The following is a 288,358-nucleotide window of genomic DNA, read 5'->3' as shown; positions in this document are numbered from 1 at the left end:
GAGGAGCGAGCCAACACTCACCCAGGGACGCCCGCCTTAAGAAGGCACCGGGCCTTACATCAGCTGGCCTTCCATCACCAAACCCAGTGGGAGCAACGCCATCAGAACCCACAAAACCACACTCCAGGCTCTCACCGTCCAGCCTCTTCTCCTTCTCCTCTATACTCACTAGGGGTGCAACGGATCAAAAAACTCACGGATCGGATCGATCCTCGGATCAGGAGTCACGGATCGGATCATTTTCGGATCAGCGCAAAAAAAAAAAAATGTGTGTGTGTATATATATATATATATATATATATATATATATATACACATACATATACACACACATACATTTCAGGGGTGGATTAAAGAGGAAGCAGGTGAGGCTGTTTGGGACTTGTTAAAAGTACAATCTTGATGTTTTTACAGCTATATATATATATATATATATATATATATATATATATATATATATTTTTTTTTTCTGTAAAAACATCAAGATTGTACTTTTAACAAGTCCCAAACAGCCTCACCTGCTTCCTCTTTAATCCACCCCTGAAATGTGCTCTTTCCCCCCCCCCTCCTCTCACACCAGTGCTTCTCTGCAATATTCCCTCTCCATGTCGGCTTGCCAGAGCCCAGTGCACAGCGTGACACGCCTCCCCGGGGAGGCGTGTCACGCTGGGCTCTGGCAGCAGACTGGCCGCCGCTCCGGAGCTAGGCCGAAGCCGGGGACTTTCCTAGGCCTAGGCTCCGGAGCGCTCCGCGGGTGGCCCGTTCGGATCACGGATCGGTGACGATCCGTTACACCCCTAATACTCACAATTGTCCTCCACTCCACCTTCCATCATGCCATCCTCACGCTTTTCTGCAAAAAGGCAGGCTTCCGTGGCCCAAATGTTCGATCGTAAAAAATTATGACGATTTACCGCTGGCTTGTCGGAACCGATAGCTCGCAAACCACTGCCATATAAACTGGTGGACTCGGAGGCCTTTCGAAAATTTGTGGCCATTGGAACACCACAATGGAATATTTCTCACAGAAGGGCATCCCAGAGCTATATGGCCATGTTCAGCGGCAAGTGAATGTATCTCTGGCACACAGTGTCGGTGCCAAGATACATCTGACCACAGACACGTGGTCTAGCAAACACGGGCAGGGAAGGTATATAACTTTTACTGCCCACTGGGTGAACCTTCTGACGGCCGTCAAGCATGTTACCCGTGGCACCCATGTAGACTTGGTTTTACCGCCACGGATTGCATGCAGGCCTGCCTCTTCTATTCCTCTTCCTCCTACTCCATCTTCCCTCTCCTCCTTGGCTGCCTCCTCCTTTTCCGATGCTACCGTCTCTTCTGCTGTGCCGCCCAAGATCCCCAGAACCTATTCGACATGCCAGGTGAGACGTTGCCATGCTGTGCTGCGTCTGTTGTGTCTGGACGACAAGAGTCACACTGGCCCTGCACTCCTTTCAGCTTTGTGTTCACAGGCAGATCAGTGGCTAACACTGCTCAATTTGACAGTTGGTAAAGTGGTGTGCGACAATGGTGCCCATCTGCTGAGCGTGCTAAAACAGGGCAAAATTACACACGTGCCATGCATGGCACACGTCCTGAACTTGGTCGTGCAGCGATTCGTTGCCAAATACCCTGGGGTTCAGGACGTCTTGCGGCAGGCCAGGAAAATCTCTGGCCCTTTTTAGAAGATCTTACATGGACATGGCTCGCCTTGCTGACATTCAGCGGCGACACAACCTGCCTGTCAGACGTCTTATTTGTGACTGCCCGACGCAATGGAACTCAACTTTGTATATGCTTGTTTTTTTTTTCATTGCGCCAGTGGCTGCTCATGCGCGACTCATGCAGACTTCTGTGGCCATTTGATGAGATCACCAAACTGGTCAGTCGCAGCCAGGGCGCCATCAGTGACATTGTACCTTATGCCTACTTTCTGGAGCGTGCATTGCATTGTGTCATTGATCAAGCCTTCGAGGAGCAGGAGCAGGAAGATGAGGAAGTCGCAATGCTGGATGAATTCCCAGGGGGGGCTACTCCACCTGAGACAAGTCAACAACGGGAGTCTGAAGAGGAGTCAGAGGAGGATGATGCCGGGGCAGATGAGGAGCAAGAAGAGCATGCTTTAAACCTTTCTGGGATCCCTGGTGTTGTCCATGGATGGGGGGAGGAGAACGAGGACGACATTATCCTGGATGATGAGCAGGAGCCAGGCCACTACACTGTTTCCAGTTTAGTGCAAATGGGGGCCTTCATGCTCCAGTGTTTTAAGAGGGACCCCCGTATAAAAAGCATAAAGGGCAAGGACCAGTACTGGGTGGCAGAGGCGATTAAGTTCGCATGTGTTGCGCTATATAAGTTTTCATTCATTCATTCAATGTACTTAGACCCCCGGTACAAACAAAAAATGGCGTAAATATTACCATCATCACAGAGGGCTATCAGAATGCAGCACTTCCAGGCCTTGCTTCGAAAAATGCTGCATTTTGCTTTTGTGTGCGCTGGCAGAGGAACAGTTGTGGGTACCAATCCAACAGCGCCTGCAAGAAGAGAGCGGTTGGAAGATATGTTGGTCACTAATGATATGAGATCATTCTTTCAGCTGACCCATCAACAGCTGTCCTCCGGATCCAGCATCAGGGAATGCCTAAACCGACAGGTGTCCAACTACATCGGGTTAACGGCCGATGTGGATGCACTGAGAAGTGATGAACCCCTGGACTACTGGGTGGGCAGGCTTGACCTCTGGCCAGAGCTTGCACAATTTGCTTGCTTGCACAATTTGAAATGGAACTGTTGGCTTGCCCCTCGTCCTCCAGTGTCCTGTCCGAAAGGACGTTTAGCGCAGCGGGGGGGGGGGGGTCGTGACCGAAAAGCGCATTCGCTCAAGCCTAGCTTTCTAAAAATGAATGAGGCATGGATCTTGGAGGAATTCAACACATGTGACCAGTAGACCATGTTTGGTTCAAAATCCTCATGACAGGCCACAAATATCCGCCACCACCCATAACAATTTCTGGTCCTGTCTTAGGTAAATACAGCGGCATAAAAGGCCTTTTATGTCCGTTGAATGTCTAATTTTTGGGGCCTGCATTTATTTATCCTGTGAATGCCTAATGTACTTCCAGCCACAGAATACAAAGTTGTTTGCTGTCAGGTGAATGCCTGTGGGCTAATTTTTGGGGCCTGTACTGGCCGACACTTACTTCTGTATCCAGTGAATGCCTAATGTACCACCAGCCACAGAATACAAAGTTGTTTGCTGTCAGGTGAACGCCTGTGGGCTAATTTTTGGGGCCTGTACTGGCTGACACTTACTTCTGTATCCGGTGAATAGCTTAATGTACCTCTAGCCACAGAATACAAAGTTGTTTGCTGTCAGGTGAACGCCTGTGGGCTAATTTTTGGGGCCTGTAATGGCCGACACTTACTTCTGTATCCGTTTTTCGCTTAATACTTCTGGTAGGTCAGTGTCCATGTTGTGGGACTATTTGTGCACAGCTAGTAAGTATATTGTGGCTGCAAATATGACCTGCAGCAACATTTGAGAAAGTTTGCGGTTAGCGTTCGCGAACCGCCCCGTCAGATGTTCGTCCATCACTAGAGGTGACACCCTAATATAACAAGTCTCTTGCAGGGTGAATCAACAACTGCAAATGTGAGGGTTTAATACTGCTTTAAGCTTAGTTACATCTAATTCTCCATAGTTTACATCTGAAGGGCTGCTGGGAACTTTTTTTCAACAAATAGAAGGTGTTCACTGATTGGACAAAGCAGAGAGAAGGGGTGGACGATGTCACAATCTCTGCCACATCCAGTTAGAGCATACCTTATATTATTTGCACAAAAATACAAGGGCCTGGATTCACATACCTTGGCGCATAGTTATGCCGGCATAGCGTATCGAATATACACTATGCCGACGTAGCGCAGAGCGGTGAGCACAGTATTCACAAAGCACTTGCTCCCTAATCTACGCTGGGTTCCCTCGGCGTAACTCGTCGTAAGTGGCAGTGTGCGTGAGCCATGCTAATGAGGCGTGACCCCATGTAAATGATGAGCCAAGCGTCATAAAGATACCAATAACGTACGGCACATGCGCTGTCCCGTGGATGCAACCCAGTGCGCATGCGCAGAATCACGTCGAAACTTCTCCCTAAGATATGACGGATCACTGCCTACGACGTGAATGTAACCTACGCCCAGCCCTATTCACGTACTACTACCTAAACAATGTAAAATACGACGGCAGTTCCCTGGTCCATACCTTTGCGTGAGTTGCGCCTCATAGATGGGGAATAACTATACGCTGGACGCAACTACATTCGTGAATCGGCGTATCTCACTCATTTGCATATTCAAACCGTAAATCAATGGGAGCACCCCTTGCGGCCAGCGTAAAAATGCGCCCACGATACGACGAGGAAACTTACGTCGGTCGGATGAAGCCTATTTTCAGGCGTATCTTGCTTTCAGAGTCAGGCGCATAGATACGACAGCGCATATGTGCACTTACGCGGCGTATCTCGAGATACGTTGGCGTAAGTGCTACGTGAATCCGGGTCAAGATGTTTTCTGAATGGTGGAAGTGGTAAACGAGTACCCAGGAGGGACCAGCACTGACAGTGGGTAGTACAGGCTACTACAGCAGCTCTCCAGATCTTAGATATAAAGATTTATATGTAACAAAGCTGAACCAATGTACGTTTAAATTGGTAGTAACTCTTTACAACCACTTTTTGCTACAGGTAAGCCTATAATAAGGCTTACCTGTAGCTTCCCTGGATATCTCCTAAACCTGGTTTAGGAGATATCCCCTGTATCTGCATGTGCTGATGTGATCGCACGTGCCCTTGCTTTAGTGAGTGTGTTGTTACCGGCGGCTCCCGCGCATTCGCGCGAGTTACGTCATTGCGGCTCCGGCCAATCACAGCGCCGGAGCCTACAATACTCGGAAGTAACTGCGGGTGCGATGTCGCTGGCCAGAGCACTGTACGAGGACTGATGCAGGGGCTTCGATGTAAGGTAAGTAGGGCTGTTACTGATCAAAATTTTTCTGTTCAATTAATCGTTTTTTTTATTTTTATCGATTAATCGACTAATTTCGATTAATTATAACGCACATACAGCTCCAACTACTTTTAGCTGATCTCCTTGCAGGCTGATTCCCAGTGCAGCTACCAACAACTGGAAAAATGGATAGCAGGATACAAAAAACACACAAAGGCAGCACTCGATGGGAATAGCATTAAAACTTTTATAGTCTTCTAAGTAGGTAACCAAAAAAATATTGCACTGGAGATAAAATCGATGTAGCTACATAAACTGTAAAAATGGTGCGAGTAATACCAAACGGTACCAAAAGCAGTCATAAAAACATGTAGCTAAGTATGATACTGGTATAAAAATGTGCACAACGATACCACTGCATGTAGATGTCCCATGAAGGGAACTATCACAACTCCCAGTGGATGGTTGTAGAATCCCAGGTTTATAGAGGGGAGTGATAGAGGGAAGTGTAAGGCCCTGTACACACGAGAGGATATCCGATGGAAACGGTCCGCCGGACCGTTTCCATCGGACATTTCTCCTCCGGATTTTGATCTGATGGCTTGTACACACCATCAGATCAAAATCCCTGCGGAAAACATCCGCGGTGACGTGGCCGCGCCGTCGCCGCGACAATGGCGCGGCGACGTGCGCGACCCTGGAAGGTAAATACTTCCACGCATGCGTCGAATCATTTCTACGCATGCGAGGGATGGGGATCGGACGGACTTATCAGGTGAGTCTGTACAGACGACCGGATAAGTCCGAAGGACAGGTTTCCAGCGGATAGATTTCTTAGCATGCTAAGAAATTTTTATCCGCTGGAAAACCGTCGGCTGGACAAATGTCCACTGGAAAATGTCCGCTCGGGCCTACAGACGACCGGATCTGTCCGCTGGAACTGATCCGCGGATAAATCCCAGCGGACAGATCCGGTCGTGTGTACGGGGCCTAATAGCCCTTGCGTGTGGCAGATAGTGAGGTGAGGTCCCACCGGCATGCAGATATGAAGGCACAGCAAAGGAGCCCTTTAGATGGACACGGCAAGCCCCGCCGGTGTCCGTGACATCACCAGATGTCCAACGGAACTCCCTGAAGGCCCAGAAGCTGGCGGAGAGGCGAGTACCAATCAAAAGAATTTTAATTGATCAAAAAGATTTTGATCGATCAAAAAAAAATTAAAGATTAATCGATTAATTAAAAGTTAATTTGCACAGCCCTAAAGGTAAGTAATTTATAATAAGCTAGTATGCTATGCATGCTAGTTCATTATGCCTTTTTCTGTTTTCTTTTTTTTTTGGGGGGGGGGGGGGGTTTCTAGGGTTTACAACCACTTTAAAAAAGATAGTTACTGGAGTTTACCTTTAATTTGTCTACTATAGTACAGATCAACTCTAAATACATACACCTACGCTGTACTGACTTTATACTGTTCAGCTTACAAATGCTGACTGTGTTATATTAAAAATTAATCTTTAAAACACCCGTCCTCTGACATAATAAATTATAATCACAAAGGTCAATTTCAACATCTTTTAATCTCAACTTCACATCATTATGTCTGGGGTCAAAATTGCATTCAGCGGGAATAAGTACCATGATGAAAGCCTTTACTTGCCTTCCGCGAAGAGCAACTTCATAAAATGAGGCACTCTGTAAAAATAAATATGTATTCCATTATTGCTTCAAAAGAAAGTAATATTAGAGAGGATTCAGTAAGAACAAACATCTTGGACAACAAAGGATGATAGGCTGATGTGCATTTTATTTTATCTTTTCTCTATTGTTTAGGTTCTTTTTGTAAATGATTGTTTCTTTTTTAATCCTGAAATAATATATATATATATATATATATATATATATATATATATATATTAAAGAAGAAGTGAACCCCCCTTGTTTGTTTGTACCTATAGGTAAGCCTATAAAAAGGCTTACCTATAGGTACTGTAAATATCTCATAAACCGTTTAGGAGATATTTACTGTATACACCGCTGATTACTTCATCTGGGCATGCGCTCCAAAGGAAGGGCCATCTGTGTCGTTTCCTCAGAGGCCTGTGCTGTAACCAGTGGTTCACACGTGCATGCGTGGGAGTGACGTCATTGCGGCTCAGGCCACTTACAGCGCCGGAGCCTGCAAACCCGGAAGAAACCCTGGGGAAGATGTCAGCTGGAGGACTTCCTTCTAAGGTAAGTATTTCATAATGAGGTAGTATGTGATGCATACTAGCTCATTATGCCTTTGTCTTACAGGTTTTTTTTTTTTTATTATTGGAATTTGCAACCTTTTTTTAAGAGAAATGGGTTTGAAGCACAGAGAGTAATACTTATTGTTTATTGACCTGTTCCCGCTGGCATAACACATTAATTCGGCATTCGGCTCTATTTGCATCCAGCTGGCAAGCTATTCCCAGCACAATGACTGAGCTGTCACTAGCAGCTCCTGGTCACTGTTTATATTCAGGAGCCAGTGGTATGGTCTCTTGATCATGTAAACACTGTGACAACCAACCACCGGTGCCAAGAGATCAAACAGCATAAAAATTGAGCAATGTTTCAGCCACCCCTTATCTTTAAAACGCTAAAGTTAAGATTTCACTATTTAATTGAAATATAAATATAGATGTATATGCTGTTAGTGAGCATTATGCCCCGTACACACGAGCCGACCTTTGTCCGACCAAATTCACATCGGAATTACGAAGGAATTCCATCGGAGGAAAAGATAACTAATTCTCTATGTAAACCCCGATGGAATTCATCGGAATTTCCGATGGGGCATACACACGGTCATAATTTCTGATGGAAAAAGTCGGTCAGACTTGTGTACGGGGCTTTATATATTGCGCCCTCTGCTGCAACTCTTCTTTCTTTCTTTTTTTACTTCTGGTAACTGCCGGGAACACACCTGGTTGCATGCATGGATTTTATGTGGTTATCTTGCTGGTCTGTCCACGCTCATAAACTATTAGCCGGATTCAGGTAGAGCGGCGTACATTTGAGTGGGCGTAGCGCAGCTCATTTGCGCTACGCCAACGTAAAATAGAGAAGCAAGGCCAGTATTCACAAAGCACTTGCACCCTAAGTTACGTCGGCGTAGCATAAATGGGCCGGCGTAAGCTCGCCTAATTCAAATTAGGAAGGTAGTGGGCGAGTTGTATTAAAATTAGCCGTGACCCCATGTAAATGACTTCCCGAATAACGTCGAATTTCCGCCCTAAGATACGACGGCTCAATGGCAACGACGTGAACGTAACCTACGCCCAGTCCCATTCACGTACGACTTACGCAAACGACGTAAAATCCGACGGCAGTTCCGACGTCCATACCTAACATGACTTAGACCAACTATTTGGTGGTTTATCTTTACGCCTGAAAAACGCCTTACGTAAAAGGCGTAGCTTACTGCGACAGGCACAAGTATGTTCGTGAATCGGCGTATCTCGCTCATTTACATATTCGACGCGTAAATCAATGGAAGCGCCCCTAGCGGCCAGCGTAAATATGCACTCAAGATACGACGGCATAGGAGACTTACGTCGGTCGTAGGAAGCCAAAATTCAGGCATATCTCATTACAAGAATAAGGCGCATAGATATGACGGCGCATCCATTGACTTACGCGGCGTATATAAAGATACGTCGGCGTAAGTCTTTGTGAATCCGGGCCTATATGTATATATTTTTGGAAGAGATCCAGAGCTTAAAAATTAAACCATATTCATTTTGTGAATAAAGTGATAAAATATTTCAATCATCAGGGTATAAGGGGGGAAGTGAAATTGCATAATTTTTTGTAATACAGCTTAGATGAATCCCATATCAAATGTGTCTGGCTGCTCCTGGAGCCACATATAGTATCCATTTTATCATACCCCATTGACACTAATATGCATGCTACAATGGTGAAAAGCAGTGATTTTGTTAAAATAATGTATCAGATTTTTATATTTTTATTTTAAATGTTTGTGTAAATGAGCTTGGTAGAATAATGTTCTCAATCTGTGTTCATTTTGTTTTTTAAATACCTTGATTATGTTGTAAAAGGCACTGGCTGCCAGGATGCCAGAATTGTGGCTAGTGTGTATGTCTCATGCACACATGGTAAGGGGTTCCAGGATTAATGACTGATGGAGAAATATAGCTTGTTGTTTCTCAGAATTTTTATATTTTCTGTTCTAGGTCATGGAGCTCACAGGCTTTGTAGAACTTTTGGGTGGGAATAAGCTTTTTTTTCCTAGGTCTATATCTGATGTAGTAGCCAGACCTCATTCTCATGCCGCGTACACACCATCACTTTATGTGATGAAAAAAAATGACGTTTTTAAAAACGTCACTTTAATTGACTGTGTGTGGGGGAAAACGTCGTTTTATGTCTTGTAAAAAACGACCAAAAAAAATTGAAGCATGCTTCAATTTTATGTGTCGTTTTTCAAAAGTGCACTTTTTACTTCACAGAAATTGACCGTGTGTAGCAAAAAACGTCGTTTTCTAAGACGTTTTTTCATCCACGCATGCCCAGAAGCTACTTATGAAGAGAGCTTCAATGGAAAAACGTGGTGGAACGTAACCTCACTTTGCAAGAACATTGTGAGAAAAACGATGGTGTGTAGGCAACTTCGTCTTTGAAAATTGAAGTTTCAAAAACGTCATTTTTTACTTCACAGAAAGTGTCGTTTTTTTTCATCACATAAAGTGATGGTGTGTATGCGGCATTAGTCTCTCCACAGGCCTTTATATACTGTTTACATGAGCTGACTATCCCTTGTTCTCTTTGCTGTGGGAGCCTGCTGCTGGGTGAAAAGGCTGACAGTTGACAGAACACTAAAAGGTATGTGTTCTGCTTTCTTTGTGGGACTTATTAAGGAGGACCCAGATAGACAGGGAATGGCTTGTATTTAGTTTGTACAAGCAGATGTTGTGCTTGATTTATGCTATAACTTCCTGTACACAGCCCTCCTACATTGAAACAGTTTTTCCTGCCTTGCTGAAAAAAATGCAGGACAAACATGTTTGGACTGTTCCTGGGTGCCCCATCACATGTATACCTCTGCCACTACCAGTTGCACCTGTTCCCCTTTTAACTTGGTGGAGGAGGAAGAGAAGGCATTAAAGCTAGCCAGGTGGGCTGAATGAAAAAATCGAATGGATTCCTCCACCCACACAATCCAGACAAAAACAGGAATCCTCCAAGCTCAGACATTGTTTTCTGACAGCAAGGACTCAAGGGCTGTCAGAATACACTGATCAGTGGCTGCATCTCATTGGCTGCAGCCCCTAATCCAGACATATTTTTCAACAATCAACGTCTGTCCACACATGACCACACTTGGATCAAAATTTGGCTGGTCCCTGCTGACCTGGCTAAATTTTGGTCCATCTTTGGCCAGCTTAAGTCTAGTTAGCCGACAACAACGAGTAAGGAGACAGATGCTTCAAAATGGCATAACCACTTGAGACCCAGTGGACGTCCTGGGACGTCCTCGGCTTTGTGTGGTGATATCTGAATGATGCCTGCAGCTACAGGCATCATTCAGATATCGCCGTCTTCAGCCGGCGATTCTGTGCACCAGAAGAACAATCAAAGCGGCGGTTCTGCCGCTCGATCATTCTTCTAGGCAGCGGGAGGGGACGTCCCCCCTCCCGCCGCCATCCGGTGCTTCTCCGGGCTCTCCCGTGCCATCGGGGGCCCGGAGAGCGAATCGGCCGGCGCTCGCTGCAGAACCATAGAGATGACCAGATGGTCACAGTCATCTCTATGACCGTCGGAGGACCGGGCGCGACGTTATGACGTCACGCCCGGTACCCGAAAGTAAACAAAGCCGCTATCACGGCTGTCGGTATGTAATCGGTGATTTTTTTCACCGGTTTCATGCTTGTAAGCCTGGAGGAGAGATGTGAGGTCTTATTGATCCCACATCTCTCCATAAAGAGGACCTGTCACAGTGATTCTTATTACAAGGGATGTTTACATTCCTTGTAATAGGAATAAAAGTGATAAAAAAAAAAGTGTAAAATAAAAAAATTAAGTAAAAAAAAATAAAAAAAATAATAAGAACATTTTTTTTTAAAACGCCCTGTCCCGGTCGCTCACGTGCAGAAGCGAACGCGCATGCAAGTCCCGCCCACATATGTAAACACCGGTCAAACCCCACATGTGAGGTCTCATCACGTGCGTTAGAGCGTGTGCAACAATTCTAGCACTAGACCTCCTCTGTAACTCAAAAATAATAACCTGTAAAAAAAATTAAAGCGTCGCCTATGGAGATTTTTAAGTACCGAAGTTTGGCGCCATTCCATGAGTGTGCGCAATTTTAAAGCGTGACATGTTAGGTATCTATTTACTCGGCGTAACATCGTCTTTCACATTATACAAAAAAATTGGGCTAACTTTACTGTTTTGTTATTTTTTAACTCATGAAACTGTTTTTTTCCCTAAAAAAAGGCGTTTGAAAAATTATTGCGCAAATACCGTGTGAGAAAAAGTTGCAATGACTGCCATTTTATTCCCTAGGGTGTCTGCTAAAAAAAAATATATAATGTTTGGGGGTTCTGATTAATTTTCTAGCAAAAAAATTGTGATTTTTACATAAAGGAGAAAAGTGCCAAAATAGGCCCGGTAACGAAGTGGATAAGGGGTGTCTCAGTTTTGAGAAAATAATGTAGCTGCTGACTATTATTATTAGGACACTTACCTGTCCAGGAATCCAGCGATGTCAGCACCCCTGCCGATTTTTACATCGGTTTTCAGGTACTCCCACTGCCATTGCTTCTAAGGGAAACCAGGAATGAAGCCTTGCGGCTTCACAGCCGGTTTCCTACTGTGCATGCACGAAGCGTGTAGCACTTTCTTAATAACCTAGCGGCAGAGGAAGGAGGAGGGGGGCTGAACGATAAATGCAGAGTTTAGGGGTCAGTAGTAACACAGAGTGCAGAGGTCAGTAGTAAAAATATGCACAGTTCTGACAACAGTAGTTATCAATGCAGAGTTCAGAGGTTAGTAGTAAGTAACACAGAAATCAGAGGTCAGTAGTAAGTAATGTAGAGTTCAGGGGTGTTCTACTCTAAGGTTCCTGGTGATGTCCCCGGTGGAACAGCAGGAAAAAAAATGTGATAGCGGAGCAGCTGCCTTCATTTGACTGAGCCTCACTGCTCCGGGGGACACTTGTTTGTCATAAACAGACCTTTCAAAACAGGGATAAATGGTAACCTTACGCTACAGTAGACAAGACAAGTTAGCTTTAGTATCACAGTATAACAGGAGTGGACATTATAACCGCACAAGGCATGCTGAGGCTGGTGGTAGAGTGGCCAAGACATCTTGTCCACCACTTAAGTACATCCGGGGCTAGCTTGGGCAATTATTGTTTTTTTTGCTGGAGGTTTGGGACTTTGTATGGAGGTTTGGGACTTCTAACGATCTCTGTAAGACATTTTTTGTCACTGACCCTGTTCGCTTTATCACGATAGCCAGCAGATGGCAGAACATTTTGTAGTTCCGTAACGGCTAGAGCTGCAGAGGCAGTTATATCTACTATAATAACTGCTCTGTGAAGAAGTGTGTCTGCATTAGCTTAGTAGCAGCTTCTAGCTCCCAAGAGGTTAAGTCTGTAACTGCCAGTAAGGAATTTACTTGGCGGGCAATGAAAATAATAGTAACTGTGAAACCAATGACTTGGCAAAAAGCTTATTGATTTGCTATTCTTCTTGCAGTCTTTCAACGTATTGCACTTCATGGTAAAGCTGATTTTATCACAATAGACATACATCTAATGTGTTTAGTGTAATAGGCTAAATTACTGGTACCAGGTAAAATAAGGTCAGACAAGACAGTGAAACAAAAAATATGACACTCAAAGGAAAAGATATGTTTTCTCTGAGTCTTCGCTAAATGATGTATTCTGTGCCTCTCTGAATGCTGATTCTGTAGCTATTGCTTTACACCACACTGGTTTTCCATTCTTTTAAAGAGCGGTGTTGAATACCCACTGTTGCTAATGGAATGAACATCCAGAGGAGTTAATCGTCTCACATGTCAAAGCTATTGTTTCTTGTCTTCAAAATTATTTTGTCATCCACAGTTATTCATTTCAACCAGATTCCCTGCAATTGTTGTCAGTAGATTTATTATATCAGTTCTTAGTGTCGTTGGAACGAAGGAGGGAGAGGGAGATCGACAGGGACATAAAGAGAAAGAGACGTGGGTGGGGGTAGAAGGCCCAGAAGAATAGGATGAGGATGAGGAGAGAAGATGAGGAAGAGAGGGTAGAAGAGATACAAGTAGAAGGACAGAGGAACAGAAATACAGAGAAACAAAAATGTAATATTTTGTTCTACTTAACAGTATAGTTAGAGAGGAGAAAAGAGAAATAAGTAGAAAGTAAGAAAGACAATAGTACGGAGAGACAAGGTGAAAGTGATATATCCCCCACTGATATAATTAAATTAGGGCTGTTACTGATCAAAAAAAATTCTGTTCGATTAATCGTTTTTTTTTTATCGATTAAAGTGGATGTAAACCCCAAAAAAATTTTTTTTTTTTTGATGTCACAATGTAGAGTATAAGATTTCCTATCATCTGTGCCCAGTCTTTCCACACAGAGTTAATCCAGCGCTGAGCAATCCTCTTTTAATGTTCAGTGAAAATTAACAGAATTCCAGATAAAAACTGATCCAAATTATAAAGTCCGTTTCTCTGTTCTTGCTTTGTGTTACAGGTTATTTACATATCCTGGTAATATACAATGAACTTTGGATCACCTCATATTATGATAAACATAACATAACATATGATAAACATGTCCAGGCTCTAGATATGTAAATAACCTGTAACACAAAGCAAGAACAGAGAAACGGACTTTATAATTTGGCAAGTTTTTATCTGGAATTCTGTTAATTTTCACTGAACATTAAAAGAGGATTGCTTAGCGCTGGATTAACTCTGTGTGGCAAGACTGGGCACAGATGATAGGGAATCTTATACTCTACATTGTGACATAAAAATAAAATAAAAATAAATTTGGGTTTACATCCACTTTAATCAACTAATTTCGATTAATTATAACGCACATACAGATCCAACTACTTTTAGCTGATCTCCTTGCAGGCTGATTCCCAGTGCAGCTACCAACCACTGGAAAAATGGATAGCAGGATACAAAAAACACACACAGGCAGCACTCGATGGGAATAGCATTAAAACTTTTATAGTCTTCAAGTAGGTAACCAAATAAATATTGCACCGGAGATCAAATCGATGTAGCTACATAAACTGTAAAAATGGTGCGAGTAATACCAAACGGTACCAGAAGCAGTCATAAAAACATGTAGCTAAGTATGATACTGGTATAAAAATGTGTACAATACCACTGCTGAATCCAGATGAGAAGAGCTTAACATCAGTCTGTCGGCATGTAGATGTCCCATGAAGGGAACTATCACAACTCCCAGTGGATGGTTGTAGAATCCCAGGTTGATAGAGTGAAGTGATAGAGGGAAGTGTAACAGCCCTTGTATGTGGCAGATAGTGAAGTCCCGCTGGCATGCAGATATGAAGGCACAGCAAAGGAGCCCTTCAGATGGACACGGCAAGCCCCGCCAGTGTCTGTGACGTTACTGGATCTCCGACGGAACTCCCTGAAGGCCCAGAAGCCGGCGGAGAGGTGAGTACCAACCAAAAGAATTTTAATCGATCAAAAAGATTTTGATCGATCAAAAAAATGAAAGAATAATCGATTAATTAAAAGTTAATTTGCACAGCCCTAAATGAAATCCCTCGCCACCACTACCATTATAATATCTCCTATCATCACAATGACATCCATCAGTAGCATAATGCTATAACAAAGTTGAATATTTTAATATATTTTAAACCCCTACCTAATATTATATTGTTATACCTCCTGGTAGCATTATAAAATTATATTGCTTTATAGAATCCTAATTATATTCCCCAGCTCTCAAAATCCCTATAATATTCTATTTCAGGGTCAGAATAATAGTCTCAATCATTTTCGCATAGATACGCTTAAGATCCGACATGTGTAAGTCACTTACACTGTCGGATCTTAAATGTAATTACTCCGCCGGCCGCTAGGTGGCGTTTACGTTCAGGTCTCATTTGTTTATGCAAATGAGCCTGATACGCCGATTCACGAACGAAATTGCGTCGCGTAACCGTCGTTAACGTCGTTTGCGTAGGTGTAAGGTTACCCCTGCTATATGAGGGGTAACCTTACGCCAGTCCCACGTAGGCCATGTTAAGTATGGCGTCGGGTCCGCGTTGTGTTTTCCCGTCGGGAACGTCGTTTTACTAAGTCGTCCGCGAATACGACTTTACGTCAATGACGCCGACGTGTGCGTCATTGACGTAAAGTCGTATTTTTCGTATTTTTTTACACCGAGAACTGGAGCATGCGCACTGGGCTATTTTAAGCCCGGCACATGCGCAGTTCGTTCGAATCGGGGGCGCGCTTAATTTAAATACAAGCCGCCCCCTTGGATATACGCGGGGATACGCAGGGCCAATTACACTACGCCGCCCCAAACTACTGAGCAAGTGTTTGGGGAATACAGCACTTGCTCCTGTAGGTTGGGACAGCGGAGTGTAAATGGCTTACGCGCCGCCCGCTTACTTTCTACCAGAATATGGCCCAAAGTGTTTAGCAGGCTTGGCTTGGAGTACTAAAGGTACTATAGTTGCTGCCTGTTAGTTTTGGAGAGCCCGTTAGTGTGACCCCATTAGTCAAGAATTAACCACTTAAGCCCCGGACCATTATGCAGGTAAAGGACCTGGCCCCTTTTTGCAATTGCATCAATTTGCGACAATTGCGCGGGCGTGCGACGTGGCTCCCAAACAAAATTGGCGTCCTTTTGGTGGTATTTGATCACCTCTGCGGTTTTTATTTTTAGCGCTATAAACGAAAATAGAGCGACAATTTTGAAAAAAAAACAATATTTTTTACTTTTTGCTATAATAAATATCCCCGAAAAAGATATAAATAAACATTTTTTTCCCTCAGTTTAGGCCGATACGTATTCTTCTACATATTTTTGGTTAAAAAAATCGCAATAAGCGTTCATTGATTGGTTTGCGCAAAATGTATAGCGTCTATTAAATAGGGGATAGTTTTATTTCATTTTTATTAATATTTTTTTTTCTAGTAATGGCGGCGATCGCAAATTTTTATCGTGACTGCGACATTATAGCGGACACATCGGACACTTTTGACACTATTTTGGGACCATTGTCATTTTTACAGCAAACAGTGCTATACAAATGCACTGGTTAGTGTAAAAATGACACTGTCAGTGAAGGGGTTAACCAGGAGGGGGCGCTGTAGGGTTCAGTGTGCCCTAAGGGAGTGATTCTTACTGTGGAGGGGTGTGGCTGTACGTGTGACATCCCTGATCGTCGTTCCCTATGACAGGGAACAGACGATCAGTGACAGCCACACTAGGAAGCATGGGGAGAGGTTTGTTTACACTTACCTCTCCCCGTTCTTCCTCTCTGTGACCCGATCGTGGGACACCGGCAGCGATCGGGTCCACCTATCCTGCGGGGGCGGTCACGGAGCTAAGATCCGGGTCACGAGCGCGCCGGCGGCGGCATGCTGCGCGACCCACGGCTGGGCTCTTAAAGGGGACATGCATGTACGCCCTTGTGCCCAGCCATGCCATTCGGCAGACGTATATCTGCGTGCGGCGATCCTCAAGCGGTTAATGTGAGTTAGTGGGTCAGATGAGCAGATGTTTTGTTTTATGCTATGGACTTTTTGTAGCAAGCCCTCATTGAGATGCATTGAACTATGTTTGCATGCTACTTTGCTGAAGAGAAGGATAGGAAAAACATGCTTGGACTGTTTCTGGGTGCTCCTCTCTCGTGCATGGTTTACCAAAGCCAATACCAGTTCTGCCTGCCAGCCTGTCCGCCTGCCCGCCCGCCTTAAAACTTGGTGGAGGATGGAGAAGGTGTAGGGAATTAATGAGTTCACTCTAGCCAGGAAATACTGTTTAGGGCTAGTTGGCCCACTTTTATTTAAGAAAGAATGTAAAAAATTCCAAAAACTAAAGGTTACCCTCTCAGGGGTTTCCACCTTCAAAATAAATGATTTTAGTGTCCTGGCTCGCTCTAGCAGCACTACTGCTAGGCCTTTTGATTTGGTCCCCAGATCAACTCACAGCACTGCTGTGCCGCCTGCAACCTCTGCACCTTTCTTTCAGCTCTCATAGCTTTTGTATGCCCAGATCTAGACAACCTCTTGCTTCTAATGGCTGTGCACAACTGTACACACACAGGGGTAGATCGCCGCATTTGAATTCCGCGCCCTTACGCCGCGAGAGATACCCTACGTAGCTGTAACTTACGGCGCAAATTCTTTCAGGATTCAAAGAATAGCAAAGTAAGTTACAGCGACGTAGCGTATCTCACATACGCTGCGCCCACGCAGATGTATGTGGATCTGCCCCACAGCCTGCTGGTCTGGGGTAAAATATGGACACAAGGTTAGGGGCTTCCTCCAACCCAAATCACTTTGAAGCCTCTCTACTCCAGAACACAATCTGGAAATTAAAAAACCTAGAGAAAACCAAAAACCCAATTTTCTCCACTCAAAATAGCCGTTCTGCAGCATCTCAGTCTGCATCCTTGAGAACCTTGCGTGCCGTTTACCTCTTCTTCCACAGTTGCAGGGCCCAACAATAAATAAATCAAATAAGAAGTGGGAGAGAAGATCAATAATAGAAGACTTTAATCGAGGGGTGCTCAACCTGGGGCCCGAGGGCTACATGTGGCTCGCAAAACACTTTGATGTGGCCCATGACCTCAAACCAGGGAAGCGCATGCGATCTGGGCTTGCTGGCCCACTATGGCAGAGCATCAGAGTGCAGTGAGCTGACACCGGCAGCGGAGGGTGCAGTAGGCTGCAGAGGGAGCAGAAGCCACATAAGCTGATGCTACTTCTGTAGCTTCAGTTCCTGTCCCAGGTGGAATGATACCAAGTGCACTCCACTTCTAATCCTTTTTTAGCAGACTGGAGAGCGAGGCCAGCAGCAGCTGCAAGCAGAAAAGGAAGGTCAGTGTATTAAACAACACATACACTAGGCATAATAGCTTTTGCAATGGGAATATTAGCACCAGAGTTAACAACCACGTAGGCTGCTTGACGCTGATCTGCAGGTGCAGCGCAGGGGCTCAGGACAGTAAGGGCTTGTTTACATTTGTGGTTTGGGAGGTGGTAAAACCCCATAGTTAAGATGTGTTTTTACCACACTTGTGAACAGTGGGCCAGATTCTCAAAAGAGATACGTCGGCGTATCTCCAGATACGCCGTCGTATCTCTGAGTCTGGCCGGTCGTATCTATGCGCCTGATTCATAAAATCAGTTACGCATAGATTTCTATTAGATCCGACCGGCTTAGGTCTCTTACGCCGTCGGATCTTAACTGCATATTTACGCTGGCCGCTAGGGGCGTGTACGCTGATTTACGCCTAGAATATGTAAATCAGCTAGATACGCAAATTCACAAATGTACGCCCGGCCGACGCAGTACAGTAACGCCGTTTACGTTAGGCTTTTCCCGGCGTAAAATTACCCCTGCTATATGAGGCGTATATGCGGCGTACCAATGTTAAGTATGGCCGTCGTTCCCGCGATGAAATTTGAAAAATTTACGTTGTTTGCGTAAGTCGTCCGTGAATGGGCTGGACGTCATTTACGCTCACGTCAAAACCAATAAGTTCTTGTGGCATACTTTGGAGCAATGCACATTGCACACTGGGAAAAACGTCAATCACGTCGGGTCAGGGTTAATTTACATAAAACACGCCCACCTCTTCACAATTTGAATTAGGCGGGCTTACGCCGGCCTATTTACGATACGATGCGGAGGCGTAACGTAAATAGGATACGTTACGCCCGCACAAACATACGCCATTCTAACTGAATCTACCCCAGTGTCTCCGCTTAGGCATGACTGACATACAACCTGACATAGAGTCCCTTGTAAAAAGTAAGCAAAGTCAGTGTTCGCACTAGCGTCATCCAGTGTACAAACATCCAATGGAGCTTGGTCACACAGAACATGATTATCCCGATTGTTGTTTAAAATCTTCATTATGCTATGTAAAATAAAAAATTCTAAATTTGGAACCATTTGATTTCATTGTGGCCCCCAACCAGCTACCAAATCACTTAACCTCCCTGACGGTAATCCCAAATGTGGCTCGGGGTTCATTTTCAGTACCAAAAGCGGTAACCCAAAGTCACACTCGGGATTACACTGCAGTAAACCTGTACTGTTACTTACCTTACTTACCCCGGATGCCTGCATACTTATCTTATTAAGAGGCACATATGTGCCTCTTTTAATCATCAGCCATGCGAGTTGCTAAATGTTGTACCTTCATTAAATGTAGCCATATTGCTACACTTAAGAGGCCTCGCTTTTCTTCTCAACTCTGTAGCTCCTGCTGGATTTTGCTTCTAATCCCCTTGTGGAGGCTTCCATTTGTGGATGGACATTTTATGGTTACACAACCTATTACATTGCTATAATATTTTTATATAGACTATAAACTGAAAGACTTATGAATAAATGGTTGTGGAACGAATCATTTGAGTTTCCATTATTTCTTATGGGAAAATTTGCTTTGATATACAAGTGCTTTGGATTACAAGCATGCTTCCGGAACGAATTATGCTCACAATCCAAGGTTTTACTGTACAGTCAAGTGTATGTTGATTTTGAAGAAAGTTGTCCTCATCATTGTTCTACGAGTTGATTTGGGCATCCCATAAATCTCATACCCCATCCAACTTGTTTTCCTCGAAAAAAAAAAAAACAAGTTCCTGGACTGTTAACTTTCTGAATGAAAGTTGAAGGTGTATGTTGTCTGGCTGTGCAAGAATAGGGAGACCCAAAATACAGCAGCTCATACAGGGGTAGAGCTACACTTAAACCCTGTACACACAATCGGATATCTGATGGAATCTAATCTGATGGATTTTTTCGGCGGATATCTGATGAAGCTGAGTTTCATCAGTCTTGCCTACACACCATCGGTCAAAAATCCGACCGTGTCCAACGCAGTGACGTACAATACTACGACGTGCTGAGAAAAATGAGGTTCAATTCTTCCGAGCATGCGTCGACCTGATTCTGAGCATGCATGGATTTTTGACCGATGGACTTCCACACAGACGATCGTTTTTTTTCTATAGTTTTTTTATCCATAGGAAAATTTTAAAACCTGTTCTATTTTTTTTCACCAATGGAAAACAAACCTATGGGGCCCACACACGATCGGTTTGTCCGATGAAAACGGTCCATCGGTCCTTTTCCATCAGACAAACCGATCGTGTGTACAGGGCTTTAAATTTTTATATTTCATTAAAGAACATCTTGAAAGACTGTTGTTTCATAACTATGAGTAAATGAGCTATGAGTAAAGTAATTGATCTGTAAGAAAAATCTTTGTAAAGTAGTTCTTTCCCTGGCAGACAGGCACAGTTTGTTTCCTATCTTCCCCACTCTTATGTTACTTTTAGATTCAGTATGTCTCCTGATGGGTTTATCCTGTTAATGCTGTATCCAGATCAGATTGGGAGGTTTGGGGATTATAGACTGCCAAGCAGCAAAGAGATTAAAAATCAGAAAAGATAGATAACAGATGTCAAATACACTATGATTTACCAAGGGGAGGAGTGCGGCTCACAAATCAGATTTACCGGGAATCAGGCCTCCAACACTCTTATATGATCAGCCTTGCTTGACTTTAATGGGCTGTTTCTTTTGTTTTGATTTATTTTGGTTGGAATATTTCTCTTTCACTCTCAGAGATTTATAATTCATTTTTTTAAATACTGTAACTTACAATAAAGGAGTTGTAAAGGAATTTTTTTTTTGCTGAAATGACTGTTTACAGGGTATAGAGACATAATAGTTAACTTATTCCTTTTAAAAATGATTAAAAATAGATAAAAATCAATCATATAATGTACCTACAGTTTCAGTTTCGTTTTTGCATGTTTCCTGCTTCTCTGCTGCACAGAGCCAATACAGGGCAGTGATGGTTTGGAAAACGAAACTGATTGGTGTTGAGGGGTTTTAGACACACAGTAATCACACCTCCTTGATTAGTGACCACAGTGAGAAATCTCCCATGACTTTTTTCATCAGGAAGTGTTCAGAACAGAGAAGGATTAGAGCAAAAACGAACAATGAGGACATGAAAACAGGACTGCAGTAAGGTAAAGGAAGCTATTTAGCTAGAAAAAAAAATTACTTTAGTGACCCTTTAAGTGAAAATGTGACTCTGCACACCAATAGTAAACTAAACTGAATCTGCAAGCACGAAAGTGAAAAATCACTCAACATGTGTATACAAATATAATGCCCAAATTCATTTACCAAAAAACAATAGCATAAAATACCAAATTGACATAAATCAGAATTGTGCTAACTATAAAATTGTGTAATTATAATATGGCATCATAACAGTCCTTCATATAAATATCCATGAATAAAACTGATACAATCCACCAACTGTGATCAAGTCCACATAGACAGTTCAATTCAATGATCACATTGTGTTATAGCTAGAAATATCCCCCACTAATGGGGATCTATGATATGGGGCAGAAGCACATTAGTTCCACAAGGGTCGCTGAGATACTACTAGCAAACCTCTGGGTCCTCTATTTTCAATAGGTAACCGCATTATAATTTTTTTTGCTTTGTCACGTTTCTCCCTATACTAGCTATATTATCTATTTAGTGACATGTGCCTCTCTTTCCTTTTGGCCAATTACAGGTGATCCCAGTGTACATATCTCCCAACTGTCCCTGATTTCCAGGGACTGTCCCTGATTTGGAGCAATGTCCCTCTGTCCCTCATTCCTCCTCATTTGTCCCTCATTTTGGTCTGATCTTTATAGATGTATATGTAGCGCCCCCTTACTTTCAGTATGGGCACTATGCTAAAGTTAGTGGGGAATGGGAGCGTTATTTGCTCCTATTCACAATTTGTTAAATTATGGGCTGCTGTCATTCCAGAACTGTCCTGTAGGTCAGTCTGCGCTCTAGGGGTGTTGTTTCCACCCCTGGGCAACAGGTGGCGCTAGAGGGGTTCTGGCAGAGCCACTTTTCCCCAGCAGCCAATTGGAGGAGTTTTCCCTCGCGGGGCATGCTGGGGAGGCCTATATCTGTGGCGGACGCCATCTTTATTGGTTCTTCCCGCGGGTTCCAGGTTCCAGGTGCGGCATCCGCCTTTAGGGTGCGCGCATCCAACGGACCCCGGCGATGGCCTTCCAGGCCGGGTCGTATGCTACGCGGAGCTCCAAATTGCTGAGAGGGGCCCCAATGACTAACTGGGTCCCCCACTTTACTGAGAAGATCCCAGGCTGGGTGCCGTTCGATTGGGGGGGGTCGGCTTGAGGAGAACCTGGAGGCAGGTTGTCCAACAGAGTTTGAACGAACCATCGGGGATCTGGTGACTGGAATGCTGACAGGTACTCTTTGCTGTCATCCGGTGACCTATGTTCAATCTACTGGGAGGATTCGCTCAATTCATCCATTTAGCTCATTCAAATAATAGGCCTGTGGCAGAGGCCCTAGAGCCATTTCTGTGGCAGAGATCTGTTCCTCCCAGCAATCTAAAGTGACACTTCGGCTGCCAGGCTTGTGGCAGAAGTCTGTCCGGGGGCACTTCACCCACTCTGGCTAGAGTGGCGACGAACGGTGACTACTATTATTGTGCTGATGAGAGCAGGATTGCTCTTTCTATATCCAGGCCTGATACCGCAAGTTCTCTATCGCTTCATCAACCTTTCCTTCCTACTGCATGTTGATGTTGGCTATGTTGGGCCTGAAATAAAGCATTTGAAAACCTTTCTTCATGTACTGGACATTCGCTCACTACTTTATTCATCAGCTACACCCCTAGACAACTTTGAGGTAACTTAATATGCCGATCCCAACAACAAACCAGCGGCTCCTGCGGGGGTAGCGCTACATATAGAAAATGCACTTTTTATCTATCAAAAAGTGTTTTTCCAGCACTTAACCGTTCATCTAATTTCTAAATTGCTGCATTTTTTTATTTCAATAGCCAATAAAGGAATAGTAGTGGTAAAGAAAGCACTTGTGGGTTTAACCAATTTTTTTTTGTACAATTCTCCTCTAAGGGGGTGTGGCAAGGGGTGTATCCTATGCCTGCATACTTTTGCTGATAGGTGTCCCTCATTCCCATCTCAAAAAGTTGGGAGGTATGCAGTGTATGTCTTTTTGAATCACCCTGCTGTACAAGGAGGCCATCTTTTCCTCTCTGCTTCATCCATCCCCTTGACTCTGCTTGACTGGTTCTAACTATTCTTTTTCTGATTTAATTCCACCACTGACTACGTACCACTTTCATTGAGACATTGTAAGTAGTTCAGCTTTCTCCACTCCACCCCTTGAATAATGTTATGTATACATGGATCGTGACATATGCTCTAATTGTATGTTTTGTTATATAGGCTACATGTACAAAAATTGCTAAACCTACCCTAAAGAAGGAGTTTTAAAAACTTTAAAACACGTTGGCGGTTTGTTTTATGCAACCACTTGAGTTCCCGATAGTCCAGATATTTTGTATCTGTTTTGTGGTATAATATATCATTTATTTTATACGCTATGTATGTACATTTTTGATTGCACTCGTTTTAATAATTTTTTGATACCAATAAATATTGAACTATTAATATTTAATATGTTTGTACACTCATGGAGCCTATAAAGTCCCGTGATCAGTGGGGGATATTTCTATCTTTTACAAACATAAGGGATGTGGCCATAATAAGCAGATCAATTAAACCTCACATTTTTGTACATTGTGTAATAGCAGTCAGTCACCTCCACCAAACAGCTTTTGGGCACAAGCTGAATGTCCGATCTTTCGGAATGAATGAAAATCCAGTTTTGGGAAAGCAGCTAAATTAATAAGATTGGTAAGTGTATGACGCATCATATTTTTCTCCCGGATAGTAAATTGAGTGAAAAGTCGATCAAATATCAAATCATTCCATGTATGGCCACCGTAAAAGTAATGCAGTAAAACCTTGGATCGCGAGCATAATTCGTTACGGAAACATGCCTGTAATCCAAAGCACTTGTATATCAAAGCAAATTTCCCCATAAGAAATAATGGAAACTCAAATGATTCGTTCTACAACCATTTATTCATAGGTCCTTCGGTTTATAGCCCATATAAAAAGATTATAGCAATGTTATAGGTTGTGTACCATAAAATGTCCATCCACAAATGGAAGCCTCCACAAGGGGATTAGAAGCAAAATCCAGCAGGAGCTACAGAGTATAAATGAGAAGGGAGTCGCCTCTACGTGTAGCAATATGTTACCAAATGTACCTTCATTAAATGTAACCATATTGCTACACTAAAGCCCTGTACACACGATCTGATATCTGATGGAATCTAATGCGATGTATTTTTAAGTTGGATATCCGATTAAGCTGACTTTCATCAGTCTTGCCTACACACCATCAGTCAAAAATCTGACCATGCCAAAACGTGGTGACGTAAAACACTACGTCGTGCTGAGAAAAATGAAGTTCAATGCTTCAGAGCATGCGTCAACTTGATTCTGAGCATGCGTGGATTTTTGTCCGATTGAGTTCCACACAGACGATCAGATTTTTCTATCGTTTTTTTTTTTCCATAGGAAATATTTAAAACGTGTTCTATTTTTTTACATCGATGGATATAATACCGATGGGGCCCACACACAATCGGTTTGTCCGATGAAAACAGTCCATCGGTCTGTTTTCATCGGACAACCCGATCGTGTGTGCACGGATTCAGAGGTGCCTCTCTTCTCTTTTATTCTTAGTTGTGACATGATGCTACTTGTATATCAAGACATTGCTTGTATATCAAGTCAAAATGTATTACAAAATTTAGCTTGTCTTGCAAAACGCTCTCAAACCAAGTTACTCTCAAACCAAGGTTTTACTGTAATTCTGATGGGTCTGAATGTCCGATCGATCAGAATGAATGAAAATCCAAGTTTTGGGAAAGCAGACAAATTAATAAGATTGCTAAGTGTGGCCAGGGGCGGACTGACCATTCGGGCACTCGAGCACTGCCCGATGGCCCCATGCCATCACGGTTGCCAGCCTGATAAAAACCAGGGACAGTATGTAAAAATCTGTGTTTAAAAAAAAAAAAAAAGATTATAGCTGCCCCGCCTCTCCAGCACCTTTTCAGTGTGTGTATGTGTATTCTGTGTGTATGTATACTGTGTGTGTATATTGTGTGTCTGTATACTGTGTATGTATACTGTATGTGTGTATACTGTGTGGCCCCATAATCTCCTATTGCCCGGGGGCCCCATAATCTCCTATTGCCTGGGGGCCCCATAATCTCCTATTGCCTGGGGGCCCCATAATCTCCTATTGCCTGGGGCCCCCATAATCTCCTATTGCTTGGGGCCCCCATAATCTCCTATTGCCTGGGGGCCCCATAATCTCCTATTGCCTGGGGGCCCCATAATCTCCTATTGCCTGGGGGCCCCAAAATCTCCTATTGCCTGGGGGCCCCATAATCTCCTATTGCCCAGGGGGCCCATAATCTCCTATTGCCCGGGGGCCCCATGAGTTGTCAGTCCGCCCCTGAGTGTGGTGCATCATATAGTAAATTGAGTGAAAATTCGATCAAATATCAAATCATTCCGTGTATGGCCACCGTAAAAGTAATATATTCTTGTTATTGTTTTTGCTGCAATCATTTCGTAACATGTGGCAGGGGTGGAATTCCGAGAGGGAATTATGCAAAGCTCTGTGTTCTATCAGGTTTAAAATCCATAAAGAGACCATTAAGAAGAGATTAATTAGATGGGTATGCAGATACGGTAATGGTAATCTTTTAGCTCTATTTAGGAAATGAGTATATTTGCAATGGTTGGATATTAGTGCCCCTTTAAGCAGAATGGCTGTTTGAGATGAACACAAGATCACTTGGCCAGCCTTAAAGAAAATCCCTTCGTAAATTAGCTTCAATCTCTCCTTAACTGGTGCTGTAAATCCAGCATGCAGCTCTACGAGAAAATGCTCTGCTAGCATCTTTGCCTTGTGTAGACTGCAGACAGCAGCATCCAGCATTGTCATACAGAGCAACACATACATCAAAAAGCTTTACTAGAAGACGCATGTGATGGATTGATGAAGCCTCTTAGTAGTAATAATAGGATGGAAAAAAAAAAAACATGCTTAATGCACAGATGCATGAGCACGCCAGCTGTAGTGAAATAAACATGGAGCTACAGTGCCTCTTAATCTAAAGTGGTGAGGGAAAATCAAAGCAACGTGTGACATAAGCTCTTTCCTGACGGCTCTCGTTTTTAGCTAAGGCGCCTCCCTTTCATTGGCTATGTGCGATGAAGCGACAGAGCCCTCCTGTATAATAAGCAATTCAGGAGCTCCCAGCCCATCAGAAAGAGAGAAATCCTCATGCAGCCACTGATGTGAGGCATCTTCTCCGCACGCTGCTAGAGACTTTTGTTTTTCTCTTTTTTTTTTTATGCCAGCAGACACTACATAGGATCCCACCTTCCCTCAGTATATGGGCATTAGGATCCGTCTGCCTGGCAGCAATCCCTGCATGCTCTTTTGCATGAGAAACCCAATCTAATGGAGTGCTACTACATAGTCATCAGCTCCGCACACCTGAGCAAAGGCCACTTCCGAAACATCAAAGGAGTTTTTAGAGGACCTCTCGCTGGAAGCAAAAGTCTGGTGAGCGTTATGATCTCGCTTTTCTAGCCTGCATGCTTCTTTGTCTGTTTTTGCTTTTGATGTGTAGATCACTGGACTTTCAGGATGCAGATTTGAATGAAAACCCCTTTTTTATAAAAAAAAAAAATCCAATTCCTAAATGCAATCCAAAAAATAAGTTGTCACGTGCCATTGGGTAATTTTTTAAAAAGGGTGTGAAATAACTATTATTATTTGAAGTACTGTGAGTATGCGATTTTTCATTAAGGCTAAATTTAAATTTTTATTATAATTAATGATAATATTTGTATGCTATTATATTTTTAGTATTTCATTGTAGGGTTCTATTACTTTTATCCAGCATTGCCTGTAATGATTGCCTTAACGTCAATTTAGAAAGTAATATTGTTGCTGCTGTGGAATCCCTGTTCATAATTACTAAATAAAGTTCACACCAAGAGTAGTGGGAAGAATAGCAAACATTTATAACGATCGTTTAATGACAGTGGTAAAGAAGTTACTTCGTATACCACTGATAGAAAAAAAAAAAAGCTGCTGATGATGCACTTTCTAATTATTGCAGCTTTGGCTTGCATTAATGTTCATCATTAGCAGGAGGAGAGGATGGATTGCATTGAGCATGGTACGTGTTATTAACCTGTGGGTGAAGTCCCACAGTAAAACGCGGGTCATCAAGTCCTCCCTCCTATAAATTAATTGAAATGTACTGTAAATACATGAATTATTAACCATGTGTGTATGTCCCTGATGTTTTATGCCTTTGACACTAATATACCTGAGCTATTCAACAGAATAAATTACTAGTAATAAGTTCACACAGTATGACTTCCTACTTTGCCAAATACGTGCTCTGTTCAGTTGTCCATTCAATCTAAAGGATTGCCTCTAGTGAGCATGTCCTCGCTATAAAGGAAATAGCTTTACTTAAAGGACAAGTGTACTTTTAACATACAATCCTCTAACCCACTCCTCCTGAACTAATCTGCACTAACTCTGGCCACCCGAACTTCTTCCTTACCTCTGTAGTAGAGCTCTCTCCTTTTTTGCCTCGTAAGCCTCGTACACACGACGGGCGAAACACATCGTTTTCCTCATCGAGTTCCTTGTTAGGCTGTCGAGGAACTCGACAAGGTAAGTTTCTCCATTCCCGACAGTTTCCTCGTCGAAAAATGTACACACAACCGGTTTCCTCAGGAAAAAAAAAAATCCCAGCACGACCATTTTTCTCAGCAGGAAAATAAGTTTTTCCCAACGTGATTCCTCTCCAGCCTGACTTGCATACACACGTTCGTGCAAAAAAACGTCCGACCAAAGCGTGGTGACGTACAACACGTTCGACGGAACTATAAAGGGGAAGTTCCTTTCAAATGGCGCCACCCTTTGGGCTGCTTTTGGGCTACATACCTGATTCTGAGCATGCACGTTTTTTTCCCCCCCTCGGAAAAGCATACACACAACCGTTTTTTGCAGTGAGAAAAAGACTGACGGGAAACAGGACGAGAAAAAAGAGAGCTGGTTTAAATTTTTTTGCGGGCAGTTTTTTTCGTCGAGAAAACTGCTAGGGAGCATTTCACAACCAATATAAAAAATGGCAGTTTTCTCGTTGTGAAAACCGGTCGTGTGTACAAGGCATGAGTGTTCTTCACCTTAGTGAATTCTCTTAGTATTGTGCCTGCGTACTGACCCTTATAAACTTGTTTAGGACTTATCTGAATGCCGGATCTACATCTTGTATAAACATTGCACAGACACTGCTCTGCTACAGAGTAAGAGGCAGGGGTGGGTTATTTCCGAAAAAATGGGGCGGTGGGTTTGAGGATATTTTTTTTTATTTAAACAGGGAATGTTTTATTAAAGGGGCTGTAAACCCTCAAGGTTTTTCACCTTAATGTTGTCTATGCATTAGTGTGAAAAACCTCCTGTGATGCAGCTGCCTCCCAGAGCCCGCCTTTTACTTACCTGAACCCAGTCTTTCCAGCTACAGGGATGAGCACATGAGCACCAGCCGGTGTCTTGGGTCCTGATTGGATAGATTGAAAGCAGCGCAGCCATTTTTTCCGCTGCTGTCAATCACATCCAATGATGCGGGGGGAGCAAGTCCTGCTGTCTGTGTCAATAGAAGAGGATCGGGGCCACTGTGTGCAAAACCAACTGCACAGAGGAGGTAAGTATGACATACTGTATTTGTTTTTTTGTTTTTGCTTTTAAAACTAACCTTAAAGCGGAGTTCCACCCAAAAATGGAACTTCCATATTTCGGAAACCCTCCCCCCCTCCGGTGTCACATTTGACTCCTTTCAGGGGTGAGCAGATACCTGTGTAATACAGGTATTTTGCTCCCACTTCCAGACATAGATATCCGAGCAACCCAAGGGGTATTTACGCCACTTCCCCCTGCGCTGTCTTCTGGGAGAAACACAGGTCCCAGAAGACAGCAGCGACCAGTGGGAACGTGCAGAGCGTGTCAAGCATTCGCAGTAGGGAACCAGGAAGTGAAGCCGTAGAAGATGGCGGTGCCTCCACCTGAGAGCCGAGGGAGAGATCGGCTTCAACATCGTGGGCCCCCAGGACAGGTAAGTGTCTTTATTTCAAAAGTCAGCAGATGCAGTATTTGTAGTTGTTGACTTTAAAAAAAAATCAGTAGAGCTCCGCTTTAAGATATCCTTTAACCTTCATTAGATATACCGGGTACAAAAGACATCAAAGAAAAGTCAGGATCACTCCACAACATGCAATACAGTGTCCAAAGTAGTACATTTCAAGTAAGCAATGCAATATGGCCAGAGTGAGGCCCCAAATGTGATCAGATGGTAGGGTGCTCTCAAGTGATCCATAGGAACTGAGAAAAGCGGAAAAAAACAGAAGAAGAAGAGAGGGGGAGGGGAGGGATTTTACCAGGAAAGTACAGTTGTATATACAGTAAAAGAAGATCACTGCTAAATCTTAATTACATTCAACTGGTCACTTAACCTAACCAAAATGCGTTTCAGAATAAAGAAAAAATGATTATTATTTTTTTGTAAATCTTATGACTCTACCATTTACCAATATGTGGCAACTCCTAAGCCCCAGATGAAAACAATAAAAATAAAACATTCTAGGATGCATTAGGGGTTCTCCTATTTTCCTCTATGTACTCATCATAGGGTTGTGTAAAGGATGGTCCAGACTTAGACCCGGTTCACACTGGGGCGACACGACAGGCGGCTCAGCCGCCTGACGTGTCGCGTCCCATTCACTACAATGGAACCATTCTAATAGGAGCGACGCAAGTCGCTCCGACTTAGAAAAAAGGTTCCTGTAGTATTTCGGGGGCGGCTCGGGGCGATCTGCATTGACTTCTATACAGAAGTCGTTTTGCGAATCGCCTCTGAAGTCGTCCTCAGGAGTCGCCCCCGAAGTCGTGCCGCCTATGTGTGAACTGACTCTTAATCTAACATCTGTCCTACTTATCTCCTGGTGGGCAGGATCTCCAGTTCATATAGGCTTATCATCATGGTGGTATAGCTTTGTATCAAGTTGGAAAATCCCATTCAAAATCGTGCTTCTGAAAATTCTAACTAACTGCTTACTTCGTTCTGTCTATGTCCAGGATGGTAGATGTCCCCTCAAATCTCCCCAAGGAGAGCAATAAAAAAAAAAAAAATGTTTTGCAGGAATTTGACTTTAAAGGGGTTGGAAAGGTTTGTTTTTTATTTTCTAAAAACCTGTAGGTTCCTTTAAGCTAGTGCATTGTTGGTTCACTTACCCTTTCCTTTGATTTCCCTTCTAAATGTTTTATTTTTTTGTCTGAATTTCTCACTTCCTGTTTCTCCTCACTAAGCTTGCCCAGTCCCAAGGGAAGGGGCGAGCACACTGAATAACCCCCAGCCAGAATGGCTCGGATGATGGGGCAACCTTACAGGAAGTAAGAACTTCAGACAAAGAAAAAATACTTTTAGAAGGGAAATCGAAGGAAAAGGTAAGTGAACCAACAATGCACTAGCCTAACCTATTTAGAAAATAAAAAACAAATCTTTACAACCCCTTTAAAATTGTACTCACCTTTGCAGCACTGAGATTAAGTCCCAGTTGCCTTGCTACAGATTGACTGTGTAAGGAGAACCCCTGCTAATGGTAGTGGGGAAGCCATCTAGGAGAACAAAAGCTGCTGCAAACAGCATGATGATGTTAGTACATTGATCTCCCCTGCTGTTCTATTGTGTTCTGACAGTGGGGCGAACAGCTGTCAGACCGGCTGCAGTACACATGGGCGGTTTCTATTGAACCGGCCGATGCAGCCCGATATTCGGCATGTGTGTACAGTGCTTAATTCTGCAGATTTTCCCCCCTTGACTTCCATTCTCCATCCTCATTCACTTCCACAGAATGGGGTTGATTTACTAAAGGCAAAAGTGAAGTTTCAACACAATTATTAGGCTAGGGGGAAAAAGTCCCTTTGCAAAGTAAACAGTAGGATTTGCTTTTAGTAAATCAACACCAATGTCTTAATCGCAATCCTAGCCATTTAAAAAATGCCCAATTGCCACTACATGATAAAATTAAGCAAGTAGCTGGGCAGGTATTGCATAAATCATGGTATGCAGATTTCTCTCTCTGAACTTACTGTTCTTCCTCTCTGATTGACTGGTTACATCAAGACCAAGTTTTATAGTTACACTAGAGACAAATTAATGTAAGTCCTGCGAGAAAAGCAAATAGCTCACTAACCTTACTGCCTTCTTTTATATGCAAGAGAGGTAATGCATTTTTCATTAACAGGTAGCATCAGACAAGGGGACTGGTGAATTTTAATAAGTAAGCATGGGCTCCTTTTGAGTCTTGGACCATTGGTCATCACTGCAAATATTCCTGATATTATAATAATGTTTCCAAGACTTGACTTCCTAAAATCTTAAGGTGTGCATTATTATTTTGACCTGTTACAAGATGTCATACCAAAGGACCTCTGCACAGATATTGAATGACCATGTTGTAAGATGCAGTTACACAAAGGGGGTCACACTGGCACATTGCATCAATTACTCTGTGAACAGTTTGTGCCAAGCCCCTCTATTTGTCATATTTGTCCCTTTCCATCACTTTGAGGCTTGGAGAATTTGATCAGCCCAGATTAACCACCTATGAGCAGCTTAGTTGCAAGGGAAGTGGTGGAATTGATGGCATTGTATGCACTTGTGTTTAGATCTATGTAATCCTCAATATAAAAACCAGGAGCAAAGGGAAAAGGGATGCAGCTCTAGGAAGGGTGTCTGGAAATGTAACTCTTCTCAGAATAGGAACAGCAGGTGCAGGCTAAGCATAGGCAATTGGGTGAGGAGAATATTCTGGACAGCCGCACTCAAAATCAATGCCTTTATTAAAAAGAGGTAATAATTCAAAAAATGAAAACCACAGCAAACAACGGAATACAGGAGCTGACGCGTTTCACACTTTCAAAATTTCTTATTCATAGCTCATGAATAAGCACTATAATAAGGCTTACCTGTAGGTAAAAAGAATATCTCCTAAACCTGTACGGTTTAGGAGATATTCCCCTTGCAATAAGCCGCTGACTTCAGAAGCGCATGCAAATTGGGGATTCTCGGCTGAAATGGGACGGGTGTTACTGGCGCAAATCGGAATTTTTTTTTATAAATTCGTTCTATATTATATGGTTTGCTGCAATCAAAAGGTACAAGTCACTCTATGGTGACTCGCCCAGAGTATAAATGGTATGATATGAGGATTGCGCTACCCTAGCAGGTGACCTAAATCAGCCTGGCCTTATGCAATATGCAAAACTATTTATCACCTATGGGTATCACCATGTGCCTCCACAAGGGTGTATACCTCTGTGTAGAACTATATGTACTGTAAAAAAGTTTATTAATAAATGACAAAACACACCAAAAAATATATATGTATAAATGACAAACCCTTATGTACTTTTTGTTTACCAAGTGCCTATGTGGGTATTTTCATCTAAAAATACAAATAAAAATAAAATAAAAATAAAACACGCATGTGTTTATAGAATTTTTAAATAGTGTTTTTGAATCCGCAAAGATATCCACAAACCTATTACGGATTTACAAAAAATATATTATATCTCAAAACCAAATGTGCTCAAAATTTTGTGCCAACCACTAAAATTAAGCACAAAGAGGGGAAATCCTATGTGGGTCCCCTTCCCTGTGTTTATTATTCTTTATACAAAGTCCCAGTGAATAACCAAGTGATCCAAAACGATAAGTATTCCTCCTATGGAGTGTTCAAATACAGTGTAATTTCACCACCTCCGTGATAATCCCATCACCTTCAGAAATGGCCACTCACCAGATCCTGCTCAATTAATGTCTTTGGTTCATTCCCAGGATAACCAATCCTATTTGTGCCACCAAAACTGTCGCTTTTCTTGAATGTATTATTATGGCCTCTCTTTCTCTACAAATGCTTATAGGAAATACATGGCCATCATAGTGTAGTAGGTAAAATAATTTATTGGTTTAAAATACAAAAAATATATTGCACTCACATTTTTGTGTGCCTCTATGCCGGCACCAAGCTTCTCCAGCCGTGTATGCAAAATTCGAGAGAAAAAATGCATTCCTCTATCACGTTACCCCCAGGCCTTTCCTACGAATGAAGACTTCCTGATGATGCAAGAATCTTTGCGAAACGCGTAGAGGCTGCTGGAACCCACGGGACATCACACTGTTCGTAGGAAAGGCCTGGGGGGAACTTGATAGAGGAACACATTTTTTCTCTTGAATTTTGCATACATGGCTGGAGAAGCTTGGTGCCGGCATAGAGGCACACAAAAATGTGAGTGCAATATACACTATACTACACTATGATGGCCATGTATTTCCTATGAGCATTTATAGAGAAAGAGAGGCCATAATAATACATTCAAGAAAAGCAACAGTTTTGGTGGCGCAAATAGGATTGGTTATCCTGGGAATGAACCAAAGGCATTATTGAGCAGGATCTGGTGAGTGGCCATTTCTAAAGGTGTTGGGATTATCACGGAGATGGTGAAAACACGCTGTATTTGAACACTCCATAGGAGGAATACTTATCGTTTTGGAGCACTTGGTTATTCACTGGGACTTTGTATAAAGAATAATAAACAAAGGGAAGGGGACCCACATAGGAATTCCCCTCTTTGTGCTTTATTTTAGTGGTTGGCACAAAATTTTGAGCACATTTGGTTTTGAGATATATTATATTTTTTGTAAATCCGTAATAGGTTTGTGGATATCATTGCGGATTCAAAAACACTATTTGAAAATTCTATAGACACATGCGTGTATTATTTTAATTTTTATTTGTATTTTTAGAAGAAAATACCCACATAGGCACTTGGTAAACAAAAAGTATGTAAGGGATTGTCATTTATACATATATATTTTTTGGTGTTTTGTCATTAATTAATAAACTTTTTTTACAGTATATATAGTTCTACACAGAGGTATACACCCTTGTGGAGGCACATGGTGATACCCATAGGTGATAAATAGTTTTGCATATTGCATAAGGCCACGCTGATCTAGGTCACCTGCTAGGGTAGCCCAATCCTCATATCATACCATTTATTCTCGGCTGAAAGCCCGGCAGACGCCGGACCTTGCCGGAAAGAAGTCTCCCGCGCACATGTGGGGGAGTGACAACATTGCGGCTCCAGCTACTCACAGTGCTGGAGCCACGATACCCGACAAAATGTCATCTCCCTTGGCGTGGACCGGCTGAGATACCGACGCCTCATTCTAAGGTAAGTATTTCATAATGAGCTAGTATACCGGTTGGCAACCAGATGGGAAATTAAAAGATTTAGAATCCTATGCACTTTATGTTTGAAAATGTTCAAGAATCGATAGTAAGGCATTAAAGACCAGATCCACATTACTCAAATTGTCTACTTGTTTGGTCCCTGATGAGTAGAGCTAAAACATTAGATTTTACTTTTCACAATGTAACAGATGTGCTGAATTTGGATATTCAGGCTTCCCTCTGGCTTGCCAATTCATTTTCAGAACTTGCATAGTTGGTTTATTTGATTATGTTTGGAACTCCAACTGCTCATTTAATGCGCAATATATCAATCATGAGAGGAATGCAGTGTGTGTAAGGGCACCTGTAGATATGAAATGGGGGTCTTCTATTGTGGCAGTTGAAGCAGCAAATTCATGTCCATAGAGAGCTCCTGACTGTCCGTTACCAATAAGGACATTGGTCAGGCAGGTTACAAAACTGTTGTTCCAAGTGATATAAGTGCCACCTATGCTACTTATCCCGTCCTCTGCCATAGACATGACCATTAATGTTCTCCTGAATAGAACATTGTTGTTCATGGATTTCCAGACAATGCTTCTGCCTGAGGGCAGCTACATTTTTCCTGCGTGGTGGTCCATTTTATTTGATTGTATGTACATTTCAATGATGACTTCTACTTTGGTTATTGCGGTTTTATTCATGTGGTAAAAGCAAAGTATACTAACCCAGAGCTACCAGCAAGAATGAATCTCTCATCGATCTGCCTTTGGTAAACTGAAATCTGTTGATTGCTAAGTGATTTTACACTTTACAGCTTAGCTTTTCTAAATAATACCATACAATGATTTTTTTTTCTAATGTGGATTAACCTTTAGACTGTAAGCATGGTGGACAGTGGGTTATTCTATAGCACAGTGAAGACCAATAACCTGCAGCAGGCCAACCTTTCATCACTATAGTGATAGCAAAAGTAATCTTTCCTTAGAAACTTCCTTGGCCTTTTACGAAAAGCAATTTTCCAGGAATGAATATGCATTTCTGTTCATATATTTTTCAGCTCTTTTTCTTGGCTTTGCTCCCCTAATGACTGCTAAATGCCTTTGACAATATAAATCGCACATTTTCTGCTACTCTCGGGGGATTGGCTAATGTGCTATTTGCATTTATGTAACACTAAACAATGTCAGTATTAGAATTAGTGGGTGTTATTTGCCTCTTGAAATATTAAATATGTTCGGTGGTGCATTAGTTTCAGGCAAATGTTTGTCAAAAGTGCTGCACAGTTGGTCAGTGGGATACTTGTGCTTAATTATCCATTTCATTTATTCATAAAGCCAAAGCTAAGGAAGAGATGTTTGAGTTGTTTCTGTATAATTGCTCAAGATAAACACTTCAATACTGAACAGTTACTTTTCCATCTCAAGGCAATTATTTTCTGTTAAGAAGATTCTATATAGTGTTTCTCCAGCAAGCTAATGGTTGCTTTTGATTTAAGCTTAGTTCTCTGTAAATACTTAGTCCAGGCGAGAGCGATATTTCATTTATAGGTGGAGTCTGGTGGTCTATGTTAGCCCATTCGCTTTATATATAACTTAGGGGCTTCAGAGAAGAGATCTCTTTGCCAAAGTTCCATGCAAGTTTTATATTATAAGGTAAGGTTAAAAACCCACAAGGACAGAATAACTATGTTACAGAAGCATGGAGATCTTATGTCAAAAGCCCCTGAGAGTTATAGGAAGCTGTTGAGTTGCTTGAATCTGTAGAATCTGAAATAGGGCTTGTGCAGACGACCTTCATGTCAAATGCAGCCTTTTCCATTTGAACACAGCACTACTGAAAATCGTGCATTTGAATACAAAATGCAGCATTTAACCTGCAGTCCAAATGTACCTTAACGTCCCTGGCGGTATGATTCTGTCTGGAATTACGTACCAAAAGCGGTACAATTATTTGGCAAGGAAATTTGGCGTTTTATACTGTAGGCCTGTAATTTTTAGAAATAACTCACTTAAATCTGACCAAGCAAGAGTCTTGTAGGCATCCCGGGTATGATTTTTTTTTTAAAACAAAATTATAAATTCTAATATAATAAATAATTATAAATAATTATAACAAATAATAATATAATTATAATAAAAATTATTCAATAATGTAATCAACTCAAAATCACTGAAATGTGCTCAGTTGCAGAATTGTCGCTGTCATTATTATTATTTTTTTATGACGAATTTCCCCACAAATCGCTATCGCACATTTCTGCAAGTGATTATAATTTATTATCGCTGTTTTCTAGCTGATCTAAAACCATTTTTGACATAAAGGGACACTTTTGGACAATCTACAGTTTTTAGGCAGAAATGACATTTTTTATTTTTATAAAAGTACATGTAGGGCACTGGGCAGACCACTAGGGACAAGGGGGATGTGTATTTTTTACATACAGTACTGTAATCTATAAGATTACAGTATACTGTATGTAAAGTGTTTGTTTACTTTTTTGAATTTGGCGCCGTTCTCCGCTCCCGTGCGTCGTAACGTCGCAGGGAATGGAGATCGGCGGCACACGGGGAGACTGTGAATCGAGCGAGAAGGTCCCGCTCGCTCACACAGCGGGGTGGCATCGCTGGATCCAGGGACAAGGTGAGTAACTTGCCTGTGGATCCAGCAAAAGGTAAGCCGCGCCGCTGCACGTCCACCCCGAGCGTGACTCGGGGATACCGATCCTAACATTGAAAACCAACCCCGAGTCACGCTCGGGTTTACCGCCAGGGAGGTTAATAGGGCCTGCTGCATCCAAAGAAACGCAACGCCATGTATTGTAGGTCAGAAGCAGTATCTGAACTTGTCATCTGCACTACTGCATTGAAGTCAATAGTAATCTTCTAACCTGCATTAGATGGGCATTGCAAATGTATGTCAAATGCAGGAAAACAACACTGGTATACACCAGCTTAGCCTTGTTTTTTGTGCTAGGAACCCTTGGATTGAGACTTTCAATGCCAAAACAAGCAGCAATTTACAGTGCACAGTAATGGCCTTGAGCTGTAACCTATCCCTAAGGCCTCGTACACACGACCAAGTTCCTTGGCAAAAACCAGCAAGAAACTTGCTGGGAGATATTTTTTTGCTGAGGAAACCGGTCGTGTGTACACTTTCGTCGAGGAAACTGTCGAGAAGCTCGACGAGCCAAAAAGAGAGCATGTTCTCTATTTCCTTGATGGGAATGGAGAAAATGGCTTGTCGAGTTTTTCGACGGCTTCACAAGGAACTCGACGAGCAAAACGATGTGTTTCACCCGTCGAGTTTCTCGGTCGTGTGTACGAGGCCTTTTCCCTTCAACTGAACCTAGACCCTAAAATGAAACCTTAACAACACTGAACCCTTACGACTTACGTTAATCTACCGCCTTACCAGTGGCAGAATTAATGGTTGATGAAGTGCGACTGACACTTTCTTTTATGAAAGTTCCTTCCTGGCTGAAATGCTGCAGTATCTCAATTGCTAGCATAAATGCAGTGATTGAGTGACATCACACCAGCAAGCCAGCAACTTTCTTGGACATGGAGGCTCAATCTGTGGTCCTCCCAGCTGTTGCAGAATTACAAGTCCCATGAGGCATTGCAAGCCCCTGACAGTTACAAGCATGACTCCGAAAGGCAGAGACATGATGGGACTTATAGTTCAGAAACAGCTGGAGGGCCACAGGTTGAGCACCATGCCTAAAGCCTCGTACACACAATTTGATTTTCCGACAGGAAATTTGTAATGACAGACTGTTAGCGGAAAATCCGACCGTTTGTATGCTCCATCGGACAATTGTCGGATTTTCTGCAGACAAATGTTGGATGGCAGGCTTTAAAATTTTTCACGAAAATTTGTCTGTTGTCGGATTTTCCGAGCGTGTGGAACACAAGTCCGTCGGACAAAAGTCCAAAGTACAAACACGCATGCTCGAAAGCAATGCTCACCACACACAACATTAGCACAAGATGCCCAAAGGGTGGCGCTAAAGAGCTGAAAAAACAGAGAACCTGCTCTCTATTTTCTCGTTGTGATTCTCGGCAGTGTTTTCCAGTATACTTACCTGTCGCTGTGGAAACCCGCGCATGCTCAAAATGACCTTGATGCATGCGCGGTAGCTTCCTAGGCATTGGTAGGGTGCAGCAAGATGGCGGCGACGGTATTGAATGTGACGGGTGGTAGCTCGTTGTACTCAATGACGTCACCGCGTTCTTGCCATTCAAAAGAACGGCGGTTCTTTTGAATGGAGTGTCTGTACACTCGGGCGACAAGAGATTCTTAACGAGATTCTGGCCCGTGTGTACAGGGCTTCAGTTATGACATTGTAGGTACTTTGCTCTTAGTAGGCAGAAAAAAGAGGACATGTTGTATTCCCCCTTAAAGACTATTGCGTTTTTTGTAGGATTTAGGAACTTGGTAGTCTAGCGGAAATTCTCAATCTTTTATCCTAGTTGCCAGAGAATTTTTATTGTAGCCATCAAACTTATGGATAGAAGCTTTGATGTTATCTATGAGCATAATCACTGAAACAGTTGAAGATATCACGTTGTTGAAGTTTCAGGAGAAAGATCAAGACTCATCTCTTTTGATACCAAAGGAGACAGGAACAACAAGCGCCCAGAGGCGATTAAATTCGCATGTGCTGCGCTATATAAGTTTTCATTCATTCATTCATTCAAAGTATCTGTTACCATTTGTAGAAACAGAATGTATGCTTAGAATTGAATTTTTTTTAGGAAAGAATGTACTGTAACATATTTCATACACGATTCAAACATATCACAAGTACCCTTTGAGGTGCGTCTTCTCCCACTCTCTCTAAAGACTTAGTATTGATAAATTGTCTCAATTTATATATCACTTCTAAAGGAAGCTAAGGCTGCTTGAGGGGGCCTCCAGTGTCCACCCCGGACCAGAGGTTGGTTCCTAAACCTGGCTATACACTAGTAGATTGCTGAACGAAAGTTTGTAATAACAGGAAATTCTGATCAGTACGTTCAATAAATTCAAATGTTGGTCGAAACTACTTCAAAATTTAATTTTAAAGAACATTTAATTGTGGAATGAATACACTTTCACAAATGAAAACCACATTCATTGTTGAAATTTTTTTCATTCAAAAAAATGTTTCCATCCTGTTCCTTCAATATTTCTTGTCACTGTGGCCAAAAGCAAACATCGAATTACCATAAAAAAAAAAAAAAAATCTAACAAAATGCTACTAGTATATGGACAACTTAAGGCTTATTTCTCCATTCAAGAAGATAACTTAATCCCAAAGTTGTTTCAATTATCATTCTTATTATTGCACTCTTATTATTGCATCTCTGGCTATCACAGAGAAGCTTTAAAATTGTACCTGCTCACTGAGCAGCGGGTCTGATTGGCAGACACTTATCCATTCAGCACCCTGTTGCTAAAGCTTCACAGAACTGCACAACCAGTTTCTCTATAAATGGGCCCCCCAATCTTGTTCAGTATCACATTGTAATGGTGATGTGCAAGTCTCCAGTTTAAAGTGGTCCAAGACATCAGGAGGCCACTTATACTACATGAAAAGCCCTATTAGGCGATAGACATATTTTAATGCCTTTCTAAATCACTGTGCTGTGTTCAAGTATTTAGTGACTTTCGAGTCACGTTAGTAGAAAATGAATTTCCAGCTGTTTTCATCATCATCAATTTGCGCTTGATGGAATTTTATTTTAATTACTGTTAATGTAACGTCTTTTAATTAGCGCACATCACACTTCTAAATAAAGCAATAATACAATGGAAGAAAGGGAAGCAACAAAGCAGATTACACAGTAAATGTGCACACTTGGAATTAGAATTTTTTTATTTTTAGCCGTACATGCCTGAACATCTCCCAGCCCAATATTCACACATGAGTCGTTTTTATAATTTTCACACTTGTCAGAGCCTCAACGCACTTCCATTTGTTAAATTAACATAGTTTTCAGTTGGGACCCTTTGACATGCTATGTGTTAGACTGCTTGTCTGGGCAAAAAATGCAGATCTGCTGTGCTCAGCATGAATTGGAAAATTGTTTTGATATAATTACTGGAGATAGACACTTCGTGTAATTAAGGGGTTTCAAAATTGCACATGCAAGCTTTAATAGCGCAATAAAATATAATGTGACAATGCAGCAGTAGTATGAAATGTAAGAATCATGTAAAGGCATCCGTTCAGTAAGGAGGATGATTGTCTCTGGATGAGCATACAGTACATAGGGCTCTTATTCAGGAAAGCCTACCCCCCTTCACCGAACAACTGTACCCGAGCCACCTCCATCAGATCATTCCTTGTAGCTATTACCTTTGTAGCACCTGGTTACTTCTAGGAACCGGTGCTAATTTAAGTTTAGAGGGGGTCAGAGAGTGAGTTAGCTCTGACCAGGCTGATTTGTTTGGATTTGGGTCTCTGTCTTAGCTTGGCTGTGCTGTGGGCTCATTCTGTTGCTCCTGGGGTGCTGATGCCAACCCAGGACGACAGGTGGCAGCAGTGGAGTCGAGGTTTGGGTGCTTTTCCCCAACAGCCTATCAGGAGGGGTTTTCCTCGCTGTGCATGCTGGGGGAGGGTATTTATGGGACAGACGCCATTGGTCTGGGTCTTCTTCCAGTGTGGCGCCCACCTTTAGGGTGACCACATCACGGCGCCCCGGCGAAATGGCCTACCAGGCCGGGGTGCGCATGCTGCGCGGTGTTCCTGGTTCCGGGACCACGTTGGTCCGGAACATTTGAGCTGTGGCTGGGCCCCAGTGATCGACTGGGTCCCCAATCCTAAGAAGATCACAATCGTTGTTCCCTTGAGAGGAAACTGTTCAGTGGGGAGTCCACCTGAGGAGAGCCAAGAGAGGCTGGCGATCCAATAGGGTCTCGACAATCCACCGGGGGTCAAGGTAACCAGACACTGAAAGGCTGGACGTTGGTCACCTATCAGTCAGTAACCTAACTGCAAACTACCTGAAGGAGATCCAGGCACAAAGTCTACCAGGGAGGATTATCTCCGCTATCTCAATTCTAAGGAGGGTCTGTGGTAGAGACTTTTTCCCTTAAAGTTCCGAGTGATACTCTGGCTGCCAGGTCAGTGAGAGAGGCCTGTCCAGGTACACTACACCCACTCTGGCTGGAGTGGCGAAGAAAACAAAGTGTTGTTGGAAGCAGGACCTTTTATACCTCCCCCCTTCCTTTTGATTATAAGCTCCACGAGCAGGGCCCTCCTGTCCCTTCTGAACCATATTGTAACTGTACTGACCCTCCTCTACATTCTAAAGCACTGCACAAACTGTTGGCGCTATATAATTTCTGTATACTAATAATATTATTTGGTTTGGTCTAAGTTTCTAAGTGTAGCCACGCAGATCTGGTCATCTCTGCTGCAGATTCCTAACAGCAGGAGAGCAACTGGGAGGCAGACAGGGACCTATGTTACCCCATAACAGGAAGTGCCTAAAAGAGAACTTTCATGATACAATCACTAGGTAATAATTTATTGAAAGCTACTTTTGAAATTACTGTAACATGTTAAGAATTTTACTGTGTAGATTTTATTCACTGGGATTACATCTATTTTTAAAAATTCTCTTTTTTTCATCTGCTGCTGCAGTTTTGGTGTATTTCTGCTTTGTAAATGATGATACCTGTGTGCCATTGCATCTCAGAAGTAATATTTACAGAGAAAGAATTTTGTATTAACCTTATTCTCAATCCTTAGCCTCCCTGACTGATAGAATACACCAATTCTGTTGTGGTAGTGTTGTATCTCTGGGGAAAGAAAGAGTCACATCAAAGAATTCCAATTTTGTCTTCTTCACTGCCATGTTCAAGATCCTATTAATGCATTGCTGCATCTTGGGAAAAGAAAGAAAACATTATTCTAATTTGGACTTCTTTATTCTTTTTCTCCTTGTTTGGGCTGTGAACCATGCTGTTTAATCTGCTGTGGTGCTGCTGTGTCCAAGAATTCTAACATCAGCCTCCCATCGTGGTCCAATATGTCGATACTGCTAGCGATCACACCCAAACAAAACAATACAATATTTAGGTTTTTGCCCTCTTGGTCAGTCTCTTCAACTGGTTTGTGATGATGCAACCTAAAGTTATATTAAGGGCAACTTTTTTATTATTAAAAATAACAAACATGTTATACTTACCTGCTCTGTGCCGTGGTTTTGCACAGAGGACCCCGATCTTCCTCTTCTCAGGTCCCCCACCGGCACTCCTGGTCTCTCCCTCTTGCCTAGTGCCTCCAGAACAAGCAGATTGCTATGGGGACACCCAAGCAGGCTCACTCCTGAGCCACTCTGTATGTCCATTCACACACAGACACAACATAAATATTCACCAGCATACCACGGATCTTCAATCAAGTTCAAATGTTTTTTATGGAATTGTGCTGACGAATATTTACATTGTATCTGGGATCCTCCAGTATCCAGCTGGTGGCCGCTGCAGCACCCAATACTTTTGAGAGCCCAATCCAGAAATATGTGTGATGGGAATATTGACTGCATTAACACAGAGCCGTAGCTTGGCCCTGTCCCCTCTCTCTCCTCATTGACTCACTGACTGTGATAGACAGCCATGGCTTACGCTGCTGTCACAGCAGGAGGGAGAGTTCCCAATGAGCCGAGGCTCTCATGCACATCGCTTGATTGAGATGGGGCTAAGGTAATTATTGAGGGGGTGGGGGGCTGTGCAGAAGGTTTTTTACCTTCATGTATAGAATGCACAAAGGTAAAAACCTTGAGCCTTTACAACCACTTCTAGTCCTCTAAATTTTTAGATAAAATGTAAAGGATAATTAATGTTTCCACCTCTTTATCACAGGTGCTGTTGCCTGATGTATGAGCTTGATGCTGTCTGGAACAAATTAGTACTACTAGTAGTAGGGTAGTATAGGGGCAGGCTAGCGTAGTATATAAACAGGCTAGGGTAGTATATGGAAAGGCTAGGGCAGTATAGGGGCAGGCTAGGGTGGTATATACACAGGCTAGGGCATTATAAGGGCAGACTGGGTTAGTATAGACAGACTAAGGTAATATATAGAAAGGCTGGGGCAGTATTGGGGCTGGCTAGGGAAGAATAGGGGCATGCAGAGCGCGCAGTGGGGGAAGCTGTCATCATGACACACAAAACTGATGGAAAAAAATCTTTGTCAATTTGCTGGGTAAATAGAAGAGAAGAGAAGGAGAGATGATGATGGTTCAATTTGCTGCCACTCTCAAAGTGCTGCCTGGGTCCAATGGACCCACTGGGACCCATGGTAAGGCCGGCCCTGTCTATCACTCATAATAAGAAAAGTGTTTACAATTTAATATTTCACACATTTAAAGTTTATTAGTAAATACAAGTCATGGGTTGCCTTCTTTTTTTTTTGCTCCATGCTCTACTATAAACCACTTTGGCCATAACCTTACCTAATTCCCCCTGCCTCGTTGATCTATCACACATCTATTGCTACTAGACCACATACCCACAATAGCGAATGCCAACCTTGAAAAAACTGCACACTACAGTACTCTTGAGCCCTGTACACACGATCGGTTTGTCCGATGAAAACAGACCGATGGACTGTTTTCATCGCACAAACCGATCGTGTGTGGGCCCCATCGTTTTTTTTTCCATCGGTGAAAAAAAATAGAACATGTTTTAAATTTTTCCTATGGATAAAAAACCGATAGAAAAAAACGATCGTCTGTGGGGAAGTCCATCGGTCAAAAATCCATGCATGCTCAGAATAAAGTCGACGCATGCTCGGAAGCATTGAAATTTTTCTCAGCACGTCGTAGTGTTTTACGTTGGGCATGGTCGAATTTTTGACCGATGGTGTGTAGGCAAGACTGATGAAAGTCAGCTTCATCGTATACCTGACAAAAAAATCCATCAGATGAGATTCCATCAGATATCCAATCGTGTGTACAGGGCTTTGGTTATAGAAAATAATGATATGAAAATGTAAAATGAGTGGACTATGCTGATTTCCACTAAGAGGTGACAAATTTAGATCACACTTATCATTGGAAAGATGTCCAAAATAGACATGTGCACACTGAAATATTTAACCACTTAAGGACCGCCTCCTGCACATTTACGTCGGCAGAATGGCACGGCTGGGCACAAGCACGTACAGGTACGTCCTCTTTAAGTGCCCAGCCGTGGGTCGCGGGACCGAAGCTGGAGTCCCGCGATCGGTCCCCGGAGCTAAAGAACGGAGAGAACTGTGTGTAAAAACAGCTTCCCCGTTCTTCACTGTGGCGCCGTGATCGATAGTGTTTTTCACTATACAAGGGAACACACGATCGATGACATCACACCTACAGCCACACACCCATACAGAAACAGACATGAGGTCACACATAACCCCTTCAGCGCCCCCTTGTGGTTAACTCCCAAGCTGCAATTGTCATTTTCACAGTAAACAATGCATTTTGCTGTGAAAATGACAATGGTCCCAAAAATGTGTCAAATTGTCTGAAGTGTCCGCCATAATGTCGCAGTCACGAAAAAAATCGCTGATCGCCGCCATTAGTAGTAAAAAAATATTAATAATAAAAATGCAATAAAACTATCCCCTATTTTGTAAATGCTATACATTTTGCGCAAACCAATCGATAAACGCTTATTGCAAATTTTTTACCAAAAATAGGTAGAAGAATACGTATTGGCCTAAACTGAGGAAAAAAATGTTTATATGTTTTTAGGGGATATTTATTATAGCAAAAAGTAAAAAATATTGCATTTTTTTCAAAATTGTCGCTCTATTTTTGTTTATAGCGCAAAAAATAAAAACCGCAGAGGTGATCAAATACCACCAAAAGAAAGCTCTATTTGTGGGGGAAAAAAAGGACAATCTGTCATTGAAGGCTTATGGTATCTGTCGAATGTTCTATGAAGATTTGACGGAGCAGCTAAACTGTACAATGCCGCAATCGTACATTTCTGGTCGAATCTTCTGTCTACAAGCTATAGAAGAATTCTAATGTTGTATGACTAGTAATAATTATATTTATAAATTATTATTACTAGTCAACCAACATTCGAATTCTTCTATAGCCTATGGGCAGAGCATTTGACTGGAAATGTACGATTGCGGCGTCGTACAGTTTAGCGGCTTGACGAATGTTCTTAGAACTTTTGACAGACACCATAAGCCTTCAATGACAGATTCAACATTTGTATGTTTTTCGCTGCTTCATCGAATCTTCGTCGTTCATGTCGAATGGTCTACCCCAACACTGTCTCTATAATGTCAAATCTTTTCTCTCTTTGTCGAATCTTTCCTCTCTATGTAGAATAATCTTGGTCTAATAGAGTTAAGGTTAGGCACATTCGACGGTAGATTCGATAGACACAGATTGCTATTGTCAGCGTCATGTCGAATCTTCTATATATATCGAACTGTTGTATCAATGAAAATGAAAATAAAGCATTTTTTTTATGTCTGATCTTTCGGACTTTGGATTCTGCGCGTTCATTTTCGTTTGTTATAACGATAATGAAAATACCCGAAATTCGGGCAAAATGCATTCGGGCGAAAACAAATGCACATGTCTATTCCAAAACGTGCAACATAACAAACCTCTCATGTAGGTACAAAAGTCTAATGCTGCGTACACACGATCATTTTTCGGCATGAAAAAAACATTGTTTTAAAAAAATTTCATTTTAAAATGATCGTGTGTGGGCTTCATTTTTCAGCTTCTGAAAAACTACCCAAATTTTTTTCGAGCATGCTGCATTTTTTAACGACGTTTTAAATGATGTTGTTTTTCGGGTTGTAAAAAATTATCGTGTGTGGGCTAAAACTACATTAAAAACCTGCGCATGCTCAGAAGCAAGTTATGAGATAGGAGCGCTCGTTCTGGTAAAACTACCATTCATAATGGAGTAAGCACATTCATCACGCTGTAACAGACAGAAAAGCGCGAATCGTCTTACTAACACGGAATCAGCTAAAGCAGCCCAAAGGGTGGCGTCATCCGCGTGGAACTTTCCCTTTATAGTGCCGTCGTACGCGTTGTACGTCATCGCGCTTTGCTAGAGCATTTTTAAAAAACGATGGTGTGTGGGCAACATCGTTTTAATGATGAAGTTGGAAAAACGTTGTTTTTTTCTACATGCCGAAAAATGATCCTGTGTACGCGGCATAAGACCACAACTTTGGTTATTCCCCAGCTTTTACTCCCCTGTGCAAAAGGACACATACACTGACAATTTCAATTCATATGCCCAAGCGTCACAAATACTTTTGATGTGTCAAGCATTTGGCAGTTCAATAATACATATCTTCGAAAAACAGGCACTGGAAAAATTACAGCCAGATAATTTTCTGAATTTGAACATTAATATTACTACTGCTTTCCTTTTTCTGGCTGGAGTTTTGCTTTAAGGATTATGCACTTCTTGGAAATGTTGGCAGCAAGTTCTGGGTAAAGATAAAGAGATTATAGAGGAAAAAATAAAAACGATGGATTTTTAAATTAGCACGCATTTCCAAAGCCTAATGTGCAGCCACATATATGTTTACTAGCTACAGATGCATTCACTTATTTCTTCTTGGCTTATCAAAGTAGTGCAGTAAAAAGTAGTTTAGCATTAATTTTCTCCTTTTTGTATACTGCTAAATTATGTCCAGATTTGCCTTTATTTATTTTTTTGCTGAAATGACTGTTTACAGGGTATAGAGACATAATAGTTAACTGATTCCTTTTAAAAACGATTAAAAACAAATAAAATCAATCATATAATGTACCTACAGTTTCTAGTTTCGTTTTTTCATGATTTTGGATGATTGCTGCGTTTTTGGACACGCGTTTTTACCGCGATTTGCGTTTTTTTTTATATATTTTTTATTTTATGATATTAGCATAGTATGGCGTAGTGGTTAGCACTCCTGTGATATTAGCAAAGTATTGCGTAGTGGTTAGCACTCCCGTGATATTAGCATAATATAGTGTAGTGGTTAGCAGTCCTGTCATATTAGCATAGTATGGTGTAGTGGTTAGCACTCATGTCATATTAGCATAGTATGGTGTAGTGGTTAGCACTCCTGTCATATTCGCTTAGTATGCAAAAACGGTCAAAAGCAACATGCATAGGATTGATTTGTGCCTTAGGCAGTAAAAATGCGGAAAAAACTTGAGTAGATGATTGCTGCGTTTTGGACACACGTTTTTACCGCAATTTGCGTTTTTTTAATGTTTTTTATTTTATGATATTAGCATAGTGTGGCGTAGTGGTTAGCACTCCTGTGATATTAGCATAGTATTGCGTAGTGGTTAGCACTCCTGTGATATTAGCATAATATAGTGTAGTGTTTAGCACTCCTGTCATATTAACATAGTATGGCGTAGTGGTTAGCACTCCTGTGATATTAGCTTAGTATGGTGTCGTGGTTAGCACTCCCGTGATATTAGCATATTATGGTGTAGTGGTTAGCACTCCTGTCATATTAGTATAGTATGGTGTAGTGGTTAACACTCCTGTGATATTAGCATAGTATGATGTAGTGGTTAGCACTCCTGTCATATTAGCTTAGTATGCAAAAACGGTCAAAAGCAACATGCATAGGATTGATTTAAGCCTTAGTCAGTAAAAATGCAATAAAAACGTGAGTGGATGCTTTCTGCGTTTTTGGACACACGTTTTTACCGCGATTTGCGGTTTTTGTTTGTTTTATATATTTTTTATGATATTAGCATAGTATGGCGTAGTGGTTAGCACTCCTGTGATATTAGCAAAGTATTGCGTGGTGGTTAGCACTCCTGTGATATTAGCTTAGGATGGTGTAGTGGTTAGCACTCATGTCATATTAGCATAGTATGGTGTAGTGGTTAGCACTCCTGTGATTTAAGCATATTATGGTGTAGTGGTTAGCACTCCTGTCATATTAGCAAAGTATGGTGTAGTGGTTAGCACTCCAATGATATTAGCATATTATGGTGTAGTGGTTAGCACTCCTGTCATATTAGCATAGTATGGTGTAGTGGTTAGCACTCCTGTGATATTAGCATAGTATGGTGTAGTGGTTAGCACTCCTGTCATATTAGCTTAGTATGCAAAAACGGTCAAAAGCAACATGCATAGGATTGATTTGTGCCTTAGACAGTAAAAATGCGGTAAAAACGTGAGTGGATGCTTTTTGCGTTTTTCGACACACGTTTTTACCACGATTTTCATTTTTTTTATATATTCTTTTTTATTTTATGATATTAGCATAGTATGGCATAGTGGTTAGCACTCCTGTGATATTAGCATAGTATTGCATAGTGGTTAGCACTCCTGTCATATTAGCATAGTATGGTGTAGTGGTTAGCACTCCCATGATATTAGCATAGTATGGTGTAGTGGTTAGCACTCCTGTCATATTAGCATAGTATGGTGTAGTGGTTAGCACTCCTGTGATATTAGCATATTATGATGTAGTGGTTAGCACTCCTGTCATATTAGCATAGTATGGTGTAGTGGTTAGCACTCCCGTGATATTAGCATAGTATGGTGTAGTGGTTAGCACTCCTGTCATATTAGCATATTATAGTGTAGTGGTTAGCACTCCCGTGATATTAGCATAGTGTGGTGTAGTGGTTAGCACTCCTGTCATATTAGCATAGTATAGTGTAGTGGTTAGCACTCCCGTGATATTAGCATAGGGTGGTGTAGTGGTTAGCACTCCTGTCATATTAGCTTAGTATGCAAAAACGGTCAAAAGCAACATGCATAGGATTGATTTCTGCCTTAGACAGTAAAAATGCGGTAAAAACGTGAGTGGATGCTTTCTGCATTTTTCGACACACGTTTTTACTGCAATTTTACTGCGATTTGCGTTTTTTTATATATTATTTTTTTAATTGTATGATATTAGCATAGTATGGCGTAGTGGTTAGCACTCCTGTCATAGTAGCATAGTATTGCGTAGTGGTTAGCACTCCTGTCATATTAGCATAGTATGGTGTAGTGCAGGGATATGCAATTAGCGGACCTCCAGCTGTTGCAAAACTACAAGTCCCATCATGCCTCTGCCTCTGGGTGTCATGCCTGTGGCTCTCAGAGTCTTGCTATGCCTCATGGAACTTGTAGTTCTGCAACAGCTGGAGGTCCGCTAATTGCATATCCCTGGTGTAGTGGTTAGCACTCCTGTGATATTAGCATAGTATGGTGTAGTGGTTTGATTTCTGCCTTAGACAGTAAAAATGCAGTAAAAACGTGAGTGGATGCTTTTTGCGTTTTTCGACACAAGTTTTTACCGCGATTTGCATCATTCGTATAATGCACCTTCAGTTTCTAGTTTCATTTTTGCATGCTGTTTCCTGCTTCTGTGATAGAGTGTACAGAGCCACAGAGCCAATACAGGGCAGTGATGGTTTGGAAAACAAAACCGATTGGTGCTGAGGGGTTTTAGACACACAGTAATCACACCTCCTTGATTAGTGACCACAGAGAGAAAGCTCCCAGTACTGTGGTCATCAGGAAACAGACAACCAGGAAGTGTGGAGATCAGAGAAGAATTACAGCAACTTGAGAGCAAAAACGAACAATGAGGACATGAAAACAGCACTGCATTAAGGTAAAGGAAGCTATTAAGATAAAAAAAAAAATCCTTTAGTCACCCTTTAAAGCAAACCTGCCATTAATGAATTATGGGGCAGGGAGGGGGCCTGTGGGCATTTCTGACCTTGCTCCAAAAATGTTAGATGGTTGGCTAGGTAGACCAGCTTCTTTTTATACTTTAGGAGTTACAGACCTGAACAGGTATATATCTTTGGAAAGGTCTATATATGCATCTTTGTTTTGAGTCATCGATTCAGAGCATTAAAAAGAAGGTCTCTCACGATTTACATTTATTTATACAATGGGAACAAGGAATTGGAGTGATCTTGCTATAATATAGACCTAGATGTGTTTAAACATATACAGAGACGCAAAGGGTTAATTGATGTTGAGTATTGCATAGAAAAAGCAGTATCTTTGTATTAGAAAGTTCCATGTTAGCTCATACAATACTGTAAATGTTCTATAAAGACATTGTACTTGTTGCTTTGTTAGTAAAACCATTAAAAGCTACAAGAGTTGAACGTCTGGTTTTCAAGCATTGATTATTTACATTCATAGACAAGGATGCTGTCTGAGACTTGGCTCTAATGATTCAGAATGAAGCAGATTTTTCCTGTTTTCCTGTCAATTGGTTGCAGAAACTGCCAGTGGCAAGACTCTGTACACAGAGATAATATGAGATTCTCTTGTGCTAAGCTGGTGAAGTTTAGTTCACTACAGGTTGGTATTAGATTTTGTATTTGTATTCTCCTGTAATGTAAGAAAATGTATTGGTTTATTTTATTGGTTGAATCCGGAATTCTGGAAGTAATAAGAGACTTTTTTAGTTTGCCACTTTTAATTCTCATTATTCTCAATTTTGTAGCATGCTAAACTACATATTTTAATTGTGTGCTTACTATGTCAGCTTTTAGTTGCTAAATCATCTAGGAATATTAACCACTTCCTTACTGGGCACTTAAACCCCCTTCCTGCCCAGAGGACTTTTTTGCGATTCTGCACTGCCTCGCTTTAACTGAAAATTGCGCGGTCGTGCGACGTGGCTCCCAAACAAAATTGACGTCCTTTTTTTCCCACAAATAGAGCTTTCTTTTGGTGGTATTTGATCACCTCTGCGGTTTTTATTTTTTGCGCTATAAACAAAAATAGAGAGACAATTTTGAAAAAAAAAATGTTTTTTACTTGTTGCTATAATAAATAGCTCAATTTTTTTTAAACTTTTTTTTGTTATCCTCAGTCTAGGCCGATACGTATTCTACACATTTTTAGTAAAAAAATATAAAAAATCGCAATAAGCGACTGGTTTGCGCAAAAGTTATAGCGCCTACAAAATAAGGGACAGAATTATTATTTTTTATTATTTTTTTTTTACTAGTAATGGCGGCGATCTGCGTTTTTTATTGCGACTGCGACATTATGGCGGACACGTCGGACACTTTTGACACATTTTTGGCACCATTCACATTTATACTGCAATCAGTGCTATAAATATGCACTAATTACTGTATAAATGTGACTGGCAGGGAAGGGGTTAACACTAGGGGGTGAGGAAGGGGTTAAATGTGTATACTGCTTAGTGTTCTAACTGTGGGGGAAGGGGGGTGACTGGGGGAGGTGACCGATCTGTGTCTCTATGTACAAGAGACACAGATCGGTCTCCTCTCACCCTGACAGCACCGCTGTCTGCGAGAGCCGGCAATGAGAAATTATCTCATATGTAAACATATGAGATCATCTCTCATTGGCCGCACAGATCGCCTAGCAAACAGCCACTCCGATTGGCCGTTCACGGCGAGCTGTGATTGGCTGTGTCCAAGGGACACGGCCAGCACAGAAGTTCCCCGCTGCGCGCTCAGGAGCGCGCACGGGGGACGCGGAAAGGGGCGGACGTCAAATGACTGCGCCCCAGAGAAGTAGAACCACCCTGCGGCCTTATATAGTCGTACGGCCGTCGGGAAGTGGTTAAAGAACAAGTAGATCATTTATTACATAGAATTGCCCTGGTTATTTGTAGGTTAGCTGGTCTTACATGCATAGTCATTGGCCATAAGGGTTTCGGCATTTGACATTTGAATTACAGGGGGTAGGGCTAAGAACTGGGAGGGGTGGGGCTTAATCTTGACTCCTGGACCTAGAGCTGTCAGTAGCAACCAATCCATTTACAGCTTTTCTTTTTAGTTTATGTGGAAAAGTGAAGACCGGCAAATGGTTACTTAATAACTAAAAAGACAGTTACTGAATAATTGTAGGCTGGTCTTCACTTTTCTAACACAAACTAAAAAAACAGAAGCGCTATAAATTGATTGGATGCTACAGACAATTCCAAGAGCTCGTCTTTGCAGCAAACAAATGGCAGTAAAAACTGGAACATTTATTGTCAATAATGTGTAAACTGGCACTTAAAGGTGACAGCCAAGGGTAGCAAAGGTTTCATGGTTAGGACCCTGCAAGTGCCAGCTATTTACTATATAAACACCAAAAACACAAATGTTGAGCTTGTCTTACTCCTTACCTCTGCAAACTGTTTTACTTACTCCTGACCTCTGTTCTCCATGCATTCCTTACTCCTGACCTCTGCTCTCCATGCATTACTTACTCCTGACCTCTGCTCTCCATGCATTACTTACTCCTGACCTCTGCTCTCCATGCATTACTTACTCCTGACCTCTGCTCTCCATGCATTACTTACTCATGACCTCTGCTCTCCATGCATTACTTACTCCTGACCTCTGCTCTCCATGCATTACTTACTCATGACCTCTGCTCTCCATGCATTACTTACTCATGACCTCTGCTCTCCATGCATTACTTACTCATGACCTCTGCTCTCCATGCATTACTTACTCATGACCTCTGCTCTCCATGCATTACTTACTCCTGACCTCTGCTCTCCATCCATTACTTACTCATGACCTCTGCTCTCCATGCATTACTTACTCCTGACCTCTGCTCTCCATGCATTACTTACTCATGACCTCTGCTCTCCATGCATTACTTACTCATGACCTCTGTTCTCCATGCATTACTTACTCATGACCTCTGCTCTCTATGCATTACTTACTCCTGACCTCTGCTCTCCATCCATTACTTACTCATGACCTCTGCTCTCCATCCATTACTTACTCATGACCTCTGCTCTCCGTGCATTACTTACTCCTGACCTCTGCTCTCCATGCATTACTTACTCATGACCTCTGCTCTCCATGCATTACTTACTCCTGACCTCTGCTCTCCATGCATTACTTACTCCTGACCTCTGCTCTCCGTGCATTACTTACTCCTGACCTCTGCTCTCCATGCATTACTTACTCATGACCTCTGCTCTCCGTGCATTACTTACTCCTGACCTCTGCTCTCCATGCATTACTTACTCATGACCTCTGCTCTCCGTGCATTACTTACTCCTGACCTCTGCTCTCCATGCATTACTTACTCCTGACCTCTGCTCTCCGTGCATTACTTACTCCTGACCTCTGCTCTCCATGCATTACTTACTCCTGACCTCTGCTCTCCATGCATTACTTACTCATGACCTCTGCTCTCCATGCATTACTTACTCCTGACCTCTGCTCTCCATGCATTACTTACTCCTGACCTATGCTCTCCATGCATTACTTACTCATGACCTCTGCTCTCCATGCATTACTTACTCCTGACCTCTGCTCTCAATGCATTACTTACTCATGAACTCTGCTCTCAATGCATTACTTACTCCTGACCTCTGCTCTCAATGCATTACTTACTCATGAACTCTGCTCTCTGTGCATTACTGACTCCTGAACTCTGCTCTCTGTGCATTAATTGCTCTTGCCCTGTAATCCTGAACACTAAACCCTGTGTAATCTTGGCCCGTAGTAAAAGTAGGTTCAGGTCCAATTTAACCATACCCCTGTTACTTTAATTTAGCCATGCCCACAATTTTCCATGGCAGGCAGACTTCTTGACTTCAAATGTCTGCCTCTTGCTCCAAAAGTCTGTTAACAATTTTTTCAGGGCGTGTTAAAAATTGGAGTGTGATTTTTTGGGTGTGGCTACAAAGTGCCATTTTGTGGAAGTGGTTAAGTAAGCTGTCCCCAAATTTAATTTTGAAAACCTGGTAGCCTCAAGCCACGTACACACGACCGTTTTTCACGACCAGAAAAATGCAATTTTTTTAATTGGTCGTTAAAAATGGTCGTGTGTAGGCTTCAGAGTATTTTTCTCATCGAGAAAAATGGCCATTAAAAACGTAGAACTTTATTTTTTCTCGTTGTTTTTCACGTCGTCGTTTTTCTCGACTCGAAAAACGATAGTGTGTACGCTTTAACGACGGGGAAAAATATGCGCATGCTCAGAAGCAAGTTATGAGACGGAAAATTAGCATAATCAGCCCAAAGGGTGGCACCATTCGAATGAAACTTCCCCTTTACAGTGCCGTCGTACGTGTTGTACGTCACCGCGCTATGCTCGAGCATTTTTTATCACGATCGTGTGTATGCAAGGCAGGCTTGACAAGAATCACGTCGATAAAAACTTTTAGGTAGATTCAGTAAGGCCCCATACACACGATAGAATCCATCCGCTGAAAAATCCCAGCAAATGGGTTTCAGCGGATAGATCCTATGGTGTGTACACTCCAGCGGATCTGTTTCCGTGGATATTTCTCCCCTGGGATGGATTCCAGCAGATCGAATATTCGCTGACATGCTAAACAAATCTATCTGCTGGAATCCATCCCAACGGATGGATCCGCTGGTCTGTATAGACTCACCGGATCCATCCGTCCGAAGGGATCCCCCGCATGCGTCGTAATGAATCGACGCATGCGTGGAATTCCTTATATGACAGCGTCGCACACATCGCCGCGTCATAATCGCGGCGACGGCGTGACATGTCATCGCCAGAGGATTTCAGCGCGGATTTCAATGCGATGGTGAGTACACTCCATCGCAGAGAAATCCGCTGAAATCCTCGAGAGGATTTATCCGTGCAAACGGTCCGCTGGACCGTATTCGCGGATAAATCCTCTCGTGTGTATGGGGCCTAAGAGTTAGGCCGACTTATCAGTAGATAAGCCGACCTAACTCAGAATCTACGCCGACTTATGTCTAAGCGTATGCTCAAACAGAGATACGCTTAAACATATCTAAGATACAATGGCTTGCGCCGTCCTATCTTAGATTGCAATATTTTGGATGGCCGCTAGGTGGCACTTCCATTGCGGTCGGCGTAGAATATGTAAATGAGGAGATACGCCGATTCACGAACGTATGCCCGGCCGACGCAGTACTTTTACGCCGTTTACGTAAGAGATAGGCCGCGTAAAGTTAGAGCTAGGCCCTATTGGAATAGTAATGTCAAGTATGGCCGCCGTTCCCGCGTTGAAATTCAAATTTTTTACGTTGTTTGCGTAAGTCGTCCGTGAATCGGGATTTACGTCGTTTACGTCCACGTCAAAATCAATAGGCCCGTGCGGCGTACTTAGCCACAATGCACACTGGGAAATGTAGGCGCCCGACGCATGCGCAGTTCGCAAAAAACGTAAAAAACGTGAGGTCAAGCGCCATTATCATAAAAAAAGGCCCCCTCAAACACATTTGAATTAGGCGCCCTTACGCCCGCCGATTCAGGCTACGCCGACGTAACTTAGCAGGCAAGTACATTGTGAATCATGTACTTGCCTCGCTAACTTACGGCGGCGTAGCTTAAATTCCTTAAGCTACGCCGCCGCAAAGTTACGCGAACATACCTGAATCTACCTATTTGTTTTTTCCCATGACATTAAAAACGGTCGTGTGTACGCGGCATTACTCTAGCAATGTGATCTCACCATTTTTCACCAATGGTAGCAATACCTTAGTTTGAGACAGACAGAATGATCTAATACTAGTGCTGAGAAAGAGCTGTTAAATTTACTGCATCTGGCCACATCATTCTCTTTAAGCATGCATTATAAAAGTGATTACTTACCCATAGCACTTAGAAGTTGGCCTGAGGTCTAACAACAATTCTGCCCAGAGAAGGTTCAAAATTAGTAAAGAAAAAAAGATTTGAGCCCCAGGGGAGGAGTGAATGACAAATGTACCTCCATACGGACTGTCCCCAGGAAATGGAAACTCATGGTAACCCTTAGTGAAGAAATCTAATTTTTTCTAACTCAGTGACAGACTGAAGTCTTATAAGCTACTTGGCATCTAGATAATAATTATACTTTATAATTTAGTGTAACAAAAGAAAAAAATCCAAAGACTGTTCCGAGGTTTGATGCATTTTCATGTTTACAGGCAAGGTACATTAGCATAATGCATTGCAAAAAGTGGTTATTTGTATATATTACACTGGAGAGCTAATTATTTTGTCTGTTTATGGCATAAAATGAATGGGCAGAAAAATGCCCTATTAAAATATAAATAATGAAAATGGACACATTTTTAAATCCAGGATCTCAATTAGGAAAATAATCTTGGTTCATAATATATTATGTCACAAATATAATGCAGCATGTGTTGCTGTTGGCAAATCTTTAAAGTCTCTTAGATAATCTATTTAAATCCCTATAAAGAAGGATATGAAGTATCGCTGGATGCTTATGATTCTAGTGCTTATGCTGTCCTGTTTCTATACCCCCGTTAAAGAATTTGGTTTAATTAATAAAAACATAATGAGAAGGCAGCTGATGAAAATGTTCCCATTTAGCACATTCCCATACTTTACAGTTAGGGTAAAGTGCTTTCCACACAGTTGCACATGTACGTGCATTGGCATGGGTTACTTTGAGAGTTCCCATTTCATGGACAAAAAAAATGCCTGTGAATAATTTTTTACTGTGCACCTAAAGGTAACAAAAGCAATAAAAATACACACTGAGGGGCAATTGCTTCTCTTTTGCTCATGTATATACAGTACATTAGTGTGCCAATAATAGTTAGTGGCACAGAATATCATAGCGCATGTGATCGTAGCAATGAAAATACTTCTGTATCAATGTATCAATGCAGCCTGAGAGCAGCAAATATTAAGTCAGGACCCATTCATACCAGATGTGGTGGTACGGAATTGGGCGGATATTCTAGTTACAGTCCCACCACATGACAAGGTAAAATACCTTGGGGCAGATCCACAGACATCTGCGCCGGGCGCAGCGTATCTAAGATATGCTACGCCGCCGTAACTTATCTTTTTTAAATGGAACCCACAACGAATCCGCGCCATAAGTTACGACGGCGTAGTGTATCTATCGCGGCATAAGGGCGCGGAATTCAAATGGATCTAATGGGGGCGTGTTTTATGTTAATACGTCGTGACCCGACGTAAACGGCGTTTTTTTGGAACTGCACATGCGCCGTCCCTGGGGTATCCCAGTGCGCAAGCTCAAAATTAAACCGGACGTACGTTCGTGGATCGCCGTAAATAGCTCATTTGCATACTCAACGCGGATTTCAACGGAAACGCCACCTAGCGGCTGCCGAAAATTTGCATCTAAGATCCGAAGGCGTACGAAGACGTACGCTTGTCGGATCAAGCCGAGATGCCGTTGTATCTTGTTTTGAGGATTCAAAACAAAGATACGACGCAGGAATTTTGAAATGAAGCCGGCGTATCAATAGATACGCCGGCGTAATTTCTTTGTGGATCTACCACCTTTTCTCCCCTTGTGCCCGGTTCACACTACTATCTTGTGGTGGTGTGTGGGCGGTGTGCACTGAAAAAAAGAGAACATATCTCATGCCTATCAAAGCCTGGTCGCATGAAACTTTACCACGTTTTAGGTTCCTTAATATGCAACACATTACTTTAAATGTATATTTTATATTACAAGATTTTTTTTTATTATTGTGGTTCCATGAAAGGATATATTCAATTTAAATTTAAATAGTTTACCGCTTTTCTCCCTTGGGACTCCCGGAGCACTTTATCTACTTTTGGAGCAGATAGTGAGTCAGATGTCATTGGTGCACCTAGTAAAATATCATGTTGGGGGCAATTTACATACCAGCATGTCTTTGTAGTGTGGAAGAAGTCAGAGATTAGATCTACAAGGTACAAGGAGAATATGCAAATTCAATACAGATAGTGCCCTGACCAAGTTTCAAACTGAATACCCCAATGTTGCAAGCCACTGTGCTGCCAAAGTATCTACAAAGTATCTGGTTAAGAAGTCACCTATAGAATCACTTTATTATGGTCTATAAAACCAGCAGTATCACCAAGTTGATTTGCTTTATAATGTATGGACAGAGCCATCATAACTGATCCTGTTTATGCCAGCTTTAAGAGCATGTGATCTATTGCCATAACGCTGTAGCATGCCACATGCCTTGACTCATATTAAATGGGAAAAATATAGCAAAGTTTATGATTCGGTAGATCAGAGACCATAGAATCAACATGCACTAAAAAATACTGAAATGTGTGGGAGTAAGTTATAGCAGGGATAAAAAGTCACAATTATTAAATGATTAATATAAGTGTTTTGCAAGCTATAAAGAGAAAACTTATACAAATCAGGTCAGACATTTGTCACTAATATTGCATTATTACAGACAAAACGCTAAGCAATATGATGCTGCAATTATAAGACATCAGCTTTTGGGGCCTCCATATAATCCATGGTGTTGTCTCTTCAAGGGCTGTTTTAAGCAATGTAATTGAAAAAGAAGTACAGTCATATAATATTAATGTGTGACTCTTGTTTAATTTTTCTTAAATTGTGTTAATAATTTTAGATGATTTGTTTTAATACTACAGTTATGAATACAGAGTTATATATTTTAGTATAATGTTATAGTATTATTGTTGTTCACCCCTCATCTTTGTAGATAATGTGATTTATTTTTTAATTAGAGTCACTTTTTAAAGAAAGACAATAGATTACATTCTCCAAGATGTATTGGTTTTAATTTAAAGCCCCAATATATTCAAAAGTACAGTATCTCACAAAAGTGAGTACATTCTTCACATTTTTGTAAATATTTTATAATATCTTTTCATGTGAAGAAATTACACTTTGCTACAATGTAAAGTAGTGGGTGTACAGCTTGTATAACAGTGTCAATTTGTAAATAACTCAACACACAGATATTAATGTCTAAACCACTGGCAACAAAAGTGAGTACACCCCTAAGTAAAAATGTCCAAATTGGTCCCAATTAGCCATTTTCCCTCCCCGATGTCATGTGACTCATTAGTGTTATGCCTTGTACACACACGGTCAGACTTTTGACCGTGCTAAAGTCCGCCGTGAGTCCTTCGGACTTCGGAGAAAAAAAAAGTCAGATGGAGACTACACACGGCCGGACTTTCCTGGAAAAAAGTCCGTCTGACTTTTTTTCTCTCAAAATCCGGCTGTGTGTACGAGCCATTACAAGTTCTTAGGTGTGAATGGGGAGCAGGTGTGTTAAATTCGGTCTTATCTCTCTCACTCTCTCATGCTAGTCGCTGGAAGTTCAACATGGCAACTCATGGCAAAGAACTCTCTGAGGATTTGAAAAAAAGAATTGTTGCTCTACATAAAGATGGCCTAGGCTATAAGAAGATTGCCAAGACCCTGAAAATGAGCTGCAGCATGGTGGCCAAGACCATACAGTGGTTTAACAGGACAGGTTCCACTCAGAACAGGCCTCACCATGGTCGACCAAAGAAGTTGAGAGCACAATCTCAGCATCATATTCAGAGGTTGTCTTTGATAAATAGACATATGAGTGCTGCCAGCATTGCTGCAGAGGTTGAAGAATGGGGGGTCAGCCTGTCAGTGCTCAGACCATACGCCGCACACTGCATCAAATTGGTCTGCATGGCTGTCATCCCAGAAGGAAGCCTCTTCTAAAGATGATGCACAAAAAAAGCCCGTAGTTTGCTGAAGACAAGCAGACTAAGGACATGGATTACTGGAACCATGTCCTATGGTCTGATAAAACCAAGATAAACTTATTAGGTTCAGATGGTGTCAACCAGGTGAGGAGTACAAAGACAAGTGTCTCATGACTAAAGTCAAGCATGGTGGTGAATGTCATGGTCAGGGGCTGCATGAGTGCTGCTGGCACTAGGGAGCTATAGTCCATTGAGGGAACCATGAATACCAACATGTACTGTGTCATACTGAAGCAGAGCATGATTCCCTCCCTTCTGAGACTGGGCTACAGGGCAGTATTCCAACATGATAACAACCCCAAACACACCTCCAACATGACCACTGCCTTGCTAAAGAAGCTGAGGGTAAAGGTGATGGACTGGCCAAGCATGTCTCCAGACCTAAACCCTTTTGAACATCTGTGGGGCATCCCCAAATGGAAGGTGGAGAAGCGCAAGGTCTCTAACATCCACCAGCCTCGTGATGTTGTCATGGAGGAGTGGAAGAGGACTCCAGTGGCAACCTGTGAAGCTCTAGTGAACACCATCCCCAAGAGGGCTAAGTCAGTGCTGGAAAATAATGGTGGCCACACAAAATAATGACAATTTGGGCCCATTTTGGACATTTTCACTTAGGGGTGTACTCATTTTTGTTGCCAGCGGTTTAGAAATTAATGGCTGTGTGTTAAGTTATTTTGAGGAGACAGCACATTTACACTGTTATACAAGCTATACACTCACTACTTTACATTGTAGCAAAGTGTAATTTCTTCAGTGTTATTTACAAAATGTGAGGGGGTGTACTCACTTTTGTGAGATACTGTATATGTTAGCTATTGGTAGAGCATGGTGGACATATCAGCCCTTGGCTTTGGATACCCCAACAGTGCAATATCCCTGCCACAGTTTTTAGCAGAAATAATAACAGCGTTAAACTCCCGCAAAGGCAATGATTTATTAACAGTTAGGCCCATGCAGCTCATTAAATAAATGTACGAGAAATGTCTTATTCTACCCTGTACTGTTGCAGCCTGACTGCCCCTGGAAATATGCTATCTGCCTCTAGAGCAGCAAACCTTCCTTCAAGTGATTGTAAACCTTGTTTTTTTGTTTTGTTTAAATAACAAACATATCATACTTACTGTGCACAGTGTGGCCCTAAACCTCCTCTTCTGAGGTCCCCTGGTGGTGCTCGTGGCTCCCGAGTCCGCTCCCGAGTCCAGCATTTGCATGCATAGACACAGAATGCCGGACTCGGCCCCACCTGCCGGTAACCGTGTCATTGGATTTGATTGACAGCAGTGGGAGACAATGGATGTGTGCTATCAATCTATCCAATCAAGAGCTGAGAACCCTGGTCATAGAGGTAGAGCATGTCTCTGCCGAGAGAATGAACGGGGGCTGGGGGACCGGTCAGTGTCAGAAGTTTTTTCACTTTAATGCATAGGATCAAGCAGAAGCATAGTCAAGGAACAAGCCAAAGGTCAGTATTGACTGGTAGCAAAGATATGGAGGGCAGCAGGAGTGACAAGTGCGAGATATTGGCTGGAGAGAGCATAATAATCTGGCAAATAGAAAGTGCGGAGGCATGGCTTAAATCAGAAAGTTCATTGGAGGAGCACAAAATTCAAGGTTCATGAAAAGCAAGACATAAGGCAAGGTTGTCTAAGCAATCAGGCAGGAAGCTGCCCAGCTTCTCAGCGAGAAGCGTTACTGCCAGACACAGCAAATGTCCCGGGTTCAGGTCCATGCCCTGACACTTAGTGTCACACCACTAGGGTTAACGTGTGTGGAGCAACCCAAGGCAGTCAGAGACTTGGCAACGGGAGAGGAGTCAGGTTTGATTTACCAACAAAAAAACAAGGACAAAAGCAGTGCCCCCTCTAAACATAGCAGTTTGACATTTTAATGTAGAAATTACATAATAAAAACACTCACAAATGTGCGGTAGAAATCGGCATTGTAAGTAATATCATCATGCACGCTGTCCCAGGAGCTGCCCAATGCCTGGTGTCGGTGGCTTGGGTGTCTGTGTGTCCTCCCTTGGTCCGGTAACGGTGGTAGAAATCAATGCTCTCAGAAGACAGGGACTGGGGACAGTGAGACACAGGTACACAGCGAGGATGTCTTCACTTCTGGGTACAGGGTCAGTGGGGAGGTGCGTGCGTTTGATACAGCCCCGCCCCCTGGACAGGGAACTTTGATTGACAGATCACCCGTCACTGGGATTGGACGGGTGATCTGTCTATCAAAGTCCCAAAACCAGGAGGAGGGGCTTTAACTGAGTAAAAGGAGGGGAACACGGCAATTAAAATGAAAGAGGTTATCGCTGTGTTCCCTGTGCTGCGCTCTGATCACCTGGGCAGCTCTCTCTTCCCCTCCATGATCGCTGGAAGAAGGACTCCCATTCCACATGGGCTGCCGGCGGTGCTCGCCCCCTGCTCCCATGCAGCCATATAGCTCGCCAGCCTTCAAAATCCTCTCGCAAAATGCAAGCAGGCGAGTGGATTTTTTGAGGGCTGGCCAAAAGTGTTGGGATACCTGCCTTTACACACACATGAGCTTTAATAGCATCCCAGTCTTAGTCTATAGGGCTCAATACTGAGTTGCCCAAACCTTTTGAAGCTATAAAAGTTTCATCTCTTCTGGGAAGGCTGTCCACAATGTTTGACCATTCTTCCAGAAGTGCATTTGTGAGGCCCCGTACACACGGCCGAGGAACTCGACGTGCCAAACACGTCGAGTTCCTCGTCGAGTTCTGGGATGAAGCCGCCGAGGAGCTCGGCGGGCCGCCTTCTCCCATAAAACAACGAGAAAATAGAGAACATGTTCTCTATTTTCTCGACGAGTTCCTCAGCGGCTCCATCGAGCCAAAAGTGTACAGACGACAGAGTTTCTCGGGAATCCGGGTTTGACCGAGTTTCTCTGTGAATTCTGCCGAGAAACTCTGTCGTGTGTACGAGGCCTGAGGTCAGGCACTGATGTGGACAAGAAGGCCTGGCTCACAGTCTCTGCTCTAATTCATCCCAAAGGTTTTCTATTGGGTTGAGGTCAGGACTCTGTGCAGGCCAGTCAAGTTCCTCCACCCCAAACTCCCTTATTCATGTCTTTATGGACCTTGCTTTGTGCAGTCATGTTAGAACAGGAAATGGCCACCCCAAAAACTATTCCCACAAAGTTGGGAGCATGAAGTTGTCCAAAATGTCTTGGTATGCTGACACCTTAAGAGTTCCCTTCACTAGAACTAAGGGGCAAAGCCCAACTCATGAAAAACCACCCAACACCATAATCCCCCCTCCACCAAAAGATTTGGACCAGTGCACAAAGCAAGGCCCATAAAGACACGGATGAGCAAGGTTGGGGTGGAGGAATTTGACTGGCCTTGACAGAGTGACCTCAACCCAATAGAACACCTTTGGATTATATAGAGCAGAGACTGCGAGCCAGTCTTCTCATCCAACATCAGTGCCTGGCTTCATAAAAGCGATTCTGGAAGAATGGTCAAACATTCCCATAGACACACTCCTAAACCTTGTGGACAGCCTTCCCAGAAGAGTTGAAGCTGCTATAGCTGCAAAGTGGTGGGCTAACTTAATATTTAACCCTACGGCCTAAGACTGGGATGCCATTAAATTTCATGTGCGTGTAAACTCAGGTGTCCCCATACTTTTGGTAATATAGTGTATCTATCTATCTATCTATCTATCTATCTATCTATCTATCTATCTATCTATCTATCTATCTATCTATCTATCTATCTATCTATCTATCTATCTATCTATCTATATATCTATCTATTGTATCTATCTATCTATCTATCTATCTATCTATCTATCTATCTATCTATCTATCTATCTATCTATCTATCTATCTATCTATCTATCTATTGTATCTATCTATCTATCTATCTATCTATCTATCTATCTATCTATCTATGACTTAGCTGTGTTTTTTTAACTAAAACAGTAGGTAACACAGTGAAGTAAAAAGTCAGCCTCTACCTTTGATTAGTAATTTATTGGAAAAAGATAACCTTGTCAAAAACAAGACGGGAAATAAATATAAGTTAATAATGAAATCATAGAATTGACTACTGCAGCAATATCCTTTCACAGTGATAACCTTTTGAAATCAATAAACTGACTTTGACCTGGTATTTCATATGCAAATAAGTTTATAAATGTAACTATGCAAATGTAGAATTTTATAACATACAGTAGATGAGCTGATGCAGATGACTTGTTGATATTCACTGACATGAGTATATAGGCAATGAAGATCTAGATTTATATTGTGGCACAAACATTACACAACAAGCATTGTACTGAGCTGCTCAATGGTTATTGATAAATGCTTGTATATCAGGGAAGAGAATTAAATATAGTAGATTTGAAGGGAATCTATGCCTAGGACATAAAATAATTGCTATATTCTGAACAAAAGGTAGAATACCCTTAAAACAAGCCCTCACAGGCCATTGTAGCTGAAGGCACTATGGAGTAAATCATCCCCAAAATTCAGTGCAGAATCATTGAAGTCAATAAATTTGCTCTGTCAGTGGATTATTTCGCCCTGGTTTTCACTTCCCTTTCCAGCAGTGACTCAGTAGTCTTATGCTGCGTACACACGATCGGACATTCCGATGGATTTTTTCCGACGGAATGTTCTCTCAAACTTGTCTTGCATACACACGGTCACACAAATGTTGTCAAAAATTCCGAACGTCAATAACGTGGTCACGTACAACACTACAACGAGCCGAGAAAAAAAAAGTTCAATGATTCCGAGAATGCGTCGAATTTATTCCGAGCACACGTAGGATTTTTGTGCGCCGGAATTGCATACAGACCATCGGAATTTCCGACAAGAACTTTTGTTGCTGGAAAAATTGAGAACCAGCTCTCAAACATCCGATGTCCGATGAAGCCTACACACGGTCGGAATATCAGACCAAAAGCTCACATCGAACATTTGTTGTTGGAAATTCTGTCCGTGTGTACGCGACATTATATATTTTTAATTCAGTGGTGCTTAATTTTTGTAAATACCGTATTTGCTGGCGTATAAGACTGGGCGTATAAGACGACCCCCTAATTTTCCAGCTAAAATGTTGGTTTTGGGATATACTCACCGTATAAGACGACCCCTCACTGTGCCGTTATACATGCCTCACTGTGCCATTATACATGCCTCACTGTGCCATTATTACATGCCTCACTGTGCCATTATCACATGCCTCACTGTGCAATTGCCGACCTCACTGTACCATTCCATTCCCTTCCCTTTGCAGAGTATGTCAGACGGCGGCCATCCATTATTCAAAAGCCGCGCCTCGTCCTCAGGCTGTTCCGTGATATGCGGAACACTAATTTTCCCAGCAGAGCCTCTGTTCAGTGTTCCGCCTATCACGGATTTCCTCTCGTCCGAGGCCGAGGGTGAGAAGGCATCTGTGATAGGCGGAACACTTAACAGAGGCTCTGCTGGGAAAATTAGTGTTCTGCCTATCACGGAACAGTCTGAGGAGGAGGCGCGGCTTTTGAATAATGGATGGCCGCCGTCTGACAGACAGGTACTGGCGCATAAGACGACCCCCGACTTATGGGGCATTATTTTACATGCAAAAGGTCGTCTTATACGTGGGAAAATACGGTATAAGTGTAGCTCCTAACAAGTACAGAGGGCCACACAATTGTAAAATATTAATAAATTGTTAAAATGAAATCAAGTCAGGGTGGCAGGTACAGAAAGTAGAAAAACGGTGACATCTTTCTGACATGTATTTCTGGGGATTATTGCGGAGGGGGCTTTTTAAATAGATTTTAATTGCAAACTTTAAATCATTTCCTTTATTTATTTGTTTTTCTGCATAGGAGGTTGGGATCAGATCGGCAGACAACTTATCCATTCCTTTCATATACCTTTGCAGGAACATATTACCATAGCAGTGACCTATTGCTACAGGGAGAGGCAAGACAGAACAACATAAATTCTGCCCTAGTCTATAGAAAGGCTGAAGCATTGTGTTTACAGTGCTGGGCTACTGAGTGCTAAGTATAATCAGAAAAGTGAGTGCTACTACCCATACAGCACATAGATAGCAGAGCTCCCGGGTGCTCGATCCATAGTCGCTGGCTAAATAGAGTAATGAGGAAAAAATTATCTGCACTCTAGTCGTTGCTCTTTAAAAATTCTTTGTTTTTATTGACAAGCCACAGTGAACAAACGCAATTGAGAACAGTTGACGCGTTTCAGCCTATAAGGCCTTAGTCATAACCACATTACAGACATGAAATAAATAGTAGCTCCAAAGATCACAGGCTCCACCCATTAATTGTCTTGATTGACTGCAGGCAATTATCTAAAAAAGGGAATCAGCTGCAATACATATAGGGTGGTGATCCATGAGTATGCCACTAGTTTTCACACACCTTGTGGTGATAATATGCACATGTATGTACACACACGTGCATGCATTCATACACATATGCATAAGAAAACACACCATGAAATTCAAAAAATATTAAATAAAAAAGATAAAAATAATATTCCAGGTATGTGAAAAAAGACCCCAGAAGAGAGAAAGGAAAAGAAAATAGAAAAAAGAGAGAGAGAGGAGGCTCTGGGGAGAGGCATTCTTAATGTAAGTGCAAGTCCAGATCCCACCTCAGGTTTAACCTCTGAGGTGATCTAGTTTTTTTATTAAAAAAATCACCATGCTTCTCTCCCCACTAGCCTTCTCTCCCTATCACCTCCTCTGGGCGAGTGAGACAACCATTCTATTCCTCTAAAAGCTCAAAATATTTTTGGATTTTTTGTGTCACAGTAATGTTCCCTTATACGGGCTCTTAAAGGACGTGTGGTACAGCCTACATATTGGAGGCTGCATGAAATACAGGTGATCAGGTACATTTCACAGTTTGAGCCACAGTTGATGTATTGCAGTATAGTGAACTCTTCATCTGTGGCTGTGGCAACAAACCTTTTACCCAATACACACAAATTACAGTACCTATAGATTTTTGTACTACAGGGGAAACTTCCAGGATAGGAGAGCCAGGTGGGTTGGCATTGTTTAGATGAGAAAAGACTAGGTGACAGTGCAGTCCGCAGTGTGGGCGCACGTCGGCTAGAAAAATTTCAACCTGCTTGCAATATCCCATTTAAAAGGGTTGTAAAGGTTCATTTTTTATTTTCTAAATACGTTCCTTTAAGCTAGAGCATTGTTGGTTCACTTACCTTTTCCTTCGATTTCCCTTCTAAATGTTTTTTTTCTTTGTCTGAATTTATCACTTCCTGTTTCTTTTCAGTAAGCTTTCCACCATCATCCGAGCTGTTCTGGCTGGGGGTTAGTCAGCGTGCTCGCCCCCTCCCTTGGGACTACATCCCTGGGGGATGTAAGTGAACCATTAATGCACTAGCTTAAAGCGGAGTTCCAACTACAATTTAATTTTTTAAATGTATGTCCTTTCATCATGCGTTTTTATAATATAAATCCGGTCACTTACTATTTTACAATCCGCCGCCGATCCGCATAGATATTAAAAAAATATGGTTTATAAAACTATGTCCACACCGTTGTCATTTTGCTTGTGGGCATTGTGAATCCTACAAGCACAGAGGGCCAGATTCACAAAAGGGATACGACGGCGTTTCTCCTGATACGCCGTCGTATCCCTGTTTCTATCTATGCGACTGATTCATAGAATCAGTTACACATAGATATCCATAAGATCCGACAGGTGTAATTGTTTTACACTGTCGGATCTTAAGATGCAATACCGCGGCCGCCGCTGGGGGGAGTTTGCGTCATAAACCAGCGTCGGGTATGCAAATTAGGAGTTACAGCAATTCCCGACGGTTTTTTTTGGTGCCTTAACTTTACACAGCAATCATATTGCTGTATAAATTATGGCCGTCGTTCCCGCTTCGAAATTTAAAAAATAACGTCGTTTGCGTAAGCCGTCCGGGAATACGGAATTACGCTACGCGCGTCACCGTTCGGAAAAATGACGTCACTTCGCGCAAAGCACGGCGGGAGTTCGGAAATGGAGCATGCGCGGTAGGTCCGGCGCGGGAGCGCGCCTAATTTAAATGGCACACGCCCATTTAAATTGGCCCGCCTTGCGCCGGAGGCCGCCGGCGTAGGTTTTCATCGCAAGTGCTTAGTGAATCAGGCACTTGCGATGAAAAATTGCGGCGGTGTAGCGTATCTACGATACGTTACGCCGCCACTCATCTACGTGAATCTGGCCCTTACTTCTTGGAAGTCTTGGATGGGGAGTGATAATTGGACAGCGCACTGCATCCTGGGAAATTATGACATAAATTTCCCAGGAGCATTAGAGGGAGATGATGTCAGAATCCTAGGTGGTTTCAAAGGCAGATTTCGTGGGACTGCAAAGGAACAGGCATTTCAAGATGAGTAAAAAAAAAAATGTTTTTTTTTATTTTTTACTTTTTTTAGGTCTAATGAGCACAATAATGAAAAAAATATTTTTGGATGGAAACTCCACTTTAAAGGAACCTATTTAAAAAAAAATAAAAAAAAACTTTACAACCCCTTTAAATCTTTATCTGTATGCAGCATTGGAAGATTATTTTTTTATTATTCTATTTGATTATATTCGAAAATGTAGTTACAGATGTAATGGGTTTGCCTGTTCTTCTATTTCTAGAGTTGTAAGGTTTATAAGGTTTATTTATTTTTATACTCTCTCTTGGTTTTATACTTATCTGACAGTAATTCCTCTCTGTCCATTATCAAAACCCTTTCCAGTCCTTGGTGTATAACAGATTTGTTATAACCTCAGTCCAATAAGCGCTGATGAATGACCTTGCGTTCCAGCTCAACGGCTGAGTCTGTAGAACAGTTTTGTTTGTCTCAAATAAACTCCCCAAAAGAGATGGCATTGATGGTGTGAGATGGATGCGTACAAACTTTTACGTCGGCAGAATGGCACGGACAGGCAAATGGGCGTACAGGTACGTCTCTTTAAATTTGTCGCCGTGTGGGCACGCGCGCCCCTCCCGTGAGCTCCGTGACCATGCCCATGGGACCCTCGGACTTGATGTCTGCCGGTGTACCGAGATTGTGTCACGGAGCGGCAGAACGGAGGGATGCCTATGTAAACAAGGCATTTCCCGGTTCTGCCTAATGACAGGACACTCTCTTTGGGAGCAGTGATCAGTGTCGTGTCACAGTAATCCCCGCCCCTAAAAAGTTAGAATCACTTCCTAGGACACACCTTCCTAGCCCCCTAGTGGTTAACCCCTTCCCTGCCAGTCACATGTATACAGTAATTGATGCATTTTTATAGCACTGGTCGCTTTATAAATGTGAACAGTCCCAAAATATCGGCAAAAGTGTCCGTTGTGTCCGCCATAATGTCACAGTCACGATAAAAATCACTGAACGCCGCAATTACTAGTAAAAAAAAAATTGGGAATAAAAATGCCACAAAACTATCCCCTATTTTGTAGACGCTTTACTGTTTGCGCAAACCAATCAATAAATGCTTATTGCGATTTTTTTTTTTTACCAAAAATATGTAGAAGAATACGTATCAGCCTAAACTGAGGAAAACTATTTTTTTTTTAATATTTTTGGGGGATATTTATTATAGCAAAAAGTAAAAAATATTGTTTTTTTTTCAAAATTGTTGCTCTCATTTTGTTGATAGCGCAAAAAATAAAAACCGCAGAGGTGATCAAATATCACCAAAAAAAACCTCTATTTGTGGGAAAAAAAGGACGTCAATTTTGTTTGGGAGCCACGTCGCACGTTAAAGCGACGCAGTGCCGAATCACAAAATGTGGCCAGGTTATTTGGCAGCCAAATCCTCCGGGGGTGAAGTGGTTAATACCGCTTTAATACGGATTTATATTTAGGTAAAAAAATAAAACATTTTGTACGTTTCCTTTATTTTAGCTTTTGAACTTTTGACCTTGAGGCAGGTATAAGGAAACATGTTCCAGTCTTTTCCAATGTAAAAGTATGTCAGGAAGTAGAGCCTTAATAGCCTGTAGAGCAGATTGGATCCTCATTCAATTTAAATTTCTAAACTAGCTGAGAGCTGCAAGGAATGAGTAAGACAAAACACGCTGTCACTTTTAAAGCTTTCCTTGGCCTAAAGTGGCAACTAATGTGCAATAAAGTTATATAAATGTCAAATAGCTAATATTACTCTGCAGATTTGGGCATATCACATACATGGCAGTGATACATTTATTCTCGGCATTGTAAGTCCATCGCTGTCAGTTTTCTTCACACAGAAACAAGCCAGCAGCCTCCAAAGACATTTTTTTTTAAAAAGAATATTCCTCTGTGTTTTGGATGGAGGGGGAGTAAAGATTATTTTTTTCCTTTTCTGTTACCCTGTCAGACGGTTAGGAACATTTACCTTACTTTCTTTTCCTGAAGCTTCAGCAAGGAATGGGGGATCCGGATGTCATCAGGACAAGAGCAATTTCATATCACTTCCTGTCCAGACAGGAAGTAAGAGGAAATCACACCAATAATGACATAAAAGTCTGTCAGAGGCTCCAGAAAGCTTTGACGGGAGTTGGGCTTTAACCTAGTCATCATTAGATTTATTAACCACTTGAACTCTGGAAGATTTACCCCGCTTCATGACCAGGCCATTTTTTTGTGATAGAGCACTGCGTTACTTTAAATGACAATTACACGGTCCTGTGACACTGTACCCAAATAAAATGTATGTCTTTTTTTCCCCACAAATAAAGCTTTCTTCTGGGGACGTTTGATCACCACTGTGTTTTTTATTTAAATCGATATTCCAATATTCTCCACCAGGTTAATAAGGCATGCAGTGCAACAAGGGGTGCGGGGGTCTGTTCCTGTATCGTGTCCACATGTTTCGTTCTGACTTGACACCTGTAACGGACCCACAAACGCACCAGCACTTTAGGATATACAACACCTCCGATCTGATGGGACCTGCTGTGAGGCTATTCAAACCAAGGATGCCTGGTGATTTTAGCACATACAGAGAAGTCACTGGAATTAAAGCGGGGCAGTAAGTAAATGAACTACATGCAAATTTATCACATGGGCAGTATTACATGGGTACCCAGACTGTATGGGACCCATCAATGGACACACAAATTTCCATAGAACCATTTATCTCTCCAACCAGGTTCTACAGGCACTTACCTTTACCTGTCAATACAGGACTGGTATTTTTGATCAATATATTGTTCAACGGACAGCCACCAGCGGGGCTATATTCTCATCCTTTGAGCAGTTCCCAGGGATACCTGATATGATGGATTGCACGGCATTCACCCATTGTGGCTGTAAGGTGTAGTGCCATCCCATCCAGGATCCTGGGTGGTCATTGGACTCCCTGCACTCCTGGACATTGATCATACTTTCCTTGCAGGTGCACTCATCAGGGGTTGCATCTTGGGGGGGCAGATAGTTGCAGTTGCGCTGTCCCAGCTCCTAGTGGAGGTTCCTGTTAGCTGTTCCATTTGATCAGGGGTCCCAAGGGAAATTGTGGGTGCGGGCCCTGGGGGGTATCTAGAAGGGAAGTTTGTTGGTGTAGGTCCTAGGGGGTATTTGTGGTTAGTGGGGGGGGGATAGGTTTTTCGGAGTGGAGATGGACACTGTGGATTACACTATGTATACCCTGTGAAGCTGTTCTACTAACTCAAAAAAATAATAAGAAGTAGCCTTTGGGTGTTTACTTATTTTTTGTTTTGTTTTTGGATGACTATGTGCTCTGTGAATACACCCTGCCCTTATCACCTGGGTGGCACCCCTAATCAATCAATGATCATTCAGTACTTTTTTATTTATTTTATTTGCTTTTTCTTTCATAAGAATATTCACAGACACAAAGGGAGCTCACTTGCACTTTGTAGAAGATGTGTTAGTACTCCCTCATTTGCGATGCAACACAGAGGGTATGATGAGGAAAGCTATAGATGCTATGTGACCCAGAACAGGAAGTTGTCTTGTCCCCTTGGCAAATAGGGACAAGCTAGCTGAAGCAATACATGGACATAGGGGAATTGATCCGATTTGACACTGCAAACTGCCACCACAACATCATTGTAAAGAAACTAACAACACAAGAATATACTGTATTTGCTGGCGTATAAGACTACCTTTTACACTTAAAAAAAATGGCCAAAAAGCAGGGGTCGTCTTATACGCCGGGTCAGCTGCTTGGATGCCTGCTGGATGTGCGGTAATACTGTATGTAGCTTTGGCTACATACAGTATATACCGCTTAGCCAATCCCGGTGAGCAATGTATTCAAATGAATACAGAGCCCGCTCAGATTGGGGTAACAACCTCTGCCAATCCGAGCAGGCTACATACAGTAGCCTGCTTGGATTGGCTTTGAGAGTCAGAGAGGCGTGGGCTGATGATGTTACAGCCTCTGCCAATCCAAGAAGGCTTTGTATTCATTAATAGAATACATTGCTTGCCGTGATTGGCTCCAGCAAGGAGGAAGAAGAATATGGCTCCAGAAGGAAGAAATATAAAGTGTCGGAAGCCTTGGAAGGGGTTTGTCTTATACGGTGAGTACAGGCAAAAAAAATCTTAAAAAACTGTAAAATTAGGGGGTCGTCTTATACGCATGGTCGCCTTATACACCGGCAAATACGGTAACTACAGTAATACCAAGTTAAAACAACAGACACATTTGAAAGTTTACAATGCCTTTTATCGCTCTTCAGCTTAAAAGTGGAGGTTCCCCCTAAAAAAAAATTCTAACAATACATTGAGAAGACTGATTACACTGCGAGTATGCTGGGGTTTTTTTTTTTCGTACATACCTCGTTATCGCCGTTTCATCCCTCGGCTTCCGGGTATGATTCTTGCTGGACCTAGTTGATTGACGAAACTCCGACCGGCGCATACTGCGCGTCACGACTTTCCGACAGAAGCCGAACGTCATTGCGCAGGCGTCGTATAGAGTCGGCTCTATACGGCGCCTGCGCAGCGACGTTCGGCTTCTTTCGGAAAGTCGTGACGTCAAGTATGCGTTGGTCGGAGGAACGTCAATCAACTAGGAACGCCCAGACCCGCAAGAATCATACCCGGAACACGAGGGATGGAACGGCGATATCGAGGTATGTACGGGAAAAAAAACAGCATACCCGCAGTGTAATCAGTCTTCTCAATGTATTGTTAGAATTTTTTTTTAGGGGGAACCTCCACTTTAAAAGAGAACTGCACTTGTGTAAAATTTAAAAAATAATATAACATATACGATTGCTACACAAATCATTGTTGTATTTTATGTTCTTGAAAATTACCGGTCAATCTAAAGCCGATGCAGTTTTTTACAACTGTCACAAAAGTCAATGCCTATGGCAAACTGAAGGTGTTCTCTACACAATTAGTGTACAGAACACCCCCAGAAATGTAATTTCCTGCCTGTCTGATTGGCTCATTGATTTTCCCTGAAGTCTGCACTAAGATACAAGAACCATTTTAGGCTATCAATCAGAATCTAATTTTAGTTAAATACTTCCTAAAGGTTTACTGTAATTTTCCTCATTAGAACACTTAAAGCGTAAGTCCATTTTTATTGAGAAACAACATTGCCCCCTGGGTGATTTATGTACATTGCAAGGATTAAAACAGCCTTTGTTGCAGATTCCTACCTTTTGTTATTCTGAAGAAATCTGTTAGTTCCTCTGTGCTGAGTGGGCCCAATGGGAGTGGTTTCATGATTATCATTCAGATGAAGAGCACTAATGAGGAAATTTGCTGGGCCTGTACCTTTAGACGTGTTCCTATTAGAAATATCTCACCAAAAATGACTTTTTTGTTGCAGGGAATGCCTGAAATCTGACTTGTATCTTAGTGCAGACTTCTAAGAAAACTGGTGAGCCAATCACACAAGCAGGAAATGATGTTTCTGGGGAGTGGTCAGTACACATTCTGTGTACCAAACAACTCCATGTAGCCATATTGCATTGCATTTATAGAAAATTACAGCAGCTGCAGATTGAAAAGGAAATGTCATTTTTAAAAACATTCAATTACAATATGGCTTGTATCGCAATTATATGATCTATATTAGGAGAAATGGGGCTACACTTTTGCCAAGTTTGGGGTCCAGGGGACCTACGACCGGCCGGTACCAGGTCCCCGAATTCACGGGAGGAATTACCGTTTAACATGGGAGTCTATAGAAGGGGGAGTCTATAGAAGGGGTGCTCGGGTTTGAAAAACCAGTGCTCCCTGGCCGTATATCCCATAATAAAACATTCATTCAGAAGAAAAAGTTGCCTAAAAAATATTTGTTTTTGGCCAATTTGCAAAGAACGAATGTATAGATATGCTGGGTGAATGGCTATGCAACACCAAAGTTCTATATATATACAGTGCTTGCAAAAGTATTCGGCCCCCTTAAACTTTGCGACCTTTTGCCACATTTCAGGCTTCAAACATAAAGATATAAAACTGTAATTTTTTTTGAAGAATCAACAACAAGTGGGACACAATCATGAAGTGGAACGAAATTTATTGGATATTTCAAACTTTTTTAACAAATAAAAAACTGAAAAATTGGGCATGCAAAATTATTCAGCCCCTTTACTTTCAGTGCAGCAAACTCTCTCCAGAAGTTCAGTGAGGATCTCTGAATGATCCAATGTTGACCTAAATGACTAATGATGATAAATATAATCCACCTGTGTGTAATCAAGTCTCCGTATAAATGCACCTGCACTGTGATAGTTGCAGAGAGCATCATGAAGAACAAGGAACACACCAGGCAGGTCCGAGATACTGTTGTGGAGAAGTTTAAAGCCGGATTTGGATACAAAAAGATTTCCCAAGCTTTAAACATCCCAAGGAGCACTGTGCAAGCGATTATATTGAAATGGAAGGAGTATGAGACCACTACGAAGACCTGGCCGTCCCTCTAAACTTTCAGCTCATACAAGGAGAAGACTGATCAGAGATGCAGCCAAGAGGCCCATGATCACTCTGGATGAACTGCAGAGATCTACAGCTGAGGTGGGAGACTCAGTCCATAGGACAACAATCAGTCGTATACTGCACAAATCTGGCCTTTATGGAAGAGTGGCAAGAAGAAAGCCATTTCTTAAATATATCCATAAAAAGTGTCGTTTAAAGTTTGCCACAAGCCACCTGGGAGACACACCAAACATGTGGAAGAAGGTGCTCTGGTCAGATGAAACCAAAATCGAACTTTTTGGCAACAATGCAAAACGTTATGTTTGGCGTAAAAGCAACACAGCTCATCACCCTGAACACACCATCCCCACTGTCAAACATGGTGGTGGCAGCATCATGGTTTGGGCTTTTCTTCAGCAGGGACAGGGAAGATGGTTAAATTGATGGGAAGATGGATGGAGCCAAATACAGGACCATTCTGGAAGAAAACCTGATGGAGTCTGCAAAAGACCTGAGACTGGGACGGAGATTTGTCTTCCAACAAGACAATTATCCAAAACATAAAGCAAAATCTACAATGGAAAGGTTCACAAATAAACATATCCAGGTGTTAGAATGGCCAAGTCAAAGTCCAGACCTGAATCCAATCGAGAATCTGTGGAAAGAACTGAAAACTGCTGTTTACAAACGCTCTCCATCCAACCTCACTGAGCTCGAGCGGTTTTGCAAGAAGGAATGGGCAAAAACTTCAGTCTCTCGATGTGCAAAACTGATAGAGACATACCCCAAACGACTTACAGCTGTAATCGCAGCAAAAGGTGGCACTACAAAGTATTAACTTAAGGGGCCTGAATAATTTTGCACGCCCAATTTTTCAGTATTTTATTTGTTAAAAAAGTTTGAAATATCCAATAAATTTTGTTCCACATCATTAATGTGTCCCACTTGTTGTTGATTCTTCAAAAAAAAATTACAGTTTTATATCTTTATGTTTGAAGCCTGAAATGTGGCAAAAGGTCGCAAAGTTCAAGGGGGCCGAATACTTTCGCAAGGCACTGTAAATATATAAATATACAAAAATAAATAATTAAGCTGTTTAATGGACAGAAGCTCTAACCCTTCTACTGTATATTCCTGCACTTCCCATGTACCTGTACCATATTACTGTACTTAAAGTGTATCTAAACTCATACACAAACATTTAATATATATTGCAGCTTGCAAGTCCTTATATGTGGTTGTCGAATTAGGTTTCCTTTTCAGACTTTCTTCCATTTACTCCAGGTAATTTTGCAAGCAACACACTTTCTGTTGCCATTAATGATTCCACTGTACCAATGAAGGGAGTCAACTTCAAACATGTCTACCTTTGCTCCTCTCCATTACATGGGGGTGATAGAATTAGTAGTATACACAAATACGATAACATTGCTTTGGGCTTCTAGGTCAGCTCATAGAAAGTGGCAAGGGCACTGCATCACAGGCAAGATCAACAGGAATTTTCTTTCTTTTTTTACTTTCTGAAAATGTTCCTAGGAAAAATAAAAACGAATGCAGCCTCCACATCTAAGAACTGGTAGGCTAGAATAAATTACATGCTTGTTTTTGGGTTTAGCGATCTTTTAACTCTTTGTCTCTTTTCCCCGTTTTTGGCTGCCAGGAGCAAAGAGAAATGCCCAAAGCTTCTAAGTATTGAGAGCCTGTTGCTCACTTTTCTTCCTCCCTTTAGGCCTGATTCACACCTTTGCATTTTTAGGACTTTTTGCAGATTTGCACTACAGTTCATTTAACATGGTTTCCTATGGAATACATTTTGTTAGTGCAAATCTGCGAAATGCAAAAAGCACTAAAAATGCATAAGTGTGAATCAGGACTCCAAAGGCTGAACAATGACCGTACAGGGTGGGGAGGCAAAAGGAAACAAGTAGAAACATACAACTGGTGAAGTTAGCCCAGCCGTGTCCATTTTAAAAGCCCAGTGAGTACTTGTGGATTCATCTCCCGATTGTCCAATTCAAAATTACATTTTTTTTTATGAAAAAAATGGCACAGAGGGCCAGATTCTCAAAAGAGATACGACAGCGTATCTCCAGATACGCCGTCGTATCTCTGAGTTGCGCTGTCGTATCTATGCGCCTGATTCTTAGAATCAGTTACGCATAGATTTCCCTTAGATCCAACAGGCGTAAGTCTCTTACGCCGTCGGATCGTAACTGCATATTTACGCTGGCCGCTAGGGACGTGTACGCTGATTTACGCATTGAAATATGTAAATCAACTAGATACGCGAATTCACGAACGTACGCCCGGCCGAGGCAGTACAGTTACGCCATTTACGTTAGGCTTTTCCCGGTGTAAAGTTACCCCTGCTATATGGTGGCGTAAGTGCGGCGTACCAATGTTAAGTATGGCCGTCGTTCCCGCGACGAAATTTGAAAATTTTACGTTGTTTGCGTAACTCGTCCGTGAATGGGGCTGGACGTAATTTACGTTCACGTCAAAACCAATACGTCCTTGCGGCGTATTAGGAGCAATGCACACTGGGAGATTTCCACGGACGGCGCATGCGCCGTTCGTGAAAAACGTCAATCACGTTGGGTCACAGAACATTAACATAAAAGACGCCCCCCTGTACCACATTTGAATTAGGCAGGCTTACGCCGGCCGATATACGCTACAGAGCAACTTACGCTACGGAGCAACTTACGGAGCAAGTGCTTTGAGAATACTGCACTTGCCCGTCTAAGTTGCGAAGGCGTAACGTAAATCAGATACGTTACGCCCACACAAAGTTACGCGCTCCTACGAGAATCTGGCCCATAGTATTTTAGATAATAAAAAAAGTATAGTTCTTTAAGAGAAATATACATGACTCAATCGTAAATAAATCATTATCTCTCCGACATTAAAGAAGATTGTTTTTGTTGGTTCAGCAATTAAATCAAAGCAGATGCTTTATTTCTTAAATAGGAAGTCGTTTGACAGCAACACCATACGCTTGTTTTGCTGGCTTTTATTTAGCAGTCATTAACTACTGCAGTGGAACTACTAATTACTACACTTCAATATGCTATATTTATCATTCTCATATTTAGCTGTGATAACTTCACCAAGTGCTATTTTAGAAAATATTTACGTTTTTACAGCGCACGCTTTTATTTTATTTAAGTGCTACAAGAACTCAATCATGGAAGAAAGGTTATTAGCAAAAAAACAAATCTCAGCTACTGAACCATCTGGAAGATTTAAAGACGGCATGTATTTTCATTCTTTATTTAATATAATTAGGACTAAGAGCTGTCTCTCAAAATTTCTGTGTTGCGGATACGTTTTTGCATAGGCGTTTACATGTGTTTTTGATGTGTTTTCAATGCGTTCCTGTGGGTTTCTTGTTTGTTTTTTTCTTTTGACACGTGAAAAATCTCAGGATAATGTGTGTTTCAGATGCGTTCCATACAGAAAAAAATCCAGCAGATTCTCCTTTTGTTGACTGCACTGGAACTGACTGCTCCGGTGTGAACTACGGCCATTAAAATACATGGAAAACATTGTGCATGCATTTTATTCCAGATAAAAAAATGCATTGGACTGCATCTGGTGTGAACCAGCCTGAAATGTAATATTTAAAAATAAATACATTTCACAGGTAAATATGAAATATCAAATTACAAGAAAAGAACTTGAGCTCTCACTATATCAAAAAATAAATAAAACCTTGCGCCAAATGATAAATTAAACAGCTTTAAGGCTGCTTTCCAAATACTGTAGACAAGCTACTAACCCCCCCCCCCCCAAGAAAGCTACTACATTTCTGGATAGAGAAGGATTTCACTATTGCACTGGATGCAAGGCATGTAAAACTACCAGGAGTAAAAGGAAAATGTATAGTTTCCACCTCGGTAGTCACCAAACATGAAAACAAAATACACTTGTTGATTACTTGTGATTCTGCGTATGTAACCTACCTGTTGGAATGCCCATGTCCTCTTCAATATATGGGCAGGACCACGCATAGGTTGCGTACCTAAACCTTTGTCATGAGTATACTTTTTTAACGTAAAGATTGTACAAATCAACAACAACAGTTTCAAATTATATGAACTTAAAAAAAAAGAAAAAGAAAAACTTGACCCTTATAGCTTGCCTCTTAAGATACACATGTTGCATGCTTGATCAAAAACTGTAGAACTGCTGCTTATGACTAATCTCTTGACATGTATCAATAGATATTTATGGCACAAATCAGTAGACTACTGTATCACTGTGGCTGAAGATAATGTTATTGCTATGGGGACCATACTAGCTTTGTACTGTTTTATCCATGGAACAATATACTGTAATATGGCAACAAAAACCTTTGATGATATGAGTGTATAGTTTTCTGATTGCCATGAAAGAAGGTAGCATGGGTCAAAGTTAGTCATTGTTTTTAACACAGATCTCAGTAAGGGGTTAACATCTAAAACCAAGACTGGAGATCCAAGTGGCCATAATGATTTTGATTGGGGGTCCTTGACTACAGTGAATTGTTCAAGATTGTACCTTTGCAGAATCATTCATGTTTTATTACAGCTCTTGGCTATCCTGCAGATAAAAACACAAGCATTCACATTTTTTATACGGGGCAGTAAGTTGAAGATAATTTTCTGTATCACTAAACTGTACACTTCTAAGCTGTTAAAGGGTTTGTAAAGGATTTTTATTTTTTTTATCTTAATAGCTTCCTTTACCTTAATGCAGTGCTGTTTTCATGTTCTCGTTGTTCGTTTTTGCTCTCAAGTTGCTGTAATTCTTCTCTGACACTTCCTGGTTGTCTGTTTCCTGATAACCAAAGTGCTGGGAGCTTTCTCTCTGTGGTCACTAATCAAGGAGGTGTGATTACTGTGGGCCAGATTCAGGTACAATTGCGGCGGCGCAACGTAACCCATTTACGTTACACCGCCGCAAGTTTTCAGTGTAAGTGCCTGATCCACAAAGCACACAAAGGTGTATCGTAAACACGTCCGGCGCAAGCCTGCCCAATTCAAATGGGGCGTGTACCATTTAAATTAGGCGCGCTCCCGCGCCGGACGTTCTGCGAATGCTCCGTTCGCAATTTTCCCGACGTGCTTTGCGCTAAATTACGGCGGCGCGACGTGTTTGTGAATCGCGACGTGCGTAACATACTTACACCGGAATTTTTTTTTTAAAATCGACGCGGGAACGACGGCCATACTTTAACATGGTGGAGTAATTTTACACCATGTTAATAGCACACTTAACTTTCCGACGGGAAAAAAAGACTTGTGCCGACGTAACGAACGCAAAAACCTTTGTGGATCGCCGTAACTGCTAATTTGCATACCCGACGCTGGAAAACAACGCAAACTCCACCCAGCGGCGGCCGAGGTACTGCATCCTAAGATCCGACGGTGTAAGTCAATCAGCCGCATAGATACGACAAGAGATACGATGGTGTATCAGGAGATACGCCGTCGTATCTATTCTGTGAATCTGGCCCTGTGTGTCTAAAACCCCTCAGCACCAATCAGTTTCGTTTTCCAAACCATCACTGCCCTGTATTGGCTCTGTGGCTCTGTACAGCAGAGAGGCAGGAAACAACATGCAAAAACAAAACTAGAAACTACAGGTACATTATATGATTGATTTTTATCTATTTTTAATCGTTTTTAAAAGGAATCAGTTAACTATTATGTCTCTATACCCTGTAAACAGTCATTTCAGCATAATTTTTTATTTTATTTACAACTCCTTTAAGTTACCTATAACATACTTCATCATCGCTTATGTGGGAATGATTAGATCAGCCCTTCTTAACCTTTTTACCCCATGGGAACGCTTAAAATAATTTTTAGGTCTCGGGGAACCCTTGATAAAACCCATTCATTGGGGGTCAGTGGAAACAATGCCCCTTACTTCAGTGCAAATGACTTTTTTTTACAGTGGTGGTAAGAATGGCCCTCTTACAGAGAGCTATAAAGATCCTTGGTGTCATACCACTGGCTCCTCCAAGTGGCATTGGCTCAGCAGTATGTAGGCACCATCAAACAGGAGGTAAATCAGCCACAGCTCAAGGAACCCCTAGCCACCTCTGGAGGAACCATAGGGTTCCATGGAACACTAGTTGAGAATAGCTGGATTAGACCCTCAAAACGTTTTTTTTGGGGGGAACTAAAATCAAGCAAATATATTTTAAATTAGATTTCTATTTTTAAATCAATGCAGGCGTTGCAAATCATGATCGTTATAATTTTATTGAATTAGGCATATTGTTTCATAAAGTGCTGTTGGGTGTGAATTGATAAACTGTAAAAGTTCTTGTGTTGAAATTTATGATTGTGTTTTATAGTCTTTGAAAGAAACAGTAAAGTGCGTTTAGCAGTCTTCTCCTGAACTTTTACTGGTCTGTTTTTAGGGCTTATGTACATTGACAAGTGTTAAAGTGCACACAAACATGAGAACATTTTCTTTTTATCATCATAATAGCACATAGAATGTTTAACCACTTGACCTCCAGAAGATTTGCCCCCCTCCCATGACCAGGCCACCTTTTGCTCTGGGTTACTTTAACCACTTAAGCCCCGGACCATTTTGCAGCTAAAGGACCTGGCCACTTTTTGCGATTCGGCACTGCGTCGCTTTAACTGACAATTGCGCGGTCGTGCGACGTAGCTCCCAAACAAAATTTAGGTCCTTTTTTTCCCACAAATAGAACTTTCTTTTGGTGGTATTTGATCACCCTGCTGTTTTTATTTTTTGTGCTATAAACAAAAATAGAGCAACAATTTTGAAAAAATGCAATATTTTTTCCTTTTTGCTATAATAAATATCCCCAAAAATATATTAAAAACGTATTTTTTTCCTCAGTTTAGGCCAATGCGTATTTTTCTACATATTTTATGTAAAAAATCGCAATAAGCGTTTGATTGGTTTGCGCAAAAGTTATAGCGTTTACAAAATAGGGGATAGTTTTATGGAATTTTTATAAAAAAACATTTTTTACTAGTAATGACGGCGATCAGTGATTTTTTTCGTGACTGTGACATTATGGCGGACACATCGGACACTTTTGACACATTTTTGGGACCATTGTCATTTTCACAGCGATCAGTGCTATAACAATGCACAGTTTACTGTGAAAATTACACTGGCAGTGAAGGGGTTAACCACTAAATGGCACTGTAGGGGTTAAGTGTTCCCTGCATTGTGTTTCTTACTGTATGGGGGATGGGCTCTGTGTCACATGACACTGATCTCCGCTCCGAGTACACAGAGCCGAGATCAGTGTCATTGTCACTAGTCAGAGCGGGGAGATGCTTGTTTACACCTTCTTTACATGTTTACACAAGCATCTTCCCGCTCTATACCTCCGTGAGACGATCGCGGGGATGCCAGGACCCGCATTTCGACTCACGGGGATGGCGACAGGGTCGCGAACGCGCCGCCAGTGGCGCGCACGCGACCACACGGACAGGCATTTACAGGGGACGTACATATACGTTGATATGCCAGTCCGTGCCATTCTGCCTAGGTATATGTGCAGGAGGCGGACCTTAAGCGGTTAAATGACAATTGCCCAGTCATGTGACATTGTACCCAAATAAAATGTATGTAATTTTTCCCCCACAAATAGAGCTTTCTTTTGGTGGTATTTGATCACCACTGGATTTTTTTTGTGCAATAAACAAAAATAGACTGACAATTTTGAAAAAATTTTAATAACTCTCTGCTATAAAACATATCCAATAAAAAAATGTACTTGGTCTCCATTAGATTTCCTGATGGTGAGAATGGAATGCAACAAACATTGCCAGAATTTAGTCCCTTGGATGGCTTAATGTTTGGTGATAAATAACTAGCCAGTCTAGGCACCGTACAGAGCCTAGAAGAAGCAGTATGGGAAAGAAAGGGGGGGGGTGGGGGGTGGGGATCGCTAAATGTAGTGTAGCAGCAAGCACAGCAAAAGACAAAATTGTGTAAGGTTGGAAAATGTATGTGCGGCGCTTAATAAAAGTGAAATACCCGTAAGGCTACAAGATGATCTAGTAAATAAACCAAAAATTCTAAATCAAAGTGCCTTGTGCAATCACTGGGCCAGATTCACAGAAGAAATACGCCGGAGTATCTACTGATACTCCGGCGTATTTTCAAATTTGCCGCGTCGTATCTTAATTTGTGATTCACAAACAAGATACGATGGCATTTGGCTAAGATCCGACAGGCTTACAGCTTTGTACGCCTTCGGATCTTAGGCTGCAATACTTTGGTCGCCGCTGGGTTTGCGTCGTTTTCCAGCGTCGGGTATGCAAATTTGCTTTTACGGCGATCCACGAAGCTACTCGCGTGCGTTACGTTGTTTTTTCCCGTCGCAAAGTTAAGCCTGCTTTTTAATGGCTTAACTTTACACCAGCCATGTTAAAGTATGGCCGTCGTTCCCGCGTCAAATTAAAAAAAATATATTTTTTCGGCGTAAGTACGTTACGCACGTCGCCATTCACAAACACGCCGGGGCGCCGTAATTTTGCGCAAAGCACGTTGGGAAATTGACTAACGGAGCATGCGCAGAACGTTCGGTGCGGGAGCGCGCCTAATTTAAATGGTACACGCCCCATTTGAATTAGGCGGGCTTGCGCCGGACGTCTTTGCGTTACTCCGCCGCAAGTTTATACTCAAGTGCTTTGTGAATCAAGCACTTACGAGGAAAACTTGCGGCGGTGTAACGTAAAGACGATACGTTACGCCGCCGCATTTGTACCTGAATCTGGCCCACTGTGTCCATGTGAAAGATATATAAAGTATCATACAAGATACCGTATATGACCTTATGTTCATATGATTACACAAACATGTGGTCTAAAGGGAGATGACCTCAGAAAAAATATGAGAAAAAAAGTGCACAAATACAAAGAAAAAAGGTCCAATGAATCCACAAAGTGAAAAACAAATGTTCTATTAAGTGATCCAAAAGAAGAGAAGGTGAGTCCCAATGCCAGCAACAGGAATCACATGAGTGAAATGGATCCACCGCCACCAATACTGAAGAGGCTTGCCGCAACATGTTGACTCAATAAAGGTTATGCCCAATGAATCAACCAGGCAGGAGATATAAAAACACCAATATGGGAAGCTGCTACACCTCTTCTTCTTGGCCATAATAAGAGATGATCCTTTCGTCCTTGATACAGCTCAATCTTTGACTGGACAGGACCGGCAACGTGGACAAAAAGGGGTGGACAGTGTCTCCTGGTAACACTCAAACAGTATATCCAAAAGAAATAAGAAAGCTCCACATAGCGTAAAACAGTGTTTCTCAACTCCAGTCCTCGGGGCGCACCAACAGGTCTTGTTTTCAGGCTTTCCATTATTGTGCACAGGTGATTTGATCAGTTTCACTGCCTTAGTAATTACCACAGCAGTTTGATCTGAGGGAAATCCTGAAAACATGACCTGTTGGTGCGCCCCGAGGACTGGAGTTGAGAAACACTGGCGTAAAAACATAAGGTATAAAATGTATTGTAAAAATCAGGAACACAAACATGTCCATGGATAAAAAAGTGCTTGTATACAAATGACAGTCAGTATAATGCAATGGGACCAACAGTGCCATGCCGCTGAAGGTAGACAGGACGCCTGAGTCTATAGGGACTGCTAATTCAGAGAAAGGAACTGAAGACTAGAAAACCAAGAAAGTGAACCAGAGCAGAGGGAACTGCTGGCAGAGCTCCATAGAATAAACTGGCAAAAAGCAAGCATTTTATGGCCAGAATCCAGCTGTCTGGATAGATAAACGCCCTGCAGGTGAGTTCATGACAGTAGACTTTGATAGTCAAGTCTATTTAGAGGATGAATTGATTAGCTATGATGTTTTTTTCCCAGCAAATCACGATTGCCTCCCCCCCAATAACCTTAGCTGGCTTTTGAATCTTCTCATCCCTCTTCTCCAAATGCTCAAACGTCTATGTTTAATTCATGGGAAAAAGTGTGCTGTATGATATTCATTCATTAGCTTATTCCGCATTCAGATCCTGCATGTGTAGCTGGCCCCCATCCAGCATCAACATCAACCGTTAGTCATCAAAACTTAAACATAGCTGGATACTCTCTGGGTCACTACGATGTGATGATATTGTCCCCACAAGGTACGTCTGTGGTGAATGGATGTTGTCATGTAATTGCAGATCAGCCCTGCAATGTACTAAATAGACTCAGCTACACAGTAGTATATGTAGCGCCCTGCTCCTGTTGAGTAGGCGCTATTTGTAAATTAAAGACTTTTAAACGAGCTTCGCATCGGCTGCTAGGTCAGTGAGAGTGGGCCTATCCGGTGGTTGCTGAATCCAGTGTGGAAACGATCTGTCCTCTGGATCTATGAACATACCTGTGATCCGCAAAGCAAGGTACCTGAATCCCTCCTTACCCCTCCATCCCTCTGATGGAATTTGTTTAACTACTTAAGGACCCCCCACTGTATATATACGTCCTCTTTTTAAACATGGATATCTCAGTAACGGCAGCAGCTGCTGCCACAACTGAGATATCCATGTTTTCAGCGGGCGGCCGCGTAAACGATAACAGCGGTCTCCGCGGCGGATTCGCCGCGAGATCGCCGTTATCGGTGGCGGGAGAGGGGCCCCCCCCTCCCGCCGCTTTTCCGCGCCCTCCACCGCTTACCGGAGCCGTCGGTAGCGGCGGAGGAGATCCGATGCTGCCGCCTGGAGAGTGAGGACTTGAGTGAGGGCAAGATGGCCCCCACCCGTCCTCATAGCTCTGCTGGGCGGAAGTGACGTCAAAACGTCAGTCCCGCCCAGCCTCTTAAAGAGACAATTTTTTTTTATTTTTTTTGCATTTAAGCCTAAATATGAGATCTGAGGTCTTTTTGACCCCAGATCTCATATTTAAGAGGACCTGTCATGCTTTTTTCTATTACAAGGGATGTTTACATTCCTTGTAATAGGAATAAAAGTGATCATTTTTTTTTTTTTTATATTTTAGTGTTAAAAATAATAAAATCAATAAAATTAAATAAGAAAACAAAAAAAAATTTTTTTTAAAGCGCCCCGTCCTGACGAGCTCCCGCGCAGAAGCGAACGCATACGCGAGTAGCGCCCGCATATGAAAACGGTGTTCAAATCACACAAGTGAGGTATCGCCGCAATCATTAGAGCGAGAGCAATAATTATAGCCCTAGAGCTACTCTGTAGCTCAAAAAATGCAACTTATAGAATTTTTTAAACGTCGCCTATCTAGATTTTTAAGGGTAAAAGTTTGACGCCATGCCACGAGCGGGCGCAATTTTAAAGCGTGACATGTTGGGTATCATTTTACTCGGCGTAACATTATCTTTCACAATATATAAAAAAAATTGGGCCAAATTTATTGTTGTCTTATTTTTTAATTCAAAAAAGTGAATTTTTTCCAAAAAAAGTGTGCTTGTAAGACTGCTGCGCAAATACGGTGTGACAAAAAGTATTGCGATGACCGCCATTTTATTCTCTAGGGTGTTAGAAAAAAAAATATATAATGTTTGGGGGTTTTAAGTAATTTTCTAGCAGAAAAAACTGTTTTAGTCTTGCAAACACCAAATCTGAAAAACACCTGAGGTCTTTAAGTGGTTAATAAAACCCTTGAGGAAAAGAAACAAAGTGTTGGTACAGACATTTGCCATTACTCTTCAAGGAGGACCACAAAGAGAGCGTGGTGAACAGTAAGGTAACAGCAGGCCCAAATCTAATCCAACAGCTCTTTCGGGGGTATTGCTACATATATTATTTTATCCGCTAATGTATGATGGCTACAATAACGCATCAAAAGAGTACAGATATGTCAAACCTGGTCATATGCTTTAATAACGTGTTTGATATCTATGTGACTAAGCCATGGAAGTGGACCATCAATGGAGATCTTGATGGTTGTCTTCAACACCCAATGCAGAGTAAAATACATCTAAACCCATGAACAAGTATTTAGTGTTGTAGGTTACTAGTCCTTAGTTGTGGCGTCATCTGCACTAGTTTTGTTTTTTGAACCTAAACACATTTTGATCAATGCAGAAATATACCTGTTGATCATGCCAGAAAACCTAGTCCGAGTCCTAGTGAAGATGAAATCTCAAACTCTTATCAGCCTTCCCAGTTTTCTTTTTCTCATCTGTAAAATGCAGAATACCTCCTACCAAGTTAAAGCGGCTGTAAAGCAAACATTTTTTCCTTTAAAATAACAAACATGTTATACTTACCTCCACTGTGCAGTTTGTTTTGCACAGAGTGGCCCCGATCCACGTCTTCTGGGGTCCTTCAGCGGCTGTCTCTGGTCCTCCCCGCAATTACTGACCACAGTCATGCGAGAGCTTGCACAGTGGTGAGTAATTGCGGGCACACTCCCGTGATACAGCGAGCGGCCATAGCCGCTCACTGTATCACTCGGCCCCGCCCCTCGGCGGGCCGCGTCAGTGGATGTGATTGACAGCAGCGCCAGCCAATGGCTGCGCTGCTCTCAATCCATCCGCTCTAGCCAATCAGCGGCCAGGCTGAGCAGCGAAGAGGATCTCGCAACCGCGCGGGACTTTCAGATGTTTTTTCACCTTAATGCATAGATTGCATTAAGGTGAAAAAAATAATAATTTACAACTCCTTTAAGATAATGAGAACAGTGGGAGGAGTTTGTAGTCTAAATCAGGAGCAAGCAGCCTAGTATGACAGTGCTGCTCCTCCATAGATACAGTACAGTGAGTGAGCGTTGTCACCCTATGACAGGTAGTGTTACTGGCAGGATCACTAGGTGAAAATGGGGAGAAAAAAGCCTGAAAAAAGAAAATGAATGCAGGCATCATACTATATCTAAAGACTTGTAAGCTGTCATGTATCACATTTTTGTTCTTGGATTTAGATACATGGTCAGTAAATCAAACACAGTATTATCTTCTTATAACTGCTAATTTGGCATGCTTACAACTGACAACTTATGGCAACTCAGGGCTTCTTGCTTTTACCTTACATTGAATTGGCGGCCCTGCTTTTGATATGAGCCACCAACACATTGTTTTTTGCACTAGAGCAGGAGGTCTTCAAACTATGGCCCTCCGGTTGCTCAAGAACTACAATTCCCATCATGTCTAGGCATGTCTGTGAATGTCAGAGTTTTACCATGCCTCATGGGATGTGTAGTTCTGCAAATGCAGGGGGGGGGGGGGGGAGTTTGAGGATTCCTGCACTAGAGCAACGCAAAGCAACTTTATGCCATGTTTCACTTTTGTTGAAAACTGTCATTGAAGGTCTGCTTGAACCCAAATCTATTGTCTTGACATATGTTGTATTGTGATGCATGCCTTTAAAGTTATTGTAAATGGTCACCTTGTAAAACAACCCATTCAGTTGAAATTGAAATGAAAGGCAAAATATGTTTGTATAGATATAAAAATACATTATAAATACCTTTTTTCCCTTTTTTCTAAATGATCACATTCCCTGTGTTCTCAGTTGCATAAGAGCTAGGGGGAGGAGAAGCAGCAGCACATGGATCTTCTTAGTGAATGGCTGTACAGCAGGGGCGTGTCAAGACAAGTCTGATCATTGGAGGAGAGCACACAGAGTTCCCAGCAGAGTTAGAGAACTGACCACAGCGTATTCTCCTGCTTAGTGTGGTCAGTTTTAAATTGGAAAGCAGAGGGATTGGCAGGAACACCAGGAATTTCACACCAAGGAAGAAATAAAAAGAGAACAGGAGACTTTCTCAAGTACATGGTACAGCAGGCACATATCGAGAATATGAAGTGTTGGGGTAACAAACGTTTTAAATAAAAAATAATAAAAAAAAGAACCGACTTGCGAAGCTAACAGTGCTGTGTGAATAACAAGCCCTGTTCAGGTGAAGGGGGATCTTGTTTGTGTTTGTACATAGCTAGGTATGTGCTGGAAGATATGCTGTTCCTCTGGCAATGCAGATTCGAATCTATGTGCATCAGCTTCTAGTCTGATGTAGAGAACTAGTTAAAGAGGATGTCCGCTGAAAAACAAATATTAAAAGCCAGCAGCTACAAATACTGCAGCTGCTGACTTTTAATATTAGGACACTTACCTGTCCTGGAGTCCAGCGCTGTCCGCAGCAGAGGACGAGCGATCGCTCGTCACTCTGCTGCTCCCCCCGCCATCCTCGGTGAGGGAACCAGAAAGTAAAGCGCTCCGGCTTCACTCCCCGGTTCCCTACGGCGCATGCGCGAGTCGCGCTACGTCTGCCGATTGGCTCCCGCTGTGTACTGGGAGCGGAGTGTTCCCAGCACACAACTGGGGGGGGATGGGAGGTGACGCAATGCCCGCAGTCTGCCCAAGACTGTGTGGCCGGAAGTGGGTGCAAATACCTGTCTTTAGACAGGTATCTACACCCCCCTCCCCCCTGAAAGGTGTCAAATGTGACACCGGAGAGGTGGAGGCTTCCGATCAGCGGGAGTTCCACTTTAGGGTGGAGCTCCGCTTTAAACCTTTTTCATTTGTTATATATTTCTTCAGCTACTGCAAATGACATTGAATTCCACATGGTGTCATCTTTCCTTAGTTATAACGCCATCCCTTTCCTCTAAGTCACATAATCAGTGTTTGCTAATTTGCAGTAAACAGATTACATAATACTCAGTCAACAGCGTCTTGTGATATTTGCAAATACGCACACCTTTTGCCCACTTCAAAAAGAGTCTGGAAGTGTGAAATTATACAGTATTTGTGTATTAATTATTATGCAGAGCTGAAGAAAAGTTCACATTGTCTTTCTTAAAGTGAACCTATGCCCAGATTATGCAAAGTATTTACACCTTCTAAACAAACAGCAGAAGAGCTTTAAAACAAGTCCTCATTCTTCACTGTATGTGTAAGCATTGTGACTTCAGAGTCTTTGTTGTCATCTTTAAGGATCTTTGAGAAAGAATATTTTCACATTAAAAGCAGCTAGAGGGGTCAGGGGTGGCTGTCTTCCAAGCCGTACATCATAGTGATGGGCAAAACAGAAACTGGAAGCTGACTTGTTTAACACATGGCAGCACAAAGCCATCCAGTGGTCTTCACATACTAAGGCCGGTCATACATGGTCCAAACCTCGGCCGGTTCAGCAGGAACCAGCTAAGATTTGAACCCTTAATGGGCAGGCTGAATGTACTAAGTTGATTGATTGTTCAACTTGGGTACAACCAGCCTGCCAGATTCTCTTGCGATTAGTGCTAGCGGCTGCTATAGGGGCTAGCGATAATCACTGTCTTCTCCTGGCGGGGTAGGTTTACCCTGCCAAGAGCAGAAAATTGCTTGGCAAGAAGGATTCCCCCGGTCAGCACTGTCTGTGTTGATGGAAGAAAGAATGTGAATTTCTTTCCTGCAACCTGTGGCTGCAGGAAAGAAATGTGCACTGTGTATGGCCAGCCTAAAATGACAACACTGCCCCTGCATATGCACAGGCTCTGACAGCATTGCCACCCTAGGACAGAAAGTATTTACTGGCAACATCATCAGGTCAAAGCCAAGAGAATAAAAGATGATTTAAAATAGGGTGGAGTTTTCTATAGCCAGGATTATCTGCCTTTCAGAGTGATGTCCCCTGTCACTCAACTGATTTGGCCAGGAGGTAACTTAAAGTGATTATAAAGGCAGAAGGTTTTTTATCTTAAGGCATTCTATGCCTCAGGATAAAATAAAAAGCCTTCTGTGTGCAGCTCCCCCCTAATACTTACCCGAGCCCATCTAGATCCAGCGATGTTGTAATATTGTCTCGGCTGTCCTGCACTGCCCTCCTCATTGGCTAAGACAGCAGCACAACGCCATTGGCTCATGCTGCTGTCAGTCTGTCAGCCAATGAGGAGAGATAGGGGCAGGGCCGGGCCACAGCTCTGTGTCTGAATGGACACACTGAGCTGCAGCTCGACTCGTGTGCCCCCATAGCAAGCTGCTTGCTGTGGGGGCACTCGTCAGGAGGGAAGGACCAGGGGAGCGAAGAGAGACCTGAGAAGAGGAGGATCCGGGCTGCACTGTGCAAAACCACTGCACAGAGCAGGTAAGTATGACATATTTATTATTTTTACCCCAAAAAACAAGACTTTTAAATCACTTTAAGTAAGTGTGCAAAGTGGAGTGGAGAGGAATAGAGTATGAAGAGACATATATTTACTTTATACTTCAGGGAAAAACTGGAACATAGTCTGTCCCCTACAAAGAAGTTCAATTTCATCCAAAATGTATCGGCCAAAACTGAGGTGGTTAATTATCTAACATGTTTCTGCCTAGTCCTCTCCTGTGAACAGGAACATAACCCACTTGTCAAGATTTAAGGAGCTGTGTCCGACGATAAGAGAAATAATGGTGGCCACACAAAATATTTACACTTTGGGCCCAATTTGGAAATTTTCACTTAGGGGTGTACTCACTTTTGTTGCTAGCGGTTTCAATATTAATGGCTGTGTGTTGAGTTATTTTGAGGGGACAATACATTTACACTGTTATACAAGCTGTAGACTCAATACTTTACATTGTAGCAAAGTGTAATTGCTTCGGTATTGTCACATGAAAAGATATAATAAAATATTTACAAAAATATGAAGGGTTGTGAGATACTGTATATGCCTTTTATCAACACTGGCTATGTTGTTGTCAGCTATCCAACCTCCAGCAGCCATGATATACCAAATAGGAAGCAAACAGCAGCCCAGTTTCGGTGTGATGATGAAACGCGTCAAGCGGAAATTTCGGTGCGTCACTTCCAGTCTAGGTGAAATGCATGCTGATGCCCGGTGGCTTCCTGTGTGATCGGATAGAGAGGACTCATACAGATTGCATGCTTTTTATTTGTTTGCTTGGATTGCAAACATTTTAAACTAAAAAACAGTACATTTTTACACAATGAGAGGCTCCCTCTTCTCTCTTTTTTTCATTTTATGGAATCTTTGATACTGGAGCCACTAAATCCCAGACCCACATTCCCAGAAGGAGAAGATATCAGGCAACTGCCAGGAGACACCACCTGGTCCCTGATGACCAAAAAGTGAGGCTGACTTCTTGTAACAGCTCTAGTGAACGGGAGTGAACCACAACTGCGGTTAGCAAGAACTTCAATGCACTTCCCTATGTGAGAATTCAGTATTGGACCCCAGGCGTCACTCCAATCAGAGAATAGGAGTTTGGGAGTTCTCTACATTATCTCTCTCTCACATAAAGAAATGTATTGAGCTACTAAGGCTGGATGTATTACAACATGCGACCAAACCTTAGTCTTTAAAGGTATACGATACATGTGAAGATTCCAATGCACTTCTGAATGCGGGAGTTTGGGGGTTCTCTACATCATATCACTTTAACATAGAGAAGTGCACTAGACCACTAAGGGAGGAGGTATAAAATACCAGAAACCCTTAGCATAGAAAAGTTAATAGAAAAGTTAAGGCGAACATGTTCAATACCTTAGGGCATGGGCCCATAAACAAGTAACAACTTATGTCAAGCACATAGTAAATAGGAATTGTGAAAACAACTAATAATTGCGTAAGAGAGGCAAATATAGCTCAGTTAGTTTGAGAGTATATGTCCCTTTAAGATGTTCCTCAACAACCAGCCAAAGGCACAACAGTCAATCCCAAGCAGTATGTTGATAGCTACAATCCAGAGTTAATTACAGCAATTGTTTTAGAAGCAATATATGCAGCAGATCTTTCTATATCACTACAAGTGAAACAATTGCTACTTATCCGTTTCCAGGGCTTAAGTGTAGCAGCAAGGGATTCCGTGGTGTAGGGTGTCAGCAAGGAAGATCTCTTAGGTTGTCCCCAGCAATGACAGCCTGATGCAGTTAAGCAATAGAAGATAATGCTGGACAGGAGGGATGGCGTGCACGCGCACGTGAGGAGGCGGCGCGCTCTCAGGTGGGGGGAGTAAACAGCAGGGAGATTGCCGGGGATGAGGACGGACCACGCTAGAGGAGAATGGTGACGACAGCCCCCAGCCGTATGCCACACACTGCACACCGCCTTCCGGAGGCAACCTCTCAAGCAGCACTGCGGTGAATCGGGGGAGACGGATCGCTGCATGGACCGGCACAGCGCCTATCACAACGCGCTGTATGACCGCTCCGGAGCTCACAGCAGTTAAAGACCTGGAGACGGACCTGGAGACGGACGGGAGAGGAGGGAAGAGTGCATGCAGCTGGAGGTCTGTATCGGCTTTGATCGAATGGAAGGACGGTAATTTACACCCACACACCCACCATCACAGGAGATAAGGTTGGCTCTTACCTTTTCAGTTTTTTTCTTTCTCCTCTTCTTGCCCTCCCCAAAAGCACTCAGAGGAAGTGAGATACGTGGAGGCAAAGTATAAAATATCTCCAGAGGGAGAAGACAAGGAGGAGGTGAAAATGATGTTAACGCTGTAAAAAGTAGTTAAAGGTCTGGTCTTACTCAAGTAAAATTGGCTGCTGTTTATTCATATGGAAGTAAAGACATGCTAAGATACTGCTAAGATACTGCTAAGGTGCTAAGGTGTTCTCAGGATATGATAAAATCCAACCATAAAACACTAACTGACAATCTCTTAAATGAGCAAACGGGTCTGCATTGTTTAATAGACTTGGTGCATTGGGGTACGGTGCGAACGTAAAGGTCTCTTAAGGGAAGAGAACCAAGTACCTAGGGGGGCAAGGCGGTAAAAAGCAACTAAATTTAAAAAAAAAAAAAAAAAAAAGTGAGTTGCATTGCTGCCATTAAATCATCAGGAGAAGCAATATCCGCACAAAATGCCACCTGTACCAATGACAAGCGACAATAAATAACCCGCTACCCGTTACCCGTTACCTTATCAAGAGAGACTGTCTTACCTAAGGTATATCACAAAACTGGTCAAAGGGGACTTATATTATTATATTACTTGTAGTTCTCTTCCTAAAGAGATACCCCCCTCTGCATACAGAAGCACCTCAAACGGTACTCATATGGTTCAGATAGGGGGACCTAAAGAAGCCCCCCTCCCCCTCTTTCCCGGCGGTCTTACATTATGTTTGGCTGGACCGGGCCCTGCAGCAGTTAAAGAGCAGTAAACGGAGGGGTGAGGTAGATTACGTGGTAGGAAAGTTTGAACTGGTCTGGATCACATGAAGGGACGGTAAAATTTGGATATCGGTATAAATTCATATTTTCAGGAGTTAAGCTCGGATTTCTCCCCACAGTCCCTTACTTGCTTGAAATTATTTCCCGGGAAGTGGGACCGGCAGAAGCCAGGCTGAAGTAACGTCTAGAGGGCTCCGGGAAAACCGTAGCTGGAGGTGCGGCCCAGGGTCTGTACAGGGACTGGCAGAAACTTGATATAGGACAAGATACCAAATACCCAGAGGACCCCCCCAAATCTCCTAGGTTGAAGTAGACAACTATACATACAACAACGTCTCGCCCTGCCTCCCTCAGGGTAGGGGGTAAAATTTTCACTTGGTTTAACCCTTATTATATCAGTACCTAAAGTACCTTATCCATAGTACCTGAGGGACATTTCGAAAACCTTGAAAACCAGGAAGTGTTTAAAAAGGGAACAGGTATCTCACCTAGTATTTTCCCCTCGCCATCTGGAAGGAAGGGGGGGACTTGGTGGAAACGGTGAGGGGACTGGGGGGATAGGAAAGGAGGTAGTAGAAGGTCAAACTGGGGAAAAGAATCAGGAAAAGGGCGAATAACATGAGCAGAATGACGAGCAGGTCGACAAGGGGGGGACCCCCGACAACTCCGAGTAATATATCAACAACAACAAGTTCTATTAGACCTTTCATGACCAAAGGAGCAAGCCCACAAACACAAGGGGCCCAGGGAGGAACAAAGCAACAACTATCTAACAAAGATCAAAAGTCTGTAAACAAGAAACCCCAGGGAAGAAATATCAGTGACACATCAATAGAGTCAAGAGAAGAAAGTAGTACAGAGCATGGGCCTGAAGGTAGCGGGAATCAACCAGATATGCAGCCCCCATTAAACGGAGAAATCGCAGAGATGCTGCGAAGGATGGAAAAGGCGATCAAGGAGGAAATTAAAGGGGAAATACAGAACCTACGTATGGACCTGGGACACTTTATATCCAGAATTGAAACAATAGAAGAACGAACAAAGACGGCAGAACAAGAAGTAAAAGTAATAAAAGACCAAATTGACCAGACACAAAGACAACAGAGACTTATCCTCTACAAAATAGAAGACCAAGAAAATAGAAGCCGTAGACAAAACCTGAGGATAAGGTCAATTCCAGAGGAAAGGGGAGAAGACCTCAGGAAAATAATGCGGAGGATATTTAATCCCCTCCTGGAAAAACCAATAGAAGATCCCGTCAGGATTGAAAGGGTCCATAGAGTAGGAAACCCACAAAGAGCCAGCTTAGAGCGAACAAGAGACGTTATAATCAGGTTCCGACTCTATGAGGACAAAGAAATAGTATGGAAAAAACTGAGGGGTCAACCCCCGATAGTCCTCGATGGGATAGAGCTACAGATATTCTCGGACCTATCGGTTGAGACCTTGGCAAGGCGACGAGCACTGAAACCCCTTCTAAAGCAGATGATAGATCTAAACATTAAATACACTTGGGGGCACCCGGCAAGTCTAATTGGTACAAAAGATGGAAGATCGGCAACACTTAGATTCCCGGAGGACCTAGAAGAATTCTGTAAAAAATTGGATATTCAGATCCCCGATTTACCAGGATGGGAATAGAGGAACTGGAGATGGGGGAGGAGAAAGAGGAATTAATTCACAAGGAGCTAATTTCCAGAAAATCTGTCTTTTTCCAGCCTTACTCTCTGTGGTGATGTTCGGCAAGATGGGGGATTTATCCATCCCCCCTCTCCCCCGCTCTAGGATTAGAGCGGAGGGGAGGCAATCCCGGGACCCCACCTAGAGGAAACTGGACCAGATATGGAAGATGGTTCAGAAGCCAATAATTGGCCAAAAGGGGAGGGAGGGGGGAGGGGGGGAGAGTGGGGAGGAGGTGGGAGGGGAGGGGGGAGAGTGGGCGGGGAAGGGAGGGAGGGAGGGAAGGGGGAGGAGGGGATCTATCTCACCAAAATAATCAGAAAAAAGGGAAAGACCAAAGATGCCACAAATCAAATGTATATCTTATAATGTGAAAGGTCTCAATAGCCCAACTAAGAGACATAAGGTGCTCAAGGAATTGAAGAGATATAAAGCAGACATCTCCTTCTTACAGGAAACTCATATCACCCTAGGTTCGAATATTAGATTATACGCCCCAGACTTTCCCACTTGGTACTATGTGGATACGATCTCCAAAAGAGCTAGAGGGATAGCTATTGGAATCTCAAAAAGGGTACGGTTTGAATTAACCGATAGACTGACAGACCCAGAGGGGAGATTCCTTTTTCTGAGAGGAAAATTGGAAGGACTAGAATGTACTCTAGTAAATGTCTATGCCCCAAATGATCTACCGATAAAATTCCTTCTGGGAATACTAGGGAAATTAACAGACTTTAGGAGAGGAAGAGTAATCATGGGAGGGGATTTTAACTTATGCTTAAATCCAAATATAGATAAGACAACCCAAACATTGAGGGATCGGAGTGTACAGTTAAGAAAACTCAGGGACGCCCTATTTAGGAGCCAATTGATCGATGCTTGGAGAGTCTTCAACCCTGACCAACGGGATTATACATTTTTCTCCCCGGTCCATGGGACTTACTCAAGGATCGACCATATATTGGTGGATCACAGGACCTTAGATATTGTGGTAGAGACAAAAATAGAAATCATGACGATTTCCGATCATGCACCAGTAAGTGTCATAATAGACATCTCAGGAAATCAGAGACCTGAACAAAACTGGAGATTAGACGAAAATTTGTTGATAGATGAGACCAGCTTAACAAGGGTTAAAAAAGAGCTGGAAGAGTATTTTACGTTAAACGAGATGGAGGAAGTTTCGGGGACAATACTATGGGATGCCCATAAGGCTGTGATAAGAGGAACCTTGATCTCGGAAGAAGCAAGGAAAAAAAGAGAAAAAAATAGGAAAAAAGAAGAATTAATAGAAGAGATCCTCCACTTAGAACAGGAACATAAAAAAACAGGGAAAAAATGTGATCTGTACCTAAAACTGATCAATAAACGCAACGAACTGAAAGATGTTATGGACCAAGAAACCCGAAAGGAATTTAACTCAATTGCCAGGGAAAGATATATGTGGGGGAATAAAACTAACAAACATTTAGCAAGAATGGTGCAGAAAAAGAAATAAAAAAACTATATAGAAAAAATCAAGAACGAAAAAGGAGAGACGATGCATACAACAAAAGATATTGCGGAGACCTTCAGGCAATATTATGAGAGACTCTACTCGGTAGAACAAAAGAATGGGCTGGAGGGAGAAAAAATAAATAAAACGGTAAATTTCTTGAGGGAAGCAGGACTACCAAAAATAAGTAGAAGCGAGGCATCCGTTATGGATAGACCAATATCGGAAAAAGAGATAAATATCGCATTAGCCGGTACAGCATCAGGCAAAAGCCCGGGGCCCGACGGCTTCACCATTTTGTATTACAAAAAGTGTAGGGAGATCCTTCTACCAAAAATATGCCAATATTTTAACGGATTGGGCAAAGACTTTAAACTGAGCCGGGAGGCCTCAGAGGCCACTATAACAGTCATTCCCAAGGAGGGTAAGGATAAAGGAGATTGCTCAGGATATCGACCAATATCTCTGCTAAACACAGACGTAAAACTGTTTGCAAAGGTCTTGGCCGAGAGAGTAAAACAAGAAATGGCAAAGATGGTACACCCAGACCAGACAGGATTCATCCAGGGAAGAGAGGGGAGGGACAATGGAGTCAGAACATTATTGATAATGCAAAAAATGAAAATGACCAGGGCCCCCAGTCTGCTCTTGTCGATAGATGCGGAAAAGGCATTTGACAGAGTAGACTGGGGGTTCATGTTAAGTACCCTGGAGGAAATGGGGTTTGGACAAAGGATGAGGGAGTGGATAACAACTCTCTATCAGGAACCAAGGGCAAAAATAAAAATAAATGGTAGCCTATCCCAAGAACTGATAATGAAAAACGGAACTAGGCAGGGATGTCCCCTGTCCCCACTCCTGTTTGTTCTCTCTTTGGAGCCCCTATTGGCCAGGATACGCAAGTGCTCCGACATAAGAGGAGTCAAAATAGGAGAGGACGAACACAAACTCTCTGCATTTGCAGATGACGTTCTCTTCTATCTGTCGGACCCTAGAACCTCAATCCCTAAATTATTAGAACTATGCACACGATATGGAGAAATATCAAACTTTAAAATCAATGTGGCCAAAACCGAGATTTTGAGTATCAATGTTAACGGACGGGACGAAAGAGAGTTAAAACTGAAATACCGCTTCTCCTGGGTAAAAGCACTCAAGTACCTTGGTATTTTTCTTGTAAAATCAAATAAAAAAATGTATGTTAAAAACTTTATTCCCCTGCTAAATGAAATTAGGGAAGAAATAGGGAGGATAAAAAAACAGACCAATATCCTGGATAGGACGAATAAATTATTGTAAAATGGTAATCTTACCAAAGATTACCTATAAGTTCCAGATGATACCCATAAGTTTGCCTGGAATACTCTTCACAGCTCTTAAAAAACAGATTATGAACTTCATATGGAGAAACAAGAAACACAGAATAGCCTTCCAGACCCTAAGACAACCCAAAATTAAGGGGGGACTAGCAGTACCAGACATTAAAACATATTACGAGGCGGTGGTATTGTCTAGGGTGGTGGAGTGGGCTAGAGTCAGCAAGGAAAAGAGGTGGGTGAACATTGAAAATGAAATGTCAAAGGCACGCCTGGACAAGATTATATGGAACCCACCCCAATATAGGACACTTGATGAGAATACACATGAGATAACTAAAAATGCACTAAAAATTTGGGACACTATGTATAAAAAAATAGAAAAGGAATTTAATTCACCACTATTGGCACTAAAAAACAATGATTACTTTGCACCGGGCAAATCACAGATTGGAGGAAATTGGATAAAAAAAGACACGACCCAATTAAGGGACGTAATAAAAGACGGGCACATTGCAACACTGCAAGAATTAAGGGGAAAAAATTGTTTTTTGAAAATTGACGAGTGGAGATACCACCAGCTAGCCCACTTTATACAAAAATTGCCGCACCCATTGAGGTCAGGGGAGCAATTATCCGATTTAGAAAAACTATGTACATCAGAAAAGGTCAAGGGAACTATTTCAAAACTATATAAGATCCTGCTAAAAGTGGACGAGCGGATGGTCCCTCCTTTCGTCAAAAAATGGGAGAGGGAACTTGGATCTAAAAGAGATAGGACCACAATAGAAAAAATGCTGACACTGGCCCACTCCTCGGCAGTAGATAGCCGTACAGCCGAGATGAGCTATAAATGTCTGACTGGATGGTACATGACCCCGGACAAACTATCCAAGTTTGACGATGGTCAAACGGGAGAGTGTTGGAGGGGATGTGGGTCCCCTGGTACCATGGCTCATCTGTGGTGGAAATGCCCTAAAGTAGAGGAATTCTGGAAAAAAATTCTGGGGTGCATAGAAGAGATTACAAAAAGCAAAATTAAGTTGGACCCCTGGGTAGTATTGTTCCATGGGGGAGAGGATGAAATTAAAAAATATAAGAAAACCCTTGTCCCACATCTATTAAATGCTGCTAAAAGGACAATACCGAGAAAATGGCAGGAGGAGGAATGTCCCTCAATTTGGGAATGGATAGACTCCGTGGAAGAGACCTATAAAATGGAAGAACTGAGAGAAGGGGTGGAAGGTAATAATATAGCCCAGGATAAGAAATGGGATAACTGGAGGGCCTTTAAGAAATCGTGGAGTTATGTTGAAAAACTCAGAGTTGAGACCTAAAGACAAATTAAAAACAGATTTGAAGGCATCAGGAGGTACTTGGGATTGTTTATGGTGAGATAGAGGGAGGAGGGGTGGGAGAGGGAGGGAAGGGAGGAATAGGGATAAGGCGAAGGAATCGAAAAATCTTTTTTGTTGAGATTACTAACAAAATTACAAAAAAAAAAAAAAAAAAAAAGAAAAAAAAAAGAAGATAATGCTGGAGTTGCAGCCTGGATTAGTATGCAGCATGGGGAGCGATGGCACCGGTGTTTGTCGCCTGGCCGAGCTACGGCTGACAATAATAGAACGGCGTGTGTAATACACGCCGTTCTGTTTATAGTTGAGCGGCATGTGTGCCAAATGCAAAGGTGATTGCATTCGGCACTTCCACGTTCCAGGCTGGAACGCACGCGGCGCCGGGCGATGACGTAATCGCACGGTCGCCGCACTGCGTTCCAGCGTGGAACGCATTACTGGGCCAGGTGCCGATTACACTTCTCTTGTTATATAACAAGGGGGTTAACACTATCCGGTGAGTGCGGGCCTTTATAAGAGCATGTGGTAATATAGTATTACCAGGGAGCATTATTCTGGTGTCAAGGCACAAGCATTTATTTCACTTTTCTATGAATGACTTTTTGTTATTAATATTCTGGACTAAGCACCTACAAATATTGAGACTGAGCACACTTTCATTATTATTTTTTAAAGTTTTTACTGGCAGGATCAATTGGTCAAAATTGAGAGAATAAATACCTCCCACAAGAAAATACTCCTTCCGTGCCATCAAGGGGAATTAAGCTACAAGACATTTTGTGATGGTGGAGGTGGGAAAGGGGGATTACATAAACTTTTATGTAGTTTAAGATCTTGTCTCCTGTATAAAATATCCCTAGTTATTACCTTATCATCCACTGCTTAAGATCAAATCACAGGAATACCCTACAATATGGTTTTCATCCTTGGTGAAATATTTTCAATCCTAATCTACATGGATTCTGGACCTGCAGCTTTTCCCGTATTAAAGTTTTCTGAAATCCTTGCACTGTACCAAGCTGTAAATTACTGGATTGTCTTTTCTCACAATGCCTTGAGAATACTTTAATTATGTTTTAGTCATTTCTTTCCTCAAGCTTTCTTCTCTAAAGCTGAATCAATAATGGATGATCAATAAACTTCTGATCCAATGGAGAAAAACAAAAAAGTTTGAGGGGTATAAAATGGCTTTAAGGTACCTCCTGGGGTTCATCAATCCAACAATGCAAAGATGGATCGCCATGAAGTTGTGGTCCCTAAAATTCATATCAGTACTATTCTACTTTGTGTGCAGAGAAGTTAAATGAATATTATTGTCCATGTGTGTGGATAACTTAGAGGTCCTTATAGACATCAGATGTCCAATATCTATCTTCAGTTCTGACAGATTCTGTCAGTTTTTGGGCCGTGAGCTATGAAAGGCTTTGTCCTCTTGTGATTGCTGTCAGGGGATTGTCAATTATCTTGCCTAGAATTTTTTTGGATGTCAGCCTATTGTTCTTCATTAACATTTCAAAGATAAGCAAACCACCATGGTACACACAGAACACATGCTCCCTCATTGCACAGCATGTCAATGCAAGATGCAAGTTTCAGGAGAGAAAGGAACATAATATTTGGCTGGTTGCATTATTATTATTGCACACTGTCTAACTGACATCTATTATCCATTGCCAAGTTAGTGTGAGTTTACTGAGCATGTACCATGCAGCATGTTTAATCTACAGCTAGGACTCATTGACACTTGCTTCGACTTTACACACATTAAAGTGCCTACCTCTTCATTATGCTTTTTTTTTTATGTTTCTCTGATGCTTTTTTAACGCTTGGAAAATGTCTTGTGTGTGTTGATTTTCTATCTATTTTTAAGAGGCTCAGTAGTACCCCTATTCAGCAGATCCTAAGAGCATTAGTACCCCCACTCAGCAGGTCCCCAGCTCATTAGTACCCTTGTTCAGCAGATGCCTAGCTTAGCTGTACCCCCAGCTCTGTAGTACCCCCAGCTTTGCTGATCCCCCACTCATTAGTGTAGCAAGGGCCCCAACCCCTAGAGGCCGAATAGTGACCTCCAGAGTCAGACAGAGTAGGTGACAAGGCATGGTGGGTGTAATATAAGGTCAATTGATTGGCGCCAGACACTTCTTGAATGCAAAGAGATTTATTGTCTCCTAAACAGAACTGTGTGAGAGAGTGTTAGGGCCAGGATACCCTTAAGGATGCTTGTGAGATCATGGCCCCTTTTATAGCGGACATTATAAGCACATCTTTTTCATCTGGAGTGGTGCCAAGTATTCTAAAGCAGGCGGTGGTTATACCACTGCTGAAGAAATCTAACTTGCCGCGCTCTGTGCTCAGTAACAATCGACTCATTTCCACCTTACCGTTCCTTGCTAAGATCATGGAAACAGCAGTGGTATGGCAGTATCAGCCTCACTTGGAATCTAACAACAATTTCGATGACCTCCAGTCAGGATTCCGACCTGGCAGAGGCCCTGAAACAGCCTTGGTTAAAGTCCAGGATGATCTCCTCTGGTCTTTGGCTAGGAATGACACCTCTGCCTTAGTACTTCTGGATCTGTCTGCAGCTTTCGATACCATCGATCACACCAGAAAGTTGGAAAGACTAGGGACTGTGGCTGGCACTGATGGTACTGCTTTGGGTGGCCTCTTTTCTGCAGGAGAGAGTTCAGCGGGTAAGATTGGGACTGTATTACACTGCTGATAGTTCTCTCTCCTGTGGGGTCCCTCAGGGTTCGGCATTATCGCCAATCCTGTTTAATATCTACATGAGACCATTGTTGTACATCATACGTCGCCATAACCTCCTCTTCCACGTCTACGCAGACGATACCCAGATATACTTTCGCCTCCCCAGGACCAACGAGAGGCAAGTGGATCTTGCCTCTTGTTTGGAGGAGATTAGAACCTGGATGGGAGCCAATTACCTCAAGTTTAATGGCTCCAAAACTGAAACTATGATCTTCAGGAACCATGATTGCCCTAGTAAGATGCCCGACTGGCCTGACTCTTTTAAACCGAGTCCGGCACCAGTCTCCAAGGTCAGGGACCTGGGGGTCATCCTTGATTGCATTGCGTAGCCAGGAAAATCAAGTGGTAAGTGTTTGTCACTTCCACTTGAGACACCTGAGATCTACGTTTCGCTTTATCGAGGACTCTGATAAAATCTCTATGGTCAATGCAATGGTTGGTAGTCGACTCGATTACTGCAATGCCCTGTACATGGGTGTGTCTAAGAACATCTTGCACAAGCTTTAGCTTGTTCAGAATGCCGCTTCTAGGCTACTCACGGGTGTGGGCCGGTACAACCACATCACTCCATCCCTACAAGCCTTGCACTGGCTGCCCGTGGCACAACGGGCTCAGTTCAAGATGGGGTGTCTTGTGCATAAGGCCATCCATGGTTTTGGCCCGGGGTATCTCAGAGAAAAATTCATCAGACATGTGCCTACCAGATCGCTGCGGTCTGAGAATTTGGCTTTATTGAACATCCCCAAATTTGCCAAAAACAAATGTGGTGGGGGGACCCTGGAAGTTCAAGGAGATCAGTTCTGGAACTCCTTACCCTTTCACATAAGACTTGAGAATGATCTCCTAAAGTTTAGGAGATCTTTAAAAACATGGCTATATATCCAGGCTTTTGGGGTGACTTAAATATTAAACATTCTAATAGCTCTAAATTGTATATTTTTAACTTTGTATGTTTTATATATCTTTTGTTCGCTGATTGTTATTGTTTTATTGTTACTTGTTTGATCGATGTAGTTTCTGCCCCTTTTCTGTTCGGTTTTTATCCCGCCAGCGCATCGAGGCACGTGTGTAGGACTGCGCTGTTGTTTTATAAGCATTTTAATAAATAAATAAGTAGATGCAATGTTAATTGGCAGACTGTGAGACTTCTATAGGCAGACAGCCATGCAGGGAAAGGCATCAGCCAGGCACCACGTCTGCATGAGTAGGAGCGCTGTCTCCTATGGCAACACTCTTGAAACAGTTTCTAACAAAAAGTTGCAATGAACTCTTTCACTTCTTCTACAGTCTCCTATTGTAAAATTTCCCCCCACTGAGCTCCCAGTCTTTTACTAGACTTCCTGACCCACTGCCACTGGATACCCTGAGCTCTTCCAATCTTCTCACTCAGTATCTTACTCAAGAGTCACCCCGTTTCCCTGCTGGGTCCCTAGCTTGGCACTTACAGATACTCCTCAAGCGTCACCACACAGACCTGCTTGATCCCTGGCTTGGCACACAATAATGCTCTGCAAGCATCACCTCCACTGGCTCGGTCCTTGGCTTGGCTCTTGCTGAAGTTTTCCCACTTTTTCACCTTTCCCGGCTGGCAAGAATACTGCTCTGGTACTTGCTTCAGCTATTCACAGTGGTCCCCGGTAACAAGGGGTACAGCTTTGTCCAAGGTTTCAATCAAAGACAGCTTGAAATGGCCTGTCACTGTCCTAATAGACAGCTGGGTGTTTTTTTTCTCAAAAGGGAATTGGGCTAGCCAGCAAGGGTCTCTCCTTTCTCAGAAGAGTCATACTGCAAGGAGCAGTGTGTGTGTACAGTCATGTAGGGAGTGTATGCCGGGTTTTAAAGAGGAACGCCAGGCTCCTTCAGAAAAAATTGAAATCAGCAGCTACAAATACTGCACCTGCTGATTTTTTATAGTAAGACACTTACCTGTCCAGAAATCCATTGGTGTCCTGACCCAAACAGATTTTTCAAGCGGCTATTGGGTGCTGCTGCTGTCATCTCCACTAAGGTCTTTACAGTCAGTTCCCTACTGCGCATGCACAAGGCACGCTGCACTGCACTCTGTGTGTGGGCCGGCTGTAGAGGAGGGGGACCAAATCCAGGTACCCGTTCCCCTCCCTGTGTCAAAATTGTCCGAAGTGTCCGCCATAATATCGCAGTCACAAAATCGCTGATCGCCGCCATTAGTAGTAAGAATTATTTTTTTAATAAAAATACAATAAAACTATCCCCTTTTTTGTAAACGCTATAAATTTTGCGCAAACCAATTGATAAACGCTTATTGCGATTTTTTTTTACCAAAAATAGGTAGAAGAATACGTATCGGCCTAAACTGAGGAAAAAAAATAATGTTTTATATATTTTTGGGGGATATTTATTATAGAAAAAAAGTAAAAAATATTGAATTTTTTTCAAAATTGTCGCTCTATTTTTGTTTATAGCGCAAAAAATAAAAACCGCAGAGGTGATCAAATACCACCAAAAGAAAGCTCTATTTGTAGGAAAAAAAGGATGCCAATTTTGTTTGGGAGCCACGTTGCACGACCGCGCAATTGTCAGTTAAAGCAACGCAGTGCCAAATCGCAAAAACTGGCTGGGTCCTTTAGCTGCCTAAAGATCCGGGTCTTAAGTGGTTAAGGACAAGCACTTTGTTCTGGAGCAGCCCAGGATGAAACAGACTGAGGGCCTAAGTAGTCCAAAAAGCCAGGAGACTGTATGGCTGAGAGTGATGACTAGACTGTCGTCTAATGAGAGGAGAGTTGGACATTCTACTAAGAGATAAAGTGCTCAAAAATTGGCATTGTAAATATGATGCCGACAAACCCCTGCAAGGAAAATCTTTGTGTAAAGGAACTTTTCTTTTAGATGAAAGTGTGCAGAAAAGTCCTAAAATGCAAGTTTTGTACGTTTTTGAAGCTCTACACTTAGAGCTATAATCTCCAAATGTATCCCAAGCTATTACAGTTTTCTCTTAGTGCCTGTATTAACCGTATTGAGCCTGAGTTGTCCACTGCAGGCTCAATGCAGTGAAAAGACAAAGTACAAAGTACACTATATTACCAAAAGTATTGGGACGCCTGCCTTTACACACACACATGAACTTTAATGGCATTCCAGTCTTAGTCCATAGGGTTGAAAGAGAGGAGAGTGAATGGCAAGCGTATTCTTGTGTCACATCCAGTAAGTATGAGAAAAGAAAAAGGGGGGTTCCCCTAGGTGGACTTTTAAGGCACTAATAATATTTCAAAATATACAGGATATTGAGAGTAAAAAAGGTTTTATTCACAATTGTACATATTCATCAAAAAAGGTTTAAATATTAAATTAAAATACAGAGTTCCAAAGATTGTCACCATATAGGTAAATACAAGAAGAAGAACCTTCTTTACACCCGACGCGTTTCGGGATAACCTTCTTCAGGGGTGTGTAGAGAAGGACAATTAGTTCATCTGGAGCGTAAGAATACACAGCGTTAATTACATGCATTTATAGTATTATTAAATATATACAAAAAGTTTTTATGTAATATATATATATATATATATATATATACACATGTAATTGTTCACTTACGTATTATAAAGGATGATGAATATTTCACTGGATACGTTTTAAAAGAATTGAAAATATACACAGCACGCTGGGTTCAAGCAATGGGGTTGCCAGTCAAAGAAGGGTATCAGGATGTACAATTAATGCAAGTTTTGGATGTTCAAACCGTTAGGGAGAAATTATTCCAAAGATCAAGATGCCGGTGGATCAGCCAGAAGGGATATACTGGGACTGGATTGGAGGTCCCTAAAATTATATAAGATAATAAATACCAATGATAGATTGTACCCAAATAAGGCTAAATAGTACCGTACATATTATATAGATAGAGTAATAATTTGCTACAATAGCAGTTTATATGTTAATGAAAGGTTATATGTATATGTACCTGATTATATGAGATCCGCAGCAAACCTAATAATGTCCGCTGTCAAAGAGTACACTGAATTACTACAGGGATAGAAAAATATATGACATTACTATAGGGATAGTCCATAGGGTTCGATATTAAGTTGGCCTAACCTTTGCAGCTATAACAGTTTCAACTCTTCTGGGAAGGCTGTCCACAAGGTTTATGAATGTGTCTATGGCAATGTTTGACCATTCTTACAGAAGCGCATTTGTGAGGTCAGACACTGATATTGAAGAGAAGGCCTGGCTCACAATCTCCACTCTAATTCATCCTAAAGGTGTTCTATCGGGTTGAGGTCAGGACTCTGTGCAGGTTATATAAGTTCCTCCACCCCAAACTCACTCATCCATGTCTTTATGGACCTTGTTTGTGCACTGGTGCGCAGTCATGTTGGAACAGGAAGCAGTCATCCCCAAACTTTTCCCACAAAGTTGGGAGCATGAAATTGTCCAAAATGTCTTGGTATACTGACGCCTTAAGAGTTTCCTTCACTGGAACTAAGGGGCCAAGCCCAACACCTGGAAAGCAACCCCACACCATAATCCCCCTTCACCAAATAATTTGGACCAGTGCACAAAGCAAGGTCCATAAATACATGGGTGAGCGAGGTTGGGGTGGAGGAACTTCACTGGCCTGCATTCCTGACTTCATCCTGTTAGAACTTGTTTGGGATTAATTAAAGCGGAGACTGCGAGCCAGGCCTTTGCGTCCAACATCAGTTCCTGACCTCACAAATCCGCTTCTGGAAGAATTGTCAAACTTTCCCATAGACTCATTCCTAAACCTTGTGGACAGACTTCCCAGAAGAGTTGAAGCTGTTATAGCTGCAAAGGGTGGGCCAACTCAATATTGAACCCTACAGATCAAAACTGGGATGCCATTAAAGTTCACGTGCCTCTTAAGGCAGGTGACCCAATACTTTTGGTAAAATAGTGTATATACGGTACATTTTTTTGAATACTGAACATAGACCAAACTATAATCCCTTTCAATCCTATACTGTTAAAGCTGGCATATATATATATATATATATATATATATATATATATATATATATATACACACACACACAAACATCACATTATCTGCACAAAAGATGTGGCCAGCAAAGTAGCCAGCTGTCATTTGATATGGGTACTCTGTTGTAGAGCAGAACATCCATAAAGAATGCTGTACACTTATGTTTAATGAACCGAACAATGCCTAAAAAATCTAAAACAAAGGTATTGTATACCCTTCATAAAGTAATAATACATTTCTGGGAACGCTTTTAATTTGCTTCTTAAGTTGAATCAGCATTAATGTAAATATTTGCTTTTGTTTTGTCAACTCCATCATTTTAAGGAGTTTAATGTTGTTAAAAGCCTAGATTTTTTCAGTAGATGTTCTGCACATTTGGGGGTGTGCCAACCGCCAAGCTGCGCTTACTGAATTGAAGCATTTGGCACGAATATTATGTTAATGAAAAAGCCTGTACAAAACAGATGCATGAATTTTCCTAATACATAAAGAGATTATGCGGATTTAATGTTTGGATTAGTCATAAGGGTTAAACATCACTCAACCTAAAAAAACTGGATTGTACCCAAAGTGAAATTAGTTGACTGCCTAGATCGTCCATCTGTCCAGAAATGTTTTCTACACAAAAGCTAACAGCAGAGCGATGACTTGAATTAATGTGGATATGCATTCCTTGTCCAAAACAATAGCTGGAAAATGTGCATAGGTTTCAGAAAGTCTGCCGTCTGAAGTCAAGCAAACAGGACTTATATTTTCCCTAAGCTATATATATATATATATATATATATATATATATATATATATATACAGTAAAACCTTGGTTTGAGAGTAACTTGGTTTGAGAGCGTTTTGCAAGACAAGCAAAATGTTTTAATACATTTTGCCTTGATATACAAGCGATGTCTTGATATAAGAGTAGCGTCATGTCACAAGAGTATAAAAAAGAAGAGAGGAGCCTCTAAGTGTAGTAATATGGTTACATTTAATGAAGGTACAACATTTAGCAACTTATTGCTACACTTAGAGGTGCCTCTCTTCTCTTTTATACCCTGTAAAAAAATGCTTTGATATACAAGTACTTTGGATTACAAGCATGTTTCTGGAACGAATTATGCTCGCAAACCAAGGTTTTACTGTGTATATATATATATATATATACACTCCTGCGCACACTGTATTGATGACACTCGCGATATTAAACCCTCAGGTTTTTAGGCATTTTAGCAACTGATTTAATCATGTACTAAGCATGCAGCATCTTTCTCTTTTAATGTTCTGTGACCGCTGCCCCAAGTTTCCTATTTCAGGGTGGTTCCTTCCTCTTGCAGTATCCTATGGAGCCACCCTGGCATGCGGGGGATGTACAGTAGCTGTGTCTCCCTACACCAGCCTTCCTCAAGCTTTTTACCCCAAACTCCTAAAATAATTTTCAGGTCTCCCCGGGAACCCTTAATAAAACCAGTTTATTGGGGGTCAATGGCAAAAATGACCAGTACATTGGTGGTCAGTATGAAGTATGAAACTCTTACAACAGTGATCAGAATGCCACAATTACAGACAGCTGAAAAGATAATTAGTGTCATCCTGCTGGTTTTGCCACGTAGAAATTGTTCTTGAATTATTCAGGGACTATCAAGTGGGAGGTCAATCAGCCACTGCTCAAGCAACCTCTAGCATGACCAGTAGGAACCCAAGGGTTCCACAGAACCATGGTTGAGAATGTCTGCCCTACACTGTTTGCATCAATAGAAACACACAGCCTCAATGCAGTGCAGCAGCTTTAAAGGCATATAGGAAGTCTGGAGGTCCATGGTTAAGCACAATACAGATACCGGTCTGTGCTACCAAGGTTTCCCAGAACTCAACTCGCCTAACGCACACAAGCAGTATATTTTAAGTCACACTAAGGCTCCATTCACACCTAGGCGTATTGTCGCCTGTAGTGCGACGCTATTGCAGCCTGCAATACGCTGGAGGGGTGATTTAACATTGTCGGCTATGGAGATGGTTCACATCTCCACACCGAATGCCGAAACGCCGTACGCCTGAAGCTCAAAACAAGTCCCGGACCTTTTTTTCAGGCGGTTTTCGGCATTTGGCATAGCGGACAATGTTGATCACCCCTCCGGCGTATGTTAGGCTTAAAAAACGCAGCGTTTTGTCGCGGCAAATTGCGGGACAAAACGCTGCAATTTGTCGCGGCAAATTGCGGTAACATACGCCGCGTTCAGGTGTGAATGCAGCCTAAATAACTTGAGGTGATTGACACGTGTGGATGACATGGTTATGGCTGAGATCATGGGCATGTGTTTTTAAGTGACAACGTTCTCAGTTTTTACCATGTGCACTTTCCTATTGTTTATGCTTCCCTTTCAATGAAAATTTTTTTTTTCTACTAATTGTTCTAATAAAGTTATATCATTTTAAACCGCAGATTGTTCCTTTTCCTTTATTGAAGGCAAGGACACCTTTTCTCACTCCCCTTTTATTTTGACTACTTCTCCTGTTTTGATAAGGAACTCCACCCTATTAGGTGAGTCTGTAACCTGCCACCTGAATTGACCAACGATATTGGTCATCAGGACCCCGCCAATTGCGTTTTTTATTGCAATTCATAGTCTAGATTGGCAAATCACCCCTCTGCTCCTCCTTCCTGCTCCCCCCTTCTACAATTAACAACTAACTTGAATCCTGCACTGTCCAATGTTAGATTTTTCCTGTGAAGACCAGAAGTTAAAGGAAGAAGCACTGAAAGACAAGAAGCCAGCAGCATTGAAATTTGTAAACTGGGAAATTAATTTAACAAATGGTCTACTGGGGAATGCTTATTTTGTTCTACTGAATGTATTTGGCTAAAAATGCTGAGGGTTCAACACTATTTTAATTTTGTACATGAAGTAGACCTAAGTCAAGGCTAGTATAGGCTGTTTTATATTCTTGTTTGATATTTTATCTTCCAGTTTGAATATCCCTCTGGTTATTGATTCACAAAGACAAGATTTACTCAAAAAAGTGAATGCGACTTTCCCTAAACATCCTCTGGTGAAGAATCAATCACTTTATTTAAAACACATACATCTGGAAGACTTCCCTGCCAAGGATGTCCGCTAAAAGCCCCATGTATCATAAGCAATTGCCATGATTTTGTATATATTTAAAATACAGTTTTTGCATATTTTATTCTTTACTGTGTCTCGGTGCTTTTGATCTCCTCCAAACTTCTTAATTTTTTTGTTGGACCTGTGTTTATCTCTAAATCAGTTTCTATGGGCTTTGGAAGTGCTCATGATTCCAAGGCGCAAACAGAGCTCTGACCTGTCTAAAGGAACTTGACTTGTCAAATTGGCTATAGACAACAATTTGTGAAATCTCTTTTACTACCAATTGATTTGAGCTGACTTCCACTATAAGGCAGAAGATTTAGGAGGGCACATTCTGATGAGATGATTGTTTATCCCTCCCTCTGTTTGGCTCCTTCCCGCATTCCCTCTCTTTCTTGACCATGATGCTCCATTAAGTGACCACCGCATATCCTGCCGGTTTCTCTTTGAAAAGCTATGCAAGGGAGGCTTTCACTGTCTTTTCTCTGTAGTGGTGATATGCAGTTTGCTCTACTCAGCACTCTGCATTGAATATTAGCTGCCCGGGATAAAGTGATTTATAAGGCACTTTCTGGCTGCCTAGGCAGAAGATATTGATATCATTTGCTCTGCAGTGTTGTGCAGCTCCTTTGTAACAAAGCAATACTACACAAGACCATAGAGAAGCACACTAGTAATACAATTCATGGGTTGGATGCTTTGTAACTTTATGGTATATATATATATATATATATATATATATATAGTGGAGTTTGTGTGTGTGTGTGTGTGTATATATATATATATATATATATATATATATATATATACATATATATACTTTGGCCCGGATTCACATAGCACTTATGCCGACGTATCTACAGATATGCCGTGTGTAAATGTGCGCCGTCATATCTATTCTGCCGTGGCCATAGAACTAGATACGCCTGAAAATAGGCTTCCTCCGACCGACGTAACTTTCCTACGCCGGCGTATCTTGGGCGCATATTTACGCTGGCCGCCTCATTATAATATATGCAAATGAGTGAGATACGCCGATTCAGGAATGTACTTGCGCCCGGCGCATTAATATACACGGTTTACGTAAGGCTTAAAGTTAAGCCTCATAAAGCAGGTGTAAGTCATGTTAAGGTATGGACCAGGGAACAGCCGTCGTATTTTACATCATTTACATAGTAGTACGTGAATAGGGCTGGGCGTAGGTTACGTTCACGTCGTAGGCAGTGATTCGACGTATCTTAGGGAGTATTTCCAACGTGATTCTGAGCATGCGCACTGGGATGCGTCCCCGGGATGGCGCATGCGCCGTTTGTTCGGCCCATCATTTGCATGGGGTCACGCTTCATTTAAATGGATCACGCCCACTTCCACCTACTTTAAATTAGGCCGGCTTATGCCGAAGAATTTACAGTATGCTGGCACAACGTTGGGAGCAAGTGCTCGCCGCTCTGCGCTACATCGGCGTAGCGTATATTCGATAGGCTACGCCGGCATAACTATGCGCCGAGGTACGAGTATCCGGGCCATTGTATCTAATAGAAAATGGCAAAGTAGATGTGACCATCAGCCCATCAGTGAATACCATGTGTTGTTTAGTAGATCCAGTAGGGCTGCAGTAATATGCAAATTCTTAGGCAGCGTACACAAGATCGGATTTTCCGTCGGAAAAACCTTGGATGTTTTTTCCGATGGAATTCTGCTCAAGCTTGGCTTGCATACACATGGTCACACAAAAGTAAAGTTCAATGCTTCCGAGCATGCGTCAAATTGTTTCCGAGCATGCGTCGGAATTGCTACAGACAACAGGAATTTTTTCCATCGGAAAATTTGAGAACGAGCTCTCAATCTTTTCTTGGCGGAAATTCTGCTAGCAAAAGTCCGATGGAGCATAAACACGGTCGGAATTTCCATTCAAAAACTCACATCGGACTTTTGCTGTCGGAATTTTACGATCGTGTCTACAGGCCATAAGTTTTCCATAAAAAATCCAGCTTTGCTCTGCCATCTCATACTTATCATTGGTTAGTGATGCAGTCCTTAACCTTAATGAACCTATAAGAAAGCTTGAGAGTCAGGAGAGGACAAGGTCAAATCGAGATTTGCTTATAATTACAGTTGCCTAAGTCAGGTTTCTCACTGACTGTTATCTCTTTTTATGTCTATCCTTGTCAACGGCTTGATGTAGATTTTCCCAGTTTAAACCCAACTCCAGTCAAACCTTTTCTTTCCTTTTTGGGTTACTGCTTCTGCTTGGATTCTGCCCCCTGTCCCGTTGGAGAAATGTCCCATCACTTCCTGTCAGAGTTGTAGATGAAAAAACACTCTTATATTAGCAGAGAACAGATTAGGACTTCAGAAAATATTTTTATTGCCTTCCTACCCTAATGGCCAACACATCTCTAATTTTTGCATGGGTTACAGGGACAGGAATTGAGGGGAAATTAAAACCTCAGGAAGTAGATAAAGGGCATTGGGCACTGCATATCTCAAAATAGTAGTAGGTGTTCTCAGTCAGGTTTTAAAAAATAGAGACTGAGGGCCATATTCTCAGAGAAGTTACGATGGAGTAAGTCAGATACTCCATCGTAACTCCCTTTTTAGGCCAGTGTATCTATGCTCCTGATTCTCAGAATCATTTTTGCATAGATACACTTAAGATCCGCCATCTGTAAGTCACTTACACTGGCGGATCTTAAATGCAATGACGCCGGCCGCCGCTAGATGGCATTTACGTGAAGGAGTTATTTACATATGCAAATGATCCTTCTACGCCGATTCCCGAACGAGTTCGCGTCGCGTAACCGTCGCTAACGTCGTTTGCGTAAGCGGAAACTTACCCCTGCTATATGAGGGGTAAGTTTCCGCAAGTCTCGCGTAGGCCATGTTACGGATGGCGTCGGGTCCCCGTCGTGTTTTTTCGTCGGGTACGTCGTTTACGTAAGTCGTTCTTGAATACGACTTTACGTCAATGACGCACACGTCGGCGTCATTGACGTTTTCCGCCGAGAACTGGAGCATGCGCACTGGGCTTTTTGCAGCCCGGCGCATGCCCAGTTCTTTCGCATCGGGGGCGCGCTTCATTTGAATGGAAGACGCCCCCTTGGAGATCCGCCAGGCTACGCCGGGACACTTACACTCCGCTGTCCCAACTTATGGAGCAAGTGGTTGGGGAATACAACACCTGCTCCAGTAAGTTGGGACAGCGGAGTGTAAGTGCCCTAAGCGAAGCAGGCGGAGATTTTTTGAGAATATGGCCCTGAATGATTCTTTTTAGGCAGATCTGAAGGTTGGCTCTTTGCTCACTTAGGGACTGGGTATGCAAGAAGGAAATTGGCAAAAGCAGAATGTCTAAAGTCTAGATTGATTTTATTTATATTCGTTTATCATAAAAAGCAAAGCCAGCTTAACTGGAACAATCATTCTAAAAAACCCTCAGGATCTGTCCAGTTCTATCAGTTTAGTGCACATTTTGTTCAGTAGTACCAAGTCTTGATAAAAGCGGGCCCTTTGAACTGTTGAAACACGTTATTTTTTTATGATATAATAATCTGAATAAAATAAAATCTGGACTTGATGTATTCTGTTTTTGGTGCTTTCTTTCTTGCATGCCTAGTACCTACTTGAGAAATAAAATCCTGACAGAAAATGGAAATCTACCCCACTCTATCCAAAACAAAAAAAAAGTTGTGGATTTAAATGTACTTTAAAGTGGTTGTTAAGCCATTTAGTAAATTACATGCAATCCCATCTGTTAGAACGAGTCCTATGATGCAGTGTCTGTGCTTTGTAAAATATATGCCCATTTCTACCTCAATTCACAGCGCTGCTCGTCGCTCACGTGACTCCACATTGCTCCCTTTTCTGATCTGACAACCAGAGCGGGAGGCACCAAGAATCCCCCACTGATGTCTGTTGGGAGGAGGGGAGGAGAGGAGTAGAGAGCCGAGACGTCAGCCGTGGAGGACGAGAGCAGGAGTCACGTGAATGTCGAGCTGCGCTGTGAATTCAGGTAGAAATAGGCAAATTTGGGAGAGGATTGCATGGAATTTACACAATAATTTCAGCAGCAGGGGGGCACGCACTGTCACTATCTGACAGGCAGGGAGGGGAGGGGGGGAGGACCTGAGAGAGCAGAGTGGAGACCTGCAGATGACGGAGGCACATACACTGACCACGGTGTCAAGGCTCAGCAGCCATGATAAACTGTGGTCAGTTTACAGAGGGGAAGGCAGAACCAAGCAGGATCAACCAGGTTTTTCAGGTGATACAGGGGGCCAAATTACACAGCACAAGCATTGTGCTGTTTAACATGCTTTAAAGTAACAGGGTCCTTTTTTTTAGGGTAACAAATGCTTTAAAGGATATGTAAAGAATTTTTTTTTAAAAATAACAAACATGTTATACTTACCGTTTGCACAGAGTGGCCCCGAACCTGGTCTTCTGGGGTCCCTCGGCGGCTGTCTCGGCTCCCCCTCGCAAGAACTCATCACCTTCATGCGAGCGAGCTCGCATGGTGATGAGTTCATGCGGGCTCGTACCAGTGATACAGCCAGCAGCCATAGCCACTCACTGTATCACTCGGCCCCGCCCCCAGTGCATTGTGTCGTTGGATGTGATTGACAGCAGCGCCAGCCAATGACTGCGCTGCTTTCAATCAACCAATGAATGAGCCGAGAAGCAAGCGCGTTCACGGCGCTGGACTATCGAGGGGTCAGGTAAGTCAACGGGGGCTCAGGGGGGCGCTAATCCGCAGATGTTTTTTCACCTTAACGCATAATGCATTAAGGTGAAAAAACGTTTACCTTTACAACCCCTTTAAGGCCTGATGTGTGCATTGCAGCATCTACTTATTTATACTATGCTGTCTTCATGGGCGCAAGTGTATATGTTTGCATTGCATTTACTTTTACAGTACTAAGATTTACTTTTCTTCATAAGTAATTCATTTGGCAGAGTAAGGGAAAAAATCCCAGCACAGTAAGTAAGAATTTGACATTTAAACTACTTAAATCATTAGGATGCTTGACCTGGTTCAACAGCTTTTTATTTCTGGCTCATAAATATTTTGAATCACCAGCTTAAAAGGATAAAATTACTGAATCTTCTCAATCTGTTAATCATATATTAAGAATATTCCTGGAAAAGATAATTAAAATAAAACATTTGGTAAAACATAGAGTGTACTTCATTCAAAGCAGCATAGCTGTCTCTGCAACCACAACGAGTTACAGTATACTGTACTAAGCTGACATTTTGTTATGTAGACCTAAGTCACGTGGCCTGTAAAATGTAGACATTATGGGCCAGATCCACATACATTTGGATTGGCGCAGTGTATCAGAGATACACTACGCCGCCATACCTTACCTGGCGTATATTCGAATCCTCAGCGGGTTTGCGCCGTAAGTTACGGCGTCGTAGTGTATTTCTGGCGGCGGATTTGAAATTGGGCGGGTTGGGGGCGGGTTTCATTTAAATGAAGCGCGTCCCCGCGCCGATTGAACTGCGCATGCGTCGTCCAGAAATTTCCCGTCGTGCTTTGCGCAAAATGACGTCGCAACGACGACATTTTTTTAACTTAGACGTGAGTTACGTCCATCCCTATTCACGGACGACTTACACAAAAAAAAAATTCTAATTTTGACGCGGGAACGACGGCCATACTTAACATGGCAAGTCTATCTATACGCCGCAAAATACCAGCTTTAACTATACGCCGGAAAAAGCAGACTACAGACGACGTTAGAAAATGCGACGGCCGCGCGTACGTTCGTGGATCATCGTAAATCGCTAATTTGCATACCCGACACGGAAAACGACGTGAACGCCACCCAGCGGACGCCGAAGTATTGCATCTTAGTTCCGAAGGCGTACGAAGACGTACACCTGTCGGATCTAACCCAGAAGCCGTCGTATCTTGTTTTGAGGATTCAAAACAACGATACGACGCGGGAAATTTAAAAGTACGCCGGCGTATCAGTAGATACGCCGGTGTACTTCGTCTGTGGATCTGGCCCTTTGTGTTGGTTTTAGAACAGTCTTGTGTTTCTATTTTTTCTGTTGAAAAGCCTGTGGCGTGCAAAACACAACCCAAAAACTCCACCCGGTGCAGGAAAAAATGTGCACACACATAAAGAGTGAAACACAAAAAACTGTGAGGGGTGCATCGTCAAGTGGTCCTCCGAAAAGGACCCAGCTCTGATCCCCCGGGGCGTTAGGCTCCTGGCAGGGAAAAGAGTAACTGTGGCCCATACAGCCAAAGCCATATGGACCCATCTTGGTCCAAGCAACCGAAGCCACAAGGACCCAACATCCTCGGAGGGACTGCCGAAACAGAACCCTCCTCGGTGAGGCTCCCTCAAAGGGAGACCCCATAAGAGCGGCAAACTAAGCCAGAAGACCATGTCCACCAACTCCCAAGACTTTCAGAGCTTGACCCGAGGACCAGCACCCTACTCGACACACTTAAAGTGCACGCACCAAACAAAAAAAGACAAAAACGTGACAAACACGGGGTAAAATAAAAAAGGAAAGTGGGGAAGAAGGAAGATGGGAGAGTGAGGAAAGTGACCAACGTGCAATACTCCATGTTCCATGAAAAGTTACAAAAGGTGCCAGAAAAGGCCTGGGGATCAAGTGGTAGAGTTAGGTTTTAAGGGCCAGATCCACAGACGAAGTACGCCGGCGTATCTACTGATATGCCGGCGTACTTTCAAATTTCCCACGTCGTATCTTTAGTTTGAATCCTCAAACCAAGATACGATGGCATCTGGGTAAGATCCGACAGGCGTACGGCTTCGTACGCCTTCAGATCTTAGATGCAATACTTGTGTTTCTATTTTGTTAAGAAAATGTATTCAAGCCATATTTGTGTCTTCTCTGCCCCGGCTAACCAGAGTCTACATTTCCAAATGCCCTGACAAACCTATAGTGAACAGAATATGGTGTAAGAAACTAACTTGGTATCAAATTAAGTAAGGATAGGAGGTGATGAGTACTCTTTACATGCATGACCAGCAATTCTAAAAAGGCCTTTTTCTTTAGGTGTGCAGAGATTCATCCCAGTCGGGCTAACTCATTGAGCTTGGGGCCATGAGGGCACATCAAGACGAGAGGGAAGGGAAGCCTATGTAGAAGTGTTAAGCTGGGAAATGTAGCTGCTACATTGAATAGCATCCCAAATTAGTAATGTAAGAGTCAGCTGTAGTGCAGAAACCAAAGATTCCTGAGAGAAGGATAGAGGTTGCATGTTTGAGCTTGCAAACTGCAGAATGCGTTAAAGGGGTTGTAAAGGAAAAACTTTTTTTCCCTAAATAGCTTCCTTTACCTTAGTGCATTCCTGCATTTCTTCCTACCTTTTTGTCTCCCAAAATCTTTTTTTGCTTTAAGTTTCCTACATTTCCTGAAGCTCGATCACTATAGGGTTAGTGGGAAGAGTTTAATGGGGTTGTAAAGGATTTTTTTCCCCCTAAATAGCTTCATTTACCTTAGTGCAGTCCTCCTTCACTTATCTCATCCTTCCATTTTGCTTTTAAATGTCCTTATTTCTTCTGAGAAATCCTCACTTCCTGTTCTTCTGTCTGTAACTACACATAATAATGTGAGGCTTTCTCACTGGTGTGGAGAAAGCCTCTTTGAGGAGGGAAGGGGGCGAGCAGGATAGTCAGGATGCCCACTAACACACAGCTCCTTTCTCTATCTGCAAAGTGTCCTGACACTCCTTCTCGCCCCCTCCCCCCTCAAGAGGCTTTCTCCACACCAGGGAGAAAGCCTTGCATTACTGTGTGCTGTTACAGACAGAAGAACAGGAAGTGAGGATTTCTCAGAAGAAATAAGGACATTTAAAAGCAAAATGGAAGGATGAGGTAAGTGAAGGAGGACTGCACTAAGGTAAATGAAGCTATTTAGGGGAAAAAAAATCCTTTACAACCCCTTTAAACTCTTCCCACTAACCCTATAGTGATCGAGCTTCAGGAAATGTAGGAAACTTAAATCAAAAAAAGATTTTGGGAGACAAAAAGGTAGGAAGAAATGCAGGAATGCACTCTGTAGAGTTGCTAAAAGCAGTTTACCACTGTTCTGGTCTGTGTTAGTCTAGTGTGTCACCGTGTGACGTGTGTATGAATTCTGTGCTTCTGTGAACAGTGTTCCTACCACAAATGGACAACATTACAATACAATAATATATCAGTAAATGAAGCTGAGCTGTTTCAGAGGAAGCAGCAGAAGTTTATTAAAATATTTGAGATATCCAGCCACTAGTTATTCCAAGGAGCATTAACAGGTTAAAGGGAGAGAAGTCAGCTGTCTGTGCCATCAAAAGGAAGTGACAGTCATTGCTAAATCTGATGAAAATCCTTCTGATCAAAAACGGGCATCCCCAACCCACATACCATTTAATTGCTACTTTCTTCACCCCTTTAAATATAAATCTTACCTCCACATCATGTTGTAAAGAGAATTATTCTGCAGCTATTGTACTATGTAGTACTACACAACAAACCAGTCTGGGCTGATCGTCCCTCAATAACGTCTGGTTAATATTTTGCAGATCTATGTACACTTCATCTTGTAGTCCTGAGGAGGCGGATAGGAGGACTTTCACTGAACTTGAGTGCACACTCCCTGACTGGAATTTTGGGGACACAGGGAAAGGCAAGTTGAGGGCCAGCAGTTGCAAACAGACCAAGTTGTAAACTTTCATGAATTTAAAACCCATTACTATGCCCAACTGGCCTATACAGATGTAATGTATTAAACAGGTGAGGTTTTAGTAATACTGTAATAAGTAAAGTCCAGGCTGATTAGTTCAGAGAGTCATCAGACCAAAGTAATGCAAAGAGTGAGGGTTCGTTGGTGTCCTACAACAGTGGTAATTTTTTCCGCAGGGTGTAAGCAGTTGTGCACCAAGGTCTTTTAATACTGAGCAGAGGTGAGTAAAGGCTTCAAAGTTTACCCTGCACATTTGTGACTCATGGCAAATCCTGATCCATTTTCATACAGTGGAACCTCCGATTACGAGCATAATCCGTTCCAGGAGATTGCTCATAATCCAAAGTACTCGCATATCAAAGCAAGTTTCCCCATAGAAGTCAATGTAAACTAAAATAATTAGTTCTGCATTGACTTCAATGGCATGCAAAACTGCATGTGGCCAGAGGTGGGGGGCGCCAGAGAGCCTCGCAAACACCCAGAAAGGCCCAAGGACAGCTTGACTGAACTTGGAAAACCTTGAAAGGCTCGGGAACTGAGTATTTCCAAGGTTTTACGAGCATTTCCGAATGGCTTTTGTTTTGCGATACAACACTCACAAACCAAGTCAGAATTTTTCTAAATACAGTGCTCATATTGTGAAGTGCTCGTTAACCGCATTACTTGCAATCCGAGGTTCCATTGTATTTTCAATGCTAGCTTCTTTAGATATTACCGAAATCTTATTTCCAAGTTAATTCTTCACCAACATGTACAGCCAAAAAACAAGGCATGCAAGCAGTCTTAAGCCCCATACACACTATTAGATTTTTTGCAGATTTTTGTCTTCAGATTTAACAAAATCATGTACTATACGGGCCTGCCTGATTGCATACATATTGAAACTCTTAAAGTTTAACCTCATATTATATGGTTTTGGTAAACCTGAAGACAAAAATCTTCAGAAAATCTAATAGTGTGTGTATGGGGTTTTAGGAGAGGTTAAAAAGGTGTTGCTTATTTTATAAAGAATTGAATTATCAAGATAAAACATGACCATACTTGCAGAAATGTTGTGGCACCATAGCAAAGTTTAGTCATCCCTTGCACAGAGAACCCATTTAGATTCTTCCATTATTTCCTCCTATTGCTCTTCATTATTATTGTAGCACATCTGGTTTGAAGAACCTCAGGCCAAGAGTATCATTATACCAGAAAACAATCACCAATCTGCAGCACATACGGGCCTCCTAATTGACCTTATTGGTCAGTGCCTTTCAGTTTATTTGCAGTAAATCTTTTAGGACTGCAGTTTTTCGTTACTTCTCAATCAGCTTACCACTTCTAGCTAAAAGAGAAGCAGATTAAATAGAGGTCCCGGAGTTTAGAACAAAGGCTGTAAAAATTATGAATGAGGTTACTAAAAAGTGGATTAAGACTGCTCTCATTGTGGTTCACATAGCACTAACTCTACAATAAAAATCCATGAGACAAATAAGATGTTTTTTCCCAGCTGAATTTAAAGCTATAAAATTCTTACATACTGTATTTATTGTAAAGAGACTAAACCTAAGGACTGGATAAAAGGAAAAATAATTATCAACAGCTATACAAATATTTCAACCAGTCTGTTTAGTCAAAGGCTTTGCTGTTTTATTTGTTTAACTGTAACTCCACAAAACATTGAAATAAATATGCATTCACAAATTCTGACAGATGGAAAATAACAATAAAACAGAAATTCAGAGTCAGAAATCTGAATTCTATGCAATAAATGTGATGTCCTGGTCAGGAGACCTGGTCTTAGCGCAGGAATAATGCCACAATCTATCTGAGGCCTCGTACACACGACCGAGAATCGTAAAACAAACATCGTTTTCCTCGACGAGTTTCTTGTCAGGCTTGTCGAGAATCTTGTCAAGCTTTCTTTGCATACACACTGTCAAGACAAAATCTCGTCGTTCTGAAACGCGGTGACGTACAACACATATGACAGCACTATAAAGGGGAAGTTCGATTCCACTGGCGACACCCTTGGGGCTGCTTTTGCTAATCTCATGTTACTGCATGTTAAGTAAAAGTTTGGTGAGAGACGATTCGCGCTTTTCAGTCTGTTACAGCGTGACGAATTTGCTATCTCCATTACGAACATTACTTTTACCGAAGGTGTGCTCCCGTCTTATAATTTATTCTGAGCATGCGCGGGTTTCTAAGTATACACACAAACGTGTTTTTCATCGTAAACCAGCCCGAAGAGAAACACGACGAGGAAATTGAGACTCCCGGCGAGAAAAAAGAGAACATACACACGACCTTTTTCCTTGGCAAAAAAGGCATTTTTCTTGATGGATTTTGTAGAGGAAATCGATCGTGTGTACGAGGTCTCACAGTTTTGACCTATAGCTAGAAAACCATGTAGGAAAACATGTAGATTTACCTAGGTGTCTCCATGGATAAAAGAATATGTAAACCCAACATTTCATATTCCTGATGTAGCACTACCCCCGCAGGAGCTGCTGGTTTATGTTACCTCTATTCTCGCTGTCCAGGGTGAAAAGGAGAGTCCAAAGAATTTCAATGTCCACACACAATGTACCTCTTTTTTTTCTTTGGGTTTATTTCTGGAGAACTTTAGTAGAAAAGAGGAGTAACGGGTGGAAGGGTAGGTAGGTTCAGGTGCATAGTCACAAAGTAAGGAAACACTCCTGTTTCCAGCAAACAGTCCTCGTCGCCACTCTAGCCAGAGTGGGTATTGCTCACCCGGATAGGTCCCTCTCACTGGCCTAGCAGCCGGGATGGTGCATGGGATAAAGTACAGTCTCTGCCACAGACCTTCCTTTCTCGGTGAGATGTTTTGGTCCGGAATCCTCTGCCACAGGATTCAGCACCCGGATCTCTTTAGCTTTCCTCACTAGAACCTTTAGACCCGACAGGCGACACTGTCAAGCCTCTCCGTGTATGTTGCATCCTTGGATGAAGTTTCCAGGCCTTCTCCTAAAGTACCAGCCTTTTGCATGGTCCCTCCCAGGATAGGTCCTCCCCTGGTCTCCTTCATCAAGTGGCTTCCTCCCGCAGGACGGACAGCACAGGATCACCTCTGCAGTACGGGCCCCAGACAGACAACTGGACCGGGCAAACAAAGTTGCAGCCCCGGGCCAATGTGGTCCCGGAGCTAGGATTCACAACGCGCATCCAATTCACATGACAGGAGATTGTGACCGGCTCTCAATGGAGCCGGTTCTCACAAATCCCTGGAGCAGCTGCGGAGCAAATTGCACAGTGGTCCTGTGCGTCTTTGGCTCAGTTTCAGGTCCGAACTCAGGCAAAAATTTGGGCCTGATTCGTCCCTGAAACGGAAAATAGGGACATAACAAACCCATGCTGTCAGCCGCATCTGTCTGCAGTGTGTACCCAGCCTCATAGTTGAAAATCTCCTACTGTGATAACAGATCAGCTTTCGCAGCTAGAGACAAATATTTGGTATGTAGTCAAGTAGGTCTATTCTTACAGAAAATTATGCATCATTTTGTATAGCAAACAAATATTTACATTGCGGAATATGTGGTAGGTGGGATAATTTTCCCTTTTCTTCAAAGAATAGGAAAATATATAAGAGTTGTTCTAATAGAAACACAAACACATTCAATGCTTCTATTTAAAACATTCACACCATCAAATGTGATAGACACTCCTTTGTTGCGGTAAAGAAGACTGCTTTTTTTTTTGCTAAGTGGAGCCTTTGTTGCACAAGTGTCTTTACCCTCCCTGGTGTTTTCTTGCATTGGGCAGCCTTGGGCAACCTCTGTGTCACCAGTAAAAAAACATGAATAAGAAGCTTCCATAACATTCAGCTCCCATAACGCTCAGCCTCAGGTCAGAGCAGTGATGTCTGCTTTAGAGGTAGATTCAAAATTCAGCTACATTTTTACATTATCGCAGTCAAATGTGTTTTTTTTATATATATATATATATATATATATATATATATATATATATATATATATATATATTCTAGTTTGGTTGGAAATTCATTAACGGCTGTTAAGTATTTTCCTATTGTGCCAGGAACTCCTGGGTTGTCACAGCAGACCTAGTAGATCTATACAGTATATATCAGGGATATGCAATTAGTGGACCTCCAGCTTTTTCAGAACTACAAGTCCCATGAGGCATAGCAAGACTCTGACAGCCACAAGCACGACACCCAGAGACAGAGGCATGATGGGACTTGTAGTTTTGCAACAGCTTGAGGTCCGCTAATAGCATATCCCTTGTATATAGGATATCTTCAGGTGGTCAGACATTTCCTAAAGGCATAGAACATGGTAAACAATATTGTAGTGAGTCTTTATCCCATATACTGCAATTGACATAAAGGTTACGGGGGAGCAGAACTGGTTGCAGCAGGCCGTCTCTGTAACCATTTTGTCAGCTGCATTCCCTTATGCCATGTACACAAGGGCGGAATTTCCGACAATAAAAGTTTAATGTGAGCTTTTGGTTGGAAACTCTGACCATGTGTAGGCAAACTTTTTCTGTTGGAATTTCCGACAGCAAACATTTGAGAGCTGGTTCTCTATTCCGATCGGCCATATGCAATTCCGACGTGCAAAATAACACGCATGCTCAGAATCAGTTTGACGCATGCTCAGAATCATTAAACTTAATTTTCTCTGCTTGTTGTAGTGTTGTACATCACTGAATTCTTGATGGTCAGAATTTTGTGTGACCGTGTGTATGCAACACAAGTTTGAGCCAACATTCCGTCAGAAAAAAATCCACGGTTTTATTGTCGGAATTTCCGATCGTGTGTATGCGGCATTAGACTATAAGTGCATGGTTTCTCCAGCAGAACTAAATTTAAGAATGAGGTGAGCTGTTGATATGCTAACCAATGTAGTGAGGTCAGGGTGGCAGATGATAGGATAGTCTATAGAGGTGGTAAGGATCTTTGTTGTAGGACTTTGGTCAGTCGGTGGTGAATTGTTTTTTTCAGAAAATGGGATTGGGTCAAAGGTGGGGAAATGCTGAATTTCCAAAGAAGTGAGTCTTGTAGTAGGAGGAATCTCGAGTTTGGCGACAGTCCTGTTCCATATAGTGAGAATATAGAGATATGTAAAGATAATTTACCTTTTGAGTTATTGTCCAAAGCCAAATGTCGCATGCACGCAACCTATTTTAATGAAGAGAAAAATGAATTTTTTTTAATTGGTCGTTAAAAACGATCGTGTGTAGGCTCCAGAGCTTTTTCTCAGCAAAAAAAATTGCCATTAAAAATTTAGAACCTGCTCTATTTTTTATCGTAATTTTTCTCATCGTGAAAAACGATTGTGTGTGGGCTTTAACGACGGGGAAAAAACATGCATGCTCAGAAGCAAGTTAGGAGAAGGGAAATTTTCATAATCAGCCCAAAGGGTGGCGCCATTCGAGTTGAACTTCCCCTTTATAGTGCCATCGTACGTGTTGTACGTCACCGCGCTTTGCTCAAGCATTTTTTATCACGATCGTGTGTATGCAAGGCAGGCTTGAGAGGAATCACTTTGAGAAAAACATCGTTTTTTTTCCATGACATGAAAAACGGTCGTGTGTACGCGGCAATATAGTGAGAAAGTGGCGAATGAGGATAGGCATAACTTTCTCCTGAGTTTCGATTTGATCCATAGAAGCATGGTAAGTGCTTATTCAGTGAAGAAACATTGTTTGAAGGGCTGGTGTGGAACCAGTCAACATGTCTAGTAAGGAGTTAGACAATATGATAGAGGGATATATTGGGGGCATTAGCTCTGAATATTGAGATATTATAAAAAAGTAAAAAAAAAGTGGTCTAGGCACCTTAGGTCAAAAATGAAGAACACCGCCCAGTAGCAAAAAGGTTAAAGGAAATGTGATCATATCCTATGTATAAAAGAAAAGCAGTTGCTTCGATATATAGATTAAAATATTTTTTTTCCAGATGGACTTGATGTGAATTTTATCATGATAATTTTCTGCATGAGGTTTATAATATATTTCTCTGGATTCCACATTACCTGTTTTTTTTTTTTTTTGTATGAATGAATGGCTGATGAGCTTGCAGTGACACTTTTATCCAGGGCTTTTTTTTCAGGTTACACACTCTGTGTGTAACCCACTGAACTCTACACTCTGGTATTTAATGCCCCTTTAAGACCCTTCTACTGTTTGTGAAATCTGAACAGGTCGTGGTTGAGTTCCTGCACCTATTTTCTGAGAAAAAAAGCTCTGCTTTTATCTCTTTTGTTATACTTTGTCTACAATTTGTTTGCACTGTTACCATAGTTACTAATAGTCTCACTTCAAGCCTGCTTGTACTGATGTAGCGCCCTGCCCTAGGCTGGATAAATGTAGTTTTTGGCTCTGTTGTATTGAGCTGGGCAGCAATGTGCCCTTAGGTCTGGTCAGGTCTATCCCTAAACCTGGGGGTTGACTGAATCTACCTGCCTTTGGAAGAAGCTTCCATAAAAAAAAGGTGTAGAAGGATCAATCTCTAGGCTCAGAATGTTTATCTGACCTCAGCCAATCCCTGGGAAGGAGGCTCAGAAGTTGTTGCCTCCGGAGCAGATATGTGTTTGGGAGGGTCTGTTCTGAGTTCCCTTTTTGTCCTGGGGCCTCTGCCCCTAGGAGAGAGCCTTGTGTTACTGAAGAGCTGTTGCTGTTAGGCCTCAGCATGTCGTTGGCTATGAACCTAAAAGAACCTGGACTTAAAGAAATTTTTTTGGACTGTAGATTGTCACGGGGAGCTGGTTAGTAGCTTTATTTTGGCATTGTAGGGTTGATTTACTAAAGGCAAATAGACTCTGCAAATGCAGTTGCTCCAGAGATTATTAAATGAGGTAAAGGTCACTTTGCAAAAAGTACCCAATCACATGAAAGGATGATGGAAGTCAGCAGAGCTTTTTCTCATTTACTAAGCTCTGGAAAAATGCTCTTGAAAAGTGCACAGTGTATTTGCCTTTCGTAAATTAACCCTTGTGAGTAGAAATTTTTACCTAGTTGTTCCAGGTGTGCTTGTGATTTGAGGGTTAGAAGCCAGAGGTTTGCTACAAGGATTGTGACTGCTGTTGCTGAGTCTCAGACTAGCTGTCTGTCCCCTTTATCTCTAGCAATACATACGGCTGCTTGTGAGGGACTATGCCTGGGAATCTGCCCTCCTCAACTTGCTTGTGTTTTTGTAATACCCTGTACCCTATCCCTCTCTCCTGTTCATGTACTGCAAAAAACAAAAAGACAGCCTAGACTGAGCCTCTGTTTGTCAGTGTGCACTGGAACTGGTACCTGAGCTTGCAGCCTCTGAATAGGTAAGAAATACCTAGGTTATTTCCAGTGACCCCTTCAGGGGGGAGCACTACACTGAGATGCTGTTAATAAATGCAGCAAAAAAAAAAAAGATGATTTTGGCTTGCTCAAAACAGTTGTCAACTGCTTTATTATATAGCTCAACTTTTCTTTTGTTGTGGTTACACACAGTTAAAAAACCCTTTCAGGTTTTACAACTATCCGGTACTCTGTTTTATATATATATATATATATATATATATATATATATATATATATATATATATATATATATATATATATATATATATATATATATTGTAACATTCGGGGCTATAGCTCGGTGGGCTTAAGTGCACAAACCGTTCGAGCTGAACATAAAAAGGCTTTTATTCATAGGTCAACAAAAATAAGGCTTTTCTCAGCACACAAGGAAAACTATAAACGAAAAGTCCACTTAGCTTCAGCATCAAATAAAGTCTGCTTATCTTCAGCACCAAAAATAAGTCAAAACAAAACACATACAGTTTGTTGGTAGACGGGTCTTCGCCCCCCTGTATTCCAAAAAGTCCTCACTGTATTCTGAACAGCAGCTATCAGACTCCCAGCTTGTCTTCATAGGTGCAATCTCCACACTCCCTCACCACCTCCAGCACCACTTCCTGTTTAAATGGGTGGTTCTCTGGGAGTGGTAACACCTTGTGTGCTGGCTCCCAGTGTTTAGGAGTGGAGGCTCTTTCCCACCCAAATAGCGCTTTAGAGCCTCCAGAATTCCAGACCCCAAATTACTCTATCAAGACAGAGAGAACTGCGAGCCAGTCCTCTCTGGATTAACTCTTACCTGGAATCCTTCACCCACTTTGGGTGACCCCCTGAACACTCTTCCCGCTATTTAAAGGGACCATGAGACGGAGAGGCAGAACAGGGAGATGCCTATGTAAACAAGGCATTTCCCTTTTCTGTCTAGTGACATGACAGGGATCTACTGCTCCCTGTCATCGGGAGCAGTGATCGCTGTCATGTCAGTGGTAGCCCACCCCCCCACACAGTTAGAATTACTCCCTAGGACACACTTAACCCCTTGATCGCCCCCTAGTGTTTAACCCCTTCCCTGCCAGTGTCATTATACAGTCACTGTATAAATGACAATGGTCCCAAAATAGTGTCAAAAATGTCCGATGTGTCCACAATAATGCTGCAGTCCCGATATAAATCGCAGATCGCTGGCATAAAAATAATATTAATAAAAATGCCATAAATCTATCCCCTATTTTGTAGATGCTACAACTTTTGCGCAAATCAATATACGCTTATTGCGATTTTTTTTACCAAAAATATGTAAGAATACGTATCGGCCTAAACTGAGGAAAAAAATTTTTTATATATATTTTTGGGGGATATTTATTATAGCAAAAAGTAAAAAATATAGCTTTTTTTTTAAATTGTCGCTCTATTTTTGTTTATAGTGCAAAAATCTAAAACCAAAGAGGGGATCAAATACCACCAAAAGAACGCTCTATTTATGGGGGAAAAAAGAATGATTTGTAAAAACTGCAAAATGCCTAATTACTTTAACCACTTCAGCCCCTGAAGAATTTAACCCCTTCCTGACCAGAGCATTTTTTGCGATTCAGCACTGCGTAGCTTTAAAGTGAAGGTTCACCCGAAAAACAATTTTTAACATTAGATTTAGGCTCATTTTGTGAAGCAGAATCGGGTGTTTTTTTTTAAATCGAAGCAGTACTTACCGTTTTAGAGATAGATCTTCTCCGCCGCTTCCGGGTATGGTCTTCGGGACTGGGCGTTCCTATTTGATTGACAGGCTTCCGACGGTCGCATACATCCAGTGGCGTAGCTAGGGTTGTCAGCGCCCGGGGCAAGGCAAGAAATTTGCGCCCCCCCCTAACCTGCGGACTTTTTGCACTCCCTGAGTCCACTGCACTGACCTACCCGATTCCTACATTGGCCACTACACTAGTAAGTATGCAGTAAACACTGACCACTAACCCACACACCACCACACTGACCACTACACTATACACGGACCACTAACCCACACACCACCACACTGCACACTGCCCACTACACTATACACTGCACACTACACTATACACAGACCACTACACTATACACTGACCACCACACACTGCCCACTACACTATACACTGACCATTACACTATACACTGACCACTACACTATACACTGACCACTACACTATACACTGACCCACACACTGACTACTACACTATACACAGAACACTAACCCACACACCACCACACTGCACACTGCCCACTACACTATACACTGACCATTACACTATACACTGACCACTACACTATACACTGACCACTACACTATACACTGACCCACACACTGACTACTACACTATACACAGAACACTAACCCACACACCACCACACTGCACACTGCCCACTACACTATACACTGCACACTACACTATACACAGACCACTAACCCACACACTGACCACTACACTATACACTGACCACTAACCCACACACCACTACACTATACACTGACCATTACACTATACACTGACCACTACACTATACACTGACCACTAACCCACACACTGACCACTACACTATACACTGACCACTAACCCACACACCACTACACTATACACTGACCACTACACTATACACTGACCACTACACTATACACTGACCCACACACTGACTACTACACTATACACTGACCACTAACCCACACACCACTACACTATACACTGACCATTACACTATACACTGACCACTACACTATACACAGACCACTACACTATACACTGACCACTACACTATACACTGACCCACACACTGACTACTACACTATACACAGAACACTAACCCACACACCACCACACTGCACACTACACTGACCACTACACTATACACGGACCACTAACCCACACACTGACCACTACACTATACACTGACCCCCGACACCTACACTGACCCCCGACACCTACCCGACACATACACTGACCCCCGACACCTACACTGACCCCCGACACCTACCCGACACATACACTGACCCCCGACACCTACACTGACCCCCGACACCTACACTGACCCCCGACACCTACACTGACCCCCGACACCTACACTGACCCCCGACACCTACACTGACCCCCAACACCTACACTGACCCCCGACACCTACACTGACCCCCCAAAACATACACTGACCCCCGACACCTACAGTCTGCGTCCTACTTCCTGTACTACTCACACCCCCCTCCCCACAGCTGTGTGCAAATCCATCCTCTGAGTCCTCCTTACCTCTGTCCCGACTCCCCGCCAGCGCCATCCACCCGCAGCGCGCTCCATGTTAGACGCTGCACGGCACCTCCATCCATGCTCCGAGTCCCATCTAGAGTGTAGAGTCCCCGCCAGGCAGCGTCATCCACCCGAGGCCATCCACGCTCCAGCCGGTCCCATCTCCACCGAGCCCCGCTGCACCACAGGGACAGGCGGAGGAGGAGACGGCGCCGGCGGGTTCCTTTCCAGTGCTTGTCTCCCGCTGCCATGTTCAATGTTTCCCGGCGCACTCTGATTGGGTGTATGGGGGTCATGTACGGATCGCGGACTGGCCAGCCGCACATGACCCCCATACACCCAATCACAGGGCGCCGGACATTAAACATGGCGGACAGAGATCGGGGGAAACTGGAAATAAAAATTAGGACGCATTGGCAAGCCGCACGGAATTTCGCCCCCCTAAATTTTTCGCCCGGGGCTACAGCACCCCCTGCCCCCCCATACGCTACGCCATTGCATACATCGCGTTACGAGTAGCCGAAAGAAGCCGAACGTCGGTGCGGCTCTATACGGCGCCTGCGCACCGACGTTCGGCTACTTTCGGAAAATCGTGACGCGCTGTATGTGACCGTCGGAAGCCTGACGGAAGCCTGTCAATCAAATAGGAACGCCCAGTCCCGCAGCCCATACCCGGAAGCGGCGGAGAAGATCTATCTCTAAAACGGTAAGTACTGCTTCGATTTAAAAAAAAACACCCGATTCTGCTTCCCAAAATGAGCCTCAATCTAATGTTAAAAATTTAGTTTTTGGGTGAACCTCCACTTTAAAGCGACGCAGTGCTGAATCGCAAAATATGCTCTGGTCAGGAAGGGGGTAAATTCTTCAGGGGCTGAAGTGGTTAAAGTAATTAGGCATTTTGCAGTTTTTACAAATCATTCAAATAGAATTAGAAAAATCTGAATTATATTAAAATACTGTGTAATTCACAGCCTGCACCAGTGCATAAAACATTGAGCATTGTGAATGCTGTTACTTCCTTGTAAGCTGCCAAAGGACTTCCCAAGGACTTTATAAAAGTTTTATTAGACAGAAATGTATTATGAAGAGGCAGCAGTAAATAATGACGAGGATCCACCTCCAGGGGATGCTTACCTAACTAATATTGATTCACAATGTGATGGATCTCTTCACTCTTGTCAAAGCGTATTTAATTTTTTATGAAAAAGAGCAGATCAGTTTGGTAACTTTGTCCATATGCAAATAAGGCTCTGTTTTACACCTGGACTATAAAGGGAACTTTCACAACAGCAAGAGCCACACTAATTGGCTCATGCTCGCTCCCCTGTTATGAAGACTGTTAAGTGTCATCTCTATGCAAAGACTTCCTAAGTTTTCTAGAGCTCTATCTTGCATAGATGTATACTTTGTGGAGTCACTTGCTGATTGTCTCCAAGTACAGAAAATCTCCTTCATGTAAGGCAGCAATTCTTATGTATCTGGATACAAAAATAGTATAGGCAGGATGTTTTTGATCGGTTAGCACTGAAAATGTTCCACCATTGCATTATCTTGGAAGATAAAAAAGGCTTGTGGTGGGAATTTGTCCTTACATTGGGCCTGATTTGTATGGCTAACTTAAAATACTATTTTGCTAAAAGCATAGATTGCACCGGTAGGCCCCACCAACTTTATGTTCTTGTCAGAACATCATGACTAGTACCTTTGTCCCTTCTGTTACTTTACAACAATGCAATCTGAAGGATATATGAGCTAAAAATCTTTCACTGCTTTTGGCACTCAGTGCCCTAATCCACTCCTGTGTAGCATAAGCTCACCCCAGGGGTGTCTCAGGGGCGGAGAGCCTTTTTATCCCCCTGATTTGAGTTTGTGGCTGTTTGGAGTTTGGTCTCAATCTTATACCCTTTGAAGCCCTCCTGAGAATGCAGGCCTGTCCCGTGAAACATGTAGAGGCACACAGAAAGACCTGTTATATACAGTACATATTGAAAAGCTATAGCATATTTAATTAACCTCCCTAGCGGTATGATTATTTCAGATTTTTGGTGCTTACAGTGGTACCATTATTTGGAAGAAAATTTGGCGTTTTATACTGTAGGCCTGTAATTCTTAGGAATAACTCACTTAAATCTGACCAAACAAGAGTCTAGTAGGCATCCCGAGTATGAATTAAATTTTTTTTTTATAAATTATAATATAATAAATAATTATAAATAATTATAACAAATAATAATATAATTATAATAAAAATTATTCAATAATGTAATCAACTCAAATTCACTGAAATTTGCTCAGTTGCAGAATTGTCGCTGTCATTACTTTTTATTTTTTTATGACGAATTTCCCCACAAATCACTATCGCACAATTGTGCAAGTGATTATTATTTATTATCGCTGTTTACTAGCTGCTCTAAAACCATTTTTGACATAAAGGGACACTTTTGGTTGCTATGGACAATATACAGTTTGCAGGCAGAAAGAACAGTTTTTATTATATAAAAGAACATGTAGGGCACTGGGCAGACCACTAGGGACAAGGGGGGTGTGTATTTTTTACATACACTACTGTAATTATTATTATTATTTATTATTATACAGGATTTATATAGCGCCAACAGTTTGCGCAGCGCTTTACATCAGGGAAGACAGTACAGTCACAATACAAATCAATACAGGAGGGATGTAATCTATAAGATTACAGTATACTGTATGTAATGTGTTTGTTTACGTTTTTAAATTTGGCGCCGTTCTCCACCCCGTGCGTCGTAACGTCGCAGGGAACAGAGATCGGCGGCACACAGAGGCACTGTGTGAATCGAGCGAGGTCCCGCTTGCTCCCACAGCGCGGTGGCATCGCTGGATCCAAGGACAAGGTAAGGCTGCTTTCACATTGGCAGCAGAGGTGCAGTGACGGTATAGCCGCGCTATTTTTAGCGCCGCTATACCGTCGTATTTACCGCGATATTTGGGCGCTACCGGTGAGGTTTTAACCCCCGCTAGCGGCCGAAAAAGGGTTAATACCGCCCACATTGCGGGCGGTATTACCGCGGTTTCCCATTGATTTCAATAGGAAGGCGCGATATAGGAGCGGTAAACACCCCGCTCCTATACCGCTCCAAAGATGCGGCTAGCAGGACTTTTGGAGCGGTCCTGCTACCGCACCGCTTCAGTGTGAAAGCCTTCGGGCTTTCACATTGAAGCCTGCAGGGCATGATTTTTTCATGCGGTATAGCAGCGCTATTTTTAGCGCTGTACCACATGAAAAACGCCTCAATGTGAAAGGGGTCTAAGTAAACACTGCCTGTGGATTCAGCGAGGCGAGCCTGAGTCTGACTCTGGTTACCGATCGCAGCAAAAAAATGTAACCCCGAGTCAAGCCTCGTACACACGACTTTCTCGGCAAAAAACAGCAAGAAACTGGGAGATGCTGGGAGATATTTTTTTGCCGAGGAAACCGGTCGTGTGTACATTTTCGTCGAGGTTACTGTCGAGAAACTCGACGAGCCAAAAAGAGAGCAAGTTCTCTATTTCCTGGACGGGAATGTAGAAAATTGGCTTGTCGAGTTCCTCGACAGCCTAACAAGGAACTCAACCAGGAAAACGATGTGTCTCGCCCGTCGAGTTCCTCGGTCGTGTGTACGAGGCTTCAGACTCGGGAACACCGCCAGGGGGGTTATTAAAGGTAGTCTGTAGTGGGGTACGATACCACCAAAAGGGCCTGGTGATCCTTAATTTATTTTAAATGTTAATATATGTGCTCACAAATTGATGTGAAATAATGTTTGTGAAATAATATACAAGTTTTACCCCATTTGTCCTCCAACACCTTCAAAATCCACAGGGCCCTTTCTTTTTTCTTTTTATTTACTGTTGGTGTTTATGGTATCTTATTTTGATAAAACATTGGCTGTAATGCAAAAGATCGCTTAGCCTCTTAACACTACACCATGCTGAGCCTAAAGGCCCTTTCCTATTCTACAGACTCCTATTGCCTTCTTATTAACTCTACAGACACTAAGCTTACTGATGAGTTGCAGTGTATGTTATACTACCTTTTTTTATGGTAACCAAAGGGTTACTGCAAATCAAGTTTGGGACCCGATTCAAACGATGAACCAGGGTCACTTGACATGTTTTAAATATTACTGCAACAACCATATGAAGAAATACCCTGCATAGTATAAAAAACCTGTGAACATGAAAGTGACAATTCAGCTGACAGGTGATGCAGTAATATGTGTGTCCATGTGTTTCTACAGCATTTATGGTCAGCATGATTTATAATTAGGAAAGAGCTTTGGTTTTTGATTTGCCCATGTGAATCCCTGTCTGCTGTTTATAAACAGCGCCAGCCAGGGATCCCGGGCAACGTCAGTGACCAAATATGATCATGACTATATTTGCTTTATGATGTCACCTATTACAGGTTGAACTGGATGGACTGGCATCTTTATTTAACCTTACCAACTTTGTAACAATGTAACTATGATTCCAAGCTGGTTGATTTATAAACCGCACCCAGGGTTTTGTCATTTAGTAGCAGTAGTGTGTGGCCAGGTACCATCGTTGGTCATCGTGGCAGCGATGCCCTGTACACACGACCAGGTTTTCCGACAGGAAAACCGAGAGGAGAGCTTTTGGCCAGGAATCCCGGCCGTGTGTATGCTCCCTTGCAGTTAATCCGACGGGAAAACTGCCAAACTCTCATCAGAGTTTTCCCAACAGGAAAACCGATCGTCTGTATGGGGGAAAAGTAGAGCGCAGGTTCTCGGTTTTCCCCTAAGAATTTCCGACTAACCTTTTTCCGTCGGGAATCCCGGTCGTGTGTACTAGGCATGAGGCAACATAGTCAGGTGGTTGGTCATCTTAGCGGCTGATCATTGTTATTGATGATGATCTACATTGCTGGACTATTAAATTTGTTTTGTAAAATTGACTTTTTTCATGTTTGGGACATCTTTTTTTTTTTACATTTGACATTTTTGGTAAAAGGGTAATAAGTGGTATTAATGCTCATTTGCCTGGTGTGGGGACCGACATCTGGGACCCCCTTTATTATAAAGGGAGCTTGGAGCTTTGACTAAGCCCCCCCATAATGTGGCCTGGTACGGTTCAAAAATGGTATAATACGGTTCAAGTATGCTCCCTGCCCTCCCTTTCCTGGCCATCCAGCCTGCATGCCATTGAACACATTTTAATGGTAACCCCAATGGTTTTTAAAATATATATATTTTTTTAAGTTTGCATTGTATTTGCATGACATATCTGACATGGCAGTGCTGAGCTACCCATTGTTTAACAATATTTGCCTGATAAAAATGCCAAAAAAAGGCAAAACATGTAGTTCTCACAATCTTCAGTAGGGTTCTGCACTTTGTTTGAAGTTAGTCAACTTCCCTCTGGGGTCACCTAACATTCAGTACACCACACTTTGCTTGGTTCTCTCATCTATATGAAGTATCAGGTCTCAGGCTAGGGGACAATAGGTCTAAATCAACAAGATAAAACATATAAAACATATCACTTCACTGTGCTTGAGGTAATGTGCTATCCACTTACCTGCACTCTGTACACTAGAAAGTGCCCTATCTTCTATCTACTACTTAAGCTCAATGCTGACTCTCTATCTGTACTGCTAGAGAAGGATAAACCTGTCATTTATCAAAGTCATTTTGTCATATAACCATTTGTTAGATTTCAACACTGGTTTCAAACAGAGGAAGGGCTGGCCTTAGAGCCTAACACTTAGCTTAACAGCTCAGAGTTAAAGGGCAACAAATACAAGGAAAAGAAAATAAATGAAGAAAAAATAATAATAATAATAATTAGAGGCAATGCTATATTTAAGGTCCCAAGGATTCAAGAATACTGGAAATGCTTCTTAATTCAATCTTATTTTATTCATTAAAGAGAAACAGAAAGACAAGTAACGTCTCAAACAATACAGACAGTGAGAGCAAGTACATCAACATTAGGCATCGTGCGACCACCACAAGGCCGTTCGATTTAGCAATCCCTGCATATATTTATAAAAAAAAAACAGTATTTGTAGCCACTAACCTCACTTCAGTGAGGGGGTCAGTGTTGCACCGTACGTGGCGCATTAGGAGAGATTATACATGAATCTGCATGTAAAATAAGACATATGGGATCACATAACGAATCAGTAACAATAAGCGGGTCGAAGCCATGATACGTTAGCTCCAGGCCACACTCGGCCCAAGACATAAACTCAGAAAAGTATGGGAACATGGACCATGAAGTCCAGGTAAGAGAAAACTGTTCGCTTTTACCACCCTCTTCCGCCAACAGACCCTCAAGGTCCCTTATGCGGTCCACTTCAACAGCCCAGTCTCCCAGGGAAGGCATGGTTGCCGATCTCCAATGACGGGGGATCACCACTCTGGCCGCCGCCAAGAAGTGTCGTAGTACAAAATTTTTGATGGATTTGAACGTGCCAGGGAGTATAGATAAGAGAGCCATCTCAGGGAAAGGGTGAATAGAGGTCGCCATCAGTTTGCAGTATAGTCTGAAAATCCGCTGCCAGAACCCCTGCACAGGAGGGCATTCCCACCAGATGTGGAGCATGGTTCCCCCCGGGATCTAAGACACCGCCAGCAGATATCCGACACTGCCGAATTGAAATGGTTGATAGTTGTTGGAAATGCTTCTTGATGATTGCTACTCTGTAAAAGTAAGTCAATCACTCCAGGAATTAAAGTAGTATTATACTCAAAACTGTAATATATTGACTTACTGGCAGGATCACCAGCTGAAAATAAAGGAAAGAAAACCTAAAAAAGTAAACAAATGCAGCCTCCACATCTGCATTTGGGTTTAACACGGCTTTAAGCCCTACTTCTTATAACCTTGTCTGATTGGGTATGGTGGATAATAAGAATACAGGAAAAATTAAGTCCCATCTCATCGCTCCTCTTACAGTACAGAAAGAAAATCCTTATTTGTCTCATCACAACAGTTGCCCTACGGGTTTGTAACATTTTATGGAAACTAATTCATATGAAAATAACCCCTCTATCTGCACATCCTTTCTATTTTTCTGCTTCTATTTTAAAGCATCACATTATACTAAGTAACTTTTAAATCCCCTTGTGGACTACAGATCCCCTAGAATAGATGTTATAAAGAAGAGTAGAGTGGGAGCTTTTCTGTGGTCCTAACACTTCCTTTCCTAGAATGATATCATTTCTGTTCCATAGAAACAGTACATTGGGTGAGCCTTGTCACCTTAGGATGGGAAGTATGCTGCTGGCAGGATCACAAGGGGAAAACTAAGGAATACAATTTGAAAAAAACAAAACAAAAGCAGCCACCACTCTAAGGACTGGTAATCTGCAAAAAAATAAAATGTTGTTTAGGTACGATTTATTGTATACATATGCACATAGGTGTGTTTGCAGCTTGTACCGCTAGCGTTTTGCCAGGTGTTTAATTAATTTCCATATTATAATTACCCTAATGGATTACTGTAAACTGTGTTTCTATTTGTGAACCCAGAATAATGAGAAAAAAAAAGTATATTATTTTCATTTTCGGATAAATGCAGAATAGTTTACATAAACAATAAATGCAGACTATTGCTGATTAGACCTCCTGGGCACATACAGCCAACATCCTTTACCCTGGATAATTATCCACCAGTTTGTTTTCATAACATAATTGACATTTTTGTAGCAATTAAAGTTATACAGGGGTCTCAAGTTCGAAATGTTATCCTTCTTGGACATTAATTGCAATAAATAAAATCCAAATTCTTATACAGCTGAACCAAATTATACAAAGACAGAGTAGAATAAGCCAAACGCCAGTAGCAACATCTCAACACATTTGCATAGATTTCATAAAAATAATCAGAATAACCATAATTACCCCTGTAGGTAGGAGCTAAAAATAAAATTGGATGGGGTCAAGGGTATAAATTAGTGTGATCAGCATGGTCAGTACTGTAGATACAGAATGCAGAAAAACAGAAGTTATTTGTAAATCTCAACTAATCCTGTAAACGTATAGTTTGACTAAGCCTTGTTCCCATCCTTAGCCATCAATTGGTGCTTTAATTTGATTATCAACCCCATTAAAGCTTTGTAAGGAGAAAACAGTGATATACTAATAATTTCAGTCTCAGTCCATATATCTCTATGATGGTTTAAAATTTAGTTTTCTCTGAAGGTGTGAATTGCACATACATAAGAGAGTTTTCTTTAACCATTTCAGTTCTGAGATGTTTTACCCCCTTCGTTACCAGGACATTTAGCTTTGAGCACTATTTAATGATTATTTATTGTAAATTCAAATAAAACAGTACAAAGTATAACGTATGAAAGTAAAAAATAAACAAAACATAAGCTATCACCATAATAAGTTACAGTTCTCTTAAACCTGTAACTCACAAAATGTAATTTAGTTATCCAAGAAATAATACATATGGCATACATTACCACTTACATAAAACTCCTAATTTTCAAATGTAATTTAGTTATCCAAGAAATCGTACATATGGCATACATTACCACTTACATAAAACTCCTAATTTTCAAATGTTTAAAGAAAGAAAAAAAGAGGAAAGAAAAATAAAACAGAAAAAAGGGACGAAGAAAAAAAAGGGGGGAAAGGGAACAATTGCGAGAAATGCCAATCGTTAGATAATAAATAAATAATAAACCTAATTACTTCACCCTGTATCAAAGAGATCATATAGGCCACTGCCTGCCAGAACGGGTGTATAAAAGGGCAAAACAACCATAGTTGACCATGTGTGGCTGAGCTTCCACAATCTCTCCAGCACAAGGGTAAGTTTGATGTGTACATAGGGTGAAGTTTGGTGTATAATGCCAGCGAGTAAGACAAACCACTTCCATTCTAGAGAAAATAGCAGACACACAGGAAAATTGTGTAACCATATTTATTTGTTTCTCCGTAAGAGTAGATTGCAAGCCTCATTCCCAACGACCAATATAATCCTGATAGTCTAGACTTTGTAAAATCAGAGGAGCGCTAAAAAATTGAGAAACGCCATGCTGTGTCGGATCTTAAAACCGCAGGATTAATTCCTGCGATAATTCTCCCACTCTACAAGACTCTGGTCTGGTCCCACCTGAAGTATACAGTTCTGGGCACCAGTCCTCAGGAAGGATGTGCTGGAAATGGAAAGAGTACAAAGAAGGGCAACAAAACTAATAAAGGAACTGGAGGACATTAGTTATGAAGAAAGGTTGCGAGCACTGAACTTTTTTTTCTCTGGAGAAGAGACACTTGAGAGGGGATATGATTAAAATTTGCAAATACCATACTGGTGACCCCACAATAGGGATAAAACTTTTCCGCAAAATGGAGTTTAATAGGACACGTGGCCACTCATTAAAATTAGAAGAAAAGAGGTTTAAACTTAAACTGCATAGAGGGTGCTTTACTGTTAGGCCTCGTACACACGACCGAGGAACTCGTCGGAAAAGACACATCGTTTTCCTCGACGAGTTCCTTGTTAGGCTTGTCGAGGAACTCGACAAGCTTGCTTTGCGTACACTCTGTCAAGACAACATCTCCTCATTCTCAAACGCGGTGACATACAACACATACAACGGCAGGGGAAGTTCGATTCCACTGGCACAACTCTTGGGGCTGGTTTTGCTAATCTCATGTGTTTGCGTGCTAAGTAAAAGTTTGTTAAGAGACGATTTGCACTTTTCAGTCTGTTACAGCTTGAAAAATGTGTTATCTCCATTACAAATGCTACTTTTACTCCCGTGTCATACTTTATTCTGAGCAAGCGCGGGTTTCTTAGCATACACATGCTTGAGTTTCTCATATCTATATAATATCTAAAAGAAAAAATACCAAAATAGTCGAGAATTTTTTTTTTTTTTTAATTTTATGTTTTACTTATAAAAATATATCAGAAAAGTATGAAAGTCCCTAAAATGACACTATTTTGGAAAGTATTTTTTGGAAATGAAGAAACACGCTGATATTAAGGCTGTTTAAACAAGATGCTTAGTAATGGTGTACTAGGTAGAATAAATGTACAGGTCATACATAGAAGGCTCAGGAGGTTATGGGGTTAATGTACAGGTCACACAAAATAGAAAGATGGAGACGAAGGGGTAATGTATAAGTCAGATCAGTGACAGGATGGGGCTGACATATACTGTAGAGGGTGAATGATATTAGAGGGGTGAATTTTATTATTGTTGGCATTTTGCTGGATTGAACTGGTACTGGTACTTTTTTTTTACATCCCTCTCTTTTTAGGATGGGCTGGTCTTCCTTTCCTTAAATTAAATGTACTATTAATAACATGAGCGTAGCGGTTGCTCTGGGATATTATATTATATTATAAAAATGTATGTTCTTTTTTTAATACCTTTGAAGGGCAGGATGATAAATTAACTAAAATTACTGCTGATGATGCTGTTTTTATTTGCTTAACCTCCCTGGCAGTATTCCTGAGTGTGGCTCGGGGTTAAATTTCAGTACCATTAGCGGTAACCCTGGGCCAAACTCGGGATTGCATTGCAGGACCTGGTGCAATATACTTACCTTGTCCCCAGGATCCTGCAATGTCCCCCCGCTGTGTCTGCGGGCTGTGTCCTCCGCCTGATGCCTCTGTGTGCTAGGCTCCGTTCCCTGCTAGCGTCGCGACGCATGGGGGGAGGAGAATGGTGGCAAAATCAAAAAGTACACAAAACATAAGACATATAGTACACTGTAATCTTACAGATTATATTACTGTATGAAATCATTTCACCTCCCTTTTGTCCCTAGTGCTTTGTCCGGTGCCCTGCATGCAGTTTTATATTATATATACTATTCTTTCTGCCTGGAAACTTGAGATTGCCCATGGCAACCAAAAAGTGTCCCTTTACGTCAAAAGTGGTTTTAGACCAGCTAGAAAACAACGATAGTAAATTAGAACACTTGCAGAATTGAGTGATAGTGAATCGTGGGGAAATTAATTTTATTATTATTATATTATTATTTTTTATAATTATTTATACTTATTTATTATATTAAAATTTATGATTTTGTGTTTCAAACTTTATCTTACCCGAAATGTATACTAAACTCTTGTTTGGACAGATTTAAGTTATTACTAAGAATTACAGGCCTGCAATATAAAACGCCAAATTTCTATGCAAAACAATTGTACTGCTTTGAGTCACAAAAATCTGAAAATACCGCCAGGATGGCTACCTGATTTTTTTTCTCTGTGTAAATTTACATGATGCTTTTCTTTCTGTATTTTTTTTTATCTGTTATAAAGATTTCTAAAAATAAAATCTGATTAAAAAAAAAAGAGCTGGTACTGACTGGTGGTCAGGATGCTTTCTTTCCTCTTACACACATATTGGTGTGTGAGAGCAAACAGCGCTTCCTGATCAGTAAGTGACAAGCAGCTGCTAGCTACAGCATGTGTTTACATTCTTTGATGCAGTGATTGGTCACAGTGATTGCGTGGTACAGGAGGTCAGTTGCTCGAGAACATACTGGCATATACTCCTGGAAAAATTGGGGATTGAATCAGTAGTATATGTATAGTGACTGATCCACAAACAAACTAAAGGGGTTGGAAAGGTAATTTTTCCCCCCTAAATAGCTTCCTTTACCTTAGTGCAGTCCACCTTCACTTACCTCATCCTTCGATTTTGCTTTTAAATGTCCTTATTTCTTCTGAGAATTTCTCACTTCCTGTTCTTCTGTCTGTAACTCCACACCGTAATGCAAGGCTTTCTCTCTGGTATGGAGTGTCGTGCTCGCCCCCTCCCTTGAGGGGGCAAGCAGGAGAGTCAGGACACCCACTAACACACAGCTCTTTTCTCTATCTGCAACGTAGAGAGCGTCCCGACTCTCCTGCTTGCCCCCTCCCCCCTCAAGGGAGGGGGCGAGCACGATACTCCACACCAGGGAGAAAGCCTTGCATTACTGTGTGGAGTTACAGGCAGAAAAACAGGAAGTGAGGATTTCTCAGAAGAAATAAGGATATTTAAAAGCAAAATGGAAGGATAAGGTAAGTGAAGGAGGACTGCACTAAGGTAAAGGAAGCTCTTTAGGAAACATTTTTTGTACCTTTACAACCCCTTTAACCTCCCTGGCGGTATTATTATTATTTTAGATTTTAGGTTCTGAAAGCGGTACCATTATTTTGCATGGAAATTTGGCGTTTTACATTGTAGGTCTGCAATTCTTAGGAATAACTCACTTAAATCTGTCCAAACAAGAGTCTAGTAGACATCCCGGGGATAATAAAATTTGAAAAACAAAATCATAAATTATAATATAATAAATAACTATAAATAATTATTACAAATAATAAAATTATAATAAAAATTATTCAATAATGTAATCAAATCAAAAACACTGACATTTGCCTTACCTTCCATGAAAGTAAAGTTTTCCCCTCTTTGTATAAGGCAACAGTATAAAAGTTAGATTAAACATTTAAAGTGTATATAAAGTCAAAGCATTTTTTTTTTAATTATTTTGGATGGAGTAGGGAATGGTAAAACCCTTGTCAGCTTTTTTCTGTACCCTATTGGAGAGATTTCTCTTTTCTTGCTGTCATTTAGATATAACAGGAAGGGAGAGGTAATCTCTCCAAAGAGAAATTCCTTCTTGGACAGCTATTTCCCAATGAAAGATTTCCTTACATCCTGGCCTGGTGACAACTTGAAATGTTGGCTTTTCCCTCACTTTCTGTCCTGGTGACAGTGGTCATCAAGACGGAGACAGAGTGAAAGTCCTTAGCAGTCGCTTAGACAACCAGAAAACCTGGTAGGGTTCTAATACCCTTAGAACGGTATTTAAAATGAGACAAAAAGATTTTGGCTTGGAGAATTGTCCATTGGGTCGGTCACTCCTACATATTTGTATATGCAGAGCTTTTTTTCTCAGAAAATAGGTGCAGGAACTCAACCACGACCCTGTTCAGATTTCACAAACAGTAGAAGGGTATTAAAGGGGCATTAAATACCAGGATTGCATTACATACAGAGTGCAGAGTTCAGGGGGGTTACCCACAGAGTGCAGAGCTGTCACGTGTAAACACAGAAACCAGACTTCTCTGTTTACAAGTGATTGTGGAGAGCAGGCACCAAAGGGTCCGAGCCAGAGGTGGTGGAACTGAGTTCCCCCAAGTTCCCCCTGAAAAAAAGCCCAGTGTGCAACAGGCAAACAGTTTGGAGGTACATAGAAGAATTGGAGTAGGGATTATTATTACACTTTTAATGTACACCGAAATCAGTGAAGGAAACAACTACACCATTTACCTCTCCTGAACTCGTTCTTCATGTCCTTCACTTTAAAGACAAATCAAAATAGTTTTTTGCAATAATGAAGCAGTAAAGAAAAACTACTGCTAATAGTTATTCAATGGGCCAGTTAAACCAAAGCAATCTGCTATCTGTGAATGTCATTAGTCGAGTTTACAAAAAAGTTAAGAAACCTTTTCAGCCACTCTGGCCGTAAACATGACTGCACTTGGCAATTAGAATTTACATTTTTTTCAATCAATTTGTGTAAAACTAAGTTTAAAGTAAGTTATTAGAACAAGGATCTACTAATAAGGGCAAGAAGTATGGCACTTCAATAGTAATTAAGAACTTTTAGCTTATCAATTCTCCGTTAAAAACATCTCTTCTAATGCATCTTTCATTAGGTATAACAACATTTTATTTTCAATTATTTAAATTGCACTTAATTTGAGCATTTAAATAGAATGGCGCAGGAAATGGTATATGCAAATGAAACAGCTTATGTTAATGAAGACAATTTAGCGTGTCATTTTGCAAGGCTTTCATTTGATATGGCAAAATAGCAGTTGTTTTCATGTGCAAAACATTCTGCCATTTGCCTTGATTCTATACCCTGCATTAAGATCATTTTAAACACAATTGAATGTGTATCGAATTCTAATAAAATACGCCTGCCATCAACAGTTAGATAGCTGACAACATGGTAACAATTACATTTTGCCAGAATGGGAAGTTAAGATAAATTACAGTGAGGCTTTTTAAATACTGAGACACAGAATCCAAATAAATATACTAAATTTTGATCTTATTAGGAAACACAAAAATGAGTCACATTTACAATCAAATCTGTTGGTAGGAAAAAACAAAGTATCACCACATTTTGGATGGAGAGGGAAATTAGCTCACAATAGGCCATCTATGTTAAACTGGAACAACCATCCCTAAACAGGGTCAGGTTTCTCAGAGAGATAGAAACATATTATGTAAGCCCATATTAACAAAGTATACATGTTTACTGGTTTTATTCTAACCGCTTCAGCGCTTCAGACCAGGCCATTTTTTGCGATTCGGCACTGCGTCGCTTTAACTGACAATTGAGTGGTCGTGCAACGTTGCTCCCAAACAAAATTTACGTTCGTTTTTCCCCACAAATAGAACTTTCTTTTGGTGGTATTTGATCACCTCTGTGATTTTTATTTTTTGCGCTATAAACCAAAAAAGAACGTCAATTTTGAAAAAAAATCAATATTTTTTACTTTTTGCTATAATAAATATCCCCAAAAAATATATAAAAAACATTTTTTTTCCACAGTTTAGGCCGATATGTATTTTTGGTAAAAATAATCGCAATAAGCGTTTATTGATTGGTTTGCGTAAAAGTTATAGCGTCTACAAAATAGGGGACTGTTTTATGGCATTTTGATTAATATTTTTTTTTACTAGTTATGGCAGCGATCAGCAATTTTTATCGGGACTGCGACATTATGGCGGACACAGCGGACACTTTTGACACCATTTTGGGACCATTGTCATTTTTACAGCGATCAGTGCTATAAAAAGGCACTGACACTGTAAAAATGACACTGACAGTGAAGGGGTTAACCACTAGGTGGCGCTGCAGGGGTTAAGTGTTCCCTAGGAAGTAATTATTACTGTTAGGGGGCGTGGCTACATGTGACACTTCACTGATGATCATTCCTAATCACGGGGAACGGTCATCAGTGACAGTGTCACTAGGCAGAATAGGGGAATGCCTTGTTTACAAAATTGTGGTGCGGTGGTTGGCAAGCAGTTAATTGAACATTAGTGATGGCCTAGACATATCTGTGAAGTGTCTGTGAAGGTTTGCATTTATCCAGGTCAGCAGCACTTCTATAGCATTAAACATAAAGAGCTGAACATGCAAAGTGACCTAGCTTATGTAAATATAGACCATAAAAGCAACCATAATGTGCAACAAATGTGCAAAAAAATTTATATAAGCAAATTCAGGGATTAGCTGAACATATATGCCCCTGATGATGTCATATACGATGAAAAACTTAGGGCAGGCTAGGATGTATGTCACACCACACATGCGCGATATACCGTATTTTCCGGCGTATAAGACGACTTTTTGGATGCAAAAAAATGCATCCAAAGTCGGGGGTCGTCTTATACGCCGGGTACGGTCTCCGTGCAGCTGCGATTGTTCATGATTTTAAAGCCGCGCCGTCTTCTCAGCGTGTCCTGTGATAGGCGGAACACAAATCTTCCCAGCAGCGCCTCTGTTCTGTGTTCCGCCTATCACGGATGCCTTCTCATCCTCGGACGAGATGAGAAGGCATCCGTGATTGGCGGAACACAGAACAGAGGCGCTACTGGGAAAATTTGTGTTCCGCCAATCACAGGACACGCTGAGAAGACGGCGCGGCTTTGAAATCATGGACGCTCGCAGCAGACGGAGACTGTCACCGGCCTGCAAAACGTGAGTGATGGCACAGTGGGGGGGGGGAAGTGGGGGCAAGTGATAGCACTGTGGGGGCAAGTGATGGCACTGTGTGGGCAAGTGATGGCACTGTGGGGGCAAGTAATGTGATGGCACTGTGGGGGCAAGTAATGTGATGGCACTGTGGGGGCATGTAATGTGATGGCACTGTGGGGGCATGTAATGTGATGGCACAGTGGGGGCATGTAATGTGATGGCACTGTGGGGGCATGTAATGTGATGGCACTGTAGGGGCAAGTAATGGCACAGTGGGGGCATGTAATGGCACAGTGGGGGCATGCAATGGCACAGTGGGGGCATGTAATGGCACAGTGGGGGCATGCAATGGCACAGTGGGGGCATGTAATGGCACAGTGGGGGCATGTAATGGCACAGTGGGGGCATGTAATGGCAAAGTGGGGGCATGTAATGGCACAGTGGGGCAATGTAATGGCACAGTGAGGCATGTAATGGCATAGTGAGGCTTGAAAAAAGCCTGTTCTGTCAGCGGTTGTTTCTGTCAGCGGTTGTTCTGGCTAACCCTCAGCTTCCAGAAAGACTAGTAGGAAGGGGGTAGTCTTATACGGCGAGTATATCCCAAAACCAAAATTTTTCCGGGGAAAATAGGGGGTCGTCTTATACGCCGAGTCGTCTTATACGCCGGAAAATACGGTACTCATGCCATCTTGGAATCTGGTGTTTGGAGAACATCTTCTATATGCTGTACATGCTTCTCTTTCACTGGAACATTGTAAGTGCAATACGTTTTTTAATAAAAATACTATTGTGCTAACGGGACTTCACTATGGTGAATGATTTGTTTTATTTCTGTCTGACGTTTTATGAGATCTATTAATTTGGCCACGAACCGCTGGACCTGTGGATTCTAATACTTGTCAAAAGTGGGTTCTCTTTTTTTCTCGTCGAGTTCCTCAACAGTTTTCTCGATAAAAAACATACACACAACCGTTTTCCTCTGCAAAAAAGCTCTGCCACCAAGTTTCTTGATGGATTCTGTTGAGGAAAACGGTCGTGTGTACGAGGCCTAAGGTGTATCTAAACCTATACAGTAAAAAATATACAGTATATATTATACCTTGATTTGAAATGAAATTTCAACAAATGTGTTATCTATGCTTACTTTCTGTAAAAAAAAATGTTTTAATAATTGTGCCTGGGCACTTCCTGTTCGATGGTGACAATGCTTCCTTTATGCATGTCCAGCATGCAGGAGCATGATTGTGAACCTCATCTGTACACTTACATTGTAGACTGAAATATGTGCAATGCACCCACACATCAAGTCTGACAGAGCTGCCCTCTGCCCTTGCTGCTAAGCACTGCCCACTTATTTTCAGTAGATAAAGACATGCGTGCAAGTTACTAATGTGTAATGGCATCTACACCAAACCAGTAGCTCAGAGATTGGGCCTGAGCTCTAAGTACAACTCCACACAAAAAAAAAGTTGTAAGGCAATGAATTAAAAAAAAAAACTTTAACCACTTCAGTCCTGGAGAATTTGACTGCCCAATGACCGGGTCATTTTTTGCGATTCGGCACTGCGTCCCTTTAACTGAAAATTGCGCGGTAATGCGACATTGCACCCAAACAAAATGGACGTCCTTTTTTCCCACAAATAGAGCTTTATTTTGGTGGTATTTAATAACCTCCTGAGGTTTTTTTTTTTTTTTTTTGGGCTATAAACAAAAAAAGCGCGACAATTTTGAAAAAAAGGTATATTTTTTACTTTTTGCTTTAATAAACATCCCCCAAAAATATATAAAAACATATTTTTTCTCAGTTTAGGCCAATATGTATTCTTCTACATATTTTTGGCAAAAAAAAAATCGCAATAAGCGTGTATTGATTGGTTTGCACAAAAGTTATAGGGTCTACAAAATAGGGGATAGAATATCTTATTTATTATTATATAGATATTTTTTTTACTAGTTATGGCGGTGATCTGCGTTTTTTATCTTGACTGCGACATTATGGCAGACACATCGAACACTATTTTGGGACCATTGTCATTTACACAGCGATCAGTGCTATAAAAATGCACTGACTACTGTGTAAATGACACTGGCAGTGAATGAGTTAACTACTAGGGGGCGAGGAAGGGGTTAAGTGTGTCCTAGGGAATGATTCTAACTGTGTGGGGGCTGGGCTTACTGTGACAGGACACAGATCGCTGCTCCCGATGACAGCAGGCAGACGATCAGTTTCCTGTCACTAGGCAGAACAGGGAGATGCCATGTTTACACAGGCATCCCTCCGTTCTGTCTCTCCATGACACGATCGCGGGCCAGCGGCAAACATCGAGTTTGCGGGGCCCGCGGGCACGGTCATGGAGAGTGCGGCGGGCTCATGGCTTCTTAACTTCCCTAGCGGTATTCCCGAGTCTGCTCGGGGTGAATTTTACATACCAAAAGCGGTAACCCCGAGCCAGACTTGGGATCGCATTGCAGGATACAGGGGGAAGTTACTTACCTTGACCCCTGGATCCTGCAATGTGTCCACGCTGTGTGTGCGAGCTGTCATCTCGCTCGATTCACACACTGGTGACTGCCGAGTGCCGAGCTCAGTTCCCGAAGGCGCGACACACGGGGGTGGAGTTCGGCGCCAAATTCAAAAAATGTAAAACACAGTATGGATATAGTATACTGTAATCTTACAGATTACAGTACTGTATAAAATAATTACACATCCCCTTTGTCCCTAGTGGTCTGTCCAGTGTCCTGAATGCAGTTTTATATAATAAAAACTGTTTTTTTCTGCCTGGAAACTGGAGATTGTCCATAGCAACCAAAAAGTGTTCCTGTATGGCAAAAGTGGTTTTAGAGCAGCTAGAAAACAGCGATAATAAATTATAATCACTTGCAGAATTGAGCGATAGTGATTTGTGGGGAAATTTATCATCACACACTGAAAGTAATGACAGAGAAAATTCTGCAACTGAGCACATTTCAGTGTTTTTGATTTGATTACATTATTGAATAATTTTTATTATAATTATATTATTATTTGTTATAAATATTTATAGTTATTTATTATATTATAATTTATGATTTTGTGTTTCAAACTTTATCATACCTGGGATGTCCACTAGACTCTTGTTTGGACAGATTTAAAGCGGGAGTTCACCCATTTGTAAAAAAAAAAAAATTTCTCCCCTTAGCTTCCTGCTCGTTCGGTCTAGGGGAATCGGCTATTTGTATTAAAATATGAGCAGTACTTACCCGTTTTCGAGCTGCATCTTCTTCCGTCGCTTCCGGGTATGGGTCTTCGGGAGCGGGCGTTCCTTCTTGATTGACAGCCTTCCGAGAGGCTTCCGACGGTCGCATCCATCGCGTCACTCGTAGCCGAAAGAAGCCGAACGTCGGTGCGGCTCTATACTGCGCCTGCGCACCGACGTTCGGCTTCTTTCGGAAAATCGTGACGCGATGGACCGTCGGAAGCCTCTCGGAAGCCTGTCAATCAAGAAGGAACGCCCATTCCCGAAGCCCATACCCGGAAGCGACGGAGAGGATGCATCTCGTAAACGGGTAAGTACTGCACATATTTTAAAATAAATAGCCGATTCCCCTAGAGAAAACGAGCAGGAATCTAAGGGGGAAAAGTGCCCTCTAAGGGTGAACCCCCGCTTTAAGTGAGTTATTCCTAAGAATTACAGGCCTACAATGTAAAGGGGATTGAGTGTCAGCCCATTTGCTGACGTATATCGGTGTGCAGCGGTTGGCAAGTGGTTAAATAACAACTTGGTTAATTCTAAACATCCTCATTATTAAATAAGATTTTCATTATACTTTAATGTATGCAACAATTCTAGTTCTCATATCACAGGTCTATATCCAGGTATTTTATACCCTTTTACAAGTAAAGTTAATATAACAAAATTAATTAATCTTTTTGTAGTTCCAAGGAGGTAGCAATCAGTCAGATTAAATGTAGTATGAACCACGGGCAATTTTTCATTGAAAAATGGTGCTGATATTTCAGCTAGGTGATAACAGCTGCCAAGATTGACAGTGCCCGAAGTAAATTCAAAGACAAAATTAGAAGCAAAATATAGACAGAGCTAGATAGCCCACTAGACGCATAAAGAATTAGTCAGGGGAATGAGCTTTGTCAGGATCCTGGGAACAGGTCAAGAACAGCAAAGTGCTGGAGCAATAAAGTGAATCATGTTGGTCTGACAAGCCATAGATGAATTAAAATACAAATTGGAGGAAAGGGAAAAGGGAACCGGAGGGTGTCAAAAGTTTTTAAAAACGTAAAGTATTACACAGGTTTTAATAAATGAATTAAAGAAAAGACAGTTGCTATAACTGCTATAATGTGAACATCAAAAAATTATTACACGGGTTTGACTTTTTTTTTCTGACCTAACCTACCGTATTGTATTATCTATAGTATGTAAAGTAAAAGCTAGTTTGCTATCATATTTTACATTTTTAATCTGCAGCAGTGCAGCAGGAAATAAAGATGGCCATCCACCAGCATATTCAGGTTATTTAGCCAACTGTTGGGTGAATAGATCTTTAGAAGATAAATCATATATAAAAATACCATCTAAAAGATGTGTATGTCCAAGCGTGTTTTTTATCCTGCCAGCTATAAAAGTACCAATATAACAATGACAGCATTCACGAAAAAGTTATTTTTTCTGAACTGTATGTGCCATACCAGCTTTCAATTGTTGATTAACAATTGATTTCCACCAGGAGTCATTTTTCTCCTATACCTGCCAGGTTATTACATCTGTATTTCCACTGGGGAGATTTCTCATAACTTCCTGCCCGAAGAAAAATGGTTTTGGCTTGAGCTAATTGTCCCCTTTGTAGGCATGTTAAGACAATTATTACAAAAGTAAAGAAAGAGTTTTCAGAGCAGAGTTGCCAGCCACCTGAAAAATGTATGGAGCCATTGAAAATGGACATTAACACGGTTTATTAATGTTTTTACCCAAGATTCACACATTTTCTAATTTAACTTAATTTAAAAGTGTGCATACGGGGTGCAAGTTGAGTGAATCATGGGTGAGAACATTAATAATAAGATGTATTCACAGGTTTTTATTGTTTGATGATGAATTTCCCCACAAATCACTATCGCTCAATTCTGCAAGTGATTCTAATTTATTATTGCTGTTTTTTAGCTGGTCTAAAACCACTTTTGACATAAAGGGACACTTTTTGGTTGTTATGGACAATCTACAGTTTTCAGGCAGAAAGAACAGTTTTTTATTATATAAAAGTGCATGCAGGACACTGGACAGACCACTAGGTTCAAAGGGGGTGTGTATTTTTTTCAAACAGTACTGTAATCTATAAGATTACAGTATACTGTATGTTTTGTGTTTATTTACTTTTTTAAATTTGGCGCCAATCTCCGCCCCCATGCGTCGTAACGTCACAGAGAATGGGGATCGGCGGCACACGGGCACTGTGTGAATCGAGTGAGGACACAGCAGGGAGGAATCCCTGTGTATACTGCGAGCGATCCCGAGTCTGGCTCGGGGTTACCACATTTGGTCCTGAAATTCCACCCCGAGCCAGACTCGGGAATACCGCTCAGGGGGTTAATACCCAGCTCGGGTCTTTATCCTCAACCAGGGAGTCAGATGGCAGCTCTTGTCTGGAAAGTCACTCTTAATGGTGGAGCAAAGCAGGTGGTCTGAGCCCTTGTAATGGATCCAAAGTGGCCAATTTCAAACAAGAATTAGGCTTAAAATGTGACCCAAAAAGGAAAAAGACCCACCATAGTAACATTTATTAAAAATATAGTATTGCACTTATTCATAAGAGCATATATAATTTCTAATAGTGAATGTGGTTTTTGCCCAGGGAAGTCCATTCACTCCAAAATTGAATGTTAAAAGTGAACATTTATTGAAGTACATTAACATTTGTCAAGTCTTTGAATGTACGGTTGAGAATTTTTGTATGAAAATTCATGCATATGTGCAAAATAAGTGTATGGCCAACTTTAGGCTATTAGTATTATACAATTACTGCTTTGGTATCAATGCCATACAATTCTAGATGTATTTTGTGCTTGTTTCCTAAATAGAGTGTTCTTTGTATGTATCCAAATATGGTTAATTCACAAAATCAAAGCTTTCAATTTGAGCATTGATTGGGACAAACAGCTAAAGACTGAGCTGTGTAGGTCTTTTCATGGATTCAGATTTCCCAAAACCATGTAGTGCAAGGGCCTGCCTGATTGCATATGTAGTGCCCTGCTCCTGATGACCAGGCGCTATGTTAAATTTAGTGGGTGTCTGAGCTGGTAGTTAGCTGAGACTCATGATTAAGGCTAAATCAGCCTCTGTTATGGCTGTGCTTGGAGGATTTTTCCCGTTGTTTGCCTGTAGGTGGCGTTACCACCACAGGCCAATGTTGGAACACAAGCGAGCCAGAGTGCATTGGGTGTATTTTCTCCGGAAATAGCCCAGTGGGAGTGGTCTCCCCACTGGGCATGCTGGGGAAGGATACTTAAGAGGCAGACGCCATTTTCTGAGGTCCCTTTTCCGCCTCGTGACCCTCCTCCTGCTTGAGGCAGGTGATGGTCCATTTTCAGCCCCGGGACTACGTTGGCCTGAGACTGCATTACTGCCAGGGAGGCCCAGTTGTCTTGACTGGGGCCTGCACTTTGAAGGTGATCCTGTGCTGTCTGTCCTGCAGGATGAAGCCACTCAATAGAGGAAACCAGGGGAGGACCTGTGCTGGAGAGGGCCAAGTGGAAGGCTGGTGTCTCGGGAGAGGCCTGGTAACCTTATTGGAGGATGCACCATATTCTATGATGCCTTACAGTGTTGCTGGGTCGGCTTAAAGGCTCTAAACTGTACAGCTGGAGATCCAGGTACTAAATCCTGTGGCAGAGGATTCTTGAACACTTTATTTCTACTCTAAAAGAAAGGTCTGTGGCAGAGACTGTATTCTTTTGTCCGTGCTGCTAGGCCAATGAGAGAGGCCTATCCGGGTGAGCAATACCCACTCTGACTTTTGAAACTATAGAAGTGTGCATAACTGTTTAACCACTTCAGCCCTGGACCATATTGCTGGTCAATGACCAGGCCACTTTTTGCGATTCGGCACTGCGTCGCTTTAACTGACAATTGTGCGGTCCTGGGACGTGGCTCCCAAACAAAATTGGCATCCTTTTCCTTCTTTTCCCACAAATAGAGCTTTCTTTTGGTGGTATTTGATCACCTCTGCAGTTTTTATTTTTTGTGCTATAAACAAAAATAGAGCGACAATTTTGAAAAAAAATGAATATTTTTAACTTTTTGTTGTAATATCCCCAAAAATATTGAAAAAAAAATGTTTTCCTCAGTTTAGGCCGATACGTATTCTTCTACATATTTTTCGTTAAAAAAAACGCAATAAGCATTTATTGATTTTTTTTGATCAAAAGTTATAGCGTCTACAAAATAGGGCATAGTTTTATGGCATTTTTATTAATATTTTTTTTTTTACTAGTAATGGCAGCGATCAGCGTTTTTTATCGGTACTGCGACCTTATGGTGGACACTTCGGACACTTTTTATTTTTATTTTATTTTATTTATTTTTTCACTTCAGACGTAACTATTTACCGATAGAAGGTAGCGAGACTTGCCCGCCATTCATTTGCCCGCAATGTCTCCTTCCTGGTTTCGCATCATATGTGGAAGTTTTTGTATATGGAATTTTATTTATTTTTTTCCCCCCATATCCAAAAAGCAACATGTATTGTTTACTATTACAACATTTTTAAACTTTTCTACCTTCGTTATTATAACCCTTCTGTCCCCCCACTTCCCCATCCCTCCCCCTGGACCTCCTGTTACCTTTCTGTATCTTCTGATTATTCTTATTTTCTATCCTATTACTTTCTTATGTTGTATTCAACCTTAAAAGTCTAAAAAGTCCTACAAGGTCCTATGCCCTATGCACCCATTAGCTCCGCAAATACCATGGAATGTTTGAACTCTGACCACTTAGACCAGGTCTTTTCGTATTCCTCTAAGCCGTCTATATCACTTAACCTTAAGAATTCTAAATTTTAAATGGAATTTATTTTATTGCACCATTCTTTAATGGAGGGACTTTCCCTATCTTGCCAGTGACTGGCTATCAGGCTTTTAGCAGCTATTAGAAGATGGGGTAATAGACTATTCTGATATTGTTTCATAGGTAATCTAATCCTCTGGTGCAAGCATCCCCAGGGATCATCTTGAATCTCTTTGTCCGTTGCTTTGGTAATTAACTGTCTGATCCTTCTCCAAAACCATTTAATTTTTGGACATTGCCACCATATATGCGCCATATCTCCGATCTGTCTGCATCCGCGCCAGCACAATTCTGAGGCTTCTTTCTTGTATTTGTGAGCCTTGTCTGGGGTAATATACCACCGCATCAGACATTTGTAATCTAATTCAATTAATTTACTATTTGCTGACGAGGTATGCACTCTTCTCCATATTTGTTTTAGTTCTAGGATACTCAAAGAGGATCCCAGTTCTTCCTCCCACTTTTTGACATATGGTGGAATGTCCAGTTGATCTACTTCTATTAGATATTTATAGATTTTAGAGATAACTCCTTTCCCTACTTCTCCTTGACTGATTCTCTCGAGGGGTCGTAGGTTTTCCGCAGATCTACACGGCTGTGGTAGAGCCTCCATTCATTTATCTCTATTACCTCCCCTCTGTCCTTTAATTCCTCATAGGTACCTAATTTATCTCGCATCATGACATCCTTCAGCTGAGCATTTTTTTTCCTAATCCATTTCCCAGATATTTTCTCTAACCCCGGTGAAAAAAATGTTGAGTCTTTTAATGGCATAAATGGTGAGTTGAAATCCCATTTTTCCCTCTTGTGAACTTTATCCCGAATTTTGATAGCATGCCGTTTAATGCTATGTGATTGTTTATCTAACTCCCTATATCTATCTGGAATCAAGATAACACTCCCTAATCGAACGTTGCTCATCTGGTATTCCATGCTTACCCACCTTTTTTGCTTAATGTCCCTAATCCAGTCTATCACTCTTGTGAGAATTACTGCTTCATAATAACTTCTAGTGTCTGGAGCACCAGACTTTGGACACTTTGACACATTTTTATGACCATTGGCATTTTTATAGCGATCAGTGCTATAAAAATGCATTGATTGCTATTAAAATGCCACTGGCAGGGAAGGGGTTAACACTAGGGGGCGAGGAAGGGGTTAAGTATGTTCCCTAGGTGTGTTCTAACTGAAGGGGGGTGGGACTGACTAGGGGAAATGACAGATCGCTGTTCATACATTGTATGAACAGGGAACAGTCATTTCTCCCCCTGACAGGACCGGGAGCTGTGTGTTTACACACACAGCTCCCGGTTCTCGCTCTGTAACGAGCGATCGCGGTGCCCGGCGGTGATCGTGACCCTATTGGCTGCATAGCGAGATGACGTATAGCTACGTGATCTCGCGCAGCAGAGCCGACCTGCTGCCGTATAACTGCGGCGGCTGGTCGGCAAGTAGTTAAGTCCATCTCCACTTTGATGGTGTGTGAGTGCCACTTTGTTCAAGAGTGCTAGGAGCCGAGAACTCCCTGGCTTGTCCATGATATCCTGTCCATGAGGTTTGTCCATGACAGCCTGGGCTCACAGAAAGTGGGTTAAACAATGCTGGCTGTCATTTAACCTGAAAATTTGCCAATATCTAGTGTTGGAGAGGATTTTCTGTACCGCACTGAAGTTGAATATTGCAGCAAAAGCTGTTATTTTTTTCTGTCTTTAGGACTACTAGGCTCCTTAACCCCCCTGGCGGTGTTCCAGAGTCTGACTCGGGGTTACATTTTCTTGCTGCGATCGGTAACCCTGAGTCAGACTCGGGCTCGCCTCGCTGAATCCACAGGCAGTGTTTACTTACCTTGTCCCTGGATCCAGCGATGCCACCGCGCTGTGTGAGCGAGCGGGTGCTCGCTCAATTCACACAGTGCCTCTGTGTGCCGCCGATCTCCGTTCCCTGCGATGTTACGACGCACGGGGCGGAGAACGGTGCCAAATTCAAAAACGTAAACAAACACATTACATACAGTATACTGTAATCTTATAGATTACAGTTCTGTATGTAAAAAATACACACCCCCCTTGTCCCCAGTGGTCTGCCCAGTGCCCTACATGTTCTTTTATATAATAAAAACTGTTCTTTCTGCCTGCAAACTGTAGATTGTCTATAGCAACCAAAAGTGTCCCTTTATGTAAAAAATGGTTTTAGAGCAGCTAGAAAACAGCGATAATAAATTATAATCACTTTTAATCACGCAGAATTATGCGATAGTGCCTCTGTGTGCCGCCGATCTCCGTTCCCTGCGACGTTACGACGCACGGGGGCGGAGAACGGCGCCAAATTCAAAAACGTAAACAAACACATTACATACAGTATACTGTAATCTTATAGATTACAGTTCTGTATGTAAAAAATACACACCCCCCTTGTCCCCAGTGGTCTGCCCAGTGCCCTACATGTTCTTTTATATAATAAAGACTGTTCTTTCTGCCTGCAAACTGTAGATTGTCCATAGCAATCAAAAGTGTCCCTTTATGTCAAAAATGGTTTTAGAGCAGCTAGAAAACAGCGATAATAAATTATAATCACTTTTAATCACGCAGAATTATTCGTCATAATAAAATAAAAGTAATGACAGTGGCAATTCTGCAACTGAGCACATTTCAGTGATTTTGAGTTGATTACATTATTGAATAATTTTTATTATAATTATATTATTATTTGTTATAATTATTTATAATTATTTATTATATTATAATTTATAATTTTGTTTTAAAAAAAATGTCATACCCAGGATGCCTACTAGATTCTTGCTTGGTCAGATTTAAGTGAGTTATTCCTAAGAATTACAGGCCTACAGTATAAAACGCCAAATTTCCTTGCAAATAATGGTACCGCTTTCAGCACCTAAAATCGGAAATAATCATACCGCTAGGGAGGTTAATTTTTAATAAAAAAATATAACTAGAATTCTGCTTTAAGTGATCATTTATAATATCGGGACTAAATTATTGATGCTAATTGAACCCTACAGTCAGTCAGTCAGTCAGTGTCAGAGGTGGAGTAGGGTGCTTCGGACCTTCCGCTTACGAGCCTGCTCCCACCCAGACCTGGCAGTCAGAAACTAGGCAGACTAGGCAGACTTCCATTACCTGTGCTGCACAAGAAACAGCTCCTAGGAACCAGGAATCCAGCTCTCTCCTCTCCTCGTGGACTCCTTCTTTCTCCGCAGGTAAGACCCTGTCTCTCAGGGCCTACCATCCTGGGGAACCACTGACGGCCGTCCTTCTCAGGGCAGCCGTCACACAGACCCCACACTGCGGCTCTCTATTTTCGTCTTTTGCTCGGCATCCTCACTCGCACGGCCACCCACGATTGTGGTGGCCCCCAGACACCCCCCCTGGGTGTATTTTCGGCGCTTTTTGGCGTTTTTACACGCCCGCGCCAGCCTGCTACTTTTCGCGGCCGCCGCGCCTCAGGAAAGTCCGCGGCTTCAACCGCGGCCTACCGGCGCTCCGACCGTTTCTCCCTGCACCTACCACCAACAGTGCAGTTTTCTTTGTTTATCGCCCCTGCACCCCTAGAGGTCCCCTCCACCCCCCTATTAGCAACCAGATCGGTGGAATCATTTTCTTACCTACCTGATTGCCCCCCCAGCCTGGGTCCTGTGTCTTCGCCTGGCGGCCATCTTGGTGCACCCCAGCAACAGTGACACCCAGCATCCCCCCCCCTTTTCCCCTCATTAAGTCATCAATCTTTGATCCAGGGCTTGAGCCGATCGCCTTTAGGGATCAGGAAGGAATTTTTTTCCCTGCCGCAGCACATTGGCCAGCTTGCCCAGGGTTTTTTTGCCTTCCTCTGGACCAAGGATTGCTGAGAGCGAGGATTCTCCGAATCCTCTCTCACCAAACACCCGCACCCCCCCGCACGGTGACTGGCAACAATGGTTAAATTGCGATACTCTGCGGAAACCATTTGGGGTCTGAGACAATTCGCAACAATATTACCTGCCGTCACCACAAAAGCCTTAAAATCAGATCAACTTTTGAGAATCGATCGACGATCGATCATCAAAAATTTCAACCATTCAACACAGCTCAAGCACATATCATGTGCGCTGCTTAACACTAGATCGGCAGTTAAACACCGCTCAGAAATCCATGATTTCTTACTACAAAACGATCTAGACTGCCTCTTTATTACAGAAAGTTGGCTGTCAGACGACTGCAACACCATTCTCGGAGAATTGGTGCCAGAAAATTATCGCATCCTAACGGAAAATAGAATAGGGCAAAGAGGAGGAGGCCTGGCGGTGATTCATAAGTCGCATATTGCAATCACTAAACCGGTCCTTCAAAATCCTCTACCTTTTATGGAAACCCTTACGCTTCAACTTCAATCTCACTCTCAGGAGACCGTTCACATTCTCCTCTGCTATAGGCCCCCTGGGCCCAAATCGCAGTTGATTTCAGCATTAACGGAGTTCATTTCCACTTACTCCCTTAACAGCAATCATCTTTTGCTGCTCGGGGATTTCAATTTGTGGGCCAACTCCTCACAGGATCCCATCGCGGAGGCCTGCATCGACCACCTGGAAGGATTAGGACTTCAGCAACTTATATGCGGACCCACGCATGCTTCAGGTCACACACTCGACCTAATTTTCAGACAAAATCTGAAAATAAACATTTTGGGAAATGAACCTTTGCCATGGACAGACCACCATGCAATTAGCTTCATAATTCCCAGAACTCCACTAGTCATGAAAGTACCCAAGCCGGTGACAATACACTGGGCTAGATCTCAGAAGAAGCTCCACTCGGAACTCTTCAGATCTACCCTGGGAAACCGAATTGGGGCTATTCCTCCTCAGCTAGCAGCCTCAGATACTTTGGATGCCATAAATGCAGCTCTGCTACAGTCAGCCGACTTAGCAGCACCAAAGCGCAAACTCCGCAGCCGGGCAAAAAAGTCCAGCTGGTTCAATAACCAGCTGTCGCTATTGAAGCAAGAGCGCAGAAGGGCGGAAGCCGCCTGGAAAAGAAGTCCTTCAGAAGACCGCCTCAACTGCTACAAAGCAGTAACAACACGATATCACAAGGAAATTTTCAAAGCCAAAAAACTTCACTTTTCTATGGTAATTAACAGCGCAATGAATCGCCCACGCGAACTCTTCAGGATGGTCACCCAGACCATGAATCCGGGATGTCTTGAAGTCCCCACTTCAGACACCCAAGAGTTCTGCAATGAACTATCGGATTTCTTCATCAACAAAATTGAAAAAATTCGGGTAAGTATTCGGCAAAACAATACTCCACTCAGCCCCCTCTTCAATCAAAACACAGATGGAACGCCTCTACAATCAACTAAGTTCACTTTGGAACCCATCTCCATCGATACCACAAAAAAATTCATTGGTGCGCTGCGCAACAGCACAGCACCCAATGACATCATTCCCACCAAGCTACTGAAGGAATGTGCCGACATCCTGGCGCCTCCGATCACGCAGCTTATAAATCAGTCATTTAAGGAAGGCATAGTGCCTTCCCTGCTGAAAGAGGGCACAATCCTGCCGATCTTGAAAAAACCTAATTTGGATCCTATGGACCCAACTCACCGCCGTCCCATAACAGGTCTAAATGCTCTGTCCAAGATAATGGAGAAAGTGGTGGTAAATCAGCTGCAACAGCATCTGGACACCCACAACCTACTCGATCCATTTCAATCCGGGTTCCGTCCCGGACACGGTACAGAAACGGCCTTACTGAAAATATGGGACGATGCGCTCGAGGCCGCAGACGAAGGAGAATCGTGTCTCCTGGTTCTGCTGGACCTAAGCGCAGCTTTTGACACAGTAGACCATAAATTGCTACTGAGACGACTAACAGAAGTCGCCGGAGTCTCAGAAGATGCCTTACCATGGTTCTCCTCTTTTCTCGGAAACCGATCACAAACAGTGAAACTGGGATCCTTCACGTCAGAAAAACGCACGGTGCCATGTGGGGTCCCCCAAGGATCCCCCCTATCACCGGTGCTGTTTAATATCTATCTTCGTCCTCTCTTTGATATTATCGGTAGCCAAGAACTACTCTATCACTCTTATGCAGACGACACGCAGTTGTATTTTCGCATCTGCCATAAAAAGGATCATCATCTCAGATTAGAGAAATGTCTCTCTTCAATAGAAAACTGGATGACTAAGAGTTATCTCAAACTCAATAGCGCTAAAACAGAACTCTTTATCTTCGATGCCAGTCGGAAGAAACAACCGACAACAAACTGGACACCATCTCCCATCCTGGGACAAATCATCTCCCCTAGCTCCAAAGTCAAAAGTCTGGGAGTCACGTTTGACACCTTCATGACAATGGACGCACAAATAGGGTCAGTAGTCAGCGGGGCGCACCATTTGATGCGCCTACTACGCAGACTGATTCCATTTATCCCCAAAGAAGACGTAGCAGTCGTGGTGGGAACAATCGTGAATTCCAGACTGGACTATGCAAATGCCCTTTACCTCGGGCTACCCAAGTACCAAATCGCTCGTCTTCAAGTCGTACAGAATACGGCCGCTAGACTGGTGACTGGGAAAAAATCTTGGGAATCAATCTCACCTTCACTGAGATCCCTTCACTGGTTGCCAGTGAAAGACAGAATTGCATTTAAAGCACTCTGCCTGACACATAAGTGCATCCATGGGAAGGCTCCTAGATATCTATGCGACAAGATCAAACCGCACAATTGCAACCGCATTCTGCGATCCACCGACCAAAATCTGGTCAAGGTTCCTAAAACCAAATACAAGTCCAAAGGAGAAAGAAGGTTTGCTTTCCAGGGCCCCAGGCTTTGGAATGCTTTACCAACCAGCATTCGGTTGGAGCAAAACCACCTGTCCTTCAGAAGGCAGATCAAAACCCTGCTTTTCTGAAAGGCATGAGACACAAACAACAAGCGCCCAGAGGCGATTCAGTTCGCATGTGCCGCGCTATATAAATTTTTCATTCATTCATTCATTCAACGTAGCACTTCTATAAATTAGACAACTCAGTGATGACACTAATATGCAGTTAAGACAAATAACAATGTGCAATAACCCATGCAGGCTATTGATCTGGGCAGGCCATCATCTCTGTTTGTTCTGCTTTATTAAATAAATCTGAAAGTTTTAGAAAAATTAGATTGTCCATTGCCTCCAATAAAAGTTAACAGTTATCTGAAAGTCTCAGTCACAAGCTGCAAATTAAAACGCGCAAATAACGGCTGATGTGTTGTGATATTGTCATATACAGCCACATTGATTGCAGGAAGCATTGATACAAAAATAATGAGGAAGGTAATGCCATGGGCAGTTCGAACGAAAGCAATTTTTAGTGTCATTGACTTTATTTTTAAACACATCACTCCATATCATGGTGAAAACACATTTTAGAAATTCCAGGTCTAGGCATTCTGGGTAGTAGATTTTATTTTTACGGTACAAGAACATTTTCAAAATTGTGTACATGTATCTTTCTAAATATTATTAGCAACTTGTTTTTGCCCTGGGGCTAGTGCTTGTGTCAGCGTTATAAAAATAGTAAGTTACAGAATCAGTTAGGCTTGTCAGCATAATTAAAGGAAACCTGTCATAAGGGACTAATGTAGGTTGCTGATATCCTTCTAAAAAGTCTGGCTGTCACATTGATATTGAGTACCTTACCTGGAACAAGTATGTAACAAGTGAAGTCAGAGTGAGGTAAAAAATTCTGGTAAAAAATAATTGTTCCAGGTCAGTGACTCAGTAGCGCCAGGATCACCATGAAATCCAGAGACAACGCATTTTATTCTGGAGGTCAGAAGTGGGGGTATATATGATATGTTTCCTTAACCTCCCTGGCGGTATGATTATTTCAGAAAAAAGGTGCTGAAAGCGGTACCATTATTTGCAAGGAAATTTGACGTTTTATACTGTAGGCCTGTAATTTTTAGGAATAACTCACTTAAATCTGACCAAACAAGAGACTAGTAGGCATCCCCGGTATGACATTTTTTTAAAAACAAAATTATAAATTATAATATAATAAATAATTATAAATAATTATAACAAGTAATAATATAATTATAATAAGAATTATTCAATAATGTAATCAACTTAAAAATCACTGAAATTTACTCAGTTGCAGAATTGTCGCTGTCATTACTTTTATTTTGTTATGACGAATTTCCCCACAAATCGCTATCACACAATTCTGCAAGTGATTCTAATTTATTATCGCTGTTTTCTAGCTGCTCTAAAACCATTTTTGACATAAAGGGACACTTTTGGTTGCTATGGACAATCTACAGTTTGCAGGGAGAAAGAACAGTTTTTATTATATAAAAGTACATGTAGGGCACTGGGCAGACCACTAGGCACAAGGGGGTGTGTATTTTTTACATACAGTACTGTAATCTATAAGATTACAGTATACTGTATGTAATGTGTTTGTTTACGTTTTTGACGCCGTTCTCCGCTCCCGTGCGTCGTAACCTCGCAGGGAACGGAGATCGGCGGCACAGGAGGACACTGTGTGAATCGAGCGAGGTCCCGCTCGCTCACACAGCGCGGTGGCATCGCTGGATCCAGGGACAAGGTAAGTAACTTTGTCTGCTGCTGCAGCAAGGCAAGCCCGAGTCTGACTCGGGGTTACCGCTTTTGGTATGAAAATCTCGCCCCGAGTCAGACTCGGGAATACCGCTAGGAGGGTTAAGTATACATGTAGTTATTTTCATGTATATTGTCTTTATATTAGCATTTGTTATGATGTTCAGTGAGAACAATTAAAGATAATTTAAACAAGTGAGTATAGGATATTACACGTAAATATCTCATATCTACAGCTTGCAGTCAAAAATCCAATTAGTGCTCCTCCAACTTTGCTAAAGTTGGGCATACTGTAGATGGATATTTTTTTTTTTTCAGCCACTGGATACCACTATCCACACAATGAGGTGAATGGAGGAATCCCCTTTATTCATTATTGTATTATGACAGCAGGATTCCCCTATTCTGGCTACAGCTGCCGATCAACAAATATTTATCAATATTCCTGTTCCACAGAAGTGGATCTAACAATTGACTTCTCACTAACAGCCACACACGGATTGAAAATTCAATCCATCTTGGGCCAACTTGACACATCCTCCTCTTCCAGGCCAACAAGACATTTCTGTAGTGCTACTCTCACAGGGGCCGCTGATATTACTGGTACTTTAACAACAAGTACAAAGGCTGTCCTTCCTCGCAAGCAACAGTCCATTCACACTGGCTCCAAGGAACAGCCTAGGGGATGTTTTCTTTAGGTTTATTGCTTTAAGAACTTTAAACAAGAGAGGGGTTAGGACATGGGATACTCCAAAACAATCAGAAGTAGTAACTAGCATTGGACAGTCTAATGCCCCACAGCTGAAGACCATGGGACATGTCTTTGGCATCTGGTTACCTTGTACCAAAGCACAACTGCCTCTACGCAGTGCAGTTTCCAGTGCACTACCTTGCAGCAGGAATCAGCTTAAGGTCACTATTTGCAAGTCCCCCGGACAGCTGTCTCCTCCCAGTTTTCTCCAGACATGGCCCATTGAGATAGCACCACCCTTGTGGTGTGGCTTTGCAATCAGCTCCAAACAAAGTCTAGGTCTGGCACTGTTGAGCTCTTAAGAGCAGCTGTTCAGTCTATTGTCAGGCAGAAGCCCCTCTGGCTTTGGAACCTTCCTTGAACTTTGGAAACCTGCTCTCCAGTGTCTCAGACTATGTATCACCACTCCAGCCACCTACTGAACACTTTCTCCTTCAGGGATTAGCTTGAACATGATAAATATGGAGGTTGGTTGTTTTGAATCTCCCACCCTAAGCTCTAGAAACTTTCAGGCCTCGTACACACGACCGGTTTCCTCGGCAAAATCCATCAAGAAACTTGGTGGAGATTTTTTTTGCCGAGGAAACCGGTCGTGTGTACATTTTTCAGCGAGGAAACTGTCGAGGAACTCGACGAGCCGAAAAGAGAGCATGTTCTCTTTTTCCTTGACGGGAATGGAGAAAATTGGCTTGTCGAGTTCCTCAACAAGCCTAACAAGAACTCGACGAGGAAAACGATGTGTTTCGCCCGCCGAGTTCCTCGGTCGTGTGTACGAGGCCTCAGAGGCAGGGTTGATCAATCAAACTCTCAGCCTATGAGACTGTGAACAGGCCAGAAAAAACAACCACCTCTCCCTTGAATCCAGAAGTAGCCATGAACCAAATTTACCTAGCATCCTATGCTAAGAGGGTGCTAAATATCATTCAGACAAAGACAGAAATCTAATGGTTACTACCAGAATTCTTATTATAAGGTTCCCAGAAGTAAAGGAAGTAGTTAATAATATAAAGGACCAGTTCAAAACCTGTAAACAACAATAATTAACCTCCCTGGCGGTATGATTCTTTCAGAAAAAACATGCTAAAAGCGGTACCATTATTTGCAAGGAAATTTGGCGTTTTATATTGTAGGTCTGTAATTTTTAGAAATAACTCACTTAAATCTGACCAAACAAGATTCTAATAGGCATCCCGTGTATTACATTTTTTTAAAAACAAAATTATAAATTATAATATAATAAATAATTATAAATAATTATAACAAATAATAATATAATTATAATAAAAATTATTCAATAATGTAATCAAATCAAAATCACTGAAATTTGCTCAGTTGCAGAATTGTCGCTGTCATTACTTTTATTTTTTTATGACGAATTTCCCCACAAATCGCTATCGCACAATTCTGCAAGTGATTATAATTTATTATCGCTGTTTTTTAGCTGATCTAAAACTATTTTTGACATAAAGGGACACTTTTGGTTGCTATGGACAATCTACAGTTTGCAGGGAGAAAAAAAGGTTTTTATTATATAAAATGACATGCAGGACACTGGGCAGACCACTAGGGACAGGGGGGGTGTGTTTTTTTTTACATACAGTACTGTAATCTATAAGATTACAGTATACTGTGTGTATAGTGTTTGTTTACGTTTTTGAATTTGGCGCCGTTCTCCGTCCCCGTGCGTCGTAACGTCGCAGGGAACGGAGATCGGCGTCACACGGAGGCACTATGTGAATCGAGCGAGGTCCCGCTCGCTCACACAGCGCGGTGGCATCGCTGGATCCAGGGACAAGGTAAGTAAAAAGTGCCTGTGGATCTAGCGAGGCAAGCCCGAGACTGACACGGGGTTACCGATAGTAGCAAGAAAATCTAACCCCGTGTCAGTCTCGGGAAGACCGCCAGGGAGGTTAAAGAAGAACAGAACTCTAAAAGCTATGCTCAAAAAATGAGAGGTAGAGGGCAAGGGACTAGTCATCAGTATTGCCTGTGTTCACCCTGAAGTTGATCTTCCACATAACTGACTTGCCATGTCTTGTTTTGCCTTGTGTCTCTATTATGAGGCAGTCATCATGGTAGTGGCAGGACTTCTTAATGTCAGAGCTTCCATGACAGGAGAACAGTAAAGAGCACATTAGTGACATCACCAAATCTCCTGATGCCAGCAGTCAGGGATAATAGTGCCTTAGATATCACGCAAATATTAGGCTATGAGAATGTAGGCACCGGAGGGGCTTGGCACACTCACATATTAGGAAGTGCACTTAATACTATTATTTAAAAAAGGTATAACCTCTTAGCACCGCACTCTGGGACCAACAAAACAAATACATTTAAAACATTAAATTAATTAAAGTGAGCAGCCCGTAGTTTAGCCCAAGTCAAATGTGCAGATACATTGAGGTAAAAAACCATGAGGGTTTACAACCCCTTTAAAGCTAGATGCCAGGATGATATAAAAGACACACAATAGTGCAGCTCTGTATTCTTTAATATAACATTACAAGTATTTGTTAAATGCAGGCAGTGCAAGTACCAGAATTTGATGTAGAACCCACCATTTGCAGTATATATAGCAAAGCTCTGGTTGGGATTGGAAAAAAGCAGCACAAGAAGTCAGTCAGTTGTAATGCAGTGCTAGCAAAGTGCATGCAGATAGAGGGATGGAGCAGAGTGACAGCGAGATAAGCAAGTGTAAACTATATACTGTTTCTCTGTTATAGTCACAGGCTAGGGGAAAAAATAAACCTGTAATTGTTTCTTAACTGCAGTAGAGAATAATCAGGTCTCCTACAATATCAGATTGAACAGTGTGCTGTGAGGCTGAGATGTGTACATTTTAGGACATGATGGACACTAATATAAATCTTTTTGCAGATAAACAGCTCCAATTTATGTATTTCATCTGTATATTTAGCTGTTTTTCTATTGCCACATGTGCCGCATTATGGAGAGTTCTCTTAATTTGCTGTCCTGTAGACACAGCAGGAAGGGAAGGACAGGAGGTATATCATGTATTTTTGTTGCTCTTGAGACTGGAAAAAAAACAAGAAAGGAGAGAGAAAGAATGCCTTGTATAGGTTTCAAAGCTGCAAATGGAAATAGATAGTGGAATGACATACATCTGGGTAGGTTGGAGCAGACCATCAAATTGTTACACAACCTTGTCATCACACACGGTCCTGAAATGCTTGTGTTGTAGAGGTGACGGGTGTTGGTGGATTTTGCACAAGGTACATGCAATTATGAGTCTCTTGTGTCCATGATAAATTATATGTTATTGTTGTAATTACATTATGAGACCCTATAACATGTTTTGTGGCTCCTCTCTACGTCAGAACTGGTGCATCACTTGAACTTCAGCCGGGCTTTGAATAAAAGGTGTCTGCAGTGAGAAAAGGGTGTTATGGTTCATGTTAATGTGTTTTAATGTAATTACAGCAACAGTGCCGGCCCAAGACATTGTGCTGCCTGGGACCAAGAATGAAATGCTGCCCCCCCCCCCCCCCCAAAAAAAAATCACGCCCACTAAAAGGCCCCCACATTCATTATTTTATATCATGATAACTAAAGGGGACCCATCATGGCTCTATACATGTATATAGGAGTATAAAGAGGACCTGTCATGGCTCTATACATGTATAAAGGAGTATAAAGGACCTGTCAGGGCTCTATACATGTGTATAGGAGTGTAAAAGGACGTGTCATGGCTCTATACATGTATATAGAAATGTTCTGCCCGCCCGCTCCTGTCACCACTAACAGCAGCGGCGCCGGGCTCCTCAGGCAGTGGCGCCTGTCCGCTCACTCCCTGACTGCTCCCCCCCCTCTGCGAGTGTCCTCACAGGCAGCCCGGCGCCGCGCTCCTCACATGCAGCGGAGCAGGCGGAACTGGCTGGCTGGCAGGCGGAACTGGCTGGCTGGCAGGCGTCAGTATGCCGCCCCCCTAAAAGTGCTGCCTGGTACCCATGGTACCACCCGGTTCCATCATAGGGCCGGCCCTGTACAGCAATAAAATAGATTTCATCATGGTCACAAAAGCTCTCTAACTGACGTCTCCATGCCCAAAATTCACCAACACCAGGTACCTCTGCAACACAAGCATTTCAGAAACTTTTTTTATTAAATCTCTCGAGGGAGTAAAATGTTCACTCGGGCATTCTTTTTTTTAAGATTTCTCTATTATTCCTATTGTGGGGCCAAGTTAAAAATTTTAATTTTACCTCGCTTAAAGCTCGTACACACGATCCAACTTTATGGCCATAATTGTGTGACGGACGTGTTGTGACGGATAATCTGACCGTGTGTATGCTCCAACAGACAATTGTTGGCTGAATTAACAACAACAAAAGTTGGCTGTTCATGCTTACAATTGTTGGGCAATAAATCTGTAACTTTGGTTTATCCGATCTTGTGTACGCAAGTCGGTCCAACTAAAATCCAAAGCACAAACACAAATGCTCAGGACCAATGCTAATCATGAGACAACAATAGCAGAAGTTGCCCAAAGGGTGGCGGTAAAGAGCTGAAAAACCATGTGATTTGGTGAATGTTGGCTGAAAATGTTGTGCCGTGTGCATGCACGGCATGTAGTGGTAACTAGGCAATTGGAGAAGTTAAATCTCCAAAGTGGGGGGCATAGACACTAATAAAAACCCAATAGGGGTTCTAATTTCTCACTCCTCTATCCAAAGCTAAAAAAAATATATATTATTTAGATACACTTAATACGCTACAGAGTATCTGTAAATAAACAATAAGAACTAGGATATCTTGGCAAGGTTAGTAAGAAGAAATATCAGGATAAACTATCATTTTGCATGAAAAGAACTGGCACCTATAACATTTTGATTTCTGCTTAACCATTTAATATTTTGTAATTTTTGTTAATTCTTATATTTGCATATATTTTCTTTTGATAAACATTATTTATAATATGTAATTAAGCACACATTATATAATATTACATACAAAAGAACATTGAATTAAACACTGTATATCCTAAGCAGGTAATGCCAGCAGCGCTGTAGTGCCTTAACAATATACAGTATTATAACTTTCCATCTGTGTCAAGAAATTGATGTTTTAATGCACTTAGATGCATTCAGCTGGGAGAATAAGAATTTAAAGATAATAATCTTAAGTGGCAAATGCACATGGTAAGTATATTGGATGCATTATGACACAGAACATCACATTAAAATAAAATATAGCGTAAGTTTTTGGATTAGTTCGTATAAGACCTGCACTTCAAACTTGTTAGATGATACCAACACTAATGAGAAATAATGTATTTCAGGGACAGAAGAAATCCAAGCACCAATGTTTTTAACTGATTGTTCAGTTAGGAATGATCAGACTCTCTGAAGATCAGTTTTCATCTAATGTGCAGAAGCACCAAACAGTCCAAGTTGAGTAATGTCATCTTAAAGGCTACAGGCTATTAATCTGATTGCCACTGAGGTTAGGAAAGATTCGATTTTATCTTTCCCACCTTGAGGATACATTGACGACAGCCTCAGAAAAGTAACAGCAATACTGAAGTGTAGATACTTTGTAGTACCTACAAATGCCCGTTTTAGTCTTCAAATTGATTCCTTATTCCCTGTGGAGCCTTCTTGCATCCAAGGTGCATGCTGTACATTGGGCCCAAACCTCTGGAGTAGAGATTGGGCTTAGAAATTTTTCCTGGTGCCCCTAACCATTATCATTTAACTGTGAAACTACAGAACTTTAGTGGATAATAGAGGCGGGTTTATTGCTATAAGGGTATGGGGCTTAAAGTGGCTATATTAAGGTTTACTTATAGGTACTGTAAATATCTCTTAAAGGTGAACTGTTTAGAAGATATTTACTGTACATGCAGCCGGTTACATCACCAGTGCATGTGCTTCAAAGGAGTCCTGTGCCGTAAACCGTGGCTTCCACACATGTGTGGGAGTGATGTCAATCAAACGGCCGGAGGACACGAACACCGGTGAAAGACCGGGGGAAGATGGAAGTGCCTTCAGTGCACCACTGGAGTGCTTTTTTTATGCTTTTTTGGACTGCTGGGCTCTGAGGAAGAGGTCTCTGTTACCTCGAAACGCGTAAGCCAGCAGCAACACACCTCGCCACCCCCCCTACATTCCGGAGTGTGGGTCGAGGGGTATTTTAATTATCGTTTGACAAGCCTTTTATCATTCTTTGTTTGTGAGTAGTTTTCATTATTATGTTATTCCATTAAAACTGTCAAACGGTAGTACACAAAGCTGGTGCACCTTTCTTTCTCCCTTTTTGTGCTTTTTTTATGCCCTATGTCAATTACTTGATGTATCTGCATCTGTTTTTGTATATGTATCTTATACTGTTATGATAAATTTTGCTTTTCTCCCCTTCTTTTTAGTTTTTTTGCAAAAACGTAGATTATAATGTATTGTTTGTTGAAAATTATGTATATTTTGCATTGAATATGTTAATTAAGTACTGTTTCAATGCTCGATTTCTCATGTATTATTATTTCTTTGTTCTAGTATATCCTGTATAAGCTCCTGATGAAGCTCTATTCAGAGCGAAACATGTTGGGCATCTGTTATACAGGTTTTTGCTGTGGCTCTTCATTGAAGCCACTCTTGTCCTCATAGGATCAAATTCTGGTTGTTTGTTACTTCCATTTTATGAATTATGTATGTTAATTAAATAAATGTTTTTTCACTTCATCTCTCTTGATCTACTTGACATTTATTGAGACACCTTTAAAATCCCAGGGTTTGTTACCCTTCCCCCCCCCCCCTTTTTTTCTTTTGATTATTACATGGGATGTGGTGTCTTGATTTGAACTCCTATGCCTCATAACTATCACTGGAGTGCTTTGTTTTAAGGTAAGATGCTGTAATGTGCTAGAAACTATGCATACTAGCCCATTATGACATTGCCTTGTAGTAAACAGCAGTTTACTACCTCTTTGATTCAGGCTTGAGTGTAAATTAAGGTCCTAGGGATTTAGATGCTTGCAAGCACGCCAAGAGGTTTGCATTTCAGCATTTTTGCTATTAAAACAATATTTAGTCAAGTCAAGCTTTATTGTCATTCTACTACGTGAGGACATACAGTAGAATGATCTCGTATCTAACTAGGCCACGGTGCTACATACAAATTAAACATAATTATACATAATTTATTAGACAAATCTTTTACTGCCTGCGTTTACCATATACCATCAGCTTCTCTTGAAGACCTTTAATAAATGTGGGTGTTTCACTATACTAATATATCCTTGACAGTAAGGAGACCTTCTTTTCTGTGAAACAAGAAGTTAGTTATAGGGCTTGTTGCTATGAGCATATAACTATGGTTTCCCAATTTCAAACAGAAATCATTAAGGTCTTATACACACAAACTTTAAAATCAATTGCTTGATTTGCTTTCCTCACCCCTGCCAAGGACTGCATGATGCCTGGGGCAAAATATGTTTCACTGTGTATAAGCTCTAGGTGAAGGGATTGTGCTGCATTGCTCTTACCAGCATGAATGTGAATTGGAACATCTGTGTTTCTTCGATTCTAAAAGTTTGGATTATTTCATGTGCAACTTTTTCCATCCAGCATCTGTGTAATACCAAATTGGTTTCCTTTCTGGATGTGCAGCAAAGACAAATGGAGTAAGTATGTAGCCGTTATCAAGACAATCGATTTCATTAAAAAAGTGTTCATTATTGTAAATGAGCAATGAAATCGCAATCCGTTTATTGCAGGTGCAATGCACAGGCTCCTGCAGACTTCTTCTTTAGTTCCTTTTCCATATGGACATTCAATTTGAGAGTTTGAGGATTTGTCAACGGACTACAAGTGGAAAAATTACTACAAGTGTGTTCTATTGAGAACTTCAATTCTGTCAAAAATTGTAAAGTGACAGCTTCCAAGGGGGAGAAGAGCCCCCAGAAGCTGTTGGATGGGGATGGGGGATAAGGGAGGGGCCTTGCAACCATGTTACATCCTAAACGTGTGTGTAGCATGGAACATGGTATAAAAGATGGAGTGAACCTGTAAAGCTGAACAGAAATTTTAACCCTCTTCTATCTGACTATCTGAGGCCTTGTACACACAACCGTTTTCCTCGAAAGAATCCATCAAGAAACTTGGTGGCAGAGCTTTTTTGCCGAGGAAAACGGTTGTGTGTATGTTTTTCATCGAGAAAACTGTCGAGGAACTCGACGAGAAAAAAAGAGAACAAGTTCTCTTTTTCCTCAACGGGAGTCTCAATTTCCTCGTCGTGTTTCTCGTCGGGCTGGTTTTCGACGAGAAACACGTTCGTGTGTATGCTTAGAAACCCACGCATGCTCAGAATAAAGCATGAGACGGGAGCGCACCTTCGGTAAAAGTAGGGTTTGTAATAGAGATAGCACATTCGTCATGCTGTAACAGACTGAAAAGTGCAAATCATCTCTCACCAAACTTTTACTTAAAGCGAAGTTCCGGCCACAATTTCACTTTTTAAATATAAATACCCCTGTAATACACAAGCTTAATGTATTCTAGTAAAGTTAGTCTGTAAACTAAGGTCTGTTTTGTTAGGTTGTTACAGCATTTAGACACTTTATAAAATAGAAATTGACTGGGGCCATCTTAAGTGTGGGCATCATGAAGCCAGACTGTATGACTTCCTGGATTTCAGCCTTGCAGATCTTGCACATGCTCAGTGCTGCACAAGCAGTGTAATAGGTGTAGGTTAGGAAGCTTAAGCACCTAGGTGCAGGAAGAGGGAAGATTAACTATTCTGCCTAGCAACAACACTTTGAAGGCATCTAAAAAAAGACTAATGACATTTTTTTACAACTACTGATGTAATGTTATATTTATGGGTGGAACTCCACTTTAACACGCAGTAACATGAGATTAGCAAAAGCAGCCCCAAGGGTTGTGCCAGTGGATTTGAACTTCCCCTGCCGTCATACGTGTTGAACGTCACCGCGTTTGAGAACAACGAGATTTGGTCTTGACAGTGTGTACGCAAAGAAAGCTTGTCAAGTTTCTCGACAAGCCTAACAAGGAAGTTCCTCGGTCGTGTGTACGAGGCCTGAGGCCTACAGCATGTTTGGCTGAAGTTGAACATCTCTAAAGATTATAACACACTAGTAACCTGCAACAGAAGACACAGGGGTTGATTTACTAAAGGCAAATAGACTGTTCACTTTGCAAGGGAAGTTGCACTTTACAAGGCTTTAGAAGGAAATGTTCTCAAGAGCTAAGTGAATGAGGCGAAGCTCTGCTGACTTCCATCATTCAATCATGTGCAAGCGAAAACATTTTTTTTACATTTTCCTTCAGGCTGTGTTCACACTTATGCAAATTAGTTGCGGGTTTCACAAAATCCAATTCGCATGACAGGGGATTCTGACCGACTCTCTAGAGCCGATCACACAGCTTCGGGCCGGCTGCAGTCTGCACTGGAAAAGGATCCTGTGCATCAGGTTCAGGTCCAAATTCAGGCAAAAATTCAGACCTGATTTTCCCCTGAATCAGGGATGCTTCGGACCATTTCTTCGAGCTGCGGCCACATCTAGTGTGAACCCAGTCTTTAGGTGACTGGGTATTTGCAAAGTGAAATTTCAACACATTCACCGGGTTCTGGGAAACTTCACTTGCAAAGCAAACAGCCTATTTCATGAATCAAACCTACAGAATTCTCACCTCTCTTTGTCCTTTTTGTTCATTTCAGTGCTCGGAATTTGGAAGCCTTTTCAGCAGTTGACACTTCTGGCAGTGTCACATGCTTGTGTGCTGTTGTTCTTTCATCCAACCTCTACATCGCTGCAGGGCTTTTACCTACCAATCATACTTACCTCCTCTGTGCTGTTGGTTATGCACAGAGTGGCCCTGATCCTCCTCTTCTGGGGTCCCCCAGCGGTGCTTCTGACTCCTCCTCTTCTCGAGTGCCCAGTTGGAAAAGCACTCTCCCCCGGGGTACCCGTGGGGGCACGCTCCCGTGTCAGGCTGCTGCGTACATTAACACAGACAGCAAGACCCCGCTCCACCCCCCTGACCCTGTGTCATTGGATTTGAATGACAGCAGCAGGAGCCAATGGCTGCACTGCTATCAATCTATTAAATCAGGACCCCAGACACTGGCTGGAGCGGGTGTGCTCATCCCCGGCGCAGGAACGATCAGGCTCAGGTAAGTAAAAGCGGGGCTCTGGGGGGCTGGTGGACTACAAAATGTTTTTCACATCAATGCATAGAATACATTAATGGTGGTACAGTGGTAGGAGAATAGAAGCACAGCATTTGTCAGGGGAAACATACATTTCTCAATTATAGAAGTGTTGAATGCTGAAAAGGTTTAAGAAGGTGTCAGGACTGAAATGAAGGGGTGGTTGGACAAAGGGGACAACAGGCCATTTTTATATCTTGTATTCTATTACAGGCCATTTGTATATCTTTCAAGACCTGACAGATAGGCTGAACTAGGCTCAAAGCTCAGTCTAAACCCAGTTCAACCAAATCCACAAGAATCTGTAGCATGATTGCTTCCCCCTGGTCCAATGAGACTAATGTCATTGTCCTAATATGGTCATGTGGCCATATTAGGTCAATGATGTCATAAGCATCCCATCCCTATGTATATGTGCAGCTGCGGGGAATCTTCTGTCCACATCTCACCGCCCCATCAATACAGTGGCCTCCGGGTTAAGGCCAGACCCACTTCAGGCTAAACCCAAGCTAATCCCTGCTGACAGCATTTTTTTAACTAGAGGTAGCAGTGCAGAAGAGTGTCCTGTTGCAGCAAAATGCTTTTGTTATGCAGACAGCTATGAGAAATTGTCTGGAAGCGACGGCTTGGTCCTGCAAGCAGTTTCTACAAATTCTATGGAAAAAAAAAGTGTAAAAATAGAAATAGTAACCCCTATCATGCCAAACACATCCAAATCCCATTGTCTTCATATTTGTCTGTGTGACTCCTGGAGCTTGCCATTGCAAACTGTCTACAAGCATGGTTCATGTACCCCATTCACAATGCCATCTGCCAAAACAAGCTTATTTTACACTCTGTTACATTTCTGCTGTTCCTAAATGACTCATGTGACAACCAGAATAAGCATGCAACTCTTAGAGAGAAAAAAGTTTTAAAATTACATTAAATAGAGTGATTGTCTAGTAATTATTTTGTTTTAATTACAAAAGGGCAAATATAGCATTATGTTCAAACAAGCACAGCATTTGTTAAAAGGTGTGAAATTTCCCTCCAGCTGAAGCTAATTACAAAATATATTTTTAATTCGTATACAGTGGATGAATAAATTGTTGCAATAGTCAAGAACATGCTAGATTATAAATAGATTGTTTTGCTCGTGCGGCACGTCTGAGATTCTTTACACAACTTTAGAAAAGAGGAAAAAAAAACACTGTGTGTTTACAATATTTAGCCCCAGCAATGTACCGTATTTATCGGCATATACCGCGCACTTTTTTCCCCTTAAAATAAGGGGAAAATCGTGGGTGCACGATATACACCGCTTCCCGCACTGTGTTTGAATGCCGCCGCCGACATATACCGAGCGCAGTACCAGTACACTCGGTCAGGCTCGGCTCCCCTCGCGGTCACGCCCTGTGCCGCCTCCTAGCCTTTATGCAAGAGGAGTCGAGCGTGGCCGAGCGTGCTCAGGTGTACTGCGCTCGGTATATTTAGGCGGCGGCATTCAAACACAGTGCGGGAAGGCAACAACCAGGGCCGCAGACAGACGCCGGACCGGACAAGGCCGCCAATGGACACCGGGCAAGACACCGACGAGGGGCATTCAAACTGTAAGTATTTTTATTTTTTTCAGGAAATTTACCCTCCAGGTTGGGAGTGCGCGCTATACGCCGGGGTGCACTATACGGAGATAAATACGGTATTTGATGAGATATTTATCATTTTGGCTGCTAAAGTAGTGTAATTTTTTTTTAACAATACACAGCACAGTAAAGCCTTCTTAGAGGAGTAAACCTTTACACTTACATTATGTCTCATTACATCATATATCCATACAAAAAAATCATTAATCCAGATTTCAGGACAGTGGGCAAAGCCATGCAAATCATTCCTTTATGCCCCATCAGTCAGATGCACATTCAGAGCCACTGGTGTATAGTGTAAATATGGGCTAATAATATAGATCCATTTATTTCAATCTGCATACTGCTGTTTCAAGCTTTTTGTCTATTATTGGTGCAGTGTATGGAAACCGTGGCTTCTATGGAGTACAATGCACTGATGATGTGTGGTGAGATCAGCCAATCAGCGAGCAGTGTGTGTTGAGAACAGCCAGTCAGTGAGCAGTGTGTGGTGAGGACAGCCAGTCATTCATCGGTGTGCATTGAGGACAGCCAGTCAGTGAGCAGTGTGTGGTGGGAGGAGTTCTCCAGTTCTTTGTGTGCAGTGTAGAAGCTTACATACATACAGCTAATGTCATTAAAGAGGAGCTCCAGACTCCCACCCCCCAAAAAATTTAATTAAATATAAGGACACTTACCTGTCCAGGGATCAGCAATGTCCTCACCGGAACCGATTCTTCAATCTGCTTCGGGTGCAGGCACTGGCATAGCAAGTAAAGGAAACAGGAAGTGAAGCCTTGTGGCCTCAGAGCAGGTTTCCTTCTGCGCATGCTTGAGCCGCGCTGCACCTTGTTAAAGGTCCTGTGGTCTTCTGGGACCTGTGACGTGTCCCAGAAGACTGCAGGAGAAGGAGGGGATGGGTCAAACCAGGTATACCAACCCCCCACCCCAAAAAAAAGTGCCAAATGTGGCAGTGGGGTGGGGGTTGTACAAACAAGAGCAACATGTATCAATGCAAAAAAAAAGTTTTAAAAAAGATAAGGAACAGTGATTTTAATGATGCTTAATGTAAAACAATAAAACTGAAAAATTATTTTAAATATACAGTAGTGCCTGGAGGATCCCCTTAGGCCCCGTACAGACGACCGAACATGTCTGCTGAAACTGGTCCGTGGACCAGTTTCAGCAGACATGTTCGGTCGTCTGTACAGCCGAGCGGACAGGATTCCAGCGTACATTTGCCCGCCGGGCCTTTTTCGAGCGGGCAAATATTTCTAAACATGTTTAGAAACATGCCCGCTGGAATCCTGTCCGTCGGACATGTTCGGTTGTCTGTACAGACCTACCGTACATGTCCGAGCGGCCGCCATCCCTCGCATGCGTCGAATGACTTCGACGCATGCGTGGAAGCATTGAACTGCCAGGGCCGCGCACGTCGCCGCGTCATCGTCGCGGCGACGGCGCGGCCTCGTCGCCGCGTATCGAGTACGTGCGGATTTCTGTATGATGGTGTGTACAGCCATCATACAGAGATCTCCGGGCAGACATGTACGCTGAAAACGGTCCGGCCCGTCTGTACGAGGCCTTAGTCTACCTGTAAAGTGGCACATCTGTACCGTGTATAGAACCAGCTTCAGCAAAAATAAAATATATAACAAAAAAAATTAAATTGATTTTTCCTGCAAGCTTTCTTTATTTTGTAAACAACAGCTTTGGGAACTAGTAAGTATGAGGCCACAATTTAGTGCGCTCCAAACAGATTTAGAGATTTTTTGGATAAATTATGGAGTCTTTTTGGCAGAATTTGGATGGCAATATCAAACAAGCCTTATGTGAAAAAAAACAAACATAATACAGTGTTAAAGTGGTTTTAAACCCCCCCAAAAAAAAAAAAAAAAACCTGCAAGGCAAAGGCATAATGAGCTGATATGCATAGCATACTATCTCATTATGAATTACTTACCTTAGGCCCCTTTCAGACTGGGGCGGGAGCTGCGGTGGCGGTATAACGCCGCTAAAAATAGTGGCGCTATACCGCCGGAATTGCCGCGGGTATCAGCCGCTAGCGGTGCGGTATTAACCCCCGCTAGCGGCCGATAAAGAGTTAATATCGCCCGCAATGCGCCTCTATAGAGGCGCATTGCGGGCGGTATTGCCGCGGTTCCCATTGTTTTCAATGGGAAGGAACGGTGAAGGAGCGGTATACATGCCGCTCCTCTCACCGCTCCAAAGATGCTGCTGACAGGAGATTTTTTTGTCTCCCGCCAGCGCATCGCCTCAGCGCATCGCCTACATTGAGGTAGCTGGGCAGGAGTTTTTCAGGCGGGATAGCAGCGCTATTTTTAGCGCTTTACCGCCTGAAAAACTCCTCAATGTGAAAGGGGCCTTAGATCAAAGCCCCCACAGCTGTCCTCGCACACTGCTCCAGCCGACGACATCGCTCCCGGAGTTACTTTTGGGTATCGCAGGCTCTGGCGCCGCAATGACGGCACCCCCACGCATCTACATGGGAGCCGCCGGCAACAGCATACTAGCTGAAGCAACGGCAGGGATGTGCCTTGCTTCAGTGCGCATGTGCTGATGATGTCGGCACATGCTGATACAGGGGATATCTTTTACAATGATTCATGGGACATGTAGCTCCAAAACAGCTGGAGGGCCGTAGTTTGAAGATCCCTGCCTTAAACTATCCAGATAGCCAGATGTCTCTCCAAGAAAAATCTCATCTGGGTCTTACAGCTGGATTTCCCATAAAAAAAATAAGGAAATTACACATCCTATCACCTATAGCAGAGAAATTACTGCTAAATGGACAAGCCCTTCAAACTTCTGAATACATACTACTGCAACCCATTAAACAAAGTATGGACCGAATCCTGGCACCAAAGTAATGGTCTGAAGGTCCCTGGCACAAAATACTCAGACAATTAAAAAAAAAAAAAAATTCTCCTGTGGGTTGAAGTTTCTAAAACTCCACTTACTAAATTTTATATATCATGAATGAAACTGGCCCTATGTTTAGTTGATACATAAGTCGGGTGGGAGATGGGTCCAAGACCAGATTGCCATGCTTACACCTCTAACATTTACCAGAATGGCTACTACAGGCATACCCCACTTTTAAGTACACAATGGGACCAGAGCATGTATGTAAAACGAAAATGTACTTAAAGTGAAACAACACCTTTTTTCACTTCTAGGGTGTAGTGGGGGGTCAGGGGCTGTAGTGGGGGTGTCAGGAGCTGTAGTTGAGGTCTCAGGGGCTGTAGTGGGGGTGTCAGGGGCACACTGGAACAGGGTGGGCTATGCTCTCTGAGCTTCAGTTCCTTCTACCGCGGCTGCAAAATGTCTGTACAGTACTTGTAAGGCACTTACGGGTATGTCCTTACTCGCGAGTGTATGTAAAGTGAGTGTACTTAAAGCGGGGTATGCCTGTATATCTGAGAGGACTTGTGGACTGGTTGGAATTCATTTGGGATGCTCAGGCTCTTTGTTTCATTCCTATGAAAGAAAAAACCTAACCACAGTCTATGTGTATTCTACTCTCGCCAAAAAAGGAAGTACTGAGCCAGCATTACTGTCAGTGCATTACGGAAATGCTCCCTTGAGTTTAGCAAAGTCTGATGACTTGCAAAAATGAAGGCTGCAACTTTATACTGTATCCCAGGCACACTTTTCATGTTAGCATTATAGTAGTTTAAGCTATTAAATGAAACTGTAGGGATAGAAATATGGAAGCTGATATTTGCGACTTTTTATTGGTCTCCATAGCTGACATCCTGATCCCATACAAGTAAATCTTCTGTCTTAATTTCAGTCTTTCAGGCCCCGTACACAACCAATGAGAATGGTCCGACGGACCGTTTTCATCGGTTCACCGCTGAAGTGGCCTGATGGTCTGATGTGTGTACACACCATCAGTTCAAAATCCGATCGGGTCAGAACGCAGCGGCGTAAAACACACGACGTGCTGAAAAAAACGAAGTTCAATGCTTCCAAGCATGCGTCGACTTTATTCTGAGCATGCGCGGGTTTTGAACCAATGCTTTTCTGTACTAACCATCGGTTTGGACCGATCGGGCAGCGGTCCATCGGTTCGGTTTTGAAGCATGTTTTAAAATTTTGGACCGAAGGAAAACAGACCGATAGCCTATACACACGGTCGGTTTGGACCGATGAAACTGAACCTCGGTCCATTCTTATCGGTTTTGTCCGACCGTGTATACGGGGCCTCAGTCTTTCAGGTTGTAGCTAATAAAGTGTTACGAAAGGTAACATTTTTAAATTTTGAAATTAAAATGTAACTATGTAACTATGTAAAGGGGGGCACTGATCCTCCACCCTTCCCCGCCGGTGATATTGGCTCCTCCTCTTCATTGTGTGTCTATGGAGCCACGCTCAATAGACACACACATAGGGACTTAGTCCTGCCCCACTTCCTCCTTACTGCTTTTGATTGACAGCAGCAGGAGCCAAATGCATTAAGGTAAAAACGTTTTTAGCTTTAGTATCACTTTAACTGGTAACCACCAGCCCCAATTATCCCTTCCATTCTTCCACCTCTATAAATGCATCCATCTTGCTGAGACCTTACAAATGTTGATGAATACAAATATAAATATGTAGGTGATGAAGTGGTTTAAAATCAGGCTGTCATTTTTCTAGCAGATGAGCACAACCTTGGACTCCTTGCTTTCACCTAGCTTATTTCCTTCCAAAAAATACCAACCCACCTGGCTCTCATATCCAGGTTGATACCCATGCAACTTTAAAATGTGCAGATTATGTCATGTTAATTTATGCACTAATATCTTTCTATTCAGCAACCACTGGGAAAAGCCTTGACATTAACCCCCCTGGCGGTATTCCCGAGTCTGACTCGGGGTGAGATTTTTTGGCTACGATCGGTAACCCCAAGTCAGACTCGGGCTCGCCTCGCTGAATCCACAGGCTTGGTTTACTTACCTTCTCCTCGATCCAGCGATGCCACCGCGATGCCACCGCGCTGTGTGAGCTGCCGATCTCCGTTCCCTGCGACGTTACGACGCACGGGAGCGGAGAACGGTGCCAAATTCAAAAAGGTAAACAAACACCTTACATACAGTATACTGTAATCTTATAGATTACAGTACTGTATGTAAAAAATACACACCCCCCTTGTCCCTAGTGGTCTGCCCGGTGTCCTACATGTACTTTTATATAATAAAAACTGTTCTTTCTGCCTGCAAACTGTAGATTGTCCATAGCAACCAAAAGTGTCCCTTTATGTCAAAAATGGTTTTAGAGCAGCTAGAAAACAGCGATAATAAATTATAATCACTTGCAGAATTGTGCGATAGCGTTTTTTTTAAAATAAAAATGCCATTAAACTATACCCTATTTTGTAAACGCTATAACTTTTGCGTAAACCAATCGATAAACGCTTATTGTGATTTTTTTACCAAAAATATGTAGAAGAATACGTATCGGCCTAAACTGAGGGGAAAAAAATGTTATATATATTTTTGGGGATATTTATTATAGCAAAAAGTAAAAAATATTTTTTTTTTTTTCAAAATTGTCGCTCTACTTTTGTTTAAAAACCGCAGAGGTGATCAAATACCACCAAAAGAAAGCTCTATTTGTGGGGAAAAAAGTACATCAATTTTGTTTGGGAGCCAATTCGCACAACCGCGTAATTGTCAGTTAAAACAACGCAGTGCCGAATCGCAAAAAGTGGCCTGGTCTTTGACAACCCAAATGGTCCGGGGCTGAAGTGGTTAAAGAATGCCATTCTGGTAACATGTCCTCCTTTAGGTTTACTGGCATTGAGAGATTGACTCCTATGCCCAGGGGTGGTAATAGTAACAGATGGCTTTAGATAGAGAAGCATGGTGGATTTTTATATTAAATTGAATTTATGTCTTTCCATGTATGGTGTTTCACCTCTCCAAGTAACTCTGATTATTTAATTGGCAAATTAATGACATGTGCTGCCAGGAGGGGTTTATACACTATATATTGTGGCATTTTTGTACATGGCATTTGTAGTGAACAAGGCCCGCAAGGCTGAAATGCGTTAACTTCTGCTGTCTGTGTCTTTTATGGAGAATCAATAAATTCAGAAGATTTTAAAGAGCAAGCAAGGAGTTGCGGACCATCTTTTCACATTTAATGCAGCTGTGCGACTGCCTTTCCGCACCCAGGTAGCCCTAAATAATTATCTGATCATATTGGGTAGTAGCACCCACTCTGTTGCTCTATTTAACCCACCTGGCGGTATTCCCGAGTCTGGCTCGGGGTAAGATTTCTTTAACAAAAGCGGTATCCACGAGCCAGACTCTGGTTCGCCTCGCAGCAGCCACAGACAAAGTTACTTGCCTTGTCCCTGGATCCTGCGATGCCTCCCCGCTGTGTGAGTGAGCGGCGTCCTCGCTCGAATCACACAGTGTCCCTGTGTGCCACTGATCTCCGTTCCCTGCGACGTTACGACGCACGGGGGTGGAGATTGGCGCCAAATTCAAAAAAGGAAATAAACACATTACATACAGTGAACTGTAATCTTATAGATTACAGTACTGTATGTAAAAAGTACACACCCCCGTTGTCCCTAGTGGTCTGCCCAGTGCCCTACATGTACTTTTATAAAATCAAAACTGTTCTTTCTGCCTGCAAACTGTAGATTGTCCATAGCAACCAAAAGTGTCCCTTTATGTCAAAAGTGGTTTTAGAGCAGCTAGAAAACAGCGATAATAAATTATAATCACTTGCAGAATTGATCGATAGCGATTTGTGGGGAAATTCGTCATAAAAAAAAAAAAGTAATGACAGCGACAATTCTGCAACTGGGCAAATTTCAGTGATTTTGATTTGATTACATTATTGAATAATTTTTATTATAATTATATTATTATTTGTTATAATTATTTATAGTTTTTTATTATATTATAATTTATGATTTTGTTTTTCAAACTTTATCATACCCGGGATGTCTAATGTTGGACAGATTTAAGTGAGTTATTCCTAAGAATTACAGGCCTACAATGTAAAACGCCAAATTTCCATGCAAAATAATGGTACCGCTTTCAGCACCTAAAATCTGAAATAATCAAACCGCCAGGGAGGTTAATGAAGTGGTTAGGTCTTGGTCTCTGCTCTTCACCCAACTCTGCTTTCTCAGTGCTTGTATCCTTTACTTTCATGTTTGTCACTACGGGTCATATGTCGAAAGACGTCCAGGGAGCACACGGTGCCCAATGTCCAATAGAAGTGGGAGAATGAAAAAAAAAGGGGGCCAGTGGTATGAAAATGTTTATTTTCAAACACACATGAAACTTGTAAAAGTTCTTTGATGAAGCCTCTTGGATAAAATGCAAGCAACGAGGAAGCAGATTGGGTGAAGGGCGTAAAATTAAATATAATGAAGCTTATGACTCACATATTGATATACTGTATGTGGTTAAAAACATGTTTAACATATGGGAAGTGCCCAGGCTGTATTTGTGGAGTTGGAAGACTTAAGCCTCGTACACATGATCAGTCCATCCGATGAGAACGGACTGATGGACCGTTTTCATCAGTTAACCGATGAAGCTGACTGATGGTCCGTCGCGCCCACACACCATAGGTTAAAAAAACGATCGTGTCAGAACGCGGTGACGTAAAACACAACGACGTGCTGAAAAAAACGAAGTTCAATGCTTCCAAGCATGCGTCGACTTGATTCTGAGCATGCGTGGATTTTTAACCGATGGTTGTGCCTACTAACGATCGTTTTTTTTCCCATCAGTTAGGAATCCATCAGTTAAATTTAAAGCAAGTTGGCTTTTTTTAACCGATGGTTAAATAACCTATGGGGCCCACACACGATCGGTTTTGACCGATTAAAACGGTCCATCAGACCGTTGTCCTCTGGTTAACCTTTCGTGTGTACGAGGCCTAAAAAGAGGAAGACGTGTGATAAATGCTAAGGAGAATCAAAATTCTTGCTTCCTACCTAGAATGAACAGTACCAACTTTAGTTCAGGTTTATCCTAATTAAAAATGTATTTTTGATGGACAGTTGCCATGCTTTGGATAAACATCACCAGACCCAGAGGGTTTTTAGAAGCTCTGGTCCAAAATACCCCAGTCTCCAGATATATTGGAAAGGATATACTACAATGAATTTCCAGTCGAATTTCTCATATATTTTGCTGTAAATTTGAAAATCTGCTTGTACCCATGATGTTCAAACATACTGCTAGTAAACAAATACAGACTCACACGACAGCATAATCTTCAACACACTGCAAAAAGCTGACAGTAGAAGCTAAAACTATGAATACAACAATTCCAAAATAGCATGCAGCGTGGAAGATCTTCTTCACAAAATCAGCCAATATGTTTTCTTTGTTAAATTAGTGTAAGAAATGCTGCAGGAGATAACATCCATGTCTACTAGAATAGCTAAAATAACAAAAATGAATAGAAAGTTTACTCAAATGAAATGTTTTAAAATAAAAATGTCATGATCATTTCTAAAAATTGGATCAGAGCTGACTCAATGCTCAATGTGCTTGTAGTGTGATAAGATATACAGTGTACATTAGACAAGTATGCTGAAGACCTATTTTTATATATATTTCGGCTGCCCTTCTCTGCCAGTATAGTAAAGTACATCAGAAAACAGATAGACATAATCTGAACTCACTGCTGTCTGAGCTGGAATTCCGACTACTGAAATATAGGATCCGTTTGTATTATGTCAAGTGGGCTATTATTGTCACTCAAAGCAAACCTTTTCTACACAAACGTATAATAATTTTTGTGCGCATGAAGAAACCAGATCACACATCATGGGAGACTAATACGGGAATTGGAACAAATATTAGAGATGAATAAATTAATAAAAAAACCTAGGGGTTTCCATTTCTGTCTATTAGGATGTAATGGGTAGTTTGTCACATGACGTGCTAAATCAGGGGTCTTCAAACTATGGCCCCCCAGTTGTTCAGGAACTATAATTTCCATCATGCCTAGTCATGTCTGTTAATGTTAAGCCTCGTACACACGATCAGTCCATCCGATGAGAACGGTCTGAAGGACCGTTTTCATTGGTTAACTGATGAAGCTGACTGATGGTCCGTCGCGCCTACACACCATCGGTTAAAAAAACGATCGTGTCAGAACGTGTTGACGTAAAACACAACGACGTGCTGAAAAAAACGAAGTTCAATGCTTTTTTTTAAATAACAAACCTACCTCCACTGTGCAGCTCGTTTTGCACAGAGTGGGCCTGAATCTCTTCTAAAGGCCCCCCGGCGGCTTTTGCGGCTCCTCTCGGCATTAGATAACCCCCTAGGAGAAGTGCTCTGTCAAGGGTGTTACCTTGCGGGAGCGCTCCCGAGTCCAGCATTTGCATCCACAGACACGAATGCCAGACTCGGCCCGCCACCGGCGCCCACGTCATTGGATTTGATTGACAGCAGCGGGAGCAAATGGCCGCGCTGCTATCCATCTATCCAAACCGTGGAGAGAGGGACGGCGGGGATGCGCAGATGGAATCTATTTCAGCACCAATCCATCTTCGCTTGGTTACACATTCATATATTTTCAGCCTGAAAGAGACTGGGCTTGAGTGCATTTGTCATCTAGCCCATTCACATGAGATGACCACTACCCAATCTAGCTGACAGAAACTGTGTGACAGTTGTATGTCTATAGGCACACTGTGACCTCTGCAGATACCCCTTGGCTGACTGTTTTTGTTATTTTTATTTATTGTTGCCCTAAGATGAGTTCAACTCCAGGGGTGCTAAGTAAGTATATAAACATCCACATTAGGTTAAATAATGGATTGCGTTTATGAGGTCAGAGCTTCGTACTGCTATCGTGTTTTACTGAGAAAAGTCAAAGAGCAATAGGCCAAATGTGTCTGAAAATAGAGATTTGTCACTACAGAGAACATGTATACAAGTGTGTTCAGATACTGGTGGTTACAAATAAAGTACCAGGATTTACAGAGGGATATTGTTAAAGCAGTGAGTTATCAGTTCACTGATAAATGCTATTTTGCTACTGATGGGACTATACTTTTCTGTAGCTTATATGTCTGCCCCAAAGGTACGAAATCTTTCCTTTGGTGAACTGATAAAGAAAGCCAGCAGAACTTAAAAAATAATACTCTGCCACCAAATTTTAACAAGAACAATATTCTGCACAAGGATTATCATAATGTCTCCACCAGTTTATATATGTTAAAAAAAAAGTTTATTATAAATGCCTTGTATCTTACCCACCCCATTCTAGGCCAGTCCTTCACTGCTACATATTAGGAGTATAAGGCCCTGTACAGGCGATTGGACCAAACCGATGAAAACGGACTGAAGTTCAGTTTCATCGGTCCAAACTGATCGTGTGTGGGCCCCACCGGTCTGTTATCCTTCGGTCCAAAAATGTAGAACTTGCTTTAAAATTCAACCGATGGACGCCTAACCGATAGGTCAAAACCGATGGTTAGTACGCAAAAGCATCGGTTCCAAACCCGCGCATGCTCAGAATCAAGTTGACGCATGCTTGGAAGCATTGAACTTAATTTTTCTCTGCACGTCGTTGTGTTTAACGTCACCGCGTTGGACTCGATCGGTTTTTGAACTGATGGTGTATAGGCACATTAGACCATCAGTCTGCTTCATCGGTTAACTGATGAAAACGGTCCTTCGTACCGTTCCCATCGGATGGACCGACCGTGTGTACGTGGCCTCAGGCCACGTAAACACGACCAGTCCATCCGATGAGAATGGTCCGACGGACCGTTTTCATCGGTTCACCGCTGAAGCAGACCGATGGTCTGTTGTGTGTACACACCATCAGTTCAAAAAACGATCGGGTCAGAACGCGGTGACGTAAAACACACAACGTGCTGAAAAAAACAAAGTTCAATGCTTTCAAGCATGCGTCGACTTGATTCTGAGCATGCGCAGGTTTTGAACCGATGTTTTGTGTACTAACCATCGGTTTGGACCGATGGTCAGCCGTCCATCGGTTCGATTTTAAAGCAAGTTCTATAAGCAACACATATGTCAAGAGTGGTCGAGTGGTGCATGCAGGAGAAGCATAAACCCTGGTTACTCATAGAGCAGAAAATTACGAACATCCCTTTGGAGGGATTGGTATGGATACAAGAAGTAGATATACCAGGGGTCGTTAAGAAACACCCAACCATAGGGGCAACCCTGAGCGTCGTGAAAAAATTATTCAGGAAAACAAAACTCTCGATTTCTCCAAGTCCACTCACGCCGGTCCTAGGTAACCCGAAATTTCAAGTAGGGATCATAGATCCACATTTTAAGACGCTAAAAAGAGCAGGCTGGAGCAGAGTAATACATTTTGAGGGAAAGAACCCAAGGATCAGAAGTGAGGAAAGAGACGAGGTAATAAGAGAGGAACTTGATCCAATGAGACAAAACCAATTAAAAACGGCCACTAGAGCTTTGAACCCAAAAGGGAGACCACTTAGAGACCTTTCAGGATATGAGGAACTGTGTCTTAAGGAGAGGAGTTGAGACACGGTCTCTCATTGATGTATAGTCTCTGGGTAGAGGAAACAGCACCGAGTGAATTGCCGTTTATACAAGCGTGGAAAAAGGAGTTAGAGGTGGTTTTCTCTGAAAATCAGATAACAAAAATATTTAATTTTACGCACAAAGCTTCCATGGCTACCAGATACCAGGAAGCTGGCTACAAAATCTTAACCAGATGGTATAAAACCCCTGTAGTACTAAACTGGATATTTCCGGAAGTTTCAGACAGTTGCTGGCGATGCGGAAAGGAAAAGGGCACCATGTTACATGTTTTTTGGACCTGTGAGAAGTTAGAGGACTTTTGGAAAATGGTCATGGACACTGTTAAAGACATTGTGGCGGTGGATCTGGGAAGGAATCCGGCTACATATTTACTGTTAGACATACCAGTCTCCATGGCCAGGTTCAAAAGTACACTGATAAGACATCTACTGGTTGCAGCAAGGGCCTGTATTCCAATCTTGTGGAAAAGTACAAATATCCCAAATAAACAGCAATGGTTAAATAGAATCTCAGAAATCCAACAAATGGAAAAGCTTACCATGGGCATTAGAGAACAAGAGGAGAAATACAGATTGATATGGATACCCTATGCAAGATACAGAGAAGGAGAGCTATGAGACAGGAGGGGAGGGAGGGGGGGTGGGGGCAGGAGTGACCCAGGGATGGGGCTTTCCCTTTTTTTTTTTTTTTTTTGGGGGGGGGAAGGGAGGGGGGGAAGGGGGGGATTATTTTGGAATAGGAAGTGGTTAAGTGCACGGTAAAATATAAAAATTCTGAGGTAGTGAAGTGGATGTAATATTATTTGTATTAATGTACGGAATCCAGAAATGTTTATTTGTCTGTAAATGTAACATTATAGTATTAACCATTTACAGTGGAAAAAAAAGGAAAACAGAGATAAAATAAAGAATTTATAAAAAAAAAAAATGGTCCGATGGACCGTTTTCATCGGTTCACCGCTGAAGCAGACCGATGGTCTGTTGTGTGTACACACCATCAGTTCAAAAAACGATCGGGTCAGAACGCGGTGACGTAAAACACACAACGTGCTGAAAAAAACAAAGTTCAATGCTTCCAAGCATGCGTCGACTTGATTCTGAGCATGCGTGGGTTTTGAACCGATGTTTTGTGTACTAACCATCGGTTTGGACCGATGGTCAGCCGTCCATCGGTTCGATTTTAAAGCAAGTTCTATAATTTTTGTCCGAAGGATAATAGACCGATTGGGCCGTACACACGGTCGGTTTGGACCGATGAAACTGGACTTCTGGCCGTTTTCATCGGTTTAGACTGACCGTGTGTACGTGGCCTCAGAGTTTCCCATATTGCAGTTTACATGCTATGATTAAATAATTATTTAATTTATTCTTAAGAAATTATTTAATAAAGCTTTTCACAATTTTTCCTGAGTAGAGAGAGAATTCTTTCTTCCGCAAATAAGCCCAATGCAGGAAAGAGCTTGCATCTCTTCTATCTTTTCATTTATCTTAGTTTTCTACCACTCTCTTACCAAACAATATCATGGCTATAAGCTCAGTTTTTAATCTTCACATTCTAAAATGTACACTGAAAGCCATTAAATAGACTTTGGATCCCATATTTCCATCCAGTATTTGTCCCTATGTAATAATATATTGTAGTTTGAAGCTTTTTAATCCATCTGAAACAAACAACAGTGCAATGCACTCTTTGTCAGATACAATAAATGTTGTCCAACAATGACATTGGCATTGAAAACAGAAAACAGGTTTAGAATTTAATGAAAGCGCAATGCGTTTCGTAACACACTGTGACATATTGTTTTAGTTCCATTTCAATGCATCATTTGCCACTTATCGTACAGTGCACATATAAAAGCTTTTCCAAATGCCTACCCAATTCCCTTTCATTGTCGCTCTCTCTATCAAACGTGAGTGCAGATTCTACCAGGCTTGGAAGTAAAATGGCAAGTTAATATGTTCAAGACAGAAGTCTTTCTGGCAACAATACTCATCAGTCATTCAAAACATTTTAGTGACAAGAAAATAGCACATAACTACAAGTTTCATTTCAACAACAGCATACAAAAAAAAACTATTGCATATAGAAAAGCAAATAGCCACAGCGCTATTGTGTTGTACAGTTTAATCTTTACAAAAGTTAGTAGCTTAGATGTTTCAGAGGAAAAACAATTATTAGAACCATAAGTGGCAGGTACTTAAAATTCCCTTGTAAGGGGTCCTGAAGAGGTATAAGAAAAATCTGTAATACTGGTAGAAAAGTAAAGAAACTATGCTATTTTAATAAAAGAACAACATGTAGTTTTCTTTGTGAAACCCAGTAGAAGAAAGCACAACCTTGGGTCTTATGCCGCATACACACGATCGGAATTTCCAACAAGAAAAGTTCAATGTGAGCATCTGACTTTTTCTGTCGGAATTTCCGACAGCAAAAATTTGAAAGCTGATTCTCAAATTTTCCGATGGGAAAAGTTCTTGTCGGAAATTCCGATCGTCTATATGCAATTCCGACGCACGCAAATCCTACGCATTCTCAGAATTATTGAACTTAATTTTTCCCGCCTCGTCGTAGTGTTGTACATCACTGCGTTCTTGACAGTCGGAATTTCCGACCATATTTGTGTGACCGTGTGTATGCAACACAAGTTTGAGCCAACACTCCGTCGGAAAAAAATCCACGGTTTTCTTGTCAGAAATTCCGATCGTGTGTACGCGGCATAACAGAGCTTTTCAACTTTCATTTCGGTAATGAAAAACTTTAGGGGTCTCTCTCAAATTTTCATCTGTAAGCTATCCTAAAACATTTGTGGGTTTTCATAACACATTCAAAAATTTTTCAACATTTTCTTGAAACTGTAACACTCTTCCACCAAAACCATACCACCTACTACATCTCACCTTTAATCTGCCAAAACAATACTACCTAATACTTTCTTCCTCTGATTCAATAAAACCACACCACCTACTACATTACCACCTCTGATGGACCATACTATATCATCTACTACACCTCATCTTCAATCCCTGAAAATACACCACCTACTACACTCCACCTTTGATCCACTAGAACCATATCACATTATACACATACCACCTATGATTGACCAAACCACACCACCTACAACACACCTTTGATCTATAAAAAACACATAGGACCAGATTCAGAAAGGAGATACGGCGGCATATCTCCAGATACGCCGCCGTAATTTCAAATATGCGCCGTCGCATCTTTACGCCGATTCACAAAGCTAGATACGCCTGAAAACATGGCTTCAGCCGTCTGACGTAACTTGCCTACGTCGGCGTATCATGGGCGCATGGTTCCGCTGGACGCATTCGGCGTTCCCATTAAAAAATATGCAAATTAGTAAGATACGCCGATTCACAAACGTAGTTGTGCCCGGCGTACCAATATACGTCATTTACGTAAGGCGTCTAACCGACGTAACCGATTCGTAAAGCGTGTCATTTACATGGGGTCACGAATCATTTACATACAACACGCCCACTACCAGCCTAGTTTGAATTAGGCGGGCTTACGCCGGCCCATTTACACTATGCACGTAACTTAGAGCACAAGTTCTTTCTGAATACGGGACCTGACACTCTAAGTTGCGGCAGCGTAGTGTATCTGAGATACGCTATGCCCACCTAAAGATAGGCGATTCTTTCTGAATCTGGCCCATAATCTGTTACACCCCACCTCTGATCTACAAAAAAAACATCACCTATTATACGGGGGCACTCAAGTCAAACCTTTTACTTACAAGTTTTACAGGTATAAAAAGAAATGCTAGTGTGGCGGTGCTACACACAGTAGTAAGTAGCAAGTATGTCCTACTACTGATAGGCAGCACACATGTCGCAGGCCAGTCCAGAGACCATTAATCAAGATGGCAGACAGCAGTGTTAGTGCATGCATGGAATAACGTGTGGTGATGACATGCCTTCTGAAGGCGTAAAACCTGCAGATATCTACAGAAAACTTCAAGCAAACTACGGTGATGAGACGCTCAGTCGCAGTAAGACACTTGAATGGTGTAAATGTTTCAAAGATAGCCATATGTTCGTCAGTAACGACCCTGTCCATGGTGGTTCCCAGCCCATAGCAGTCATTCCTGTGAACAATCAATGCATGGAACGCCGGATCCTGGATAATCGATGCATAGTCGTGAGACGAATCAGCATTTCAGCACTGATGACAAAGTAAAACAGGCTGTCCTAGGATTGTTCAGGCATACTGGCAAATCTTTCTATGCCAAAGCTTTCCAGGCATTAGTTCAGGTATATTCAAGTAGCGGACCATCAGCTGTTGCAGAACTACAATTCCCATGAGGCATAGCAGGACACTGACAGCCACAAGCATGACACCCAGAGGCAAAGGCATGATGGAACTTGTAGTTTTGCAACAGCTGGAGGTCCGCTAATTGCATATCCCTGCATTAGTTAAATGCTGAGATAAGTGTATAAATGTAGCAGGGGAGTATTGAAAAATAAATGCAGTTCCCACTCCTTGAAATTTGATTATTTTATTATATAAACTCAAAAGTCTCCGCTTGACTTGACATGACTTGACGGCCCTTGTATCTCACCTATGTTTCAAAGCAAAGCTGTGATAAAATAAATGATAACTAGTTGCCTGGTTATCATACTGATCCACTCATTCCCCTTCATTGACTCCCTCGTGCACAAGGGCTCCTGAGTCAGTGTATCTCTAGGAAACCCAAGTGCTGCATAGAGCTGTGTGAAGCTGTACTCAGGTATATTCCAGTGCTATTGTAAACATGAGTTTATGCAAGAGAATAGAATATTTTCCCCTTTTTTTGCATACGCCGGTACACTATACTCAAGTTTACGATAGAACCTGTGTATGCCCAGGTACAACAGTGCACAGCCAATAATGTCTATGTAAGCTGTATGCAGCACCTTGGCTTTCTGGGCAGGAAAAATTAATTGGAATATATGTTGCACCAGCTCAGACACCTGTGTATGAGAGGCCTAATAATAAAAAAAAATCCTAAGATTTGAAATACCTCTGTTGTGAATTTTAAGGTGAATTTGTCCACAATGCCAATAGCTACAGAGGTGCATGAGTACTTGTTTTAAAGTGCTTTTACTGTTTGTTCAGAATATGTAAATACTTTAACATGCATGATCTGGGTACACGGCTACTTTAAAAAGACCCTATTACTTAAGAAAAAAGTTTAAGGAAAACACATACAATGCCCTGAAAAGGTATTCATACCCCTTGCAATTTTCCACATTTTGTCATGTTACAACCAAAAATGTAAATGTATTTTATTGGGATTTTATGTGATAGACCAACACAAAGTGAAAAGTGTGGCGTGCATTTGTATTCAACCCCCTTACTTTGTAGTACCACCTTTAAGTGCACTTACAGCTGCAAGTCTTTTTGGCTATGTTTGGCTATGGCTATATCAGTTCTGCACATCTAGAGAGTGAAATGTTTGCCCATTCTTCTTTGCAAAATAGCTCAAGCTTTGTCAGATTGGATGGAGAGCATCTGTGAACAGCAATTTTCAAGTCTTGCCACAGATTCTCAATTAGATTTAGGTCTGGATTTGACTGGGCCATTCTAACACACGAATATGCTTTGATCTAAACCATTCCATTATAGCTTTGGCTGTATATTTAGGGTCATTGTCCTGCTGGAAGGTGAACCTCTGCCCCAGTCTCAAGTCTTTTTCAGACTCTAATGCCGCGTACACATGATCGGGTTGGTCTAATGAAAACTGTCTGATTGTTTTCATCAGACGAACTGATCGTGTGTGTGCCCCATCGTTTTTTTTTCCATCGGTGAAAAAACTAGGAACTTGTTTTAAAATTATCTGATGGTTAAAAAAACGATAGAAAAAAAATGATCGTCTGTGGGCACGTCCATCGGTTAAAAATCCATGCATGCTCAGAATCAAGTTGACGCATGCTCGGAAGCATTGATCTTAATTTTTCTCAGCACATCGTGTCATCGGATATCTGATGAAAAAATCCATCAGATCGTTTTCATCAGATGAACCGATCGTGTGTACAGGGCATTACAGGTTTTCTTCTAAGATTACCCTGTATTTCACTCCATCCATCTTCCCATCAACTCTGACCAGCTTTCCTGTCCCTGCTGAAGAAATACATCCCCACAACATAATGCTGCAACCACCATGTTTCACGGTGAGTATGGTGTGTTCAGGGTGATGTACAGTGTCAGTTTCCCCCCACACATAACGTTTTGCTTTTAGGCAAAGTTAAATTTTGGCTTCACCTGACCAGAGCACCTTCTTTCACATGTTTGCTGTGTCCCCCACATGGATTCTCATAAACTGCAAATGGGACTTCTTATGGCTTTCTTTCAACAATGGCTTTCTTCTTGCCAAGCTTCCATAAAGGCCAGATTTGTGGAGTGAACAACTAATAATTGTCCAGTGGACAGATTCTCCTACCTGAGCTGTGGATCTCTGCAGCTCCTAAAGAGTTGCCATGGGCCTCTTAACTGCTTCTCTGATTAATGATCTCTTTGCCCGGCCTGTCAGTTTAGGTGGACGGCCATGTCTTGGTAGGTTTGTTGTTGTGCCATACACTTTCCATATTCAGATGATGGATTGAACAGTGCTTTGTGAGATTTTTAACCACTTCCCGACGGCCGTACGACTTTGTACGGCCGCAGGGTGGCTCTACATCTCTGGGAGGCCGTGTTTTTACGGCCTGCGCGCGCAGCCAGCGGTGCGGGCGCGCGCGCGTCCGGCGGAGGCGCGCGCGTCCGGCGGAGGCGCGCGCGCGCTCGCCGCATCGCTGAGATGCCGATGCGAGTGCCTGGCGGCCGCGATGTCCGCCAGGGACTCGCGATCGGCGGCTACAGGGACAAGACGTGGAGCTCTGTGTGTAAACACAGAGCTCCACGTCCTGTCAGGGGAGAGAGGAGACGGATCTGTGTCCCTTGTACATAGGGACACAGCATCGGTCACCTCCCCCAGTCACCCCCCTTCCCCCACAGTTAGTAACACAATTCAGGGTACACATTAACCCCTTCCTCACCCCCTAGTGTTAACCCCTTCAATGCCAGTCACATTTATACAGTAATTAGTGCATATTTATTGCACTGATCGCTGTATAAATGTGAATGGCGCCAAAAATGTGTCAAAAGTGTCCGATGTCTCCGCCATAACGTCGCAGTCACGAAAAAAAATGCTGATCGCCGCCATTAGTAGTAAAAAAAAATAATAAAAAATAATAATTCTGTCCCCTATTTTGTAAGCGCAATAACTTTTGCGCAAACCAGACGCTTCTTGCGATTTTTTTTTTTTTTTTAACAAAAATATGTAGAATAATACGTATCGCCTAGACTGAGAAAAAATTTTTTTTTTTAAAAAAATTGGGCAATTTATTATAGTAACAAGTAAAAAATATTGTTTTTTTTTTCAAAATTGTCGCTCTATTTTTGTTTATAGCGCAAAAAATAAAAACCGCAGAGGTGATCAAATACCACCAAAATAATTTGTGGGGAAAAAAGGACGTCAATTTTGTTTGGGAGCCACGTGGCATGACCGCGCAATTGTCAGTTAAAGCGACGCAGTGCCGGAAGCTGAAATTTCACCTGGTCAGGAAGGGGTATATGTGCCCAGTAAGGAAGTGGTTAAAGCTTGGGAAATGACTCTGCTTTAAACTTCTCCACAACTTCACCCCTGACCTGTCTGGTGTGATCCTTGGCCTTCGTGATGCTGTTTGTTCACTAAGGTTCTCTAACAAACCTCTGAGGGCTTCACAGAACATCTGTATTTATAATGAGATTAAATTACACAGATACATAGATTTTAGTTAGGGGTATCAGAGTAAAGTGACTGAATACAAATGCACGCCACAATTTTCAGATATTTATTTCTAGAAAAACTTGGAAAAACGTTTATAATTTTAATTCCACTTTACAAATATGTGCCACTTTGTGTTGGTCTATCAGATAAAATACCAATAAAATACATTTACATTTTTGGTTGTAACATGACAAAATGTGGAAAATTTCAAGGGGTATGACTACTTTTTCAAGGTGCTGTATTTATAAAGGAGAAAGAGAATGTTTGCTGCTCCTGCAGCTCTTTCTGGCTCCTCTTGCTGAACTCCTGGATATTAGGACTCAGAAGTAGGGAGGAATGGGGGCGGTGGAGTTCAGTAGTGAAGAGCAAGAGAGATATTTTAATATTAACTATAATTTTAAGATGTGATAGGGTCTATTTTAGAACACACTAGAAGCCATTCCTCTGCTTTGTTCCAGTTTGCTGGTTTTGTTTAAAATAAGGTGCTGCCTAAAAAAATACTTCTTCGCAACTTTCAAAGATCTGTTCAACGTCTTTATGAATATCCCACTATTTATAGCTGAAACTTGCACTTTACATAACAGGCTGCAGCGCCGTGCCATTCAGGACCTTGTGAAATTGTAATTGTAAAACATGTTAGATCGCGGAGATATGATTGAAGTCATTCTTTTTTGTATACTATATAATTACGCAATGACATTTTCATGAGTAAATTAACACATTTTTGACATTAACCGGTAATGGTGAATTTATAATAATCCTAGACGATAAGCTCTATAAGCCGGTTCACACTCCCGCGGCACGACTTCTGCATTGCACTTCTGCATTGCATTGCATTGAATGGGACGCGACTCGTCAGGCGACTGAGCCTCCTGACGAGTCGCCCTAGTGTGAACCGGCTCTAATTGTTTTATGTTTTCAGTTTTACCATAGTGAGGCAATTGCTGTATTCCCTGAAATGAGACAGTTAAATAAAGATGTTAGAAACCCTGGTTTGTGAGAAAAGGAAGTCATATTGGACATTTTTAGACCATATACTTTTTTTTTTTTCTTTTATTATAGCATTGTTGGTCACCACTATTCATACATAAAAATGCATACAATGCAAACATTTTCAACAGATCATAACCTAATGTCCATTCACTATAGTTTACCTACTGCCAGTGACTTTTATTTATTTCTACTCTCTAAAAAAGGAATTTTTCTCTAGTGATATAAAATATTAATAGCTTTCCAAACAATAGTTAGGACTTGTGTCATCAGGTGTTGCCGTTGTGTTATTGGTCATGGTTAGACATCCGTTTCACAAGCTTCTGAGATCCTTCAGAATTTATTAACAGGTAATTTGACTAGCAGTTGACCACCTTCTGAACTGCATTTTACCTACTAAAAGTACAGTATATACTCGAGTATAAGCCAAGTTTTTCAGCCCATTTTTTAGGCTGAAAAACTACCCCCTCAGCTTATACTCGAGTCAGCAGTAACGATCATCAGTAACGACCCTGTCCATGGTGGTTCCCAGCCCATAGCAGTCATTCCTGTGAACAATCAATGCATGGAACGCCGGATCCTGGATAATCGATGCATAGTCGTGAGACGAATCAGCATTTCAGCACTGATGACAAAGTAAAACAGGCTGTCCTAGGATTGTTCAGGCATACTGGCAAATCTTTCTATGCCAAAGCTTTCCAGGCATTAGTTCAGGTATATTCAAGTAGCGGACCATCAGCTGTTGCAGAACTACAATTCCCATGAGGCATAGCAGGACACTGACAGCCACAAGCATGACACCCAGAGGCAAAGGCATGATGGAACTTGTAGTTTTGCAACAGCTGGAGGTCCGCTAATTGCATATCCCTGCATTAGTTAAATGCTGAGATAAGTGTATAAATGTAGCAGGGGAGTATTGAAAAATAAATGCAGTTCCCACTCCTTGAAATTTGATTATTTTATTATATAAACTCAAAAGTCTCCGCTTGACTTGACATGACTTGACGGCCCTTGTATCTCACCTATGTTTCAAAGCAAAGCTGTGATAAAATAAATGATAACTAGTTGCCTGGTTATCATACTGATCCACTCATTCCCCTTCATTGACTCCCTCGTGCACAAGGGCTCCTGAGTCAGTGTATCTCTAGGAAACCCAAGTGCTGCATAGAGCTGTGTGAAGCTGTACTCAGGTATATTCCAGTGCTATTGTAAACATGAGTTTATGCAAGAGAATAGAATATTTTCCCCTTTTTTTGCATACGCCGGTACACTATACTCAAGTTTACGATAGAACCTGTGTATGCCCAGGTACAACAGTGCACAGCCAATAATGTCTATGTAAGCTGTATGCAGCACCTTGGCTTTCTGGGCAGGAAAAATTAATTGGAATATATGTTGCACCAGCTCAGACACCTGTGTATGAGAGGCCTAATAATAAAAAAAAATCCTAAGATTTGAAATACCTCTGTTGTGAATTTTAAGGTGAATTTGTCCACAATGCCAATAGCTACAGAGGTGCATGAGTACTTGTTTTAAAGTGCTTTTACTGTTTGTTCAGAATATGTAAATACTTTAACATGCATGATCTGGGTACACGGCTACTTTAAAAAGACCCTATTACTTAAGAAAAAAGTTTAAGGAAAACACATACAATGCCCTGAAAAGGTATTCATACCCCTTGCAATTTTCCACATTTTGTCATGTTACAACCAAAAATGTAAATGTATTTTATTGGGATTTTATGTGATAGACCAACACAAAGTGAAAAGTGTGGCGTGCATTTGTATTCAACCCCCTTACTTTGTAGTACCACCTTTAAGTGCACTTACAGCTGCAAGTCTTTTTGGCTATGTTTGGCTATGGCTATATCAGTTCTGCACATCTAGAGAGTGAAATGTTTGCCCATTCTTCTTTGCAAAATAGCTCAAGCTTTGTCAGATTGGATGGAGAGCATCTGTGAACAGCAATTTTCAAGTCTTGCCACAGATTCTCAATTAGATTTAGGTCTGGATTTGACTGGGCCATTCTAACACACGAATATGCTTTGATCTAAACCATTCCATTATAGCTTTGGCTGTATATTTAGGGTCATTGTCCTGCTGGAAGGTGAACCTCTGCCCCAGTCTCAAGTCTTTTTCAGACTCTAATGCCGCGTACACATGATCGGGTTGGTCTAATGAAAACTGTCTGATTGTTTTCATCAGACGAACTGATCGTGTGTGTGCCCCATCGTTTTTTTTTCCATCGGTGAAAAAACTAGGAACTTGTTTTAAAATTATCTGATGGTTAAAAAAACGATAGAAAAAAAATGATCGTCTGTGGGCACGTCCATCGGTTAAAAATCCATGCATGCTCAGAATCAAGTTGACGCATGCTCGGAAGCATTGATCTTAATTTTTCTCAGCACATCGTGTCATCGGATATCTGATGAAAAAATCCATCAGATCGTTTTCATCAGATGAACCGATCGTGTGTACAGGGCATTACAGGTTTTCTTCTAAGATTACCCTGTATTTCACTCCATCCATCTTCCCATCAACTCTGACCAGCTTTCCTGTCCCTGCTGAAGAAATACATCCCCACAACATAATGCTGCAACCACCATGTTTCACGGTGAGTATGGTGTGTTCAGGGTGATGTACAGTGTCAGTTTCCCCCCACACATAACGTTTTGCTTTTAGGCAAAGTTAAATTTTGGCTTCACCTGACCAGAGCACCTTCTTTCACATGTTTGCTGTGTCCCCCACATGGATTCTCATAAACTGCAAATGGGACTTCTTATGGCTTTCTTTCAACAATGGCTTTCTTCTTGCCAAGCTTCCATAAAGGCCAGATTTGTGGAGTGAACAACTAATAATTGTCCAGTGGACAGATTCTCCTACCTGAGCTGTGGATCTCTGCAGCTCCTAAAGAGTTGCCATGGGCCTCTTAACTGCTTCTCTGATTAATGATCTCTTTGCCCGGCCTGTCAGTTTAGGTGGACGGCCATGTCTTGGTAGGTTTGTTGTTGTGCCATACACTTTCCATATTCAGATGATGGATTGAACAGTGCTTTGTGAGATTTTTAACCACTTCCCGACGGCCGTACGACTTTGTACGGCCGCAGGGTGGCTCTACATCTCTGGGAGGCCGTGTTTTTACGGCCTGCGTGCGCAGCCAGCGGTGCGGGCGCGCGCGCGTCCGGCGGAGGCGCGCGCGTCCGGCGGAGGCGCGCGCGCGCTCGCCGCATCGCTGAGATGCCGATGCGAGTGCCTGGCGGCCGCGATGTCCGCCAGGGACTCGCGATCGGCGGCTACAGGGACAAGACGTGGAGCTCTGTGTGTAAACACAGAGCTCCACGTCCTGTCAGGGGAGAGAGGAGACGGATCTGTGTCCCTTGTACATAGGGACACAGCATCGGTCACCTCCCCCAGTCACCCCCCTTCCCCCACAGTTAGTAACACAATTCAGGGTACACATTAACCCCTTCCTCACCCCCTAGTGTTAACCCCTTCAATGCCAGTCACATTTATACAGTAATTAGTGCATATTTATTGCACTGATCGCTGTATAAATGTGAATGGCGCCAAAAATGTGTCAAAAGTGTCCGATGTCTCCGCCATAACGTCGCAGTCACGAAAAAAAATGCTGATCGCCGCCATTAGTAGTAAAAAAAAATAATAAAAAATAATAATTCTGTCCCCTATTTTGTAAGCGCAATAACTTTTGCGCAAACCAGACGCTTCTTGCGATTTTTTTTTTTTTTTTAACAAAAATATGTAGAATAATACGTATCGCCTAGACTGAGAAAAATTTTTTTTTTTTAAAAAAATTGGGCAATTTATTATAGTAACAAGTAAAAAATATTGTTTTTTTTTTCAAAATTGTCGCTCTATTTTTGTTTATAGCGCAAAAAATAAAAACCGCAGAGGTGATCAAATACCACCAAAATAATTTGTGGGGAAAAAAGGACGTCAATTTTGTTTGGGAGCCACGTGGCATGACCGCGCAATTGTCAGTTAAAGCGACGCAGTGCCGGAAGCTGAAATTTCACCTGGTCAGGAAGGGGTATATGTGCCCAGTAAGGAAGTGGTTAAAGCTTGGGAAATGACTCTGCTTTAAACTTCTCCACAACTTCACCCCTGACCTGTCTGGTGTGATCCTTGGCCTTTGTGATGCTGTTTGTTCACTAAGGTTCTCTAACAAACCTCTGAGGGCTTCACAGAACATCTGTATTTATAATGAGATTAAATTACACAGATACATAGATTTTAGTTAGGGGTATCAGAGTAAAGTGACTGAATACAAATGCACGCCACAATTTTCAGATATTTATTTCTAGAAAAACTTGGAAAAACGTTTATAATTTTAATTCCACTTTACAAATATGTGCCACTTTGTGTTGGTCTATCAGATAAAATACCAATAAAATACATTTACATTTTTGGTTGTAACATGACAAAATGTGGAAAATTTCAAGGGGTATGACTACTTTTTCAAGGTGCTGTATTTATAAAGGAGAAAGAGAATGTTTGCTGCTCCTGCAGCTCTTTCTGGCTCCTCTTGCTGAACTCCTGGATATTAGGACTCAGAAGTAGGGAGGAATGGGGGCGGTGGAGTTCAGTAGTGAAGAGCAAGAGAGATATTTTAATATTAACTATAATTTTAAGATGTGATAGGGTCTATTTTAGAACACACTAGAAGCCATTCCTCTGCTTTGTTCCAGTTTGCTGGTTTTGTTTAAAATAAGGTGCTGCCTAAAAAAATACTTCTTCGCAACTTTCAAAGATCTGTTCAACGTCTTTATGAATATCCCACTATTTATAGCTGAAACTTGCACTTTACATAACAGGCTGCAGCGCCATGCCATTCAGGACCTTGTGAAATTGTAATTGTAAAACATGTTAGATCGCGGAGATATGATTGAAGTCATTCTTTTTTGTATACTATATAATTACGCAATGACATTTTCATGAGTAAATTAACACATTTTTGACATTAACCGGTAATGGTGAATTTATAATAATCCTAGACGATAAGCTCTATAAGCCGGTTCACACTCCCGCGGCACGACTTCTGCATTGCACTTCTGCATTGCATTGCATTGAATGGGACGCGACTCGTCAGGCGACTGAGCCTCCTGACGAGTCGCCCTAGTGTGAACCGGCTCTAATTGTTTTATGTTTTCAGTTTTACCATAGTGAGGCAATTGCTGTATTCCCTGAAATGAGACAGTTAAATAAAGATGTTAGAAACCCTGGTTTGTGAGAAAAGGAAGTCATATTGGACATTTTTAGACCATATACTTTTTTTTTTTTCTTTTATTATAGCATTGTTGGTCACCACTATTCATACATAAAAATGCATACAATGCAAACATTTTCAACAGATCATAACCTAATGTCCATTCACTATAGTTTACCTACTGCCAGTGACTTTTATTTATTTCTACTCTCTAAAAAAGGAATTTTTCTCTAGTGATATAAAATATTAATAGCTTTCCAAACAATAGTTAGGACTTGTGTCATCAGGTGTTGCCGTTGTGTTATTGGTCATGGTTAGACATCCGTTTCACAAGCTTCTGAGATCCTTCAGAATTTATTAACAGGTAATTTGACTAGCAGTTGACCACCTTCTGAACTGCATTTTACCTACTAAAAGTACAGTATATACTCGAGTATAAGCCAAGTTTTTCAGCCCATTTTTTAGGCTGAAAAACTACCCCCTCAGCTTATACTCGAGTCAGCAGTAAAACAGCGTGTCTCCCGCTGTGTAATCCATGTGCAGCCGTACCTTTCATTATTAAAACAGCGTGTGTCTGCCGCTGTGTAATCCAGTCTCTTCGGCCATCCATTGTAAGACAGCCCCGCCTCCTCCTCGTCTGTGATAGGCGGAACACTGATACAGTTTCCCAGCATCGTATTAGTGTTCCTCTATCACGGACGGACAAGGAGGAGGAGGCAGGGCTTTCTTACAATGGACGGCTGAACAGACTGGATTATACAGCGGCAGACACCCACTGTTTACTAATGAAAGGTACGGCTGCATATGGATTACACAGTGGCAGACACACGCTGTTTTACTAATGAAAGGTATGGCTGCATATGGATTACGAAGCGGCAGACACACGCTGTTTTACTAATGAAAGGTACGGCTGCATATGGATTACACAGTGACAGACACACGCTGTTTTACTAATGAAAGGTACGGCTGCATATGGATTACAAAGCGGCAGACACACGCTGTTTTACTAATGAAAGGTACGGCTGCATATGGATTACACAGCGGCAGACACACACTGTTTTACTAATGAAAGGTATAGCTGCATATGGACACAGTGAGAGACTGCATATGGGCACAGTGAGAGACTGCATAGGGCACAGTGAGAGACTGAAAATGGGCACAATGAGACTGCAACTGGGCACAATTAGACTGCAAATGAGCACAGTGAGGATGCAGATGGGCACAGCATCTGCTGCATTTTCCCACCCTAGGCTTTTACTCGAGTCAATATGGTTTCCCAGTTTTTTGTGGTAAATCTAGGTGCCTCGGCTTATATTCGGGTCGGCTTATACTCGAGTATATACGGTAGGTTTTGCATTTCAATAGACTTGTATGGCCTCGTACACACGACCGAGAAACTCGACGGGTGAAACACATCGGTTCCTCGTCCAATTCCTTGTTAGGCTTGTCGAGGAACTCAACAAGCTTGCTTTGCGTACACACAGTCAAGCCAAAATCTCCTCGTTCTCAAACGCGGTGACATACAACACATACAACGGCAGGGGAAGTTCGATTCCACTGGCTAATTTCATGTGTTTGCGTGTTAAATAAAAGTTTGGTAAGAGACATTTGCACTTTTCAGTCTGTTACAGCTTTAAAAATGCTACTTTTACTCCCGTCTCAAACTTTAATCTGAGCAAGCGCGGGTTTCTTAGCATACAGACGTCCGAGTTTCTCGTTGAAAACCAGCCGGACCAGAAACTCGACGAGCCAAATCAGACTCCCGTCAAGAAAATAGAGAACTCGTCGAGGTTCTCGACAGTTTCCTCAACGAAAATGTACACACGACCGGTTTCCTTGGCAAAAAAATATCTCCCAGCAAGGTTCTTGCTGGTTTTTGCCGAGAAACTCGGTCGTGTGTACGAGACCTATGGGAATTCAAAACCCACCTGAAGTAATCAAAGCTAGTCAGAATAGGCATTACCCGCTTGCCGACCGCCCACGAGGCAGGGCGGCTCGGCTGCCCAAAATCACGTAATATAACGTGATTTTGCTTTGCGGCTATTAAGGGTGCTGCTCGCCCCTGGTGCTGATGCGAGTGCCCGGCGGGTGCAATCACCGCCGGGCACCCGCGATCGCTCGTGACAGAGCGAGAACCATACATTGTATGAACATACGATCAGTCATTTCTCCCCCTGAAAGAACCAGGAGCTGTGTGTTTACACACACAGCTCCCGGTTCTTTCAGGGGGAGAAATGACTGATCGTATGTTCATACAATGTATGAACCGTGATCTGTCAGTTCCCCTAGTCAGTCCCACCCCCCTCCTCTAAAGAACACACTTTAGGGAACATGATTAACCCCTTGATTGCCCCCTAGGGTTTACCCCTTCCTTGCCAATGACATTTTTACAGTAATCAATGCATTTTTATAGCACCGATCGCTATAAAAATGCCAATGGTCCCAAAAATGTGTCAAAAATGTCCGATGTGTCCGCCATAAGGTCGCAGTACCGATAAAAGTCGCTGATCGCCGCCATTACTAGTAAAAAAATAAATATTAATAAAAATGCACGCGCCCCTAATGGCTGGAATGCGAAATGACATATACCTACGTGATTTCGCGCAGCCGAGCCGACCTGCCGCCGTATAACTGTGGTTGGTTGTTTTACCCAGTGGGGCATCATTCCCAATTTATTAATTTAGAGGGTATTGGGTTCACAGAGTTTATCCTAATCAGTAGGCGGTGGGTGCTGGTTATTAATATTATATTTAGTCATTTACTAATAAATTTAGCTCCTCCACTTTATATTTTTTTCAACATTGCTAGTCATTCACAGATTTTTTTGGGGTGCAGCTTATATTATTGTTTAAACTAGTTTTTATGCCGCAAGATTTTTCTTTACAGTAAAAAAAAAAAATATTAATAAAAATGTCATAAAACTATCCCCTATTTTGTAGACGCTGTAACTTTTGCGCAAACCAATAAATAAACGCTTATTGCAATTTTTTTTATGAAAAATATGTAGAAGAATACATATCGGCCTAAACTGAGGAAAAAATACGTTTTTTTATATATTTTTGGGGGATATTTATTATCGCAAAAAGTAAAAAATATTCATTTTTTTCAAAATTTTTGCTCTTTTTTTGTTTATATCGCAACAAATTAAAACCCCAGAGATGATAAAATACCACCAAAAGAAAGCTCTATTTGTGGGAAAAAAGGGATGTCAATTTTGTTTGGGTGCAACGCCGATTGACTGCGAAATTTTCAGTTAAAACGACGCAGTGCCAAATCGCAAAAAAAAAGGCCCGGTCATTGGGCAGCCACATTTTCCAGGTGCTGAAGTGGTTAATAGATTAAACATTGTGTGACAGATTAATCAGCTTTTGTCACGCAATACAAGATAGTGGAAGTAATGCATTTTATAAGACAGATTTACTGTAAGTCTAGAAAAGGTAGGCACATCTTGGCACTGGCAAGATCAGAGGTGTAACAAAATCCGTCTCGCAGTCGCAGCTAATGTGAAATATAATTTTGACTGTGAAATTACAGCTTGTAAACTTGCAAACATGTCACTGACCAAATCTTATGTTATAATCGTTTACTTGATAATTCAGTGTGACTAAGCTAAACAAATTAGATAAAAAAAGCAAACCAAAGACCCTCCATTTGATCAACTTTGATCAACTTAAAATCTTGATAGCTTTTAAAGTGGTTGTAAACCCACATTTGTAAGTCTTAACTATAGGTAATCCTATAATAAGGCTTACCAATAGGTAGTGGAAATATCTCCTAAACGTGCGCTGTTTAGGAGATATTTCCAGTAAACTGCGCCATTGTGAAGAAACTGATCTCTGTGCCCTTTCTTCACTCGTATGTCCCGTGACTGACGTCTTCTGTGCACATGCGGGACCGGCCAGTCACAGAGCCGGAGTCGGCGGCCACCGAGGAAGAGGGCAGAAGATGGGCTTTGTTTGCAGGTAAGTGGCATATAATGGGCTAGAATGGGTTTGCAGGGAAACAAAGAGGAAGAGGAAGTAAACAAACAAAGAGGAAATTAAAATCCATTAGGGTTTACTTCCTCTTTAACCACTTCAATACCAGGCACTTATACACCTTCCTGCCCAAGCCAATTTTCAGCTTTCAGTGCTGTCGCAATTTAAATGACAATTACGCGGTCCCACAAATAGAGCTTTCTTTTGGTGGTATTTGATCACCTCTGCGGTTTTTATTTTTTGCGCAACAAATAAAAAAAAGAGCGAACATTTTGAAAAAAGTTTTTCTTTGTTTCTGTTAATTTTTTTGATGAGGTGGCGCCAATGAGGTGGCACTGATGAGGTGGCACTGATGGGCACGGATAGTCGGCACTGATGGGCACTGATAGGCAGCACTGATGGGCACTGATAGGTGGCACTGGTATGCAGCACTGATGGGCACTCATAGGTGGCACTGATGGGCACTCATAGGCGGCACTGATGGGCATTCATAGGCGGCACTGAGGGGTACTTATGGGTGGCACTGATAGGTGGCATGGACTGGCACTGATAGGTGGGCACAGATGGGCACGGATGGGCACTGATAGGTGGCACTAATGGACACTGGTGGGTGGCATTGCTGGGCATCACAAATTTTGTTTGTGCCATGATGGTGCCAGTCAGTGCCCATTTGTGGCATATGTTATGCATACTATGTTATGGATACATGTTATGGATACATTTGTGCATGTCGGTGGCCATGGGGGACTTACCTGGCTATCCACATGTTAGGTGCTTCCCTGGTGGTCCTGGGCGGCATCCTGGTGGTCCAGTGTGGGCATCCGAGGGGGGGCTGAGCTGATAAATAATCAACGCAAACCCCCCCTGTCAGGAGAGCCGCCGATCGGCTCTCTTCTACTCGCATCTGTTAGACGCGTGTGAGGAAAAGCCGATCAACGTCTCTTCCTCTTTACATTGTGATCAACCGTGATTGGACACGGCTGATCACGTGGTAAAGAGCCTTCGCCGGAGGCTCTTTACCAAGATCGTTGTTGACACAGTCTGACACACCGCACCACCGGTCGACGAGATGCGCGCCCCCACGGGCGCGCGGCGGCTGTTATCCTGCTGGACGCCAATAGACGTCCAGCAGGATAACACAACCAGGTTTTTTTATGTTAATGTATTCTATGCATTATAATAAAAACATTTTTTGTGTGTAACAGCCTCCCAGCACCTCCCTAATTACTTACCTATTGACTATCCACCATAGTTATTATTTTTCATAGATGCATGAGACAGAGGTAATTGTTATGGGAGTTAGAAATCTTAACAGACAATTTTTGACTAGTCTTAAATACTCTAATGTCGCGTGCACATGACCGTTTTTCATGACGAGAAAAATGCAATTTTTTTAATTGATCGTTAAAAACGGCCGTGTGTAGGCTCCAGGGCATTTTTCTCGTTGCGAAAAATGGGCATTAAAAATTTAGAACATGCTTTATTTTTTCTTCTCGTCGTTTTTCACGTCGTCGTCTTTCTCATCGTTAAAATCGGTCGTGTGTACGCTTTAACGAAGAGGAAAAAAAACACGCATGCTCAGAAGCAAGTTATGAGATGGGAAATTAGCATAATAAGCCCAAAGGGTGGCGCCATTCGAATGGAACTTCCCCTTTATAGTGCCATCGTACATGTTGTACGTCACCGCGCTTTGCTCAACTTTTTTTTTCACGATCGTCTGTATGCAAGGCAGGCTTGAGAAGAATCACCAGGGGAGGGCTGGCAGGGGGGGCAGGGTGTAAATCTCCCCCCGGGCTGGTGACACTATGCACTACCAAATGCTGTTTTTGCAGAGCAGGAATATGCCTGCTGGAGCTCTGTTAACACAGTTCATGGCCGCTGCTCACCTCCCACTGGTGGACTCTGATGTAAGGGGAGGCCTCTGTGCGGACTCTTGTGATCATGAAAAATCTTAGACTGTTTTCCTTGATCCATCACTTTTCCACGCTCTATGGGCCACTTGACTGGACTTGCCCCCCAGGCCTAAGGCTGCCAGCCCTCCCCTGAGAATCACGTTGAGAAAAACTTTGTTTTTTACATGACATGAAAAACAATCGTGGGTACGCGGCATCATAGTATGGAGAAAATCTGTCAACAATGGCTTACGACTTAAGACTTGTACACACGATCAGTCCATCCGATGAGAACAGACCGATGGGCCGTTTTCATCGGTTAACAGATGAAGCTGACTGATGGTCCGTCGCGCCTACACACCATCGGTTAAAAAAACGATTGTGTCAGAACGCGGTGACGTAAAACACAACGAAGTGCTGAAAAAAACGGAGTTCAATGCTTTCAAGCATGCGTCGACTTTTGCGTGGATTTTTAACCGATGGTTGTACCTACTAACGATCAGTTTTGACCTATCGGTTGGGAATCCATCGGTTAAATTTAAAGCAAGTTGTTGTTTTTTTTAACCGATGGTTAAATAACTTATGGGACCCACACACGATCGGTTTTGACCGATGAAAACAGTCCATCAGACTGTTGTCCTCTGTTTAACCTATCGTGTGTACAAGGCCTAAGTGGTTAACATTTGCAGTAATAAACTTGCCATCGGTCATCATATTTTTACTTCCTGATATTTAAAAAAATGCATAAACATTTTTTAACAACCAAAATTGTAAAATATATAAATACAGTTGATAATGCAGGAGTTTGGACAAACGAAATAGTTCCATAGAAATATAATAGTGTTTTATGTGCCAATATATCATGCTGTCACAGGAAAAAATACCCAATTTGAAAATCTCCTCGGCAAGAAAAGTATGAAGGTTATTTTGTATTCTCAAAAGCACCGTGTTCGTGAATAATAAATATTATTTACTTTGGGTGTGAATTAAATCATTTGGGGGAGAAGCATGTGGTTGTAAACATGTCAATATGCAGAAGTCGAGTTTCTCGAATACAATTTTGATGGAACTAAATCTCTAAAATTGCTATTTTATAGTGTAATGGTAAAAACAAATAAAACAAAAACTGCAAAAATGTTGAGAAAAGTTACCTGCTTAGTTCTGTAAGTCCTATAAATTCTAAGCAAGCTCACTACTGCTAGCAGAATTGTGGTTGAAAAATTGGCTTTTTTGTGTTCTACATTCTAAAGAAAATATCTACTTCTTTTCACATCTATCTTGCTATTCAGGCTACAATGAGCGAATGTGCTAATGAATAACATTTGTTTGCGTTATAGTTTATCTAGATGTAATTGATTTTCCGTTTATTCATTTGCTGGCTGACGTTGAATGAGCTCTTTTATCAGAACAACTTTTTAATTTTGAAAGCCTACATTTGTGAATGAACCAGAAAAATAATGGGCCAGATTCTCAAACGAGATACGACGGCGTATCTCCAGATACGCCGTCGTATCTCTGAGTTGCGCGGTCGTATCTATGCGCCTGATTCTTAGAATCAGTAACGCATAGATTTCCCGTAGATCCGACTGGCGTAACTGTGTTACACCGTCGTATCATAACTGCATATTTACGCTGGCCGCTAGGTGGCGCTTCCGTCGAATTCCGTGTTGAGTATGCAAATTAGCTAGATACGCGAATTCACGAACATACGCCCGGCCGATGCAGTACATTTACGCCGTTTCGCTAGACTTTTCCTGGCGTATAGTTACCCCTGCTATATGGTGGCCTAAGTGCGGCGTACCAATGTTAAGTATGTCCGTCGTTCCCGCGTCAAAAATAAAAAAATGTACATTGTTTGCGTAAGTCGTCCGTGAATGGGGTTGGACGTCATTTACGTACACGTCGAAACCAATACGCCTTGCGGCGTACTTTGACGCAAAGCACACTGGGATATTCCACGGACGGCGCATGCGCGGTAAGTGCAAAACGTCAATCACGTCGGGTCACAGTACATTAATATAAAACACGCCCCCCGTTCAACATTTGAATTAAGCGGGCTTACGCCGGCCGATTTACGCTACGCCGCCGCAACTTACGGAGCAAGTGCTTTGAGAATACAGCACTTGCCCATCTAAGTTGCGGAGGCGTAACGTAAATCAGATACGTTACGCCGCCGCAAAGATACGCCGTTCTACGAGAATCTGGCCCAATGCGTCCATCCTTATTTTATAAAAGTGTCTCTGTTTCATACAAGGTGTCAAAGTGTATACGCGTACACACGATCGGATATTCAGACGGGAACTGTGTGATGACAGGCTGTTGTTGGATAATCTGACCGTTTGTACGCTCCATTGGACAATTGTTGTCGGATTTTCCACCAACAAATGAGGGATAGCATGCTTTAAAATTGTTCGCCAACAAATGTGTGTTGTCGTATTATCCAATGGTGTGTATACAAGTCCGTCACACAAAAGTCCAAAGTACAAACACGCATGCTCGGAAGCTATGCTCACTATAACACAACATTAGCAGAAGTTGCCCAAAGGGTGGCGCTAAAGATATGACAAACCATGCAGTTTTTTTTTGTTTGTATGCAATACAATTTCATGGCCAACGCTCTTCGGACAAAGGTCCTACACTTTGTCCGCAGGAAATCCGATCATGTGTATGATGCTTAAAAATCATGTCTAGCTCTTAGCTGATCAAGGCAGCTGGAAAAATGTGGTTAGTTAGAATCAACTGACATTATATAGAGGGATTTTAAAGGGATAATAAACTCTTGCTAGCCCAGCTCACAAATATACCCTACACTACTGACCTGAGATCAGTCATTGACTTCTTCTACTAGCCACCATCAAAGCTGATTCATGTCGTTTTTTAGGGCCAGATTCACGTAGAAGATCGGCGGCGTAACGTATCGTAGATACGTTACACCGCCGCAAGTTTTCATTGCAAGTGCCTGATTCACAAAGCACTTGCAATGAAAACCTACGCCGGCGGCCTCCGGCGTAAGCCTGTGTAATTCAAAGGGGCGTGTGCCATTTAAATTTGGCGCGCTCCCGCACCGGACCTACTGCGCATGCTCACTTTTGAATTTCCCGCCGTGCTTTGCGCGAAGTGACGTCATTTTTTCAAACGGCAACGTGCGTAGCGTACTTTCGTATTCCCGGACGTCTTACGCAAGAAAAAACATTTTTGAATTTCGACGCGGGAACGACGGCCATACTTTAACATGGGCTGTGTAAAGTTAGGGCAGCTAAAACGACGACTAACTTTGCGACGGGAAACTAGACTAGCAGCGACGTAGCGAACGCGAAAAACCGTTGTGGATCGCCGTAAGTACTAATTTGCATACCCGACGTTGGTTTATGACGCAAACTCCCCCCAGCGGCGGCCGCGGTATTGCATCCTAAGATCCGACAGTGTAAAACAATTACACCTGTCGGATCTTAGGGCAAACTATGTGTAACTGATTCTATGAATCAGTCGCATAGTTAGGAAGCCCCTAAAACAGAGATACGCCGGCGTATCAGGAGATACGCCGTCGTATCTCTTTTGTGAATCGGGCCCTTAGTCCTTTTCAGTGAGCCAGAAGCCATGACATATCTCCATAGGCTGTATTAGAGAAGCCCTCTACTTGCAAGCCTGCATGGACATGGCTTCTCTGTAGGCCAAAGATGCTGAAGGAGGGCATCAGTTCGTTTTAGAAAATTACTGTTGGGTATATATGGGACAGAGAAGGGCAAGGGATTGTAGACAACCCCAAGTTGTTTAAAATGTGTGTTATCCTTAAAGGGGTTGCAAAGGTACAATTTTTTTCCCTAAATAGCTTCCTTTACCTTAGTGCAGTCCTCCTTCACTTACCTCATCCTTCCATTTTGCATTTAAATGTCCTTATTTCTTCTGAGAAATCCTCACTTCCTGTTCTTCTGTCTGTTACTCCACACAGTAATGCGAGGCTTTCTCCCTGGTGTGGAGTGTGGTGCTCGCCCCCTCCCTTGGACTACAGGAGAGTCAGGGTGTCCACTAACACACAGCTCCTTTCTCTATCTGCAACGTAGAGAGTGTCCTGACTCTCCTGTAGTCCAAGGGAGGGGGCGAGCACGACACTCCACACCAGGGAGAAAGCCTTGCATTACTGTGTGGAGTTACAGACAGAAGAACAGGAAGTGAGGATTTCTCAGAAGAAATAAGGACATTTAAAAGCAAAATCGAAGGATGAGGTAAGTAAAAGAGGACTGCACTAACGTAAAGGAAGCTATTTAGGAAAAAATGTGTACCTTTACAACTCCTTTAAAAAAAACAGGCAGCAAGATACGACCGACGTAAGTCTCCTACGCCGTCGTATCTTATGTGCATATTTACGCTGGCCGCTAGGGGCGTGTACGTGGATTTACACGGCAAATATGTAAATGAGCAAGATACGCCGATTCACGAACGTACTTGCGCCCGTCGCTGTAATCTACGTCGTTTGCGTAAGGCGTTTTTCCGGCGTAAAGTTAAACCACCAAAAAGCTGGTCTAAGTCGTTTAGGGTATGGACGTCGGAAGTGCCGTCGGATTTTACGTCGTTTAGGTAAGTCGTACGTGAATGGGGCTGGGCGTAAGTGAGGTTTCACGTCGTACGCATTGTGACGTTGCATAGTAGGGAGTATTTGTGACGTGATTCTGAGCATGCGTGCGCCGTTCGTTCGGCCATGCATTCACATGGGGTCACGATTCATTACAAAACAACACGCCCACTACCAGCCTACTTACGCCGGCCCATTTACGCTACGCCGCCATAACTTAGGGAGCAAGTGCTTTGTGAATACTGTACTTGCCTCTCTATGTTACGTCGGCGTAGCGCATATGAGATGCGCTACGCCCGCTTAAACATACACCGCTCTACCTGAATCCGGCTATTAAATTTCATGTTCATAGTAGTTACATAGTTACAAAGGTGTCAATTCACCAACATTTACTGCATGCAATAACACAGTTATTTGACTCATTTGTATAAATTATCGCATGCAGTAAATAAAGTCCAATTCACAAAAAAAAAGAAGAAAGATTATGCGGTATTTACTAATGAAAACTGTGCTAGTAAATATCGTTTAAAAACCATGCAGTAAAAAAACATGCAATATTTATCACCAGGGTTTTGCTGGTGGTATCACATGGGGAATTTGTCAAAAGGCAGTGTGGGGGTCCCCCCCAATAGCTGGTTGCTGAGGAGCAAGCCTTGAAGCCAGCCGCCGCATCCTTAACAACGGATGACTTTGTTAACCCGCTGACAGCTAAAATAAATAAATAACAGTAATTAAAAATTATGAAAAAAAAACAGCATGGGGTCCCTGCCTTGTATACCAGGCCCTTCCTGTCTAGTATGGATTTTAAGGGGAGCCCCACTCCAAAATGTAAAAAGAAAAAACCCACGAAAATCTAAATTACCTTTTGACACTTTTTGGTGAATGGGTAGGGGTACTATTTACCCCATTCTCATTCACATGGGGTGGCCAGGATCTGGGGGGCCCCCTTGTTAAAGGGGGCTTCCAGATTCTGATAAGCCCCCTGCCCACAGACCCCCCCTCCAAAAAAATGGCAACAATGAAGACTTTGGATCAGAGTATGTAGGTTGCATTGAATTTTCATGCCTTGTTAAACTTAAAGGAACACTATGTAAAAATTATTTTTTTGTAAAATAACAAACATGTTATACTTACCTCCACTGTGCAGCTCGTTTTGCACAGAGTGGCCCCGAACCTGGTCTTCTGGGATCCCTCGGCGGCTGTCTCGGCTCCTCCTCACAAGAGCTTTCCACCTTCATGCGAGCGAGCGAGAATGGTGGAAAGCTTTTGCGGGCACGCTCCCATGATACAGCGGCGGGCATAGACGCCGACTGTATCACTCGGCCCGGCCCCCCGGCGCGCCGCATCATCGGATGTGATTGACAGCAGCGCCAGCCAATGGCTGCGCTGCTATCAATCCGTCCAGCCTAGCCAATCAACGCCCAGGCTGGGAACCAAAGAGAATCACGGGGACACGCGCAGGACTTTCGAGGGGTGAGGTAAGTAAAACGGGGGTTCGGGGGGTTCCATTGGATGTTTTTTCACCTTAATGCATAGGATGCATTAAGGTGAAAAAACATTTACCTCTACAACCCCTTTAACCTGTCACAAAAGCTCTCACTTGTTCAAAGAGACACCAATAAATTATCATCCCTTCTTCATCTACCAGAGTTGACAGATTACCAGTTCAGGCCTTATAGTGTACACACACATAACCATTTTAGCTTAAACTGTAGGGAAACCCTGTTCTTTTTGTTTTAATCCTTGTTTTTTTCTTTACTTATCATATACAGTATATATATTTCCAGTACATTGATGCCAGAAGCTGAGAGGCCCCATTGGGCTCTTGGCACCCTCAAATACACCAGCAACCCCTTAGGAAATTCCTATCCTTTAAAACCTCAAGGACATAGCTATAGCTATGATGTCTGGATAAACAAAGGACTCTACTGCCTGACTGAATAACAATTTATCCAGGCAACATCACCATCTGGCAAGTAATTTGGATAAAAATCACTGTATACAGTTCAGTCACCTCAATTAGATTCGTATTAAAGCAATAAGTATATGGCACTGTTATATATTGTTTTAGAATAGCAAAGATCTCAATTAAAGATAACGAAGAATGTAGATTAAGCATAAAAATGTTTTAATAAATATATCATACTAATATGAATACGTGCTGCCTAAAGCTCACTGTGATGTAAGCCATAGGTACAGTCTCTTGTGCAGTGTCATCTTTCCATTTGTCAGCAGAGATTTGGTACTTCCTTGCTTCTGCTAAAAGATTTCAATTGATATGGTTTCAATATTTTATGTAAATCTGCATCCAAGACAAACAGACTTTTATAATATAAGACGTGCTTTTAATTATTTTATATTGACTCAGGAACAAATATTACACACAAATAGCCCTGATGAAGAGGACACAGTTATTGCCCGGAAACACACAGTTACATAGGTGAGGTTGAAAAAAGTCCATAAAGTCCAACACGTTAGATATCCACCTCAATCATACCTCCCAACTTTTTGAGATGGGAATGAGGGACACCTATCAGCAAAAGTATGCAGGCATAAGACCCTTTCCACACCCCCTTAAAGGAGAATTGTACAAAAAACAAGATTGGTTAAACCCACAAGTGCTTTTTTTACCACTACTATTCCTTTATATTGGCTTTTGGAATTTACAAATGAAGCAATTTAGAAATCGGATGAAGGGTTTAGTGCTGGGAAACACTTTTTGATAGATAAAATGACCAATGAGGGACAGAGGGACATTGTTCCGAATCAGGGACAGTCCCTGGATATCAGGGAAAGCTGGGAGCTATGACCTCAAAGAACAATAAACATATCTCTGATCAAGTTTGATCACCCTGCTTTTTTAAAAAAATATGGCTCATATATCCCCTTGTATGCACATAAGTACACAATACGGACTCTTGGACCTTCACCCAAGTGGAACGGAGATCATGGAGATGCTCATCTAATGCAAGAATTCCTTGAAGAACAAATGTACAGGCAACATGGATGGCTGGAACCCATTATTCACCACAAATGGAGACAATCGGGAAGCGCCAATGAGCAAACTCCACCCAAGGTACGAGGTCTGACCAGTTGTTATGGTGGTCAGAAATATAGCAACGTAGAAACTGCTCCAAGACTTGGTTGGCTTGTTGAAGGAAGAAGGAAAGCTGAATTCTCAACTGTGCAGAAAATTGCCCCTGTCCAAAATGACAACCTTAGGTAACCCATGTAACCGAAAGACCACCTGAGCGAAAATTGATGCCAGTTCTTTGGATGTAGGCAACTTCTTAAGCGGAATACAATGAGACATTTTATAGAACCAGTAAACCGCCATAAGAATAACTGTGTTGTCCTGGGAGTTGGGTAACTACATAATAAAATCAATAGACAAGTGGGTCCAAGGCCTCTCTCCACTGGGTATGGATTGTAGGAGGCCCACTGAAAGGTGTTGTGGTGTTTTACTTTGAGCACACATGGAACAAGTGGCTACGAACACGGTTACATCAGCGTGCAGACTAGGCCACCAGAATTGTTGAGACATAGACCATATGAGTTGATTTCTCCCTGGGTGCCCATCTGCCTTAGGAGAATGGACAAAATAGTTTTTTCAGTAGAAGAATGGATCTGAGCAGCAAAAATTCTCTCACCTAAAGGTGAAGTGAGACTAGTGTAAATAGTGGCTAGAATGCAATTTTAAGGCATCACAGGAGAAGGGACCGACTCCATCTTGGAAGAAGAGGAAAACTGCTGCGACAATGCATCAGCCCTTAGAAGTCTTAGTACCGGGTAAGAATGAGACTATATAATTTAAGCTTGACAGAAAAAGGGCCCAATCTGGGAGATAAGAATTTTGCCTCAGACAAATATGTGAGATTCTTATGGTCAGTCAAAATGAGAAACCAACTCAAACTAGAGCTGATCTATGTCATGGTACCTATTGTGGTGCTATTGTGGACCTTGTGAGTTAAAAGCTGAAAGCATCTCAGATAACATGCACAGCTAGCCCCCCTGGTGTATACTAAGGACTTGAGATCTTCGGCAAGACATGATAAGTAAGTGCAGCACTATGTCTTAAAATACACTTACCCTTCAAAGATAAACTCTAGGTATAACTCAGGCCTCGTACACACCACCGAGTTTCTTGGCAAAAACCAGCAAGAAACTTGCTGGGAGATATTTTTTTGCCGAGGAAACCGGTCATGTGTACATTTTCGTCGAGGAAACTGCCGAGAAACTCGACGAGCCAAAAAGAGAGCAAGTTCTCTATTTCCTCGACGGGAATGGAGAAACTTGCCTTGTCGAGTTCCTCGACAACCTGACAAGGAACTCGACTAGGAAAACGATGTGTTTCGGCCGTCGAGTTCCTCAGTCGTGTGTACGAGGCTTAAGATTTGACCCAAATCCAACATCCCCTTCCTGCAAACACACACCAACACAAATTCACACACACTGCAAAATGATTTTTTTTGTCTAGAGGGATTGGAATAAGAACAATACGTACCTTATTCCTCACTCCCTGGTAGCTGGCGCCCTCCTGTGCTTCCAAGACATTGGTGGGCCAATCCCAGCACTATTCCAGACATGTGGCTGCTGTACGATGTACTTATATGAGAAAGTCTCCTGTTCTCTTTGTATTGCTTCCTTTATGTGAAATCCCCTTGCTTTCCTATGTAAAACTGACTGCACTAAACAGGAAAGAACGCTGTGGTCAGTTCTCTAGCTGTGCTGGGAACTCAGCCTGCTCTCCTCCAATGATCAGATTTGCCCTGACATGCCACTGCCATTTACTGGCAAGCTCAGTGTGCTGCTGCTTCTCCTTCCCCAAGCTCTTATGCAGCTGAAAACAGAGAGAAAGTAAGCATTAAAAAAAAAGGGGGAAAAGGATCTTTGTAAAAAAAAAAAAATTATATATATATATATACAAAAATGTTTTGTGTTTTTTTTTCTAATTCAAACTGAATGGGCTGATTTACAAGGTGATCTTTTACAATCATTTTAATCAAACAGGAACATTAAAGTTCACATAATGCTAATATTAATTATGATATACATTGTATTGCTTTTTCTCTATTAATTTACACATACCTGTTATTTACACAATATGATATTATTACAGAGAAGGCTTGGGTATCCACAAGCTGCTTATAATCTTTGGACAATTCTTTAAAAATAGAAAAAGGTCATTGCAAAACATAGCAATTCTGTAAACGTTTGTATTTTTAACCTTCACGACGTGAAGCTACAAGCCCCCATTGATCATTTCTTTGAACTTCAATTCTTACAAGCATAGACGATATTCATAGGAAAATATGAACTATAAATTCCCTGCTGAGCTTGTTTTCTGTATCATTCTCCTCTGACTTCCTGCTTGGAAACAATACACAGGCACTATCACTTTAGAAATGATAAATGACAACAGCTAGGAAACAATTTAATATCTATTGTCATTCCAAGGAGAAGGCAGTTTAACTTATTGATAGAGTCTTGGCTTTATAACATATATAATATCAAACCTTGTGCATTGGCATGCTCGTAGCAGTTTAGAAAATGCTCCACAAAGTGTCACACTTTGTCAAAATTATTTCATTTTCAGGAGTGGTGTGCTAAGGGGAAAATGTACTCTATTTGTTACTAGGGCTCATTTGCATTTTATTTTTCAGTGAACACACTGTATAGAAATGAAAGCATTTGAGTGTATTTTCCATAAAGAATCTCACAATTAAACATTGTATCTCAACTGTATATTAACCTGCACCAAACAATGAGAAACTCTCATACACCTGCTTATTTACCTGTTTATTTATGCAATTGTGTAATCAGACAATCATGTTGCATGACATGCGTTACGCAAAAGCATCAACCTGTATTATGCAATGGCAGCTGCTGCTCCAGAGCTACTGTTCCAGTGAGTGGCTGTTCCAAGGGTGCTGCTATGGCTGAGCACTCCAGAGTCATTTGACACCTGCTTGAGGGGGGGGTCATACCTCTTGTCAGGTCTCAAGTGGAAATACTGAAATTCTTGGGATTGGTGAGAGGCTTGTTGGCCACTTGTACAGCACTGACTGTGTTGCCAGTTAGTGCAGCTAGTACTGTTACCCATGTTGAGATGACCTGCAGTTTTGACCTTTCACCCTTTGAATTGCAAGTGCTTCCTCAAGAGAGAACAAGTCCTCCTACTGGTTGTCTAAGGACCCCGGGCCAGATTCACATACAAATACGTTACGCTGCGGCGGCGTAACGTATCCCATTTACGTTACACCGCCGCAAGTTTACAGCGTAAGTGCCTGATTCACAAAGCACTTACCTGTAAACTTGCGGCTGCGTAGCGTAAATCCGCTCGGCGCAAGCCCACCTAATTCAAATGGGACGGGCACCATTTAAATTAGGAGCGTTCCCGCGCCAAACGTACTGCTCCGTCCATAAAATTACCCGACGTGCATTGCGCTAAATGACGTCGCAAGGACGTCATTGGTTTCGACGTTAACGTAAATGGCATCCAGCGCCATTCACGGACGACTTACGCAAACGACGTGAAATTTAAAATTTTAACGCGGGAACGACGGCCATACTTAACATTGGTTAACCACCTAGAGGGCATGCTTAGTTTTACGCGACGCATCTCTACAGAAACAACGTCAATTTAGATCGACGGGCAAAGCGGACGTTCGTGAATCGGCGTAACTAGTCATTTGCATATTCTACGCTGACCGCAATGGAATCGCCACCTAGCGGCCGGCCTAGAATTGCAGCCTAAGATCCGACGGTGTAACACACAGTTACACCTGTCGGATCTTAGGGCTATCTATGCGTAACCTGATTCTATGAATCAGGCGCATAGATACGACAATCGTATCTCAAAGATACGACGGCGTATCAGGAGATACGCCGTCGTATCTCTTTTGTGAATCTGGCCCCCCATCTTTAACAGACTTGTTAGCCCACTGGCCAGTGGTGTAGGCAGTGTTAACTATATACTTAATCAGTCTGTTTGATAGTTGTGCACTATCTCTCCTATTGTGGTATATTATAAAGTTTTCTTGCTGCAGTGTTTGAATATTATTTCTCTGCGCTTTATGGTCCAACAAGGCCTGTTTAAAACAAAGGTGTGTAAGAATGGATTCTACCAAAGTAGACGAGGGACACAGATGGACCCATCCAACTAGCAACTACTCCAGGAGTGCACCAGAAGTTGGGTTAATCTAGGATTCTTTCTGGGCCCTTTTACAGTTTTGTGACCATGTCAAGAAGTACAAATCAAATATGGAAGATGGACCCAGTCATCTCTTCCAGGCTGTTCAAAAAACAAGAACAGTCTGTTGGAGTTAGACCAGCGGATGCAGCCAACAGCCATTCTTAAAAAGCCATGCTGAAGGCATATATGTCTCAAATGGTGGAAATGGTAAACCCACTATCCACAACAGTCAAGGCACTACTTGAAGATTTGTTATGAGCTTCCTCAGAAACATCATTTTGAATCATTTTGAATCTCGTATGAGAAGGATAAAAGTTCAGTCAGTTAGATCTGTTACATTACCTGTGGTGACTGTTCAGGTGGAAGGAATTTACACCTTTATGACAAGCACCTGAGGTACATGGCACTACAAGAGCTTAAAGACCAAAAGATTCAGGACATTGGAGAATAGATGTACCACTGCGGTGGATACCTACAGATGAAGTTGTCATTTGACCCATTACGCGTCAGACAACTGGGGACCTTAGACACACTAGCCGTAGTATGTTCTTGGTCATAGAGGTCCACAAGAAGTTCTTTGATTATGGGGATAAACACTAATCTAAAGCGATGACTGCTTGTTCTAAATGGTAATTTTCATCAGGGAGTGGGCACCCTATGTTTTAGCCTGTGAAGCATCTGATTAAAAAGCAGAAGGCCACAATAGTGAAAGTGCTACAGTTGGAAGAGGTGTTTTGTGGACCCTAGAAAGAAATGAAGACTCAGGGTAAAGGTGATGCATTCTGTTCACAGCCTTGAGGAGTTGCAGTGAAACATTCTGGGAAATGTTGGAACCTAGACAGCAAAAGGGTCAAGCGTCAAATACAACTGACTATGGGAACAATGGATCACTCAAAAGGGGACTGTTATGCTGCGTACACACGACCATTTTTCATGACGAGAAAAATGCAATTTTTTTAATTGGTCATAAAAAACGACCGTGTGTAGGCTCCGGAGCATTTTCCTCGTCGTGAAAAATGGACATTAAAAATTTAGAACGTGCTCTAATTTTTCTTGTTGTTTTCCACGTCATCGTTTTTCACGTTGTGAAAAACGGTCATGTGTAGGCTTTAACGACGAAAAAAAAAACGTGAATGCTCAGAAGCAAGTTATGAGATGGGAGTACACGTTCTGGTAAAACTAACGTTTGTAATGAAGATAGCACATTCGTCACGATGTAACAGACTGAAAAGCACAAAGACTGAAAAGCGCGAATCATCTCTCACCAAACTTTTACTAACACGAAATTAGCAAAAGCAGCCCAAAGGGTGGCACCATCCAAATGGAACTTCCCCTTTATAGTGCCGTCGTACGTGTTGTACATCACGCGCTTTGCTCAAGCATTTTTTTTCCACGAATGTGTGTATGCAAGGCAAGCTTGACAAGAATCACGTAGAGAAAAACTTTGTTTTTTTCCATGACATTAAAAACGGTCGTGTGTACGCGGCATTAGGCCCCTTTCACACGGGCGGATAGAATTCAGCTTTGAGCTGCGGATAGATCAAGTTATCTATCACTGCTAAACTCAGACAATGCTTTCATATGTCCCTGTTCACACACTGCGTTTAGCAACGGTTTTGTTACATGGGGTTTGGTGCGGTTAGAAAAAATTCATTTGACTGCGTCCAGGAAAGATTTATTGCAGCTGTCTACAGCTATCTGCACATAACTGCAGGTAATCACAGTGTACTATTTCACCTGCAGATAGTAGCGGCAATAAGGAGAGAAAAACAACCGGAAGCACATCAGAAATGGCAAGAGTGTTCCAACACAGCTAAACGCAGCTAAATGCAGCCGCACGTAAACACAGCTAATCGCAATGTACAACTGCAAGTGAATGCTGTGCCAGGATTCTCTGAATTTCAAAATAACAAAACATGCTTTGGACTGCGGCAGAACAGCCGCCCATGTGAAAGGGGCCTTATGAAGAAGTTAGTGCATCTGAAGTGTCCCAAGTCCTCATACCAGTGAATGATACTCCTTGCCCTCTGCAAGACATCCCATAGTGATGAGTATTTCTGTCTTGTGCTAGAAGGTCACATAAAATCAGTCTAGATTCACCCAGTAAGTGTGAATAATTTGAGAAACAGTTACTTGGTTTCTTGTAATGTTTATTATCAGCTAAAACTGTTTACACAGATTTTTGTTCGTAAGAAACCAAAGCATTTCAATGGGGGGGGGGGGCAGTGTAGTGCCCACTTCCAGCCCCCTTAAGTACCCTTGCACAGGATTTCACCTCCAGCCTCAGTTAATTGTTCCCTCCGCTGCCTGGACACATAGCAGGTTGAAAGAGCACATTCATTGGCTGCTTGCTGAAGCTAGGGACTTTGTCTGCCACCAGTAACAGGGAAAGGACACCTATTGGCTGCTATCACTGCTTTTGTGACTCTTGTGGACTCACAGACCCAGAGGCTGTCCATGCTGCCCAGGACTGTGCTGCTGCGCTGCCTTGAGCAGCTACAGGGTTAGAGCTGCAGTGAGCCCAGGAGGAGAGGTTGAACAGAAGAGCAGTCATCAGCCTGTATGCAAAGGCTAAGGGGCGTTAGAGTTCCTGTGGCATTTATCAGGAGAGACTGTGCACACAAGAGACTGTGGGCACTTCTGCTGAGAATAAAGATGCATTTTACTTCATCCTACTCTGAAACTGTCTCCCAGTTCTATCTTCATCCATCTTACGTCTGTCATGTCATTGGTGCTGTCATCTAATGATTGCCTGTATCAGTTGTTGAGATGGTTCTACTATTGTGTATTGTAAAACGTATCCTATTGGTATTGAAATAATGTTACTCATGACTACTGTGTCATTACTGTGGTTGATTTTTTTTTTTGTATAGAATTTAACAACCAAAAGCTGTTTCATTCATTCTCTGTGTGCCACTTCCAAATATCTATACATATTTCAGAACAAACATATTGCATTTGCAAAGTAAGCAGCCAACTGGCGCACCGAATAGTTGTATTTTACTGTTTTGTTGTTAGCTTACTTTACTAAAAATAAAAAATAAATATTTTTTTTATTATTTTCTTTCTATTTACTTCAATGCAATTTCGAGTACCTGGGGTTCTCACCCATGCAAAGTAAGGGGTTCCGATTGGAAAGGGATGAACTGACTTGAAGTTTCACCCAGAATTGATAAGCCCTTTATAAGGGAATGAATTCGGAGGCTTGGAGAAACTTTAGGTAGGAAATAGCTTCCAATCCGGAGTACAAGGACTTTGGCCATGAAAGGGCTAACCAGCCCGCAGGGAAAGCCTGAAAAGGAACAGGAAGGATTCAGCATCTGTCTATGAAGTAGATGGCAGTGGTTCACAGCTGTGAGCAAATGTAAACTGAAAGCAGATGGAAACCCTATACCCTGGCGTGGGATTGGTATACTGGCAGTGAGCCAACATGTTATTATCATCATACCAGATTTATGGACTGTTTTCATTTGTTTTGCTGAAGGAAGCTATTTTCTTTACTTTTTACTTTTTGAGTGGACAATAAACAGGATTTACTTTTACTAATGGCTGGTTGGTAATTGCAAGCTCCCTATATTATAATATAATTATGTAATTATACTGTATAATGCAGTCTGGGGTACCCAGGTCATATGTCACAAACTAGCAGTTGCAACCCCATCTCCCCCTTTCCCAGTATGCTGCAGTGTAATTTATCCAGATACTAATATACAAGCTGTGCGCTTTAATTCTGGATTATTTTAGTTTAGAACAAAGTGCTAAACTTTTATTTCAGAGGCAGGACAAGAGGAGACTGGCAATATTTCTTGCTCAAAGAGAACTGGTTCAGAAATAAAACAGAACAAGCAGAAAATAACAAAAAACATCCTTACATTCTCCTTACTTAGTGAAAGAGCTGGATACTGTATATTTGGCAACAAAGCATACAGTTTCTTTCTATGTGATGGGTGAGGCAAAAGGGCCTCAGTCACCCTTGGCACACTACATTTAACTTGTCTTACATGGATTTGAAGACTTTGCTCTGGCTCCACCTGTGCCCTTTACAGCAAGCATTATGACCAATTTAGCCATAAAATGGTATATACTGTATGTAATACCCTATTCCATTCCCTTCAGCCATGCTTGCAGGCTTTCAGTACAGGGGTAAGGTTTAACAAATCATCTCCAACTATTTTTCTACAGTATATAGTCATATATATATGTAGCGGGGTATCACCCTTTTTGATGTGATATAAAAGACTACCATTGCTGATCGTGAAGGATCTCAGCTCCCTTCTGTGGCCAAATTGGGTTAGAGCCACCTGTTGTTTACATTTTGTTCTGGTATCGCAGAGAATGTTGGGGGATTGAGTTCAGGAGGAGAAGAGACTCCATTTGCCTTGGCCTCTAATAAACTGTATTGCCCACAGAGCAGCTGTACAACCCCAAGGTGCTTTGCCTTCCACGCCACCTGCTAGGGGAGGTAATTTAAGGGAGAGGACATTTTTGGCTGCTCTCTCTCGGGACCGCCTCTTCAACCCAGGAGGACACTGACAGAAGTGTCTCCACGGGAAGTAGGCTGCAGCTGAGGCCTACATACGCCCGGGCAGAGCGGCTTTGAGAAGAAGAGACAGAGCCCCTGCCGGAGTTATCGGACGAGTTCCCAGTATCCCTGCGACCTGTCGGAGGACCGGAGATTGCTGGCTAACCGGACTGTGACTGCCGATCGGGGACGGAGTGCCATAGAAGGACAAGGCCCGAACCGGTTGGGTGAGATGGGCACTTACCCAAGAGTACTGATTGTCTTGTGGGAGGGTGGATCGTTGATATTCATCTTTGCGGTTTGACTATTCAGGAAACATTCAACAATTTACTATTACCCTTTTGGATTATAAACTGCTCTTTGCATGCCAATGCATGAGTACACGAACTATTAGCAGGAGACTGTATTGAAGTTTGGCCTGGGACGCCAGGTCATACTGATTAGCTATAGCTATAGTACCCAAGGGTTATCTATTTAGTGTTGTATATTGATGTTATTCATTTCATTGCTCGTTGACCGAGTAATCAGTTCTATTACCTTATATAGTATTGTAGAGAGGCAGGGAGCTGGGTGAGGTTTGGCAAGAGGGCGTTTCAATGTGTATGTTTTGTTGAAGGGGTCCCTCTTGCTGTGTGCTCACACAGGTCTACATGACATTGTAGTCTAGCTCACACTTAAGCCTTAATATTGTTTTTGATACTGCAGGGATCTGCAAATAGAGTATCACTGTTTTACTCATGTTCTTTTGTTTTCACTTTAAGTAAAGCATTGCTTTGGTTATCTTGAAGTCTGTGTGCAGCCTATCTTTCATACTGCAAGATCCCTTCCATTTAAGGTAACCCCTTTTATTTGCATAATCTGTTGTAGTGTAACGGGATATTGTGTTTCCCCACAAGTTATTGGTGTCCACAACTCCCATGTTACCAGGTGTGCCAAGGGAGGGTTTTGAGACACTTTAGGGGGTTGCTCACTAACCGTAGACCCAAAACAAACCAGCAGCTCCTCCGGGGGTTAGTGCTACATACAGTATATATGAGCAAAAGTCATATACAGATGTGTTTTTCGAGAATAAATTAGATACCCTGCGTAAAGCAATGCTGATATTACATCTGATACGAAAATGAGGGCTTGTTTAGTTTAAACTGTAAAAAATGATGCACAGTCAGCTGTAAAAAAAACTACCACATGAGGTGATAATGGAAAAATCATTGATGGACTGGATGCCTTTCTTACAAACAGTGATATCCACCGTTTATATTTACTAAAACACAATATAGAGGTTTCTCTTCTGGGAAATTATTCCCCGTTTTCTATTAAATTTGTTGTATTCAGGTAATGGAAATGTTCTCACTAATGTATTATGATGTGTACAACTTTTTTTTTATTTATTTTTTATAATTATAGCTGACTTTTATGTAAGGATAAGTTTTAGGCTTAGGTGTTAGAATGTGGTTAAGGAATATATTTTGGAATTAAAGTGATTCTAGTCCCCCCCACCCTCCAAATAAAGAAAAACATTTAAACCTTCCTAATTACATTTAATATTGATCTGTGCGCTTTGCATTTAATAAAAATCCCACCTCTAATAGAAAGTACCTGGCTTCCAACTTCCCGATGGCAATGATTTGCAGGCTTATAGAGCCCTTTCCGTGTTGCCACCACAGTGCACATGCTCCCCATTTAGCCTAGTAAGTAAACATGTATACAATGCTTACTTCCTAGGTCACATTAAGGATGTACCTACTATCACTGCACCTTGGCCCAGATGGAGGGAAGGGGGTTTTGGGGGGCAGGGGAAAACCACAGTGTGCTACATGTTTTGTGAACCAGATAAGGTTTTGTGTAAGGGCGCTCTGAGTAAAAAGACTAAGCAGAATGTGGTCTTTATTGGAGGTAAAGGGATTCGGACAATGAGGAGTATTCAGGGCAGCATTTAAAAGAGACAGCAAACTCTGGAAACAAAATAAACAAAAAAGAGGCGCCTCTAAGTACAATATTAAAAAACTTTTAATATCTCAAAAGGGATTAAGAACACTTACAGGATGGATGATGAGAGGAATGCATCATATGTATAACGAGGGTGATTCAGCATCATGTGGTCCCAGTGTATATCAAGAATTCCCAGAGAAATCACTATGCAGCAAAAGAACTTCCAAGCAGGGCCAGCAGGAAGATGCCACAGCTCTGGAGGCACCAATGGAGCGGTCGCGCTGTCAGAATCAGCGTTGGATGGACGTGAATACCGGAAGTGACATGAGCTGAGGGGGAACTACAACCAGCGTGGACCGCAAATAGGAAGTGAGGTCATCAAAGAGGGACGCGTTTCGGAACTTCTGGTTGGTTCCTTCTTCAAGCCTAGTTTACATGTTTTGTGATGTCACCTTAGCTATTTTCTGCTCTCCCTGCCAGGCTATTCAGAACACAGTGTGCCGTCAGTCAGGCTCTGAGCAGATCAGATGCTTCATTGACTGCACATTCCACTCTGAATGGCCTGGAAGGGGAGGCATGTGAAGCCACATCACAGGACATGTGGGTTAGCTCTGTAACCGCCCAGACTGTGCTGCAGTGATGATGGAAACCTTGATCACATGACCCAAGGAGAATTATTAAAAAACAGGTAGAGGCACCATGATTTTTTTAAACTATTTGTATATAATTATGTGGCTGTGTTTGGCTATGCTAGGGGTCAGATATCTGGGGCTAGAGCCTCTTTAATGTTATTTTAAAGTGCATCTAAGGCCAACATTTTTATTTTAGGTAATGTGAGGGTGGTGAGGGGCTATATCGCCTTTCAGGTTTTTAGTGCTGTCCCTATTAGGGTGATTCACTCTCTCTCTAATTGTCCAGAAGACCATTGTCACCAAAGCTTAAAATACAAAATTCTGAATTGTCATCAATGGGAACACTTCATCCAGTGACAGCTAAGGGGGAGTTTTCTGCTCAGTTTCTGCCAGATCTACCAGAAATGGCAGGCTTTCTCTAGATACAGATGGCAAATTTTTTTTTTTTTTTTTGCTGGTGTTTTTAACATTTTATACCCCATATAAAGCTAAAATTAGTTTTGGCTTTAGATAAACTAAGGGGTCAGGCTATAGTTAAGTGATATGGTTTAGATTAGCATTACAATTAAATATAGGCCTTAGTTTGATAGTTAAAGCCTAGATGTTGGGTCTATACTCCTTTTTTAAGGTATAGCTTGAGACTAAAGGTTAGTTTTAAGGCTTGGGTTAATGTTTTATTTGAGGTAAGGTGTATGTACATTTCTTGATATTAGAGTGGTCCGAGACAGAGAAATCTCTATATACAGTATATACTATACTGGGCAAGGGTGTAACTATATCTGTCTGGTCTCAAACAAACTACCTAAGTATAATGCCTTCTGCAATCCTCACTTAGCATTGACATTGATGAATGAGCATTACTTTGACCCTGTGTCTCTGTGAGACCTTCCAGCAATTTGGAAAATCTATAATAATACAAAATACAGTGCTGCGCTACTAAGCCGCAGAACAATATAATCAACAAATATTGTGTATATTCAAAATAAATGTGTATTATACAAAAAAACAGTATTAATATACTGTATGTCTCAAAAGTTTATGCATAAAGTGACTAAATGAAGAAAATCAAGCCTTATTCCACCCCAATTGCAGACAAAGTTAAGTGCTCTCCACCACCGGTATCACAAGTTACCTCATAGACAAGTAAAATCATCTTACTCATTCGGTATATATATGCAAGAGAGAGGCATCATATAGTGCTCTCCATTTGATAAAAACGAATTTAATAGTAAGAAGTAATGGATACACTCACAATGATCAGCACAATAAGCTGCAAAGTATTGAAATCATAAGATGGCCACAGTGCGATGACAGTCCGCAAGCTCTGCCCCCTAGACGCATATCGTAAGGGTGTTGACCTCCTCAGTAAGCTTATTGTGCTATCCTTGTGAGTGTATCCATTACTTTTAGACCATTACATTTGTTTTATCAAACAGAGAGCACTATATGTTGCCTTTTTCTTGCATATATATACTTGATGAGTAAGATAATCGGGTCTTTGGAACCCATTAAGGAGTCTTTCTGCCTGAGGGGATCTTTGTATCCAGAGTGTGCCATGTGTCTTGATTATCCCCAGAGGGGACAACTGCTGATTTTACTTGTCTATGAGGCGAGCGGCTTGTGATACCAGTGGTGGAGAGCACTTACCTTTACCTTTACTTGGGGTGGAATACGGCTGTATTTTCTTAAATCAGTCACTTTATGCATGAACTTTTGAGACATACAGTACATTTATACAGTTTTTTTTTGGATAATACACATTTATTTAGAATATACACAATATTTGTTGATTTTATTGTTCTCAAGGATTAGGATTAGTATTTTAGATCATTATTGCTTTAGAGGTGAAAGTAGAATCACTTAAAGTGACAGCAGCTTACTTACAATCACATATTTACAGTACAGACCAAAAGTTTGGACACACCTTCTCATTCAAAGAGTTTTCTTTATTTCATGACTATGAAAATTGTAGATTCACACTGAAGGCATCAAAACTATGAATTAACACATGTGGAATTATACATAACAAATATTTGTGAAACAACTGAAAATATATTTCATATACTAGGTTCTTCAAAGTAGCCACATTTTGCTTTGATTACTGCTTTGCACACTCTTGGCATTCTCTTGATGAGCTTCAAGAGGTAGTCACCTGGCGCAGCACCCCATCACTCTCCTTCTAGGTCAAATAGCCCTTACACAGCCTGGAGGTGTGTTTGGGGTCATTGTCCTGTTGAAAAATAAATGATGGTCCAACTAAACGCAAACCGGATGGAATAGCATGCCGCTGCAAGATGCTGTGGTAGCCATGCTGGTTCAGTATGCCTTCAGTATGCCTTCAATTTACCCCACACCATCACACCTCCTCCTCCATGCTTCACGGTGGGAACCAGGCATGTAGAGCCCATCCGTTCACCTTTTCTGTGTCGCACAAAGACACGGGGGTTGGAACCAAAGATCTCAAGTTTGGACTCATCAGACCAAAGAGCACCGATTTCCACTGGTCTAATGTCCATTCCTTGTGTTCTTTAGCCCAAACAAGTCTCTTCTGCTTGTTGCCTTTCTTTAGCAGTGGTTTCCTAGCAGATATTCTACCATGAAGGCCTGATTCACACAGTCTCCTCTTAACAGTTCTAGAGATGTGTCTGCTGCAAAAGGTGGAAGAACCTAGAATATGAAATATATTTTCAGTTGTTTCACACTTTTTTGTTATGTATAATTCCACATGTGTTAATTCATAGTTTTGATGCCTTCAGTGTGAATCTACAATTTTCATAGTCATGAAAATGAATAAAAAAATTTGAATGAGAAGGTGTGTCCAAACTTTTGGTCTGTACTGTATATATTCACATTATTGCGCCAATCAATTTACATTCACGTTAATTTGGAAAATCTCCCTATGCAGTAGAAATCACCTTAAATTACCAGAATTACTAATTTTCGCATCTTAAACCCAGCCCAATAATCACAAACTATGGGCCAGATTCACAGCCAAGATACGACGGAGTATCTCAGATACTCCGTCGTATCTCTCAGAGTATCTATGCGACTGATTCATAGAATCAGTTACGCATAGATATCCCTAAGATCCGACAGGTGTAATTGTTTTACACTGTCGGATCTTAGGATGCAGTACCGGGGCCGCCGCTGAGGGGAGTTTGCGTCGTAAACCAGCGTCGGGTATGCAAATTAGGAGTTACGGCGATCCACAACGGTTTTTCGCGTTCGCTACGTCGCCGCTAGTCTAGTTTCACGTCGCAATGTTAGTCGTCGTTTTGGGTGCCTTAACTTTAAACAGCACATGTATGTGCTGTATAAAGTATGGCCGTCGTTCCCGCGTCGAAATTAAAAAATTCACGTCGTTTGCGTAAGCCGTCCAGGAATACGGAATTACGCTACGTGCGTCGCCGTTCGAAAAAAAGACGTCACTTCGCGCAAAGCACGGCGGGTAATTCAAAAGGGAGCATGCGCAGTAGGTCCGGCCCGGGAACGCGCCTAATTTAAATGGCATGCGCCCCTTTGAATTACGCGGGCTAGGTTTTCATTGCAAGTGCTCTGTGAATCAGGCACTTGCGATGAAAACTTGCGGCGTTGTAACGTATCTACGATACGTTACGCCACCGCACTTCTACCTGAATCTGGCCCTATGTTTTCAAGAGCATCGCATGTAATTGTCTGTGGGCACCCTTATTTTGATCACTTTATTTTAATGTCATTAAATGTGCTCTGGAATAATATATAGCTACGGTACTAAATTCTACAGGAGAAGAATAGATGCAATTTTGCAGCTAAAAATGTTTGTCATACTAATGGCACTTTCCAGAGGCAAGAAAACAAAGTACCACCCCAAATTGTCAAATTAGTTGTGCTGTGGCGGTAGCTGTGGGGCCCGCTAGAACTTGTAAAGGGTGGACTTGATGGAAATTTGAGTTTTTCTTACTAGTTATGTAAATACCATGGAAATAAAAAAATTCGGCCTACCAATAGAGTAGTAGAGTCTGAAAGATAAGATTATCTACATAATTCCTCTTTATAGCAACATTTTTCCTACTACATATTTTTCTGTTACAGCATCGTCTTGTCTGTTATTAATAAAAATAATAATTACTTTAGGCTTGCTTTCCGATTAAATTAAATTCTACTTCATGTTTCATTAAAGAAGCCCTAAAATTGTATTAACTGTTCCTAATTTAAATTCTAAAGCATCCAAGTAATTGCCTGGACAGCATCCATAGCAGAAAGATGTTTAGATTTATTAATAATTATGATAAGTCAGTAGGTCTGTGTCGCACAATACTATATCAGACTCTGATGTGGTTTAATATGCTGTGTAATCATGTCAGCCCAAAATTGTATATTGATTTTCATCTAGAAATTATTCAATTATATATCACTAAATCAAAACACAGCTTTCAGTATGCAAGGCTGAATGTATCAAGTTTACCAGACAATATGCTATGTCCTATTCATTTTAATGGAAATGTTTTGTCTGATTTATATTGAACTGTTAAAAGCAAGAATTGCAAATGTTTTATTTCCATATATTATCATAGATTCTGGGTTTTTATTTGTTTTATTCACAGGGTTTAGATTCATTGTGAGATATACGGGAGGTTAGATAAAGGTCAGGTTTTTGGACCAAATTTCCTATGAAGATGGAATAAAAAATTTATGATATATAGTATTGTAGGGGTATTATTGGTGGCTTCATGGGGTGTTTCCATGTAGTCAATCAATCTCAGTTTTAGGCTGTATAAAAGGAATTTTGTCAGTTTTAAAGGATCTTGGGTATTTTGGGAGGGTAATTAGTCATTGGTGACATCTCATCTACTAATGTTAGTTTTCTGCTTGTCATGCTATCTCTCTGGCATCAAAAGTCCAAGTCACTTGTGCAGAAAAAGAAGGCAGATAAGAGTGTAGAAATGTATTTTGACTTTCCTGATATTTATACTTGTTCCAGGTCTGTGGAATTAATGAAGCCAGAGGGTCAGCATGACAACAACCTGACTACCATTTTATAAAGGAGGTCAGCGATGGCAGCCCTTATATTGCTTTATTGCCCAATTCCAGGTTTCATGTTGGCCTCCTCTAACGTCTCCTCTCTGTGACCTGAGTTCCCCCTTTCTACCCCAAATTATATTTGAAAGTATATACCAAAAAATGTTGCCTTGTGGGGATAAGAACATATAAACTAACAGCTGCCCTCTTTAATGTGAACAAATGACTAAACTGTGTATAATTATAAAGTAAAGAATAAGGTGCTATACATGTTCATGTGAAAAACTGGCACAAAGAAAAACACTGCATGAAACTTAAATGTGCACATAAATGAAAAAATAAGCAAGCATAAATTCCATAGGTGAGTAAATCCCAACACCAAAAAGGAATGCTCTGAGCTAAAACTTCTAGATCTTCCACCACGCTTTGGGAACATCAGATTGGTTCTGCTAATGGCATAGATCCATCATTTTCGGGTCCATACTTGATACCCCACATCAGGCTTTGCCCTTCGTAGCGAGACGTGGAAAGCATGCCACCCCCAGGGATCAGCTGACTCACACCCGCTGTTTACATCTAGTGCCAGGCCAGGCACTACAACATGTGAGTGTAACTTCTATTATTGCTGCTGTTTTTACTTTATTAAAAAATTACTACACTATGAGACTTTTATCCGCATCTCCTGTGGAGTAATATTTTACATTCTAGCCCCTTCCTCAGTGGACATTGGAGTGGATTTATGCCATTAGCGGAACCAATCTGGTGTTCCCAAAGCGTCTTTTGACCGTCCTGTAAAAAGGGGTCAAACAGCTCTGGTGAGTGGCCATCTTCATATTGAGCATTTGTGATGGAAGATCTAGAAGTTTTATCTAAGAGCATTCCGTTTTGGTGTTGGGATTTATTCACTTATGGACTTTATGCTTGCTTATTTTTTCGTTTATGTGCACATTTAAGTTCATGAAGTGTTTTTCTTTGTGCCAGTTTTTCACATGAACATGTATAGCGTCTTATTCTTTACTTTACAATTCTACCCAAATTATTTTTAATCCCTTTTTCTTTAAAAAATAAAAAATTCACTTTCAATAGATTTTTTATTGAAAATTTCAAAGTACAAAGCCTAGCATAAGGCTCCATTCACATATGTGCAGAGGGGGTTCATCGCTGTAGTCTGGTGCGGTTCTGTTTACCAGTTCATGTTTGATGCCGGTGCAAATTTCTACCTGAAATAGCACCTGGACCGGACTGAAAAATGCTCAGGACTCTATTTAAAACCTCACAACGGCCAACCCGCACATGTGTGAGCTTTGAGAAGGCGAATTGGATGCAGTTCAAATTGCATCCGATTCACATATATGTGAACAGAGACTAAAAGGACTTTTTGTAATTGCCAAGATGATGTTAGACAGCTGGAATGTAGCTGACAATAATCTAATAACATCCAACAGTATATATAGCATATTATTAAGCAAAACTTGTAGCCTGCAAGTTAGAGTAGGTATCAATGAGCCAGGTCGCAGGCCGTAAAACAATAAGCAGATCAAAACATCAAGTCTGAATAAACAACATGATCTGCAACAAGAAAATAAGAAACAAGGAAAGAGGAAAGAATGACGATGTTCACAGTAGGAAGGTGGGAAAGAGAGGTGGGATGAAGGGGAGGGGAGTGAGCGTCAGGAATGCCCAAGACCAGCATCCCAAAGCTGAGCTATTATAATGAAGTAATAAGTATAGCTCTCCATGGACAGTGATGGATGAGCAAATTGTATCCACAGGGTTCAAATCTGAGAGGATTTGTTTTGCATGTCCAGCAAGATGCTGGTCAGTTTCTCATTAAAAAAAGAACCCATCGATCCACTGACAAACTTTCTCAAAGGAAACAAATTGTTTCTTCCAGACTTTGGCAATAGTCTGTTTTGCTGCTAACAAAATGTAAGTCACCAATTAGAATCAGGTTTTAGTAAAATCGGGGGTTACAGGTGTAATAAGACATACCAAGAGTCTTTAGGAAAAGGGCAATTGAACAAAGAGGGGTAGATTCAGTAAAGAATTACGCCGGCGTATCCATAGATACGCCGCGTAATTTCAAAGCTGCGCCGGCGTATCTACTTTCTGTATTCAGAAAGCTAGATACGCCGACATTAGCCTAAGATACGACTGGCATAAGTCTCTTACGCCATCGTATCTTAGGGTGCATTCTGACGCTGGCCGCTAGGGGCGCTTCAGTTGTTGTCGGCGTAGAATATGCAAATTACCTTGATACGCCGATTCACAAACGTACGTACACCCGGCGCAATTTATTTACGTTGTTTACGTTAGGCTTTTTCGGCGTAAGGTTGTTCCTGCTATTAGGAGGCGCAGCCAGTGTTAAGTATGGACGTCGTTCCCTCTTCGAAATTTGAATTTTTTACGTCGTTTGCGTAAGCCGTTCGTGAATAGGGCTGGACGTAATTTACGTTCACGTCGAAACCAATACGTCGTTGCGGCGTACTCGAGAGCAATGCACACTGAGATATGTACACGGACGGCGCATGTGCACAAAACGTCAATCACTTCAGGTCATCATATATTTACATAAAACACGCCCCCCTTCCACATTTGAATTACGCGCGCTTATGCCGGCCCCATTGGCGCTACGCCGCCGCAACTTACGGAGCAAGTGCTTTGTGAATACTGCACTTGCTCCTGTAAGTTGCGTCGGCGTAGCGTAAATACAATACGCTGCGCCGCTGTAACTATGCACGCCCCTACCTGAATATAGCCCACAATGTATGAGCTTCAAGAAATGGGTCCAAAATTGTGTGAGCATTGGACATGTCCACCGTAAATGTCACCCGGCATTGCGCAGACCATTATGGGAAGGCTGGAGATGGGCTACATGTGATGGGACCAGGTAATATACTTATCTTTTTACAATGTCTGATGCCCAGTCATGTGACATGCTGGGTCTTCTTCTCCTGATCATCTCTGGAGGCAGTTGGTCCTCAGAGAACCAGACTAGCTTTTTTTCCAATGAGTGAGATAACATTGATTAATGGTCATATTTGGTGATTTCAACCGTTTCTGCTTTTCCATTGAACAAGAGTTCCTTCTAATTCTGAAATGATCAGATGTTTCTATAGCAAAACTTTTTTTCTCCTTCAATTTCCTGAAAACTTCCTCTTGTTATAAATGCTATATCCATCATGACACATCAGTGTCAAATCATCAAACTCAAACCATGCAGCAGCCCTTATGCTTTCCATTCTCATAATTAGATTATTATGCAGTAAGCATAGATTGATAGCTTTGGCTGTGCTATGTGTAAAGCATAACTAATCTGGCTGCATAATAAATGTAATTACCTTATGGGAAAATGTTGCCAGTCTTTAATCAGAAATTTTGGAACTTGGCTCACAAACACCCTTTACGATAAGGTAAAAGAAGCCAACAATTTATTCTGTGCAATGGGTTATTGGGGTGACCAAGAATACTGCTAATAAATGTGTTCTGGGCTTGTAGAAATTAAATCATATGGTTGTTTAAAGCTGAGCTTCAGACAGACATACAAGTTTACCATTTAATACCATTTATGTATTAATTAAATAGTCATTAAATGGATTTTTAATTACAGCTTGTAAAAGTAAAATACCATTTATGTATTAATTAAATAGTCATTAAATGTATTTTCAAATACAGCTTGTAAAAGTACTTTCATTCCTGTTTATATTTTCTTACTAAGTCCCCTTGCATACCCTTGCATAGCACTGAAAGAGGCAGCATTGTAAGCCTGTTAGGGCTTTGCTGCATGTTAATTCAGCAGACTGGGGTGAATTGTTGCCCAAAATCACTTAACTGCTGTTTGACAGGTTTCCTTGGTCACCAGTTTTGCAGGTAAAACCGTTTACATCTATTTACAAGTATTTAAAAAGTGCATTTTGTTAGTATCCTGAGGATCAGCTGTAACAACTTGTTATTAGGGATGAGCTTTGTGTTCGAGTCGAACGTATGTTCGACTTGAAGATCGTATGTTCGATCGTTCGTCGAAATACGAACAAAACGGGTCGTTCGCGCCAAATTTGAGTGACGTGCCATTGCCCATAATTCACTGTGGCATTGCGCGCTGATGATTGGCCAAGCATGCACTATGACCCGCATGCTTGGCCAATCACAGCGCCGTCAGTACAGAGAGCCGTAATTGGCCATAGCCAGGGTGGCTTTGGCCAATTATGGCTCAGGGCCCCACACTATAAAAGGCCGCCTGCAGGACGGCCTCGTGCAGTGTGTTGCGGCGCTGGTTATAGATCAGTCAGAAGGAGAGAGAGTGTCTTTTTTTTCTAGCTAGATAGAGCAGGCAGGCTAGTCAGTTAAATTTACAGTGTGTAGAGTATATATATACATCCCAGGTGTTGTACATATATTTATACACTGTATAGTTTAGCTAGATCAGTTCTTCCTAATTTGTCAGGCAGTTGATTGTGCTAGCTGCAGTGTTCTCACGTGTTGTATTGCCCGTGTGCTCTTTAGTTTGCACCTAAAGCTACTAGGTGTGTACTGCACGTGTGCTCTGTAGTTTTCACCTAAACCTACTTGGTGTGTACTGCACTTGTGCTCTGTAGTTTGCACCTAAAGATTCAGCAGCAGTGATTTTAATGATGCTTAAATTTAAAAATAAAATGAAAAATTCCTTTAAATATTGTACCTGCTGGGTGTCTATAGTATGCCTGTGAAAACGTTTTTGAGAACCCAGGTCTTGCCCGAGGGAACATGTATCAATGGAAAAAAAGTTTTAAAAACTGTCGTTCTCAAGGACGTTTTACGACAATGACTTGCATATTAGGCTTTAAAATGAGCACTTTTGAAGCACTTTTGAATTTGAACGTTCGAGTCCCATAGACGTCAATGGGGTTTTAAATGTTTGCACGAACATTCGGTCCGTTCGAAGGTTCTGGTGGGGGGGGGGGGTGTTCGGCTCATCCCTACTCATTATAAACTGGTCATACAAGTTTCTTGTTAAATTGATTTACTTAATAAAATTCTTTGATATTGGTGTTTTCTAAAGCAGGGCTCAAAATTTCAAGTCCTGAGCTACTAGCCAGGCATCAAGAATTACTCGCCACCAGTTTCCTCACCCAACCCCGCCCCTAATTCCACCTCCTAAACACTCCCTCATAAATTATCTCATGAAGCGACACTTAAATGTTTAATTTCCGTATTTATCGGCGTATAACACGCACCCCAAGTTTAGGAGGGAATTTTAAGGAAAAAAACTTTTAGGAGGGAAGTTTAAGGATAAAAACTTACATTTAAATGCCCATCAATGCAGCCTTATCAGTGTTCATCTGCAGCCTTGTCCATCAATGCAGAATGATCGGTGTCCATCTGCAGCCCTGCCCAGTGTCCATGCAGCCTTGCCCAGTGTCCATGCAGCCTTGCCCAGTGTCCTTGCACCTTGAACGTTTAAAATTACCGCTGCGGCGCAAAGATAGACAGAACAGGGTGTCCTGTGTACTCGGCTGTATTCGGCTCCTCTTGCAGTCCCGCCCCTTGCCCAGGCTCCTTTGATGGACATAACACTGGTCCAATGGCGGGACTGGGCGTGACTGCGAGCGGAGCCGAGCCTAGCCGAGTACACAGTACATCGGCTATGTGTATATCGGCGGCGCTCGCTCCTCTTCCCCTCACAGACAGCGGGGATTCCCCCCTGATTTTAAGGGGAAAAAAGTGTGTGTTATATGCCGATAAATACGGTAAGTTATAAAAATAAATATTAACAACAACTTTATCCATGTCCAACAATGCAGCCTACCTGTTTCTATCAATGCTGCTTCACCTGTGTGCATCAATGTTGCATCACCTGTGTCCATCAATGCAGCTTCACCTGTGTCCATCAATGCAGCCTGTCAGTGTCCATCAATGCATCCTGCCAATGCCCACCAATGCAGCCTGTACCCACCAATGCAGCCTATGCCCACCAATGCAGCCTGTTTGTGCAGGGGAAGAGAGGAGAGCAACAGGAGAGCCGCCCGGATGATCAGAGCATAGGGGACAAAGAGATAACAGCTTTCATTTCAATTGCTGTATGTTCCCGCTGCTCTCAGTCAGATACAGCCCCACCTCCTGGCTGGGGAACTTTGATAGACAGATTTATCAAAGTTCCCGGCCAGGGGGCGGGGCTGTATCTGACAGCGAGTGCTTGGAACATATAGCTCTCCTCTCCCTTCCCCTTCGCGATCAGAAGGACTCTCATTCAACTCCGCCTGCTGGTGGTACTTCCCATTTGATTGAATTAGACTCAATTTAAATCAGATTTGATCAAACTGAGTTGATTGACCAGGGAGGAAAATTATTAATTGTTTTGCATTGATTAGCAGCACTGAGAAACTTTGTTCATGAAAATAATTGTATTATAACCACTTGCCGACCGCCCCCTAGTGTTAACCCCTTTCCCTGACAGTGACATTTTTAGCTCTGATCGCTGTATAAATGTCAATGGTCCCAAAATAGTGTCAAAAGTGTCTGATCTGTCCGCTGCCATTACTAGAAAAAAAATGTATAATAAAAATGGCATAAATGTATCCCCTATTTTGTAGACCCAATAACTTTTGCGCAAACCAATCAATATACGCTTATTGATTTTTTTTTGGGGGGGGGGGGTATTTATTATAGCAAAAAGTAAAAAATATTGTATTTTTTTCAAAATTGACGTTCTTCTTTTGTTTATAGCGCAAAAAATAAAAAGGTTATCAAATTCCAACAAAAGAAAGCTCTATTTGTGGGGAAAAAAAACATATCGTATTTTCCAGTGTATAAGGCGACCAGGCATATAAGATGACCCCCTAATTTTACTGTTTTTCTACAGTTTTTGCCTATACTCACTGTATAAAAAGACCCCCCCTTCCGAGGCTTCATATTTCCTATATTTCCTTCTTCTTGATGGAGCTGGAGCCATACCGCACTTACTCAATCATGACACAAGTGATGTATTCTAATAATGAATACAAAGTCTGCTCGGATTGGAAGAGGCTGTAACATCATCAGCCCACGCCTCTCTGACTCTCAAAGCCAATCCGAGCAGGCTACTGTATCTAGCCTTCTCGGATTGGCAGAGGTCGTTGCTCCAATCTGAGCAGGCTCTGTATTTATTAATAGAATACATTGCTCACCGGGAATGGCTCTGCAGTGTATACTGTATGTAGCCGAAGCTACATACAATATTACCGCACATCCTGCGGGCTGACATACAGTGGGCTGCATTTTATACCCAGCATATAAGATGACCCCCACTTTTTGGCTGTTCTTTTAAAGTGTAAAAGGTTGTCTTATACACCGGAAAAGACAGTAAATTTTGTTTGGGTACAACGTTGCACAACAGCACAATTGTCAGTTAAAGCGACGCAATGCTGTATCGCAAAAAAATGGCCTGTCAGGAAGGGGGTAAATTCTTCCAGGGCTGAAGTCATTAATCAATCAGACTATGATATTACATGGTGGAAACAGAGATGTGATCAATCATTTATGATTGAATCTTAACTATCAATTGAAATCCACTGAATGGGTAAGAGATTGATCGGAAAATAAATCAATAATTTATCAAATCATCTATAGCCACCATAAAAGGGACTGCGGTAGACCGCTGCAATTCGTCTGCAGCTGAATGAAAAACTGAAGCTCTAAGCTGGCAGTTTTCAAATCTGACATTTTAATGTTAATTACTTTGAATTGGTGCTGGCAGTGGAGATGCATCCATACAGGGCCTTAGGCTCTAATAGGCGCCCAAAAATGTGAACAGCGGGCATCATGCTGGGTGTTCGCTGTTCACTCAGCTGTATGTTAGCAAAATCCACCTCTCAGCCAATCAAGTTGCCGGGTCTGTTACCGGTCACCTGATTAGCTGAAATGTCAGGTGCTGTGATTGGACGGCTAAGAGAGGATGGAAGAAGACATGGAGGACGTGCAGGAGACCATCGCTGACCCGCTCCGAGACAGGTAAGTGCAGGCAGCATCTGATGGGGCACAGTAGCGGCTATTGATGGGCACACTGGCAGCATCAGAACAGGAAGACAGGGCAAATTTCATCAAGGACCCAGACAACAAAATAAATCTTGCAGAGGATCTAATCCTTTCCATACTCCTAAACAACAAAAATCCACTTTATTGTCCTGAGATTGTTTAGTGACTGGATTAGTCAACATTTGACCAATTTAACATAATTGTTTGATCATGTTTTTAAGGACTTGGCTGAGAAAGAAAACACAGGAGAAAATGCTCTTGAAGCTCTGAAGGCAAATTTCTACTGTGAGCTGTGCGACAAGCAATATTACAAGCACCAGGAATTTGATAACCACATTAATTCCTATGATCACGCACACAAACAGGTGAGCAAGCTCAATATCTAGTTATACAGGTATGAATTTAACATAAGTTCCCATTTCTTTTGTCACAGAACTGCAAGCCAGAAATTGGCATAGTTCATTTAGCTTGATTACATTGTATAATAAAGGCAATTTGTTATTGTGCTTTTGAAGGTACATTCTGTGAGGCTGTTATCTTAAGACCCGGTTCACACTGGGGCGACTCGTCAGGCGACGCACCCGCCTGACAAGTCGCGTCCCATTCTAGTGAATAGAACCGTTCTAATAGGAGCGACGCAAGTCACTCCGACTTAGAAAAAGGTTCTTGTACTACTTCGGGGGCGACTCGGGGCGACCTGCATTGACTTCTATACAGAAGTCATTTTGCAATTCGCCTGAGATGTCGTCTTCATGTCGCCTGGCCGAGTCGCCCCCAAAGTCGTGCCGCCCCTGTTGGAACCGGCTCTTATCCTTTTGTGAGTCACTAACCAACAACAAGTATCTGATTTTCCTGACACTTGATATGCACCTGTGTGATGTATGCCTGATATACACATGCTTGTTCCCGGTCAGTGACTTTCCAAGTGGGGAGGAAAGGATCAGGATGACAGTCATGCAGCATGTACTTCCAAAAAGAATTCAGCAAAGGATGCTACAATTTTTTTTCCTGTGGAGTTCCTTTTACCTTAATGTGTCTTTTTTTCAAAAGCTAGTGCAGAAGTCCCCTCTGTGAAGACTCATGGCTATATGCATAGGTGTGCACAGCCTATTGCATAAGGGTGTGCACCCCAAAGCTCAAACTCACATGTGTCTGTATATATATATATATTCTGTGGCCCGGATTCACATACATCGGCGCATATTTATGCGGGCGTTGCGTATCTAATATACGCTACGCCGACACAGTGCACAGAGGCAAGCACTGGATTCACAAAGCACTCGCTCCCACTCGCTCTTAAAGATACGCTGGGTTTCCTTGTAAGCCAGCATAGGTGGAAGTGGGCGTGAGCCATGCTAATGAGGCGTGACCCCATGCAAATGATGGGGCAAGCGCCATAGAAGTACTTAAAATGAACGGCGCATGCGCCGTCCCGTGGCCACATCCCTGTGCGCATGCTCAGAATCAGGTCGGAACTACTCCCTAAGATACGACAGATCATTGCCTACGACGTGAACGTAACCTACGCCTAGTCATATTCACGTACAACGTAAACGACAAAAGATATGACGGCTTGTGTTCCCTGGTCCATACCTTTGCATGAGTTGCGCCTCCTATATGGGGAATAACTTTACGCTGAACTACGACTTGCGCAAACCGCGTATATTATGCGCCGGGCGCAACTATGTTCGTGAATCGGCGTATCTCCCTCATTTGCATATGTGCATTGAAAATCAATGGGAGTGGAAAATGCGCCCAGCGTAAATATGCGCCCACGATACGACGGCTTAGGCAAGTTACGTCGGTCGTAGGAAGCCTATTTTTAGGCGTATCTCAGATTGTGGGCACAGCGCACAGATACGACGGCGCATAGTTACACTTACGCGGCGTATCTCGAGATACGTCGGTGTAAGTGCTTTGTGAATCCGGGGCCTGTGTGTATATTTTAATTATTTTTTTATTTTTACTCTTTTACAATTTAATTTTTTATTATTATTTATTTACTTATTTTTTTTTACAATGTTTTTATTTTTTTATACATTTTTAGGAGCCCCATTGGGGGACTTTGGTTAAATATCAGGGATCCAAACAGACCCCTGATGTCTCACTTTTGACACAGAGAAAGGGACTGAGGACAAATATTCCCCAGTCCCTTTCTCTGCAGCAAAGCAACAGGGGGAATCTGCACAGCACAGGGTGTGCCCAGGCACACCTGGTACACCCTGTGCAAACACACCTATGGCTACCTGCTTAAGAAAGCACACATTGAGCAACCTCTTGTATGTAAACCCTGCATTTATGAACTGCCTTGTGACTGATGTGTATGCCTTAACATACAGAGCTCAACATTGTAGAAAACATAAGGCATTGTTGTACCTGCTTATTACCCATTATATAAAAACTCTTAAATAAGGAGTTGTGTCACCCCTAAATCTCTACCACACCCTCCCCACAAGCTGCTCTATGTTTGCAATAAAATCCCCTGTGACCTGGTAGAAGGACTATCCTCCAGAACACAAAACTGGGTGGAAAAAAACACAATTATTGTAATAAAAACAAATTGCCCCTTGTTTATGATTTTTTTTCTAACCCTTTCACTGCTGGATGCATTTTTCAATTTTTGCACACATGTAAAATGCCACAAACAGTCAAATAATTAAAAAGTTCAATGAGATAAAAGCATGTGCCGATTTAATAATAACATATGATTGGATGAAAAATGATCTAGACATCTCCTTGCATAGATGGGACAACTGCAAAGCGTGCTCCTCACTGTGACAGTACCTTAAAGCAGGGGTTCACCCTATATAAATTTTTTTTTTTTTTCCCTCTAGCATTAAATTCGGCATAGTAGCGCGAGCTACAGTATGCCTGTCTGTATTTTTTTATCCCCGTACTCACTGTTATATCGTACATAGAAGATTCCGGGGAATGGGCATTCCTATGGAGAGGGAAGGTGATTGACGGCCGGCCCTGGCACGTCACGCTTCTCCGGAAATAGCCGAAATAGGCTTGGCTCTTCACGGCGCCTGCGCATAGCCTGTGCGCAGGCGCCGTGAAGAGCCGAGACCTACTCCGGCTGTCTTCGGGGAGCGTGACGTGCCAGAGCCGGCCGTCAATCACCCTCCCTCTTGCTAGGAACGCCCATTCCCCGCGGCAGACGGAATCGTCTATGTACGATATAACCGTGAGTACGGGGATAAAAAAATTAAGACCGGCATAGTGTAGCTCGCGCTACTATGCCGGATTTTATGCTGAAATGTTGTTCTGCAGGGTGAACCACCGCTTTAAGCAACAATCGGTGGTGGACGGGCAGTGCTGCGATTGCAAAACCTTCATGTGATCCTGGATGTCACTGGAAAGAGGGAAGCCAGTGTGTGCAGAACCGGATAAACAGTGTGAAGCCTCGATGGGATCCCCAATGATATGTGGCAGAATGATGCGGCAGCCAGGAAGCAAAGGGGGGACCGAGAGGCAGCCAGAGCAGTCACCGACCAGAGCTAGTGGGCAGGAACACCCAAACGTGACGTCATATGATCAGGGAACGCAGGTCCAAAACGAATCTTGGAGCACAACAGGTTTAGTGCAAGCTGAGGAGAGTAGAGAGGGAAGATAGCTTGTCAAGAAATTTGAGCTGGGCACCTGCTGTATATCTGCAGTGTTTTCTTATATATTTTCTCATCTCTCTTCAAAGCTCTACATCCTGTGTCTTTCTCCTACTCCGTTCTTCTGTTATCAGCATAACTTCTGACAAGTTCTCCATCATCTGTGATAAAACCAGGCTGAATTTGGTGTCAGCGTGGGTGCTATAAATAGATTAGCAGAGAGCTGGTCTAGTCACAGCACAGCTCTGCAAGTCTCTGCCTATGTGGAGGGGGTGTGTGCCTTTTCTTTCATCAGCAGTCTCACAGTGTATGGCAAGAATCCACACCCACAGGTGAATCAGGAAGAGAAAATTCTAACATGATGTGCACTGTCTAAACAGTACATAAAGCTGAAGACAGCAGATATGCATGTAAAACTTATGTAGGAGGATTTGTTTCATCTCTGTGTATCAGCTGAGGCTGTTCATTTCACTGGGTATATGTGAGGGGTAACATCCACTTTAATTTCTGCATCTAAAAAATGCTTCTTCACTGTGAAAAATGTGAAATAGACTATCTCAGAAACCATTTTAAGTCAACTTAGTTGACTGAGTAATACAAAGTTGAATACAATGCAACAGGATATGCTGTAACTCCATATTACCATGTATAAGTAATAACACCAGTGATTGTTGATCCAGGGATTATCTAATTGTCTTAGGGTATCAGGAACTATTTTTGTTCCCTTTAGGAGAAAATAGGACCATTCTTTGTAAGGGTTTAAATGCATTCATGGGGAATAGGGTTTGGTTTATGGATGTTTTCTTGTATTGGATGAACCTAATGAACCTGTGTCTTTTTTTCAACCTAACTTTGTTACTATGTCAGGAATTTATGAATGCAGAGTTAAGCCCTGTACACACGGCCCAGAATCTCGTCAGGAAAAAAAACATTGTTTTTTTCTGACGAGATTCTTGGCAAGAATCTCTTGCCGCCTGAGTGTACAGACACTCCATTCAAAAGAACTGCCGTTCTTTTGAATGGCATGAACGCGGTGACGTCATCGACTACGACGAGCATGCGCTCGTCACATTCAATGCCGTCGCCGCCATCTTGCTACACCCTACCTATGCCTTGGAAGCTACCGAGCATGCGTCAAAGTCATTTCGAGCATGCGCGGGTTTCCACGGCGAAAGGTAAGTATACAGACACTCAGGTTTCTCAGCAGGAAAACACTGCCGAGAATCACAACAAGATAATAGAGAGCAGGTTCTCTATTTTTCTCATCTAGATTCTGGGCAGTTTTCTTGACCAGAAACCTCAAAGCCTCGTGCATGCGCTCGGTATACTCAGCAAGAAAGCTCTGCCAGCAGTTTTCTTGCCGGTTCTTGCCGAGAAAACCGAGCGTGTGTACGAGGCTTTACTGAAACATTTTTAGAAAGTACATTTTAAGTAGTAGCTTTGTCTTATTATCAATTTTAATAGTTAGACCCCTTTCACACTGAGGGTGTCCATTTTTTAAAACCCGAAAAATGCTCTGAAGCCCACACACGATCGTTTTTAATGACATAAAAAAAAAACTAAATTTTTTAGAACCCGAAAAATGATCGTGTGTACGCGGCATCATTCTAGTTTAGTCATGCAAGCACAAACTTTACCAAGATGTCTTAAGTATAGGTATCTTGGGCCAGATTCACAAAAGAGATACGACGGCGTATCTCCTGATACACCGTCGTATCTCTGTTTTAGGGGCTTCCTAACTATGCGACTGATTCATAGAATCAGTTAAGCATAGTTTGCCCTAAGATCCGACAGGTGTAATTGTTTTACACTGTCGGATCTTAGGATGCAATACCTCGGCCGCCGCTGGGGGGAGTTTGCGTCGTAAACCAGCGTCGGGTATGCAAATTAGTACTTACGGCGATCCACGACGGTTTTTCGTGTTCGCTACGTCGCTGCTAGTCTAGTTTCCCGTCGCAAAGTTAGTCGTCGTTTTAGCTGCCCTAACTTTACACAGCCCATGTTAAAGTATGGCCGTCGTTCCCGGGTCGAAATTTTAAAAAAAAAATTCTTGCGTAAGACGTCCGGGAATACGGAAGTACGCTACGCACGTCGCCGTTCGAAAAAATTACGTCACTTCGTGCAAAGCACGGCGGGAATTTCGAAACGGAGCATGCGCAGTAGGTCTGGCGCGGGAGCGCGCCTAATTTAAATGGCACACGCCCCTTTGAATTACGCGGGCTTACGCCGGAGGCCGCCGGCGTAGGTTTTCATTGCAAGTGCTTTGTGAATCAGGCACTTGTGATGAAAACTTGCGGCGGTGTAACGTATCTACGATACGTTACGCCGCCGCACTTCTACATTGAATCTGGCCCCTTATGCTTTAGTATATATAACTGTTCTGCTTATTAAAAATACACGAGCTGATTGCTCCACTTTTATTCCACTCCAAATTATTTGACTTCACATATAAAAAAAGATGACAGTTTTTATAGTACCGTAGTTGTCGGACTCAGCAAAAATCCAGAGCAGTTACAGTTTATTTTTTGCCATTGCATTAGCATTATCAGTGTAGTCCGTGACAGAGGAGAACTGAAAGCTTCGATTTATACCAGAGTGTACTTACTCTTGGCAACGTAAACCTGCATACTGCTAATGGAATCAGTGAGCCAAGGTGTGGACGTCAAATGCTCAGGGCTGCTTCCAAAGTAATGAGTAGCACTGATCAGAGCATTGTGGAGCAGCTCATTGGAACAAGTGCTATGTAAGCATGTGTTCCCTTAATAGACAGCGTCCCAGGGGTGCACAATCTTTCCTTATATTGAACTAAATAAACTGTGACCTGCTCTCCATTCCCCTCAAATTGCTGTGGCAGAACGGTAATGATGTCCTGAAAGATATTAGACTTGGCCCGTGTATCTTAAATGGACTTGGACTGTATTACACAAGTGAAATAAGTGTTTATAGTGATACCCATTGAATTTAAAAAAAAAGGAAGTAATTTGGTTTTATGTTGCAAAACATCACAGTCCAATGCATACCAAAGTAAACCGTAATCGGACTCCTAATCTGCATTTTTGTTCCAGATGAGTGACTAAAAGTATTGAAGTAAGAGGGTCAGCATGACAACCAGGCAATAGCAAGAATAGATTTTATGTTTATCTCCTTATTCCTTTAAAGCTGAACTCCATAATAAACGAATACTATCTGATTTTAAGAGGCATGTGTATTCTTAATTGAATCTTAGGGCCAGATTCACAAAAGGGATACGACGGCGTTTCTCCTGATACGCCGTCGTATCCCTGTTTCTATCAATGCGACTGATTCATAGAATCAGTTACGCATAGATATCCCTAAGATCCGACAGGTGTAATAGTTTTACACTGTCGGATCTTAGGATGCAGTACCGCGGCCGCCGCTGGGGGGAGTTCGCGTCTTAAACCAGCGTTGGGTATACAAATTAGGAGTTACGGCGGATCCACGACGGTTTTTCGCGTTCGCTACGTCGCCGCTAGTCTAGTTTCCCGTCGCAAAGTTAGTCGTTTTTTTTGGTGCCCTAACTTTAGTCAGCAAGTGTATTGCTGTCTAAAGTATGGCCGTCGTTCCCGCGTCGAAATTCTAAATTTAACGTCGTTTGCGTAAGCCGCCGGGAATACGGAAGTACGCTACGCGCGTCGCCGTTCAAAAAAATTACGTCACGGCGCGCAAAGCACGGCGGGAGTTAGGAAACGGAGCATGCGCAGTAGGTCCGGCGCGGGAGCGGGCCTAATTTAAATGGCACACGCCCATTTGAATTGGCCCGCCTTGCGCCGGAGGCCGCGGGCGTAGTTTTCATCGCAAGTGCTTGGTGAATCAGGCACTTGCGATGAAAAATTGCGGCGATGTAACCTATCTAGGATAAGTTACGCCGCCGCGATTCTACGTGAATCTGGCCCTAAGTGTGCTTTGTGTATTTCTTCCAGATCTGTGCAGTAATCCAGTGTGAAACTTTACTCCTGTGCAGAAGCTTCCTGTAATAAAGACCAGTTACTGCTGTCCTCTTTTCTTGTGCAGGGCGACTGGTCTTGTCTTTACCCCTTCCTCTAGTTTTTTGAAGACAGCCTGTACTAGGTGGTGCCTGTTGGGTTTCTCCTACAGCTCTGCTCTCTGCACAGGTTATGTCACTGAAACCCTTATGCCCTGTACATAGGGCATAAGGAATTTCGGAATCGGAATCAGAATTTCGGAATCGGAATTTCCGCGGTGACGTAAAACACTACGACGAGCCGAGATAAAATTAAGTTCAATGCCTCCGAGCATGTGTCGACTTGATTCTGAGCATGCGTGTTTTTTTCTCCGTCGGAGTTTCACACAGACGATCAGAATTTCCGATAGGATTTTTTCCACGAAGGCAGCCAGGTTATTGTAGGAAGAGGAGCAGAATGAGCTGAGCAGATAAAAGGAAAAGGCAATCTGCTGTAAACTTAAAAAATTAATTATTCCACAGCGCCGGCAGTTAGAGAGGTATGCTAGGGCTTACTCAATATCTATTAACCTTATCTGCACTTGGCTATTTGTTGTTCATGTTAAGGATACGGTTAAGGGTAATCTACCATCAAGAATTTGGATTTTTTTTTTCGGTGTTGGAAGAAACGCCAGGTGATATACATGTGGTCAATTAAAAGCTTGTTTACAGTTATTATAATGGATGGAAAAAAAAACAACATAAAGGCTTCTTGGTACACTGTATTCATCATTCCATTGGCTAAGCTCCTAAAATTATACAGTGTTGCGGAATTTATCTTTTTCTTATAGTTGCTGGAAAATGACCAACTTTTATACGTAGATCTTATAACTCCTATCTATTTCTTAAAAAAATAAAAAAGAAGTATACACTGCTATATCTTTTCTGATTATCTTCTTTCTCAACAGAGACTGAAAGAACTCAAACAAAGGGAATTCTCTCGAAATGTTGCATCAAAATACAGGCGAAATGAACGAAAACAAAATAAATATCTTCAGAGGCTCCACAGACTGCAGGATCATAAGAGACAAACAAACTGGTATGTAACCAAGGATAAAATCCCCAAATCCCCATAAACGAGTTGCTCTCACTGGGAGCTGGAGGCATGTCATGAAAGGAGCTGCATTAATCAGTTCCATGCATTCCAAAAACCCAGAATTGTGAAAAAGGCCACAAAACTCAGGCATGGTTGCCATCACTTATTTCTTCAAAAATATGCCAAAAAAAGAGACAGCATAAACTTAAAGTGGAGTTCCACCCAAAAGTGGAACTTCCGCTCATTTGTCACCACCCCCCCTCCGGTGCCATATTCGACACCTTAAGGGGGAAGGGGGAGTGGATACCTGTCTTTGACAGGTATCTTGTTCCCACTTCCGGGAGCCACAGTAGTGTCTGTTGACGTCACCGCTTGGCTCTCTCCTCCTTCCCCTGCCTCCGGGGCTAGTAGAAGAGGAGCGGAGCCTCGCGCATTCGCAGTAAGGTTACTGGCGTGAAGCCTTAAGACTACACTGCTGGGTTCCCATACCCGCAATTAGCGGCGGCAGCACCCTACAGCTGATGGAAACATCAACTGCGGTGCCAAAATCGCTGGACTCCAGGACAGGTAAGTGTCCTATTATTAAAAGCCAACAGCTGCAATATGTGTAGCTGCTGTTTTTTTTACATTTTTGCAACAGTGGGCGGACCTTTACTGCTTTGCTATATGGCGGCAGGTTGGCTCCCATGTGTGATTGTTTGTAGGTGTACAGCGCACGCACCCGCTGCTGATGCGCATGGCCGGCGGTCACAATGCTAATTCTTTCAAAGGATGGAATACAGCTAATTTATCCCATTTTTTTTTATAAATCTCTTTATTAATTTTTTTTTTTCCAAAAACATTCCATACAAAAATATAACCATACATATACATTTACATATTCATTTACATTCCCCCATTTACATTCATCTGCTCTCCTCTCGAGCCTCCATACAATTCAATTCATCCCTTTCACCTGACTCAAATACCTTTTATCCCATTTTATTTAATTTGGTATCCTACATACTAGCTTTTCCTACTTTGTGTGATAAATTTGGACTTGCTCAATCGGAACTGTTCTGATATTTGCAAATCAAAATTTTCCAACCTTATCTCAATTCCAACTCCTGATTATCCCAGATTTTGCATTTTGAATGCATATGTATTTCTGACCCTCATGCTAGAGGACTTTCCTTTATAAGCACATTTTTGCTAGTACTAAGACTGGTCCCCCCTTATATGTCTCCAAATGGGAACTAGACCTTAATCACTAATGTAATGCTACTGAATTGTCTAGCATATGGTCCGCCACTAAGTGTGCTTCTTCTAATGTTGTTTCTGTGGAAACTAACTTTAAGGTGCTAAGCTGACCCATTGGTATTTGGTTCCAACGGGTCAATGGGTTCCTATTAAAATATGCTTTTGATTACCCTGGAGCTTGATTTCGCTTTTCAGAGTCTGGCACTTAACTTCAAGTGGGATTGCTCAATTGCCCAAAAATTCTGGAAGGCAGTTTTTAACTTAGCCTTCAAAATCTTTGATACACCAATACAGCCCAATCCTACTACAGCCCTATTAAACCTGAAACCTGATTAGATCACACAGAATCAATTTATCCTTCTTTTACAGCACCTAATAGCCACAAAACTAGCTATTGCTAAGGCATGGAAAACTCAATATTTAATTCTAGCTGAAACCATACAAAGAACTAATAAAGCTCTTATTCATGCCAAAATGGAAGCAACCGAAAGAGATCGAATTGGACAAATTGAGAAACTATGGTTTCCTGCGATTTTTATCGGCACTGCAACATTATGGCGGACACTTTTGACACCATTTTGGGACCATTGGCATTTATACAGCGATCAGTGCTATAAAAATGGACTGATTACTGTGTATATGTCACTGGTAGGGAAGGGGTTAACACTAGGGGGCAATCAAGGGGTTAACTGCGTTCCCTAGTGTGTGTTCTAACTGTATTGGGGATGGAAGTGACTGGAAGAATTGACAGAACGCGGTTCCTAGCTTGTAGGAACTCGCGATCTGCCTTTCCTCTCCACACCGATAAGGGATGTGCGCAATCATGCTTGGCCGGCCGTCATTGTGACCGCCGGCCACGCAAATCTGAACCCCCCACACCTACCATCCTGCTTAAAGGGACCGACGTACAGCTACAACGGTTCATGGGATCATGCCAACCTGCTTCAGTATAATGACAGCGGCTGGTCAGCAAGTGGTTAAGCATTGTTTACCTCCAGACTTTGATGACACACTATTATTGACTTGGTAATTTCACTCTATTTGCCTTGACTATAATTTCTAATCATTTTGGATCGCATCACCACTTATAAACCCCCATTCCATTTTCCCCTTTTTTCTACCCTCTTTTCTCCTATACTCCTATTTTTTGTTTTCTACCTATCTTTTAATACTGTGTGGTACTTATATACGCATTATCTCTTCTGTTTTTAATATATACCTGTTAGATTGATCTCCATATTACTGCTCTTGCAAAATTCGTCACTAGCTTACTTTTTTCCTTCTGATGGAATTTGTATTGCTTTTGATGTAATACTTTATTGGTTTATTCGTTTGCTCTACTCGTTACATTTTTACTTTGTTATGTACTTATCCTGTTCATAAATCAATATGTTTAGCTTTATTGCTATTTGAATATTGTACCACCATCGTTGTATGTACTCAATTTGTCAATCTTTGTTATAATTCAAAATCAGTAAACAAATTTCAAGAAAAAAATACAGACAGTTCAGGTTGGAGCTGATGTACTAACAATCCAATGTTAGTACATCAATCTCCCCTGCTGTGCTATTGTGTTCTGAACATCTCAGCCATTGGTTCAGAGCGCTGATCGGCAGCTAGTCTGCAGACCTTTTTCGGTTATGACCCTTCGACAGAAGCCGTTCTATTGAACGGCCGATGCCGCCCGACGTTTGGCCCATGTGTGCTATTTTTTTAGCGTTATCATGGGGAAAAAGTGTCTCTACTAAAGCTTTATCACCAATCCTTGTTTCTACAACAACCAAAGATTTTCAAAATCCAATTGTCACAGGGACACAGGCAGCAAAACAAACATTACAGGGGTGTTAACTCTTCTGTATGCTATCTATCCAAAACTTGAAAAAAATAAATACATTTGGGCTGGAGTTACACTTAAATAATTTACCTGTTCCAAATAACATACAAATCAAACTTAAGAACTTCTTGTTTGTCTTGTCTTTAAACTTGTTTGTAACCCGGGGACTGCCTGTAAAATAATAATTTAGATAAATGAAAAACATAAAATACACCTACAAATTTAGTACAAATTTAACTACAAATGATGATCAAATTAAAAAATCTGAATAAATGTGCTTGTGCCAACACTGGTAAAAGAAAGCCTTATGTTTTCTAGATTGCTTCTTTTTTTTTTGCTATTTCTGTGCACAATGTAAATTCATTAGTCAGGATAAATATTTTAACATTCTATTCACAGAGGGTGAAATTAAAATTAAACCACTATATTAACTGTAATTATGCCTATGTGGTTTATGTAATTACCTGTATGTTCACTTTTTACTTCTATAAGATGTTCTATTTGCAAAAATGTAACAATAAATCACTAAGGGAATTATACATTTGTGGTTCATTGAAAAGAGAATTAACACCAAGTGGTCTTATAACATTTTGCCTCATTCTCCTTCATATGTGGTAGTAGATATACTTAAACTGCATATCACAATCCATAGATTTATTATACAATGCTTTGGACTCTAGAGCATTATGTGTAAAAAAATGTTCTATACAAAAAGAAAGATTTCAGATTGGTTGGAAGTTGATTCTCTATCTATGTAGAGCACCACTTCTCTATACATGAGAAATGCCTGTCAGTTGCTTCTCTCCACCACAAACTACCCCTCCACAAGTTTTCTGAAACACACCACATTCTCAGTAGACATGTGCGGTTCGTTTCGTACGAATCGAAAATTCGTACGAATTTCCGAAAATTCATAGATTCGGAAGCATCCGAAATCCGAATTGCTATGCTTCAGAATTTTACGAAATATGAAATTTCGTTGACGAATTTCGGATTCAAATTTTTACAGAAGGGGTCAAATGTTTGTTAACTTTTTGTAACAATTACGAATGTTCGTTATGATGAATAAGCAAATCCAGGAAGTCAGCACAGCACAGGGATGGTGGGAGCCCCTCATAATGAGCACAGCACGGGGATAGTGGGAGCCCCTCATAATGAGCACAGCACAGTGATGGTGGGAGCCCCTCATAATGAGCATAATGAGTCGATGACTGCCATTGGATTGAATACGAATTTTCGTTGAATGTTCGTTAACTTTATTATGAGGGGCTACCACCATCCCTGTGCTGTGCTGACTTCCTGGGTTTGCTTATTCATCATAACGAATGCTTGTAATGAACATTCGTTTTGTTGAATAAGCAAACCCAGGAACGAACATTCAACGAAAATTCGTATTTAATCCAGTGGCAGCCGTCGACTCATTATGCTCATTATGAGGGGCTCCCACTATCCCTGTTCTGTACTGACTTCCTCCTGGGGCTGTGCCCCTGCTGTGCTCATTATGAGGGGCTCCCACCATCCCTGTTCTGTGCTCATTATGAGGGGCTCCCACCATCCCTGTTCTGTGCTGAGTTCCTGCCAGGTTTGTTTGTAGCCCGTTAGTTCGTATATGGTAATTCGTGTCCGAAATTCAATTTGGATTGAATATGAATTTTCGTTAGGTTCGTTAACTTTTCGTAACAATTATGAAATACGAATTAGCGGCTAATACGGAACAGAACAAAACAAAACTAATTTATTGACGGCGCCCATGTCTAGTTCTCAGTTTTGTGTCAGCTAGACCCAGCTGGAACATAGAAAAATACCAAGGCTTTGACCTAGAATCCTAAAGAGCTGATAACAAGTAGGGACAAGCAAAGTTATTTGGCACTTATTGGACAGCACTGTGGTTTAGTGGTTAGCAATCCTGCCTTGAGCTCGCCAAACATGGAGAAAATGTTGAGCTGTGGGTGGTCCTGTCAGCACCCTCCTGCCTGACATCCTTTGATCTGAAAATCAAAGGAGCCAGGCATAAAGGGCCAGATTCACGTACATCGGGCGCAAGTTTACGTAACCGGTTTACGTTACACCGCCGCAATGTTTCCGATTTAGTGCCGGATCCACAAAGCACTTACCTGGAAATTTGCGGCGGTGTATCGTAAAGGCGGTCCAATTTAAATGGGGCGGGTACCATTTAAATTAGGCGCACTCCCGCGCCGGACGTACTGCATCCTAAGATCCGACAGTGTAAAACTATTACACCTGTCGGATCTTAGGGATATCTGTGCGTAACTGATTCTATGAATCAGTCGCATAGATAGAAACAGGGATACGACGGCGTATCAGGAGATACGCCGTCTTATCCCTTTTGTGAATCTGGCCCAATGTTTCTCAGCTGATGTATTATTTTGGATGCAGCCACTGTTCGGGAATAGAATAGCCATCAGGAGCGATTTCTCTATCTACATTGTTTAGCAGGGTGGGGGAAATCAATAGATTTTTCACATTTAGCCTGTGAGGCTGAATACAAGAAGTCTTGTAGTGTATGGCCAGCTTTACAGCACTAGGGTTCTTTTTTTGAATCCAGGACACTAGAGTTTGCATATTCTGATGCCGCGTACACACGGTCGTTTTTTGTGATAAAAAAAAACGACATTTTTAAAAACGTCATTTAAAATGACCGTGTGTGGGGAAAACGTTGTTTTATGTCTTCTGAAAAACAACAAAAAAAAATTCGAGCATGCTTCAATTTTTTATGTCGTTTTTCAAAACGTCGTTTTTTGTGTCATAAAAAATGATCGTGTGTAGGCTAAAGCGACGTTTAAAACGACGTTTTTAAACCCGCGCATGCTAAGAAGCAAGTTATGACGCAAGCTTGAATGGAACAGAGTGCCCCCGTACGTGCTGAACGTAACCGCGCTTTGCTAGAGCATTTTGAAAAAATGATGGTGTGTAGGCAACGTCGTTTTTTAAAATGAAGTTTGAAAAACGTCGTTTTTTTTCATGCTAAAAAATGAGGTTTTTTTTTCATCACAAAAAACTACCGTGTGTACGCGGCATTAGACATGCTGTTGAGTTAATTGGCTTTTGCCTAAATTAGCCTTAGTATGTGTAATACTCTGAGTTAGGAATCTTCCATTGTAGGCTTCTGGAGGCCAGGAACTGATATAAATGTACAGAATGCAACATGCTGCAAATATTATTAGAGCTACAGTATATTCCCTATAATAAATATAACTCATTCACACTTAGGTGAACTTTGCTTGAAAAATATCACTACTCCTTTCTTTCTTTTTTTATTTGGAGGGTGTAGTTAGCATATTTTCGTTTATTTCATTTAGTGTTCCTTTCATTTGTGTTTTTTTTTTGTGTGATCATTATTTTGTGTACTGTCACTTACAATGGGCCAGATTCAGGTACAAATGCGGCGGCGTAACGTATCGCATTTACGTTACACCGCCGCAAGTTTTACGGGCAAGTGCTTGATTCACAAAGCACTTGCCTGTAAACTTGCGGCGCCCCGACGTAATGTTTTGAACGGCGACGTGCGTTACGTACTTTCGTATTCCCGGACGACTTCCGCAAAAAAATAATAATTGAAATTCGACACGGGAACGACGGCCATACTTTAACATGGGCTGTCTAATTTGACACCACCTAAATAGCAATCGCAACTTTACGATGGGAAAAGCCGACTAGCGATGACGTAAAAGAATGCGACGAACGCGCGTCAATCGTGGATCGCCGTAAACAGCTAATTAGCATACCTGACGTGGAAAACGACGTGAACTCCATCCAGCGGGTGCCGAAATATTGCATCCTAAGATCCGAAGGCGTACGAACCTGTCGGATCTTAGCCAAATGCCGTTGTATGTTTGTTTGTGAATTCAAAATAAAGATACGACGCGGCAAATTTGAAAGTACGCCGGAGTATCAGCAGATACTCTGGCGTACTTTTTCTGTGAATCTGGCCCATTGTGTTTTTTTCCAAATTGTCACTGTTCTTTTGTTTATGGGGGGGTGGGTTGTGTCGTTGGTGTGTTGCCCCCCCCCCCCCCAAAAAATATATTGAGCACCAGCTGCCACTGGTGTAGACTTCTGGAAAATGCTGTATACATTCTGTGTACAGAACACCTCCAGGTAGCCATATTGCATTTTTCATTACAACTACAATTACAGAGCTGCGGATTGAAAAGGAAAGGTGAATTTTAATATCATTCGAGTACAATATGACTTGTGTCGCAATTGTATGTGCTATACAGGCATACCCCACTTTTAAGTACACAATGGGACCAGAGCATGTATGTAAAACGAAAATGTACTTAAAGTGAAACAATACATTTTTCACTTCTAGGGTGTAGTGGGGGGTCAGGGACTGTAGTGGGGGGTGTCAGGAGCTGTAGTTGAGGTCTCAGGGGCTGTAGTGGAGGTGTCAGGGGCACACTGGAACAGGGCGGGCTATGCTCTCTGAGCTTCAGCTCCTTCTACTGCGACTGCAAAATGTCTGTACAGTACTTGTAAGGCACTTTACATACACTCGCAGGTATGTCCTTACTCGCGAGTGTATGTAAAGTGAGTGTACTTAAAGCGGGGTATGCCTGTATTATTTTTTTCATTCGTTTTTTTTTTTTTTTTTTACGAATAATAATTGTCTATGGATCTATGTTTTGGGCCAAAACAAAAAAAATAGCATGCCAAACAATTCAACTACATTTTGCAGATCTCGATATAATGAATGTAGAAGATAATGCTGCAGATACATAGCCTCCTCTAGTGGGGGCCAATCTGTACTGTAAGAGAAAACTGTTTCATAAAACATAAGATAAAGCTAAACACATGACCATTGCTACATTTTTGCCTGTGTAGCAGCTCTTTATTCCAGATATTGAAACACAATTCTACCAGCATTTGAGACATTTTGAATCTCTCCTGAACAGCGGGGTGAGTTTGATTTATGGCTATAGAGCTAGGTTTCCTACTGATTGATAAGTATCCAGCGCTTCTGTGGTGTTCCTGGTAACATCTTGTTTACATCTTGTTTCCTCAGGAAGCCCACATACCGTGGTTTTCAGTAAATGTACAACAGATCTTATTTATAAAAGTGGCTTAAAGAAGAAATGATTCTGCTTCACGCAGTAACTGATTTTTTTGTTCTGCTTGGAAAATAATAATAAAAAAAAACATTTCTCAGATTTATTTAAAAAATAAAACTAGCTGTTCATTAAAGTAGATCTAAAGCCACGTTTTTTTTTTGTTTTTTTTTATTTTAAAAAAAAAGTGAGATTGTGTTGAAATCCCTGTTAGGTTTTTATTGCTGTCTGTCTCGCCACTGGGGAGATTCATTTGTTCTGGCAACTGTCACCTTGACAGAAAGTGATATGAAAAAAAAAATGTAGTTGTCACTGGAGCAGGAGGTTTCAGTAAGGACTGTAATGGTGACGACTAAGAGAGAACTTCTTGGGGCAGATCCACGTACCTGCGCGTAAGAATCCGCCGGGCGCAGCGTATCTAAGATACACTACGCCGCCGCAACTTATTTTTTTTTTTGAATCCTCAACGAATTTGCGCCGTAAGTTATGGCTGCGTAGTGTATCTTTGGCGGCGTATGGGCGCGGAATTCAAATGGATGTAATGGGGGGCGTATTTTATGTAAATACATCGTGACCCGACGTAAACAACGTTTTTTTTTAACTGCGCATGCGCCGTCCATGGGGGTATCCCAGTGCGCATGCTCGAAATTAACCCGGAAAAAGCCAATGCTTCCGACGGTGACGTCATTCTACGCAAATCCCTATTCGCAAACGACTTACGCAAACGACATCAAATTTTCAAATTTCTACGTGGGAAGGACGGCCATACTTAACATTGAGTACGCCTCATAACAGTAGCTTTAACTATACGCCGGAAAAAGCCGAATGAAAACGATGTAAAAAAATGCGTCGGCCGGACGTACGTTCGTGGATCGCCGTAAATAGCTAATTTGCATACTCGACGCGGAATTCGACGGTAACGCCACCTATCGGCCGCCGAATTATTGCACCTTAAGATCCGAAGGCGTACTAAGACGTACGCCTGTCGGATCCCTCCGAGATGCCGTTGTATCTTGTTTTGTAGATACAAAACAAAGATACGACGCAGGAATTTTAAAATTACGCTGGCGTATCAATAGATACACCGGCGTAATCCTTTTGTGGATCTGCCCCCTTATCTCCATCAAGGACTCAGATAGTTTTAAAAAAAAAACTGACATTGTGGTAAAGGTAAATAAATACCATTTTATTAAATTTTTAAAGTAGAAGGCATTTATATTATATATTAAATGCAGTTTGATATTAGATTGTATTTTGTGCATTTATTTTATAGTTGTATTTTATGTATTATATTGTTAATAAAAGGGGGGAAAAATTGTGCACATATAGTATAGATATATATCTATATAGATATATATATAGATACTCGGCACATGTTGTCATATCTATGTAACGTGGACTCTACTGCGCCCCCCCCCCCCTTCCTCCAGTAAATGGTCCCGCCCAGGGACATATTCTAGGTCCATGATAGAGTATTAAAAGTATTTAAACGACATTCAGTCAGCATAACAAGCCAACTAGCATTTTCAGATGGGGTTCCACAATAGCAGTCTAAACATTTCAATCATTAACTTTAAATCTAATGTTTACTCACACAGTATATTACTTCAGTAAGTGTAAGGGCAGCCATACAAGGGTCGAATCTCGCTGAATGCACCAAGTTTATCGATCGTTCAACTTGGGTACAACAAGCCTCCCAGATTCTCTTCTCTCTGACTATAGCGGCTGCTAAAGTCACAAGTAATAATCCCGCCCGCCCCCACTCCCCTGCCGGGAGAAGACAATTACTGATTCCCCTGTCAACACTGTCTGTGTTGATGGGGGAATTGTGCAAATTCGCACCATGTATGGCCAGCCTGAGGTATGCACACACATGACATTTTAGGCTTATACATTGGGGTGTAGATACCATCATTAAACTTTTTTTTTTTAACAATGGGATTTTTTAGGTGGTAGTACAGAATGCCCTGTTCATAAAAAGTGGATTTATGTTTGCAGAAGAGAACTAGAAATGCACATACCAAAAAAGGTTAGCATACCCTTACCGGAAATTTAAATCACCAATCCTAAATTTCTATATAGTTGTCACTCCTCCCTACAGGAGGTCACCGCCGTAGCCAAAAACTTGCATAAATTGAGAAAAATATCCCATGGGGGAAACAAAGAAAAGAATACCCCCCGGGGATATAAGGGGCTACTATAGGCAGTGACAGACAGTATTAATAGTACAAAAAAAGTTTATTGAGTATTACAAAAATAGTAAAACTGGGGTGATTAATTTACACATAATAGACTATCAATAGTTAATATAAAAATCAATCCTTGCCGGCAAGTGTTGCACCAATAAACTGGGTTTATTGTGGATGTGCAAACAAACAATACATAAAAAACACATAGACTGACATGGACAACAAATAACTGAGGCGGTCCGGACGCCTATTAGAACGCACCTACTGGAGTTCTCATACAGTCATGATACCGTGTGGATAGATTGAATAATGAAAGAAATTAGAGAACTAGCAGTATGTGCGTCCCCCCGGGGAGATGAGAATAAATGGTAGTGGGGCAATGTTGGAGAGCTGACTAATTAGGTCAGATTGCTGACAGACCAAGTCCTGGAACGCTATAGAGGTACCATAGATCACCGAATGTTTTATTGGTGTGATGACACCGAAGATTGCAATAATCGGATTGTCCTGTGTGTGGGTTATTAAAGAAGGAATGAATTGCATTTACTTCCAAAGTTCCGATGCAAACGTCTCTATTGGGTGCAATACCTGGACTAGGATGCACTTAAAAGGTTCAATCAGTGTAATGGATACTGAGTAATTGATTGCGCAGCTAAATCCAGAGTCCTTGTAACTGGATATTGCACTGTTCATAGATGCATTGATCGCCGCTTAAACATATAATAATGTGAACGATCTTACCACATCTGCGAGTTTGAGGGATGATGATAGGTGGCAAGGTCTTCTACCTTCGGTTGGAGATATACCCCGATTTCAGCGTCTGTGATGTCCAGATGCGCCTCTGTTAGGTAGTAGGTTGGTAAGTTCCCGAGCCGTGCATCGTGTGTAGTCCTAGGTTTGTGTTTCTCTAGTCCCAGGCACCGAGTTGTTCCGTTGTAGCATGCAGATCTGTATCTCATGAAGATCGGTATCCCTGCCATCAACTGTGCATGTGCCGATTTCAGCAATAGATTTACAACAGTACACACCAGCGAACCCGGCATTCAGGGCGACGTGGAATTAGAGGAAAGTGGCCAGTCGGCCTCACGTCCTCACTTAGCTCGGACGGCTCGCTCCGCTCGCTCGGACTCCTGGCTCTTTTTTTAACATCCTCCAATCCACGGGCATGTTAAGGAAATAGCCTGGATGCCGACCGAAGTTTCACTGGTGTGTACTGTCGGCAGTAGCTCTGCGCTCGACTTCAATTGCCTGAAATCGACACATGCGCAGTTCATGGCAGGGATACCGATCTTCATGAGATACAGATCTCCATGCTACACCGTCAACACTTGCCGGCAATTGCAAGTTGGTTTTTATATTAACTATTGATAGTCTATTATGTGTAAATTAATCACCCCAGTTTTACTATTTTTGTAATACTCAATAAACTTTTTTTGTACTATTAATACTGTCTACTCACTGCCTATAGTAGCCCCTTATATCCCCGGGGGGTATTCTTTTCTTTGATTCCCCCATGGGATATTTTTCTCAACTAGAAATGCACACCTGTGTTCCTAGTTTTTAGACCCTGCTGTCAAATTAACTACTCCAAGAGTTATGGTCAAGTTTACAAATGTACAGTGCATCCGGACAGTATTCACAGCACCTCACTTTTTGCACATTTTGTTATGTTACAGCCTTATTCCAAAATGTATTAAGTTCATTCATTTCTTAAAAATTCTACAATAAATACCCCATAATGACAATGTGAAAGAAGTTTGTATGCAATCTTTGCAAATTCATATAAAAAAAAATCACATGTACATACTGTAAGTGTTCACAGCTTTTGCTCAATACTTTGTTGAAGCACCTTTGGCACCAATTGCAGCCTCAAGTCTTTTTGAGTATGATGCTACCAGCTTGGCACACCTATTTTAGGGTAGTTTCTCCCATTCTTCTTTGCAGGACCTCTTAAGCTCCGTCAGGTTGAATGGGGAGCATCGGTGAACAGCAATTTTCAGATCCCTCCAGAGATGTTCAGTTGGGTTCAAGTCTAGATTCTCGGCTTGGCTACTTAAGGACATTCACAGAGTTGTCCCATAGCCACTCCTTTGTTATCTTGGCTGTGTGCTTAGGGTCGTTGTCCTGTTGGAAGATGAACCTTCACCCCAGCCTGAGGTCCATGAACTCTGGAGCAGGTTTTCATCAAGTACATTGTATATTGCTGCATTTATCTTTCCCTCGATCCTGACTTACTCTCAGATTTTGCCAGTGAAAAAATGGTATTGGCCAGGTGATGAGCAGTGCCTAGTTTCCTCCAGACATGACGCTTGCCATTCAGGCTGAAGAGTTCAATCTTTATTTCAGCAGACCAGAGAAATCTGTTTCGCATGGACTCAGAGTCCTTTAGATGCCTTTAGGTCTGGACTTTGACTGGGCCTTTCTAACACACGAATATGTTTTGATCTAAACCGATCCATTGTAGCTCTGGCTGTATGTTTAGGGCCGTTGTCCTGCTGGAAGGTGAACCTCTGCCCCAGCCTCAAGTCTTTTTTCTAAAATTGCTCTGTATTTGGCTCCTTCCATCTTCCCCTCAACTTTGATCAGCTTCCCTGTCTCTGATGAAATAAAAGCATCCCCACCACATGATGCTGCCACCACCACCATATTTCCCCTGTGATGATGGTGTGTTCAAACTTTTCAGATATTAAAAAATTGAAAGCCATTTATCATTTTCCTTCCACTTCACTTTGCCACTTTGCGTTGGTCTATCACATAAAATCCCAATAAAATACATTTACGTTTTAGTTGTAACATGACAAAATGGAAAATTTCAAGGGTAGTGAATACTTTTTAAAGGCACTGTACACGTGATTTTATTTTGTTTTTTATTTTGAATAAATTTGAAAAGATTTCAAACAAACTTCTTTCACGTTGTCATTATGGGGTATTGTTTGTAGAATTCTGAGGAAAATAATGAATTGAATCCATTTTTGGTTAAGGTTGTAACATAACAAAATGTGGAAAAGTAGGGACAGCACAGTGGTGTAGTGGTTAGCACTTTCACAAAAGGGTCGCTGGTTTGAATCCCAACCACGACACTACCTGCCTGGACTTTGCATGTTCTTCCTGTGCCTGCGTGGGTTTCTTTCCACACTCCAACACATGTTAATTGGATCCTGTCTAAAGTGGCCCTAGTATGAATGTGAGTTAGGGACCTTAGATTGTAAGCTCCTTGAGGGCAGGGACTGATGTGAATGTAAAATGTATATGCATGTGCTGCGTAAGTTGACAGCGCTATGTAGGTACCTAAAATAAATAAAAAAGTGAAGCGCTGTGAATACCTATGATGCAAACCATGCTATGACAAAAGTAAGGGGGAAAGTGCTTCTACATTACGGAGAAAAAAATATTTGTAAAATACCTGTCTATGGTTTAATAAAAATACCAAATCCAGGTTATAAAATGAAGCTTGAAGCAAGGAAAATTAGCATTTCACAGGCAAAAGAAGACCTATCTATCCGAAATAGAAGAGAATTTACAAACCATAAAGAATATATTTATATAAGTGGAACTGCAGCATATTTATAGCGTATTTAACACTGAAATACAGAAAGAGATACACATTAAATGGGTTAAAGCAATAAAACATATGTAAAAACAAAAATAAATGTGCTGCAGCTTGCCAGTCCTTAGATGTTGACTGGTAAACTGCAATGACTGCATTAAATGTATTTATTTTTTTCCCCTTATTTTAACCTGGTAACCCTGCTAGTAAAACACTTCTCTCCAAGGGTGTCAGCACTTGCTCCCTCCCTAAATACATGCACGGATAACATTGTCACAAAAGGCTGCTTACTCCTAATTTGAACTACAGCCTGATGTGCCAATGTCTGTACATTCAACCTGCGTCCAAAGATTATAGGTTATTAGTAGGAAGTCCCTGGGAAAAGAGTATTAACCCTTAAGTATAAGTATTAACCCCTAGCATAGGCGTGCACAGGGGGTGTGGCAGGCGCGGGGTCCTAAAATATATTTTTTAAATAATACAAAAATAAAATAATAACAAAAAAAAACACTGACACCAACCTCTGCCCTACTGACATTTCCATCGTTCATGTTTTAATACATTTTAAAATATTTTTTACATTCATTTATAAGAGTGTGTGCGTACTGTATATATTACACATACATACATACATACACACACGCACGCACGCACACATGTTTGAGCTTTGTGGTGCACACTCCAATGCAATAGGCTGCGCACACCTATGACCCCTAGGCAAGATGTTTTTGCCTAGAGTTTAATTATATATATATATATATATATATATATATATATATATATATATATATATATATATATATATTTTTTTTTTAAATCAAGTTTGGCACTAATAGGTAAATGTATTAATGTTATGTTTCTTGTATCCACATAAGCAACAGATCTTAAAATGCAAAGTGGAAGAGGGTATTGTCTAGAAATCCAACATACTGTACCTTATGAGGCATCTTATAAATAATGTAAATAGGACTTTCAGGTCCAAACTAGTGTTTAAAGTATTTCTAAAGAATTTTTTTTTTTCATTTTGCGTAGAGTAGCAGATGGTTAAAACCCCATTCCAGTTTTTCTTTTTCCCATTAGGAAGATTTCCCTTCACTTCCTGTCCTGTAGAAACAACATAAAGTAAGAGGGAATCGCTACAAAGTAAGGGAATGGTCTCTTAGATAGTTTTCACAAGTACTTTCAGTCCTAGTGACAGAGGTCACCAGGACAAATAAAGAGAACCAATGGTGCTTTTAAATTGCAGGATGCACTGGCCTAGGAAAGAGGTCTCCAAACTTTCTAAAAAAAAGGGTCAGTTTACTGTCTTTCAGGCTTTAAGGGGGATGGCATGTGGCCAATGGGACTTACCAATGTCCTATGATTGGTTTTAGTGGGAAGATTAGTGCCCCATTGTTGGAGTCATTGAGAGGAATAGTGCCCCATTGTTGGTGTCAGTAGCAGGAATAGTGCCCGATTGTTGGTTTTCAAGGAAAGAATGGCGCCACATCATTGGTGTCAGTGGGAGGAATGCTGTCCCATCATTGGTGTCAGTGGGAGGAATGCTGTCCCATCATTGGTGTCAGTGGGAGAAATGCTGTCCCATCATTGGTGTCAGTGGGAGGAATGCTGTCCCATCATTGGTGTCAGTGGGAGGAATGCTGTCCCATCTTTGGTGTCAGTGGGAGGAATGCTGTCCCATCTTTGGTGTCAGTGGGAGGAATTCTGTTCCATCTTTGGTTTCATATTAGAATGAAAGTGGTTAGTATGTCTATCTGACTGAAAATCTATTTCTGACTTTAATTGAGCTTTAATATATATATATATATGGATTATTTTTGTAATGTATTTACTAGATTTTCTTTTTTTTCTTTTAGTGCTCCAGGAAGTGGTCCTATGTTCAAATCAACCACAGTTACTGTTCATGATCATGTCAACGGCAATCTTCAAAGTACCATTGTCCATTCTTTAGAAAGAGAAACTCCGCAGATTGCCTCCATCACAAACCTTCATAACAGCACAAATATGGCATCCATACTTTTATCAAGCTCAGAAAGCTCAGAAAACAGCAGCCAAAACTTTCACAATCAGATTCAAAAAGACAAAAAACAGAAAATAAGCTTCTCTTTTACGTTTCGAAAAAGGACTCCCATTAAACTTGAAGCGTCGGCTGCTGTATTCTATGACTTCAATGAAGACATTTCAGGTGCTCATGGGTTAACAAAGAGAAGCAGATTTCTCCCGGCTTCATTTAGTGTTCAATCGTCTTTGCCAATAGAAGGATCTTCATGCCCAAATGACGATCAAAAATCTATATCAGCTTGTGAAAAACAATCACCTAGAAGAAGACATGCTTCCCAGGACACAAATCAGAAAGAAATGGATGAAACAGAGTTAACAACATTTTCAGCTTCTGATGTTTGCAATTTAAAAGTGCCTTTAGACCACAATGTCCACACACAACCAGTAAATTCAGATATATTTCTTCAGTCAAATGAAAAAGGAGGCGAATATACTTCTGAAAATGAGGAATTGGCTGTAGAATGGTACAAATCCAAGGCGGGTGAAGGAACACACGTACATTGCGATGAGCACAGTTTTCTGGTTCAGTCTGTGGAAGACACCATGCAGAAAGAGGAAAGCACAGTATGTGATCTATCATGTGACAGTAGTAAATGTAACAAAGATCCAACAGACGGCTTATCTATTGACGATGGAACACTAGAAAAAAAGAATATGTCCCCTAAAAGGCCAAACAAGGACTTTATACCAGTGCAAAGCAAAAATGGTTCCAAAATGTTCCAATGGCCTTCTGAAATGATGATGTACACCTGCACACAGCCATCCATCTCCTATAGCTGCAATCCTCTACATTTTGATTTCCGGCTTTCAAAAGGTAAAAAAGGACAGGCAGCTTGCCCAGACAACAGTCTGCCAAACCAGACGGATTATTGCAGTAACAGTTCCAGTACCGAATATAATACACAATTAGACTACAACTCTTTTACAAAGAAAGATGGGAACGATGCATGTCAGCAAATACCTAAGACTCAGAACAGTTTGAAATGCTATAATCTAATTTGCAGCTTTAAAGCAGATCAAAAGCACAACATTTCAAAGTATCTTCTGGACAAAGATGTTGACTCAAACATGAACCAGAGAAGCAAAAGTAATAGAAGATCTTCTACAAGAAAAAGAAGGCATAGAGACTGCAAATGTAGAGAACGTGTAAGATCATCCAAATGCAAGCACAGGCAAAAGTGTCATACAAATAGAAATTGTCAAAGTTTCTCAAAAAATTTCGAACAACATGTGCAATCAAAAGACTCACTTTACTCATTAAAAAACTTGACATTTCCTCATCAACTGTCACATGCTGAGAACGATCACAGAGAATCGGAATTGTTAAGAACACCAACTCTACAGATCAAACAAGAATGTCTGGCTTGGAAAGCTAATCATAAAAGAACATTCGCCAATCAAACAGAAAACAAACACAGCAAGAACACAGGCTCTTTCAACTACCAATCAAATCTCTTACAACTTGATCACTGCTCTCAAAACATTGCATATTCTCAAACATTTTGTAGCTGGAGTTCAGACAAAATTGGCTCTAATGATGAAAAACATGAAACCTTTTTAAAGCAAAGCTGCACTTTCAAAAGACTACGCCGATCTGTTACAGATGAGATTGAGTTGTCCTTTAAAAGACCCAGGCTATGTAAATCTTCCTTATCTTTCCAAGGGGTCATTTTTCCAGAAGAAAGCTTTTCCATTTTATGTAAATCTATACAAATAAGAGAGACTCAGGTAGTAAAAGACACCTTTGGTAGGATTCCAGGCAAACAAATGCCTAGCAAAGAGAAACCTGATTTGGTAAAAATAAGGGAATTTCCATCTGACAATTTCTGTAAATTAGAAGAGGAGTCGCTAAGAACAAAGCAGCTTCTTAAAAAAATAGAAAAGATAAAAAAGGTGGTAGAAAGCAGATTAGACCAGTTATGTAAAAGTCTTATAGAACTTAAAGGAAATGAAGAAAGTCCACTTTGTTGTACTGAAAATGTTCACAATGTCACAAGCAAAGTCAAGTGCACAGTGGAAAACAGTATAATGCCTCCAACAGTAGTCGATAATAGCAGTGAACAACATGGAACCCACCAACCGGGTTGTAATAATCTTGAGGAGGAATCCCAAACTCCAATATCATGGGATATATTAGATGGACAAACTTGTCAAGAGCCAAAGAAAAATTATATGCAAACGAAACCACAGACTAATAAAAGCCAATTATCAAAGTACAAAGAATCACACGAGGATCCCAAAACATGTACAAATGAGCAGTTAATGTCCCATGTCACCTTACCTTGCCAACAAACACATCTTCCAGAAATATATTTAAAGAAACAGAATTATCATTGCAACAGATACGGAAACCCAGTACAATCCAACACACACCCAAATATGTTTAAATTTGTTTTTCCTACATCAGCAATCCAAACCTGCCCTTCAACCTATCCAGTGCAGATAGAGGCACCTGTTTTTTCTGGATCTATAGCTGCCTTACAGCATAGCATACCACAGCATCTGGCAGCTCCTTTTCCCTCCATCTCAGTTGAAAATGTCACATTTATTGGTTCTCAGCAGCAATTTTTATGTCCACAGACTCATGGGATTTCCAGAACTCCTTTTTACCAATTTGCGATGGAACCTGCATCTATATCCCAAGTACCCATTCCAGCAAATTCTATGTTATGTCATTTTCCTGTGCCTCTTCCACATGTGTCACATCCGATTTTCACATCTGTTCATTCCCAGCTACCATCTCTTATTCCTTTACATCCTCTTTTTTAAGAAAAATAATATATAACTTGAAGCCTAACTCCAGACGTTTTTTAGTTTTGGTTAGAGTAATGATGACTTAAAACTTTTAACTGCTGTAGGTGGAAATCTCTCACTTCCGGGACAGGAAGGTGCAAACAGCAATGAAACAATGTCAGACGGTCTAACTCTTCTCTATTTAACTAAAAATATATTTTTTCTGTGTTTGCATTTGAGAGATTTTTAAGCAGTTTCTGTACTCTTCTCAGCAGAAAAGCAATAAAAATGAAATAGAAAAAAGTTTTGGCTGGAGTTTGGCTTTAATTGTTATTCTTTCCTGTATATGGAAGCTTCCATTGCTGACCTCCTTTTGAAATTTGGTCGGTGTCTGGCTGGTATTCTAACCTACTGTGCTCAATACTTTCTTGTTAAAGTCATAAGTACTTATCTATATACTCGTTCTGGGTCATCGACTTTAATTATTGAAGCAAGAAGATCAGCATGATAGACAGGCAGCCAGCATATGCAGTCAGCACTGGCAGCCTCCATACACTTATATACCCTATATAAATACATAGCATTTGCCAAAGGTTATAAACATAGACAATAAAGAGATCATCTGACAGACATGCGCAGAGCACCCGTTGAAGTGAATGGGCTGCCCTGTGTGTGACACGCATTTCTGCATGTAAATCGTGCTTTAAAAATCGTGAGCGGGAATGCTCATTCTCACTTCGCAAGGTCTGAATGGGGCTTAAGTGGAGACTTGAAGTGTATCAGTCAAAGCAAAGCTTAAAGTAGATGTAAACCCAATTCATAAAATTTGAGCTGGGCACATACATCTGCAGTGTTTTGTTATCTCTCTCCATAGAGCTAAGTCCTGTAGCTTTCTCCTGAACTGTTCCTCTGTTATCAGCCTGATAACTCCTGACAAATTCTCTGACACATCAGATAAAAGCAGGCTGAAATTTCTGTCAGGGGAGGTTGCTAAAATAAATTAACAGGGAGCTGGCTCTATTACAAAACACCTCTGAGTGTCTCTGCCTTTGATGAGAGGGGGTGTGTGCCTTTCCTCCACTCAGCAATTTTAGCCATCTTGGCTGTATGCTCAGACATCACACTCTGTGTTAAACAGGTAGAGAAAATCTCCTAACACGAAGGAGCTGTGGTGGCTCAACGCGATTGGCACTGCGCTGACAAGCCATTCACCTCTGCAGCTAGAGGTTCGGATCCCGGTCTCGGCTTCATGTGAATTGAGTTTGGTGGTCTCAGCCCAGCTCCCGGTGGGTGTGCTATGCAAGGTAAGCCTGTGCTTAGTACGCCCACCCCCCTCCCACAAAAACCACCACACCTACACACGCACTCTAAATTGGGTTAACACACTCACATTGACCACGCGGTCTCTAAAAGAGAGGCGAAGGACTAATGGGGCTGGTTGAGCGGGCTAATCCTCTCACTCCCTTATAGGGAGTCCCTCTGCCCCGTTGGGCTTCAAAGCGGAGCAGGTAGGGCGGGCTGTGTGGGAGGACCCCCTCACACACCCGCCATTGCCACCCGGGGCATGGAGAAAGGTGGCAGATTGCCTCTGGGGGAGGCCTGCCTACTCCCAACTCCTGCAGTCTGGCTCCTCTCTCGAGTACACGCACAAAATACACTTTAAAAAAAAAAAAAAAAAAAAAAAAAAAAAAGAAAATCTCCTAACACAATCTGAACTTTCTAAACAGTATATAAATGTGACGACAGCAGTTATACATGTAAAACATATGTAGGGAGATTTGGTTCATCCATGTGTATCATCTGGAGCTGTTCACTTCACTGGGTGTATGGAGGGTTTACATCCACTTTAAGGACCATTCATAATTTTCAGACTTAAATATTGAAGCTATATATTGCTTCTTTATTTTGATTTATTCATGTGCCCGCGTCTGACTTTTCAGCTTAAAAGAGTGAAAATAGAAAAAGGTCCCTTTCAAAGTTGGGGCCTAACCTCAGCCTTTAAAGGTGTGCCCCAAATGAGGCAACGCACTTGACAAGGTAACAACTGGCAGACTTCAATTGGCTTTTCTCCCCTTGCTCAATCAAGTTAAAGAGTTATACATGGACGAGTGCATAAAGCTAAATGATTGGGCAAATATAAATCTTTAATAGGTATGCCTACACAGATAAAAAAAATTACATACAGTACACTCAATTGTCATTGGTTCTGTTTATTGTTAAAATCAAAGTTTACCCACATACACTAAATAAGACAATAGTAAACTGACCCACATACACTAAATAAGACAATAGTAAACTGACCCACATACACTAAATAAGACAATAGTAAACTGGTCAATTGTCTGCATCTTGTGTCTCTGACAGCAGGGTCCCTAGTGGAATTCCTGGCTAAAGTTGAGCAAGAACAACTCAGAAAGGGGTGGACCTGGAAATGCCAGCAGGATAATGTCTACATTGGAATAATGGACTGCTACTGTATATTAGTCGTGACTCATTGTAGTAGGGCACCATTCTATTAGTTCCCACCAACAATGAAATATTAATTTTATGAGAACTTTATTTTGAATGGTAGTATTAATATACAGTACATTGACTCAAGAAGCAAGCCAACACCAGTTAAGCACAAAAATTAAAGCAGGACACAGTACTAATTTGGTGAAGTTCAGATCTGGTGCTCATATGTTCTTTTAAATAGGTTGGTTGTCTATTGCTCTAAGCCTTGCATTTTCTGTACCCATTAGGGTTTAGCTGTCTGTGCCTCTTCCTTTATTCCTTTCTTTTGTTCATCAATGTCCCTGGGTCTTAGTTCAAGTCTTGCATAAAAGTAATAATTTATAAACCGACCTGCACAGCCAGCAGATTTTGAAAGACGGTGGAGAAATTAAAGAACTGTTTCTTCCATTTCAGCAGGTGCAACTGCCTTTCTGTAGAATCTACAGTATAACAGTAATAATACGAGATTTTTTTTAATTACCGGTTTATGAAACTCTGTATGCCACCAAAATTTAAATAGGATAGATTGTGAACATATGTGCACAGATCCCAGATGTGATTTTGCTTTTGTTCCGAGACCACAAACTACTGTGTAGTATTTGGCTACCACTATACATACAATACACTGTACTGAAAATATGGCAGACTTAGTCTAAAAATATGGCTAGTATCTCATCCCGTAGGTTGTATAGTTCTGCTGCAGATACAGAAGCCAATACCAAAATAAAATTCATGATTTACTTTCATATATTATCTTTCACTCATGCTTGTGGTTTAATTGAAGAAGTTCAGAAGTCCTCCACCCCCTTTACGCTTCAGAAACAGCCCCTATATATTAATAAAGATTCATATTAATGTGGCTTATTTTAAGAAACCCAATCATCACAGAGAGATGTAGGCTGCAATTGCTGAGCTCCATTTTAAATTGCTAGTTTACTGACTTTCTCTAAATTCAATGCTTTGAGTCCTTGAGATGGCAGAGCAAGCAAAGTAGGGGTGAAGTCAGAACTCCCTATCTGCATATTTGTTCCAGGCTGGTGGCTCAGAAAGTTACAGGATCAGCAAGACAGCCAGGGAGCTAACACTTAAGAGAAAAGTAATCAATAAGAGCCTAGGTATTTCTAAAGTGACTCTGTTGCTATTTAGAATAAAACAATAAAAAAAATTCTCCCTGCAAAAAAAGAGTTAATACTTACCTACCACATTGTCTTTAAAGCGGAGGTTCACCCGAAATTTGGCTCAAGTAAACTAGCAGGCAGAGACAATAATTAACCCATTGTTTTTTTTTTTTTAATGGCGATCCTTACCTTAGTCCTGCAGAAGTTTCTCCCCTGCCACTCAATTTTCCCCACGGGAGTGGGCATTCCTAATCACAGGCTGTGATTGACGTGCTTCCGACCGGCGCATACTGCGCATCACGAGTTGCCGAAAGAAGCCGAACGTCGGTGCGGCTCTATACGGCGCATTCGCACAGACGTTCGGATTCTTTCGGCAACTCGTGACGCGCAGTATGCGCCGGCCAGAAGCACGTCAATCACAGCCTGTGATTAGGAACGCCCACTCCCGAGGGAAAGCCGGGGGTGAAAATAGCGCTATACCAGTATGTACGAAAAAAAACAAAACAAACAACAGCATACTGTTGGTCTCCTAGGTCGGCTTCATGTATTGTTAGAATTTTTTTTTTAGGGTGAACCCCTGCTTTAAGAGATAAGCTTGTTGAAGAATCTTCAACATTTGACGCACATTAAAGTGTGTCAAATGCCTGTTCCCCCAGTACATGCTGTTGTTTCTTCCTCCAACCCCAGCTTCACAACTGTATTACGTACTAAAATAAGGGGCAGTGGATTGTACCACATAGAACAGAAGGGGACCAGGCATCTGACACTCCCAGAAGTGTCAGATTTTGAAGATTCTTCAGCAGCTTAGTTCTTCCAGGGAGCAAGATCAACATCATGGGCATGAAAATTGGTAAATATTTATTCCATTTTTGGCAGGAGGCACCTCTACTATATTTTAGAAGTGATATAACCAATAGTTACCAGTTACTTTTTATGTTTGTTTAAAGTGTTTCTAAAGCCAAAATGTTTTTTTTTTTTTTTTTAACTTAATGTATTGCCTTTCATTCCCCTTCCCCCCACACGTAATACTTATCTGAGTCTTTTATCCAGTGCTGTGCCCATCTGCAGCAGCACTGGTCTTTCTGCCTGTTCTCACAGGGCAGACTGAAAGTCGGGAGTGGGGGGCATGGCAGAGCTGTGCTTTGTGTGTCTATGGATGCACACCTGCTTGGGAGCGCACCTGCACATGTGCCCCATGTGCAAGCCGTTTTTTATGGGGGCACACAGAGAAGAGGGGCAGAGGAGAGCACTATTAGGGGACCCCAGAAAATGAGGTAAGAGACAACTCTGTGTAATATCCTTGCACAGTGCAGGTAAGTATAACATGTTTTTTTTAATTAAACATACAATTGTTGATTAGCTGCTATGGGTTACTGCATTTTATACAATATTGTCTGCCTTACTAGGTGAACAGCACATTTGTATACTATGGGGTAGATTCATAAAGGACATACGACTGCGTATCTCCAGATACGCCGTCGTATCTCTGAGTCTGAGCCGTCGTATCAGACACAATTTACGTTGTTTGCGTAAGTCGTCCGTGAATGGGGCTGGACGTCATTCACGTCGAAACCTTGCGGCGTACTTTGGAGCAATGCACACTGGGAAATTCCATGGACGGTGCATGCGCCGTTCGTGAAAAACGTCAATCACGTCGGGTCAGGGTTAATTTACATAACACACGCCCACCTCTTCACAATTTGAATTAGGCGGGGTTACGCTGGCCTATTTATGCTACGCCGCCGTGACTTTTTTTGAGAATACGGGACTTGCCTGTAAAAGTTGCGGAGGCGTAACGTAAATAGGATACGTTACGCCCGCACAAACATACGCCATTCTACGTGAATCTACCCCAATGAATTTGGAAATTTAAATATAATAGAAACTCCATTACGCAAAAAAAAAACTGAAGCAAGTTTAGATCTTACACATTATGGGCCAGATTCACAAAAGAGATACGACGGCGTATCTCCTGATACGCCGTCGTATCTCTGTTTCTATCTATGCGACTGATTCATAGAATCAGTTACGCATAGATATCCATAAGATCCGACAGGTGTAATTGTTTTACACTGTCGGATCTTAGGATGCAGTACCGCGGCCGCCGCTGGGGGGAGTTCACGTCGTAAACCAGTGTCGGGTATGCAAATTAGTTGAGAGTTACGGCGATCCACGACGGATTTTCGCGTTCGCTACGACGCCGCTAGTCTAGTTTCCCGTCGCAAAGTTAGTCGTCGTTTTTGGTGCCCTAACTTTAGTCAGCAAACGTATTGCTGTCTGAAGTATGGCCGTCGTTCCAGCGTCGAAATTTAAAAATTAACGCCGTTTGCGTAAGCCGTCCGGGAATACGGAATTACACTACGCGCGTCACCGTTCGAAAAAATGACGTCACTGCGCGCAAAGCACGACGGGAATTGCGAAACGGAGCATGCGCAGTAGGTCCGGCTCGGGAGCGCGCCTAATTTAAATGGCACATGCCCATTTGAATTGGCCCGCCTTGCGCCGGACGTCTTTACGATACACCGCCGCAAGTTTCCAGGTAAGTGCTTTGAGGATCGGGCACTAAAACTGAAAACTTGCGGCGGTGTAACGTAAACGGCTTACGTTACACCGGCGCTATTGTACGTGAATCTGGCCCTATATTCTTTAGCCTCTGTTATCTTTGCATCTGTTTTCCTATTATTTCTTGTACTTTACAACCTTGGTTAGTTCCTTTTTATACAGATCAGGTTGCTACACTGAACCTTCAGTTATTTACATATATTTTTTTTCATAGCTCTTGGTAATTCAGAAAAAAAAATACCTTTTTGAATACATGGAAATTATACTTTTAAATAAAAAAAACAGTGCTGCGCTACCACTAAACTTCTAAATGGTCACAGTAAGATAATGAGATATAATCCCAAAACAGCCATATCTATCTACTTCATCCTACGGCCATCTCGCTTATACGGGAACTGTTCAATATCTGGATAGCCCGCACTGCTTAAGTGCTATGTTTGTGAGTACTTTACCTTTGTTTTAGTTGGACTGGTACAATTTTAAACAGAGAGCACTAGATCTTGCATTCTTTGTTCCTTTTATACCTGATACCCCCGAGTGAGATCCGAGGCTGAGGCCCCATACACACGATAGAATCCATCCGCAGATAAATCCCAGCAAATGGGTTTCTGCGGATAGATCCTATGGTGTGTACACGCCATCGCATAGAAATCTTCTGAAATCCTCGAGAGGATTTATCCGCGGATACGGTCCGCTGGACCGTATCTGCGGATAAATCCTCTCGTGTGTATGGGGCCTTAGGGAGCCAGCAGGAAGGAGTGGGAGATAAAGAGAAGCAGTATGCCAGCAGCATGCCAGTTAGATCTCTTGATTATCCTCAGATGAGACCTGCTGATTTTGACCCGCTAGTGAAACAGGGGTCAAAACATGAGGTGAGCGGGTAGAGCACACTGGTGGTGGAAATCACTTGCACATTGGAATTATTTTTTTGCACATTTTGGCGGAGCAGCACGTTCAGAATTTTTTGAATTTTTTTTGATGTTGGGACATTTTTTTATATATGGACTTTTGATCACTGTGTCACATTATTAGTTATTTTGTTTGAGAATTTGTTATATAATATTATATGTTTGATATTATATCTCATTATCTCACTGTGACCATTTAGATTTTTTTTGGTAGCATAGCACTGTTTTTTGAGTTATAATTATAAGAAGTGGAGTGAAAACGCTTTTTCAGTGATAGCAGCAACCAGGTGGTTTATAATTGATTTCACTTTGCACATTTCATTATATTCAGATTTGTTTGTTGGATTGCACAGATTGAGGATTGGTTATAGATGGTAATTGTACCGTTCTCAAATGAATCCTTAGAGGAAAGCAGCGCTGAAGGAGCATGCAGGCTGCCATTGCTGACCTATCGTGAAAATGGTAGTATACTGAACCAGGGGCTTCAATTAAACTTGCCTGAGCATCCTGGAACAAATATGCAAATTCAGAGTTTTGACTTTGCTCTGACTTGACCCACTTGTACTGAGTAAAGCTGGCCAGAGATGGATCGATCCATATATAGCCATTCACATTCAAGAGGAGTTGGCCTTAGAGACCAACTCAACAGAACTGGTGGAAACTGTTGTTCAATTAGCGCCCGCAGGCCAATCAGCTGTAACACTGATCAGTGTATTCTGACAAAAGAGGAGTCTCAATTTTAGAATACATTAGTGCAGTGGGGAGGATTCTTTCATCCACCTCAAATGTGTGCAAAGGGAAATCCAGATGCTTTTTTTTTGGGCCAGCTTAAGTTGCTCAAATATTGTAACGAGAGATTGCCAGGCAGCTAACACTTTCATATAGAGGTAAGCATTCATAGGTTTCATGTATCTCAGTACAGGTGTATTTTAAACACTTTTAAGAATTATACAAATTTCAAATGTCAACACAGCCTAATCGCATTGTAATCTACAGCCCTTTCTGCAAAAAAAAAAAAAATACTTTTTAGGGTGTCTCTAGTCCTGCTGCTGTCAGGGCCACATGGAAGTATTTAAATCATTGCTCCAGGATGCAGGTCCACTTTCCCATCCAAGCACGTCATAGCTGTGTCAGATCTGCATACTAAGGCCCCTTTCACATTGAGGAGTTTTTCAGGCGGTACAGCGCTAAAAATAGCGCTGCTATCCCGCCTGAAAAACTCCTGCCCAGCTACCTCAATGTGAAAGCCGAAGGGCTTTCACACTGAGGCGATGCGCTGGCGGGAGACAAAAAAATCTCCTGTCAGCAGCATCTTTGGAGCGGTGAGAGGTGAAAACAATGGGAACCGCGGCAATACCGCCCGCAATGCGCCTCTATATAGGCGCATTGCGGGCGGTATTAACCCTTTATCGGCCGCTAGCGGGGGTTAATACCGCACCGCTAGCGGCTGATTTCCACGGCAATCCCGGCGGTATAGCGCCGCTATTTTTAGCGGCGTTATACCGCCACCGCAGCTCCCGCCCCAGTCTGAAAGGGGCCTAACCTAAACAAGAAACTGGACTATTCTGCAGCAAGTGTATTTTTGACACTGAGTGCCATTTCACCAAGGGGGAAGAACCAAGTATAGTATTTTCATATTAGGACTGTTACATCACAGGTGGTTGTAAATCCGATCCATACTTCATTGCGTGCTCAGTAAGTAAATAATAGCACTATCAGCAATGAGAGGCAGGAAATCCAATGGATAGATTCCTGAGGTACATTAGTAAGAAGTCTTGTAGAACTCTCCGCAAAGTAAATAATAACATATTCACTCAATACTAGCATGATTCAGCAAAAAATATAACTTGTATGATGCAACTGGAGCCTTTCTTAAGCCCTGTACACACGATCGGTTTGTCTGATGAAAACAGACCGATGGACCGGTTTGTTTTCCATCGGTGAAAAAAAATAGAACATGTTTTAAAAATTTCCTATGGATAAAAAAAACGATAGAAAAAAACGATCGTCTGTGTGGAACTCCATCGGTCAAAAATCCATGCATGCTCAGAATCAAGTCGACGCATGCTCGGAAGCATTGAACTTAATTTTTCTCAGCACGTCGTAGTGTTTTACGTCACCGCGTTGGACACGGTCGGATTTTTGACTGATGGTGTGTAGGCAAGACTTATGAAAGTCAGCTTCATCGGATATCCGACAAAAAAATCCATCGGATTAGATTCATCAGATATCCGATCGTGTGTACAGGGCATCAGAGTAACACAGCAGACAACATAAATCAACTGTGATAGGTTATGTCATCTAATCCAGAAGTCTCAGCTGTCTATGGCCAAATAGTTACTTCAAATTAAATCAGACAGTTAATATCCCTAACAAAATCTTCCAAAATCTATTTACTTGTAGCACAAGGTTAAGTCATGCTGTTAGGATGATGTGTTTTTCCATCCATTATGACCTGGCTTTGTGCTGATTTGAAATGCTACAAATAAACATATTGTAATGGATTTGCTGAAGGATGATTCCCCAAGAGCTGCTTTCACCTTGGCGAAACTCTTTTTTTCTGGTGTACTTTGTGCATGTTGTTTCAGCAGTCTTGAATAAAATTATTTCAGCAGTCAACCATTTGAGGTCGGGCATCAGTTACCGGAGTGCAATGGAAGGGTGGTCACCAACCACTTGGGATGGCAGACACTAAACTGCAGTGAAGAAATTAGCACAGACAGCCTTTCAGTTTCTGAATTACAGTGAAGGGATACTACAGATAAGGTCAGGGTGGCAGCTACTGGATAGCAGTAAAGGGATGGGCCCATACACAGTTGGGTTTTCAGTTTCTCGACTGCAAAGAAGGAATGAGACAGGCAGACAGGGTGTCAATTGCTGAATTGTAAAGCAGTGATGGTTACAGACAAAGTCCGGGTGCCAGGTGCTATATTGTAAAGAAGGGGTAACTACAGACACAGTCAGGGTTTTAGGTACTAAATTACAGTAGAGAGATGGGCACAGACTTAGACAAGGTATTAGGTATTGAATAACAATGGGGAGATAGACATAGACACAGTCAGAATGTCAGATAATGGTACAATCCATGGGGTGACCAAAAACACATGTGTCAGTGTTTCAGGTCCTGAATTACAATATAGGGATGGGTACACAGTCAGGATGTCGGGTACAGGACAGCAATGAATAGGTAGCATTAGACATAGCTAGGGTGTAAGCTACTTGACAGCAATGAATGGGTAGGATCAGACACTTTCAGGGTGTAAGGTACTAAATAGTACTGAAGGGATAGGCACAGAGAGCATCAGGATAACAGTTACTTGATAGCAGTGAAAGGATAGGCTCAGACACAGTCAGGGTGTCAGATACTGGATTGCAATGGAGGGATGGGCTCAGATAAAGTCAGGATTTCAGGTACTGGATTGCAATAGATGAATGCGTGCTGAAATAGTTGGGTACTGAATAGTGGAGGAATGGGAACAGGCACAGTCAGAGTGTCAGAGACTGAAGTGTAGTAAACAGATTGACTCAGAAACCATAAAGGTGTAAGGAAATGGTTAGCGATGGAGGGATAGGACAGACACAGTTAGGGGGTCAGCTATTGGATTGTGGTAAGGGGATGTCCAGAGACACAATCTGGGTTTTAGGTACTGGACCGCAGTGAAGGATAGACATGGACACAGTCATGGTGCCGGCTATTGGATAACATTAAAGAGAGGGGACAGACACAGTTAGACATCATCAGGGAGTAAGGAAATGGATAGCAACACAGGGTTGGGACAGACACAGTCAGTGGGTCCAGTATTGGATTATGGCAAAGGGATGGCCACAGACACAGCCATGGTTTCAGGTACTGGATAGCAGTGAAGAGATGGGCATGCATACAGTCATGGTGCCAGGTATTGGATAACAGTAAAGAGATGGGATAGACACAGTTGGGGTTTATGGTGCTGGACTGCAGTGAAATGATAAATCCAGGCAGCCAGGGAGTCAGGTGTCAGGCAGCAGGGAGGGGATGACCTCACACACAGTCAAGTTTTTTGGTTGCTAGACCACAGTGGAGGTATGGGGCAGGACTGTGGAGGAATGGGGCAGGCACAATCGAGGTTGGAGCTACTGTATTGCACATTACCTCCTCCTAGTGTAAGTTATATTCTCTTAGTTAAAGTTGATGTAAACCCGCTCTCATCCTTTCTAAACTACTGCCATAGTGCTGATCTATAAGGATATAGACGCCTCCTGCATACAGTATATCCTTACCTGTCAAATGTCTCCCCTCTGTCTGCTATAAGAACTGAAAAACTGCAGATTCTGTGGGTGGGTCTGTTGTCTGGAGCTCGGTGGGTGGAGTCGTGATGTCAGTAGACTCCCCGCCTACCTCTACACTCCCCTTGTCAACATGAATTTTCTCCGGTGTATTCCTTACACTAAATTCTGCTATGATCACTAACATCCAGTCAAAATCCAGAAAAGTAACCACATGACTTCAGAAAAGGAATGGGGGTGGGAATTAAAAAATAATGCCAGTCTCAGGCTAGTGCATGCGATATGTAAATAACCTGTCATTCACAGCTAGGGGGAAGAGCGGACAAAAGTTTTCTCCTGTTTGTCCGTTTCACTGAAAAAAGAAAAGAGGATTGCTCAGTGCTGGATTAACTCTCTGTGGCAAGACTGGGCACAAATGATCGAAAATCTTATACTCTACATTGTGACAGCTAAAAAAAAATTGGGGTTTACATCCACTTTAATGCTCTCACCAGTGTCTAACTCTCACTGAAAGCAATGTAAAATTCAGAGGACAGGAAAGAACTGTGAAATTGTGATTGAATGAGGACAAACAAGTAATGGAAGCAAACTGCATGGAACCCAAGAAGTCTTATTGAACGTTGTACTCTGTATGATAGCTATCTATTGATGGTATTACATTTTTTTTAATACTACTGGATGAATAAAGTACAGATATGTTGTTTTCATCGAGATGGCAGAGACATAAATAAAAGTGTATTCAAATATTAATACTGAAAATGTACACAGAAATACTTATTTTAAAGAGGAACATGCCTTTCATTTTGTTAACAAATGTGCACTTATTTTGTCCTTAGAAACTTGCACTACATTTTGTACTATATTCTTATGAACCTGGATATTTATTGTTAATACATCTTGCAAGATTCAGTGTTATGTACTAAAATATGTCAACAAGTAAAATGTTTTGGTTTACTATATGGGTGATGTGGATTTATTTTCTGCCTCCTTTAGCCAACTATGATACCTTCCTTCTACAGTCAACTGTTATGTGTTCCCCTTAGCTATTGTTTAAGACCCACCATAGGGGGGCCAATTACTGGATAAACATGCACATATGGCCGTAGCATGTTTATGTGATGGTCACTCTACAGAACAATTGTTCAGCGACATTGGATTTAACAAAAGTCATTTCTGCTATGGTTGTTCTTAGTCCTAATATTAACAAGAAGAGGATCATAGATGTACAGTTCACATCAATACCAAATCAACTGTTGCCCGCATTCTCCACCAAAAAACAAAAATAAATACAGTAAATACCAAATCAACTGACCAATACATGTTTACATTACAATACCGTTGGAGCCAGACTCAAAAAACATTCTCCACAACCATACTGATGCAACCAGAAAATAAATTGTGTTACAGAGAAAGAATCTGCTAATGTCATTAATCCTGGGTAATGAGCAGTGCTGGGATAGGGTGGGGGGAGGGGGGAATCTAAACTGCTCTATAGAGGAGGTAAGTACTGCATCCAAAGCTGTTGAGCCTTACATTTTTTCAACCACTTGACAACCGGCGATGTACTGGTATGTTCCTGGACTTCAAGTGGGTATATATCGGGATTATGCCTGCACCACCCTGGTACCATTTTTTTAAGTCGACGGTTGGCTCTCATGTAAAAGCAATTCTAGCAGCTAACTAACCATTGGATTACCATTACAAGCAGTTTAAGGGGACATCTCCCCCTAAAGACTTTTAAAGCGTCGTCCTATGGCTACTAAAATTGACATTGTTTGTCGCCGTTGCATGGATGTGCGCAATTTTACCGGGTGACATATTTGGTATATGTTTCCAAATATACATCCTCTTTTTATATTTTACCAACAATTTGGGTTATGTATTGTGTTACCTCGTCTTTTATATTTTACCAAAAAATTATGTAATGTGCTTTGTTTGCATTAAACTTCAAAAATATATATTTTTCTGTTAATATTTAAGCCGTTTCCCTATTAATTTCAGACATTTTATTGGTGCTCAGATAAGGAAACTGTAATGATTTGGGATCAATTTTATACATAGTTTGGTTTTTAAACTGAAATGTAATATTTAATATTTAATTTCCAAATAAACATTTAAAACCTAACTCTACCACTTGATCCCCAGGCCTTTTCTGGCACCTTTTGTAACTTTTCATGGAACAATGAGATTTTTTTGCTAGAAAAATTCTTAGAACCCCCAAACATTATATATATTTTTAAAGCAGAGGCCCTAGAGAATAAATGGTGGATGTTTAAATTTTTATGTCACACAACATTTGTGCAGAGGTTTTTCAAACACAATTTTTTTGGAAAAATACACTTTTTAGGTGTGTTTCTGTAATGGCTCTAGGTAAACAGGGGTGAACCACAACTGCGGTAGCAAGGATTTCAATGCTCTTCCTTCAATTCAGTATTAAGCCCCAGGCATCACTCCACACAAACAGGAGTTTTGGGGTTCTCTACATCATCTCTCTCTCTCACATAAAGATAGGCGTTGAGCTACTGAGCTTGGACGCATTACAACATGGGACCAGAGCTTAGCGTTTAAAATTATAGTATGCACTAAATGAATCCAATGCACAACTGCATGCAATCGATTATCAGTATTACATAGCGTTGTGCATTAGGCGATTAAGGCAGAAGGTATGACATACATCAACTCTCAGCATAGAAAAGTTAAGGCGAACATGTTCCGCAACTTAGGACATAGGCTCATATACAAATAGCACTTATGTCAGCACGTAGTAAATATGCGGTGTAGCGACAACTAATAATTGCATATGAAAGGCAATATTAGCTCAGGTACTTGAGAGTACACATAATATAGGAGTTGTAGTGACAACTAATAGTTGCATATAAGAGACAAATATAGCTCAGGTACTTTGAGAGTACACGTAATAATATAGGAGTTGTAATGACAACTAATAGTTGCGTATAAAAGGTAAATAGCTCAGGTAATAATAATTGCATATGAGAGGCAAATATAGCTGAGGTAATTTGAGAGTAAATGTCCCTATAAGATATTCCTTAGCAAGAGCCATAGGCACAACAGTCTATCCCAAATAGTATGTTGATAGCCACAAGACATGATAAATACCAGCAATTGTTTTAGATGGAACACAAGCAGTAGATCTTCCTATGGCACTACAAGTGACACAATAGCTACTTATCCGTTTGCAGGCTTCAGTGTAGCAGATAGGGATTCCGTGGTGTAGGTTGTCCTGTAGGAAGATCTCTTTAGGGGGTGCAGTGTAGATGCAGGAAAGGATGGTTTTCAGCCTGGGATTGATGGTTGCAGGGGATGCCATGCAGTCCAGGGATTGCTGGTACCTGTAGTTCTTCTGTAGCCTTAATAGTGGATGCCTGCAGGCCCAGGAAATGCTGGTAGCCTAGCTGGCTATGGCTGACAATAATAGAACAATGTTACTGTTTCAAATGAATGCCTTTATAGGCATGGCACAGGTGCAGTGCAGGTGTAGTGCATAGCACTGATTCCAGCGCCGCGATGGTGCGGCACACTTCCGCAATTCCAAGCTGGAATGCACGTGGCGCCGAGTGATGATGTATGGAGCGCACTACAAGGAAGTAACAGGCGCGAGGAGCGTCTGCTACAGTTTCCATGCAGCATATGATGCAGTTTTCTGCATCCTATACTGTACTGGATTGTATTGTTTAAGAGATCACAGGATCACAACTGCTTTGTGTGTCTAGCGCTGGCCATACACCAGTAGAATTTTGTTTTAAAATATTTGTTTTCGTAATGTTCATTCCATTTTCTAATGGTTAATGGGGTCCAATGTACAATCATTTTTTACACAGTTAGTCTGGTTGAAAAAACACACACGTCTATCTAGTTCAACCAATAAAAAGGTGAAAGATGAAAACGTTTTATCAGACACACAAAATTTTAACTGCAAATGTGTTTTTTCATTTGGGAAAAAATCATACTTATTGCAATAGTACATCCTGAAATCAAACATAGAATTCAAAACATTGAAATGGTATACAAATATAAATTTTTAGTGTTTTTGCAAGAAATGTTTTGGGTCCATAACTTTACTATATACTGAATATCTGGCAATTTATTTTTCTAAACTTCCATATAAACAAAATTTTGGTGGATATGACCAGCTTTACTTCTCCCCATAGATTTCATGACGATACAGTACTTCATTTATTCCCTTCTCCCTCTTGTGATTGTGTTAAAATGTGTCAATTCCAATAGCAGGAAAAGTAGTAAATGAGTCAACTGATTGACAAGCTTGAAGCTCTGTCTATACAGTGTAAATATGAGCTACAATAACTAAACCATACCGCATCTCTCTGTCTGTGAATCTTTAACAGTCTCTTGACATCTTTTAAAATTTTGTTCACCCAACTAAATAAGGATATATTTGCAGAACATACAGTTCACCGCTGACAATTGTATGACAAAATAAGTGTGACAGCTCATGCAGGCTGGTACAGAATTCACTGCCAAGGCCCCAGGAACATGTGTCCTCTGATCCCACCTTTTATCTGATAATTATGGAAAGATTTACTTCTTCAGAGACAGACAAATCAATCTCTCCCCAGCTGGGAAAGTTCCTGTCTTTCTCAAAGCTTTCACCTAGTTCCGGTTCAACTCAGCTAGGCTGAAAATAAACATTTCTGGAATAATAGTATGACACTAGGTGACCATTGACAAGCTGAGCAGCTCACACCACAAGATCACCCCCTGTCTGGAGCAGGTAGGATCAGCACTGGATTTCTGTATAGCTAACATACGCCACAGCCCAGGGTGCATAGCAGACATGGCTGCCAGGGGTGCTGTTGCTGATAGTCAGTTATACATTCCTATGTATGTCTGTGAAGGTTCTTATTAATCCAGGTCATTGTATATATAGTATCAATTCGTCACATTCAATTGTAATGTTGAAGTGATTTCATGGCTTTTTCAAGCCCCTTCTATCCTTTATTATTATTATTATTATTATTATTATTAAGGTACTAATATAGCATCATCAATTTTACGCAGCACTTTACATATACATTCACATCAGTCCCTACCCTCAAGGAGCTTACAATCTAAGGTCCCTAACTTACATGCATATACTAGGGCCAATTTAGGCAGAAGCCAATAAACCTACCAGCATGTCTTTGGAGTGTGGGAGGAAACCAGAGTTCCCTGAGGAAACCCATGCAGGCACAGGGAGAACATGCAAACTCCAGGCAGGTAGTGTCGTGGTCAGGATTCGAACCAACAACACTTTTTACTGCTAGGCGAGAGTGCTACTCACTACACCACTGTGCTGCCCATCTTCAGTTCTAATGAAGAAGTGGCTTGGAGAAGGTATTCCATACATCTTTCCTGATATTAAAAGGTTTCAGCCTTACACCATGTCTGGCAGGGCCTTGCAGCTGGACCCTCATTGTCATTGTTTCCATCTCTGGAAAAAAAAATTTTTTTAGGTGGACTAATAGAGCGGTACCCCCAAAGGAGCTGCTTGGTAATTAGGGTTCTCTTTTCTGTGCCTCAACTCCAAGAACAACCTCAGCCCCTCTGATACCAGGTTTATTGAAAGTGACCGCAAGCACTTATTGGAACACAAGTGTGGATACCTTTAACTTGACTGTGAATTAGACACAAGACCGTTTTGTGGTAAATTAACTGAGTGTATTGGTATGGGTTAGAATAAATGACGATTTGAGCATAAATGAGCATACAGAAAGTAGATCCAGGCACTGTGTGCTAGACAGTATAATCACCATGCCAAGGTAACGTAGAATAGAGTTCTGTACCCCTAGACTGTGATTAACTCATGAATCAGCAAAATCAACATTAAACAGTGCATACAAGCGTTATCTGCAATGTGAATAATAATATTATAATAACTAGTCTAGAGTGCACTTATGAGGTACCTCTTAACATAAGCAATAGATGAAGGTTTCTGTGTAACAGTTGCAATGGGACAGTCTTTAGTCCTAACTATTCAGCCAGCTAGTGTTGGGTCCCACTTGTTCTGTTGGTGCATATGAGACTAGTCTCTGTCAAGCCTACAGGCAGCAAAAAGGTTTCTAGATAGCTGTAGGGTCAGTTCTTAAAGGGCTCAGTCTCTCTAGCAGCAGATAGCTAAAGTAGAACTATAGGCAAAACTTTTTTTTTTCATTTTGGATACAGTAAGGGAGGGTATTTGTCCCATAGCCAAAACAGGAAGTAAGAGTAAATCCTGAAAATGAAGGGAAACCTAGGTCACCAGAACTAGTGTCCCCATTGTAAGATTTTCTTTCTATAACATTTCTGGGGACAACCCAAAATTTGAGATTTTTTTTTACCTTCACTTCCAATAATAATGGTAAACAGGACAAATCGAGAAGGGTAAATCTCCCTAACAGGGGCACAGACAGCAACTAGAAAATGCATTTCCTGCAGAAAATGTGTGGGAATGCTAAATAGCTGAATTTCTAAGCCCACCATAACCACTACACTCTTCAATCCTCAATCTTTAGGACATACAAGCAGTGTTCCTTCAGTACTTATAAAGCCTTTCTTTGATAATTAGATGGGTATGTATGAAGGAGCTGAAACTTTTGGTAGCAGAGAAGATTTTAAGGATTTGAAGCATGCTCTCATTGACTTGTTAAAATGTTAAAAAAAGTTTCTAAAAGCTTAATATTTTAAAAAGTATAAATAGTAGAAAAAAAGTTGAAGAAGTCCCATCATTAGCTGAAAGAGCTCAACATTTTAAAAGTTGAATGGTCTTAATAGCTGAAAGTATGCAGAAGTTACGCAGAGCCAAAAAACGTACGGAATAATGAAATTAAAATTAAGAATACTAAAAAACGAATATCAATACTGGGAATGCTTTTGAGCATTCCCACTAATAATAATATATATGTGAGTAGGGATGAGCTTCGAGTTCGAGTCGAACTCATCTTCGACTCGAACATTGCCTGTTCGCCTGTCGTCGAACAACGAATAATTTCGGGTGTTCGCGTCAAATTCGAAAAGCCACGGAACACCCTGTTAAAGTCTATGGGAGAAATCTAAAGTGTTCATTTTAAAGGCTAATATATATTTATACACTGTATAGTTTAGCTAGATAAGTTCTTCCTAATTTACTGGCAGGCAGGTGATTGTGCTAGCTGCAGTATTCTTACGTGATTTATTGCCTGTGTCCTCTGTAGTTTGCGCCTAAAGCTACTTGGTGTGTACTGGCCGTGTGCTCTGTAGGTTGCACCTAAAGCTACTTGGTGTGTACTGGCCGTGTGCTCTGTAGTTTGCACCTAAAGATTCAGGAGCAGTGATTTTAACGATGCTTAAAAAAAAATATGAAAAATTCCATTAAATTTTGTACCTGTTGGGTGTCTATAGTATGCCTGTGAAAACGTCTTTGAGAACCCAGGTCTTGCCCGAGGGAACATGTATCAATGGAAAAAAAGTTTTAAAAATGGTCGTTTTTTCAGGAGTCCTGAAAAAAAAACAATCGTTTTTAAAACTTTTTTTTCATTGATACATGTTTCCTGGGGCAAGACCAGGGTTCTCAAAGACGTTTTCACAGGAAAAAAGTGGGTTTTCCCCCATGGATCACCCGGAGGGTGGCTGGAAACAACATAGTGTATTGAACAGAGTTTTCCCACAGTGTCTGCTTGATTTGCTGGAACTGGGCCAGTTGATTGCGAACAGCCACTGAGTAATCTGGAAAGAGCGAGACAGCTGCATTGTTGACTCTGAGGCTCCCCTTCAGGCGAGCAGCATGGAGAATCGAATCCCGGTCCCTGTAGTTCAGCATACGGATCACCATAGTGCGGGGAGGGTTGCTTGCTTGGAGGGGCCTACCAGGGACTCTGTGGGCCCGTTCAATCACGAAACATGAGGATAGATGGTCACGGCTAAATTCCTGTTCCAACCAGCTCTCCAGAAAAGCCACTGGGTCAGACCCCTCCACCCGCTCGGGGAGACCCACCAACCGCAGATTGTTCCGGCAGAGGTAATTTTCGAGATCATCCACCTTATTTTTAAGGGCAGCGATCTTACCGCCATACGTAGTGAGCTTAGGCAGTATGGGAGTGACAGTATCCTCTAGGTCACTAATGCGGCGTTCAGTTTCAGTAACCCGACCCCGTATTTTTTGCATGTCTTGCCGCATAATTGCAAAGTCAGTCTTAATTTCAGCCACCTTCCCCATTAGATCTGCATGGTTTACCTTGATGGTATGAAGCACCTCAGAAAGAGTAGGCCCAGGCCTGCCATCTGCGTCATCCCCTTCATGTTCAGCCTGGGTTAGTTGAGAGGATGGGTGTGAAGGGTCCGGGAGAGGGGGGTGTGGAGAGGAATCTGGGGACTCCCCGAAGAGATCAGGGGTAGATGCAGGGGAGACAGAGTGCGCCATCTTGGCCGAAGCGGGTAGTGGCATTCATCTTCGGCGGCGGTTGCTTCTTTCGGTTGCCCATCCACCAAGTACCTCTCCACGAAGCCGGGACTCAGCATCAGGGCAATCTGTGTGTCTCCTCAAATCGGCCAGTTACGGCCCAGAATGGTGAAGGATTATAGCAGGAGAGACCGGAGCTGCTCACATGCTCCGCTAGGCCACGCCCCCTGCTTGATATTAATAATCGCTTTTATGACTTGTTGGCTCTTTCATGTTTGGAATAAAGGAATGTACATTGAAGTTCACATAGCAGTCCCTTTATGACTATTATTATTATTATACACGATTTATATAGCGCCACCAGTTTACGCAGCGCTTTACAATGTATAGGGAGGACAACACAATTACAGTACTGTTCAATACAAAAGATACAGGAGGGCCCTGCTCGTAGAGCTTACATTCTAAAGGGAGGGGGTGGTGGTACAAAAGGTAATAGCTGCAGATAATGATTTGATGGGGGTGGATGACTATAACTATATCAAACAATGGTGATTTTCAGCAATTAGCTCTATTTTCACTAAGGGTCCTGAGTGTTGTTTACCTTGGGCCATTAGTTCTATATGAGAAGAGGAGAACCACCACTGAGTGGGTAATAGATATCTGTGTGGGGATAAGTCAGTTTGAACCTTCTGCAGGCAGTTGTTGGGGACTGTTGGACGGCAACATGGTTTAATATCATATATTTCTGGAGTTTTACTGCCATGTTGATACAGCTATTTGGCCTATGTTGGAAATTGTCATCTTGGAATGCCAATACAGCAAGTTTACCCAGCAGGGTGTTCATAACAAGAAGTCATAAATGGGAATTCATATCCTAACAAGATGTTCTTGCATAGGCCTCTTGATGTGACGTACAGCGGTAGAGGAGCATCAGATAAGACCTGGGAAGGTGCAAATTAAAATGGCTGATTTCTTGAGTTGCAGCAACATTAAAGGTCAGCTGTTACTAGAAGATGACCTGGGTCAAAAGCAGTGATTCATGGACTAATGCCCCTAGTGGAGACTACAGCATGCTTCCTGGAAGATGGGCAGGAGAAGAATATACTTCCTGGTGATTAGGAAGCCTCTTATGGATTTTCATTGAACAGAGCACTAGGCAGGCGGGGCAGAGGGTGTTTGTGTGGGTGGTGTCTGAGTGCGATATAAAAGGTAATGGCCAGCTAGAGTTCTTCCTCTTTTCTCCTGGAGCCCTGCTAACCTACAGACCACTGAGGATGACCTTACGTAAAGTGTCATCAATGTTCTTTTGTTTTATATACTCTGTAGTACTCTTTTTTTTTACTTTCAATAAATTTTTATTGAGATTTATTAAACGGGTTACAGTCATGACATATCAATAAACATAACATAAGCCACAGGAGGCAGAAGATATCATTGTGAGGTTACAATATAGTGAGGACAATAACAATCTCCTCCGGGGGGAGTAGGCAGAAAATGGGGAAAATTACTTAACTGTCCAGCTAGGGTACCGAAGAGAATCAATGTGCCTCTAGATTAAGTACTTAATACCCAAGGGGCCGGACCCAAGAAAGATCCGGGACCCAACCCTCGACACCCCAATTGGGAACCAACTGTGCCAAGTGAAAGGCCCTAGACCTTCATCCCCAACCCACACCTCTCTCACCTATGTGGGGAAGGAATAAACAGCCCTCTAGGGGTAATAACATAAAACATTTCCCCAGAAGAGAAAAAAACAAAGAGCAATAAAACTCCAGGGCTATAACCCCCAAGAATTTGTTTATATGAATTGTAAATAAAACTAAATCTAACAGGGAAAGCGAAAGAGGTAAAGGAGAAAGGACAGAGGAAAAGGAAACAGAGGTAAGGGGATCAAGGGGAAGCGGGTAGTTCAATGCCTAATACCAATTAAGAGAACAAACAGGCCTATACAGGAACAGGGGTAAGAGGAATGCCAACATAGTCAGCCCAAGGGGCCCAAGTCTCTCGGAATGCCTCAGAGGAATCGTTCAGTATGCTGGATAACTTCTCCTGAATCATGATCCATGAAACTTTTTGTTTAACCACTGATATGAGTGGCCTGGGTTGTTTCCAAGACTTAGCAATGGCTATCTTCGCGCTTAGTAATATGAAGTGCACCAACTTTTGTGTGGATCTGTCGAGGCGTGGTACTTGGGCATTCAGGAGGGCCGTATTGGGAGTCCCAGTGATCCGGTGTCCAGTAACTTTGGAAATAATTTTGAAGATAATTCTCCAAAAGGAGCGGATTCTAGGACATTCCCACCATATGTGGGCCATGGTGCCCCGCAGCAGACACCCCCGAAAACAAAGGGGATCTGCAGAAGGGAACATGGAGGCTAATCTGGAGGGGGTAAGATACCACCTGGTGATAACCTTCACACTTGCCTCCATTAGGGAAGCGCTCTGTATACCCTTGAAGGATCTGGAAAAAGCTTTGTGCCAGCTCTCAAGGCTCATATTACTTTGAAAATCAGACTCCCAAGCCTTCATATAAGACGTTTTGTCTGTTGGGTGAGTGAGGGCCGAGTAGATCACCGAGATGCCTCCCCTCCGCCCCACGGCTTGTCCACACCATTGTTCGTATGAAGTGAAGTCAGGAGGGAGGGGTCTGGACTTCCAGATGCCATGTAGATAATCAGAAATTTCATTAAAGCGACCCCTCTCCGAATCAGGAATTTTCAAAGTATGAGTACAGTAGTTCAGGGAGATGGGGCCGCTGGAAGAAAAATAATGTCCTATCCGATATAGCCCCTTGTCCAGCCACCATTTGAACTGAGAGGGTCGCAGGCCTGGTGGGAAATCAGGGTTATTGAAGATATGTGCTAAAGGATGGGTAGCTGATGTCAGTCTGGCATTGTGTCTAAGGCTATCCCACAGAGCAAATGATTGGGATAAAACGGGGGATAGAATAGCAGGGCGGGATTTGATGGGGGACCAAAGGTGATAGTCAAGGGGAGCCGAGGGAATAGCTAGTTGTTCTATATTTACCCAATCAGGAACATTGATCTTGGAATATAAGGCAGAGAATTGTGCTAATCTAGCCGAGAGGTAATATTTGTGAAGGTCGGGTAGACCCAGACCCCCTTTACTTCTATGGCGGATTAGTGTGTCATGTGGCACGCGATACCC

General features: G+C 41.9%; 1 protein-coding gene across 1 annotated transcript; it reads left to right on the top strand.

The window, feature by feature from the left end:
* Positions 1–102,050: 102,050 nt before the first annotated feature.
* On the top strand, positions 102,051–265,778 carry ZNF804A (zinc finger protein 804A). Its single transcript, XM_040358497.1, has 6 exons — positions 102,051–102,513; positions 102,807–102,934; positions 213,818–213,991; positions 238,402–238,545; positions 246,676–246,806; positions 262,538–265,778. Exons 1-6 carry the CDS (start codon positions 102,051–102,053, stop codon positions 265,509–265,511), a joined length of 4,014 nt encoding a protein of 1,337 aa, XP_040214431.1. The 3' UTR covers positions 265,512–265,778.
* Positions 265,779–288,358: the final 22,580 nt, after the last annotated feature.

The sequence above is a fragment of the Rana temporaria genome, chromosome 6, assembly GCF_905171775.1.
Source record: "Rana temporaria chromosome 6, aRanTem1.1, whole genome shotgun sequence".
In the NCBI taxonomy this organism is placed as follows: Eukaryota; Metazoa; Chordata; class Amphibia; order Anura; family Ranidae; genus Rana; species Rana temporaria.
The sequence above is the reverse complement of the archived record's forward strand: the minus strand, read 5'-3'. Positions and strand labels throughout refer to the sequence as shown.

What these genes read in the sequence shown, in the direction of transcription:
- ZNF804A (XM_040358497.1), top strand. Translation starts at nt 102,051, where the DNA reads ATGGCCCCTTTTATAGCGGACATTATAAGCACATCTTTTTCATCTGGA. An exon ending in ATGATCACGCACACAAACAG is followed by an intron (nt 238,546 to 246,675) that starts GTGAGCAAGCTC and finishes CTTTCTCAACAG; the next exon opens with AGACTGAAAGAACTCAAACA. An exon ending in CATAAGAGACAAACAAACTG is followed by an intron (nt 246,807 to 262,537) that starts GTATGTAACCAA and finishes TTTTTCTTTTAG; the next exon opens with TGCTCCAGGAAGTGGTCCTA.